Genomic DNA, 288,358 nt, shown 5'->3' with positions numbered 1-288,358 from the left:
CTGCATTCTGGATGAACAGGAACCACTAAGTAAGCGTCCTGTAGATCCAATCTGACCATCCAGTCGTTCTGGAGGAGAATGTCTCTGAGATGGATAATTGTTTCCATTTTGAAATGCCGGTATACTACAAACCGGTTGAAATGTTTTAGGTTGATGACTGGATGCATCTTTTTGTTTTTCTTTTGAACAAGAAAAATTGGGCTGATAAAACCCGAAGAAAGGGGAAGAGTGGGCGCAATCGCTTGTTTCCGTAACAATGTGTCTACCTCTAGAGAAATTAGATGAACCATTTCTGTGGAAAATTGGGGAGGAGGTTGGAAAAAAGTTTGCACCGGAGTAGAATAAAGTTCTATTTTGTAACCTAGAACTGTGTTTAACACCCAAGCATCTGTTGTTATTGCATGCCAATTTGACAGAAAATGGGAAATACGACCCCCTGTCGGGAAAGAATCGACTAGGAGGCTTACCTGTTGGGTTGGCGGCTCTGGAATGTCTGGCGGACCTGGCACGGTATCCTCTGCCACGTTGGGGGTAGAACTGAGGTCTGAAGTCCTGCTGGTAGGAACTGTAATAGCCTCTAGAGCCTTGATTGGTGAATCCGCGGCTGGTAAAGCGACCCCTACCTCTACCGGCCCTGGCAAAAACCCGATGGTGAAACATTTTTCTCATGGACTGTTGGGCTCTGGTTAATGAGGTGAAAGTAGCAACATATTTGCCGAGGTCCTTTATAAAGGAATCTCCAAAAAGCTGTCCATCTGATTGAAGCTGAGGTTGAACGGTTGCCAAATTTACGAGTTTGGGATCAAGTTTGATAAGTAGACCTTTACGCCTCTTGTGAATAAAGGAAGAATTTGCATTTCCCAAAAGGCAGAAACAACGTTGAACCCATAAAGATAACTCTTCTGGGTCCAGGAAGGAACCGTCTAGTCTGGCTGATTCGACAAGATCAAAAATCCTAGTAAGTGGTCCCGTAATGTCTAAGAGTTTGTCCTGACAAGAGGACCAGGCTTTATCCACGCCCTTGCGAGGGTCCTTGCCTTGTTTGGTGAAGAAAGTCAACATTTGTTCATCAATAGTAGGGGTAATAGTGGCTTTGTTAGAAAGCACGGGACGAGGGCATTCAGACTTTAATTTAGATCTAGTTTGTTTGTCTAGGGGTGAAAATAGTTTTTGTGCCACATAACGACCCACATGGTCAGCTGGAAACCACTCAGTAGAATTGGGATGATGAATTTGAGAGGGATCAAACATAGGAAACCCTTCTGAGTCAAAAAGAGAAGGGGTAGCAGAGGCTATTTTTGATTTTTTTGGTGGAGGAATGGAAAAGGAATCATCATCGTCTTTGTCAGATATATATGAATCTGAATCTACATCAGGCATATCTTCGTCTGTATCTTGAATAACTGGAGAAATAACAGGGTGAACATTACGCTCTTTAGATTTTCGTTTTAAAGAAGATTTTGAAGCCATATTGTTATACTCCTTGGCAGGAGCCTTGTGAGGAACCGCGTCCTCTGGCGTACATGAGATGGTCTCACCTTCCATTAGCGTCCCCATACCTGGCTTTGTTGGCGGACGCTTACTGCATTCCCCTGCAGTCTGGGCCGATTTGGAAATTAAATTAGAAAAGTTATTCTCCAGATTTTTTGATAATTTTTGTAATGAGGAAGATACTGCCTGATGAACAGAACTTCTAATAAAATCACAGAGTTCATGTCTCATATCTTCCAGTTCAGTGGAAACACCCTGTTCCAGAGAGGAAGCGCCAGGTTCCATTATGGCTAATGCCAATAAAATATTTATATAATTCAAAAGATTTGTTATATTATTAATTAAAATAGAAATGGACTTGTATATTCAATTTTGAAAATTAACGAGACTGAACCAGGAGAAAAAACAGGGTCTTTTTGTAGAAAACAGGGTATAGAAGGGGTTAATAATATGGTACCAGTCGAATTAGAGCAACTAAAGTTGCTCTGGATAAGAAATTAGAAGTCTCTCGGAAGCGCTCTGCATGCAACGTCTTTGCCTCAGGAGCAAACCGAATGACGGTTGCTGCCTGAGGCAAAGGAATGCCTGGAATTTCGAGTGCGCGCGACGCGCGTTTAAAATAAACAAAGCCGACGTCAGAGCTGAAGCGCTCAGCTCGAAATCACAGGAGCGCTGTGAAAGAGTGACCGGAGCAAAAATAAACACACGGCAGCTTGCCGTTGGCCATAAAAGAATGTCTGGAATTCCAAGCGCACACGACGCGCGATGAAACAAACGAAAACTGATCTCAAAGCTGACGGGCTCAGCTCAAAGAACAGAAACCTTGTGCACGAGTGGCCGGAGTAACAAATTAACATGCGTCAACTTGCCGTCTAACATAATGAAAGCAATAATACAGTATGCTTATAAAACCAACAATATTTAAACATTGAATAATGAAAGTAGCGTGGGTAAAAGAAAATGCGACTTATCTCGACTGCAGCAGCAAGAAAAGAGGGCTGCTTGCAGTCAAGTGACGTCATAATGGCATATCGTGATAACTATTGGTTCTGGTGTGTTTTGAACTATGTTTTTAATCCCATTGGCTACAGATGTTAAGCCTTATGGGATTTGTAGTTTCTTGACTGCTGCTCATTAAATAAAGCAAGAAAAGAAACGCATAATAGGAGCCTCCGGTCTTGTCATAAAATTCTCAGCCTACTCAAGAAGTAATACTAGGACTGGCAATTGATCACCAGGAGAATGGGGGAATGACTGACAAACATTAATTAACTTGTGTCTCAGTATAGCTGTCTTTGATACAATAACACATCTAAATCTTGACTACAATACACATGGGCTTGGGGAGATCTTCCTGATGATTCTCAAGAATCGCCAAGTCTGAAATGTTGTGTTAAACAAACGGATCCAACCAGGTCAGTGTTTTCAAGGGTTACTGTTAGACCTGAAAGCTTTAGGGTGGTCATCCCCCAACTTTTTGCCTACCTCCCTCCAATTTTCTGACCCTGTTTGTGCTGGTTTTAGGACTCCGCACACTTTACCACTGCTGACCAGTGCTAAAGTGCATGTGCTCTCTCCCTTAAACATGGTAACATTGGCTCCTACCCAATTGGCATATTTAATGTACTTGTAAGTCCCTAGTAAAGTGTACTAGGGGTGCCCAGGGTCTGTAAATTAAATGCTACTAATGGGCCTGCAGCACTGATTGTGCCACCCACATAAGTAGCCCCTTAACCATGTCTAAGGCCTACCATTACATAGCCTGTGTGTGCAGTTTCACTACCACTTCGACTTGGCATTTAAAAGTACTCACCAATCCTTAAACATCCCTTTTTCTACATATAAGTCATGTCACGCCTAGTTTAGCCCCAGGATGCTAAGTAAGTAAAAGGCATTACATGTACTTATGTGTTTTAAATGTCCTGTTAATGAAACATGCACACCTTTTCCATTACTGTGAGGCCTGCTGCTCTCATAGACCAGCATTAGAACTGCCCTTATATACTTTTAAGTGGTAGATTCTGATCTGAAAGGAGAAGCCCCGTCATGTTTAGTATGGCCAGAATGGTAATAGAAAGTCCTGCTTAATGGTGAAGTTGGATTTAATATTGCTATTTTAGAAGTGCCACTTTTAGAAAGTGGGCATTTCTCTGCACTTACTGCCATCTGTGCCTTACATCCTGTCTCCAATCCACAACTGGTCTGTGCTGGTTGACAGCTCCCCTTGTGCATTCCACCCAGACAGCCCTAAACACAGGACACTCAGTCACATCTGCATACTGAATAGGTCTTCCTGGGCAGGAAGGGTGGAGAGGCTTTCTCTTACACTTCAAAGGCCAGTGACCTACCTTCACACAATGGACTGATAACCCCCTACAGGGATCCTGGCAGATAGAACTGGGCTGAAAGAGGAACTTGTGCACTTCAAAACCACTCTTTGAAGTCTCTCCCACTTCAAAGGCATTTTTGGGTATTATATACTGAGTCTCTGACCCCACCAAATCAAACACCGCTGGACACACACCTGGACTCTGTCAGAGGGACTGCCTGGCTCCCCAAAGGTCTCATCTGGACTGCTTTTCTGGAAGGACTGCTGCCCTGCTTGTTGCCCTGCTGCCTGTTGGCCCCTGAGTCTGCTAGACAGACTCTGCCTTCCTTCATAAGTGCTCTCCAAGAGCTTGGTTTGAGCTTGCCTCCTGTTCTGAAGTCTCATGGCCAACAAAGACTTCATCTACTAGCTTCTAGCTAGTTCACCCACTTCGGCGACTCCAGCACTGACGCCACTGTCTGATGGAGCACTGCTGCCTGCTCTGGCTCCATGGTCCTTCCTGAGCACAATAACTGCAGACTGCATCGTAAGTCTGACGTCACCGCAACGCCCCGCGGTGTGATTGCGACACTGGGAAGTCGACACGTCACATCTTGACAGACTGGATTTATCGACCGTGCCGGGTCGCAAGGAACCAACACCTTGCCACTGATGCGGCATCAGCTCCTCTGCAACAGGATGGAACTGGCACTTCGCCTCCTCTGCCTTGCAATATGGAACCAACGCCACACCTCCCCATTCGCCACAAGGAACCGACGCTGCACCTGCTCCAACGATGCCTCACCTCACCGACTCTGTACATCTTACTTTTCTTTCTTGTTTTTCAGGTGCACACATGCCATGGACTCTGACTTCAAGGTTTCAGATAAGTTTTCTTTTCCTTCGGTTCTTTCAATGAGTCTTAGGAGGCGAGGGCTTCCAGCAACACAGCTTTGTTGGAAGTAGGCAAAGTCAAGTGCAGCCTCAGGCATGGGACATGAAAGATGGCTGCCCGACCATGTGATAAGCCGAGATCTCACAAGAAGATGCGGAATCTTGTGCACATGCATACTAGGTGTGCAAACAAGATGACGGTTAGGTGGCAACCTGAGGGCACGATGGACAGTGTTGGTAGGGGAACTAAGAACCATGTGGGGGCTGTTGGGACTTCTCTGACTTACTGAGGCCACAAGGAAGTGAGGGGCAGCAGGGATTCTCAGGCCCAGACAACCGGAACAAGGAGTGCACCCCAGGTGGGCACATGCAGAAAGTGCACCATGCTTCGCAGGTTTTTAAACATGTGGAAATTTGTGTCTGAATAGAGTTTTGATTTTGATACAATTGTTAATCAAAGAACTGCATCCTCATGAGTAAGATGTTTCTAATAGGGCCTGGTGGGCTACAATACATATGCTTTTGCTGTTTTTATTGCTGTAGTTTTAATTAAGTGGCAGTAAAAATAATTTCAGTGTAATTGCTGTTAAGTGAATAGAGGAAAAGAATAAGGGGCTGATTTAAAAGCCCCTTGTGCCTCCTTGCACCACATTTGCGTCATTGCACTACATTATGCCTGCACTAGGCATAATGTATGCAAAGTGGGCGTTCTGCCGCTAGGGGGGGGGGGGGGTGAAATAATGGTGCAAAGAAATCTAAAAGATTTATTTGCATCATTTGTTTCAGCACTTTTAACGCCTACTCAGATCAGGCATTAAAAGGAGGCATGCCACTGTTTTCAATGTGCCTCAATGGGCTTTACAGGGTTAGCGTCAAACTTTTTTATACTAAACCTGCAAAGCTCCAAACTAGAGTCAACATTTTTTACACTAGTTCCCCTACCTACTGCCATGGTGCAACATTTCTTAGATACAGTGCACACATGGTGGCGTTAGGGGGCCACTAAGGGGGCGCAACAAAAGTGGCGCTGCACTGGGTGCTGCGCCACTTTTCTTAAATCTGGGCCTAAATGTTTTTGAGTGCCTTGCATTCGCTTTTAAGGGGACAGAAGGTGCTTCACCCAAGTGTCATGCAATTAGGCAACAGTTTATCTTTAGAGAGGCTAATGATTGGAATGTGAACTCCTGCTGGGAAATCACACTAAAACAGCATGAGATCCACCCTTATAACTGTACTATAATGGAAGTTCCGAGTGGTATGGGCAGTCTACCCCTGAAGTGTAATAACAGATGCCTTTGTTTTCACAGGCATCAGTGCACACTTTCAAAGGCTCTGTGCACAAATAAATGACAAGTGCTGGGCAGGCGGCCAATCTTGTAGCTGAGTGGGAACAATGGTCACCACATTATAAAATACGGCAAGCCGATCGGCCTTGTCACGGGGATCATTACATTATAAGATCAATATACTTTAAACAAAGCATTATAAATCAACATAATGTTTCTTTCAATCTTTCTTTGCACTCTTCAGGCTACATAAAACGTAGCCAACCCCTTGCATCCTTCCAATCCACTGCTGTAGAAAAAATGCCTGAGATCTGGGAGTGCTTTACAAGCCATGAAAAACGTTCCTGGGGTCATGAATTCAATGACTCAGGAGAGTTATGGGTAGTTTTTAAAACCACTTTTAAAGGTGGCTGCTGCACTCCTTGCAGCCCCCACAACTGTGGAAAATAATGTGCCCCTCCTTGGGAAAGCATAGGAGAGAAATACAGAAAACAAGGCCTTGCAGGGCATTATTGAGCTCTCCCAACCCCAAAGAATTGAATATTACTGGTTTTCCTGCTTGTCAGCTTTGCAGTCCATGTGTTTTTTTTTCTTTACATTTCCTGGGTCCTATTACCCGGATACTACAGGGATACTACCAGGATACTACCGGGTACAGAGGTGCAGGTAGGCAATGGGGGCAACTGAAAGGGTCAACTCCTTGCTGACCAGCTGGCTCTCTGCTTGTACACCACCTTTGGTGCCACGTGTGGGAGCCAACATTCTACCTGCTGCTCCTGCAGCAGGAGTATTCAGGTGTGTGGTTGGGCCCCCTCTGCTCCTTCTATGCTTTGTCTGGGTCCTGAGCCCCTCCTCAGGTTATGCCGACCAGACAGGGTTTTGCTTTTGCGTTGGGCCCAAGAGATGTGGTCCCCCTAATCAAATGAGGTTCTGTGGAGGAGGCCTCATGCACCCCCTCCCAATTTAGACTATACAAATGGTTTTGTGCCAAAACCCAGACACTTGCCCACCTGCAGGGTAAATCCTGAGAATACAGTGGAGTACCACATGCTCATTTTCTCACAAGGGTCAAACTTCTTTAACGGTGAATATCTTGGCCCCATTGGGATGATTTAGTTGATGTTGGGCTGATTTTATTTCTCCCTCTAGCCACCAGGAGCATTTTCAGCATAGCTCCTGCCTTCGAAAGCAGCACACTTTTTGGTGAGCAGGTTTCACTGGCTCTCTGTGCCATCTTTTTCCTTTGTCTGGCTCCTGGTCCTCCTCTCCTGCTGGTAAAGCACAGAAGCCCAGGTCTTTCCCCATCTTGGCCTCAGAGGATCTAAGGGGGACAGCGTCACTTGCAGTGTAGACCAATCTAGTCCTGGGAGTCAACTGCAGACTGAGTGCTTTGTCCATCAGGGCATTAGGTGGGTTGTCCTCCAAGCTGTCCATGGTGTTGTAGTTGTCACCATCACGGTCCAGGGTCTTGCTGTCTTTCCAGGTTCTGGGGATGCAACGTTTATGCCCAGTACCAACCTATGGGTAGGGAACACCCTTTTATCTAAGCCTAAAACCGGTTCTGGTCAGTTCCTCCCTTCCCCATACGTTTTCCTCCAGCCTTGCTAGTAAAAAAAGAAGGGGTAGACCTGGTGTCAGGTTCCTTTGTGTGTGCTGGAGGCAGGTTTCATTGATCAGTAATCAGGGCCAGGCATGCCTCCTCCCCAACTATCCTGTCCGGAAGACCCACTCTCCTCCACACCAAGACCTTTATCTACCTTCTGGCCCTGTTATTCATTTCCTAGTGAGAGGGCCATCACCAGCCCAGGAGGTAGCAGACCACTTACAGAAAGCCCCCAGAAACTGTAAGCAGGGAAATGCCAATTTTCTAAAAGTGGTGTTTCCAAAATAATATTTTTAAATCTGACCTTACCGTTCAAGAGGATTTTAAATTCAATTAAAATGAGTGTCAGAAGAATTGTTCTGGATGCTACCACTCAGTATTTAGCATTTAAGAAATATAACTATGTAGCCCAAAGATTCCCTATGACAGCAGCCAGCCTTGCTAAACTGAAAATAGTTTTGGGGGATATTTCACTGCAAGAACGTCTCAACATTAATTTCTACTTGTCCTACTATTATATATAATGCATCCTGCCTTTATGGGCAATACCACCTACATGTTCGTGATTTATTAACCCCTTAGCTGCTGGGCCATTTCCCCCTCCCCCCCCAGTGCTGAGCCCTTTTTTGTCTATTTGGGGTAGTTTGCGCTTAGGCCTTCATAACGTTTTGTCCACATAAGCTATCCACGCTAAATTTGCGTCCTTTTTTTCCAACATCCTAGGGATTCTAATGGTACCCAGAGTTTGTGGTTTCCCCTGGAGGAGACCAAGAAATTTGTCAAAATACAGTGAAAATTTCGTTTTTTCCCAACAAATTGGAAAAAGGGCTGCCGAAGAAGGCTTGTGGTTTTTCCCCTGAAAATGGCATCAACAAAGGGTTTCTGGTGCTAAAATCACCATCTTCCCACCTTTCAGGAACAGGCAGACTTGAATCAGAAAACCACATTTTTCAAAACAAATTTGGCATTTTACTGGGACATACCCCATTTTTACTATTTTTGGTGCTTTCAGCCTCCTTCCAGTTAGTGACAGGAATGGGTGTGAAACCAATGCTGGATCCTGGAAAGCTAAACATTTCTGGAAACTAGACACAATTCTGAATTCAGCAAGGGGTCATTTGTGTAGATCCTACAAGGTTTTCCTACAGAAAATAACAGCTGAAATAAAATGATATTGAAATTGAGCTGAAAACAACAGCCATTTTTCTTTATGTTTTACTCTGTAACTTTTTTCTGCGATGTCAGATTTTTGAAAGCAATATACCGTTATGTCTGCTGGACTCTTTTGGTTGCGGGGATATATAGGGCTTGTAGGTTCATCAAGAACCCTAGGTACCCAGAGCCAATAAATGAACTGCACCCTGCAGTTGGTTTTCATTCTATACTGAGTATACAGCAATTCATTTGCTGAAATATGAAGAGTGAAAAATAGGTATCAAGAAAACCTTTGCATTCCCAAAATGGGCTCAAGATAAGGTTTTGAGGAGCAGTGGTTATTTGCACATCTCTGAATTCCGGGGTGCCCATACTAACATGTGAATTGCAGGGCATTTCTCAAATAGACGTCTTTTTTACACACTCTCTTATATTTGGAAGGAAAAAATGCAGAGAAAGATAAGGGGCAATAACACTTGTTTTGCTATTCTTTGTTCCCCCAAGTCTCCCGATAAAAATGATACCTCACTTGTGTAGGTAGGCTTAGCGCCCGCGACAGGATATGCCCCAAAATACAACGTGGACACATCCCATTTTTTGACAGAAAACACAGCTGTTTTTTGCAAAGTGCCTACCTGTAGAATTTGGCCTCTAGCTCAGCCGGCACCTAGGGAAACCTACCAAACCTGTGCATTTTTGAAAACTAGAGACCTAGGGGAATCCAAGATGGGGTGACTTGTGGGGCTCTGACCAGGTTCTGTTACCCAGACTCCTTTGCAAACCTCAAAAAGTGGCTAAAAAAACACGTTTTCCTCACATTTCGGTGACAGAAAGTTCTGGAATCTGAGAGGAGCCACAAATTTCCTTCCACCCAGCGTTCCCCCAAGTCTCCCGATAAAAATGATACCTCACTTGTGTGGGTAGGCCTAGCGCCCGTTACAGGAAATGTCCCAAAACACAACGTGGACACATCACATTTTTTGACAGAAAACACAGCTGTTTTTTGCAAAGTGCCTGCCTGTAGATTTTGGCCTCTAGCTCAGCCGGCACCTAGGGAAACCTACCAAACCTGTGCATTTTTTTAAAACTAGAGACCTAGGGGAATCCAATATGGGGTGACTTGTGGGGCTCTGACCAGGTTCTGTTACCCAGAATCCTTTGCAAACCTCAAAAAGTGGCTAAAAAAACATGTTTTCCTCACATTTCGGTGACAGAAAGTTCTGGAATCTGAGAGGAGCCACAAATTTCCTTCCACCAAGCGTTCCCCCAAGTTTCCCGATAAAAATTATACCTCACTTGTTTGGGTAGGCCTAGCGCCTGCGACAGGAATGGATCACACAAGGGTCAATGGTAGTCCTTGCATGAGGGCTACTGTTAACCCTGGAGTGATTCATTCCTGAAGCAGGCAGTAGGCACAGGCACACAAGCGGGGTTGTATTTTTATCAGGACAAGTGGGGAAACACTGGGTGGTAGGAATTTTGAGGATCCCTGCAGATCCCTGGACTTCTGCTCATTGGAATGCAAGGAAAATGTGTTTTTTAAGCACATTTTGTGATTTCAAGGGGATTCTGGGTGAAGGAAAACTTGTGAGAGCCACGCAAGTCCTGCACCCTTGGACTCCCCTGGTACTAGTTTGTTAAAGTTAACACACCACTCACACTGGTTGGTTTTAGCACCTCCAGAACTTATGGTTTCCAAGCATGATTACTTATCAAAGTATCTGAATATTGAAACCAAGCCTTCTGAAGTTGGGCCATAAAGCCGCGTCCAGGCACCAACCTCTTTATTGTCCATTCACACGCCATTCACGCACAACAAACAACCCTTTCATATCGCCAGCCACGGGCCCAATCCAACCAATCACTGCACTCACATTAACTTACCGCTGCCAGACAAGGGCCCATCACATTCACACGCCACAGAACGGAATAAGTTTGACTACATTTTACCACCTGTCAAGTAACTGCCTCCTTCTTCCTTAACATTACCAAATGCATGCGTAACAAACCTTTACTAATGACTCCTGTGACAGCCACCTGAGGCTCAGGAAGACATGATTTTCATGCGCTTTTAACGCACTCTCTGTGCGAAATCCAACTCCTTCCAATTTGTGGATGCAAGTTGGGGGTGTCCGAGTATGCCGCACAAAGCGATTCCTCGAACTGAGAGAGCATATCTACCTTTGAAACTAAGGGAGACATGCTGGGGATTTCTCATGATGTTCCCTAAAGAGAAGGTCATAGGCTATGAAAAAGGGTAGTGTTTGGTACATAGGGGAGTCCATGAGAACGTAGCATATGTCCCAGCCAACATTATGTGCAGTGATGTGACTATAATGCACTTATACAGCAAACTGAACATCTACTAAGTTCTGATGGAGGATGAACATGAAAAGCAGGTCAAACACTGACCTATACAAGTCATTCTCCTTCAGTGCTGGGACGGCACCAATGGGTTTGAATCCATAGGTGTAGATGATGTACATCTGTACTACCTTTAATATCTGCCTTCTACCTGTGCAATAACCCTGTGAAGGCACTCCTACCATAAGCTTTCCTTACCCATTCATGTCTCTGTTCTCATCAGAGTCCTGGCTAATCCTGTATAATTGCCAAGTGAACCTATACTAGTTTGTGGAAGCAAGTTGGGGGTTTCCAAGTATGCCGTACAAAGTGATTCCTCGAACTGAGAGAGCATATCTACAGTTGAAAGTAAGGTAGACATGCTGGTGAAGAAAGGGTACTCCGTGGCAATGTGGCATATGTTCTGTCCACTAGTATATGCAGTAGGGGGAAGATAATGCATGTTAATTGAACAGAACACCGACCACGCTCTGACTGTGGATTTAGCTGTCAAGCAGTCCAAAAGGAAGTCCATGATGAAGTAAAATTCTGTGGCTCCTTGCCTAACGAAGCAGTGGCCCATGGACGTTCGGTATCCATGCACAGCCACTGAAAGGATTACCCAACGGCAGCTCAACCTCAGTCGATTTCCCAGAACTTTGCTTTAGTATGATACAATGTAAAGCAAGTAGGGATACAGAGGCCTGGTTGTGATGGACACTGGGGACAGTAATACCGACTCTCCTGCCGCTTTCCATGCTTCGAGCACACTTTACAGCAACGACATGGACGATCCTTTTTGGGTGTTTTAGGAATGCGATCAGCAAACTGTCACTCCTGCAGCCTTGCCACATCAATTACAGACAAATGGAAGTCAAGGAAAGTCATGAGTCTTCCTGTGGTTGTCTGACAGTAAACAACATACGCATTATATGTTGCCATCTGAATCCGGTGGGTAAACAGTTTCTTGTACCAAGTGCGTATGGTTGAAGAACCTGGTCGTTCTTGTCCACTCCGCCCATGTACTTATTGTAATCAAGTATACAGATGGGCTTGTGGACTTCGGCCATCTGACCCCAAACCGTGATGGGAGAAGTGCTCTCATCATGAATTGTAGTGAGCACGTATACATCACGCCTATCTAGGAACTGGACTGCGAGTAGTTCGTTAGAACGCAATGCAGTACTCTGGGATTTCTGGAGCATCTTGCAAGCAAGCTCCTGCGGGAATCCTTTGCGGTTACAACGAACTGTACCGCAGGCCACAGTGCCAGCTTTGTAGAGCTCACTGAACAGCTCTACTCCTGTATAGAAATTGTCCACATAAAGGTTATAACCTTTGTGAAGAAGTGGCTGGACAAGTTCCCATACAATCTTACCTGTGACCCATAACGCAGGAGGGCAACCTACAGGGTTTAGGGTAGAATCCTTCCCTGTATACACTCTCAAGCTGTACACATAGCCAGAAGAGCTCTCACATAGCATGTACAGCTTTATGCCATAGCGAGCTCTTTTGCTCGCAATGTACTGTCTGAAAAGCAGCCGTCCTTTGTACAGGATCAAGGACTCATCGACTGCTATATTCTTTCCAGGAGTATACATCTCTGGAAACCTGGCAGACAAATGTTCCACGACAGGCCGAATTTTGAACAACCTGTCATGGTCTGGATGGTCCCGGGACAATGCAGCAGAATTGTCATTGAAATGCAGCATGCGCTGCAGTAGCAAAAAACGATCTCTGCTCATGTATGGTGCGAAGATGGGAGTTACCCAAACTGTGCGAGTCGTCCAGTAGGACTGCAAGGTGGGTTTCTGCACTAACCCCATTTTGAGCGTAAGGCCAAAAAATATCTTCAACTCCACCAGCGAAGTGGGAGTCCACTGGCGTGCCCTAGAACGGGGCCCTAGAATGCCTCTGGGCTCCCTCAGAAATTGGTCTGCACGCAAATTTGTTTGCTGCACAACTTTCTGAAGGAAGTCAACATCCAAAAATAGATAGATGTAGTCGACTGGCAAAAAGTTAGCTGTAGCGATTTTACATCCAGCGTCACCAGTAAAAGGTGGAATTTGGGGCTGAACCAAACAGGGAGGCTGCTAAGAGAGCACTCTCTCTGTGCTTGCGGCAGCAAGCACGTGCTCTCTGGGTTCGGCTAACCCAATATGGTCCTGCTTCCCAGAATGTGCTTGCGAAGGGACAGCACGGATGTCGTCATTGTCTCCTTCAGACTCACTGGAAGAGGTGTCGTCGGAGGGGACTCCGCCGACTGAAAAATCACTCCCAGAATCTGCCCCATTGTCCTCTCCCTCAGATGCTGTCTCAGTGTCTGCTGTCTCAGTCTCTGAGCCTACATCAGAACTGTCCTCCATAACCCGAGTTAGGGCTTGATCAGCAGTCATCCAACAAGACGCCATCTCTGCAACTGGCTAAACTGTCCCTCTAAATTACTAGCCTACGTAGAAGGCAGATAGTCACAAAATTGCGTGTGGGTATGTTTGTTGTGTACAACAGGAAATGTCGTCACCTTACCTTCGCTTCTTCTCCAATTCTGCAGATTCTCTGAAAACACTGAAAAAAACAAAAAAATAATGTATTACTTCACCTTACCACACACCCTGTGCAACAGTCATTTTTGGTGCTCTGCCTCCCATTACCTCCTCTTCTAATTCCCTCAGTACTACCCAGCAAAAGTGCCACTCATATCTCCATAGTCCCCCTGGCATAACATTTGTTTTAAAGCGCAGTTAACGCTTGCCTTTACTAATCCACTCAGCTAAATACATATAAATGTATCGCCTTTGCAGCAGGACAATAAACTATCTGCGCTACTTTATGGCAACTGCCGCTACAGAAAAGACATGCATGCATGCATATATATATATATTTTGTGAACAAGAATCTCACCGCACTCCACGAGGTTCAAATTGGCATCTTTTATTGCAAGCAACAGCCACTTACGCGTTTTGACTCTCAAGGAGTCTTGATCACAGTAAATGAGTCCCTCTTTTCTTTCATTTTTTATACTTGCAATAAAACATGTCAATTTGAACCTCGTGGAGTGCGGTGAGATTCTTGTTCACAAAATATTTTCGAGGTTGCTCTCCTCCATCACTGAGCACCGGCAGTGGAGTGCGCTGCGCAACAATCTTTTAACCAATTTGTGTTGCATGTATATATATAACAATATATATATATATATGTTTAGAAACAAAGTGTTTGAAGGGTTGCTGGGCGGCGCACTCCACTGCCGTTGCCCAGTGACAGAGAAGACCAATCTCAAAATTATGTAATGCCGAAAAATTTCACCACACTCCACGAGGTACAAATAAACGTGTATTTTATTGCAGTCAATAACACCAACGTGTTTCGACTAACCAAGGAGTCTTGATCACGGTCCTCGTGGAGTGCGGTGAAATTGTTCACGATTATAAAACAACACACAAAAGAAAAAAAAGCATTTACAATGCAATGGGTCTTGCATCTGCTCGAGTTACAGCTATTAGCGTTATAAACTCCTAACCCAACTTTTCTTGCCACATAAATTGATAATTGAAAGTTAAACACTTTCACATAAGAGAGCCGATTCACAGCGCCACGGCCACCATGAGCATCAGGTGAAGAGATACACAAAAGGAAAAGAAGTTCGCTCGCAGTTAAACGTAACAGCAAAAGTGCAATTAGCCATGTACCAGGGGCGATGGCCAAGGCGGTAACAAAACCTCCCCAAGGAGGGACAAAGGTAAACCATTTACCAATGTAATCAAAGGATTTTTGAAGGGCAAGCCCACGAACGAGTGGTAGTGATGGGCGTTGTTAGAAGCCCAGATCCACACCAAGTCAGAAAAGCAGCGCATGGGCGCTGCAATACTCGACCTAAAAAAAAAAAAAAATATATATATATATATATATATATATTTATATATATATATATATATGAGAGAGAGAGAGAAAACAAGACACTCATTTCACATAACTTTTTTTTTCATACATGTGTGCTTGCCCTTGGCAAAGCACACATGTATAAAAAAAAAAATGGCCCCCATAGATGGTCACCCTAAGGGCTGACAACCAACAATTTGTTTTTTTTCTGTTTTTTTTACTATTTTTACCCTGGGGGGGCGATCGGCCCCCCCAGGGAAAACTACACGTTTTTTTTAGCTCCAGGGGTCGGCCCGTGTTCTGAGGGCCGACCCTGCCATTTTGTTTTCCCATTTTTTTTTATTTTTTTTTAATTTTTTTTTTAATGTGGGGGGCGCGATCGCCCCCCAAAATAGTTGAAATAATTAAATATTGCCCCTGAGGGGGGGGGGGGCGGCCCTTTTAGAAGGGGGCCGACCCCCCCAAAGAAGATCCCTGGTGCCTAGGAGTGTTTCCTGGCCATGGATCGCAGCCGCGCTGTGATCCATGTCCAGGAAACGGTGCCAGGGAGGCACCAGAGGATTTTTAACCCCCTCCCTGGTGTCGGCCACTGGTCGTGACCCGCACCAGGGAGGGAGTGTGGGCGTCGGCCAGTGGCCGACGCCCGCACCTAAAAGGTTAATATTTGAAAGGAAGGTTTAGGCCTGTCTAAAAGGTTTATTTTGACAGGTTGTATTTGCAGTTTAAAACTGCCACAGACAGGTTACCTGTGTGCAGCTACCAGGCTGGGCACAACTGTAGTCTCACACATGAAGCCAGCACACATGTGCACACATACTCATGTGTAATAAACTCAGTGCCCTTTACTCTAGCTGCATCGCAGAGGTCTAAACTTAAACAGCAGCTTCTGGTGGTAAATATGCGCTGTCCAATTATAATGCAATTATCATGAGACTCAGGTAGTGAGACACTCACAGTAAAGGTCCAAAAAATGGGTGATCAAAAAGCAAAAAGAAATCCTGCAATACTAACCGGGTGGAAGCTATTTGAAACACCCACCATTGGAGTTATGGGCCAGTCCTTCCGTTGGTCCCAATGTACCCCAAGTTTGTTGGGCAATTATCAACCCTGCAGCAGATTCAATGTGCCTCTGGTGTGCCTTTAGGTGCCACAGAAATGCAGGGACCTACAGTCAGATTACAGCCGGCAGGTCCCTTCCTGGCACAGTCTGTACCTTCAAGACCTGTTACTTAGCCTGTAACAATTCTGGGGCAGTGGATGTCAACGTTCATGTTATTTTCCAAACTGACATCAGCTCGAGCTTAACTAATCTCATGCTATGACATTATAAAAACACATCACACTGCAGTGCACGCTGACTATAGCTCTTTACCTCTACAGCATAAAAGCTATTAACAGAGGCTGCATTCTCTTTTTTGCTCTTATTTTGACCTGGTCCAAATCATGGTACACCACAGAATGCAGATGGTGATGATGGGGAGGAGAGTAGCTTGCTGTCCCTTAATTACCCTACTGATGATTCACACCTTGATTTACAGAATGCAAGTGGGCTTGACACCACCCCTGAGGCAGATCTTGATTTGCTATATGGGCCACCAGCAGAAGAAAGGGCCTTGTTTGCATTCGGGCTTTGGTTGTCAGGGGACAGATTTGAATTACAGGCGCCTTCCATTCTGACTAAAACCAATGTTTTTATGGAAATTTCACAGCCTGGGCCAGCAACATCAGAGCCCTTGCTTCCATTCAATAATGCTCTCACAGACACGCTGATGGTTACATGGTCAAAACCATGTACTTGCCTAATTGTGAAGAGACAGGTAACCACATGCTATAGACTGGCACCTGGTTGTTCATTTTTGCTCACCAAGCAATCCAGAGAGACGTATTGTTCAGGCTTCGACCAGTAAGGTGAACCATAAATCATCTCAGACCATTCCTCAGGAAAAAGAATCCAAACTGATTGACACTTTTGGCAAGCGTATTTATTCCTCTGTCAGCTTGGTAATGCAATCTGCAAACTCAGTTTGCTTGTTGGGTCTATACATACATACCCCTTGGGACATGGCCATTAAGACCTTGCTGGATCTCCCGACGGATCTCTGGGTCAGACAATACATGATAGGTAGGAAGTGGCAAAAGCTGTTATCGCCAGACTTGATTCCACAGATTGCATTGGCAGGGTGGTCGGTGCCAGTATTGTCCTTTGAAGACCTGCCTAGATAACGTTCACCTGATTCTCTGTACTCATATAGGATTCAGTACTGGATATTTCCTTGAAGAGTCATGTTTTCAAAGAGAAGTCGGACTCTTGGAATGCTTTATAAATAGCAGATCTATAGTGTGTTCCTTGGGGTTGTTTTTTCATTGTCTATATAGATGACATTATGATTCATTCTGAGGCTATGCAAGATCATGTGAAGATGATTTTAAAGTGACTGAAGAGACACTGCCTCTTTGACAAATTGAAAAAATATCAATTTCACATCACAGAAACAGAATTTCCGGGTTACATTTCAAACACAGAGGAGATCAGACTGGACGAAGGAAAAGTGTCTGCAATAACACACTGGCAATTCCTCAATAATGTCAAAACTCAACAGAGATTCCTGGGATCCGCTAATTTTTATAGGCATTTGATCAAGAATTTTTCAAGATTAGTTCAATCCATTACATGACTTCTGTAAAAGGGAGTTCTATGTCTATGAACAGAAGAGGCTAAAGTAGCCTTCCAGCTGTTGAAGAAAACATTTATTCAAGCTCCTGTCCAAAGACAACCGGGTGTAAACCTACCATTCATAATCAATGCATCCCATTGTGCTATGGGAGGGGTTCGCTCCCAGTGACATCCATAAACTGGTCAACTGCATAGTAGCCTATTATTTTCAGAAATTCGCGCCATGTCAAGTGAACTACTGTATTACCAACATGGAGTTACTGCCTATCAATTGTGTTTTTGAGGAGTGGCGCCATTATTTAATACGGGCCAGAAATATCATCAAGACTTAGTCAGACCATCGAAACTCGTAATTTTTAAAGTTAGCCAGGACTCTCACCCCACTACAACCTCATTGGTCTTTATTTTGCTCAGACTTCGACTTTGTCATAAAATGTCATCCGGGACCTCAGATTCCCTTTCCTGGTCCCACGCCCCGGAAAAAGACAAAACGTAAGCCTCAGTTGGTAAAAATCCATTGATTCTGCCAGAAACTACTATGGAAAGCTGTTGGCTTCTTCTTCCTAACTCTAATGATCTTCTGGCAAACCTGGGAGAGCAGGTGCAAAGCAAAGACAAAGAAGCCTGGGTGAAAACAAATCCAGAAAATAAAGTCCAAAAAGGGGATCAGTTATACCATTGAAAAACATCCGGGCATACTTAAGAGACCCTGGTGCCATTAGAACACCACATTAGCGTATTTTTTTTTTATGCTAATGTGGCGTTAGAAGGCCAAAGTGCCGTCCCATATTTAAAAAGTGATGCAATGCATGCATTGCGCTACTTTGTAACACTTTGAGCTACATTATGCCTGTGCCAGGCATAATGTATGCAAATGGGCCGTTTGTTTGCATCAATTTTTTAAGCACTTTTAATGCCTGCTTAGCCCAGGCCTTAAAAGGAGGCTTCCACTGGTTACAATGGGCCTCTGGGTGCTTTGCAGGATTAGAGTCCCAATTTTTTTCGCTAATCCTGCAAAGCGCAGGACTAGCGTAAAAGATTCTGCCGCCAGTCCGCTAACTACCGCCATGGTGTGCCGTATTTTAAATACGGCGCACACATGGTGGCGTTGGGGGCGCAAGAAAACTGCAGCAACACTTTTCTTAAATATGCCCCTCCGTATGTTCCAAGTAATACTTTAGAACAGCAGCTTTTAGCTTGGGTGCATGACTTAGATTTGGCAGTCATGTTGGAATTCAAAAAACCACAGCAGCTGTTCAGTGACACTTCTGGCGGCCTACCTTACACCAGGATGCCAAACAGTATGAACACAAAAAACCATCTGGACTGTTACGCCCTATCCCAATTCCACAGAGTCCATGGCCTACCATGTTAATGGATTTCATTGTCGAAATGCCACACAGCGAGGAAAATACAGCAATTCTCCTAATGGAGGACCATTTAACCAAGATGGAATATTTTATAGCTTTAACAAAACTACACAAAATTGCTGAACTAGCATACTTTTTTCTCTTTACATTATTAGAACACATGGATTTCTAGCATGCGTGTCACAGATCGAAGGTGTCAGTTTACCTCATGTTTTTGGAAGAAATTGTTTAAATCCATGAAAATAGATGCTAGGATGCCAACAAGCTATCACCCGCAAACAGATGGAAAACAGAACACCTCAATCAAACATTATAGAACAGTGTCTCAGGCGTTTGGCGATTCCACAAGGGGAAGATAGCCGTAAGCATTTGTGGATGGCTGAGTTTGTTTACAACAGTTCACAACACCCTGCGTTGGGATTTTCTCCCATTCTATTGTATAAATGGTTTTCATCCAAACATCCTCAATTTTGAGCGGCCAGTCAGGTCTTCGCACCCCTCAGTCCAAGAACATCAGGAAAATCTAAGGCCCATATTTATACTTTTTTTGTGCCGCATTTGCGTACATTTTTTGATGCAAAAGTGGCGCAAACTTACAAAATACAATTACATTCGGGCCTAAGTGTCATTTTGCATGTTTTGCAAAAGACCAATCCCCAAGATTATACCAAGGCTTAAAGTAGAACGAAGTCTACAGACACTTTTGTGCTGACGTAAGCGTTCCAGGGAAAGCATCCATTTTTCAAAACATTGATTTTCAAGACTATTACAGCTCATCAGATGATTTACGCCGACAAGCCAACCTTCAAGTAGTGTACTTAGAGACTATTAATGATCCAGCCATACGCATTCAAGTCAGTTTAAATCTGATGACTGATATTTGAATGCCACAATAACCAATGACTAGATAAGAAAAGTGCAAAGTACTTTGGTTCATTCTAGTTGTCTTTTGGAGTAATGTACACAGCTTGTAGCCAGCAACATTGGTTCCATTCACAGAAGGCACATTTCTCAGGTGGTTCGCCTTCCTTGGGTATGACCACTATGCTGGTGAGTTGCTGATCCTGAGGTAAAAGGCCCTTGTCCCTACTTTCCCGATACATCGCCAGTAGGTGGGGTGCAATGGTAGATGCAGTAAGCTTATATAATTCCATGGGAATCCCATTAGGCCCTACAGCTTTACCCGAGGCCAGGTCTCTTATCGTTTGCAATATTTCGTCCTGTGTTATGTCATGCTCTAATAGTTCTTTATCTTGGCAGTTGAGAGTCGACAAACTGATATCAGATAGTAATTCCCGGATGTCAACAGCAGAGGCTGATGTGGTTTTGGAGTACAGGGCGGCGTAATATTCAGTGAATGCCTCTGCTATCAGTCTCTCCTCATGCACCTGAACCCCACTTTTAGTATCAACCTCGGGCACCCATCTACTGTTTCTCTCTTTTCTCTCCAGACAAGCGAGCAATTTACCCGCCCTATCCCCCCACTTCATATAGCCTACACTGTATAGCCAAGTGGTGTGTGCGGGCTGCTTCCATCTCAGTGTCTCTATATTCTTTTTGTTTCAGCATCAGCTGGTGTTTTCTATCTACTTGGTCTAGTTCCCCTAGTCCCGCCTCTAGGTGTCCGATTTCTCTCTCTATTACATCTGTATGTACATTTGCTTGTTTATTCATCCTTAGTCCAGCAAGACCTTGCAATGGGAAATGTAAAAAGCTATTTTTGGGCCTTTCCATTTTTGCTGGACCAACCACATTTGTTCAAATCATATGATGAGATTTATTTAAGGTTTGACAAGTTCCCTCCCAAAACATTTGTGATGCCTTAGTGGAACCTTAACTTGGTCTTCTCATCCCTCATGGGTACACATTTTGAGCCTATTCATAGCTACTCCCTACCACTCCTGACCTTGAAGGTTGTTTTCCTGATTGCGATTACGTCCACACGACGCATGAGTGAACTGCAGGCACCATCAGAGCAATCACCATACACCATTTTTTTTCCACACAAATTGTCACGGACTACTCGTGCTGCCTTCTTACAAAAAGTTATATCCCTCCCATGTTGGACAATCCATCACTTATCAACATTCTTTTCTCCCCCCCCCCGACCCCTCAAATGAGAACAGCCTCTATCAGTTGGACCCCAACGTAGCTTTAAGCTGCTATTAAGATTGTAACAAGGGCCTTCAAACAGAGAATTAACTTCTTGTGAGAGATCCTCCAGATTAAAGAAAGAGAAGACTAAACAGAAGAGGGCCTTGTCGATAGTCCTCTGCATTAAGATCTAGTATGTACTGGCCAAGAAGCAGCCAAAGAAAGGTGTGAGGGCTCACTCCACCAGGGCCCATCCTACCACACTGTTGGCATGGGGCGGTGTCTGTCCTTGATGTCTGCCAGGCTGCAATTTAGGCACCTCTGCTTATGCTCCTGACGCACTACTGTGGAGTGGATGCTTTTAAACATCTACAATGGTCCCAAGCAAACTGTTGCAAACACCTTTTCATGCTCCTCATCTGAGGGTGGGTAAAAGGCAAACACAAGAAACTAATGTCACTGTGCAGTGGTGGGCTTATATGTCTCTGCTCTGTCACTTCTGAGGCCGTGGGTATTTTCAGGAAAGACCTTAGGACTCATCTCTTCAATGCAACATGTTGCATTCTAATCATCTGTCTCTCTGAATCGACTGTCCCCTCTGTTCTGTTCTAATCCTAAATTGTCCTCTCCTGGAATATCTTGTTAACCATTATTTTGTTATTTCGATGTTCAACTCGGTCTATGTAAAGAGCTCTGTTACCCTTGCGGCTTGGTTTGTGCTACATAAATACCTTAAATTTATTCTGTCTGTATTTTGCATGGCAAAACAAGGAGGGATGCTTTTATTCCTCCTCGTTTTTTGCTTTTTCTATGTGTGCTGCGAAATAGAAGAAACAAAATACCATGGATGATTGTTTATGCGCAGGAAGGTGCCCTTCCTACACATAACCAATCATTCCAAAATGACGCTTTGGTATTTCTATGTGTGCTGCATTTTGCAGCACTCTTAGAAGTGCCAAATCGCCACTGTAGATTGTTTATGTGCAGGAAGGGAAGCCTTCCTGCAGATAAACAATCTATCCCTTGAATGCAGACACCCTTGCACTATGATGCAAGGATGCCTGCGTTGGCTCAGGCAGCGTAATTCAGCACCGGGGAAACACAGGGGTGCGCTGTATTCCTGTAAATATGGCATATCCCTGCATTGCAGCACTGCTATTTTTGGCGCAGCACCTCGATGCGCCACTTTGGCATAAATCTGGGCATTCCATGGGTGGTACTTGGGTGTTCTAATGCTACCACCAATGGATTTAGCAGCAAAATCTAGGGCCTGATTTAAGGAAGGTGGCACTGCACTCAGTGCAGCACCAGTTTCCTTGCACCCCTTAGTGCTCCCCTAACGCCACCATGTGTGCACTGTATCTGAGATACGGCGCACCATGGTGGTTGTTAGGGAGCTAGTGTCAAAAGTTTTGATGCTAGTTTGGAGCTTTGCAGGATTAGCGTAAAAAATGTTGGAGCTAATCCTGCAAAGCCCATTGTAAACAATGGTGTGCCTCCTTTTAACGGCTGCTCTGCGCAGACGTTAAAAGTGCTGAAAAAATGGCGCAAAGAAATCTAAGAGATTTCCTTGCATCATTTTTTTCAGCACTTTCTTTGTGCCACTTTTTCAGCCACCCTAACGGTGGAATGCCCCCTTTGCATACATTATGCCTGGTGCAGGCATAATGTAGCTCAAGGGTTACAAAGTGGTGCAATGCATGCATTACGCCACTTTGTAAATTTGGTACAGCAATTTTGGTCTCATTGGGCCAAATTAGCGTTAAAACAATTACGCAAATGTGGCACCAAGAGGAGCTTGGGGCTCTTAAATCAGCCCCCTAATCTACAAAGATTTTCAGACCTGGCTTTGCACCAAAAAACGTAATGCCTCCTTCAGAAAAGTGTTTAGTAGGAGAAATGTATTAATTTCTCCTTACATTTCACACATCCCATGTGCACAGCAGTGTACAGCACATATCAAATGTGTGAAACATTTTAAAGTTTGTCTAAGCATCAGTTTTTATACTGGAAAGGGACCATTCAAGTACAAAACTGTGAGGAATTGAAGGTATTAGTTAATGATGTGGGAGCCCATCTCAAATAAAAACCACAAACCTTGTCAGGGTGAACCCTAAAAGTTTCTAAATTAACCTGAGCACACTCTAAAAGAGGCCAGCAGAAGGGTGTAGTTTGGAGTTGTCAGCAGGGAATGCAGGGAAAAAGACCTCTGAAAGCTTGTTGCGTCCTTGTTGCTCGAACAAATCGTAATTTTTCTGACCGTTGGGCTCACTTCTGGGGTTCTGGGTACCAGCAAAGCTGCTCTAGTCTTCTCAGATCTTCAGACTGCCAGGGGAGCCCTCTTCTGAATCTTACTCCAGCAGTGTTCTCTGGAGGGTACCAGGGAAGCCTGTGAGTGGGGAAAACTCCTGGCCACACCCTAGCCAGTGGAGTAAAAGTTCCCAGGGATCCACTTCTGCAGGACTTCATGTATGATTGACTGCAAGCAATCCCACAGTGCCCATCTCTGCCCAAATATCAACATGGGAAAACTTTTCTTCCCCTATGAAGTACTCCTGTGCCCACCCTAGAGGTGTGGCCAGGAAAATTAGCAACCCCTCCTCTATGGTCACTCAAAACCACTTAAGTGGGCAGCTCCTCTGTCACTGGGCCTGGTGCCTGACTGGCAAAGGGGACAAAGGAAGGGACAGGGACAGGTTTTAGCCACATCTGCCTCTGAAAGGGTAGGACGCTCTGGAGTTAAATATGTTTCTGTGCACAGCCAAGATGGTCAGCCTTCCAGAGAAACAGAACACCTCCCAACATCCAAAATCTTCGTCTCAACTTTGGGAGCTAGCTCACACCTCAATAAGGAGGGTATTCATCTCCTGGGCGATAGGTGGAAGCTCATGAAAATGGGCCTATAGAAGCTTTAGGCAGGTAACTTTTTTTTAAAGTCCCTGTTCTAAAATATATATTACAAATGTGACTTTGCCAATTAATAGGGTTTATACTAAATACTTAAAGTTAAAACATGAATTCTGTAGCTCTTTCCTAAGCTGAGATACCAAATTCTAAATGTAATATTGCATCCTAATGCTTCCATATTGAACAGCTAACTGTGCTACAGAGAAAATAGCTTTAATGTTTTTTTACGGTTAGAAAATGTTTAATATTAAACCTTTACATGTCCTACTCATAAATACCATGCACTCTGCCTTAATGGGCTGTAAGGTCTACTTAGGAATGACATTAATTCTTAAAAGGAGGATTTAGGTCGATCAAAAAAGATTATTTTGGCAGGTAGAATTTGTAGTTTAAACCCACACAACCTGGCTTATGGTGGCATGCCTGCAGATATGTTTACATTGTCACTATGGTGGCTGGCACAATGAGTGTTGCAGTCCACTTGTGACCTTTAATTTAAAGGCCAGGGAACACAGGTGTACCATATAGCTAGGGTTGAAGATGCCAGTCGAGGGATGCATATTTAATCATGTTGAAAGAGGGAGCACAAGGACTTTGCTACTGGTTAGCAAGAGTAAAGTCCACAGAGTTCTACAGCTAGCAACAACAGTTGAGGTAAAAATCCCAGGTGGTACTAAACAAAAGATGATAATTTCCAACAAAAGCATATGCTAAACATCATTTATGCATGTTGTCGCAAAGATGTGTGCTTATTTTTTTTTAGCCAAATTTGCAGTACAAAAACATCACAACATTCATACTCCAATAATAATATATAAATACATGAATAAATCATATTTCATCACAAAGTACATCAACAAAGCTGCAATAAAATATCAGACTTCATACTATCGACAAAAAGATCTAAATAGAGCATTTTCCCATCAGCCCTTCCAACTTCTTTAATATCCTAATGTGTCATTCATAAACTTGATAAAATCTCTTAACCCCCACCACATCGCAGTGCGTAAAGCCACTCCTTGTTTCTTACTTGCTTAATTTTTATCACCCATTCCTCTATGGTGGGGATCAACTGAGTTTGCCACCTTTGAAGCAACAAAGATCTAGCCACCGCTAGACATATAATAGTTTTTTTAATCTGGGAGCCAATTTACTGGTGGGGTCATATCCCAATACTATCCAACAGATGGTAGGGGCTACTTTGATCCGCCAGGCTCTCTGTAAATTAAATATTTCTTCCCAAAATTCTTGAATAAGGGTACACAGACCTATAACATGTGTCCAATTTCTAACAACCACTGTATTACATAGAAAACAGTGCCCAGACCAATTAGAATTAATCTGGGCTAAAAATTGTGGAGCTCGATAAAGAAGCCATTTACTGAAATATAGCATTCAGCAACAATTAGCTCCTCTCAGAACATTAAAATTCAACCTATTGATTTCCACCCACATCTTTTTTGTTAATTCTAACCCATCAACCTTTTCCCATTTTTTTATAATTTCAAACAAAGGTCTGGACCCTTCAGAGATGCAAGCAGCCTTTTCCATTCACCTGCTTGCTTATTTACCACTTTTTGTCTGTCCAAAATCTGCTAAAAATCAAAGTTACTATATATGTTAAGCATTGCTCTAAGGGACTCAAGGAGCAGGAAAATCAAGCAGCCTTTTCCATTCACCTGCTTGCTTATTTACCACTTTTTGTCTGTCCAAAATCTGCTAAAAATCAAAGTTACTAAATATGTTAAGCATTGCTCTAAGGGACCCAAGGAGCAGGAAAATCACCTTGCATTACTTCCCCACTTTCTGACCAAATCTTCCACCTATCACCAGACAAAAAGTCTGCAACCTTTCTAAATCCAGCTCTCTCCCCTTTCCTGCATCCTGTAAAAGAACTAAGGCAGGAGGAATACTATTGATGGAGAAATAATCCAGCGCTTTGGCTAGGTAATGTGTATTCGTTCCTAGCTGATGACTGGCAATAAAACCATTCTGGTCATGATGGACCAGAAGCTTCATGATTATTTTATAATCAGAGTTTAGTAAAGTAATTGGTGATACGAGTTTGGGTCTTCCCCATCTTTCCCTTTTTTAAGAAAATAACCACATTCTTTGCACAAAAAGATGTTGGAATAGCTCCACCCTTCAGCATTTTGTTGGCGACCAATAAAAAATAATCCATCAAGGACAGATTTTAAAAAAATCAGCCAAAAAGCCATCAGAGCCACAAACCTTGCCATTTGGAAGGCTTTTAATCACCTCCAGTAGGTCTTCCTTGGTAAAAGGGCGGGTAATACTTTCCATGTCTTCCTTAGCTAAAATAGGAATAGTGAGTCCTGCTAAAAATGGCTCCGGTGCATCTGTATCTACCGCTTGACTCTGACTATAAATCTGTCTATAATGTTCTAACATAATTTCCTCCACTTTCCTTTGTTCCGTACACCTAACCACAGAGACAGGGCATTTCAGAGCATGAATAATATTACTAGCAGCTTGCTCGTGTGCCTGCCATGCTAGGAATCTCCCAGTAAAATTACTTTCCTTGTAAACGTTCTGCATATATGCGCGAATCACTGCATCGCACCTGTTATAATACAGATCACTTAGTGGCTGTTAGCCGGGTCTAGTACATTCTTATTTGCTCCGGAAGGATGCCTTAAAAATGTATTTAGGCTGTCATGAACACTCTTTCAAGGTCTGCTTTTGTTGTTTTATGCTCCTAGTATTAGCACGATCTTTAGCTATCGCGATACCACTTATATATGCTTTCAAAGAATCCCACACCACACTAGGAGGGGCCGACCCATGATTCCTGCTTAGAAACGCCCAAGTTTTTTCTTCACATATTCAAACCCGACCTTCTTCCTTTAGATACTGTTTGCTAAAAATCCACCTCCAATACCTCTAGAGCAAGCATTGCGTGGTCTGAAAAGCCATTAGGGAGCTTCCGCTGGCCCTTAAAAAACAGGGATTTTGAAACTAATAAAAAAATCTATTTGAGATGAGCTATGGAACTGAGTGGAAAAACATGTATATTCGATCTTAGTTGGAAAAACCGCCCTCCAGGGATCAATAAGTGTTAAGGTTCTTTAATAATACTGCAAAACGTTTTCGCAACTCCAGGTTTTAACAGTTTTTTCCTTTTTACTGAGGAGTCTACACATAGGTTCTGGAGAAAGTTGAAGGCCCCTTCCATAATAATTTCCCCTGGAACTTGTAGTAAAGTCTGTAAAAGCTCCTCGTAAGGCCCAACATGATCTTTTACGGGAGGTTACGAATGAAAGTCATTGAGAAGGCACAGAGAAATTCACCCAGCACCAACGGCCATTTTTATCATCAGCAAAGTCAAATACTTTGGTGCCTAACATTTTGGCCAAAAAAATTGCAACATCACAAAACAAAATAAAGTTTGGGCTGGACTGTCCTCATGGGGAACAGGGTCAAGACTGATCTGCATATGGATGGGTCCAAACTGGAATGGCATGGGTAGCACAAAAATGCTGGATTTTGGCCCAGATCCCTGTACTGGGGGGTGAATGTTTGACATTGTTCAGTATTCCATCCATCACTTGTTCTGTTTGCAATTGTTGCCCTAAGTGGGATGGGTATGCCCCGACTTGGGTCCTGTGATGCCCATGCCACTGGAGTCAACTCAAACTACCCTGGCTGAGGAGGGGTGATACCCTGAAACCGGTCCCAAGATGTTGGTTTCCAGTCCAGAGAAGACCTGGCCTGGCAGTTTGGGCTGGACTGTTCCCATAGGGAACTGGGGCAAGATTGATTTGCATATGGCTGGGTCCAAACTGAAATGGCATGGGTAGCAAAAAAATGATGGATTTCGGCCCAGATCTCTGTACTGGGGGGTGAATGTTTGACATTGTTCAGCATTCCGTCTGCCACTTGGGCAGACAAGAACCCTCTGTGATCAGCCCAATTGTTAAACAGCAAAAAATCTAAAAGCTTCTTGGCTGGAATGTGAGTCTCTTGCAATAAAACTACTGAAGGATTCTCAGCTGTAACCCATGCTTCTATTGCACACCTCTTCTTCTTGTTATTTAGACCACTTGCATTCAAAGAGATCACCTTCAGTATACAATTAGACCTTGTGCTTATTTTTGCTTCTCAGAGGAGCAATAAAGAACAACCTAGAAAAAGTGCAAACATGTCTGAAAGTGCCACGTGAGCATTAAAATCACTGCAATACTAAAGTGTAAACCTATGGCCCATACTTGACCAATATTTAAAGTGCAATTGTTAAGTAAAGTGCCACCAAGGCTGTCCATTGCCCTGAACCTCCATTTCCCCATACAAAATAGAGTGCATATGTGCTGAAACTGGCCCATGGCCAACCAGATGCTAAAGTGCATCTAATACCTAAAAAGCACCTCCAACTTATGGCCTGTACCTTTTCTGCCCATGACTCATCTCACGCATCCCGCACAAAGTCAGCCTAACGCACAGCATTGAAGTCCAGTCAACAGAGGTACTCTGTGCTCCACCACCCTCCTTACCCCTCCCGGGCGACCTGTACCCAAGTCCCCCCAGCCTGTGGACTCTAGGACACTGCCCTCCCTCACACCACAGATGACCCCTCCACCACCTGTCCCCCCCACCTACTAACCTTCCCCCTACAACAAATCAAATGGTGCCTTGGCATGGCACCCTTGGTTACCTACAGCATCAGAGGGGATCTTATTATCATGCAAACTAAATGCTGTGTATTAACTAATGTCGACCTACAGATTACTGGTTCAACCCCAATTAACCATTATTTTGACCCTCCCCGCCCCCACTCTGGTGCAGAACTGAGTACAAAAAGGTCTTGGCTGCATCAACCGTATAAAATATATTTGACTGTCCCTTAAAAATAACTTTTCATTTTGATTGCTGCACAAGGTCCACAGGAGCACCAGCCTTTTGAAAATCAGCTATCAGTTCTTTAAATTTGCGCCTCAGCTGAGCTGCAACAGCAGACATATCTGAGAAACTTTATAAAGTGAAGTCACCAGGGACCTGATAGACCCTCGCTTTAATCACCAATGCAAGAATACGTTCCTTAATGCGATAATCCCCAAAATTCACCAGTATCATCCGAAGGTATTTGGCATTGGGAGACTGAACTGCTGGAACTCAATGGGCCCATGTGATGGTGAGGTCCAGATTTTGATTTGCAGCTTCTGGAAAACCACGAAGGGTTATCAGATCTGTAATTAATTTAGGTACGGTCTGCCCATTCTCCTGACCTTCTGGCACCCCTGTAAATCTTAAATTGGAGTGGTATGATTGATTTTCAGCACCTTCAACCCGAATCCGTGAATCAATTAGTTCAGATTGAAGCTTAGCAATTGAGGTTTCTAGCTGGGTTCCTCCATTTTCTAGATCTGACACATGTTGCTCTACCTCCACAATACAGGTGTTCAGCTGTTGGATATTGCTACTCATAAGATTTAACTGTGCTTCAGTCCTCCGATTTGCCTCCTCTTGGGATGTTATCATATTTTTGAGCTATATTTGATAAAGTAAAGTCTCAGTTGGGGAACCACCCCTTTCATCCATTTCATCTCCTTCACTGGTTGCACTACACGGCTGAAGACATCCTAATTCCAGGGATGGAGGTACAGCCACACAAAATCTTCTGCTGCTCTGTCTCACCCCCTGATAGACCAAAGGGAAGTGCAGTCAATACCATGCCAGAAGTGTCAAACAGGTCTGAACAACCCTGAGTGCTGTCCAAAGTTACTCCTGGCCTGCATGCTCCCTGATGTATTTTCTACGCGTTTGCTCATCTTTGCAGGTTCCTTAGGCCCAGCCACAATGAATAGTGGACATGTCTGATGACTCGTAGCCCCTACGGGGTAATTTGCACGTGTTTCCCCTCTGACTTTCTCTCTGTCCTGATGTAGGAAGAATAGGAATACATCACATACAAACAAACATAAGTTCCCAAATCCCAAGACAAACATTTTAGGCTAGAGATAGTTGTAAACCAATGTAAGTAGTGAAAGGCTTAATACATGACATGTTAAAAAAGACAGACTGTGGGTTCAATAGAAAAGGCAGGTCATATTTGGGACAAACAAACACTTATTACTTAGGAAACTTATACACATGCTGCATTGTTAAGTTAGCTGTGCTGAAACACACAAGAGGGCAAAGCCACATTAGAATGAGAGTTTTTCTTTAAAGCTACACCAACTGTTGCTTTCAAAATGTTCACTTAGCACGAACAGGGTGGAACAAAAGGGTGTATCCTGCCTTAGCACAAGGGTCCTAAAAACCACAAGTCATTCATATCGTGGTAAGGGGAACTCTGTAAGGGTCAGATAAGTATTTGCAAGGCAGGGCTACCATGAGAAGCACGCAACATATAATCTCTTGTTGTGCAGAAAGATAGATATGGTGAATGACGTCAGTGTAACCTACCCACCCATGAGGCCAACAAGTGCACGTGCTTCTTTCCAGATGCACCTCATTATCTTATCTGTACTGCTTGTAGTTGCTTACGTCAATGCTGAACGTTTAACCACAGTTTCTTGTGTTTTTTACAGTATAAATGCTACTGGTGTTTGAACCAGAACTTTGAACTTCAGTCATGGTCTCTGTGTTGAGACTGCCTGTTGTTCCCAGCTGAAAATCGATTACACCTATATTATTGTGTCAAATTTATCTGTCTTATTTTATTAACAGATTTCCCTCTAACATATTGGCCAGCTAAGCCAGGAGCTCTACTTTGATCTCACCAACTGCTGGACTGGGGGCCCTGTCTGTCTCCACAAAGTGATTTGCACACTTTTTAAAGAGGTAAGAGAGATGCCAACATTTATGTAAAAATCTCTGATTTTGTGGGGACAGATGGGTCTCAGTGGAAGGTAGTGAAGTGGACAAAGTACAAGGTCTGTTCATTTTATAAAGACATTTACAATTTTGACACTGTAATGTATGTAATTTTTGTGTTTGTATGCAAGATTGTGTATGAATTGAGATAATATTAAGGGATCCCGGTGGTAAGTCCGGAAGATACAGGGAGCTTGACTAAGTAAGTCAAAAGTGGTCAGGAGCAGTGCTGGACTTGATGCTGAGCAATCAGTGTATGTTCTAAAGAACACTCATGTCAACCTAACCCAGACCTTAAGTCTGGAAGTCACAATTTATAGTTGCAAATAGTGAAAAGTTGTCCCCTCTATGAATCCAGAGGGAAGTGACAGTAGTATTTTGTTTGCCCTAGTATGACATTGAGAATTACTGTGTATGTATATGCATGTATAGATAGAAATGTGGCCACATAATAATGTCAATATATAAGTTTATGTTATTTAGTGTATATTTAGAAATAAGTATCAGACCTCCTATTTTTATGAAGGTAAAGTTATAACAGTATACTCTAAAGTGAAGTAATGTCCCAAAAAAGTCAACTAATTAATTCCACATCCCTGAATTAATTATTCATTTTTATAACGGTCAGGCTGTCACCCTCTGCAACAGAACTGACCTTAGTAGATCAGCAAAATCAATACCATAGAATCATTTTTTAAGTCAGAAGTTTATTAATTCCTAGGTATTTATAGTATATCACCCCTAGGCCTAAAAACAACCTACATTGACATAAGAGAAATGCCTGTTAGACAATTATAAAAAAATATTCAAAGAACTAATACAAGGACATTATCCTCCAAGTTAAAAGTAGTGTAGTAGCCTCATGAATCCCATAACAAATAGTGACAATTCTAACTATTATCCCCATTATGAAACTATAGAGCCTCAAGATTGGAGGCTAGATGAATTATCAAATAGTATAGACTGGGACATACACACATATATTGAAGGTATACAAATAGAAGGAGAATTATCAGCTACTATACATACACATTTATTTAACTACCTTTCAGATAGATGTGAACAGGATCTTTGCATAATTAGAATAAAAGAGTTTATTTTGAAATCTACAAAACCTGTTGCAGTTGTCTTTCCAAGAGTAAAGTACCCCTTTGAAGGCCTATAAAAAATAAAAATAAATGTTTGAATTTTTCATGTGTGACACTGGTGCCACCTTGTGGCCGGAAAGTGAATATATTGAAGTTACTGCAATTTTTCAGTGGAACCATGGGCAACAGTCATGTGAATTCCCTGCAATAATAACAGACTCATATTTAGTATTAGACCTCCTACTGTATGCATTTATTAGGGACCTCCCAGTGTGGAATTTAGGATATGAGTAATTTATAAACATATATATATATCACATTAACATTATCGTTTGTTGTGTCAGGCAAACAAACCACTTAGGCCACACATAAATGCATCTACCCAATAGTGTTCACCTTCACAGCCTAATAATAGTTTATGTGAAGTCTGGAAATACCCTAGGAAGTAAATAGAAGTCCATTTAGAGTGTAAAACATATAGTACAAAAGATTAAGTTCATTAAACAGAGATGGGGTCTCCTTTAGAACACATGGTTAAAGTGTTCTCAGGAGACAGGGATAGGATAGGAAAATACTGTAAGGAATGGCACAAAGCAACATTAAAACTTGCACATGCATGGCCCAAAGAGGGCACATTTGATAATACAATAATAGAACACATGGCCACCTTCCTACAGAGTAAATACAAGGGAAATAAACTAAAGAAAAGGAAGATCACACTAAACCAATGGAGGGTCTTTTGTGAAACAAATATGAATGAGTCAAATACAAAGCCTCAAACCCTCCCTTCGGCTCCTCCCCCCCCTATCAAGATGTGCAATTAAGGTTAGGTAGTGCAAAGGTACAGGGCATGTATACATTGCAACCTGGTGCCCCACACTCACTACCCACCTCTTCACATCCCCCTGCTGTGGGATATACAGACCCAGAGTATAGCCCACCATTAGAATCTTTTTCTAAGCATAGAGAATATGTTCACCCATCTCCATGTCCTCAAATGGCGAGTACACCACGGGAAATGTCAGGTGGGGACAGTACTAACTGCATAGGGACAGTAGATGCCACATTTACACTTCATTTAGAGGACGAGATGTCCCCCACTAGGAGGAATGAAGGTATATCTAATGAGGGATCAAGAGGGGTACAGAGAATGGAGGGGGCTAGAAAAAAGGAAGGTGTTTTGAAAAAAACGAGTACCAATATTAAAAATGAGACAAGAAGGTTAGCTTTCACACCAGAAAGTCCTCCCACAGAGTGCTGGAGGTTCATGCACTCAGGAGCAGAAGAGAATAGTGTAGGCAAGTGGGTCACAGAGCAGGAAGATGGACAGGTAGACCAAAGAGCGACTTGGGAAAAGGAGGAAAGGCCCCCGAGGCAGTCAAGGGCCCTCACTAGGCCACAAATAATTGAACAAGAAGGACTAGATGGCACAGTCTCCACACATAGCAGCTTAGGTGAAGAAGATATGGGTTTAGAAAAATCCTACAAAGGATCAAAGGGGCCATTAGATGACATCACTGAACATGTTAAAAGAATGTCCCTTCTTGAGGACCATAACAAGGAACAGTCACAATATGCCTGTGAGGGAGAAGAAAACAGTAAGACAGGACAGACTTTACAAAAGAAGCCAAGAGAATTACAGAGATTAATATTTGATGGGGCACATGCACGCCCATATGAGAGAAAGGGAACATTTGATATGGCAGGAAAAAAGACACTGAGGAAAGACATGGCACATGCATTCCCTGTATGTCCTGGCAATAATTTGACACCCAATGAAATAGTAGCTCAATATGAAAATAGTTGGTATAATGTTGTCCCTTTTACTGACAACCTAGCAGGTTGGACAGAAGGATTGGCATCACAGATGACACCATGGCCGCGAGAGGGTTCCTTTGAACCCCGAGACATGGCTAATGCAGAAATGTGCATTTTTCAGGGTGCAGGGGATCCTTACTGGGATTATCCCTATATGCAGAAAGGTTTAAGGGTGTGGCAGAGATATGCTTGTAAGTATGACTCTCGTCACCCTACTGGCAATAGGACTACAGTCCTGTCACTACTGCCCTTGATATTCAAGGGCCCAGGGGTGCCTCAATATATACCATGGCCCCAGATGGACAAAGAAAATCTTAAAAAACAGTTGCCACAACTTGCTGAGGGTGCTGGGAAATGGATAGCAGCTCTGGAGAAACATACTGCAGGGATTACTCTTGCAATAGGGGACATTAAGAGTTTACTAAGTTCCCTTATAGGAGATGAGACAGACACACTGTTCACAAAGGCAGGAGTAAAGGATGTGACATTGACTAACCCAAAATGTGATGGGGCACCCTTTAATAGAGTAAGGGGAATTGTTTGGAAACAACTGAGGAAAATGTATCCAGACAGGCCAGACATTGGGTCCCTTTTGGCACAAACAATGCAGCCAAATGAGGACCCAGCCCAATTCCTTAGCAGAATGAAGGAAAAATGGACACAGGAAGTGGGGGAGAGTTGGGATGTAATTGAACAGAATGCAATACTATTTTTCACTATAGTGAAAAGGGTCTGCCAGTTGAAGTGCAGGATAAATTAGATAGTATAGTGGCCTTGGAGGCCAAACCATGGACAGAGATACAAGCACACATAATACATTTTTGTAAGAAGAGACAAGAAAAGGAAAAGAGCGAGAAAGATAAAATAGAGCAAGCAGCAGCTAAATTGGTCCAGCAGAAACTAGCCAAGAAAACAGAGGAAGGAATTGCCACTGCCACCACCCAGTTAGCTACAGTGTCCCTGGTAATGCCTCCTTCAGGCACCCCAATGCAACCTTACCAGTATGTCCAGAGAAGCAATAACAGGAATAATGGAAGAGGAGGGTGAGGAAGGTTTGGGGGAAATAGAGTAAACACATTCCAGAGTGGACAGACATGCCACTATTGCAAAATGACAGGACATTTCATTAGAGACTGTAGGTTTAAAAAGGAAGATGAACTTAGCAACCAGACAAGGGAAAATTATGGCCAACAAATGGTACCGCCTGGTGGCATTGTAGCACAACCTGCCACAAGTCCCCAAGTGATATATCTCCCACAGCCCCAAATACAACTGCAGCCTCAACCACAGATACAGCCTCAGCAGTTACAGCAAGCAGTGCCCCAAATACAGTATGGGCCACAGCAGAAAGTGCAGCCCACCTTGCAGCACCAGAACTTACAAGGAGGGGTAACTGTCAGGGGAGGGAACCCATTCCAGCAAAACTCCCTGGGAGGATATGCCCAATGAAGGTGCCCAAAGAGAAGTCTCATGTATCGAGTCTGATCGGTAACCCACAGGCCAGATGAGGAACCCACTGGGATGGTAGCCATAAATGACAAGGAGTACACCTTTCTCATCGACACTGGGGCCACTAGGTCCTGTGTCCGTGAGAAGGGACTGCCATTGTCAAATTTATCAATGGACACACAGGGGTTCTCCGGGGCTGTAATGAGGGTTCCATTCACTAAACCTGTGGAGATGGAAATAGGGGGGAGGTATGTTGATGGATGTTTGTTATTCTCCCCAAATGCACCAGCTAATCTACTAGGACGTGATCTCATGGCAAAATTAAATATGACTATTCACTTTGAAGAGGATGGGACTATGATCTGTTCAACACCTGGAGTATCTAGTACACACATCATGACAATGGTTACACCCCCCCTCCAGATGGTAACCAAGTTAGAGCCAGACCTGTAGACATTTTAGCCTTTACTAGAGCAGTGTACACCATCATAGCATAAACACCGGAACTGACAGGAAAACTAGTTGAATTACCCAAAAACCTTCTCTTTAGACGGCAGGGCCCCTATTTTGAAACATTAGACAAAAACCTCATTCTGGAAATAGAGGCTCTAGAAGTGTCCCCCACCTATGGGACACTGATGGCAAGTGACCACACTGGTGCGATGTGGGCATGTGTCATCTTTTATGATCCCAACATGCAGGTGGGCGACATATCAGATGACCAGTTGTTTGCTGATGACTTTAGAAGGACAGAGATTGTTTTTCAAAACAGTGTACCTTTACACACCACACTGGAGACAAGGCCTGTGATACCAATAAATGTCTCCAGTCCTATCAAAGATAATGACCTTGCGCAGGTACCTGCTAACTTATGGACAAAAGGCCCTTATGATGTAGGCCTCGTCCACACAGCAGTACCATTCAGAATAACTTTGAAGGAACGAGCAATACTGCCAAGAGTGAGACAATATCCTCTATCCAAAGAAGCAGAGGAGGGCATTGCACCTGTTATACAGGCATTGGTGGAGCAGGGAGTCATATACCCAGGTGAATCCCCCTGCAACACCCCAAATTACCCTATAAAGAAGGCCAAGGGAAATTTGTGGTGCATGATTCAAGACCTGCGCCGCCTTAATGGCATAGTGATACCAGAATTCCCTGTAGTAGCTGACCCTTCCATCATCCTAACCAACATACCCCAAGATGCTAGATACTTTACAGTCATAGACTTGAACAATGTATTTTTCAGTATTCCCCTGCACCAAGACAGTTATTATTTGACTGCATTTTCCTATCGTGGTTCACAGTACCTGTATTCCAGATTACCTCAAGGGGACTGTGGAGTCCCCTAGTGTCTTTAACAGGACAGTCAAGAATGACCTCACCAGTTTTCAATGTGACAGCACAGTGTTGCAGTATGTTGATGACCTACTGATCTGTAGTCCAACAGAAGAGCAGTGTAGAAAGGACACTGTGTCCATGTTGTGCATCCTTGCTCAAAGAGGTTACAAGGTAGACAGGGACAAATTACAGTACTGCCAGGAAGAAGTTCAATACTTGGGGCAACTACTGTCAGCATCAGGCCGCTGAGTTATGCCCGGGAGAGTAGAATGCATTCAGCAGATGCCAGAACCTGAGACTGTGAAAGGAATGCAGAAGTTCCTAGGCTTATGTAATTATGTCAAACAATGGGTTTTTGACTACAGTACTTTAATATCCCCACTGCTTGCATCTATCAAACAGGCGAAAACACAGAAAGACAGGATAACATGGACTACGGAAATGAAACAAACCTTCAGTAAGATAAAAACAGAGATAACAAATGCAACAGTGTTAGGAACACCAGACTATAACAAATAGTTTTTTCTCTTTTGCCACTGTAATGGCCAGGTGATGACGGCTGTCTTCACCCAAAAGTATCCTTTAGGCCACAACCCAATTGCATATTTTAGTGACCTACTTGATTCTGTCATGAAAAGTAATTACCCTTGTGAACAAGCACTAGCCACAGCAGCCTTTGCAGTAGAGAAAAGTGCTCCCATTGTTATGGGTGCACCTTTGACACTGTATGCTGAACATGCTGTGTTTGCAATAATTCAGGAAGCTAAAACAACACTAACACAGAGAGTATCAGGCTACGAGATCATATTATCATTACCATCCTTGAAGGTGGTTAAATGCTACACAGTCAATCCTGCTACCTTCTTTGCACACCCCATTTCAGACACGGACGATGATGCCCATGATTGTGCCACATATACTCAAGATGAGTGTAGCCAAGCAACAGAAGACCCCATTCCAGGTAGTGTTGTATATTTTGTGGATGATCTTCCACAATAGATCAGGACACAGGGTTAAGACATACAGGTGCTGCAGTGGTCAGAGCGATGCAGCACAACTCTTCAGACACAGTACAGATAAATGAACAGATAACTTTGCCATCTCAATATTCAGCCCAGGCTGCTGAATTAGTAGCTTTAGTGGCAGCCCTCAAACAAGGGGAAGGAGAAACAATAACAGTATACTCTGATTCAGCCTATGTCACTACAACAGTGCATTCCACCATTATGTGGTGGAATAGACGGGGATTTTTCAAGTCTGATGGAAGCCCAGTCATGCACCGCCCCCTTTTAGAGGACTTGATACAAGCTTTAACAGTGCCACATGCAGTTGCAGTAGTGAAATGCACAGCCCACACTAATGCTCAGGATTGTGTGTCCCGTGGAAATGCCCTGGCTGATTGGGCAGCCAAAGATGCAGCAACACACCCTCTTAGTGATACACATACCACAGTTTTGTTAGCTAGTGAAACATTGTCATCTTCAGACCCTTTGAATGCATCCAGACATTACACAGAGACAGCTCTCCTGCATACAAGAGCATGAGAAACAGTTGTGGGAAGCCAGAGGATGCACACAGACAGGAACAGATTTAATATACAGACACATATCAACAGGGAAGCCTGTCATGCCCCAAGCATTGCTACTGATAGCTCTAAACCAGCTACATCTTCCTTCACATACTGCTAGAGACAATATGTCCCTCCAAATACATCAGGATTGGTTTGTCCCTAACTTACATGAGATGATTACAAAGTACATACACACCTGCACAGTGTGCCAGCAGTATTCACCAAATCCCACCTTTAAGGTAATAGCTTCTACAGTACCTCACCCACAAGGTCCCTTTAAGAAACTGCACATTGACTACATTGATATGATTGACAGATGCAATCATTATCGCTATCTTATAGTTGTAGTCTGCCCATTCTCAAGGTGGATTGAAGCAGGACCTTGTGTTCACTGTGATGCCAAATCTGCTGCTAATTTTTTGATCCGTGAGGTAATACCGCGGTGGGGTGTCCATGAGGGGATCAGATCCGACAATGGCACCTATTTCGTCAATAATATATTTTCTCACCTCACCACCTTGTTAGGAATAACACACAAATTGTCCTCAGCTTATCATCCACAAAGCAATGGAATTGTGGAGCGCCTTAATGGCCTCCTCAAGAACAGAATAAGTAAACTATGTGTGACATTGAAAAAAAGATGGCTCTACTGTCTCCCACTAGCCCTCTTTGCCTTGAGAAATACCCCAGGATCAGATCATCATTTAACTCCCCATCAAATAGTGACAGGTAGAACAATGAGCACATTTGTGCCAGCAACTAGACATAAATTGGAGACTGAGAGTGGACCTGAAGTTGTACAAACTGAAATTAATGAATACTTGTCTGAGCTAACCAAAGTTGCAAAGTTCTTCTCTAAACAGGTTACACGTGCAGCCAAGAAGCGTGCCAACGCATCTCCTGTAAAGGATCAACAAACACCATTACCTTTGGGAACTTTAGTACATATTCGCAATTTTGTAAGAAAGTAGAAGGACTGCAAATTCAATGGACCCTTCCTAGTGACAGACAGCACGACTACAGCAGGGAAAGTCCAAGGCCACAAACCATGGTACCACCTCCAGGATATCCACCTGGCCCCAACCATGCCATCCATCCCTTTGGACACCGAGCAGGAAAAAGAGGGGGGAGAACAGAAAAAGCAACCGGAGTAAAGCCTCCCTCTAAAGCTTCAATCTTAGACAATTCTTCTTTTAAGTTATGTATTTTATGTTTATTTTTCCTCCTCGTTGCACTAATATTGCTGCTTTTAACCCTTGGATATTATTATTTTTTTTGATCCTATATCAATTCTTACACGCATGCGAAGAACTGTTGATAATAATACTGACCATCACCCTCTCCATATTGCTTTGTTTGACAATGGTGGTATCAGCACATGCACAGTATAGGCACATCCACGTCCAACACCAGTTGTTATGTATGCTCTCTCATCCCCCATGCTGCTGGAGTAGATAAATTGCATCTCCCTAAAGAGGTATCCCCAAACATTACACATTGTCTCCTGCACCTATTTTTATGCAGAATGAGAGCACAGCTACAGCCAACTCACATTAGTCCTGCTACTGAACGAGTTAACACAACTAGATTTGACACCACCCCAGAAGTCCTACAAGTCCTGACAGAAAAACAAGAGATAATGGAAGAGATATCAAGAATGAAGGAAGCAGGGCAAACAATGTTTCACCCAGATTGGGAAAAATGGATATTACGTTGAGGTATTTTTGGAAAGTCTTACCCATCATCTGAATGTAGTAACTATTTAGCTAAACCCCTGCCCCCTGATTGCACAGGCAGGCCAGTTCTTAGTATCACAGGATCAGTATTTGCCCATGATAAATGGCATACCGAGGTCAAGTTCTCATGTAGAGCAATATCATTATGGAATGGTACCGAGACACAAGGTCCACTAAGCTTTAATAAGATAATAGGCCAATGTCAGGAAATATGGGATGCGAACATACAGAGATATACATAGACAAGGACTACCATACACCCTAGAATAGCAATGAAATTAACACAGTTTTCTCTTTGTTTTCAGAGGGAAAGGGACAGTGAAGGTGGGGAGGAACCTCAACTGCAACATCACCATCTACAACGCTGATATGCAGGGCGGCACCTCCAGCCCGATGGATCACTACTGGATGTGTGGGGCCCAGCTCCACATGCAACTACCCCCGAACTGGAATGGCCTCTGCTCCCTAGTGACTTTGCACACCCCCTCCCTGGTGATACCAGGTGTGGACATCTCTCAGTTACATGACTATCCCATGAGCCGTCCAACAACCTTGCTTCACCATTACTGGACAAAACGAGCTGCTGAGTTTCTTGGTACTGAAGTGTGGAAAGACGTTCCACAGGAACATAGACTATTTAATGATGCCCAAATCTTTTTTGGTAGCATTCTACCATTCATTCAGGCGAAGGCAACTGCACGCTGGCTGCAGTTCACGCGCTTTGAATTGATGAAGACCATAAATGCAACTGAAGATGGGTTCAATGCTATCAAGGAAGAACTCCGAGGCCTTAGGCTGATGGTAATGCAATTCAGATATGTACTTGATTTAATGACGACCATGGAAGGAGGGGTGTGTAAGAAGATTAGATCGGCCTGTTGTACTTATGTGCCGGCCAATGATGCGGACAATGGGACATTAACTCAGGCCATTCAGACATTGCATGATCTACAAAAGAAAATGATCGATGAGGGGGGTGCCCCTGATGGGTGGTTCGAGGGCTGGTTCGAATGGGTGCCGTCCTGGATGTCGGGGTTGTTCAAGGCCTTGTTGCCTTTGATTGTGTTGTTGCTTTTGCTGTGTCTTATTTTTCAGGTAATAATAGCATGTTGCAAAAGGATGACAGCTAAATTGGGAGGGACAGAGTAGTGGGTATGTGGTGATTCCCCTAGTTTCATTAGTAGATGAGAAGGTAGGAAAAGTAGTTGAATAATCAACTAGAGGGGGGGAGTGATGTAGGAAGAATAGGAATACATCACATACAAATTCCCAAATCCCAACACAAACATTTTAGGCTAGAGATAGTTGTAAACCAATGTAAGTAGTAAAAGGCTTAATACATGACATGTTAAAAAAAGACAGACTGTGGGTTCAATAGAAAAGGCAGGTCATATTTAGGACAAACACTTATTACATAGGAAACTTATACACATGCTGCATTGTTAAGTTAGCTGTGCTGAAACACAGAAGAGGCCCAAGCCACATTAGAATGAGAGTTTTTCTTTAAAGCTGCACCAACTGTTGCTTTCAAAATGTTCACTTAGCACGAACAGGGTGGAACAAATGGGTGTATCCTGCCTTAGCACAAGGGTCCTAAAAACCACAAGTCATTCATATTGTGGTAAGGGGAACTGTGTAAGGGTCAGATAAGTATTTGCAAGGCAGGGCTACCATGAGCAGCACGCAACATATAATCTCTTGTTGTGCAGAAAGATAGATATGGTGAATGACGTCAGTGTAACCTACCCACCCATGAGGCCAACAAGTGCACGTGCTTCTTTGCAGATGCACCTCATTATCTTAGCTGTACTGCTTGTAGTTGCTTACGTCAATGCTGAACTTTTAACCACAGTTTTTTGTGGTTTTTACAGTATAAATTCTACTGGTGTTTGAACCAGAACTTTGAACTTCAGTCATGGCCTCTATGTTGAGACTGCCTGTTGTTCCCAGCTGAAAATCGATTAAACCTATATTATTGTGCCAAGTTGATCTGTCTTATTTTATTAACAGATTTCCCTCTAACAGTCCCATCTGCTGCTTGCTACAGATCAACATTTGACTGGGGGACATTTACCAATGGGAGCAGATTCTGCAAGAAGCCTATAGAATCTTCTAAGCTTCTAGACGCCCCCGGCAACCTGCTAAAGCCTCATTATTTCAATCTTGTGACCAGAGGATCAAGGTGTTGTTTGGGGGGTGGACGCCATAGAGGCAGAGGCCGAAACAGTCTGTGCAGCAGGCCCTATTCATGAGTCCTTGTCTTCCAAGTTCAGACGTTTACATTTCAAATTTCGTGCAGTCTTGGCTGAGGCACGCACTTTAAACTGAATCACGCAAACCCCTCTCCATCGTAGCGGCAGGCACCATACACCATACGCAGCTTCTTCAGGCGTTGCTTCGGATGTCGCAAGCCACACCCGCGCCCATGCGAGCCACTTCCGTGCCAATCCTAAGCATACACCTACCCACCGAGAAGCCTAATGCTCCCCTCGCTGGGGGGGGGGGTGCAGGTACTTAAGGTGGCGAAATAACATTCGTACGGATTGTATACTCCTGCCCCCTGCCTCTGTTGGCTTTCCTACACTTGTTAATGGGCTCAAACAAATTTCAGCATATATATAATTAGGCAAAGCAGCAGATTACATAAATCACCAAATATTAACTGTATTTCTGTGCCTTGAGTGATTGCACGTTAATTCCACGTATTTCCAATCGCCCACAATCCGCCACATGTTTTGTAGTCCCCCTCACAGGCTCAGCAGGCCGAGGCGAATCCAAACCAGGCCTGAAAGCCAAAATCTGTGCATGGGGGAGGAGTGGGATATCACACGTAACAAATCGCCATTTGCGGTTCGTTTGTAAAGAAAAAAAAAAAAAAAAAAACACGAAAAAGATGCAAGCTGACTTTCAGACCACCATCCACTCACAGCCTGCTAGGTAAGTAGAGTGATTACAATGCAGCTTGTGGCGAAGTCGCACAAACTCCAGGGAAGCCGGTGGAGCTGCTTCGTTAGCAGTGCGCCCCCTCACAGTCGCACCCCATTGTTGCACCTCGAGGACGCCGTCGGTAACTAGCCGCGGAACATGATGGGAGCTCCCAACACTGCCACTCCCAAGGTGTGGGCTTATTGTTAGGCAGCCTGTTTGTGCTCCAGCGCAGAGGAGCAGCAGGCTATATTTATGCTGTGCTTCCCTTGTCCCACCCGAACATCTTTGGTTGTTGTAATACACCCCTTCCTGCCTAACAGATTGCAGTGTGTTTTACTCCTGCCCGTTATGTAATTCCATGAAATCCCTTAGGGCTCCTTTTCGCTTCTACTCGTTATCTTCACGATTCCAGTGGCCTACCCCCTCCAATCCTTCAGCTTTGGACTCTTTATGTATGCAGATGACCAGGTGCATAGCTTCACGGAGGTGTATGGGGTGTTACACCCCCCTTTCCCAATAAATGTATTATCTAGTAAGTAGTTGGGTACAGGTGTCTCCAGTCAGGTATGGTGAGTTGTCTGTCGAATTTCACCTGGGATTTTTACATATCCACAAAAGCACAAAGATTTAAAAAAAAAAAAAAAAAACACACACACACTTTTTCTCTTGTCTGTTTCGAATGGCTTAAAAAATACTGGCTATTTGTTTATTGTGTCTTAAGTATGCCTAATGATATGCACTGCCCCTTGAGCTCCCCTCATGCCCTGCTTCCCAATTAATGTATTTTAAGAAACTATGCCAGTGTGATTGTTGGGAAATCTGAAGTTCTCCACCCTTCCCCCAATCTTACAGACAAAGCTACGCCTCTGCAGATGACATACAAATCATACTACAACAGGAGGGAAAGTGTGAGGGAACAAGCAAACATGACCAGGGGGAGAGAAGGTGGTAGAGAGCAGATGGATAGGGTGCCTCTTTAGATGGGCACTTAGTAGCCGAACTGTCCGGGGAAGACAGTAAAAAGGGAGGCCCATGTTCTTGAATATACCAAGGTGAGTGAGGCATGTTGTTTATTTCAGGAAGGATCTCTCCCTTGTTTTTCTTCAAGACATTCTAGTTCCTTGCTATGTCATCCACAGCAGCCTAGGCACACAGATGCTTCTGTGACAGAGATTATCTTTCTTCTCAGCATCCCAGCTTCTTCTCTCTTCATTTCGGAGTCATATGGAGAATATGTATACACATGGAAAACCCTATTGCATGGAGCACCCTTTCTTTGCAGATGTCATTTTTGTCTGATGAGATAACTTGTGTCTGCATGGAGGCACCATTTTGTTTCTTACCTTTATGTTATTTGAGGAGTTTCACTGTTTTTTGTTGTTTTTTTTAGCCGAAAAGGGGTTGCATCTCTTGCATTATAATTCTCACTGACTTTCTACGGGTAAAGTAAGGAAAATAAAATTAACAACCAAATCCTTTTTATCTTCAATTTCAATGATCTGTGAACATTCATTTGTGGGAAATCTAGCGAGCATGCTTTCCACCATTCTTAAAACGGTACCAGAATCTGCATCTTCTTCCAAAGTTTAGTCTGCCACTTCCACTAACAAAAGTCTTAAACAAGACCCTCCGCATCCAAACAAGTCATCGTCCCCCACTGCTTTAGAAATTTTACTTGATGAAATCAGAGTATTTCAGCCTTTTGAAGAAGAAATAAATAAACACATTCAAAGTATGGATAATAAATGGTCTCTAGTTGAAAGGAGATTGTCTGAGGAGGAGCAAAGAGTCAGCGATGTTCTGGATGAAATGAACAAGATTGTATCTTTAGAGAAAGAAATATTGTAGCTTAAAAAAGCAGTTTGAAGATTTAGAAAATAGGAATAGTGTGAATAACTTGAATATTTATAGCCTTCCAGATGATAGGTAAGGCATGGATCCAGTTTCCTTTTTTACTTCCTTTTTACCTGAAATATTCCATATTTAATCACCCACTGTACAAAATGTTCAGAGAGCTCAGACTTGTCCAATGTCATGCTTTAAATGCACCCTCATCTAAACCTAAAGGCATTATCAATTTAGTTTTGGAATTCACAGATTTTATGAAGGTGCCTAATTCAGAAAAAGTTAAAAAGCAAATACGTTGGTCAGACAGGGAGCTGTGCTTCACACAAAATATTGCTAGAGCAACTGCCTGCAGAAGACAGGAATTTCTTGACCTGCATCAATGACTTTGCTCTATAGGTGATCATTTTGGACCATTTCATTAATGTTTGTTTAAAGTTACTTGAAAAGAGAGAACTGTTGCATATGTCAGTCCTGCAGACCTTAAGTGTATAAAAGAAGATACTAATGAAAGTATGGGCACATCTGGGCCTTCTTTCTGATAATTCTTTGTTTGTTGTTATTCTTGCCAGGTTTTATTCTATGTATTTCAGTTACATTATTTGTCTCTTATCATGAATGTGGTTATCTCATTTGTACTCTAGTTCCTCCTTTTTCTTGTTACAGTGTTTATGAACTGTTTGTCATCTTTCATGTCTGTATCATTATATGTCATCGTTTGACACATCTCACTCCCTAGCTGTGACATCTTCATATTAAGCTACCACCATCTCCACTTCCTTTGTTCAATGAAATATGGTATGTTTCTCAGTCATCATTTATTTGACTTACACTGTCAATTTGCCTATTATCTGGTTCCTCTCTTCCTTTTTACCCTGGTTCTCTCTCCTCAATTCCCAGTCTTTTTTTCCTCTTTCATTTTCTACATGTTCTTCCAAATTTTCTTTATCCATTGTGCTGTGTGCTATATTTTTTACTGGAGATTATATAGGTTATATTATTTTTTTAGCTTTAGTGTAATTCAGATTATTGTCACAAAATGTTAAATGTTTCAATAATCTTATCAAAAGGCAGTGTCCTGTCCCATCTAGACAGATATAAACCTGAGCTTATATTGTTATAAGAGACTCATCTCAAAGAGCTTGAGGCACCAAAGCTTAGATCAGGGTAGGTTGGATCATTTTTTGTTTCTCCAGCACTTAATAAGAACAATTGTGTGGTTATTTTATGCAGTTAAAAGCTGGATTTCAATGCTGTATCTCAAGAAATTAATAATTAGAAGATAGATGGATTATTGTTAAATTTATCATTATCAATTTATCAATTTTACTCCACGAGATGACATTATTCTGCAAGACATAATTAAGGTCAATTTGAATAATAATACAGCCTCAATATTGCTCAAAAGCAGTGCTTATTGTGGTGATCATAATAAGATGGAAAAACTATTAATCAACTGTCTCAAAAGTAGAAAGCATGCCCTAATATAGAATGCCTACAGCAACCTCAAGATGTTCACTTATTAATGAATGATGACATTTTAAACAAAAGCGAACCTTTTTACAAAAATGTAAACACTTCAGAAATAACCGTCCAAAAGACATATATTGGCTCTTTTTCACGACTGGTCAAAAAGCCTATTAACAACAAGGATTTCTATCATTTAGAAAGAGATATTTCCCTCCAGGAATTTCCAATGCAATTACTTTGCTTAAGAAGGTAAAATACCTAGCCCTGATGGCTTCTCTGTAAATATCTTCCTTAATTGTTCTGCTCTATTGGTACCACAACTATTGCTGTTACGTAATTTTTTATTTTCTTCCAATTCTGCTGATGGCAATTTCCAGGATATTATGATTTGTTTAATTTATGAAGACGGCTACTATACTACACAATTTAAAATTATATGCCAATATCACTTGTTTCCCTTTGCATCTAAATGAATAGGTCTGGAATAATCATATTTCTTCAAAAGAAGACTTATTTCAGATACTAGCAGATTGTTTTTAATGTCCTAAGCAAAGTCGCTCTCTTTAATTACCCCTTAGTCAGAATAACAATTTGCAGTGAAAACAATTTTGATAGACTTGATTGGAAACATATGCCTAAATCTTTGCATTGGCATGGTGTTAGAAATGGGCTCTTTGGTTGGCAGTCAGGTTACCCCTTGTCCAAGTAAGGACCATCACTCTAGTCAGGGTAAAGGGGAATCACTCTCAGCTAACCCCCGCTCACCCACTTGGTAGCTTGGCACGAGCAGGCAGGCTTAACTGCAGAGTTCTAGGTGTAAAGTATTTGTACCAACCCACACAGTAACTTAATGAAAACACTATGAAATGACAACACAGGTTTAGAAAAATAGAAAATATTAATCTAAACAAAACAAGACCAAAACGACAAAAATCGTTTATCATAAATCACAAAAAATCCAACATACACAAGTCAAGTTATTCATTCTAAAAGCAAAAGAGCCTTAAATCCTTTTGTAAAGAGGTAAAACACTGTTAGCATTGTAAGGTACCTGGGTAGTGTCAAAACAGCATGCACGGATGAGTGTGCGTCGAAAAAGGTAAGCAGTGCATCGATTTTTCACCCGCAAGCGAGACCGTGCGTCATTTCTCCTTCTCCGGTCGGGTCGGCGTGCGCCGGTTTTCCTCTCTGCAGGAGAACGATGCGTCGATCTGGGCAGCACTCGGGTCCAGGCAGACGTTGTGTCATTTTTCAGCACCCAGGAAGGTTTGCATCAAAAATCCAGCTGCACGGTATCCAAAAAACTGCGCAGTGTGGGTTGAGACTTATCAGCCTCCCTCAGCAGTGTTGTGCGACGTTCTTCCAGCCACACTGCAAGCGGAGCGTTGATTTCAGCTGCAAAGCCGGCGGCACGTTGTTTCTCAGCCGCACTCAGGAGGTTGCGTCGGAAATTTCCCCACACAGAGGTCTGTGCTTGGATTTTCAAGCTTGGTCTGCCAGCTTCACCTGTCAAGGCCCCAGGAACTGGATAGGGCACCACTTGGCAGGGCAGGAGTCTCAGCAGAGTCCAGGTGCTGGCAGGGGAAGGCTTTGATGGCCCTGAGACTTCAACAACAGGAGGCAAGGTCAGGAGAGTTCTTCACAAGTAGGAATGCACAACAAAGTCCAGTTTTGTGCCCTTTCACCAGGCAGAAGCAGCATTACACTAGTATAGGTGTCCCTAGAGGCAGGGTCTGAAGCATTCAATATGCAGCAGATACTGGCTTTGGAGATGAGTTTTCACTCAGACATTATGGGGGTCATTACAACATTGGCAGGCGGCAAGCGCCGCCTGCCAAGTTGTAACCGCCAGGCGGCCGCACTCCTGCGGTGCCCATTTTGACATCCCCGCTGGGCCGGCGGGCGGAAACCGAGTTTCCGCCCGCCGCCCCAGCGGGGATGTGGGCCGCAACATGGGTAGTTTCCGCCCGCCGGCCCAGCGGGGATGTGGGCTGCAACATGTGGTGCCGGCTCCAAATGGAGCCGGCGGTGTTTCGGCCATGCGACGGGTGCAGTTGCACCCGTCGCGCTTTTCACTGTCTGCACAGCAGACAGTGAAAAGCCGCATGGGGCCCTGTCAGGGGGCCCCTGCACTGCCCATGCCAGTGGCATGGACAGTGCAGGGGCCCCACGACTCCCCATACCGCCATCCTTTTCCTGGCGGTTCAAACCGCCAGGAAAAGGCTGGCGGTCGGGGACTCGTAATCCCCTGGGCAGTGCTGCAAGCAGCGCTGCCCTGGGGGATTACTACCACCGGGGCCATTGTGGCAGAAAACCGCCAGCCCCAGCGGTGCGACCGCAGCGCTAAATCCACCAGGAAGCACCGCCAGCCTGTTGGCGGTGCTTCTGTCATTTTAGCCCTGGCGGTCTCGTACCACCAGGGCCAAAATGACCCCCTATGTCTCCTCTCCCCCCCCCCACCACCACACCCACTGCTTGCACTGCCCTGGGAAATGCTGAACGAGCTCTTGCACCTTCTCCTCCCACTGTGTCCTGCTATAGTGTGCAGATGTATCACTAAACTGGCTATTTTCCAATAGGGTGCTGCTCTAACTACCACTTGTTTTCCCACTGCATCTATGTCCTTGGTCTCCTGAAAAAGAAACATCACTTCTTGCCTGGGTGCAGGTATGCTTGCAAGTGGTGTGCACCACCAGGGAGTTCGGTGGGATGTGGGCCCTAATACATTTTGGGTCACTGGCAGAGGGTTTACATTTCCTATTGAACTTCAAGGTGAATACCTTAGGCTTGACAGGCTTCTTGAAATTCTGAGACTCAAACTTTAAAATACCCTTCAGCATGGGGGAGGAATCGGATAATGTGCTCAGATTTAGAGAGCACCTCCAAACAACAGTCTTTCTCCATCTGAGTGATATGCATGTCCACCTGGTGGAAGCTCAGGGTCCTCTGAATGTCCTTGTGATCAGCCATGGGGTCATCAGAGCGCGAGGCCCTCAAGAGGAATGTTCTTATTTACCTGGGGGCTTGACTTTTAATCATCCCAGGGATCGTCAGTGGGCACTCTGCCTGTCGGCTGGTCATAGGTGGCAAATGGTCTTTAGGGGCAAACTGGGAATGAATATGAAAGAGGGGACCTGGGCATGAAAGAGGAGGACTGAGTGGTGGTGGACTCTGTGGAAAAAGTAGAACTGCTGGCTCTGTCTTTGCGCTTCTTCAGTGATGTCTCAGGGGAAAGAAACCTAGAAGATTGTTTCGCCCCGAAGGCCAATCTCCTCTTTTGAGGAAGTGGTTCTGGTCGTGCCATGATTTTGTCTGTGACTGGCTGGATGAACTGTTGCTTTTGCCTGCCTTTCACTCCTCATTGAAGTCTCTCAAAGATGTTAGAAGTCATTGCCTCTGAGCGTTAATTGTCGTCTAATTATGCAACCTAGGACAGATTTCACCTTAGTTAGGATTCTCAGCCAGGTATGACTTGGTTCTGGTCCAGGGAGGATCTAGCCTTGCAGTTCGGACTGGAATGTTCTCAGAGCAGAATCAAGACTCATTTACATATGCCTAGGTCCAAACTGAGGTGGTATGGTATGCAAAATAACAATGGACATGGGTGTGGCACCAAGTAATCACCAATGACTGAGGTTAATGCAAGCATTTCATCCATCACTTCTTTGTAGAATTTTACATATCGGCATGAGTGAGACGGGTATGGCCCAGGTGTCAGTCCCATGCACACTGTCACTGGAACCAAGCTATACCTGACTGATGAGACCTACCTAAGACAAGACCAGTTATAGGTTGTTTGTGTTCAGATTCAGGGAGAACCTGGTCTGGCAGTTCAGACTTGACTGTTCCCATTGGAATAGGGTCAAGACTGATTTGCATATGGCTCAGTCCAAACTGAGGTGGATGGTGTGCAAAATAACAATGGACTGGGATGTGGCCTGAGTAAAGTGGCTGAGAATAATTTAAGCTCTCCATCCATCCCTAGTGGGGGGTGGGAGGGATAGGGGAAATCAATAAAATAAAAAATTAAAAACATTTAAAAAAACTTAGTTGCTTTGCTCCTACGCCGCTCATATGTCCCTCGTAGCTCCAGGCTGCAGGCACAGGCTCCCAGCCTGCCCTTCGCCAATTCTGACGCTGCTCAGAACATAGTCAGGATTGGCTAGGAGTGCACAGACAGGGTTCTCCCAGGCAGACTGGGAGCCTGTGCATGCTCTCTCCAGCCCAGAGAGTCCTGTGCGTAAGTCTGTTTGGCCGGCCAAACACACATGCGCTCTGAGAGGGAGTGCACTCCCCTCAGCTCGTCACCCCCAATGTCCTGCCCCTTCTACACTGAAAGGATAATAAACAGGGGGTGGGGGGCGGGGGAGACGCTCCTCTGCCCATACAGAGGAGACGCACCTGTGAGCCCTACATAGGGGAAAACCAGTCCTAGGTTGCTTGTTTCTGGTTCAGGGAAATCCTGACCTGGCAGTTTGAACTTCTCTGTTTCCATTAGTTTAGGGTCAAGACGGACTTGCATATGGTTGGGAACAAAACTGAGGTGGTATGGTGTGGAAAATGATGGTGATGTGGCTCCTAATTATTACCAATGGCTGAGATTAATTGAGGCATTATATCCATCACTTTTTTGTCTACTTTGGCGTGAAAGGAAAGGCTGCAGGGTGTAATTTTTCAATGCACAAACAAATATAAATAGTTGTAAATGAACTGTACAAATATTAAAAAATATATTAGCAGTATTGCAAGCACACAGGAAGTACAAGTTACTTACCTTCGGTAACAAAATATCGGTAGAGACATAGTCTAGTTGCAGATTCCTTACCTTTGAATTTCCTCAGGCGTCAGACTGGATCTGGAGATTTTTCTTCGAGGAGTACCTCTGCGTGCCGTCAGGCGGGGTTGGTTGACTCCACGGGCGTCGCGCTTGCCATGATGATGTCGCGGTCGTATATAGGTGCCACCCTGGAGCGCTGACGTCAGTTTCTTTTCACGACTTTCCACGCCAGTAGTGCAGGATGAAGAACACAGAGTGGTGCGCCAAAACTAGGGCCCTCAAGGGGAAGTTCCTGTCCCAAGAAAACAGTTAGTAGTGCGGGGAGGATGGGCGGGTCAGTAAGGAATCTGCAACTAGAATATGTCTCTACCAGATATTTTGTTACAGAAGGTAAATAACTTGTACATCTGATAGAGACTTCTAGTTGCAAATTCCTTACCTTTGAATAGATACCCGAGCAATACCATCCCCGGTGGTGGGCCTGCGAAGTAAGATCACACCAAAAAGTCCTGCAGGACCGAACGGCCAAAGTAGCCATCCCTTCGGACCTGATTGTCCAGGCAGTAGTGCTTGGTAAAAGTGTGTAGAGATGCCCACGTTGCTGCCTGACAAATATCCAGGACAGGAATGCCCCATGCTAGCACTGTGGTGGAGTAAGCTTGCAAACCTTCAAGGGGTTGACTTTTAGCCAGAGCGTAGCACATTTTGATGCATAAGAGTACCCATCTTGAAATGGTCCTCTTCTGCACCGCCTTCCTCTTCTTTGCACCAACATATCCCCAAAGAGTTGATCGTCCACCCGGAAGTCTTTGGTACGATCAAGATAGAACGCCAACGCTCTTTTTGGGTCCAGACGGTGGAGTCTCTCCTCCTCATGAGAGGAGGTGGGGGGTGCATAAAAGGTAGGCAAGGTGATGGACTGTCCGACATGGAAGTGTGTCACTACCTTAGGTAGAAAAGAAGCCCTTGTGCGAAGTACCACTTTGTCAGGATGTATGGCAAGAGAGGGTGGCTTAGATGACAGAGCCTGGAGTTCACTAACTGCGGGCAGAAGTGATGGCTACTAGAAAGACAGCCTTTATAGTTAAGAGCCTTAGAGGACAGTTGTGAAGCGGTTCAATGGGGTACACATAAGGTAAGTTAAGACCAGGTTGAGATCCCATTGGGGCATGATGAATGGGATAGGAGGAAAGAGATGTGTGAGACCTTTTAGAAACCTCCCAACTATGGGCGATTTAAATAAGGAAGGCTGATAAGGTAACCTTAAGAAAGCAAAGATAGTAGAAAGATATCCCTTAAGAGTGCCCAAGGTGGAACCCTGCCGGGCAAGGGAAAGAATAAAGAGACGAACTTGAGAGAGAGGAGCAGACAGAGGATCGACAGAATTGTCGATGCACCATGCCACAAATTTCTTCCAACGACAGGGGTGTACAGTTTTGGTTGAGGGGCGCCTGGCTGCCAAGATAGCGTCACAGACTTCGGGTGGCAAGTTGAAAGATGTCAACTGTCGCTGCTCAATCTCCACGCAAGAAGTTGCAGAGCTGACAGGTTCGGGTGGAGTACCTTCCCCTGCTGCTGCGACAGAAGATCTTCCCGAAGAGGCAGTCTGATTGGAGGAGCTATGGCCATGTTCAAAAGCTAGGGATACCAGACTCTTCGTGCCCAGTCCCGAGGCACCAGTATTACTTGGGCCCGGTCTTGCCTGATCTTCAGAACTCCAGGCAGAAGTGGTATTGGTGGAAAGGTGTACAGGAGGCCTGAATTCCACTTGTGACAAAAAGTTTTGAACGAGTGCCGCAATGGAAACTCCAACACTCAAAACAGCTGACATTGCGCGTTCTCTACGGAGGCGAACAAGTCTAACCAAGGTTCTCCACCATGCAGGAAGAGACCTTGCGCCACCTCTGGGTGTAGACGCCTTTCGTGATCGACCACGCATCGTTGGCTGAGTTTGTCTGCTCTGGCACTCAAGGATTCTGCAAGGTGTTGAACCACCAGGGAAATACCAAGATGTTCTGTCAAGTCCAGAGACGAAGGGCCTCTTGACAAAGAATCCACAACCCCACTCCACCTTGTTTGTTGCAATACCACATGGTGTGGTGTTGTCTGTGAACACCTGCACTGCTTTCCCCTTGAGGGAGGGAAGAAATGCTTCAATGATAGTCGAATCGCTCGGCGCTCCAGATGATTGATATGAGTCCGGTTTCTGCTGGAGACCAGATGCCTCTGATCTCTGCCTCTCCCATGTGGCCACCCCATCCTAGAAGTAATGCATCTGTCACAACCGTAAGATCTGGTTGGGGAAAGGAGAGGCATCTGCCCTTGACCTAATCCTGAGTCGTTAACCACCACTGCAGGTCTCTCGCAGTCCCCTCCGAGATCTGGACCTTGTCGGAGATATTTTCCTGATGCTGCGCCCACTGGAACTTCAGGTACCACTGCAGGGCCCGCATATGCCATCTGGCATTTTGAACCAGCAGGATCCAGGTGGCCATGAGGCCCAGCAGCCTCAGAGTCAATCTCATCGAAATCCAGGACAGAGGCTGAAACATCTGTTATCATAGCCCGAATTTCCTGGACTTGCTTTTTGGGAGGATATGCCCGAAACTGCACTGTATCCAGAACAGCTGTGATGAAAGGGAGCATCTGAGGAGGAGTCAGGTGTGACTTCGGCACCTTGATAGTGAACCCCAGCGAATGCAAAAGGTTCGCCGTAGTCTGGAGGTGGGAGACGACTGTCTGGGGCGAGTTCGCCTTCAACAGCCAATCGTCAAGGTAGGGGAAAACTGGGACCCCTAACCTGCACAGATGAGCTGCCACCACTACCATCACTATCGTGAGCACCCGATGGGCACTGGTTAGGCCAAAGGGGAGCACGGTAAACTGAAAGTGTTAGTGACCTACCACAAATCGTAGGTAACGCCGGTGGGCCGGCAAGATGGGAATGTGGAAGTATGTGTCTTGAAAGTCCAACACTACCATCCAGTCTCTGGGATCCAGGGCAGATAGGACCTGAGCCAACGTCAACATTTTGAACTTCTCCTTTTTTGGGAAGAGATAAAGGGACCGAAGATCTCTTATAGGTCGAAGACTGTGTCCTTTTTCGGAACTAGAAAGTAGCGGGAATAGCAACCACAACCTACTTCTGGCAATGGAACCCTCTCTATAGCTCCTTTAGCCAAAAGGGCTTGGACTTCCTCGCGTCATATGATCCTCTGATATCTGACTGTATGAAGGTGGCATGGCTAGAGGAGATTTCTCGGAGGGGAGGGAGTAGCCCCTTCAGTCAATTTGGAGTACCCACCAGTCCAAGGTAATGGCTTGCCATTAGGGCAGGTGATGGTGTATCCTGCCACCTACTGGCTGCTGATGTTCCTGCAGACTAGAAAGGCTTGGAGGGTGAGGAGGGGGTGGGGTGGACGGGGTGGACTTGGCGAACTGCTGGCTCCCTGACCCCGGGAACGTGGGATCCTGCGTCCGTGTAGAGGCTGAACAGCTTGCGCGGGTCTGTGGCCGGGTGGAAAAGGACGCAGTTGGGTGCCCCTTCCGTAGCCACGAAAGGTGGACTGTTAGGGTCTAGATGCGGGCGCGAGGCCAAGGGACCGGGCCGTGGGTCAGGAATCCTTAAAGCACTCGAGCGCAGAGTCTGCCTTGTCTTTGTAGAAACATGTGCCATCAAAGGGCATGTCCATCACAGATTGCTGGACATCCCGCGAAAAGCCAGAGATGGCGTCTCAATGCCACTATCGATGCAACCGATCTGCCTAGCGAGTCAGTCGTATCCAGTCCACAACGGATCATGAACTTAGCTGCATCCCTCCCATCTGTTACGGCTTGGGACAGGACAGACTGGGCCTCCTCTGGAACTGCAGGCAGCACTTGCATGACCGTATCCCAGAGAGTATAGGAATAGCGGCCCAAAAGGCAAGCAGTGTTCACGGACTGCAGCGCTAGACTGTTGAAAGAAAGTAACTTCTTCCCCAAATCATCCAATCTTTTTGATTCCCTATCCGGGGGTGCGGCAGGGAATGCGCCAGATGATGAAGAAGAAAAAGCCTGGATGATAAGGCTCTCAGGCGTGGGGTCAGGAATTTCAGGTCTGATGGCACAGGCCGATGGCGGTGGGCAATCGTCCTATTCACAGCAGCCCCTGTGCTGGGTCTGGACCAGGTACCCAAAAGGACGTCTGTTAGTGCTTCATTAAAGGGCAAAAGGGGCTCGGAAGAGGAAGACCCCGGCTGAATCACGTTGGTTAGGATGTTAAGCCTAACCTCCACAGAAGGAAGCTTGAGGTCCAGGAACTCAGCCGCCATTCTCACCACCATAGAGGAAGAAGCACCCTCCTCCGTAACCACGCTAGAAGAAGAGAGCATACCAGTGTCAGGGGAGGTGTTTAGACCACTGGCATCACCCAAATCCTGCACCCAGTCCATTTGGGGGTCAAGCTGGTATTCAAAAGGGTCCAGCAACCCCTCCATACTCTCCCTGTACCCATACCCACAAGAATAAGGGTCTGGATCAACCCTGGGCACAGGAGAGCTCATAGAGAACAGAATCTGCGTCAATAGACATCGTTCCGGGTCGTCGGGTATGAGGATGGGGTCGACGTCGATTGTGGGCCCAACCGACATCAGGAGTGTAGATGTCTGACCCAACGCCGGGGAAGGTCGCCGTGGCACAACCGGAGTTGAGACAGATGCACGATTGGATCCGGAAGGGCCCTCCGGAGCCAAAGCCGACGACTTTGAAACCGAAGGGACCCCAACCGACTCACCTGTGCCCAAAGGTGGGTCGGACCACCTGAAAATGAGGCGCATGGCCTCCTAGAATTCTTTGAGTTGGGCTGGGGTGGCTCTGGCTCCCGGGAAGTCAGGGAAGCCCGGAACCGACCCAGAAGGCGCTCCGTTGACAGAGGCCTAGAGCATCGACGCTCTTCCCGCATCGTATCATCTGTTCAACATGGTGAAGTCAAAGAACGCTTGTCTTTCTTCTACGGCTTTTTTGTGACCCGAATGTCCCGATGACTTAGAGGACAAAGAGTGGTGATTACTCTGCAGCCGGTCTCAAGACCTTCCTCTAGAACGGGACAGTGAGTGCCGTGGAGTCAAGTGTTGGGCTGCCATGAGCTTTACGGACCACACCCTCAAAGCCTTCGGGTTCATGGCCCGACACTCGGAGCACGACTTCGGGTTGTAATCGCGCTCCAGACACCATAAGCACACGAGGTGCGGATCCGTCACCGACATGGTTCGGTGACAGGAGTCGCATGGCTTGAATCCGGTCTTGCGGGACATACCTCAATGCATCCAAGAACTCGTCAAAAATATGACAAAAATGACGATGTAGTCAAAAAATGACTGAGGTTGTTCTTCTCCAGATCGGAGCGTAGGTTGGCGCAGAAAAGAAAAGAAATGACGTCAGTGCGCCGGGGTGGCGCTTATATACACCCGCGATGTCATCACGGCGAGCACAACACCAACCGAGTCGACAGACGCCACCTAACGGCGTGCAGAGGTACTGCTTGAAGAAAAATCTCCAGATCCAGTAGGACGCCTGAGGAAATTCAAAGGTAAGGGATCTGCAAGTAGAAGTCTCTATCAGATACACTTTTTTGTAAGTGTGAGGTGTGATGAAAAAGATTTTAATAGGATAAAAACAAAGACACTTTAGTTTGTGAGGTGACAAATATTCAGTGAAACACAATTTCCACATTTTATCATTTGCGTACTATGCAGCTTTATCAGTAAAACTGTATGCCTGTGCAAAGTTAGAGGCCATTTCAATGGAGTACATGCCGTCTAGAAAGGACCACACAATGCTTCCGTAATGTATTTGTGACACTGCTCCAAAAGCACGACTGGAGCCGAATGGGCATGGCTCATTTACTACACTTGTTCTTTGTGTGACTGTTCGATTTTTCACAATCCCTGAGTTCAGTGATTTAACACTGATACCAGCACCACTGCTCTTTGGAGCCAGTCAGCGAGGTTGGAGGGAGACAGGTGTATGTCCTGTAGGCAGACAGCACCCTCTGAATGAAGGTGCCTCAGGCCGGAGTCTAGCTCACCCATGCCAAAGCCAGGCCCAAAGGGAACTCGCCTCATGAGGACTATCAGCAGGAGCCTCTGAATTCTTAAAAAAGCAACCACATCTCTACTTGATTGCCTGCCAGACTTTTCCGTTGGAGACCTTGCAAAAAACGGTAAAATACCAAGCAAGACAGCAACTCCCAATAAAATAAAATAAAAAAATCAACAACAAAAAAAAAATCAAAGCAGCAGGCAATAACTTCGGTCAGTGCAGGATAAACTAGGCCTCTGCTCTGGGACTTGTTTGGGAGCATGTTTTGGAAATTCAGACAACTTTCATCAAACATCAACTACTGATTTATGAAAATACACACATTTGTGTCTCGCATACAGAATTTTAGCAGACATACATTAGTTCAACTTAGGTTGCAAACAGTTCTAATTTAGTAGGCTGGGCTGCACTCAGGAGAGCTGCTCGTTGGAGAACCCTGCCCTAAAATCAAAAACACAGCTAGCGCCGGTACTTTGGAGCTCTTCTGAGCCCTGACGAAATGACAACCTGTAATGGCTATTAGTGAATGGTTGTAAATCAGTAGATAAGCTTGAGGTAACAAGCTGTTGCAAACAAGACCTATTTCTGTCATCTAATCATCAAGTCACTATCTGGCCATTCCTGTTGACTAGGTTTCCCTGATCTTCAATGGGGTCTTGTTTGGTGAGGGGCTAGGAGAGCATCGATGAGGGGGCGTAAAATCCATGACTGCAATATTTGTTCTTTCTGTTATGGAGAAGCAGGTGATGCACCTCAGATGGATATTCCAGCAGATGTTTGGATCTCAGAGGACACAGAATAATACCCTCTGAGTATTTTAAGGTTTTATCACAATCCTGTCGAACATGTCAGAAATTAGATTTACTTGTGTTAATGCTGTAATACCACTGCATGTATTGTATTGCCCTAATGCACACGTATGCCTTGACATACACAGTTACATTTTATTACTGAATTGCTGTGTTGTTTCTATTCCAGACCACTAAAATCCTTCTATGCCAGCTATGATCCACACATTTCTAATGCACCTTAGCAATTGTATTTTGTGTTGTACAATTGTACATTTTCTGCAGCATAGGAAGTGTAGCCTCATTCTGAGGACTGGCACCATAAAGTGGGAATTGTTGAAGTCAGTGCTGGTCTATGGCTTCTTGCCCGTTAGTTGCATTTTCGATCATGTGTTTTTACTTCCATTCAAGTGTATGGAGACAAAACAAACTTATAAAAATAATCAACCAATGTATAGATTTTAGTAGTGTATGCCAGACCTGGACCTAGTGGTTCTGCCAGACAGCATAAGCACATTGAACCAAATTTAACTACGCTTATCATGCTTTGCTTGCACAGACTGGTCAAGTACTGATCAACATACAGGGTTTAAATTAGTAATCCCCCAAATTATAGGTAATCCCAAAAATAGGCAGATTATAGTCTATCCCTAATGTTGTATTTTCCTTTTACAACCTGGTGCATTGTATGCCAGGAACCATCTACGGTAGGCAAACGGGACTAATGAACCTGACTCCACTTGACAACTCCAGACCCATAGGCAAGAGACATCTCTCCAGGTCGACTGTGGCGGAGCAGAATTGTTATGATGTTTTTACACTAGCCTATAGACCACTAAAATTTCAGCATGCTGGCTAAACTACACACATTCCTAATGCACCACAGCCATTTTGAGTTGTATAAATGTACATTTAGTGCACTGTGTCATGCGTGTAGCATTGTTTTGAGGACTGGCACATTAAGTGAGAATTTTAGAAAATAGCAGAATCGGCATCTGTCTGTGCCCTCAAAATCAGTTCTTCTCACATTCTTTCTTGTGGTAAGGAAGATCCTGGCACCAGCTTATCAATTAGAACCACTTTTTTGCATTCTCAATCATATGTCCAGCTTCCACTCACCAATATGGAGGAAAAGATAAACTGTAATTGCCTTGCATTATTTTCATGCATATTGGCTATTTTCCATTACACTTTATAAGCTATCCAGAGTTCGTTTTTCTTTTTCTTTTACACATTACGAATATAATTAGAAAATGTGCTCCAAGAGTGGATTCTTTGTAAACATCTTTCTAGGGCCATGTGTTTTTCAGGGCCCTAAAAGTCTTTGGAGCCACTGCTAGTGTCAAATATCATGCACTTTACACACAATGTTAGAGCTTTCCCCAGATTCAGCTTCCCAGAACGAGCCCTAAAAAGGGCCAGGGCTTTAACGTATGTTACAAAAAAGCACAAGGAAAAAGAAATGATGACTTGTAGCAATGTGCATGAGAAAGGCTTATAGAATACAGGCTAGTAAAGTTCAGAGGAATTTATTTGCTCGACAAGCAGAACCCACTGTGGTCTCCAGATAGGTAGGAGAGGGGAAGGTTAAAGGCCTCGCCACATTTCCAGTGGCACAGATCAAACTATTAGCAGGATAGTCTATAAATGTCACTATGTGCTAATTCTGATGTATGAATAACATTCTAACATGGATTTTCAACCGTACAGCAGGAAACTTTTAATGCGTCAGTATAAAATTTTGTAGGTGTAGCAAAAACATGATTGATAATGTAACACCAGGAAGACCATGTGTAGGAAGTTGGCTCTGTATATGCTATTTCAAAGTAAGAAATAGTGTGCACAGAGCCCAAGGGATCCCCTTATTGGTAAGATAGTGGCAAAAAGAGAATTCTAATGCTCTATTTTGTAGTAGTGTGGTCAAGCAGTAGGCTTATCAGAGGGTAGTGTTAAGCATTTGTTGTACACACACAGGCAATAAATGAGGAACACACACTCAAAGACTTAACTCCAGGCCAATTGTTTTTATATAGAAACATATATTTTCTTAGTTTATTTTAAGAACCACAAGTTCAAGATTTACAAGTAATACTTCAAATGAAAGGTATTTCACTCAAATATTCTAGGAACTTTGATTATTCACAATAGCATGCACAGTTTAGGCAAAAATTGCAATAAGCTATTTTAAAAGTGGACACAATGCAAAAATCAACAGTTCCTGGGGGAGGTAAGTAATTGTTAAGTTCATAGGTAAGTAAAACACTTACAGGGTTCAACGTTGGCCCCAAGGTAGCCCACCTTTGGGGGTTCAAGGCAACCCCAAAGTTACCACACCAGCAGCTCAGGGCCGGTTAGGGGCAGAGGTCAAAGAGGTGCCCAAAACACATAGGCTTCAATGGAGAACCGGGGTGCCCCGATTCCAGTCTGCCAGGAGGTAAGTACCCGCATCCTCGGAGGGTGACCAGGGGGGTTTTGTAGGGCACCGGGGGGGGGGGGGGGGGGGGGGGAAACGACACAAGGCACAGAAAGTACACCCTCAGCAGCACAGGGGCAGCCGGGTGCAGAGTGCAAACAGGCGTCGGGTTTTGTACTGAAAGCAATGGGGAGACCCGGGGGTCTCCTCAAAGATTCAGGCAGGCACAGGGGGGGCCACAGGGGGGGATCCTCGGGGTAGCCACCACCTGGGCTAGGCAGAGGGTCGCATGGGGGTCACTCCTACACTGGAGTTCGGTTCCTTCCGGTCCTGGGGGCTGCGGGTGCAGTGTTGGTTCCAGGCATCGGGTCCCTTGTTACAGGCAGTCGTGGTCAGGGTGAGCCTCTGGATTTCCTCTGCAGGCGTCGCTGTGGGGGCTCAGGGGGGTCAACTCTGGCTACTCACGGGCTCGCAATCGCCGGGGAGTCCTCCCTGTAGTGTTGGTTTTCCGCAGGTCGAGCCGGGGGCGTCGGGTGCAGAGTAGAAAGTCTCACGCTTCCAGCGGGAAACGTGAAGTCCTTGAAGTTGTTTCTTTGTTGCAAGAAAATTGCAGATGGTTGAACAGAGCCGCTGTTCACTGGAGTTTCTTGGTCCTTGGGTGAAGGGCAGTCCTCTGAGGCTTCAGAGGTCGCTGGTCCCTGTTGGGTGCGTCGCTGTTGCAGTTTTCTTAGAAGCTGGGAGAGAGGCCGGTAGGGCTGGGGCCAAAGCAGTTGTCGTCTCAGTCTTCACTGAAGGGCTTCAGGCCAGCAGTCCTTCTTCTTTAGGTTGCATGATCAGTTTCCTAAGTTCTGGGGAGCCCCTAAATACTGAATTTAGGGGGTGTATTTAGGTCTGGGAGGGCAGTAGCCAATGGCTACTGCCTTTGAGGGTAGCTACACCCTCTTTGTGCCTCCTCCCTGAGGGGAGGGGGGCACATCCCTAATCCTATTGGGGCAATCCTCTATCCACAAGATGGAGGATTTCTAAAAGTAAGAGTCACCTCAGCTCAGGACACCTTAGGGGCTGTCCTGACTGGTGGGTGACTCCTCCTTGTTTTTCTCATTATCTCCTCCAGCCTTGCCGCAAAAAGTGGGGGCAGGGGCCAGAGGGGCGGGCATCTCCACTAGCTGGGATGACCTGGGGCGCTGTAACAAAAGGGGTGAGCCTTTGAGGCTCACCGCCAGGTGTTACAGTTCCTGCAGGGGGAGGTGAGAAGCACCTCCACCCAGTACAGGCTTTGTTCCTGGCCACAGAGTGACAAAGGCACTCTCCCCATGTGGCCATCAACATGTCTGGTGTGTGGCAGGCTGGCAAAAACTAGTCAGCCTACACTGGAAAGTTTTCAGGGGGCATCTCTAAGATGCCCTCTGGGTGTAATTTACAATAAATTGCACACTGGCATCAGTGTGCATTTATTGTGCTGAGAAGTTTGATAACAAACTTCCCAGTTTTCAGTGTAGCCATGATGGTGCTGTGGAGTTCGTGTTTGACAGACTCCCAGACCATATAATCTTATGGCTACCCTGCACTTACAATGTTTAAGGTTTTGCTTAGGCACTGTAGGGGCATAGGGCTCATGCACATATGCCCTCACCTGTGGTATAGTGCACCCTGCCTTAGGACTGTAAGACCTGCCAGAGGGGTGACTTACCTATGCCACAGGCAGGGTGAGGTTGGCATGGCACTCTGAGGGGAGTGCCATGTCGACTCAGTCATTCTCTCCCCACCAGCACACACAAGCTGTGAAGCAGTGTTCATGTGCTGAGTGAGGGGTCCCCAGGGTGGCATAAGACATGCTGCATCCCTTAGAGACCTTCCCTGGCATCAGGGCCCTTGGTACCAGGGGTATCAGTTACAAGGGACTTACCCGAGTGCCAGGGTTGTGCCAATTGTGGAGACAAAGGTACAGTTTAGGGAAAGAACACTGGTATTTTGGGGCCTGGTTAGCAGGGTCCCAGCACTCTTTCAAATCATAACTAAGCATCAGCAAAGGCAGGGGGTAACCATGCCAAGGAGGCATTTCCTTACACCATGCGTGAGAAGGGATACATATACAAGTTCAAGCATTAGGCCTCACATGCATGGACGTAATACACGATTAAGTAGGCAGGGATATATAGGAGCCCTGAAGAAGGCCGTAGGCCCATATGAGCTGTACATCCGGCCAAACCATTTTGGCTAACATTTCTGGGGCAACCAAACCATAATACCCCCTTGTTTTACTTTTTAATTATATCAAAGGTTCCCAAACTAATAAACAAAATGTCCTTTGGACATAACCTTGAGATATTTTTATCTGGAACCCTGCACTATTCCACTTATCTAGGAACTCCTTCTACAGGTCCACCAGAGTGGCATTTACCTACTCTAGTGTGGTTAGGTAGCATATGATGAAGCATGCCACAATAAGCTGTGGGTAAGGAGACCTTTGCAAAATCTACCAGATTGTTTGTCCAGGGGTGGCTCCTCCATTAGGGCGGATGAGCGTCACACCCCCGCTAGCAGCAGCAGCTAAACTGTGTTTATTATTGTTTTTTGGGAGAAGGGGTAGGGCGTCGGGGTGACGAGCTGCAAGGGGGTTGAGTGCCCTCAAAGCACATTTGTGTTTGGCCGGCTGTTCCAAAGACACATGCGTAGTGGGTTCTCTCCAACTCAGCAACAGTTGCCGAGCTGGAGAGAGCCTGCACAGGCTCCCAATCTGCCTGGGCACTCCCAGCCAATCATGATGCTGCTCTAAGGAACGTCACGATTGGCGCAGGGCAGGCTGGGAGCCTGTGCCTGCAGAGGAGCAGATGGAGCGGTGGTGGAGGTAAGTGATTTTGTTTTTTAATTGTATTTAATTTTTTTTTATGTAATTCCCCCCACCCCTTTTTGTATGCCGCGACTGCCTTGGTCACTCCTATATCATCTTAAAGTATCTAATCTACTCCTGTTGGGTGCTAGAGGTGTTTATATGCATTAACCAGGAGGATGTGCCCTGGCAGTTTTCCCTCTTCCTTTCCATTTGTGCACTGATGTATGCAGAGAAGTACTCAGGTAAACAGCTAGTCGATTATAAGTGTTTGTCAATCATCAAGCACCCAGACTGAAACAAAAATGGCAAAGGGCTTATCCTCAATGGCGAAGTAATCTAATCCATTCTTTCAGTACCACCTTTTATTGGTGACACTTACATGAATTAGACAATCACAAATATTAGTGACGGAGTCTTTGTCAGGACTAAACAGAACTCAGGTAACAATTTTGCTCCATGAGGCCAGGAAGAATGAGTATCTCCTGGGCAAGGCAGCCCCCAGAGCTTTAATAGTGATGAACGAACCATGCAGTTTCCTGGAAGAAGCTGAATTTAGAAATAATTGGTCCCCAGTAGCCTGGAAGTGTGCTAGTGACTGGTTGGTATTAATAATCCAAACAGCAACAAAAAACCTGTTGGAAACACTTCTAGTGAAAATCGAAGTGAAGCTGCACTAATGACACAAGTGCCTTCAAAAAGAAAGTGGATGGAAAAAAACATTTCAGAATTTAAAGATTTTATGACTAGTTCAAAAATACAAAATATCCAAAATGAGCTTTAAAGATGGTCTATGGACGGCACTCTTCGCAACTCGCAGGCAGATTATCAACCAGTATGAGCAGGAACAACTGAAAGTTAGGCTGATAATGTACCATCAGATAAAGTGACACTGAAAAAAGTGAAATCCTCCATGGAAAAAAGCAAACAGACAGTACCACCGGTGACAGCATTTCCAACATCAACACGGAACCCCACAATACAAACAGCCTTTCTATGGGTGGACCCCACGCACTAACCAACAACAATCACCGGCACCACCAAATTTTCCGTGGTTCCAGATACCTGCTCCTTTCTTTGTTTTCAGGCAGCAGCAGCAGCAGAAGGGGACGTGGAAAAAAGAGGTCACAAGGTACGACGGGACAACCCTCAGCAACATCACGAAAGGGAACCACCTCCACAACCAGGTACTACCAATCAACAGACAGGGTAATAAACCTGAGTCAACATACTTTCATTGACACACAATTGAGTACTAAAAAAGAGTCAGGTTTTGTACCTACACTTAGCCCGCATATATGTAGTCTAAAAATGGAAATGGCTGACATTTTCTGGCGAACCAGGTTAAAAGTATTTTCGCTAGCAGTACTACCTCAATTGAAAAAGTATTGAATGCAGGATTGAAAAAAAGTCGAGGTTCAGAACCCAGCACTTTGAGGTCCCTGCCTTTGAGCAGGCAGTAGCAAGAGACGGTGACCAGAGAGATCTGCACTTACCATGGGCAGAGATGTAAACAAGGCGCTAACTGAATTATTGTCCATTGAGACCGTTCTAATAAAACCTGCTGATAAAGGAGTAGCAAATGTAGTAATGCCAAAATGAATATATAGAGATAAATTGAATGAGACTTCTAAGTGACACCAGAAATTACATACAACTTCACAAAGACTCAACTAGACGCATTTTGGAGGAAATTAAAACTTTGATAAACAGAGAAGAGAACAGATAGATTACCAAACACCGGTTGAGTTTTTAAATCCCAAGTTCCCTACTTTTACATTCTACTAAAACACAACAACAAGCACTCTGGTCTATGATCGGCCTGAGAACCTCTCTGAAAATTCAGCTATCATTTTATAAAAACATTTGGTTCTTGGAATGCCGTCTTATGTGAAAGATACTAAAGACATTTAAACTAGCCTGGTGGGAATGAATGTAGAGGCTTTATACACCTGCATCTCTCAAGAGGAATCCGAGAGTTTTGGTGACCCTTTTTTGGAGAATCACTCCCACTAAGTTTATATTGGATTGCACCCATAAGGCTCTCACAGGGAAATAATTCAGACTTGAGGATCATTACTACCTGCAAGTACATGGTACATCCATGAACTGCACATTTGCCTTGAGTGTGGCTTGCCTCTGCATCCGTAACTTTGAAACATAGATCTGGACTTTCAAACCCCTTCCTTAGGTACTTTAGGCTGTGGAAACAATATATCAGCAATATATTAATGATTTGCAGGGTGATGCAGAACAATCATATGCATTTATGCAATGGATCAACAACAAGGATGCCTTTTTGATATTCGCAACAAACATGGACAATGGGGAAATCTCCTTTTTGGATCTGAAAATAAAGGTCCGCAACAACAAGTTGAAAAGCAAGGTGTTTTATAAGCCTAGAGACAGGAACAGCCTCCTAATATTTGATAGATTGCATCCCAAGTCATTGTTAGACAACTTTCCAGTAGGACAATTCCTAAGACTTTGAAGAAACTGTCCAGAGAAATAGGATTTCAAGTACCATGCACAATTGCTGACTACCAATCTGAAGAAGGACTATCCTACCAGAATCAATTAAAAAGCTATGAAAGGGGATTCTAATAGCACTCAAGAGCAATTAGTCCAAACCTTCCTAAGGCATATAGGGGCCGATTAGGAGTTTGATGGCTGAGGAAGCTCGTCTGTCAAACTTCCGACAGGGTGGCTGCCCTTTTTGTGGTTACCACCCCGCCGGACCTATTAGGAGTTTCTGGCTAGGTCAGCAGGGACAAATCTCAGTTTCCGGCCGCCAGCCTAGCGAGAAACAGGCCACAGCATTATCTCCGGCTCATAATCGAGCCGGCGGAAATGCTGTCGTCTGCAGGGTACACCAGCAACCTCGTAATGTGAGACCTGTGGCCCCTTGCACCTGTTCTCCACCTGCCTTTTCATGGTAGCGAAACCACCAGAAAAAGGCTGGCTGAGAATGAGGTCATAATCCGCAGGGCAGCACTGCGATCTCTGACACGGTCAGTCCGCCGAGATCGGAGATGGCAGAACCCTGGTGATTGAACCGCCAGAGTCTTTATGTGGCAGTCAGACCGTCACAGCAGTGGTGGACCAGACCACCACTGCTGGACTGGTGATCCAAGACCACCAGCCTCGTAATGAGGTCCATAGTCTTATTTGTGTTACTACTTTCAGACTCCATTCCAACCTTGCAAAGAAAATAATCACAAACCAAGAATTTTAACATCTGAATCACTGAATTTCAATCCATTCATTTAGGCGTGGAAGATCACTGGCAGACTGTCTAGTCCACATAAGACAAAAGCAACCCCTACAGAACACTATAAGCACAGCATAGAACCGTCCACAGTCATGGGACATTACTCTAGTGGACTATGTAATATCTGCCCACAAACAAACAAAAAAAATAATATCTAAGGAACCGGACTTAGTTCTTACCACCAACTGTATTCTGAAGAGTTTCAGGAATTGGAACTCAAGGAACATCATTTACACTATCATATGTCCATGTAATCTTTGTCATGTTGGAATGGCCACAAGAAAATGAATGACCAGGATCAACAAACACAGAACCACCATCATGTGTAAAAAATTTTTTAAAAAAAATACATAAAAAAAAGACAGTCACCAAGTTGATGAGACACTTCCAGGAGAAAAATCATATGGAAGACAATCTACATTGGACCACTCCCTGTGAGGATTCAGCATAATACTGTCTCAGAATTCCTAATTCTACCAAAAACAAGATGGTGGAACCCTTCCTTTGTGAAGCACATCAGGCAGCTCACCTTAGGGGTATGGCTAAACAGGTGGTGAAACATGCCTACTGCCTAGCTAACTTTCCACCTGTCCTGGTGCCAAATGGGCCTCGGGGCAGGGGGTGGCATTCTCCATGTCTTGGGAAAGCCAGGGTCGCGTGTCAAAGGGCAGTAGAGGCTTTGAAGCCTCTAGCCCAGACATGCTGATTTACTAGTCATCCTTCTGGAGGAGAGGATTACACCCTCCGGCGGAACAGGCATGGTTTCTGGCCTCAGACCACGGGCTCTCACCTCCAGGGTGTCAGAAACCTGTCTATAGTGACAGGGACAGTTAGCCAGCATACTAGATGACTAGTGGGTTTTAGGGAGCACCTCAGAGGTGCCCTCTGTGTGCATGCAATAATAAATCCAACATTGGCATCAGGATGGGTTTATTAAGACAAAGTGTTTGATACGAAACCCCAAAGGTTTCAGTGATGCCATTATGTAGCTCGGTAACTCACAATGACCACTGCCCAGTACATACCTTAAGATGGCTTCTCTATTCACTAGTAATATCTAGTAATTGAACTAGACATCACAGGGACATATCTGCTCATGCAGATATGCCCTCACATGAAATATAATGCACCCTGCCTTAGGGCTGTAAGGTCTGCTGAAGGGTTGAGTTACATATATTATATGCAGTACTTTGGTATGCACACAAAGAGTGTACCATGTTGCGTTTTCACACATGGTTGCACCATGTCATGCAGCCTGCAATGCCAGTCTGCCTCCAATTTGTAGAGGGGTCTCTTAGGGTGGCATAATACATGCTGCAGCCCTTAGGAACCCGCTGTGGTACCCATGCTCTAGGTACTAGGGGTACCATTTACTAGGGTCTTACAAGGGTGCTAAAGTGTGTACTGTAACACAATTAGACAATTTTAACTTGTTTTTAGGGAACGAACACTGGCACTGGGGCCTGTTTAGCAGGAACTCAGTTCACATCAGTACTAGTAGTAAAAAAAAAAAAAAAGAAAAAGTGGGGGTGACCATGACAAACAGGCACTTTCAGACACAACATGGAATCTAAACTCCTATATTATGTACACAGATGGATTTATCGTTTAAATACCAGTCATTCGCCTGACTGAGGATATACAATGAGATCAAATATCAGGAAATTGATTAGTCCACAAGATGTGGATAATCATGAATTGACTGCTAGAAAAACATGCAGTTCATATTGTCTTTCATATATGGTATGGACCGTTCTCTGGTAGGTCTGGCTATGATTTAACTTTAAATGTGTAAAGCGCTCTACAGCCCAGAGGCGTCTAGGTGCTGCCACTGTTAGAGGGCGAGGCTGGACAGCTTATTTTGAAAAAAGCCAGGTTTTGAGATATTTCCAAAAAGAAAGGAGATTGAGGCTTTCACTCTGTTCTCGAGGAAGGGGGTGCCACAGTTTAGCGATGCCCACTATGAAACTTCTACCTCCCAAGGAGACTCGTTTAAACCTAGGAATAGCAAATAAGGGAGGAGCATACCAGACAATCTTGTGCCTCATATACTCTGGGCCAATATTAGGCAGCACTTTGAACGTCATACAGAGTGCCTTAAATTCTATCCGCTTCTTCCTAGGCAGCCAGTGAAGCGGTTGTGAACTTAAGAATTAACAATAACAGCCAAGCTGAAGCATTTTGTAATATTTGTAATTTGTGAATGACTGTTGTGCATTCAAGAAAAGAGCATTGCAGTAATCCAGTTTAGATAAGGACAGGGCAATCACCACACCTTTTTGAAGATCCCTCAGGATAAGAGGACAGCTTTTTCTGGTAATCTTCAAGATGAAGAATACAGCAAAAGTAAGGCCATTAACCTGGCATCCAAATGTCAGCTTTCAGTCAAAAATTATTCCTTCTGACTTTGGTAATGGGCTTAAGTCTTGCGGGCACCAATTAGGGGTCCAGAAGAAGGTATCGCCTCCCAGTATAAAGACCTTAGTTTTCTTGGAATTTAATTTTTAAAGCTTAAGACAGATTGTCCATATCCATTTATCTACGCGTTTCATTCAATTGTTAAATTGAATCGCAGTGTTGCCAGGATTAGTCGATAGTGGCCCCCCAATTTGTGGTATTGTCAGCATAAGAGACAATTGTGAAACCATAGGATTTGATGAGCTTAGCCAGTGGGGTAAAAAGGAAAAATAACCCACCTCCTATTAAAGGTTCCAACAGGAATCCTAGAAAAATATAATCAACGTTGAGCACAAAAAGTAACAAAATATACACACATAAAAATTGAAATTATATACAAAGAAAGTTAAATACTTTATTTTTTCTCAAAGTGCCTACTGATTAGATATATCAACAAACACTCTAAAGTCAAAAAAATGGAAACAATCTCTCCAGCATCATTCATACACAATTACCCCTCAATCATCCATCAATAAAAAGTATATGAAAAGGAAGAAGACAGATGCTTAAATAATACACCTATCAACATATATTGTTTGGGAGGAAACACTGGAATCCATTAAATCATACATATATATGAAATATTCAATGTGTCTGAAACCACAAATGTTCCTCCAATTCAAATATTCTTTCTTTGATTTATGATAGCATGGTAAGTACTATAACTCGGAGGAGGCTCTTTTAGTTGGGATAGAATGTGGATCCTACGGCCAACATCTAGAGGATAGCGTCTCAGACAATTACCCTTTATGAGACGTAACTACCTTTTATTAGCATTTTATCTATGATAGGGTTGGACTCTATGAGCATTCTAGGATAGTTCATAATAACAGTTACAGTATTGTGAAGTGATTTAATCACTTTTCATCAATACTATGCGCTACTGATATTTACAATATCAATACATAACAGTTTAAAGTTTTCTATGGTGTGTTTGGTTTCTTTTTTTTAGAGCTGGATGTTCCATATATACATAGCATAATGAACAAAGGTAATATGCTGTGCGCCTTTACAAGTAACAGTTAGTAGATGGATGGACGTGAATAGGTGAGTGGCCATAGTCTTCGGCTTTGGGCTTTCCCTGCCATCTTTTTTTGGATTTTAGCAATATATATTACATCAGTTCCTTTGGGTTTATTCTTATTTGTTTATTATATAGTATTTCACTTTGGTGTTTGTATTGTACACTTTATTGCTGGTTTCTTTTCTTCTTTTTATTATTTAATGGGTATATAAGGTGGGGTATTCTTTGTACTTTTTTTTTATCACTTGTGTGATGTATTGGTATATATTGGACTTTGAATTGAGCAGTTATTTTATGGTCTTCCTATTAATTTATTCAGAAACTACTTCTATGGATGGAAATTCTCTCTTTATAAATGGTTTACTCTATGGATAATCAGTTTGCGCTCTGAGGAAGGTGTGTGACCTGTGGGCCACTTGACACCGAAATGTACGCCGGCGTGTCTGTTCACAAAGAGGAACTTGGAATTTCCTGGTCTGAGAATTCAAATTATTGGATATTTGCAACTTAGAAAATAAAGGAATACATATGGATTGCAAAAATAACTTTTGCAAGAATATTTGAATTGGAGAAACATTTGTGGTTTCAGACAGACATTGAATATTTCAGATATATCTATGATTGCATGGATTCCAGCGTTTCCTCCCAAACAATATATGTTGATAGGTGTATTATTTAAGCATCAGTCTTCTTCCTTTTTATGTAATTTTTATTGATGGATAAGTGAGGTGTAATTGTGTATGAATGATGGTAGAGAGAGATATATAATCGAACTTTGAATTTTCATGTCTATATTTTGGTAATTTTTGTGCTCAACGTTGATTATATTTTTCTAGGATTCCTGTTGGAACCTTTACTAGGAGGTGGGTTATTTTTCCTTTTTGCTAGTTTGTCCCTGTTCCGATCCTAGTTAATTATTTGGGGTACCCTTCATATCTTTTGGCCTTAGCCAGTGGGGTGACATATACATTAAAAAGGGTGGGGTTCAAAGAAGAGCCCTGTGGCACCCCACATGGCAACTGGAAAACATCCAAGACCAACTCACCCATGGCTAAAAATGTTTCCTTCTAAGAAAGAAGGAATTTTAATAGGACAGAAGTGGTACCTTTCATACCCAAATTAAAAAGACAGTCAATCAGAAGGTCATGATTGACCTATCAAGGCTACGGAAAGATCCAACAGGATCAAGGCAGCTTTTGCTCCCTTATTCCCTAAAAGCACTGTGAATATAGACAATAGGTAGAACAATTTTGGAATTTAGACTGGGAATGTAGACAATAAGTACAACACTTTTGAAGATTGGTTGCTTGAGTCTGTTAACATTATACTCCTTAATCCAGCAGAAAAGCAATTGTTCAGGAGGGAAGGCTTCATGTTTCATGCAGGAGCTTATAGAGCTGAAGAAAGAAGCAAAAAACGGGAAAGGTTGTAATGCTACAGAAAAGGAAAGGTAAAAGCTTTAAAAAGTTATCACTATGCCTTTAGGAAGGCTAGAGTTAATTTTTGCAACTAATATTAATAATGCGATGAACTCCTCTAAAGAACTATTTAATGTTGTTTTTAGTCTTATAAAACCAAGAAATAACCAAAAAAGACCTCCACCAAGTGAACTGTGTTGCAGTATGCGCACCAAATTTTTCATAGAAAATGTAAACATATTCCTTATGCTACGTAACATGAAAGAAGAGGTAAATTATCCCCAATTTAGTGAAGGGAAAGTAATATCCTTCCCAGAAGTACCTGAAGAAGATACTAAGGGGGATCTTAAAAACTCTGAATGCTGGCTCCCCGCAAGATCCTGCTCCCTCCCCGATATATTGTGAACAGGTGGGAAAGCTGTCTGTAATCAGCATGTTGACAGTCATGTTCAGCTATTCCCCGAACACAGGGACAGTATCAGAAAAGTGGAAACACACCATTGTTAGACCACTGCTGAATAAAACGTCAGGAGCCCCCTACAAATGTGAAAGTTATCTGTTTGCATAGATTACTTTCTGGGCACATACTGGTTCCCCCCGAGTTTTACATAACCACATTAGATAGTACTACGATAACAAGGATATTGAAAACCAGTCCCACTTCCTACAATATGAATTGTGAATAATTGTAGAATCCAATTGGCCTCCACAGTATCGACCAGTAGGAGAATACAAAAAAATGTTTCTACTAAATTGGGATTTCTTTTAACACCCAATACCAAACTGAAAACAGAGAGGTAGTATGGTAGTAATGAGCTAATAAGTAAAATAAGCAACTGACATCCCTGATTCCAGTAGTGGGGCTTCACATCTTTATTTCAATAGTGATCATGCCAGGAGTAGTAAGCACAAAAATCCAGGTAGTAGCTGCACCTAAGACAAAAACAATTCACATAAAGATTTTCCAACATTAAGACGCAGGAATATACTTCATGCTTCTTACTGATATAGTGTGTGACTGCACAGGAACTGTCCCTGCACTGCTGAGAGAACCCTAAGTGAGGATAAGTGTAACAAAAACATGACTGATAAAGCAACACCGGTATGACCATATTTGAGAAGTGATACATCCACAAGCTCAGGGTGTTTCAGTTTGCAGTGTTCATCAGGGATGAAAGTCAACACACAAAAGCCTCAGTGACTGGAGTGTAAGTCAATGCAACTAACAGAGTCCATTTTCTCTTGTGTTTATCTAATTCTTCCGGCAGGTGTTCATGAAGGGGAAATTATTTCAGATATGAGAGCATTAGGCCTTGTATGCATGCACTAAATACACAACTGAGTAGGTAGGGATACATTGGAGCCCCTAAGAAGGCTGTCTATAGGTATGGGCTGTATTTCCCGCTGAAAGATGTTGGCTAACCTTTTAGGGTTAACAGATCTATATTAGTTCTAGATTCAGACTCCCACAACACCCCCCCCCCCCACACCAAGTTTTGTTTTTAATGATATCTAAGGTCCCCAAACTATTAAAGGAAACATAATTTGGGCAATACCTTGAGATATTTGCATCTGGAACCCTGAACTTTTTTTTTTATTAAAACACTTATTTAGGAACTACCTCCACAGACTGAGCCCACCAGCCAGTGTTATATTTGAAGTGTGGATAGGTCACCTACGATAAAGCATGCCACAATACATTGTGGGTAAGGTCCTGCTGCATAGTCTCTTTCCTTTGTCAGCTTAACCAAGGTAAGGTACTCATGCCAGGGTACTAGAAGTGTACACATGAATATGAAAAAATCAGCGCTGTAGAGACACTAGAAGAGACTATCTCCCTTTGGTGCAAATCACCCACTTTTTATATTCAAACAGATGTTGTAGCGCAACTACAAATAAACAAACTCCACCCAGGCTCATTGGCAAGAGAGTAATGACGTCTTTAGCATTTATTAATACAGAAAAGGTATTTACAGGATTGATTTAAAAATCCCACATTAAAACACAGCATTCATTTACTCTTTCAATTAAAAACAAAAATTGGACATGAAAATCTGTACACTATGTAAGAAATGGATAAAGATCCATATACTGGAGTATTCCCTGGATTACATATTTTACAGACTGAAAACACTGCCTTCATTACAAAGTGAAAAGGACACATACTGGACGTGCAATTAAAATCGAACCAATAATTTTAGGGTACCAGTAACTTCCAAAAGCGATTAAGGAAAGTTAAAGTGTAACTAAATTTGTGGCTTGAAAACGGCAAACGTTCTATAACACAAACTAGTTAAAGCTTTTTTTTTTTAACTCAACTTAGTTCCACAAATGATAGTGGCAATTTTCCATTCACAGCTAGGAAGGTTAAATTATTTGTTAACAAGTAACATAAAGCTGTTTGGCAAGAAACGCTACATGCTTCCAAATGAACATGTTTTTGAACATGACTAAGCACAACCCTCATTGTAGTGGAACTTTTAAAGACTAGCATCTTTTCCCTCAAACTTTCAAAAGTTTTCCCTTCATTAGACAAGTGAATGTAAATTGGTAATCACCCCTAATGGTGCAAATACAAAAAAAAAAAAAACACCAACAAATATTTCAGATGTTTAAAAACTAAACCACAATGCATAGCCAAACTCCAAATGTACTCCCTTGAAAAATAAGATCTCTGGATTATCTACAAATGTTAAACAACTACCACTGGAGAGCACAGCAGAAGTTACAAGAACCAGCATTTCCTCTGACAGGGTACACAATTTCTTGCAAGGTCAAAGCTTGGTGTGAAGTTAAAGAGAATTAAGCAAATGGCACCTTAGTTTTATAATTGGTGAAACCCATACATCATCCGTCCTTTCATTTTAAAAAAAAATAAACAGGTGTTTCCTCAATTAGCAAATAAGTCTTCCGAAAACAAAAAAATACTTCTGTTGTTGTGCAATAAGACCACAATTACACTTATCGCAGCTTTGCCAAAAATATTCAAAGGCCAAATACGTTTCTTAGAATTCTAGTAATTTCCTTACAAAAGAGAAATGTAAATTTTTCAGATGAAGAAATCGAATGTAAAAAAACAAGAAAAAAAAACAAACAAAAAAACAATACGCATAAGACGTGTTTATGAGCTTGCACCCGAGGTAGGTTTATGCAATCTTGTACTTCAGGAATAACCTTGTAGCCCGTGGCACTGCAGTCCCCTTTCCGAAGGCCAGAAGGCTGAGCTCACGCTGGCAGTACCTGGAGCCATGCCCTAGCCGGATTAAGATTACGATGAATGAAATGGGTTCCATCACAGATGTGTTAGTCTCATGTGGGAGGGCTAAACTTTCAGTACAGCTTCAGAGTGTCAATCCTTCAGTAAGGTCTGATGAAGATGTAGGTAAAGTGGTTTCTTGGTTAGTAGTTGCAGCTTCTTCCTTTTGAAGTCGGTTGGTTTTTTGTATCTGTAATACAAAAATGCAAAAATTGAAGTGGCATCGCAAGGAGTGTGAAAAGGCCTTCCATATCAAGCCTAACTTGGCCCAATCCTAGAACCTCAGGAGGTTGCGCTGCACACCAGTGTCTTCTGCCAGAGGATCATTGGTCTTTTTCAGTGTGCCTTATCATTTACTCATTTAAATGTACTGTAACACTCAATTCTGTAATACTTTAGTTGGAATGTTAAACGCTTATGTTTTGTATGGTGTGGGTGGTGTCACTAATCACTGTGTGAAGACATTTATGAAACACAAAGAATTGAGTGCTCACCTTTATCTTGGACTAGGGCGTCCTAATGCATCCAGCTGATAAGTAAGCTTCCTTCTCCCACACCCACTAAAACATGGGAAACAGCCTTTAACACGACGGCCAAACCACGCTCATGTTAGAACGCGCCTGTTACAAGGAGTAATGCATTGCATTGTTCCGACATACAAATATGCAGTGCTACCTTTTGTCACACAGTATCTGCTCCCAACACACGGTCATCCAGTGAGGGGCAGATATCACACAGTGGAACAGAAGGTGAGCTTGAAGACTCTGCTTAGAGTGGGTCTCAGCTTATGTATGGGGGATCTGTACTGCTAATTTCCATTTTGGACATTTAAGTCTCCCCAAGACACCAATGGCAGACTCAGAACCTTTTGCTTTTTTCCTTTTTGGGGAGGAGTATTGGACGGAAGGTAGAAGTGCCTCCCAGGAGGTTGTCGGCACAAAGACCAGCCTCTTCAAGGGTATGCCCCCCATCTCACACAGGGCAAAATATAGAAGCTGGCAGGTCTGCTATGCAAATCCACTTCAAAATGCGGATTCCCTGCTTCTATTGGATTTACACAGACCGAGTGAAGCAGGTCATCTCTGCATGTGCTGCAATGTAATTTGACTGGGCTGCAGACATACATGGTGGCTATTACAAGCCCAAAACTTTGGAATTCATTCGTATTGGGAAGTTTAAATACTGCAATGCTTACAAGTATGGGAAAGAAAGAAGTACATGGCAAAACATGAAAGTCATTACTTGATCCAATTCAGAGTGCAAAATAAGCACACAACTAATCTGGTAGTAATCCTAACCCGGGCACATGGAGTTGGGAGTGAGGCTAAAAGACAGTGAAGAAACTGATACAAAACAATCACAATGGATGTCGCTGTACTTTGTCGTCACAGCCGCAATGTACCACATATGGTATGCTCAAACACTGGGGGGAGGTGGGGGTAGTGGATGGTCAAATGTAGACCCATCAGAGGTTTAGCCTTTAGTAAATTTAGCCACACATATGAGTTGAGGTGGTATGGCCATACAAAAGGAGAAGTTGGAGGCTACACAACGTACATTGCTGCACATAGAAGCTTGTGAAAGTGTTGTAGGCCAGATGTGGGAGACTCTAGTGCTGGGAAGATATGGGTGTTTGCGTGTGTTCATCGTACACTGCTATTCAGTAAAATATGTTCTCTCTTGGATGCCTCATTCTCCCCAACCAACTTCTGTCTGCTAAGCAACACTATAAATGATGCATTTTTTGGTATGAAGTGAGTTACAGTAAAATCCATGTCTGTTAAGCCTATACCCATTCTGTACGTCTTTCATCCATCTCCAGCTTCCATTCATGTTTCTTATCTGCAAACCATCCAACATGATGCACAACATCACCTCGCTGTACTTCCTTCTTCCATCTGAACACCTGGTCCATACTTGACAGATTTATTTACGCAAGACTACTAGTAGTCTCTACCCAAGTCCTGAAAATGCACAGTGGCTACAACTGTTGCACAACATGGGCGCTTGAGGTAGGTAGAGACGATATGTACAGGTCTATGGCCAGTTTACTTATCAAAAGGTGAAGGGTTAACAGTAGAAATGCCACATTTGTGACACAATGTTAAGGTAACAAAGATCAAGGATGTTTGAAAACCAAGCTTTTTTGCTCTACTTACAGTTCTATAACTATTGAACCCGGTTTGATTTCATCCAACTCCATGAAAGCGAAACATTTTGTGCTGGTAAATCGTTTTTTAGGCTTGTAGTGTTTGAATTCAAAAAATATTGCAGCCCCTGCAAAAACAAAAAGAGATTTAAGTTTACATTCCAAATCAATGTTTCATAACCAAATCTTAAATAAGTATTTTTCAGTACTGCAAGTAATTTATCAAGTGCTTCAGGAGAAATAGGCACTTCCCAAATACAGTATAAGGTTTACAAGTCTGCAAGCTCTTCTAGTCTGCAACCCATAGTGACTTCAGAGTACTCAGTAGACTATGTCTCAATTATGCTACAAAGCTCAGGTGACTCCATTACATGAAATCAAGGTACACTACATCTGCCAAACAAACACATGATCCCATCTAAAGCACAATCTCTTTGCAACTTGCTATTCAAACGCAAGAGGCCATAGTGCAAGGACATAACTCTTAGGCACCCATCATAACTTTGCACATAATCAGTTCTATTGGTTCTGTTCTTGAATGTGTAAATAAAAGAAAACCTAACCGTATCAGTCTGCTGCAAGACGATGAACAATCTACAGTAACAAAATTATCAAACACGTCCTCATTTCTGGATTAATTTTTTTGTGATATTTTTTTTTTATAAATGTCCCATCTCTACCGCCTCCTCTCTGTCAGTTACTACTCTTCTTGAAGAGTAGTGACATTAAGGTGTTAACTTGTTCACACTGGAGTTAATAACAGTACAAAGGGTGAGCAACATGTTTTGGGGGGCTTGCTTTAAATGTACAAGTAAATAAGTTTTTTTGTTGAAGGGAGACTAATTGATACCTGTCGAGAAACAGTGTGAATGTTTTTTGACAAGAGGGACAGAAGAGAATCTGTAGAATGAAGCTGTAAGGGCGAGACAATGTTTGGTGTCCAGGTGGACATATTCAGGTTTACGTGAAGGTAACACGCTCTACACTATTAAAAGGCATAATGCAAAACGGTTGCTCATATAGTGTTCTGGCGCTATAGCGTAGGATTATAACACACCAGTCCCTCATTGTCTTGAAAACAAGGTCTACGGCGAACGAGTACTCCGATGTTGGCCACTAAATGGCTAAGCACGTGACTTCCTGATCTTGAGAAGCATCAGATTATCGTCTCAGGCCAACAACATGTCTCCCACCCCTAGTCTAGGGCCACTGTACTGCTCAAATCTACCTTTCACAAAGACAGTCACGCGGAATATAGGGACAGTGAACCTCGCACGGTGGTACTTTCTTTCAATGGCTATGCAACTAAGTTGGAAGCTCTGCACTTATTGGGGTCGATTTGTTGCCCGAGGTATTCCACAGATAAATTGTTATATAAGTGTTGTATGCAATAATGGGGCTCCATTTTCTACAGAGTTAAGAGTTTATTGACTGGACTAAGCACAAAGCAAAAGCTCACCTCTGTATGGCATCCTACCGGCAATGGACTGTCTGAGAAACTCAGCTGGGCAATACCAGGAACAAGAGAGCAGGGGTGAGCATAATAAACATTCACAAAGGCAACAGAGAACCTGGAGGTAGTTAGGGTTGCACTTCATAGGGTAGAGGTGCAGAAGTAGATGTTGGACAATGGGTGGGAATTAAAGGTGTGATTATAGTGACATAGAAGTATGTGGACTCACAGATCCTAAATGACGCTGAGCATTTAAATTTGACATTCAAAAAAGGGATACTGGGATAGCTAAGTCACGTTGACTGTACGGTCCAAGTAGTGCAGTGAACGGCAAAAGAAAGCAGACTGGTAGGAGAAGGGTGCCAGGGAGTTTAAGTGGAGGGTAAAGGGGGGGGGGAATAATCTCTGGTGGACTCTCTGCCCCAACATATTGTGGGCACCAGGGTGGCATAGGAATGGTTCAGACAAACAACTGTTCTACTTCCGACCCTACAAGAAATGGCAGGAGGATTCGAGATCATGTTGGATGACCTGGGAAGGGACAGTGCTGTATATCCTATTACTAAGTGTGTCGATAGGACAAAGGTCATGGCAACTGCCATCAGCATTTAGAGAAACCCAAACCAAATGAAGAGGAGAGAGGACTGCTTCGTACAAGCGGACGGTCAGGAGACCCCTGGTCTTTTGTTTGGGACTAAGCCTGCTTGCATGCACATCAGACTCTCTCCTCCTTGCCAAGATATTTACATATTAGCAGAGGTAATATAGAGTGGTTGAAAAGGTCCTGCTAAGTGTCCAGTACAAGACTGCCCTGCTCTCCAGATGGTCTTCCATGTTTCAGGCACACTAGTCCAACAGTCATTTCAACCTACATAAGTGGATCATATGCTCAAGATTCTGCAAAGTGGCCTGCACAATGCAATTCCAATCACGTAAAAATCTTTGACACAAAAAAATAAAAAGAAAAGGTGTTGGTAGAGCCCATTCAGTAGGAGGTAAACAAGTCAGGAGTGAGTTACAAAGGGATGACTAAGGAAGGGGACTGCAGAAAGCTCTGCAGTCATGAGTAATGGAAGTCGAGGCACAAAGAACAACTACAAAGCCACATACGTGGGCATCCCTCTTCATTTGTTTACTCTACCCTATTTACTATATAATTGTGTAAATATAGTCTGCAAGTACAACGAATGAAGAAAAAAAAAAAAAAATAGTGCATTTTATTCCTCAATTTGTTTTTGAAGTAAACTTTTTCATAATTCATGTCTTTGTAAAAATAAATGTTTAACATGCAAAGTGTATAAAAAAGGCAAAACTACTCCAACATTTTACTGGTCATGATTTCACTTCAGTTATAGTGTAGGATTAACAACAAACCTTTGGTTAGCTTCTCGACATGTTTCTGGATCTCAATATCTACATTGAAATGAACATATGTATCTTCTTTTCTTGATGCTACAGGAGTATCTTGCACAGGAGTTAAATCTATACCATTTAAATCTGTAAAAATACAAACGTGATTACTACATGAACATGAAAGCAGAAGACAAGATTACTAAATGTGCAGATACTCAGTAAAGTACCAAGACTTGTCAGGAACATCCAATGTTATAAATTAGGATCATTGTTCTTTACAAAGATTCAAAATGAGTTATCTTACCATTTAACATTCTGCCTGCTACAGATGGTGATATTTACCCCCACCACAGTGAAGGAATTAAAAGAACTGGCTCATTTAGTCAAATCTGGATCGCCTTAGTACATCCGTCCTGTGACCGTGCTTAAGCTGCCAACCAAAGCACTTTACTTTATCAAGTTGCCGAACCTATCCGTTGCATACAGGCACAGTATGTGCAGCTTGGAAACAGCAGAGGTACTATCTCTAGTGAAGGAGACTCTAGATATCCCCTTGAAGAATTATCGTCCTCCCATTTCTAGCAAAAAATATAAGAAAGCATAATGGCTTAACAGCTATCCACCCACCCAGAGTCACAAACTGCTGGACTCAGACCAAATGGGCTTTGTAAATAATTAATGGAATAGACTTCCATATTATAAGTAGTTGAGTATATAAGACATTTTCCATGGGGCTGGCTCAGTTGGACATGTCTGCTGCTTTAGATATAGTGGTCCATCAGATCATGATGATTTATCTGAACATGCTTATGACTGAAGGTGATGTAAAGAAATCGTTCTGTTATTAAATTGTTCTCAGTCTAAGCCTTCTGTCCATTAAATAAGCAAAAACCTCTGTAGAATGCAGTGCCCATCAGTTCTCTTCTCTGTAACAGATTTTGTTTCTCACTGCATATGCTTAGGTCCTACATGAAATGATTTAGTTATTCAGGTTTTTGGCTCTCTCTTATACCAATGCTATTCAGCTGCTGATCTGCTAGAGAACCCTTCTCTTCCTCTGACCAACTTCAACAAATGCCTAAGGTCTGTACAATCATGGATGAGTTAAAACTTCATCAAACTGCCAGAGAAAAGAAACAGTTACAGCTGATGATAAATATTTATAGATGGAAAGACACCCTCTGCCTTCCTCCTTGGCCCAACTCCCCCAACTGGTCTGCACATGACAGGAAAATCTAAGAATCTGACAACCTCTTCTTTGCCTCCACAAATTACATGAAATAAGTAAAGTACTCCCTTCCCTCCAAAGATCATATTGACAAGACCAACTCGGTCTATTTGATCTTTAAAATAGACTTCTACAACAGGCTACACATTGGTTATTATACTCCCTACTAAAAGTACGCCACCTATTCAAAACTTTGCTGTAAAGAATTCTGTTGGCTCAAAAACAAATCTAATTATAATCGCTGAAGCGACAAGAAGCTTTACTTACACAAACAAATCTCACTTCACTGAACAATTTATCATCAGGCACCCAACGTTTAAAGAGTCTGCCATTCTGCTGAAGAATCAAGCAAACGTAAGTATGTGCTTGCATCATGAGGCACCTTAGACTCAAACTTAGTAACAACTCTCTACCTGCACAGCATCCAGGGACACCAAACCATTAGTACAGCTTTGAAACCTTTTGTCAATAATTAGGTTGAGGGTGGTGTGAGCCTTTCTCAAGCAACATCCAGAATCCTTGTTAGGGTGAACCAGAAAAAGTCCCTAAATCAACCTATGCTTAAACCTCCAAGTAGCTTGACACAAAAACAGTCAGGATTACCTTATAGGCAGAGTGTACAGTATTTATATAGCACTCAAACTACAATAAAGTAAAATCACAACACAAGAGAAATCCTACACTACCTTAGAAAAACAGAGTACACTGTAATAAATTATTGGCCATTCAAAACGAGAAAAACCCATTCAGTAGAACTGGAATTATGAATTGTTAAAATTGAGATTTAAATTGTTTTTATCATACTAAGATCAATGAAAACGAAACAACAATTAACTCGCCTACATCCACTGGTCGGCGAGGAACCATGAGTAAGACAATGAAGAAATGAAAAGGAATAACCAAGGGGAGAAAAGGGACGAAATTAGGGCAACGAGAGAGGGAAACTACCCATCATATATAAGTGGAAGCTTCCCGGGTAAGTGGGAGATGTGCCAGCCAGAGTTGAGGAAAGAGTGAGCATGCTAGCAGCGCCTGGGAGGAGTTAATTGATGGGGGTGATGGTAAGGCAGAGAACATGCAACTAGATCGGGCAGGATAGCTCTAGAAATTCTAGTACTTCAAGCAGGATCCCAGAGTTTTAGCAAATAGGGGCATTGTCTGCTCCATCGAGGCCGTTAGCTTCTCCATGCTAAGGAGGTCCATTATTTTGTGTAGCTAATCTAAGTGAGTAGGTATGTTCGGTGTGCCCCTGCAGGACAGTAGGATGTGCATGGCAGTACATAGTTTCAGCGTGATGGCTCATCCTTGTGCAGATTTTAGCGGATAAGTAAGGACATTCGGGAGACCCAAGAGGATGTAGCTCAGAAACCAGGGGAGTGTGGTGTTGTACATTTGATCTATGAAATCAAGGACTTAAGTCCAAAAACAATACAGTTTCAGGCACCGCCACAGGTCCCCACTGCACCGCAGCCTCTCCAGCATTGCGCATTCCCTCCACTCATCCACTTGGCTGCAGTCTCAGGGGTATAGTACCAGTAGTGGGTTATTTTAAGGAGCGTTTCTTTACCCAATGTGCGGCATGCACAGGAATTTGCCCATCTGTCGATATCGAGCCATTCTTTGGATGCAAATGTGTGCTTGCACTCCCTTCTCCCAGTGCAACTGCACTGATGATTTGGTTTGTGTCTGTGCTGTGGTGTGGTGATGAAGGCATATATGTCTGAGAAAAGGTGCTTATCAGAATTTCTACTAAGGAGACATTTTTCAAAAGCTAAGAGAGCCTGGTTAGCGTAGGGACGAACGGAGGGTTAAGTAACCCAATGACATAGCTAGGTACTGCCAGTATGCAGAGGAGGGGATATTAAAATAGCACTGAATTTGAAAAAAGTCCATTAGCGCCATCTTGGCAAATAAGTCACCTATCCGTTTACAACTTGTCTGCTGCTAGCGTATATAGTTGGAACCTTGGTGTGCTGGGGGAAAATCTGGATTACCAATGATTGGCGTCTGCGGGGATATGCGTGTAGAAAGTCTTCAAGATCTGAACCTTATCCCAGGCCCCCCCCATTGTAGCTTTGAGAATTAAGACATATACCGCGAGCGGTGTCGTTTGGGGAGCAAAGGCACCTTCCAAATGTAAATCCCCGCAACAGCCTCATCAATGGAGCACTAATGTTTCTCGGAGAGGAGCCGGTTCCATTCTGCACGGTATCCCAATTGGGTGGTTGATAATAGCCTGTAAAGGTAGGAGACACCATGGGCTCCTTTTGGATTTTTTCTTTTTTTTAAATAAATCTACGCATGTTTTTTTTCCTCAGCCCAAATGTAGTCTTCTAAAAACTGCTGTAATGTGTTTAGAGCATGTGGGTGTGTGAGGAGGGGGTTGGAGAAGTAATGTTTGCATAAAATTTAAGGGAGAAGTCTCATTTTATTGGCTGCTAGCCGCCCCAGAGAGTGTAGGATTTCCAGGCCTGTAGGTCGGACCTCACTTTAGATGTAAAGGTGCCATAGTTCCTCTCTGCAGTTTGCATTGGTGTGGCGTGAATTTGTAGTCCCAGGTATACCACCCCTTGTCCGGCCCAAGAGAAGGGAAAGAGCCTTTTTTAATGGTGAGCTAGTCCACTGAATTTGTGATTTTCGAAGATTTACTTTAAAGCCAGATGTTTTCCCAAACGCCTTCAGTTCCATCAAAGGGGATGTGTCAAAGCAATCATAACATCTGTGTAGAGGGCCAGTTTATTGTCTCTCCCTCCCATTGAGATGCCCGTTATCTTGGGGCTCCTACAAATGCGCTCCACCAGCAGCTATATATACAGGGGAAAAGTAATGGGGAGAGAGGTCAGCCCCGTCACGTTCCGTGGGCAACAGCAAAGGAAGGGAATGTTAAGTTATTGACTCGTACGGCTACCCAAGGGCGCTGATAACTCCATCCAATGCAGCATCTAAACCTCTCACCGAGGCCCACTTTCCAGAGGATTCTGAAAAGGTAGGGCCAATGCACACAGTCGAATGTTTCTCAGCATCTACTGATAGTAAGAGTGCCAGGATCCAGGACAACTGAGTTTTATATAGCTGGTGACATACTTTTTGTGTTATTACTGCAATTTCTCTCATGTATAAACCCGGCTTGATCTGGATCTATGAGGCCTTGCATATATGGAGCCAGTCAATTTGCTAAGATGGTGGTAAAAATCTTGGTCTATATTGAATAAGGAAATACGCCGTATGAGGTGCAGAGTAGTGGGCTCTTGCCAGGTTTGGGTAGCACGGTCATGGAAGCTTGTTTCATAGTGTCTATTAAGGAGCCCGTAGAGTTAAATGAGTTGTATAATCGGACAAGTATGGGGGTCAGGGGCACAGCAAACAACTTATAAAAGTCAGAGGTGAATCTGTCTTGTCCCAGAACTTTGCCAGAGGGTGAATGAGAAGTTGCTGCCTGCACCTCCTCTAGTTGAATGTCTCTGTCTAAGTAGGAGGCGTCCTGTGATGTGTGCTGTTCTAGAGGGTCTTGTTCCAGATAGGAAGCGTCATCCTCTAAATCGTCAGCAGTTTAAAGGCCAGTTTTAAAAGTGTGCAAAGGACTGGACGATATGGTCGTCTTGGAGGAGCTGTTCACCCCCTGGGCCCTCTATTGCAGTCACTTGTCGTTGAACCTCTTGTGCCCGTAGGCAGTTTGCCAAGAGGCGACCTGCTTTGTTGCCCCCAGCAAAGTCTTTTTGTTTGGTGCATAGTGTGGCATATTCTGCCCTACTCATATCTAGAGTTCTAAGTTGTTTGCATGCAGCTGTTGTGTGCTGACCGGCCTCCCAGAGCTCTGCTGAAGGACCATTCGCCTGCGTCCACTGCCACTTCTCCTGCCTCACAGGACCACCTACTCACACAGGACCCAACACCACTACCTCCCAGAAGACCACCACCATCCGGAGCAGTTACAGTGCATCCTGCTCAATGCCTACTCCTTCAGCAAACATGCCACGGAAATCTGGGACACCATCACCACCCTCACCCCAGATGTCGCCTTCACAAAAGCATGGCTCAACCCCACCTCCAACCTAGACAACGCCACCGCGGATACAAGACGATACACGGGGACCGCCCCAATAAGCACAGTGGAGGAATAGCCATAATCTTCAAGAAAATCATCTAATGCTCTGTCATGGAGCACCTTAACCTCCTACTACACGTCGACCCCAAGACAACCATAAGGGGCATCCTCACATACAGACCACCAGGAACCCGACCAGCTTTCTGCGACGCCATCAGCAACATAATCGCCCCCATCGACTCCCTCCACTGCATGCTGCTCAACGACCTCAACTTCCACATAGGACCCCAACTCCACATCCCTACAGGAGAACCTCAACATCGGACTCACCCAACTAGTCTCCAAACCCACCCACCCACAAAGCCGGACACATCCTCAACACCATCTTTTCCTCCAGCAACAGAATCAAATTCATCCACACCACAGAACTCTTCTAGACCAACCACACAATAGTCCTTGTCACCATCTCCAAGACCCAGCACACCATAACCAAGCACTGAAGCGCCACCCACCGCAGCTGAGGGAAAGTAACTGAGAGCCAATGAACAAAGGCTGTCAGCACCACACCACCTGACACATCAACCAACCTCGACCAGGCCGTCCAAAACTTTTCCAGCAGGATCAGCAAATGCACCGACAAAGTTGCCCCTCTGAAACCGGCAAAAACCATTAGAATATCAAGACAAGCTAGTTGGCACACCCGGGAGCTTAGAACCACCGAAATGTAACTGTTTTCCACTCAAGAAGTGATGTCACTCTACTAGGACCCCTCCGACAAAGTCTCACACAGAACAGCACTCAACGACTACCACTGGTGCATCAAGGAGGCCAAAAGAACAGCCATCAATGACTGCATCGCCCACACCAAGGAACTCTTCAAGATAATCAAGGAATTCTCCAACCTGACTGCCACAGAAAACACACTATACCCCTCCCAACAACTCTGCGACTCACTATCCCACTACTTTCACAGCAATATTTCCAACAACTACAACAACTTCAACCCCCAACCCACTTTGTTCAGACCAGACAACCTCATCAAACCAGCGAACCTCAGCCCAGCCATAACCACCTGGTCCTTACTCGACGTCCAGACCACTGTTACCATCATGTCCTCCATCCATTGACCCCTGCTCCTACCATCTCTTCAACTTTGGATCCAACTTAATCAGCACTGAAATAATCAACCTCCTCAGCATTTCCATCTCCACAGCATCCTTCCCAGATGGATGGAAGCACACAGAGATCAGGCCCTCAGCTGACCCCAGCAACCTCAAGAACAACCGGTCAAACTCCCTGCTCACATACCCAGCTAAAGTTCTCGAGAAGGCCATCAACAAACAGTTCACCGACTACCAAGAATGGAACCACCTACTTGACGCATTACAATCAGGTTTTCAGGCCAACCATAGCACCAAGACCATGCTCATCGCCGCAACAGACATCAGAACCCTCCTCGATCAAGGTGAAACAGTGGCTCCGATTCTCCTCGACCTGTCTGCAGCATTTAACACAGTTGCACACCACATCCTCATCGACAGACTCCACAACATCAGAATTCAACACCAAGTCCTCAAGTGGATCACCTCATTCCTCTAAGGATGCACTCAGTGCATCCACCTACCTCCGTTCTCATCCGCTCCCAAGAACATCATATGCGGCGTGCCCCAAGGATCATCCCTCAGCCCCACGATGTTCAACTTCTACATGATCCCCCACAGACATTGTCAGAGCCAACTGACTCAACATCTCCTACGAAGACGACACCCAGCTCATCTTCTTGCTCACCAGAGACCCCTTAAACACCAAAGCCAACTTCCGCAATGTCATGACCGACCTAGCCAACTGGATAAGAGGCAGTTGCCTCAAACTAAACTCTGACATAACCAAGGTACCGATATTTGGAAAGAACAACTCTGCTTGAGACCACAGCTGGTGGCTGGAAGAACCACTTCCACACCGACTAACCACGGTCGCAACCCTGGCATAATAATGGACAGCCAACTGACCATGAAACAACAAGTCAATGCAGTCGCACCCGGCTGTTTCCACACCCTTCGCATGATCTTCGATGAATCTCAGTAAACACCAGAAAGACCGAAGGAGCCCGTGTCACCATCTGCTTTGACTACAGCAAAGCGCTCTTAACCGCCATCCCCTCTCTCCCAGCTCCTCAGAAGACTTTAGATAATACAGAATGCAGCAGCCAGACTCATCTCAAGCATACCCACATCACCCCTCACCTCATGAAACTCGAATGGCTCCCTGTCCAGAAAAGATGCCAATTTAAGACATTCACACACGCCTACAAAGCCTGCCACAAACTGGGACCGTCCTACATCAGCCACCAGCTAAACTTCCATATTCCTGTGAGACACATGCGTTCCTATTCACTCGCCTTCGCACAAGTCCCCCTCATACTTTGCACCCGCAATAGGTCCACGCAGTCTCCTACGTCACTGCCAAAGGCCAGAATGACCTCCTTCCCACCACCGAACTGTAACATCCCCGGCAGTCTTCTCAAAAAGAAACTCAAGACCTGGCCTTTCGATGCAGACACAGCAATCTCAGCACCCAGATACCCCTAGGGGTTATAGTGTTGCACTTTACAAATTATGAGTGATTGATTGATTGTTAGTTCGCTGCACACCTTTTGAGACCCTGTTTGTGGCCATGCAAGTTCTTTCACCCTCCCCTCAAGTGCGGTCCTCTTCTGTCCTTATTTAAGCATGCAGCCACTGCGATCAACTGGCCACGGAGTATGGCCTTTAGGGTGTTCCACAGCAGCGCTGTGGGAGTATCTGGGTTATCATTGGTGGCTAAGACATTGCTAATATCTTCCCTTATCTCTGCAATATGTGCTTCATATGTGAAGAGTCTGTGGTTAAGAAGCCAGGTGTGGTGTTGAGGTGTCAGCCCTGAGAAGATTATAGTAATGTTAAGCAGGGCATGGTCAGAGTGCGGATGCACCAATATCAAACGATGTGGTCGATGTGAGGCGTTGCTGGGTTTCGAGAAAGAGGTCCAGTCTAGCGTAGGTCTAATGCGTAGCAGAAAAGAAGGTGCAAGTCTTTTCTGAGGGGGTGCCGCTTGCACACTCTGTCATAAGTGTCCAAATGTTCCAGGCAGTGTTAAGTGAGTGTACCTGTGTGTTCCGCTCGTTGGGTGGACCTATCCAGCTTGGCGGCTGGGACTAGGTTAAAATCCCCTCTAATAAGAACATCGGAGTCCGTTGTGGTCATTACTTGTCCCAGGTCATTGAGAATAAATGCTTCCTGGTGGTCATTCAGGCGTATAGGTTAGCTAGTGTGAATGTACACATCTGAAGAGCAATGAGCAGGGATAAGAGTCTGCCAGGTATTTCGGCCTGCATCTGAACCACCTTACTCAGGAAATGGGAGGCTAGTAGTATTACTATGCATGCTTTTTCCCCGGGTGGTGGATGAAAAATACTGGTGATCGAACCATTTGGATTCCATGCGCCTCCAATCTGCCTTAAGAAGGTGCATTTCCTGTACGAAGCAAATGTCACACTTGGATTCCCGTAGTATGGACAGGACAGCCAGGTGCGTTTAGGACTCCGACATCGTAGCTAATTCTGTGGACCATGTTCTATACCCTGCAGAAATGCCAAAACGTGTGTTTCTTTAATAACCTGTATAGCGGTGATGTGAGGGGGCAAATCTTAGTATTATTACTGGATGTGTGGTATGGGACAGGGGTAGGAAAGAAGTCATTAAATACAACCTTAAACAACAAAACTGTGTCAGTTTCTTCCTTATGCCACCATGGCCAACTCATGTGGGGTCCATGACACAGCCCCTAGGGTCAGTCAAGCATCAGGCCACAGGCTAAGGGAGCTCTGCTGCGTGTGTGAATCTATCTAAAGTGGCAGAGTCACGTTGCAAGTAGGGCACGTACCATTCCCGGTAGGTGGTCAGCTGTGCAGGTGCCCAGATGAGGGCCTGAATAGTTCTTACACTGAATCTGCACCAGCCAGTCATTTTCAGGCTAGTAGGCTGTGTCTCTGTTTTGAAGCTGGCAGATGAGTGCTGCCCGCTCTTTGCGGCTATCCACCGCGGTAGGCTTGGTTGCTTTCACCTTCTTTCGCATGGAGCATCTGAAATTCAAGGAGGAGTGTGGGGGATGCTGTGGGGGAGAGCCCAAGGGTTCCGTCAGCTGTCAACCTTCTGAGTTCAACAGTGTTTGTGCTTCCTCCAGGGTGCGCACACTTCGGGTTTCGCTGTTCCACACAAATGTGAGGTAGAATGGATGGACTCACCAGTAGTGTATTCCTTTCTCCTTCAGAAGTTTGCAGTGGGGTGAAGTAACAGTCTACGCTGCAGGCTGGTAGTGGGAAAGGTCCTGGTACAACCAAATGTTAATACCTTCGAAGACTATGGCATTGCGGTCTTGTGCAGCTGCCATGATAGCCTCCTTCTGCTGGTAGTAGTACAAGCATGTTAAAAGGTTTTGAGGTTGACCTGGAGATTTAGCTGGACGCCCAGTTCTATGCGTGCGGTCCAACAAAATGTTCTGTGTGGCAAGACCTGGAGCCACATGGTGGAAGTCTACAGATCTACTCATCCAGCCTTCTAGTAGCAGCTTGCAGCAGTACACCTCTTATCCTTATGTTGGCCCTGTGGGACCTGTTGTCAAGGTCTTCGATTTGATAGCGCAGCTACTCATTCTTGTTGCGAAGTTTCAGGATTTCAAGCAGGTCTACGTCAAGTTCCTCGCTGTGTGTGTCGGTTCGTTCAATGCCAGCAACTCTTTCCCCCAATTCATTCAGATCCGTTGTGAGACCTTTAAGATCTGCTGTCATTTCTTGCTTAAGAGTTGCTACGTCTGCTCGCAGTACACCAAAGAGGCTCTCTAGGAACGTGCAGGTGACCGGACCTTCCTTGGGACACTGCTCAAGGCCAGAGTCTCTCACAACAGGTGGCGGTACGGGGGATGAATCCCCATGATGGCCAGGCTTCTTGCTGGCCGGATTGGTGAGCAGGTCTCTTATAGAGGCCTCTTTCTTGTGCTGGTCCACCATGGTTGCTCTGGGGTTAATCAGGGGTTCAGTACCCACCAGGACCGCTGTAGAGACCGGCCCTCCAAGTTCTAGTCCTCAGTGGGGCGTCCTGGACAACAGCAGCCCCCTGGGCTCAATTGGCCGCATGTGCCAACCTCCCGCTGCATCCTGGGGGCGCTCACCCTGCAGTTAATGTACTGTGCTCTAGTCTCCTGCCAATCTGCCACTGGCTCTCCCAGGCTTGGTGCTGCGCTTGGCAAGCTCGGGGCCACTGCGCTGACACCAATGTTCCAGTGATTGCACTGTGCGGCCCCATAACCTAATCTCCAGCAGGGCCGTGGCAGGTATGTGCAGCCTTTCTGCACTGTTGATCTATATGGGGCAGCCCTCCACGACCCTCTCAGGTCTTACTGCCATTCATCTCCCAGCAGCCACCATCTTGTGTGAGACCAGGCCGTGGCAGGCTGCAAGTTGTATTGCTCTAGAGTCTACAGTCACGGGGCCGTGCTACCAACACCGAAGCAGCCCCTCTCAGTCCAGCTGCTTCTGTGCTCCCCTGTGAGCAGGCGCTGCCTGCTGGGACAGCCCGGTTCCGATTCTCACAACATGCAGACAGCAGAGCTCCGCAGGGTCATTACTGCTCTGGCGCCATCTTGGACACACCCCACTTGTTAAAGTTTAAAGTGAAAACCAGCACCTAAAAGATCTAAGCCCTAACTGCGGACATCTAGTGGTGCAAGACCTGGGCAAAGTTGAAAGTTATGGCCGACTGCATCAGAATGTGAATCGGATGAATGAAGTGGATTGGGCCAGGTCTCCGCTTAACTACAAACAGCAGAAATTGAGGAAAAAATATTTGAGAAGGGAAAGTTCAGTGGGTCAAGGTAGCCGGTCTGAGGAGGAGGAGGCGTTGTCGTCAAGGAGTTGCTGGACGAAGCTGCGGTGAAGATTTCTATTTTCAGACTTAGTCCCCTTTTTTGGAAGTTGAAAAAATCTCCAGTTGGATGAAGCTGCAGACAGTAGCTGACAAGGGCTCCACGAGGCTGGATACACCTTCTGGGAGAAGCCACTGAACAAGATTTGCTGCTTTGGTGAAGAAAGCAGCAGGAGTTAGTGCAAAAGTCCGGCCAACCGGTAATGCACCCTGGGCGGATCAGCAAGCAGATAGCTTCTGGTCTCCTGTTGTTTCTTAGAGCACTTTGTGGCTGAAATAAAAGTCCCATGTTTTGTTTTTGGGCTATCTAGGCATCTTTGTCATCACACTGAAGGGTCCAGGAATAGAGGGGCACCACTTGGAGGATCAAGACTCACTCATGTTGGGTCCAGGTGCAGTTGAAGCCTTTTCTGTCCTTGAGGCTCTGATCAGGAGGCAATCTGACTAACCCTTAGAGTTACTCTTTAAGTCCTGGTTTCAAGGAGAAAAACAGGTCTCAAGCAGCAGGGCAGTCCTCTGAGGGCACAAGACAGGTTTTAAGGAGCAGACCACTCCTCTTGGTGCATCAGGGCAGTCCTCTGAAGTACACAGTAGGCCACAGGCAACAGAGGAGTCCTCTGCAGGTCCAGAAAGGAACTGAAGAGTAGAGTGGGAGTGGTGCCAACTTTGAAGTGGAAGAAGCTTCAGGAGTCCTCCACTCCACCCCTTCAGAAGTGTCTGGAATTTTTTGCTTCCATACCCTGGCCCCAGGATGTCTGGGGCAGAAAAGACTAATGTGAAGTTCTTTGTGTGTGGGCTGAGACAGCTGCTTTGAAGTGTAAGAAGGGAGGTGCACAGCTCCACACTTGCCAACATTTGAGAAGAGGAAAATGGGAAATTTAAATGAAGCAGAGGCAATCCCAGATTGAAGCCAGCCAAAATAAAGGCATTTTTCACTTAATTTGGGAACCTTCCATCTGATTAATGTTCTAAGGAAATGCCTCATTGGCATGGTTACCCCCAGACTTTTTGCCTTTGCTGATGCTAACTTTTGACTGAAAGTGCGCTGGGACCCTGCTAACCAGGCCACATCACCAGTGTTCTTTCCCTAAACTGTACCTTTGCTTCCATAACTGGCACAGCCTGGGCACTCAGATAAGTCCCTTATAACTGGTACCCCTGATACCAAAGGCCCTGATGTCAGGGAAGGTCTCTAAAGGCTACAGCATGTCTTATGCCACCCTGGGGACCCCTCACACAGCACATGCACACTGCTTCACAGCTTGTGTGTGCTGGTGGGGGGAAAATGACTAAGTCGACATGGCACTCCACTCAGAGTGCCATGCCAACCTCACACTGCCTGTGGCATAGGTAAGTCACCCCTCTAGCAGGCCTTACAGCCCTAAGGCAGGGTGCACTATACCACAGGTGAGGGCATATGTGCATGAGCACTATGCCCCTACAGTGTCTAAGCAAAACCTTTTGACATTGTAAGAGCAGGGTAGCCATAAGAGTATATGGTCTGGGAGTTTGTCAAACATGAACACCACAGTTCCATAATGGATACACTGAAATCTGGGAAGTTTGGTATCAAACGTCTCAGCACAATAAATGCACACTGATGCCAGTGTGGAATTTATTGTAACATACACCCAGAGAGCATCTTAGAGATGCCCCCGGAATACCAACCAGACTTATAGTGTGGGGCTGACCAGTTTCTGCCAGCCTGCCACAACCAGACGGGTTTCTGGCCACATGGGGAGAGTGCCTCTGTCACTCTGTGGCCAGGAACAAAGCCTGTAGAGAGTGGAGGTGCTTCTCACCTCCCCCTGCAGGAACTGTAACACCTGGCGGTGAGCCTCAAAGGCTCACCCCTTTTGTTACAGTGCCACAGGGCATCCCAGCTAGTGGAGATGCCCGCCCCTCCGGCCACTGCCCCACTTTTGGCGGCAAGGCTGGAGGAGAGAATTAGGAAAACAAGAAGGCGTCACCCACTAGTCAGGACAGGCCCTAAGGTGCCCTGAGCTGAAGTGACCCCTTGCCTTTAGAAATCCTCCATCTTAGTTTTGGAGGATTCCACCAATAGGATTAGGGATGCGCCCCCCTCCCCTCAGGGACCTAAACACACCCCTAAATTTAGTATTTAGGGGCACCCCAGAACCCAGGAAATCAGATTCCTGCAACCTTAACAAAGAATAAGGACTGCTGACCTACTGCCCCTGCAGAGAAGACAGAAGACAACAACTGCTTTGGCCCCAGCCCTACCGGCCTGTCTCCTGACTCGAAAGCCTGCAAAAAGCGACGCATCCGACAGGGACTAGCGACCTCTGAAGCCTCAGAGGACTGCCCTGGACCAAAAGACCAAGAAACTCCCGTGAGCAGCGGCTCTGCTCAATTTCAATAACAACTTTGCAACTTTAAAGAACTTCACTCTTCCCGCCTGCAGCGTGAGACTTCACACTCTGCACCCAACGCCCCTGGCTCGAGATCCAGAGAACTAACACCACAGGGAGGACCCCCCAACCCTTCTGGAGGTTACTGACTATGGCTATACCCTTACCTATTCAAATCCAAATACTATTCAACAATCTCCGTCAGAAAGTATGTTTTAGTACTCCACAATGAAGAAGCTACAATTAATTCAAAGGGGTGTTTTTATAGGATATTTCTTACATTTTCAGACTCAAAAGGAGAAACAGAAGACCTTTTTTCTAGTTTTAGTTGACTGCTTCCCTGATCCTCAGGACAAGCATTTTCCAGTTCAGTATCTGATCCCTCAAACTCAAGATGGCAAGCTTGCTCACCACAACTTAATGTGCCATTTGACCATGGAAGCTTCACAGGTGATCTCTGTGGTATGGAAGTGCGTCCAATCACCGAATATCCAAAAGAGGTTTCTAAATGACTACTTATTCCTTGGCTGCCATTCATACATTATTCTCCTTGTCTAAACAGATCTTAGGCTTTAAGGCAGAGGGATCTATCCCAGAGTGCTTTAAATTTGTATATTTTACTCTTCGTAACACTATTAAATTTGGCAGAGAGGTTCTCATACAGGGAGACAATCATATACTATCTTGTGGGTTTAAAGAGAAGGGTCATGAATAATATGACTGAGGCAAAAAGGAACAGTTTACTGGGAACAGGGATAACATTTAAGGGGTGCTGGGACCGCTGTGTTGCAATATGGCACATATTTCACAACAGAAACGTTTAGAATGCACATAAAGTACAAGTTACTTACCTTCAGTAACAAAATATCTGGTAGAGACATTCTAGTTGCAGATTCCTTACCTTAGAATTTCCCCCAGGCGTCAGACTGGATACAGAGATTTTTCTTCAAGCAATCCCCTTGTGCGTCGGTAGGTGGCATTGGTCGACTCCGCGGGCGTTGTTGGCGCCGTGATGATGTTGGGTGTAGTACATAGACACCGCCTCAGCACAGTGACATCAGTTTCTTTTAACGACTTTCCACGCCAAAGCACAGAGCCACTAAGAACACTGAGATTGGTGTGCCAGAGATAAGGACCTGAAGGGGGAATCCCTGTCCCTAGAAATCAGTTCGCAAGTGGGGAGGATGGGTGGGTTGGTAAAAAAAAATCGGCAATTATAATACGTCTCAACAAGATATTTTGTTACCGAAGGTAAGTAACTTGTACATCCGATAGAGACTTCTAGTTGCAGATTCCTTACCTTAGAATAGATACCCAAGCAATGCCATCCTCGGAGGCGGGCTGCGAACAAAGATCGTACTAGAAAGTCCTGCAGGACCGAACGACCAAAGTAGCCGTCCCGACGTACCTGACTGTCCAGGCAGTAGTGTTTAGCGAACGTGTGCAGGGATGCCCACGTAGCTGCCTGGCAGATATCCAGGACAGAAACTCCACGTGCTAACGCAGTAGTAGCAGCAGTCGTTCTGGTGGAATGTGCGCACAAGCTATCATGGGGTTGCTTCTTGGCCAAAGCGTAGTACATCTTGATGCAAAGAAGTACCCATTGAGAGATCATATGTTTTTGCACCGCCTTCCTTTTCTTCGCACCCACATACCCCACAAAGAGTTGATCGTCCACCCGGAAATCTTTAGTACGATTAAGATAGAACGCCAACACTCTTTTTAGGTCCAGACGGTTGAGTCTCTCGTCCTCATGGGAAGGACGTGGGGGTGCGTAAAAAGTAGGCAGGGTGATGGACTGGCCTACATGAAAAGGCGTAACAACCTTAGGAAGGCAGGAAGCCTTAGTGCGCAACACGACTTTGTCAGGGTACACAGACAAGAATGGAGGTTTGGACGAAAGGGCCCAAAGCTCACTCACCCTGTGCGCAGAAGTGGTGGCAACAAGAAAGACAGTCTTGAAAGTGAGGAGCCGTAAAAGGCAATTGTGCATCGGCTCGAAGGAAGTACACATTAAGTATGTAAGGACAAGATTGAGGTCCCACTGAGGCATGATAAATGGAGTGGGAGGAAATAAATGGGTGAGACCTTTCAGGAATCTATTCACAATAGGAGATTTAAAGAGTGATGGCTGATCATGTAACGTAAGAAAGGCCGAAATGGCAGATAAATACCCTTTAAGGGTGCCCAAAGCAGAGCCCTGCTGGGCCAAAGAAAGAATGAACAAAAGAACCTCAAATAGAGGGGCAGAGAAGGGATCAACAGATTTGTTGGTGCACCGTGCCACAAGTTTATGCCAATGACAGGCGTATACCATTTTGGTGGAGGGACGCCTGGCTGCCAAGATAACATCACAGACTTCAGGTGGAAGATCAAAAGTCGCCCACTGTCGCTGCTCAATCTCCACGCATGAAGGCGGAGATTGGACAGGTTCGGGTGGAGAACCGTCCCCTGCTGCTGCGGCAGAAGATCCGCCCGAAGAGGCAGTCTGAGTGGAGGATCGATGGCCATACTCAATAGCTCTGGATACAATACTCTCAGAGCCCAGTCCGGAGCCACCAATATCACTTGGGCCCGGTCGTTCCTGATCTTATTGAGAACTCTGGGCAGAAGTGGTATAAGTGTAAAGGAGGCTGGAGTTCCACTTGAGACAAAAAGCATCTCAGAGTGAGTGCCGCCTTGGAAACTCCAACACGCAAAACAGCTGACATTGCGCGTTCTCTGCGGAGGTGAACAGATCTAACCAAGGCTCTCTCCACTGCTGAAAGAGACCTTGCGCCACCTCCGGATGGAGATGCCATTCGTGATCGGCTGTGCATTGACGGCTGAGTTTGTCCGCTCTGGCGTTGAGCGAACCCGCCAGATGTTGAACCACCAGGGTAATGTCCTGATGTACCAGCCATGTCCAGAGGTGTAGTGCCTCCTGACACAGGGTCCAGGACCCTACGCCGCCCTGTTTTTTGCAGTACCATATGGCGGTAATATTGTCCGTGAACACCTGACTACTCCCCCTTTGAGGGAGGGAAGAAATGCTTTCAACGCAAGCCTGATCGCCCGATGCTCCAGAGGATTGATATGGAGCCCAGAGGCCTCTGATCTCTGCCTCTCCCATGTGGCCGCCCCAACCTAGAAGCAGCTCATCTGTCACTATAGATCGATCTGGCTGGGGAAGGGAGCGGGACCTGCTATGGATTCGAAAGCCACCACTGCAGGTCTTTCGCAGTCCCCTTCGAGATCTGGACCATGTCGGAGAGATTCCCCTGGTGCCACGCCCACTGGAACTTCAAGTCCCACTGCAGAGCCCGCATATGCCATTTGGCATGTGCCACTAGCAGGATGCAGGAGGCCATGAGGCACCAGCAGCCTCAGAGTCAGTCTCACCGAACCCCAAGACAGAGGCTGAAAGATCAGAATCATCGCCTGAATATCTTGGACTCGCTTTTCGGTAGGATAAGCCAGAAACTGCACTGTGTCCAGAACAGCTCTAATGAAAGATCGTCTGAGAGGGAGTCAGGTGTGACTTTGGCACGTTGATAGTGAACCCCCGTGTGTGCAGGAGGCTCGCCATAGTCTGAAGATGGGAGGCGACTTTCTCGGGCGAGTCAGCCTTCAACAGCCAGTCGTCGAGGTAGGGAAAGACTAAGACCCCTAACCTGCGCAGATGAGCTGAAACACCCACCATCATTTTTGTGAACACCCGAGAGGCGCTGGTATGGCCGAAGGAGAGCACGGTAAACTGGTAGTGCTTGTGACCTACCACGAATCGTAGGTAACGTCTGTGGGCAGGCAGGATGGGAATGTGGAAATACGCGTTCTGCAAGTCCAATGCTACCATCCAGTATCCTGGGTCTAAGGCAGACAGAACCTGAGCCAGGTTGAGCATTTTGAATTTCTCCTTCTTGCGGAAGTAGTTAAGATCCCGAAGGTCTAGGATAGAACGCAAGCCATTGTCTTTTTTTGGCACCAGAAAGTAGGGGGACTAACAACCATGACTTACTTCTGGCACAGGGACCTTCTCTATAGCTCCCTTGGCCAAGAGAGCTGCGACTTCCTAACGGAGAAGTGCCAAATGACCCTCCGGAAGTTGGCTGAGTGATGGAGGTACGGCAGATTCGAATGGGATGGAATAGCCCTGTCGGACTATCTGCAAAACCCACCTGTCCGTAGTGATGGATTCCCAGTGGGGCAGGCAATAGCGAATCCTGCCCCCAACTGAATCGGAGTGAGGGGACGGACTAGGAGGGTTTGGAGGATGCACCGGGGGCAAGGGTGGACTGGGCAGACCTCTGGTTCCCTGTCCCACGTGGGATTCCGTATCCCTGGCCACGCAGCGGCTGAACAGCATGGGTGGCACAGTGGCTGGGTGGGGGAATGAGACAGGGAGCCCCTTCCGTGGCCACGAAAGGGGTGAAAGGCAGACTGCTGGGGGTGAGGGATAGCATAGAGACCAAGGGACCGAGCCATAGCCCGGGAATCCTTGACTCTCTCCAAGGCCGAGTCCACTTTGTCTCCAAGGAAGGGAGACATCAAAGGGCATGTCCCTGAGAGACTGGAAAAACAGAAGTACGCAACCAGGCGCGGCGTCTCAAGGCCACCTTCGTAGCAACCGATCTGCCCAAAAAGTGGGTCGTGTCCAGCCCACACTGCATCGTGAACTTAGCCGCATCTCTACCATCGTTGACAGCTTGGGAAACGATAGCATGGGCCTCCTCCGGTATCTGGGGCACAACGTACGCAACCGTATCCCACAGAGAGTGGGTATAGTGGCCCAAAAGGCATGCAGTGTTCACGGACTGCAGCACGAGGCTGGAGGAAGAAGACATCTTCTTCCCAAATTGTTCCAGCATTTTTGATTCGCTATCCAGGGGTGAGGAAGGGAATGTGCCAGAGGAAGAGGAAGCCTGGATGACAAGACTCCCAGGCATGGGGTGTTAGGACAGGAATTTAGGGTCGTTTGAGGCAGGCCGATGGCGGCATGCAATAGTCCTGTTCACAGGAGGCCCTGTGTTGGGTTTGGACCAAGTACCCAAAAGGACATCGGTGAGGGCTTCATTGAATGGCAAAAGGGGCTCAGATGTGGAAGCCCCCGGTTGAAACACCTCAGTCAGGAGATTGGACCTGACCGCTACAGGAGGTAGCTCAAGGCCAAGGACCTCAGCCGCCCTACTGACCACCATAGCATAAGTCGCTCCCTCCGCCGTAGCCACGGTAGGAAGAGATAGCATGCCAGCATCTGGAGAACTGTCCAGTCCACTTGCCTCACCCAATTCCTGTGCCAAGTCCAAAGATGGGTCATCCTGGTATTCATAAGGGTCCAGGGACCCCTCCAATCCTTCCCCGAATTCGTACCCATAGGTACAAGGGTCCAAATCTGACCTGGGGTGAGTAGGCCCCATCGAGGACAGAGGTGGCGTCGGCCGATGCTGCTATGACGCCAAGTCGTTGGGGATAAGGATCAGGTCGAAGTCGACTGTGGGCACTACTGACGTCGGGAGTGTCGACAATCGAACCAGCGCCAGGGAAGGTCTCAGTGGTACGACTGGCGGTGCGGATCTGCGAGTGGATCCAGAGGGACCTCAGAGGTGGGAGCCGAAGCAGTGGAACCCGGAGGCCTCTCGACCTCTTCTTCTTACCTGTGCCTGAATATTGGGAGAAAGACGAATGGTGGTAACTCCGCGAACAGTCTCAAGACCTTCCTCTCAAGCAAGACCGGGACCTACGCTGAGTCGAGTGCTGGGCCGCCATGAGATTAAGAGAACGCTCCCTGAAGGCCTTCGGGTGGCCCGGCACTTGGAGCATGACTTCGGGTCGTGGTCGTGCTCCAGGCACCACAAACAAACCCGATGCGGATCCGCCACTGACACCATGCGATGACAGTCCTTGCACGGCTTGAAACCAGACTCCGGGGACAATCCTCGATGCACCAAACAATTCATGAAAAAAACGACAAATGGGTCAAAGTCGGTCAAAGAGAGACCCAGGTAGCGCTCTACGGATCAGCGCACGGCGCGGAAAGATAAGAACTGACGTCACTGCGCTGAGGCGGCATCTATGTACTACTCCCAACGTCATCACAGCGACTAAGACGCCCACGGAGTCGTCCGGCACCACCTACCGTCGCGCAAGGATATTGCTCGAAGAAAAATCTCCGGATCCAGTCTGACGCCTGGGGGGAATTCTAAGGTAAAGAATCTGCAACTATAAGTCTCTATCAGATAAACAATACAAAGAATGTGCCATTTCCATACATACCGACTATCATTGTTTTCAGGCAGACCTACATGTAGCAGGATTAATGTCTCATAAAACAATAGGATGCATGAAGCTGACCTCACACTTGACCTAAAAGTAGGGGACAGATGATTCAGTAATGGATGCTTTAATAAATTATGCCCTGCTTTAGTCCAAGAGGTTTCTCCTGGAAAACATGACCTCTACTCTCTTTTTAACAAATAGATGAGTTCATCCAGGTGCGAAATGGTGTCCAGAGTTCCAACATGGTGTGTATGGGTGTGGCTGACGTGCACATAGCGATGCGAAGGCCATCCTGCAGCGTTCCTCTCTGTCTGCATGTATATCTGAAATTTGTTCTAACAACGGTTTTCCCCATGACTGAGCAACTGTGTCCTCAAACAGATACGCCTAGATGTTGAACTGTCACCTCACAGAGCTACACCATATAGATAAATATGGCAAATGCCAGACTTGGGTACTTTATGCAGAAGGCATATTGGCCATGTAAGATAGTTCTTGGCTGAACAAGCATAAATCGTAACTGTACAGTCAAAAAAGTAATAAAGGCAAACTTGTGGGGTGTAACACTTTTGATTTAGGATAGGTGGTTGTCAAACAAATCTAGATAACCTTGGCCTTTAATCCGCGGTTGACATGCATGGGTCAACATGGTACTGTATATCAGCGCTGCAGACACTATCTCTGCCGTCTAGACTCCAGAATACCATCGCAGAGCAACAGAGACTGGGCTGAACTTTGAAGAACCAGTCTGGTAAATGGAGATTACGAGGGAAGGTGATTCAGAACCACGAACACACACTGCAGGCCCAATTAGCGCTGCGAGCCTATCAGTGTGGCCTCAATACTAGTATAAATGTAGCAGAGAAGCCCACCTTTGCACCAAAATGTATCAGGAAATAAACTAGATTAGCAGTTGTCAAGGAATATTATAAGAGTATTGATGTGATTTGCAAAAGACATTTTAAAAGAGCTGACAAGTGTTTTGTTTGGCAAAGGTGCAATGCATATAGTGCGTTATTATTTATTTATTAAGTGCACGTTCACCACTGTGTCTGGGAACAAAAATATTCCGACAAATACCTAAAATATAAGGGATAAATCAAACGCATTAAGATAAATAAAACTTGACCTTATCAGGGGTTGTTTTGAAAAAAAATTGAAGTCTTTATTCTAGATTTTCCACATTTTAGCTCAAAATAACGTTTTTGCGGTCTTTCCTAGTTAGTCGAACCACAATAGTTGCTGAGTAAGAGGACATAGTGAAAAAGTAGCAGTTGCGCTATAACTATATTCTATAACTATACTGAATACAATTCGTGCTGGCTGTACCAGAGCTTAAATATTTATACCCAAGACATTGTATGAACTTTTCTCATTTTAAGCAATAACCTACTTTATGGAGTTAAAATGATTGTAAATAAGTACGAAATACATTTAACAGTGCATACATTGTATAAATGTATAATTAATTCAAAATGACCTGGAAGCCCTCAGATGCCAGAGACGCCCCTCCAAACAGGTCGGGGTTCATGCAGCATGTGTCTCTGCTCAATAATCCATCACTTTGCTCCACCCATAGCTCGCTATGTTTAGGGTGGACCAGCCAAATCTCTTAAAAGGTGATTTAATTTCAGCGGTCTAACACAACGTGTTTGGACCACTACTGGGTCTTTGGGTCTTTGATCACATGACTTGTAGTTTTTTTTTTTTTTTTTTTTTTTTTTTTAAAGAGTTATAACGTTAACAAAAAGTGAAAAAAGACTGCATCAGGCTGTTCACAAAAAAGAAGAAATACGGAGGTTTTCCGTACATCGTTTAAACAAAACACTTACAAATGCATCATGTGTTTCACAAAATCACTCCCACTGCCCAAATTTATATTAATGCACTGTAGCTGATAATTCCATGGGCTGCAGGTTGCTATAAATCCTTCATAATATAAACAGCAATCATTTCATCACCTTTTAGTTAATTGCTCATTTGTAGTTTGCGGATTCTAATGTTGTAATATCAATTACAAACGGTAAGAAGTGACAGCACAATCGTTACACTTGATACTGCCTCGTAAATTATGCTAATAAGGGCTTACAGTTTGTTGTTGTGCTGGAGGAACAATACCCCTCAGAAAAAGACATCTCCTCGTTCGAGTCAACATCCGAACTCATGTTGGTCCTCAAATCTCCTTTCCTTCTATCATGCTTAGACTTCAAGTTAGTTTTGACTGCCACCAAGGGCAGCATAAGGTCTAGGATATCATCCGTCCTCCTCAGAACCCTGGCAAATGATGCCCCTTCCTAGGAGGAGGAAACCACTGGCATCCACCAGTTCATCATGCCAGTTATACTCTGGCTGTTCCATGGTGTTGGGTTTACCATAAGGATCCTCAGATCCTATCCAATTGTACTTCCCACATGGCCTATTGAAAAATGTAGGCCCAGGCTCTGCGTTGGAAAGTCATGTTTTGGCGTGTGTCAGAGTCCACGTCAGGTGATGTCGATCCAGCTCCGTATCGGAGTTGGTTATGACAATGAAGTAGGCACTGGTCGGAACAGTGCAACTGGAATGGGCTCCGGGTTAGGTTGCAACCTTGTGACTGGAGTGGATCTGGATCCAGGCACGGTTCCAAAAGGCCCAACTGGTGCAGAGGGCAAACTCACCAGTGGGAATCGAGTGGGGGCACCAGCTGAATCCACTGGGCCTGAAGACACTCTAGAGGAGTCAGCCTGCCCAAAAATTAGGTGCATGGCCTAATAGAACTCCTTTACCTGGGCGGGGTTGATCTGGCTCAGGGAAACTCAGGGAGGTGCAGAGCTGACCCAGACTCAGGCTCCAAAGCTGCAGGATGGGAGTGGGGACAAGACCTAGGGTGTTGGTCCCATGCCTTGTCCAAACACTTAGATAGGCGTGGCGAAGTCGAAGAGCACTTCAACTTCTTATATTTCTTATGGGACTTACCTAAGAACTTCAAGCATGATGAGTGCCAGAACGGCTCTGCAAATGAACTGGGACCTTCTACGTGACCAGGACCTGGAGCTTGAGAGTTGAATGCTTCGGGCAACCAAGAGCTTTTGGGAATGCTTCCGACCCACCTTCAGATTCATGGTGCAACAGTCAGCAAAGGCCTTGGAGAAGAGGCCCGGCTCATGGCACCAGAGGCAAGCCAGGTGAGGGCCGGTCACAAATATATGTCTGTGGCAGAAACCACAGAGTTTAAACCCCACAGATTTTTATGGGGAATTCCCTAGTTTCACACTGAGAGGAAAAGCTCAAAAATGTCAACAATACATTAATAAAAAAATAGTCCTAAAACTAGACTGAGTTAGTTCTCTCCAAAGCTGCGCTGATCGCGTGGAAAGAAAAAGACTGATATCAGCTTGCAGGGGAAGCACCTATATAGGGACCGCACGCCACATCCGGTGCAGACAATGGTGATGCGGCACCGATTGGTGTCACCCACCAGCGTGCAGAGTGCAGAGGTACTGCTTGAAAAATTCCAGATCCTGGCGCTTGGGAAATATTGTTAGGTAAGGAATCTGTAGCTAGAAGTCTCCATTAGATATGAGGTTCAATGTGCAGTCCTCCCCTTAATGGGAAAGAACTTTGACCAGTTGGTCACATCCTGTTCCTGCTAAATCTTTCAAAAGGGGAGGTACGCAAAATTGTTACCATGATGTTTAAAATCCCCCAAGACTATGAAATAGCAGTGTCAGATAGCCCAGCTCGTTACTAAAGACGACTGCCACATCTGACCCATGTTATCTGTTCTCGGAGATCGCAACCTTTTAAAGTCATTGGGGATGGCAATGTTGAATCGCAGCTGGATGCATTAAATAAACATGTTCAGAAAAAAACATAACATTCAGATGAGCATATTGAGAAATTTCCAACTCGTGCCTTAGAAGCGATATGGTGTTGACGGGGGCACCTCCAAGAGCAGGTAAAGAGTCACAGAGGGAGTTGCCACAATAAAAGTCAGTTCTGTGGTAATCACTGAAGAAACAATGTGCAAGCAGACTAGAAAGCATACCATATTTAGAAGGGAAATTTGTCAAAAGATATTGGTCGAGAGTAGCATGTGTGCTGCATTTCATGATAGTGTCAAGGCTATAGTTAATGCTATAGTTACAGAAGACAGTGAGAGGGAAAACACATCTTTGATATCAATGTTTGCTAATAGGAGGAATTAAGTGGGCTCGATTTCCAAGATGAGAAATTGATTTTATCGGAGATTAGAACATTGGACTGTTTAGAGCTCTACTGAAGACAATTGAGTAGCTCCAAGCTTATAATAGCTGGTATAGGTCCAGAGCTCCACCATTCCAATGTTTGTATTGATTCTCCCATTTTAAATTAGAGCAGTCTAACCTTAGTGGGTGGAATGTTCTAATATGCCTCTGGCTATACCAGTTGTTAAATGCCCTCTCTCGTTATAGGGATTCGCCTGCAGCTCGGGCCTATAACTCTGGTTCAGGGCCTTTAACAACCGGTATAGCTCTCAGCCATGTTTGCAGGGATTCAATATTAATATAGCTTTATAGCACACTGCTGAGGGCTACACCGGTTGTTAAAGGCACTGAACCAAAGTTATATGCTTGAGTCACAAGCGAGGGCCTACAATGAGGGAGAGGGCATTTAACAACCGGTGTAGCCCGAGGCATAAGGGCTATTAGAACATTCCACCCACTAAGGGTAGAATGTTCTAAATTAAAAAGGGAGAAGCAAGACAAACATTGGAATATTGGTGCTCCAGGCTTGTACCAGCCATTATAAGCCTGGAGCTACTCCATTACCTTCAATGGAGCTCTCAACATTCCAGTGTTCTAATATGATCTCATTAACCTCTGGCATGCTTCTAATTAACAGAGGTACCAAAAAAATAAGTTGAGCCATTAGAATGCATAGGTATGTGGCTGTGAAGAATGTTTAGAGCCGTCAGAGAGAGGAATTTGCCCCTGAAAGTGATATGATGGGAAACATTTTAGACTGAAAAAGCCAGAGCATGCTGTATTGTGACTTAGTGAAATTGCATTCTGGTTAGTCCTGCAAGCAGGGAACTATGAGCAAGTTCATGCAAGATCCACAGGACAGAGCAAGGGGTCTAATTCTCCAAGTCAATCAGTAGACAGTCGTCGGTTTGCAATGCGGATACTTTTGCCTTACTAGTGGGTAACAGGTACTACTGCACTCTAGATGGATGGCCAAGATGCTCCTTTTGTACATCGGATCCCTGAGACAGGCAAGTGGTGCAATGTATACTTCAGCAGGAGGTTTGGAGTTTAGATCAATCGCACAAAAACTCAGAGTCCAGTCAATCATATATTTTAAAAGAATAATTACTGTGGGACTAAGCAATTTCTATTCAGTTCTGATAAGGGGGGGGCGGGTCGATCTATTCTATACTGGTCTTTTTGTTCAGCTAAACCTTAGGTGAGTATATACAGTCAATCGAGAGAGATGAAGCTGCTACTGGGCAAAACTGTCTTCCCGGAGGACAAGCAAGCTAGAATGTCTTAAACTGTACAAGGCACAACTACCTTGTGATGCATACAATGTGCTAGTACACCGTGCATCATCCACACTGCCCACAAGCACCATAAATGCAACTTTAGGATCTAACATAACTCCAAACACCAGTCTCCCCGTAACTTAGTGACAGTGGGCCAGATTGCTTGCAGCACCGCACTGCTCCATTTCCTAATAAATGAGGCCCTAAGTGTTCGAGAAAGAGTGCTGGAAACAGACTTTTTTGGTCCTTTTCCCTTGTTAAAGTTTGTTTCTATGTCTACACATTTTCTGAAACTTCACAAACTAAGGAATTGAGGGTTTGAACACCATAATCCCTACACAATCTGTCGGCCAGACATGAATTTGCAGTGAAAGTGCAGCACTTAACTTTAGGAAGTACAAACGTCAACATCTGCGTTCTTGTGTCACACAGAAGTAGTTAATGTCAGGTAGAAACAAAATGTATTGGTTTCCTGAGTGCTGGATTAACAATCAAACTTCGCTTTGTTTCAGTTTCATACCTTAGACTGCATATAACTGAGTTCATGGTTTTCTCTCAAAAAGGTACGTGTGCCCCATGCCTCATTCTTGTGACGAGAGCCCGAAAACTAGTCTAATAAAAGCAAACTGTTTATGTAGTGATTATACACAACTTAAGAAATACATAAGTAATAGCTCTGAGTGCTCTGAAGGTGTGGCCATTGGTTACAGGACTGAGTCTTTGCATGAACGTCTGTGAGCACGTGGCAGTGCAGGTGTGTGGGTGTCTGTATATCATCAAAAGGAATATTGGTTGTATATTATCTCAATGATATACTGTAAAACTATACGAATTCAATCACTGCTAAAATACATGTTCCTAGCCGTTGTTTATTTTTTTTATATAAAATAAAGATAAAATGACGGCAAGTGAGAGAAAAAAAAGATGTTAACATTTTCATTTTATTTGATCATAATCGTTCATATTAAGTCAAGTCAAAGCCACATATAACGATGGCCACTGCTGGGTACGACATGGTTGCAAACTTGAAAATCTACTATTGGCAGGGAGGGGAAGGACAAGGAGAGAAATTAAACTTTCAAGCCGTTCCTAGAAAGATCTACTCGGGTTGATGATGCGTACTTGAATATGCCTCCTTGGTGCCACTAATTCTCCATATTAGCAAGTTTGGGACCAAAAGGCGGGTTCAGGCCATTTCCGTGTGACAGCTACAGGTTGAGGCTCTCTGTGCAATAGTCTGGGCCCATATCAGACAGACTATTTCATACTCAGTCAATCTTGGAGCCCCTTCTATAAAAAAGACTGCAACAAACGGATGCAGTGCGAGCACTTGTGGTTTTCTCCTCAGTTTACAAGTGTGCTCACTGGGGATTTCCTGTTCACTGTACCCTGCCTTGCTGTACATAAGAATTAAAGAATAAAACTTCAAATCAATCCACAACTCAGATTGTTTGTGCTTTTCCAGGGTGGCTTCAATGTCAATCGTTGCTCCCCCGAAGACCACAACAAGCCACAGGAAACAAATGGAGAAAGAATCGCCTCGCATTTTGCTGATCCGCGTGGACGCCCACAGCTTCCTCCTCAGGGAAATATCCACGAACACTCATCTCAGGTTAATTTAGACTGAAGTTGGACAAACTTTATCAAAACTCAGAAACCCACGTTTTATTAGTTTTCAAGTAACAAGAAAAATAACTGGAAAGTGCTTCCCTGAGGCACCCGAAGAGCCACTTAGTACGACCCTGACGTGCATCATAAACCACTAACGGCACAAAAGAGAGGAGTCCCATCGCTGTGTCTGAGCATCAATAGAACATTTACCAGGGTCACAATTCTGCTGGAAAATCGCAAATTAGACAAGAGCATTACCCCAGCGAGGGCCACAAAGAAGCAACTGTCATGTAAAATGTTTAGTGCTTCTTGAAAATTGTTGGACTTTGCTTTTTTATGATTTTTAGAAAAAAAAGAAAAAAAAACATTGTCAAAGTATTCTATACCTCTCAAGAGTTTATTTAATATTAAGCTCTTAAAACTTCCAAAACACAGTATGATCTCTATATCTAACAGACATGATACTCTTGTAAAAGTATCGACTGCCACCAATACTTGCCTTTAACACTAACTGTAATATAGGGGTCAATGCACTGCCCGGCATCTTTTAGGCCAATCTTTTCGATCCGGATAGTAAGTAGCGTCATCCCTGGTTCAGATGGCAATCTTGGTAACAAGGTGCCTGCAAAAAAATAAAAAAATAAAAATAAAATAATATACAATTCATAAGGGTACACTAGTGCTTGTACGTGTATCTAAAACCTTTTCATTTAATCGTAGAAAGAAAGATATGTGATATTAGGGGTTGAGACCCCAAAACTAAAATCTTTTAGAAATCTGCCAGTCAAGGTAGTTTATTCTGCTAAGCATCTCTCGTGAACTAAGATAAGGCTTAATAAATGACGTTAACACTATTGATGACATCATACCGATTGTAAACTACATTCAAATAAAAAAATGTACATTACGGTCACACGCTATAGTCCCATTTTCTTCATAAAAACCGCAGTACACAGTGCTCAGATGTTTACATAAATCTCGGCTATTGTATCTATATTCTACTGGCAGCTTTGTTTTCTGCACACTGTTGGTACAGGCGTCCTCTCCTCAAACATTTTACTTCCAATTATTTACATGTCCCACTTTATTGGGTATTGAAAAGCTGTCCTAACACATACTTTTCTGACATCTTCTAGACACTGTGATACCGTGCTCAAACACGCTTGCTACTCAAGTGTCCAGAATGCACATCACCTCTGCTCAAGCATCTCCCTGCATTGCTTTCACTGAAAAGGACTCTACAGGGAACCACAGCATTCGTGGCTTCAATATGCATCCTCTTCTAACAGGCCTGCTCTGTGTGGTTTCAATGTGAAGTCATTATACGCATGCCTTGTTAATGTTTAATTTTAACATTTTCCTTCTCCGAGAGGTAAAAGAGCTTCGGGATGATGTTTGGTGAGAAGAACACAATGCATGTATGTCTATGCCTTTGTTCCCATTATGAAATATAGACCATTTTCATACTGCATTCAGTGTCAGTTGTGAAAAGATCAGTTGTGATGTCATCTGTGACACTACCTGCATTCTGCTTGGGGAGGGAGAAGCCTCATACATGGAGGAGGGGGGTCATTTACCTGTGGTGTCTTGAGGTCCGTCCTACTATGGCTAAGCAAAACTGGGCCGAATAGAACAACTTCAGCCTTTGACTCTCAGTGGCAAGTAGCAATGGTGAGCAGTCACAGGCTTCCCAGGGAGGTAGTGCGAGGGATCTCAAGCTCAGAACTCAGCAAGAACCCAGCAGAGCAATAGCAGAATGTCCAATCCAGGAATTGACTTTGAGGAAAAGTACCTAAACACACAACAACTAGATACTACATAAGTACTAGTGAAAAGTCACAACTTAGCAGACTGGACACTGGGGTTACTGCACCTCAATCTGTATCCACTCCTTTCCCCCAGATGTCCCTCCTTCCTCCTCTAACTCAGGTATTCTCCCCTCTGCGGTAAGAATCCCAGGTACAGACTGCCCCTCTAGTAATTTCAATGTGCTCATTTTATCACAGTTCTCATTAGCTCTGGTATCTCATCACAATGTAGGTTTATGAAGTGCAGGGCCAAGGTCTGCAGAAAACTGGTGACAGCTGCTTCCCAGTTAGGCATGCCTCCTTCAGCTGCAGTCGGCAGAGTGGCAGCAGTGGCCAGAGTTGGAGGTCGTCCGACCAGGAATTTCAGGCAAACCGGAAGGGTCAGTTTATGGTCATGGTCGCCTGCCTTCCTGGTTCTGAGTGGTGGTTGTGGTAGGAGGTCAGAAATGGGCAGCGTCAGTCTGGCTTTTGGAAGAGACTCAACAGAAATGGTCCTGACCAATGCCATTGATTAATCCGATACATCAAGGATGGGAACTTAGTGGCTGCCATGACATTACTAGCTTTATCAGCAATCTTTAATATCCTCTGCGACTCCATTCTACTTCATAGGTTCAAGGCTGCCCTGATCTCTAGGACAGTCCTGGCCTGGTTTATCTCTTTCTTACAAGACCAGATACAGTCACTCTTGGCAAGTTTAGAGCTTCTCACCAAGCTCATTCTGTTAGTAGTCTCACAGGGCGTGTTCAGTCCTACACTTTTCTTTTTTTTTGTTTGATATATTTCTATACTGCAGATAATATAACAAACACAATACAGTGTAGCATCAAGATGCAACAAAGTACACACAATCCCCCTACTTTGCCCAGTAATCCCCCTCCCATAACCTTCCCCACACAGACAATTTATTGGGCTGTATCAATGTCCAGATGTTTGTGGCCCCAAGCATTAGGTCTCAAAACTCTGGGAGGGGCGCACAGTCCACCCAGACCTACACTTTTCAATCTGTACATGGCTCCCTTGGCTACCCTTAAGTAGTTATTAGGAATTTCATTAGATAGTAATGCAGATGATGCTCAGCTGACTTTAGACAGGAAGATAATCTTGCAGAAACTGAGTACAAGATCAGCCGTTGTAAAATTGCAGCATGGACGAACTCCTTGTTCTTAAATGGCAATAAGACAAAACTGAGATCTTTAGCACTACAAATAGCTGCCCAGCAGATCTTGACAACACCTTTTCCTGTACAGCAAGGACAGAACCTAGGGGTGATTATAGACTCAAAAGTAGCTTTCACTGAACAAATTAAAAAGCATATTTGACAGTTTTTGAACTTTTAAGAATTATTATGAAAATTCTTCCTTTTACCCCAACTGTGGCAAGAACTGACCTGCTCTATGCTTTAAACCCATCAGGAATGGATTACTGCAATTCCCTTTTTGTGGGACTACCTAAACACCTGCAAAAGAAGGTACAAATCCTACAAAATATGGGTGAGAAACTGATCCTAGGATTAGGGCAACACATCTCAATAATTAATGAGCTATCTGTGCCACTCTGGTTCCCTGTTGAAAAAAGATGTCTGTTCGGGTCTCCGCCTGTGTCACAAAACCATTTATAATAGGAAATAAGGCTCATACGTGCATTCCCTTTTTTGTGGTACCGACCCTCACAACTTTTGAGATTCCAGTTTGTCTGTTGGGTTGAGGTTCCCACTTTTAGGAAATTCAGAATTGAGGGGATTGTTGTTTGGCAACAGTTGTGTCTGAAGCTTGGAATGGACTACCACAGGAATTATACACATAGATTGCCCTAAGCCTCTTTAGATGCCAACTGAGTTTTTTTTTGCCTAACAACATAGAGCCTGGCCTTAGTTTTGTGTGTTAACATGTCCTTTTCTCTCTCACACTCAACTCGTATAACTCTTTAATTTTTAGCATCAGGACACTTCCTTCTGGAAGTAGTTGATAGCACTGTACAAATTTAGAAATCAATCAATTAAGCAATAAATCAGAATCTGGGTCACAGAGTTACAACTGCACTTTTCTGGTCACTGTGCCATGAACAGACATGATTACACAGTTCCCAAAAGGAACCATCAATCGGAGAGACTGATATCCGCCAACATCTAGGCCACGCAAATCGCTGTTCTCCATCCTCTCATTTGCCAGACCGTACCAGCACCAGGAGTCACACCTCCTACAGGGTTGCCAGGCTCCTTCCCCCTCTCAGTAGGCAAGCTGACTACTAGGCACCGCAGGGTACGATAAACAGCTTCTTTCAGCTAGGCATGACTTTTGGTGATGTCCCCTCAACCCTAGGAAGGTGGCTGGCAGGTAGACACTGTTTAGAGTGGTTCTTCTTTGAAGTGTCCTTTCCAGCTTGTATTCAGACACAGTCTTTGCACTGAACGATGCTCCTCATAGCAGGGTAGTCTACAGTCTGGGCCACCCACAAACAGTGGCGTCCGGCAGCTTTAGGAGGGAGGGGGCGGGCGGGCGGGAAGCACACACACACACACACACACACACACACACACACACACACATCCATTAACAACACTCATAACATTCAAACATGCACCACACATTCATTTTAAAGGATTACATACACTCATTCTTTCTCACACACACATGCACATCTATTAATACTCATAACATTCAAACATGCACCTCAATCATCTGGGCCCACGCCAGTACGGACAGGACCCACGTTGAGGCCACGGGGGAGGGGGAGGGAGGGGTGGTTGGGTTTGACACCTTCCACTTGCGGGTTATCAGCCACGCTGGGGCTCTGTATTTCTTGGTCCGGCAATAGGATGAACACCTCTCAAGTATATGTCATAACAATCCCCGTGCAGTGCGTGAAGTGTGTAATTACATCTCTCCAGTAGGTAGTCAGTGAGGAGCAGGTACATAACGTGTGATAGTTCCATGTCATGTGCTAGGCAATGGGGACAAACTGAGTCGGTGTGCTGTAAGTAACAATTAATTTTAATGTAAGTTAAATAGACCCGGTGCAGTATATAGCGTTGCACTAATTTAAAATGGGAGTTCCTGTATACTAAGGAAGGGTAGGACATAATTAGGGCTCCCGGTTTTACACTATTTGACATTTCCGTCTGCATTTATTCCATATTTATTTTTTGCTATTTTCTTCTCTATTTATTTTTATTTTGTGTTTACTGTATAAATAAAGCTGCAATAGGTATTCTTACACATTTAACTCATAAATCAATACTCCCATCTGAATGTCCAAAAGGTTTCAAAAGTATATAGTGCAATAGTATTATTTGAAAACACTTTCATTGTAGATTAGCATAAATAACTGTAAATATGCACTTGATTAGGAAATGTATTGTCTTCTTTAATCTCTCCTACTCTCAATCTGTACACCTGCAGATTTGTCACTCAAAATTGGCAGTAGAAAAAAAAAAAAACATCAGAAGAAAGCCCATTTTCAGTATTTTTCTGTATTTAAAAATAAAAACAGACAGGAAAATAAATAGTTCTCTGTATTATCTGTAAAAATTGAAAACTGGGAGCCCAAGTTATAATAACGTGTCACTTGCTGTCAGGACAAGCTTCGCTTAAGTCCATGTTCCACTGCCTCGCAACACGGTGAGGGGTACTGTTGTGTGTAGGATTAATGCGCCAACCAACCAGAGTCTGGTGGCCTCCTGTGCCCAGGCCATTCAGGTATTGGATGACAAGATGCTGTGTGGGTTTCTGTTGCATCTCTCCTCAAGAGTATCTCAGTGCACCAATAAAGGAAGCGTGTATTAAAAACTGGCCAGGTAGGAAGTCTGACCAAGCCAGTAAGTCTTCTATGGGGAGGAGAGTTCCATCACAATATAGATCGCTTACACTGTGTAAACCCACCACATGCCATAGTGTCAGTTCTCTACTCTAGTCACGCGTCTGTATGGCATACCAAGTAATGGCAATGCTGGACTGTATGGCCTGGTCAACCGGGTAAGAAACAGGCCCTTGTGGTAGAAACAATAAGTGACCTGGAGGAGGAGCACACTGGATATGGGAGTCCGAGCAAAAGGATGAAAGGTGGTAAGCAACCACTCCAAGTCCCAGGGAGGAAGTAGTGCCATGGTATCCGCTAGTTTGTGACAGAGAAACCAGCGCAATGCCATTGAAGTTGGGGTGCCAGAAAGTAATGTTTGAGGTTGGGAACACTGAGTCCGCCACATTCTGTGGGGAGTCAAAGCTTGAGCAATGCTACTCTGCAATGCGTATTATTCTAAATAAGATCACCTATCCTACGTTCTAAAGAACCAAAGAAGGGTCGGTGTATAAAGAGAGGAAGATTGGCAAAGTAATACAAAAGTCTTGCCAGGACCACCATCTTTGTCAAGAGTCACTCTTCCTGTCGCTGACAGCGGCAGAGTCTGCCAAAACAACATCTGTGCATGTAGTGCAGTGACAGCACAAACCAGCTTACCCACTAAAGGGTACTCAGGTGTGTGGTAAATATGTATCCCGAACTGCAAAATATAGAGGGCTGCCACGCGAGTCGGATGCCATTCACTCTGTACATTGGGTCTGACGTATGAGTGCTAAAAGGGAAGAAATACGATTTGTTCCAGTTAACTCTGAAGCCAGAAATGTGGCAGTCAGTCAGCAGACCTGAAATAGTAGGAGGTACAGATCGAACGTCATTAAGATACAGCAATAGTCATCAAGATACAGCAATATATCGTCTGCACAAAAGGATACACAGGGCGTACTATAAATCCCCACCCCCCCACCCCCAAGAGGATCCCCCAATGCTGGCTATGTCAGAATTGAGAGTCATTGTTGTCTGAAGATTTGGAGCGGTCTTCATTGGCACTATAATGTGGTACAGGATCATGAAAGTCTCCTGCCATCTACAGTGTCTTGCAACGTTCCTGCATAACTTCCTCCAGGTTCGGGGAACTGTGTGAACAAAAGGTCATCGAGCTTGGGCGCCATGCACATTTCCTGAGCTTCCTTCCCGCTGGCAGTGGTTGATCACGTGGGGCAGAGGAAGAACCAGAGTCGGCTTTCCCCCTACGCTACATCCAAAACCAGGCATCTACAGGGTCAGTAAAGAATGTTTTGCCATCCATCTGGCCATTGAGAAGGTGAGCCAGAGAGAAAAGGGCATATTTGATGTGGTGTTCCCTCAGTTTTTGTTTGACCGCAAGGAAGGTGTGACGTTTCCACTGAACTGTTGATGTGTAGACCGGGAACAGCATTACCCATACACTGTCAACCACCAGGTTGTACTGTTTACGTGCATCATTCAAGACAACATCACTGTCACAATAGTGCATGAGATGTGCCACTAATGAGCGGGGCGGGGTACTAGGTAGGAGTCGTTGCGTTTGCACCCTGTGGGTATGTTCCAATGAGGAGAATGGCGACAACAGTTCTGTAGGAAGTAAACTGTGAAGCCAGGTGCCTAAGTATGTTTTTTATCACTGCGTTCAGGAAGGCCCACAACTCCGATGTTATTATGCCTGGATCTCCCCTCAGCATTCTCTGTGTGCTATTCCAGGATGCAGACTATCTCCTGTAGAATGTTAAGATGGGAATGCAAGTCTGAAATTTGTGGCTTGAGAGTTGTTACTACTTGCTACTGAGACTGCAGCCTATTGAATAGTTTCCGATCATCATGCAGCAGGGTGAAGTCTTCAAGAGATGTGCACGATCTTTCTGTAATAGTGAAAAATGCATCCAATTTGCCAAGTCTGACTGGGTCTGATGAGCAATGTGTGGGTTTAGCGGTCCGCTGAGAGCTCTGTGGTGGAGTTGATGGGCGTGAGAGTGTAGCTGCGGCACCAGTCCCGGGGCGCACCATCGTAATGGGTCTCTGTAGGGGTGCGAAATAAAGATATAGATGTGCGGCAGGTAAGGACCCACTTTTGAGTGTTAGATAAGATCACAACACTTCGCAGCACAAGCTGCCAAGTATGGGAGACTAGCAGCAAGCAAGAAGGGAGGGCTTGTGGATAATTAACTGCAGCGTAAGTGGTGCCACAGAGGAATGTAACCGGCAGATCCAAGCTATGAGACCACCAGGTGCATCAAGCCCTATTATGAGAAAGAGCAGTGAAGGCGAGCACAGGAGAGTCGAGGAGGGGCATGGGGCACTGCTCTACAACACAGGGCAGCAGTCAATGTTCACTGGGCACTTGGAAAGTCCAGACACTCGAAGGTAGTAGTACTGTGCATGGTATAGGAGGGCCTGTGACAATGTTGTGTCTCCCGGAGAAATCTCAGAGGCATGGGTGATGGTATGGGAGCACAGAGGAAATAAGCACCAGCAGCTTATGGCTCGATCACCTGACTCACTGCCCCGCTCAGACAGTGTGTTCGGTCTACAGCACAAGGTCACTCGGGCAGAGGCCACATTGGGGTTCCCAGAACTGGCTATAAACAAGAGTTGATGGTGGGGGGTGTGAGGTGGTGGAAGCTGGGAAGATCGGTTCAAAAAGGAGTGAACGGCCTGGCTCCAAGTTGCGCAAGTATGCCCCATTTAATGCAGAGTCAACATGATGGATTGCCTCCCGGGGCCCAACTGTATGTTAACTCGTTGTGGGAGACTCCAACAGTCCATTGCGGACTACATGTGAGCAAGTCCTCAGGGGCATGCCCGTGGCGCCCAGCAGCAGTGCCAGATTCAGCTAAAATGTCCCTCATGCCAAAGGCCCACAACAGTGCAGCTAAAGTAGGCCGACGACAGCACGTTATAGAGCCCAGCAAGTTATAAAGTCTGCAGGTTCACAGCCGCTCACCAAAGAGGCCCACTAGGTCTCAGCGACAATGGTAAGCATGATGTGCGTGCAGTGCGGCCTAATTTCCAGAGTGGCGTGCTCAGGCAGGTGAGGATTCCCAGTGCCATTTTCCTCCCTAGGTAGGCCACAGAACCCTTCTGAGGCACCCCTGTGATGGTGGGAAAGCAGGGTTCCTGGCAGCTGCCCGCCAGGTTGTATCAAGTGGGGCTTCACTGTCCAGCATCACAGGGTGTAGCGGGCGAAGTGAGGTGCCAGTTTTAGACACCCCCAAGGGACCCTAGACTGTAGAGGCCAATCGGGTAGTGCAGCAGGTGCACCGCCTCAGGTCGGGTACAGGGTCGGTGGAGTCCACGGGTGCTGTGTAGAGACAGTGGTAGGCCCAGCAAGGGCACCGTGCGGCCCGCATCCAATGTTGGTGCCGATGAGTGTGTTCTCAGAGGTCAGGTGGCCTTCAATTTCAGCTGAGGCAGACCCCCTGTGATGTCCCCAACACAGGTGGAGTGCTAGGGCTCTGAACGACCACCCCTTGATGTGCAGGAATCAGGATAAGGGGGAAAGTAGTACGGAGTTCACTTAGCTTGTGTCCGCCATCTTGGCCACTGCCCCCCCATGATGGATCCTATATCAATATTTTTCATTGACCCAAGAGTTATCCATCCATAACTACCTCCGATTACCACTACTTATTCCCTGAACAGAGGATTACAGAGATCAGAATAGGAACGGCAATGTAAGCAAGATTTATTCAGGGATAAAAGCCTGGATTGAAGAGCAAGCTTGCCTGATAAAAAGCAAGATCTTAAACCTCTCAGTTACAAGCCTGTGATAGAGCCAACCAATATACTAGAGAATGTTTTTAAAATCAGAACCAAGTCGTCTACTGATTTTAGCAATGGTTTTTACAATATGGTAACATTTTCATGGGCAACTTTTTTTGTTAGATTTGTTTTATTTTTATGGAAAGCTATAAGCAGGAGAAGAATTCAAACACTCAGTGGCAGGAAGAGTTGATAATGCTCAATAGTATTCTTATGGCACCTCAAACATTTCTGTATTAGAGTTTCATATAATTTTAATAATGTAATAGCCTTCTTTTCTACTTAGTTGCCTTTGCGAACGTCTTCCATCCTGATACACGTACATGATTTACTTTTTCACTTGATTTGAAGAAACTTAAATATTTTGGTTTTGAAAGATTACTTTAAAAAAACATTTAAAATGTGAATGCAAAAAAAACTCACCATCAGGCTTTGAATGACTTTGTATATGAATATTTAATGTGTTTTACTTTGATACTGTATCATGCATATATAGACACATCCTAATTATGGTGCTTCAGATAACAGTGCAGGTATTTTCTACTCCACATGCACAAACTGCTTAAGCATAAAAACTAAATTATACGCAAGTCACTATATACTCAGAATACAACTTATTACTTTGGCCTTGAATACTTGTATAATTAAATCTAAATAACAATACAGCTACAATTCATGATATGAATGACCAGATTCTGGCATGAAAAATATACTTCCTAATTCTATGTGTATGCTACCCATTTCAATCCGATTATTTGGTACTACTCTAAATTAGTTGCCTTTCATTTATGCATGTTAGTTTGAAACCTTTAATGAATTACCTTTATTTTGCTATGCTACTTTTTCAGTAATTGTTTGCTACTGCATATAAAAAGAGATCCCAGATAGGTGCACTCTCTCAAATATTATATATTACATAGTGGGGGGTTGCCACACGGTAGTAATAGTTAGGACCATGTTTCCATAGAAAAGCGTTTGACTTGCCTATATCTTTGGCACTGTTTGACAAATCGTCACAAAATTATCTTTAAAAAAGTGTGGCAGTGATTCTTTTTGCGCATGGGAAGTTTCAGGGTGATCCGTCAAGCAGAGGCAGAGAAAAGGGGGGTGGGGGAGGTTTAAAAAAAAAAACATGCGTTTCCCATGTTAATTCCCAAAGGAGTTTTGAACAACACTACAACCTAACTGCTAGACAGAATTAAAACAAATTTGGCAGAAGGTTAGATTTTGTTCCACAGATTGTACTTTTGGTTATCTGGGGTACATCTGTTCAGTAGTTTGAGATATTAAAGGGAAATTACATTTTTATATCTAGGGCCACAGATACTCCCGACGACTTCATGAATAATACGAGCTGGTGCACAGAGCTGCAGAGCTCCGATTGGCTGCCAACACTTCAAACCAGGAAGTGTTGGCAGCCATTTTGGGACTTGGCTCCAGCAGAGTCCCAGAAAAAAAAAAAAGAGGACAGAGTAGGTACACCGTGACCCCCTTAGCTCTGGTGCTGCGGTCCCAGAGTAAGCCGCCAGGAGGGGGAAAAAAAACAAAAAACCACAACACTTAAAAAAAAAAATGTTGCCACAACTTTTCGTCAATGTTGGAAATTTACTGCACAAATAAAAAATAAAAAAAATCCCCAACCATGGGTTAACATGCTTATTTTCATGAAGCCCCCTGTGGTCCAGCCCCAGGGATCACCACCTCCCCAGGGTTATTTTACGCAGGAGAGGGCCTGCAGCCCCTCTCATGGAGCCAATGATGTCCCTGGGGACCCACCCCGCCCTCAGGGAAGGGTCCTGCTATGTCCCAGGGTGCCCATCCCCAGGACATAGCCGTTTGCTCTGACTTGGCAGAAGGTTTGACAGCTCCCCACAAGTCAAAGCAAACACTTCACTTTTGAGTGAGTGCTGTCAAACAGCTACCAATTTCAGAAAGTGAAGTTTTTGTCCATTTCTCTGCAGGGAAACGGATGAAAATATTGCCCCCCCAAGAAGGTAGCCGCTATTTAAAGCATCTCCCTGCTTGTGGAAGCAATGAAGACTCATCCAGGATGTGAGAAGCCGGCCAGGACCACGGGGGCCTTCAGGATCCCCCAGCTGTCCTGTCACTCTTTCTCTTGCATCCCATGAAAGGATAGAAGAGAAAGAGAGAATGTTATTGCAATGGTCTCTCCATACAATGACTTCAAGGAGTCAGACTAGCAAGATGTTCGGTAAATAAGTTAGTTACGTTTGAATGCAGAGCAGAACAGAATCACTTCCGCCCTAATGCTCAAGGTCTTGTGCAGCCAATTAGTAGGCTGAAGTTTCCAATCTTAGTATTGCTTGGCAGTGTGTCTGCTTATTTTCTATTGTATTCACTGTTAACATTCCTAGTGAGGGTACATTGAAGTCTTTCCCCCCTCAAAATGGTGGGTTGAATGTCATAGCCAAGTCTTGACACTGCACAGTAAGAAGTCCTCTGGCCTACTGGTTAAGGTCTCAAACATGCACACTAAAGGTTAAGGGTTCTAGTCTAGTTAAGTCTGTGGTCGACTTCTGCTTTAGTTTATTTTCAGCTATAAAAGTTATACACTGAAAGGTGATCACACTCTTTAATTGACAATTTCTTTTTTTATTCTTAATCTGTCCACACACACAATATATAATCGCTCTCTCCCTCCTTCTCCCCTCTTCCCCCCTTCCCCTCTCCCTGGCCTGTGCAGCCAAAGGCCATGTGCAGCAGTGGTTGGATTAATGTACAGTGATGAAAATTACTGTGCGTTAAAAAACACCATAGAAATTCACTGAAAAAGCCAAAGGTTACCGGGACTTTATAGTTAGGCTCACATTTTAAACATTCAAAACCACAGAAATTGACCTGTTAGAGTTATTTGAAGTCACTATAGCTCACACCCTCACCATGCACTAATTACCTCACAAATTACGGCACTAATGATATCTTTGATAACATCATTGGTAATATACATGTAATATTAGCAGTAAACGTTTTTATGCAAAAAAACTGTGCATGGAAGGGGTGCAAGCTATAGTTACCTTAGGGCATGAGTTAAAGTTATTGGAGATCACTCTCACTATAACAGGTACGTTTCCATGGTTTCGCATATTTAAAACAGGGGTCCTAACTATAACGTCCCTGCAACCTTTGGTTTAAGTGTCGCAGTTATCGACATGGAGGATCTGACTTGCTTTATTTTTAAACTTTCAAAGTTGAAACTTACTCAGATGTCATCAGGTTGGTAATGCTTTGACTTAATGACACCAAAGTTGAATTTAATATTTCAAATAACATGGGAGAAGAACTACATAATTTCATTAATTATAAAGGCAAGCATTTTATGAGGCTCACAACCTTCTCAGACTACAGGGATCAAATGGCATTAATGCAGAGATTTTCAGAGGATGAAAAACTTTTGAGAAACGCGAGTGCAGTAAGGACTTGAATCGAGTCCCCATCAAGCGGCTGGAAAGGAAACAATGTGATGAAAGAGGAGCCGAGCCAGGGATAAAACACATACATGTACAGTCCACCTCCAGGTTCATTCTCTCTACAACATCTTGGACACGAGGTTCCCACAAACCAATAAAAGGGCATAAGAGTACTTAAACACATCGAGATCTCAAAAACACCCACATGAAAGCATCAGACTGCTAACCAGTGCTAAAGTGCGTATGTTTGTATAAATTGTATTGGTGTTTGGTTTATCAATGATTGGCATATTTGATTTACTTGTAAGTCCCTAGTGAAGTGCACCGAGCCTGTAAACTTGTTGTGCGAGGAGGGGGAGGAAGAAGAAAAAGTGGAAGAAAAAGAAGAAGAGGAGGGGGCGGAAGAAGAAAAAGTGGAAGAAAAAGAGGAGGAGGAAGAAAAAGTGGAAGAAAAAGAAGAAGAGGAGGGGGAGGAAGAAGAAAAAGTGGAAGAAAAAGAGGAGGAGGAGGAAGAAAAAAAAAAGAAAAAGAGGTAGAGGAGGAGGAGGAAGGAGGAGGAGGAGGAGGAGGAAGAGGAAGAATAAAAAAATAAAAAAAGAGGAAGAGGAGGAGGAGGAAGAGGAAGAGGAAGAGAACTGCCAATCTGACCTGTCAAGTGTACCCACTTGCCAGGCCCAAACCTTCCCTTTTTAGGTCGGGCAAAGCAGCGCGCAAGCACTGCTTTTCCAACATCTTTTGTCCCACCTTGGAGAACTTTTGTTACCACCTTGGGGATCAACCCTGTTGCATGGATAATTGCACATTTGACGATACGTATGACTGCAAGTGCACTTTTTTCCTTTTGTGTCTGTCCTTTGCGCTCATGCTCATGTCGGCCATGGCGCTTTGAATCCGCTCTCTTATATCAACTGTCCAGTTAGGAATTTACAACACTTATACCTCTAACTTGACCAAACGCGAGACTCATTGAATTGCATGTTATACATGTAAGGTAGGCTCTAGGTAGCCCCATGGGAAGGGTGCAGTGTATGGTAAAGATGGGACATGTACTGAGGTGTTTTACATATCATAACATTGAAATACTGCCAAATTTGTTTTTCACTGTTGCAAGGCCTCTCTCTCTCTCATACGCTAACATGGGGACTGCCTTTAATGATCTTTTAAGAGCAGTTTACCTTTGGGAGCAGACAGAGATCTGGAGTTTGGGGTCATTGAATTCACAATTTAAAAACACATTTTTTGGTAAAGTTGTTTTTTAAATTGTCAGTTACAAAATGCCACTTTTAGAAAGTGGGCATTTTCTTGCTTAAACCATTCTGTGACTCCTTCTGCTTGTGTATTCCCTGTCTGGGTCAGACTGTGTCAACACCAGAGCAGTACGCGCTCTATTGGCGACAAAAATGCAAAAACACAACACTCTCAAAACAAAGTAATTTATGCATTGTGCTGATATGTTGTGGTTTAACCTTTTGCATTGCAGAGTTCAATCCTGAAAACTTATTTTTAATATGCTTACAAATACTGTTCCTTTGCAATGTATTGCTGCAGGTTTTCAGAGTGTTAGGGTGTGGCCCCTTTCCAGGGCCTTCCAGAGACTTTCCCTGCAACATGCCTGGGGGTGGTTCTGGGCTGGGCCAAGACTCTATAAAAGAGAGCCAGCCCAACTCCCAGTGCTCACTATTCAGAGGTCCCGGTGCAGAGCAGCAGCTTCTCCCTGAGCTCCTGTCCCGGCGGCCTATTTGGATCTTCCAGTCTTCTGCCCTAATCCTTCATTGGTGATCATTGTTCCAGGCGGTAAGACGGTGGTTGGATTGTCCCGACACAGTTATTTAGAATTTTCATATTCTTGGTTTAAATTCTTAAATGAGTAACAGATTACTTGCGCGCTACCATTTCTTGACATTTATATGGTAGTTTACAAATAGGCAAGACGCGCGATTTATTTCATAAAGGTTTGACTTTGTTATTCATTGCGCGCTACCATTTCTTGACATTTACATGGTGGCTTAAGAATCGGCAAGACGCGTGATTCGTTTTATGGTGTTTAAACATTGTTGTCCATTGCTCGCTACTATTTCTTGACATTTACATGATGTTTTACGAATTGGCAAGACGCACAACTCGTTTCATGAGCATCTAACTTTGTTGTTCATTGTGCGCTACCATTTCTTGACATTTTACATGGTGGCTTAAGAATCGGCAAAAGAAGCGCGATTCGTTTCATTGTACTTTGATCTTGTTATTTATTGTGAGCTGTTATTCCTTGACATTTACATTGTGTTTTACGAATCGGCAAGATGCTCGATTTGATTAATGATGATTTGACTTTGATATTCATTGCGTGCTACCATTTCTTGGTATTTTACATGGTAACACTCAAATTGGCAAGACGCACGATTCTCTCCTCGAGTTTAATTCATGTTGTTTATTGTATGCTACTATTCTAAGATATTTATTATGTAATATTCGAGTTGACAAGTTATGTGATTTGTTTCCTGAATCCATATTGTGTTATGCATGGTGCACAATCCTTTTATGGTGTTTAATATATATATATATATATATATATATATATATGCAATATGCGCAATTTGTGTTGAAACATTTTAAGAGTACACAGAAGGCCAGAGTTTCTAGATGCAATATTGTATGGTCCTAGTATACATTCTCAAAACAGGATTCATATGACTGGTTTAAAATTTAGTCAGAATGTTTTTTCTGATTCTCATGTAAAGGAAAGTACTTGAATAAGAAAGTTTTCATTTAATTCATCTTGATACTTAGTCATTTTAATCTGAACTCTTAAATTGTTCATGTTTTCAGAGTGACTAGGCTTAGAGTCATAATCTAGTATTGATTTCAGGAGATATCATTTTCATATTGTGTGTTCTAGCCTTTTTCTTACTACAGGTCTCCTTCCCAGCTGTTCCCTTCCTAATCCCCTCTTGAACTCTCTCAGTCTCTGTGATTTATCTATCAGAGTCTTGGAGCTGTTCAGTGGTGGACGTGTTGGGAACGTGCACAGACCCCAAGGATCTGGTGACTCTGACAGAGAGCTGTTTTTTTTTATTTTTTTATAATCACCACTAGACAGTGAGCTGGGGTGTAGCCTGCATATCCTGATGGGCCATCTGGGCTATAGTGGAGGGTGGGGTGGTCACTTACACCTGAATTGGCTGTGTCTGTCCTCACACAGTGCCGTCTCCAACCCCCTGGTGTGAGTCTGTGCCAAGCCTCGGTAAGGCAGAATCTTGTGAACAACAGAGACTTTCCCTTGGAAGTTTGCCTACTTCAAAAGGCAGAAAGGGGTATGAGAAGTGGACCCAAACCCCCAGATTTTCAGATTACTTCTGGAACCAAGAGGAACCTCTGCCAAGGAAGACGAGCTGAAGACACGGAGGAGGAGTACTCCCTCTTTTCTGTGACTGTGCTCTGCTGGGTTGTCCTGCAGTTGCTGCTTCTGCCTAAAAGAGGACAAAAACTGGACTTTGTGGTATATTCCTGCTTGCGAAGAATTTCCAACGGCTTAGATTGAGCTTGCCTCCTGTTTTGAAGTCTCAGGGGCATCAAAGACTTCCTCTGCCAGGACCTGGACTCTGCTGAAACTTTTGCCCTGTCAATTGGTGCCCTATCCAGTCCCTGAGCCCTTGAAAGGTGAAGCTAGTAGAACAAGGACTGAAATCCATGCATAGGAAGCTGTGCGGGGAAAATTTCAACGCACCATCTGCAACGTGGCTGTAAAAACGATGAGCCACTCACCTCACAGCTGAAAACAACACCACCTGCATCGTGGCTGGGATTTTGACGCATCACCTGCATCGCGGCTGGAGAAACAATGCAAAACTGAATTGCGGCTGCTAAAATTGATGCAAACCCCATGCAGTGCTGTTTTCCAACACTGTGCGGCCGGATTTCGCCCGCATCATCGCTGGGTGTCAAAATCACCGTGAACCTGCGCAATCCGAGTTGCCCTGTCAGGAAATAAACACATTGCTCTCTAGCGGGAGAGAAAAATGATGCATCGCCTAACCAAACGGAGAAGAAACACCACAAGGCCTCACTTGCGAGTAGGGAATCGACACATCTCTGACTTTTCCGACGCCTGTGTGGCTTTATTTTTTACGTAAACCAAGTACTTTGTGCAACAACCTTTCTATTGTTTTGTATGGAGTAAGATTCTATTATTTTTAAAAAATCATATCTTGACTTGGGTATGTTGGACTTAATTGTTTTGTTTGATTTAGATAAATATTGCCTAATTTTTCCACTGTATTATGGTGTGTGTTGGTACAAATAATTCACACATTGCCTTTGAGATAAGCCTAACCCTTGTGCCAAGCTACCAAGGGGGTGAGCAGGGGTTGTCTTAGGAGTTTAACTCCCTCACCCTGACTAGAGTGAGGGTCCCTGCTTGGACAGGGTGCAAACTGACTGCCAACTAGAGACCCCATTTCTAACAAGGACCATACAATGATACCTGGTCAAGGATGAATTCCTTTACCTTCCATTCAAACATCTGGTGTACCTGCTGTATGCTCCTGACGCGACCGATTAAATTACATGCTGAATAAGTAACATGTTCTATCAGCATCCCTAGATGCTAGGGAAGACTTGCACCCTACATCAGTGTAGGAAAGTATTGTAAACCACTAGTCCAAAGAGGTCCACTGGGGAGAAAAGACACACATTTATGCCATCTCAAGTAAAGGAGAAGAAACAATACCTGATGCACACGGTAGACAGAAAAACAGTAAATGAGCACCACGAGCTAGTCTGCATCAAATGTCATATACCACTTGGCGATATGTGTGTGTGTGAATTGCACAATATTTAAACAATTGCTTACGAAAAGAAAACAACAATAAATACTGCGTGACAATTCATCATATCATTGTCCATAGAAGATTTACAAAATCATAAAACAAATTATCTATGGCAACAACCTCAGTAAGATACACAGTTTTTTGTGGTGACATTTGTAAACAATTTAAAACTTCATTTAAAAACCGTTCTAATTTCTTGGCATATTCGGTCCTGCAGCACTAGGTGTATTAGGAACTTATCAACTCTTGTCTGCCGATAAGGACAGTGCTTAAGCTCAATGGTACTCCTGTTAACTGGAAAGCTCAGAAGAACTGTGCACTCTGACACTAATGAGGAAGTGGAGAAAACTGTACCTTAGTTAGAACCTTGGAATGTTTACATTAAAACACCTGCTGTAAAAGTGAAGAAGCAATGCTGATTGCTTAAAGCAGGAAGTTTTTTGTTTTTTTTTTTCAAACAGATACACATGTACACAAACACACATAAAAGGCAAAAAGAACTAACAATTGAAATTGCTTGGTAAGAAAACAATCATACCTTCAATGGCTCCTGAGTTAGGAAAGTGATGGAGAATGAGATGAGTGAGATGGTGAAAATATGCATGAGAAAAACAAGACAAGGCCGTTAGAGAAGATGTGATGTTATGAGCAATGAGCAACACACAACACAGTGCATCAGCTGAGCACATACAATGAAGCAAGAAGACGCATTAAACATCCAACATTTGTAGTTTAGGGCGGATTTAAATTTCGGCGGTCGGGTTACTCCTTCACAACGGTGATGGATATTGTGTCCGCCAACATATAAATTTCATAGGAAATAATGGGATTTATATTTCGACAGACAGGATACCCGTCACAGTTGTGACAGAGTAACCCATCTGCTGAAAACTAAATCAGGCCCTTAGTTTTCTAAGAACTAATTACAACCCTAGAGTAACCGATATACTCGCTCTTTTTAATGGCCCTCAGCTTTCCTTAAACCAGTAGTCTTCCTTTAGAGTCAACAGAAATGTCAAAATAAACCCAAGTCTTGCACCCATGAACTCGATATATAAACAAGCATTTGCAAAGCCAAAGGTCTAACCTATGCAAGAGGTATTGGCTTTGCCAATGTGTTTTAGCCACGTTGTGCACCATGTGTTTTAGCCATGTTGTACACCTGCATGGCTGTTGTTCAGTAAGTGTAAACGTAAATGGCATAGAGAAGGGTGGAGTGTCATAGCATGGAATGGCGAAGAGTGAAGTACACTGCTGTAGAGCGGAGTGGCAGAGAATGTTGTGTAATGGAGTGGCACAGTGTGGAATTGCGCAGAGGGGCATACATTGAAGTGGCACAGAGTACAGTCGACTGCTGTAGAGGGCACTGATGTTGAGTGCTACAGGGTATACTGACGTAGAATGCAGTGGCACTGTGCACTGGCATTGAATTCAATGACGTACAATCCAGCGTCAGAATGCAGTGGCGTAAAGTGGTGCAGAGTAGAGTGGAACAGAGTAGAGTGGCATAAAGTTGAGTGATGCAGAGGACAGTGGTGGAGAGAAGAGTCGAGTAGCAGAGTGCAGTGGCATAGAGAGCAGAGCAGAGTTGAGAGGCAGTGTAGAGTGGTGTAGAGCAGTGGTTCCCAATCTGTGGTCTGGGGACCCCGGGGGTCCATGACTGCTGAGAAAATTAAATAATATTAATAGATTAGGTCCCAGCTTTCAGTAAGGACTCAGTGAGGGCCCCCCTGGGGTTCCAGTATTGATAAAGTGCCAATTATGATTCAGTGGGGGGACCCCCTGGGGTTCCAGTATTGATAAAGTGGGGGTCCACAGAATTCAAAAGAATGGGAACCACTAGTGTATAGTATCAGAGTGGTGTAGAGTTTAGTGCTCTAGAGTGCAGTGGCATAGAGTGGTGTAGCATAGAGTACAGTGGTGCAGAGTGGCATGGAGAGCAGTGGCGTAGAGTACAGTGATGCAGAGTAGAGTGCAGTGGTATGCAGTGCAGTGACAGACTGCAACTGTGTAGAGTGCATTGGCAAAGAGTGAAGTGGTGAGGAGTAGAGTGGCGTAGAGTGCACTGGTATAGAGTGGAGCAACACAGAGTGGAGTAGAGTGCAGTGGCATTGAGTAGATTGTTTCAGAACAGAATGAAGTGAGAATGGTGTAGTAAAGGGTAGTGTGCAGTTGCATAGCGTATAACGGTGTAAAGCGGTGTAGAGTGCAGTGGTACAGAGTAGATTAGAGTGGCATAGAGTGAAAGGCCATACAGGTGAGTGTTACAGAGTAAAATGCACTGGCATAGACTGTATTGGCATAGAGTGCAGTGGTGTAGAGTGCAGTGTTGCAGAGTGACGTAGAGTGGAGTTGTGCAGAGTAGACTGGTGTGGCCTAGACTGGAGTGGTGAAGAGTGCATTGGCACATGGGAGAGTAGAGAGGTGTAGCGTGAAGTGGCGGAAAGTGCAGTGGCGTAGAGGGGGTGGTGCAGAGCGCAGTGAAGGGGTGTAAAATGAAGTGGTGCAGAGAAGAGTGTAGTGATGTGGAATGGTGCAGAGTAGAGTGGAGAGGTGTAGAGTGGAGTATTAATGGTGTGGTAGCACATTGCCATTACTGACAACACATCCTCAACTAAAATGACCATTACATTTGCACAGACATACAGGTTTACTAATAAAATTATACAATGCACAGACAAAAATGTGTGGCAATTGCATCCCCCAGTGTAATGATGAGTCTTGATCATATTAAAGTATTTGTCTCCAGCACACTTCAGAAATAACAAAGACTGTGCTTCATTTGTGTTCCTAATTCTGATATGTTCTGAATTACTTACAAAGTTCATTTAAATCAGGCTGCTAAGAGTAGCTCTCCAGCTACTAGAGCTCAGAACTGGTAGCTCTCCAGTACCTGTGATTAGCTCTCCTATATGCAGTCCACTGAACTAAATTAGAAGCTATAGCTTGGCTCGCTTGATATATTTTTATCAAAGCGAAAAGCATGCATCAAGTCACAAATGTGTGTATTTTCAGGATTCATAAGCTGATGTTTGGAGAAAAATGGTTGAATTTTTAAGCTGATATTTAAGGTCTAAAAATCAAACAGACTTGGGCAGGCTATTACTAATATTATTAACTAGGGCCTAAGGTCATTTCAGCTACAGCTGTTGTGCATTACCCATGTATAGCCATTCCACATTGACAAAGTAGTTCTTACATTACTGCTGACCACCATGCCTTATGCGTTGAGGTGACTGCTGCTCATCTTGCATATGGTGGCCACTAATGTAATCTTGTACCATGCTTACTGTTACACCTCTAATGGTACTGGTAGCTCTGGAGAATTTTTATTTTACGTAAGTAGTTCTTATAACAGAAAAGGCTGGACAACCCTGATTTTAATGTTGTGTGCTAGAAAGAAAAAAAAAAAACTCTTTCCTAATCCAAGTATCCAGCAAGATTGTCACATAAATCCTCTCACTTTGAAGTCAGAGAAAGAAAAGTACAGTAAACAAGTGCCCCCTGAAGACAGCCCCAGATTTTTGACCTCGTTCTTTCAAGGCACAGCAAATGTGACTAGATAAGAACAAGATTTACAGGCCTGTTTATAGAAAGCGGGCACCTGGAAGGCTACTGAATATAAAGTTTGGGCAAGGCAAGCTACAAACTCAAGCTAGACAGCCTAAAACAAATACAGCCAGCCAATGGGAAGCAAGAAAATGTGAGATACAAACCACAAAGAGGCAAAGGACAGAATGCATTCCTAGGTCAACTTTCTAAATGTCCCCACAACTTCAGCAAACCAGACAGCTGTGCTGTCTGGTAGGCTGCGACCTAAACAGAATGCAAGATCTTCCCTCTTTAAGAGCAAGTTTTCCTGGGAAATTGATCATTACTTAATGACAGTGTGCACCATGGAATCTTACAAATAAATGCTCAAGATTATACAATGGCATCATTGCTTTGTAATAAAGTTATCCAGCCTACAAACACAATTAGGCTGCTTAATGACTAACCCCTGGAGGCCTCACATAATTTCCAAAAGGCAGAGGTGTGTGTGCATGCTTTCACCATGGCTGCCCATATTTCATTTTTATAAACGAAACCCAAAATATGGACAAACTAGTTTGTTTGCTGGGTCGATGTGAAAAAGCAATTTTGTAATGAGCATGCTTGACTCAGAGCATCAAAAATACCTCTGACCTAAAGATCTCAGTACAACAGCCGAGTAAGCCAGGCTTTAGAAGTCTTTCTAGAAGACACGGTTACCAATGCTGTGCCTTAGAGGTATATCTAATCCAGCTCTACTCCTCAGTAACATAAGTGACAGCAGTTCTTTAAATGTATTGCTAAATGTATTATTATATAGCTGTTTACAGGATGAATAAATGAAAAATACATGTAGAAAAGAACTAATTGTTTGGGGAAAATAAAACCATAAGGCCAAATGCTCATAACCAACACAACAAACATGAAAAACATTCAGAAACATAAGAATAAATAAATAAAAATGGAACTCTGACTACAGGATGTGCTATTTTTCGCTCTCTCAATGAGATCACTAAGAAACTCAGTTTCAGGAGACTAAAGGTGGAGAGTGCAATTCCCTGACCTGATGTATAGCGATTTTGAAAAGTAAATTCTATATGAACTCCAAACTCTGTGTTTCCTGCCCCCTCCTGCCCCGCTTCAGTTTTGTTGTGCACCCATACCTCCCCCAAGTCACCCCCCCAGGTTTCCTTCTTGGAAACAACCAGATACTCATGTGCATAAATGTAAATGTACTGGTTGACTTCTGGCACACCTTTAACCCAAAACTTTCCTTCTCTAGGGTCTTCGTCTTAAATCAAGCTGCTAAACCCGAGCATCACCTTTAATGCTGTGGAAGATACTGCATTATTTTCGTTGTAAACTAAAATCATTATTTTTCCAGAGCCAATTCAGTTGTGGTCTATGTATTCATAGGTGTTGAGAAACTGTAAATAAACTGCTTGCATGAATTTGAGAACGGTTCTCACATTATGCTGAGTTAATACAATGTACTAACTCTAAACATATACAAATACCCTGGCCCTCACGCTCTGCAACCACCTGCCATTCACTGAGCAGTTCAAGCAAACCCCAACATGAAGGGGTATTGTGAAGGGGCATCATTTAAAGCAGTTCTCTGGAAAGGTCTTATGTGGTATGTGACTGAGGTTACGCAGGACAACTGCTCCTCTCAAAGCCAACGTCCACTTTATGTATATTTCTAAGAACTGGTAAAAGAGGTCTTTCAGACAACTGTACTGTCAAACCAGACATAACATCCACCCTCTCTGCTGGACGAACTTAGCTTGTTTAAAGATTTTAAATTACAATAAGAAAAAAGAGATATCAAAAGGTGCCTGTAAATACTGTTGAAGTTTAATTGTATCTCAGTCACTGGTTCCTGAGGATAATCACATGCCTGGCTTCAAAGGCCAAAGGGTTCACAGAGGACCTCATCCAAAGCGGCTCATAGAGCTGATGGAATGACTTAAGCTGTTTGAATTCATGCAGGAAATGATTTTCAAACTTTGACTATAAACATACTTGAAAGAAAGCGAATTGACATAGGTCACAATGTTCCAAAACCTTTCACTGACCTCTATTCTGTACTGGCCAAGATCAGTACAGAATAAAGAAAATCCTCAATTCAGACCAGATAACAATATGCGAAAGAGGTTCAAACATGTATGGACAAACATGCATTTCAAGTTTACTTTCATTAATTAAACAAGAGTTAATCTTCATAACAGTGCATGAACACAATCTAATCTAGGTGTCCCCATTGGACAATCATGGTTTTAGGATCATTTTAAACTCTGTTCTGAAGGTTTTAGAAAAGGTGTCCATTATGTATAACAAATCAGGTGGTAGATATTCAAGCCCCCCTCTATTTTATGATTAGTCTATGTTTGTCAGTTAAATACTTGTTTGTTTTTACTTAATGGTAGGTTATCCTGGGCTAAAGGCTTAAGGGCGTAGGCAAAACGAACAGGGAAAACTCCAGAGAGAGGCAGGCCCACAATGTAGTAGCCTGGTAATGAAACTTCTCACTACCTTCTGTGAGGTCTAAAGGTGAATGTAATGACCTGTTGACATGTGCATCCCAAACACTGAGATGGAGGGTAAGACAACATTTGGCAATTAACATTCCTGCTGTTGTTTTGGCTATAATGTAAAAGCCAGTCACGCAACTTTGAAGAAAATACAATAAAAACAACACTTTTCCATGGACTCAACCATAACCAAAGAGAAGCCACTGCTCATCTGTAATGCACATATGTATCCATACTCATATGAACATTGCATGCATTATAAAGAGTTATCACCTGGCACCCGTGCTGGGAAAGAGTCTGGAGATCCTGCTCCAGCTGCCCCATCTTCTTCTTCCTCTTCAAACTCTAAATTCTCTTCCTCTCCTGGTGCTAAAATTTTCCTAGATTAAGACAAAAAGTCACTTTTAAAGTACCCAAACAGTATCTGTAACTATCGGGCAAACAACTATTCTACATTGTTTTATTTACCTGAGAGGAACAGGCTGAACGTCAAAAGGGAATTCTTTGTTATAGGTAAGGATATTCTTTATTACTGGAAAAAGAGCAAGGCAAAACAATATCAAACCACGTTTCACGCAAGAACACCAGTTATTCAAACTTTCTGTTTTGTCTGTTGTCAGAGATGCAAATATTCCACAAGTAAAAAAAAAAAAAAAAAAAAAAAAAAATACACAACAATTCAGAGTCCTAAATTATAATCTAGATTCCTGATGTTGCTTTTTAATGTGATGCAACATTTTACATAATGGCATGAAATAATCAGATGTCACAAATTTGCAGGTTTAGTGTACAACATTGTGTGGTTAAAATGCCTACAGTAGCTAGTCATATATATTTATCTTGTGGTCATTATGAAATGGTCCTTACCTGTGACTTGAGCGAAGGCCTCCTTTCCAGATTTTAATTTTAAGACTCTCAAGCTTTAAGAGGAAAAAATATTTTCTCGTCTATTTTGTGTAAGATCTCAAATTAGGTCAATAGGCCTTCCATGACGAACACACCAAACCCTTCATTTGGAACATGATCCGCCATCACTTTAATCTAGGAAAAACATCCAAACAATCCAAACTGGAGAAGTAATGCCCTAGGTAAGCAAGACTTCATGTTTCCATTGTGCGGAGTGGCCAGATTTATATATTTGGTAGGAGGTTGAGGAAGTCCCGAAGAAGTAAGGAAGTCTGCACAGATGAAAGGCCTTAGCAAAAGGGGTATCTCAAGGACATGAAAACACTGGTCACCAAAGTTATGATGTCACACAGTGCTGTAAATGAAAAGTGTTATTTCTTCCTAAAAAGGCATCCACTCTATTAACTTTAAAAAGTATCAAAGAGTGAAACCCTAAATACCGACATGCAGATCATACACAGACAAAGGTCAGTCGTACATGTTTACCTCAGTGAGTTATCTTAGAGGTTAACAAGTACTATAACTGATCTACTAATCCTTTAAGTTTACCCATTTATAGCAAGCATATCTGAAATGGAAGCCAAAGTGCAGCAACATTAATCGCCAAAATACTAAATGGGTTCAGGTCACCAAACTATGGAAATGTGAAAGTAGGACTTGCAAGTGTGAATTCATAAATTGTGCATATGATTTAGAACCAATTCACCAAGGCAAATATATATATATATATATATATATATATATATATATATATATATATATATATATATAGTTTTTATTTTATTCAAACAGTACCAAAATATAGCGCCAGAGATAAATATGCATAAACATAGATCTCATAATTCATACAAGAAAAAAAACCCAGCCACAGAAATGCATCACAAATAACAGAAGTCAAGATATTCTCCCCAAAGAAAAAGAAAGAATAAATATTCCAAGTCGATCCATGATTAACAGTACACAACGCTCTATCAGCATAGAAATTACCTCAGTGAGCCCTTACATTCAAATAATGAGGTCTCCATATGATAAATTGCTAGCAGCCTAGTTCTCCACGCTATAAAGGTGGAATTGGTGGGAGGGAGGCAGACTAAGCGATTGAGAAGTAATACACTGCCAAGCAACTGAAATAGCCACAAATAAGAGCCCTGCCTCACGTTTCAGCCCCTCATTGCCCTCCGAGCAATCAATCAACCCCCAGAATCATCAGAGCAGTTGTAAAATGAAAAGAGAGCCCCATTAATACTCCCCAAAAAGCTCTCAATCTCATGAAGAAATCCCTGCAGTTTAAGACAAGAAAAGAACATATGTAGAGTCCGCCTCCTGGGCCCCGCATCTATTGCAACCCCATTTTACCACCTTTGCCGGGATGTGATAAAGATTGATGACTGTCATGAAATGTTGGCTTTTTAAATTTGCATTTAAGAGAAACCTATTCCCCCAGCTCTAAAAACTCCTGCAGATAGAGACTTTCTATCCCTAGCTGAGTCTCCTATTTTGTATTTTGTACCTCAAGATCATCAGGAAACCCCTGCAATAATACCTCATAGACCCTGCCAATTCTAACTTTCTGTCTATTGGCTTCGACTGAGGGATCTTGGTAACAGATTTTGAATCCCTCAAATGTCTGCGTAAGACGTCCCATAGCTGCAAGAATTTGAAAAATTCTCCTCTGGAGAGGTCAAACCTCTCCTGTAATTCTGTGAAAGCAGCGATTTGTCCATTGGTATAGAAATCCTCCAGAGATGTCACCCCCCCCTTCTGAATCCAATTAGTAGCTACGTAGTCTTGAAATACAGGTGAGAGTATGGCGTCGGCCGTCATGGGTGTATACAGATTTAGCTTTAGTATGTCCAACAGCCAGCGGACCTGCCACCACACCCCAAATGTGGCCTGGACAGTCTTGAACCTAGTTTTTTGTAGTAACTGAGTTCAAACTACAAGCAAAAGTAACTTTTGGCTTGATTGCCCAAACATATCTCATAAACGGTTGGAGATTCGGCATAGCTGAACTCACTCAATGTATCAGAGAGCAAAATACCCATATGCTGGAACATGCAAGCCCAATAATACAGTTTTAACTACTAGGAACCAACTCTCTTCCCCCCCCCCCCCACCCAAGAGAGACACGAGAGAATCATCCATTTGGTAGCTCTTCCAAGTCTGCGATACCCCCAGAGAAACGTACTAAAGATGCTTTCCAGGCTTGACAACCAGCTCTTATTAATTTCTAACAGGATTGTTCTAAAAAGGTATAGCACCTTCAGCAAAATGCTCATTTTTAAAACATTGCCCTTCCAAATACTGTCAAATGTAAACGATACACCCTCTCCAAATCCCTCTTGATGTTGCATAACACTGGTGCTATATTTAACTCTACAATCTAATCCACATCTTTAAGTTTCACCCCGAGATATACAGCCTCTGTTACCACTTGAGGATCCTTAAAAGTAACAACCTTGGTGCACAATTCTTGTGTCTTGAGTTCATTGAGCTTATGGCCGGAATGCAAACCAAGCAGACGAGCCTGAGTCTAGATTTCGGGAAACACCGTACATGGGTCCACTGTGAGGATCGCAATACATCTGCATATGCCAGGGTTTGTACTTAATCTATGACTGGATTGATATTAATGTTCTCCTCTAGTTTATGTAAAAAAAAAAAAAATTAAAAAAAGGTTCATTATATAAAGCAAACAAAAGCGGGGAGCATGGAGATCCTGGTCTGGTGCCCCTTGAAATAATAAAGCTATCCGACTCTTGCCCCATAATCCTAAATCTAGTGCTGGGAGACTTATAGAGGGCTCTGATGGACTGAATAAAAATTTTACCAAAACCTTTCTATCGTAACACTGCTCATAAAAACTGTCATGATATGCGATCAAACGCTTTCTCTGCATTGTGTAAAGCAAGACCCACGGTCAATCCTGAGGTTAATACAGTATCAAAAATGGTAATAACTCTGCAGACATGGTCTGTTGTGCTTCTGTCCAGAATAAAACCATGTTGACTTGGAGATACTAAAGGAGAAATCACTTTCCCTAGTCCGGTAGCCAATACCTTTGCATACATTTTGCCATCACAGTTAATAAGAGAAATTGGCCTATATGATCCTGGCAATTCCGCAGGCTTCCCCTTTTTTCTGAACACCAGAATATTATTTGCTTCCCATGATCCTGCAGTCAGCTCTTTTGGAGTCTGTAAAAAGGTCAGCAGCATATCCTGTTGAATCTCCCGGAAGGAAAATCTATAAAACTCAACTGGTATGTTAACTGGGCCTGGAACCTTCTCAGGCGCTACCTGGCAAATTGCTTGATAAATTTCCTCTGCGGTTATATGAGCCTCTGGTCTCTGAATGAGGTGGATGTCCTGTAAAGAGCCAAGTAAAACTCCCTAAAAACCCTAAGGATGTCCTTGGAGGACTCATACCAATGGCCGCATGATCCTATACAGCCAGGATCTGGCTGGCAGCCTTCTTCTGTCTAACTTGTTTTGCCAGAAGTTGCCCCGTAGCCTCCCCTAGCTAATAACATTGCCTCCTATATAGATAATATTTAGCTGCAGCCCCAGACCAAGATCATCTAGAAAAAGACTTGGGCATTGCCATTTCCTGCTGCAGTCAAAGTGGGTCCTGCAAGCTCTAGATCTAGCTAGCGAGTTTACTTTCTGCCAATCTGATCCTAACGAACATGCTGTGAATCTCATCTTGCCTTGCTATTTGCTGATTCAGGAAAAAGCGAATGGTTTCCTCCCCTCACCCCAGCTTTGCAAGAATCCCAAACTGAGCCTACCGAGGCAGATCCTCTATTATTAGCTAAAAATTCAGTTATCCATTTAGACATATGATCCCCGTCTGTTTGGTCTAATACTTTTCTATAAAAAAAAAAATATATATATATATATATGATTTCTTACAGCTCCTCCACCCCCCCCCCTTCCCCCCCACCCTCCTCCTCCAGGACAGGTATTTCCAATATCAAAGGATTGTGATTTGACATGACCCTAGGTAGCTTCTCAAACAATGTCTGCCCTGCAAGGGCCATGGAGGTAAAGAAATAATCCAATCGGGCTAATTTATTGTGGGCATTTAAAATAAAAAGTGCAGCAGGGTCAATGGTAAGAAGGCTTATGTAGTGCAGAAAGTGATGGAAATTTCACCCCACTTCCATGAGGGAGGGGTAGAGTAGGGCTAGGGAGGGAAGACTATTCCGAATGATGTTTTAAAACTATAAAAAAGGAAAATCTAGTCGGCTGTCATACCATACAAAAGACGATGCAAAACATGAGTTCCCCTCTCCTATAATTACAAGTTTTGGGTACTGGATGAACAAGCACACTCTGTAGCAGGTAGGCACAGAGTATGCATTCCACAGGAGAAGCAGGCTCAGTACATCATGTGACCCACGTGTATCACATGTCATCTTTACACAGGGTTGTCACAACTTACTATTCCCCTGTATGAAAAATAACAGCATCAGAATGAAGTGGTCAGACTACCATCTCACCCCACTTCCTTCCAGGAGACAGACCAATCACTTGTCCTAATATATATATATATATATATATATATATATATATATATATATATATATATATATATATATATATATATATATACACACACACACACACACACACACACACACACACACACACACACACACACACAGAAATATCAACTCAATTTTACAATATGTTTCTCAATCTTATGGAAGACTCATTAGCAGAACACTACAATTTAAAAGATGGCTGAATGATAAGAAAACTATTTACACCATCACTACACACTCCTCCCGTCAACAGTGATGTGTCTTGCCTACTTGAGGGTACATTACCTTTATTTAACTTTCCCATTGTACTCAGAAGACCCTAGAGTGTTCCTGTTCCCATGTACTGATTGTTTTTTTTTAGCATTAATTGTTGTCGAAATTCTGCAGAGTGCCCATCCTTAAGGGCCTTATAATCTGCACTGTGAAGGTTGTATGCACTGTGGTTGTTGTATATGCAAGATTTCCTTATACTAGGGTTTCTTTACATCTGCAGGTATGCACACTTCTAGGTCAATAGGTTTCCCCTTTGCCAGGCAACTCTAGCCCCCACCCTCTTCCTCCTCATTTCTCCTGCTATGAACACAATTAACCCTCCCTCAGAGGGCACCCAGCCCTAGCATCAAGGTGAAGGGGGGAGCGGTTAAGGAGGATTTTTTTGTTTGGTCCAACTGGGGTTTAGGACTAGCACTGAATCTCTGACTAGTTTCACTCCCTTATCTTACTGATCCCACGCACCCTCTTCTTGGTTAACCTAAATGTATTCCTTCCACAAAATATAATTACACCCTCTCGCTTTGGCTACCCTAATACAGAGCGACTAGCCTTCCTCTGGTGCAGATTTAAACAACTGAATATATAATGATCAGTCCTAAGATTTGCCTTGTGCAGCTCTGGAATAGGCCCCCATACCATTATAGCTTGGACTGGCCTCATATCACTGTACAGATATAGTAATATGGGGTCTGTCCAAGCACGGCTCCTCTCTCCTTGTTGACTTGATATAGACTCTTACCAGCGGCCTAACCGTGCTGTCTAGAGGTTTGGGCCTCCACAGCTCCTGGGAAATTCACCCATGATCCATTTAACCCAATCTTAAATAGCCCGTTCCTACAAAGAAATACTGTAAAAGCAGTTTTCTCCTATATCATCAACTTTGTTGGAGAGCAGAATCAGAACTCTAAACTGGATCACTTCGGAATTCCCAACTGGGAGTGGCGGGGTTAAGGAATGGACTGCTGTAGCCTTTACCATAAGAATAATCTAAGGACCTGGCTGCCCATGGAAATGAGAATAGATATTGACAGCCTAGAGGGAGGCCCGAGAAAAGTGATGGGTCAACTGCTTGAATAAATCGCACAACTTCCAGCTGGTTATCTATCCCATTGTTTATTTTTTTCTTTTTTGGCCCCCAAGAAACAAGAAATCATTTAGACGGCACACTTCATGACAGATTTAGCTCTTCAAACACTGAATACAGGCATTGACTTATCTTACTTGGTTCAAGTTTCTTCAGATCCTCCAGCTTAAAATCATCCTGGGACTGTGAAGACTACAGCGTAAAAACAAAATATACTTGGTTAGATGCCAGTATAACTGTATTCAAATAAATACACCTTCGCTCAGTGGACCTTTGATCAGAAGTGTTCCACGTTGATTAACAATTTTTTTTTGGGGGGGGGGGGGGGGGGGGGAAGCGGGGCAAAATCTAACAATCATGCTGCTTCTCAGTGTCAATGCACAGTCAGTGACCCAACTTCTTATTGAAAAGAAATTATTATACATCAACCGTTGCTAAAACAATTTAGCTCCAGTGTCTCACATGTACATCAAAGCTTAAAAGCAAAGGAGGTTTGACAAAGTCAATTGTTGGCGTCGGTAAAGAGATAATGTCCTCACAGGCGTCACTAACCACACAGAAGAGTTCCAATAAAGGCAGCACCAGCACAAGCGTCGCAGAGAGGCCAGATAGAATATCTCAAGCAGTGCTACCTTCCATTTCTTACAGAAGAGGTACCGTAGGGGCAGCAGCACTTCAAGCTTCCCTTGTACACAGTAGGAAAAGAATAGGCCGCAGAGAAACAGAATAGGTACAATGGAGAAACCCAAGAACGCCGGCTACCCCGAGCACAGAGAACAGGGCAGCAGAAGTGCAAGCTGCCACTACAAACACACCAGTTACATGACGGCAGCATGCAGGCTCCCCCAGGTAAAACACACACACACAAAACAACCACCATACAAGTTCCCTTTGTTGTGGAACATCTTGCATGCCCAACTATGAGGTTCAAAACTAAAGGAATAATCATAAAAGGCATTTTCACCACTTAGCACACCGCACTCTCACCCTCAACCAAAAGCAACATGGATACAAGGATGATCTACCGAATTAAAGAGACCACAACACCTCGCGCCCAGGTTTGTCACTGTGGTGTTTATTCCCTGGGGAAAGGGAGACATTCGCTTCTGCCAGAATGTAGTTAAACATATTCATCTGCATGGGGAAAAACAACAGCAACTCTTCGCACTCGTGTGCTACTGCATAGAGGTGAATAGGTAGTAAACAAACATGAATGACGTGTTTGACGACTCAGAGTGGCAAGCAGAAGCAAGTAACTTTATGTACACGACAACTCATCTTCTGGCAGAAGGCAGTAATTATTTAACCCATAGGTTAACTGGTTTTAGTCGCTGACAAGCCTTTCACGGACTCCTGTCTCTCCAACGGCACTGATGGAACACACCCTTTGGAGCACTGTGACCTCTCCCACACACTTCATGGAGGGCCGTAGATATCTTACATACAAGTAAACAGACACAGATTAAGATACCGCACATTTCCCTTTCCGCAATTATGAAAACTCATGGCAACAAAATATCAAGCCAAGCGCATGAGCTCATTCCCCACCCCATCTGCACACACGCTATTCCTTCCACCACATCCAGGCAGGCAAACTTCCCCACGAAATCCACACAGACACATTCCCACCGACCAGTGTGCCTGTGTGTCTGGAATAATTCCCTACCATATCCACACACACAGGCACGGTCCCCTGACGACATCTGAACACACAAAGGGGCACACCACAGCCAAACACAGGTACGTACACCACCACAACAGCACTCAGGCCGTTCCCCTCACCACGCAGGTGCACAATCAACAACAGGCATCCTCCTCTTAGCACATAGGCACACTCCATTACATCTGCACACAGGAACACTCTTCACCACATCAGCACGCAGGTACAGTCCTCCGCACAGGCACACCTCCCCGTACTGTCTCCACACAGGCACACTCACTCTCCAGCCCTCACAGCTCTTTCCCACACCACATAAATCAACACACAATGTAAATAAAGCTGGTGCTACTTCTGTTCTGTATGAGCCAGGGAAACGGTTACTGCACAGGCAGTACATATTGATGGTTTGAGGTATTTCTATAGCATGAAATTACGATACGTAGCAGAGATCTGCACATGGTCAAAGACAAGCATCAAGTTAACAAGCGATAGAAGAGATGGCCGATTTGTGGACCGTCAATGCACTATGATGTAGTCTTCCTTAAATAAGTGAGACTAACTCTTTCCTGAATTGAAGCATCATTGAGGCAGTACTGGTGAATGTGGGTATGCTGTTCCAGATCCTGGGTGCATTAGATCCAAAAGGCCTGCTGCCTTGTTTTTCTGGGGAAAGAAAGACGCTTGTGCAGTTACTGTTTTGTGTACAGTAAAGAACATGCACTGCAGCTGCTGACATTTTGATGTGCAAGCTTTCCACTTCCTAGTGCACAAAAGAACGTCTTGCGAGGTTATGGTTGTATGCTTGAGAAAAGCCTACAGGGCTACTGCCTATGATGTACCTGTATTGTGGGTTAGTGCATCTTGCTAAAAGCCTTTTCACCATACAATAGCAAACTCTATGGGCTTGTGTATGCAGGTTTGATCATTCCTACAAGATATGTAAAGCGTATTGTAATGTCCAGTAAACTGTACAGTGGAAGACCTTCACCTAGAACAGCTTGAGAAATCGTTTCTACATGATTTAAACTATTATACAAATACTCGAAATACTAAAAAACTTTGCTTCACAAATATTCAAACAATATTCTTGAAAAATAGTAAACAATGATTCTAATATTAAGGAGAGTGCGCAAATAGGTACCTGTAAGGCAGCACTTCGCAATTCCAAACATGTTGCAATTTTCCCAATAGTTTTCTGCAGGAACAACAAAATAAAAATTGCAAAACAAAAGATTAGATATACAAAAAATATAAGTGCTCAGTTACGGAATAGTAGCCATGCTTAAATATTAATATTTTATGTTCAGTCTGCTCTCGCCTTTTTAACTTGTTTGCATGACTCCTTGAGGATTGCAACAAAGAAGTGAGGATGAAATTCCATTTTAGTAGCAGTAGGCTGACCAGCGCAAAACAAAATATACACTGGTAAATTCTATAGGTCTGGGATTGTCATGGTGTATGTATAATGTTATAATTGGAAAAGGTTTTACACCCTCATCAAACTTAAAACGGTGACTACTTTTTTTTTTTTTAGTAGCATGTGGCACTGAAGAGTATTACTTTGTATGTGGAAGTGCTTCTTGTGAAAGAGCAGATTGACATCACTTGCAGGAAAGTCAGCCAATGGCTGAAGTGGGCAGACCCACATTAGTGGGCAGAAGAATATGTGAATTACAATAATAGACCTGTGGATAAAGAGGGCTGGCTGAAAGCCCCAATAAGTATATTGTACACATGAATTTAGTAAATAACTTGTCTAACACCAGACCTACAAACCAAATAAGTAAGCTACTTCACGAAAATTAGCTGTGTTTAAACGGTCATTTGAAATTCACGGTTTCATGTGATAAATCTCAGAAGAAAAAAAAAACACCAATTTCTTTACTTAAATACCTTTTAATCATTCTTTGGCATGGGCTTAAGGGGTTCATTTTCTCTTACTCATGTTGGAGCTGAGTAGCATATGTGTCCAAGCCAAATTCTTAGTTCATCACTTACCAATATGGTTTGCCATGTTTCATTTGTCATACATTTTTTCCATAATTGCTCTTCTATGCCAATTCATACCCATTACCACATCTTTTGCATTAGAGAAATCAGTTAGAGATAGAAGTGCCAACAAGTTTGTTTTTGAGGGGAAAATATCGACAAGTTTGTATTTTGTTCAATTCTGAAATTTGTTTTATAACATTCTTTTTCAGTTGAGTTTGACCATCTACCAACATTTCCAATAGAAGTCAGTCAACACCAGATGGAGCAAAGCAGGAGCTGTTGCCCGAGTTGAGGCTGCAGGCAGACAGGCACCGATTTTACTTTTTGAAAATCTTTTTATTGAACAACAGCTCAGCATGCATCTCCGACAAATCATGAATCAATTGTTGAAGTGGCATCACAGGGTAGAAATGTCAACACAATCATGGAAATTATCAATGATAACAGGAAAACCATCAACAAGTACTCCAGAGGTCCATAACGCCCAGGACACGAGTCAACTCTCCCATTAGAAACGGGCAGGCACAGATAAGCCTGCATGCCAAGTTTCAGCCAAGTTGCTTCTATCTGGGGAGTCTAGGCACACCCAACACTCACATGACATTTCAAACGTTCAAAGTAAAACAACTGTTTTCTTCGAACAGTCTTAAGTAAAATCTTTTTTGATGTTCCGTCTTCCTTAATACTATCAATTATACAACTTTGATTGGATCAAGTTGTGTATTAACCATTACAGCATTGATTTTAAAATCCATGTGAAAATGTTGAGACCTATGATAAAAAAAAAAACATTTGCAATGCAATCAGTCTTACATTTGCTCCAGTTAGAGCTATTGGCGTTGTAAATTCCTAACTTGACTTTTCTTGCCAAATAAATTGAAAATTAAAAGTAAAACATTAGTTGACAAAAAACGAACCGATTCAAAGCGCCATGGCTGCCATGAGCGTGAAGGAGAGACACAAAAGGGAAAATAACTTGACTCGCAGTCAAACATATCGGCAATTGTGCATTATCCATGTAACAGGGTCAGTTGCAAGGCGGTGACAAACCCCCCTCCCCCCCAAGGTGGGACAACGTAAAGCATTTACCAATTGCAACAAAGGAATGTTGAAAGGAAAGCCCACAAACAAATGGAAGTGATAGGCATGAGGTGTGCGTGGTTCAAAGCCCACAATACTTACAACAGGTCAAAGTGCTTGAGCGCTCGACCTAGAAATGGAAACAAGACTTCAGCAACAAGGGTGTAGAGGACAGATGGAGAAAGGAGCAGAGAGAAGTGGACAGAGACACCGAAAGAGAAGGCCAATTATAGGGAGAGAGGAAAAGAGCAACACAAGATACACACTGGGATAACTGAGCAGCGAAAGGGGTGGAGAAAGGCTGGAGGGGCGATCCAGAAGGGAAAGGCATGGGAGAAAAAGATGGAGAACTATTAGTAGAGGAAATTCAGTATGAGAGAGAAGAATGATCGAGACGAGGGAGGGGAGTTAGAATGGTGGGGAGGCTAAGAGAACAGAGTTGGTTCAGTCTAGGGTCTCTAAAGCAGGTACTCCAGCTACCCAGGATCTAAGAGCATGTTGCAAGTCTTTGCTTGAAACACAACATTCTGCACTTCTCCAAAATGTAAGTACAGTGAGAGATGCCTGTCACATGTAGTGCATAAGTGTCTGCCCACATCTTACAAAGAGTGCAGTCTCTCTTGTCTGCCTACACTGTACACAAGGGAAAAGCTTCAGTCTCTTATGGATGCCAATCAAAAGCACTCAGTTAGCACAGTGCACTATCTTATCCTAGTGTGCCTATCTGACAAAGACCTAAAGCCTGTGGTGTAACCTGTGCACTGCCTCCTTCGGTCCATTATATCTGTAGATAACAGCTCTGTGCACACAGTGCAGTGTCTCCTTATTGCATGCTTATCTGACTAAGCCCATGGTGTAACCTGTGCACTGCCTCCTTCAGTACATTTTACCTGCCAATAATAACATAGTGCGCACCGGTTAGGGTTTCCTCCCTCTGTGCCTGTCCACACTAAGCAATACGGTGCAAGCTGTGCAGCCTATGCTGCATTTCATTGCGCCTGTCCACGTTAAGGACATGGTGCAAACAGTGCAGTGCCTCCTCTGTTTCTGCCTGTACTAAGCACACGATCCAAGCAGTGAAGAGCTTGTGGTCAGTGCTTTTCCCCGTCCGTGTCTTCCCAGTGTTTACAGTTTCTGTCTGCCTACACTAAGCACCATACAATAGTCCAGTGTCTCTGCCTGTGATGTGGCATCTCACACTAAACACACTGTACAAACAGGCAGCGTTTCCCCTCGTGCAGTCTTGCATCACTAACCATGAGACAGAGCACTGGTTACCAACTGCTTGACTACACTAAGCATATGAAACATATGCAGTGTTTACCGTTTTAGTTGGCTATTCAAATGTGAATAACTTAATGAAACATACAAAAAGCACATTGTCTACAGTCTGGCAAATCTAAAAGGTACACAAAAGGAGAAATGAAAAGCAAAACAGTTGACATAAGCGAGCCGATTCAAAGCGCCACTGCCGCCATAAGCATGTTTGCAAAGGAGACACAAGGAAACAAAGTTTGCTCGCGCTCGCAGTCAAACATATCGGCAAATGAGAAATTACTCATGTAACAGGGTCGGTCCCCAAGGCGGTATCAAAACCGCCGTAAGGAGGGACAAACGTAAAGCATCTACCAACGATAACAAAGGATTTTTGAAAGGCAAGTCCAAGTACGAGCGATAGTGATGGGTGCGAGGTGCACGTGGTTAAAAGCTTACATAGATACAAAGACGTTGGAAAAGCAGCGCTTGCACGTTGCTATGCTCGATCTAAAAATGGGGCTAAAATGTCCATACTTCAGCATCTTGCTAGCTTCACAACTACCAGAAATTGGAGACAAACAAGTTTTACAACTTGCCATGACCCACCATTATGTCTTTGTACACTTAGAGTTCATCATCTGTAGATTTAGTTAAAAATGTAGTGGCAACCCAGCAGAGCCGAATCCCTTGCTATGAAATAGAACATTGATAGTTCTACTAAGTTCCTCACTAGCCACCATCGTAGGGCAACACCTGTAGCCTGCGCTGCACTTGTTTGAAGCAGAGTGCATCACAGAGGTATTGAGCGGTCCACCTAAATCACACAGACCGCTGAGGATGGGCTGGAGAGGAGGGGCTGAAAGGTCATTGTTTTTTTCGCTGCTTCTCCTGCTGATGCTAGCATTTTCCTAGTAAACAGCTACATTTACCAAATTGGTATTCCAAGGAGTGTTAATGTTACTCCGTTAACAGGCATTTGCATCACAAAGGCTATTTCTGCACGGTCACCCATTGGGCTGCTTAATCTAGATCGTTTACAAAAAAAAGGGCACAAAGCCAAGAACTATATTTTATTTTGTATCTCACAATTCTTCCCTTTAGCACTAGGAGACAGGATACCATCTATTTTTTCCAGCCAACAGCATGTTGCATTGAAGGGCTTGTAGTTTTGCTTTTAACAGTTTCATTATGGTATTAAAATCCCAGCACGCAAAGTGCTGTTGTCTAAAATGCCAAAACTGGCAGGAGGTGTTATAAAATACATGGAGCCACTAGTCATCTAGCTTTTAAAATTTTACGTTGTCGCCTGCTCCTCTGCAAAAAAAAAAAAAAAAAAAAAGCTTGTTTTGCACTTGGAACCAATAGTTCACTCTTTCGATTACATCAGACAATAAAACAAGCACTGACAATGTGGATCATTTTTATCTTTGTGGAGTGAAAAGTTTTATGCCGGGATTCACAACACTATAAATGTAAAACACATAGAGCAGCAGTGCCACCTTCCCTAACACAAACAATAAGTTAAGGACAGGTGGAAGCAGGAGAAAGAACACCGCAAGATTCTCCCACACATATAGGGCAGCTAATGCACTAAAGAGCGAATGAAAGGTGTTCTATAATTTTCGTAAACAGGCAAACATACAAAAAGTACAAAACTCCTGCAACAATCAGCAAAATCCCTTATGAATTTACCATAAATTTACAAATGCATACAGGATGCCCTCACCTACCTTATGTAGTATGCTTAATCAGTGGGTTCCATGTGCTGCACTGCGATCTATTTGAGAATACTATTGTTCGCTGGTTGTACAGTCTCCTATTTATTGGATTCCCCAGTTTGGGTGAGGTTATGTCACTTTTGTAGACATTTATTTTCTCCCTATTGTAGGAAGTTGGCTCTGTATGTGCTATTTCAAAGTAAGGAATAGCATGCACAGAGTCCAAGGGTTCCCCTTAGAGGTAAAATAGTGGTAAAAAGAGATAATACTAATGCTCTATTTTGTGGTAGTGTGGTCGAGCAGTAGGCTTATCCAAGGAGTAGTGTTAAGCATTTGTTGTACATACACATAGACAATAAATGAGGTACACACACTCAGAGACAAATCCAGCCAATAGGTTTTGTTATAGAAAAATATATTTTCTTAGTTTATTTTAAGAACCACAGGTTCAAATTTAACATGTAATATCTTGTTTGAAAGGTATTGCAGGTAAGTACATTAGGAACTTTGAATCATTTCAATTGCATGTATACTTTTCAAGTTATTCACAAATAGCTATTTTAAAAGTGGACACTTAGTGCAATTTTCACAGTTCCTGGGGGAGGTAAGTTTTTGTTAGTTTTACCAGGTAAGTACGACACTTACAGGGTTCAGTTCTTGGTCCAAGGTAGCCCACCGTTGGGGGTTCAGAGCAACCCCAAAGTTACCACACCAGCAGCTCAGGGCCGGTCAGGTGCAGAGTTCAAAGTGGTGCCCAAAACGCATAGGCTTCAATGGAGAGAAGGGGGTGCCCCGGTTCCAGTCTGCCAGCAGGTAAGTACCCGCGTCTTCGGAGGGCAGACCAGGGGGGTTTTGTAGGGCACCGGGGGGGGACACAAGCCCACACAGAAATTTCACCCTCAGCGGCGCGGGGGCGGCCGGGTGCAGTGTTAGAACAAGCGTCGGGTTCGCAATGGAAGTCAATGAGAGATCAAGGGATCTCTTCAGCGCTGCAGGCAGGCAAGGGGGGGCTTCCTAGGGGAAACCTCCACTTGGGCAAGGGAGAGGGACTCCTGGGGGTCACTTCTGCAGTGAAAGTCCGGTCCTTCAGGTCCTGGGGGCTGCGGGTGCAGGGTCTTTTCCAGGCTGCGGGACTTAGGTTTCAGAGAGTCGCGGTCAGGGGAAGCCTCGGGATTCCCTCTGCAGGCGGCGCTGTGGGGGCTCAGGGGGGACAGGTTTTGGTACTCACAGTCGTAGAGTAGTCCGGGGGTCCTCCCTGAGGTGTGGGTTCTCCACCAGCCGAGTCGGGGTCGCCGGGTGCAGTGTTGCAAGTCTCACGCTTCTTGCGGGGAGATTGCAGGGGTCTTTAAAGCTGCTCCTTTGGATAAAGTTGCAGTCTTTTTGGAGCAGGTCCGCTGTCCTCGGGAGTTTCTTGTCGTCGTCGAAGCAGGGCAGTCCTCAGAGGATTCAGAGGTCGCTGGTCCCTTTGGAAGGCGTCGCTGGAGCAGAGTTCTTTGGAAGGCAGGAGACAGGCCGGTGAGTTTCTGGAGCCAAGGCAGTAGTTGTCTTCTGGTCTTCCTCTGCAGGGGTTTTCAGCTAGGCAGTCCTTCTTGTTGTTGCAGGAATCTAATTTTCTAGGGTTCAGGGTAGCCCTTAAATACTAAATTTAAGGGCGTGTTTAGGTCTGGGGGGTTAGTAGCCAATGGCTACTAGCCCGGAGGGTGGGTACACCCTCTTTGTGCCTCCTCCCAAGGGGAGGGGGTCACAATCCTAACCCTATTGGGGGAATCCTCCATCTGCAAGATGGAGGATTTCTAAAAGTTAGAGTCACCTCAGCTCAGGACACCTTAGGGGCTGTCCTGACTGGCCAGTGACTCCTCCTTGTTGTTTTCTTTGTTTCCTCCAGCCTTGCCGCCAAAAGTGGGGGCCGTGGCCGGAGGGGGCGGGCAACTCCACTAAGCTGGAGTGCCCTGCTGGGCTGTGTGACAAAGGGGTGAGCCTTTGAGGCTCACCGCCAGGTGTTACAGCTCCTGCCTGGGAGAGGTGTTAGCATCTCCACCCAGTGCAGGCTTTGTTACTGGCCTCAGAGTGACAAAGGCACTCTCCCCATGGGGCCAGCAACATGTCTCTAGTGTGGCAGGCTGCTGGAACCAGTCAGCCTACACAGATAGTTGGTTAAGTTTCAGGGGGCACCTCTAAGGTGCCCTCTGTGGTGTATTTTACAATAAAATGTACACTGGCATCAGTGTGCATTTATTGTGCTGAGAAGTTTGATACCAAACTTCCCAGTTTTCAGTGTAGCCATTATGGTGCTGTGGAGTTCGTGTAAAACAGACTCCCAGACCATATACTCTTATGGCTACCCTGCACTTACAATGTCTAAGGTTTTGCTTAGACACTGTAGGGGTACAGTGCTCATGCACTGGTACCCTCACCTATGGTATAGTGCACCCTGCCTTAGGGCTGTAAGGCCTGCTAGAGGGGTGACTGACCTATACTTGCATAGGCAGTGAGAGGCTGGCATGGCACCCTGAGGGGAGTGCCATGTCGACTTACTCGTTTTGTTCTCACTAGCACACACAAGCTGGCAAGCAGTGTGTCTGTGCTGAGTGAGAGGTCTCCAGGGTGGCATAAGACATGCTGCAGCCCTTAGAGACCTTCCTTGGCATCAGGGCCCTTGGTACTAGAAGTACCAGTTACAAGGGACTTATCTGGATGCCAGGGTCTGCCAATTGTGGATACAAAAGTACATTTTAGGTGAAAGAACACTGGTGCTGGGGCCTGGTTAGCAGGGTCCCAGCACACTTCTCAGTCAAGTCAGCATCAGTATCAGGCAAAAAGTGGGGGGTAACTGCAACAGGGAGCCATTTCTTTACACCTATGTTAAACTGTTGACCTATATTAAAATTCTTGGTGGGTTGAGTGCAAAATGTTTTATACTGATGTCTCCCTACCATAAAATTAAAAACAAGAGAGCCAAGAAATAAACACTTTTCTCTTCCATTAATTTGTTTTGGTGCTTGAATATTGCATCTGTGGGGTCATGGGTCTTCCCCTATGAACATAGGTATCACAAACATTGTGAAACAATCAGTGGTTCAATAGCACATGTTCACCAGCCTCAGAAGGGAGAGGGGCAATTGGGCCGGACTCACTATATGGTGTAAAACTACAACCTTGTCAATAGCCCGTTTTCTAGACTAAGTCATTGTTATTGCAGCCTGCACTATCAGACCAAGTCGGTGCTGCCAAGCCACACTCGCAACTGACTGGATGGAGGTGGGTAGCGGGAGTGTCTAGGCCTTGAGACTGCAAACTATACTCCCAGCACCAAAGCATCTCCTGCCTCGCTGCCAGCACCAATAGGGCAGTGACCCCGGGTCTCAATTCTCCACAGCCCCATCTGTGTTGTACCCTGTCTGGAAAAGCAGTATTGTGGCAGCTGAAGGGAACAGTTCTTAGATCAGCCTGGACATCCTGCTCTTCTACAAAAGTCAGTGACTGCCACTTTATTTATAGCTGAAATATTAACTTTTACATACATTTTTTTATTTTAGATTGTTTCACTTTGGCACCTTATCAGTGCTCTGAGCGGTCTTCTTTTTTTTTTTAAACTAGTGAACCGCACCCTTTCAGTTGTGACAATGTTATTGACAACTCAAAACTCACATTAGTTGTCTTGTTTCCCCCAATATAAGCTTTTTATAGGTAAAGCAACAGTATGGTCCATTTAAGCATACACATGAAAGGTTGTTGTACAGTGTGCACCCTGAACTATTTCAAGTTGTTCTCAAATGCGGTGGTCATAGAAAAGGAGTTGCAGTGGAGAAAAGTAATTACCAGTGCCACACTAATTGGTCAACCTTGGAAGCTGGGTTTGAAACAATGATTTCTGATAAGACATTGTGCAATTAACATCCTGGGTGGATATCACATTCTTTCCCCCTTCTTCCCAGATTACAATTGTATTAATGTCCCAAGAGGCAAGATGGTATTCTTGTGCCTCCTATACAAGGCCTTTACAGTGGTCATAGATGGAGCACAATTATGGTCTATCAATCCATATACAAGAGGTTTTGTACAGTGCAGATCATGAACTAAATTATTTCATCTTACTCTCAAAAGTGACAATCTCTGAAAAGGATGCAGAGGAAAGAAGCAAAGTAATTGTCCTGAGTCACACAGTTTGGTCAAGCTGGGAAGTTGTAACTGAGCCAGGGTTTGATACTCAGGCCCCAGGAACAGTTTTGCCCTGTGTCCAATAAAGGTTTTTGACCGGCCTAGGCATGTTATGCAAGGGCATTCAAATTATCCTTTTTATAAGATGTTGAAACACTCCTCTTTATGCAACAATTATCCTATGGACAGAAACAGTGCTAGCATTTCTCCTTCAGAGGACAGGTACAGCTAGGTTAGCATCGGCACAAGCAGGTATATATCGTGCAACAGCAATGCAAGCTTTTATTCTTCACATAATAGTGGCAGCATGGCAAATGCAAAGTGTAGTCTTCCATTTACACAGAACAGATCCAGCATAGCAGAGTTGGACAAGTCACAGAACATGAATGGTTAAGAGCTATGTGACATGCAGGTTACAGACAGACGTCTGGAACATGTTCTTAACTCTAAGTTATTTGAAACAGCCTGACCACAACCTAGGCAACTATGCTCTAGACAGGCACACCAGTGTCAACCTTTGAATGTGCATGCATCAGGCTGTGTACACTGTAGATTTTTCACAGCCCGGTGGGCAAAAAAAATAATCTGGATTTTATTAATGACACAGAGGCTAAGATTATGCAAAACTTGTTTATCACCCGCTCACAGCTGCAACAATCGCAAGTATGCAGTACTTTAAGAACATTCTAGTAAGGTATAAGATCCAGCAAAGCACAGCCATATTCCTTCTTCCAGCGCTGCGAGCAAGATAATTCCAGCACAGAACTAAACTTCAATAATGAAGGCTTCACTAATGTAACCTCAAATCACAGATATGTCCTCAATCTGAAGAAAAAAAAAAAAAAAAGTTTTGAGACAATATTCCATTACCCTATTCCATTAGGGACGATATTAAATTGGTGGGATAATTTTAGCCTCTGTGCCATTAATAAAATCCATACTTTCTGTCCACCAGGATGTGAAAAATCTACATTTTATGTCAGGACACGGAGGCTAACATTATGCAAGTTGAAAAGGCTGTTAACACATTATCAATTGCATCTGCAACAGGTCTAAAATAGCAACTTTTGAACATACTTTGGTTACACCAATCCGCAGCTCTAAGGATACCCTACAAACCACCTCCCAAGACAAAAGCTTTTGAGGCAGGCGCACACCTAGGGGACTGAGCCTCAAATTTAGAGCTATCCACACCAGCCTCACTCATAACCTCTTTCACACATCTCACTTAAGTGACGGAAGAAATAGCTTTATGAAGCCAGCTGTGTGAAATCAACAACTGTGCCACATTCTGTCTCAAACTTGCAGTTCTCCTGTCCTACTCTTTCAAGCATTTAATCATGCAAACCCTTTCATTCAGCTCAAAGTAAGGGTAGAATAACCAAGGTTGACAGTGTTTGTTCTTCTTTTATCACAAAAACAGACTCCCTCCAGCTGGTAAGCAACCAAGCAATGACCGGACACTATAGCGGATAAGTAAACATTGATTGTCCTGTAAGTCAAATGTGAGGCGAACAAGTCTGACAGATTGTAAATCACATGCAATAGATCAGTTGAAATAGGATTGTAATTCTGTTGAACACACCAACAAATCCATTTCTTCCAAGCCAGTGGATATGCTTTCCTTTTCCCAGGTGTCCACATCGGAAAGCATCTGCCGGAAGCCCGGGGATTTCCCATTGTTTCCTGAAATCCACCAGGCCATCAGACCAGCAGACCCTGCTCCACAAGAGGATGAAGTTCGCCTCCTGGTCCTAAGATTACTTGCCGGAGTGTCGGTATTAGGATAGGGAAGTCCACAGTCATTTCCAACATGACTGAAAACCATGCTTGTGACCTCCAGATTGGTGTTATTACACAATGGTTTCCCTGCATCTGCGTACATGCAAGAGGGCTCTTGACAGCATCACAAACGGAGGGAAAGCACTGGGTGCCAAGCCCCTCCAATACTGGAGGAAGGCGTCTACACACGATGTCTGAGTGTCTAGCCTCCAACTGAAGAACTCGTCAGCTGTGTGTTCAGTTTGTCCGCAAAGAGGTCCACCCTGAAGGGACCCCATCTATTGAATACTATTTCCTCCCCGAAAATGGGCCTGCCATTCAATGCTTCTGCATTCTTGAGCCACCACACAGCTCCTCCCTCGATTCCTGATCTAAGGACAACATTTGGGAGTACGACCGATTGGTCCATAAACATTTCGTTTTAAATCTTTGGAGGGCCCGATAGTTCAAGGAGCTCAGAAATATTGCCTGAATTGTGGAGGATAACAGGCCCAGAATCCTTGCTAAAAACCTTTGTAGAACTTCCTTTATCGCGAACAACTCTAACTCCCTGTGTAGTTTCCTTAGCTTCTCACTGGGAAGATTGAGTTTTGCCTGAACTATGTCTACCACAAAGCCTAGAAACTGTGCCTCCGGAGATGGGATCATGCAAGATTTCTTTGGGTTTATTATGAAGCCCAGATGCTCTAGTGGTTTTATGGTCATTACTGTATGACTGGAAACCACCTCCCTGACCTGACCCATTATTACAATATCATTCTTATTAGCCTTAACCCTCTTGCCCGGAGCCAGGCTCCTACATGCAAAGAACTTTGGTAATGCACCAAGGTGCTGAGGAAAGGCCGAACGTCAGACTGCAAAATTTCCAAAGTTAGCCCTTCCAGGTGATATGAAGGAATTCCGATGAGGCCACGTTGGAATCATTAAATATGTGTTTTTGAGATCTAATCTTGTTAACCTGCCACTTTTCTCAGGACATTTCTCAACAGGTAAATCCTCTCCATTTTGAAGTGGTGATAGACCACTCACTCTTTTAGCTCTCATGTTTATTACTGATCTCATAAGTGACATCACACACCATTTGCCCTCCACCTTACTCACACACACACACACTTCCACATACACACAAATTCACACTTACAAATGCTCTCTCACATAAACACACACAACATATTTAAAAGCATTTTGTTTTTTACTTAACTCAGCTGCCATGGAAGGGCATATACCAGCTAAGTGTCCTTCACTGCTATTAAACTACTAGTAAATAATATATTAGTAACCACTATTAGTGTGATAGAAAAATTGACAGAAAATAAAGAGTGGATCCCCAGCTGGCGGCCATAAGGACGTGCGGTCACTGTATTCCTGGCACTGAATTTGCCACCTCTGAGGCCAGGGGTCGCAAAGGCAGGGGTAGCAAAGGAAAATTATGTCCATGGTTGAGACCTCCCAAATAGTCCCTTTTGCCAGTAAATCCTTTAACTCCTCCGTCACCAACCTTGAGTCTTCCTCTGAAATGCTTCTCTCGATGTGTCTTCACCTGGACTGGGAGATCTATAAACTCCAGTTTGTATCCCCTGACAATATCCAAGACCCAGGGATCCTGTGTCACTAATTTCCAAATCCCATAAAATTGGGCCAGCCTGCCTCCCTCCTCTGTAAGGGTACGTAAAGGGTCTGTCGAAACACTTACTAGCAGAAAATCCTCTTTGCCTCTGATCTCCTCTGGAGAACCTGCTACAGGTCCTTTGTGTTTGGGGGTAGAAGCCCCAGAGGGATCCAAAGCTCATTTGGGCAAACCTGCTTCCACGCCCCAGGAAGGCTTTGGATGAAGCTTGACCTCGGCCAAGGAACCGACCCCTCATTCTCCCGGCCCTACCAAAAACCCCGTCCTGGAAAACCCTTTTAATGTCCTTCTGCAACTTTTGAATGGAGCTTAAAACTCCTATGTACTTGGCCATGTCTTTAATGAAGTAATCTTCAAAGAGATGTCCCTGCATGGGAGGGCCCCCTTCCTTGCTCACCAGTTCGATCAGCTTGGGAATGGTCTGGAGGAGGATGCTCTTCTTCTCTTTTTGGAGAGAGTAGTGTTCACATTTCCGAAGAGAAAGATGGCCTTTGGGCACACTGGCACAATTCCTTGGGATCAACTAAAGTCTTGTTGAGATAGGCTGCTTTGGCCATCTCAAACATTTTAGTCAGAGGGCCAGTTAGATTCAGCAGCTGATCCTGGTAAGAATTCAAGCATCTGTCAAGTCCTTTCCGAGGATCCTTGCTGTTTTTGCTAATTAATGCCACCACCTAGGCATCCAATTCTGAGGTCGTTGCAACCTTGTCAGGGAAGGGAGGGCGGGGACATTCAGATCTCAAACAAGATCTTACCCCCTTGAAGATCTCTTCTGAGACAGAAGGCAATACAATCATTGACGTGCTGGGATGTAGCCCATTCAGGAGATAAAGGCTGCTTAATGAAGAGGGGATCAAACATATCGCCTCGCGGTGAGGGGAGGCCCGAGGTTGACAATGGCCATCTTGTAAACCAGAGGCCTTTGATGACTCTTCTGATGTTCCCTTCCTGTTGACTTCGATATCCCGGTGATCTGAGTCAAAATCAGAGGAATAAGAGATCAATCTTGGGCTCGAAAGTTTCATCACTATCAATGCAAATGGGAACATCCAGGCCTATTTGATGCCCATCTGTAGGGCCCGAGGCACTGGTCCGGTCATTGCCAGTTCCGCATGTCAGATCCTGCCCTGATGTCTTCTGCTTTTTTGCTTTCTTAGCCAGGGTGTCAACAGAAGCCCTTTTCCTTTGGGTCTTGGTTACCCATCCTGGGCCCTCAGGCTGATAAATGCTTCTGAGAATATTACCTTTACTATTAAAGGCCTCCAGTTTCTTATTGATGGTCTCATCAAGCGATCCCATCATCAACTTTTCAAGTACCCTATTCATCATACCCTCTAATCTTTCTGCCATTATGTCTTCTAACTGTCCCTCAGACATGTTGTCAGTTCAATATAACCAGTAAAGCAGAGATTAGCAAGGGCTTAGCAAAGATGGGACAAGGGTCAAGGAGCTATACAGTGGGGAGTCTTCATGTGGAAAAACAGTTGGACTTAGTAAACGAACTACAACTGCCAGAATGCTGCTATAGTGTTACTACGATATTGGCAACTTAATAAAATGGCTGCGCAATTGCTTAAATAGGAACCCAATTTTCCAAATTGGCGGCCAACGCATACGTCTTGCGTGCCAAGGTATTTTCCTCTCTTTTTTTGTACGCACCCTTAAGCAGAGTAAATGCGTTCATGCTGCACGGGAGGGGACAGCGGAAAGGCAGAGATTGCAGTGGCTACAACTGTGATGGTCCCAAAAGTACAGGGCCCCCCAGAACAAGCGCCCGCAGTGGGGTGCGTCACCTGCAGCCCTCAGCAAAAAGGGATTGTCACGGCTGAAGTCAGTGGGGCTCACGGTGGCCACCAAGGAGTCAGTGCGACCCAGTCAGAGTGCTTCGCTCAGGCCGCAACTTTGAACAAGGTGGTGAATATCAACCACCAGACAACCAAGGGCAGAAGGTCCCCGAGATCAAGGCGGCAAAATGTATGAGACAAAATCACTCATAGGCATACATGAAGTAATTCAAATAATTGAAAAATACAGTAAAACCAATTATATCTCTATATAAGCAGAACAGGGGAGAAATACTAATTCACAGGCAATCGCTCAGGATGGTGGAAAAGGCAGATATATGTGTCCCTCATAGGAAGGAGGGGGCGGGGGGAAGAAAAGAAGGGGGAAATCAAGTACCACGTGGCTTACACAAGAGAGTAAAATGGAGAGTACTTATCTAGTGAGCAGCAGCAACTAAGAAGGAAGATGGCTGAGCATTGCTGAGCCTTACATCTTACTAGAATGTTCTAAATTCTTCAATTGTTGCTGCTGTGAACTGGCAATAAAGGAGTTTCGCATAATGTTAGGCTTGGTGTCCTGACATAAAATCCCAGCCTTGGTGCTGCACCTGTTAAAAATGTTGAGGTCGGCCAGTGAACCTACTAATGAAATAGTTCACTGTTTAAATGTAGACATCTATCCTGTGTAAGCTGGAGTAATACGACCGCCCCTTAAAAATGATCAATATCCTCATGGTCTGTCAGAGCATTTTAGAGTACAAGCTGTGGTGGAATTCTACAAAACAAATTTTTTCCTGTTTTAGTGAGTCAACATTTCTTTACATATATGTAATAACCTCTGATTTTCCATGTTTCCTCAATCTAAATAACAATTCTGGTCTGTTGTTCACCATCTTTCCAGCATTTCAGGTTAGTAGAAAATGCAATTCCAAACTATATTTATTTAGTGCCGGCAAATCTTTGAAACCCTGGGCCAAAGCCAATGATCAGTATGGCATGTATATTGAATGCATCATTTATAAATTATTGCTTTCGATTACGCACAGCTGGTCAAGGCTCTTTGAAGTGCATGCTGTGACTAAAACAAACTGCAATTTCTTCTGGGAACCTCCAGCCACGAAGTTAATTGTTTAAAGCGAATTGTGAAGAAATTAGAGATTGACTTAGCCTCAGAGGATTGGATTTCATATGCCCATTCTAAAACTTTTATCAGGGGAAAAAATTTGAGAGAGCTTGCTTGTCAGGCAAAAATGCGTAGATCTTCCACCCTTTAACTTCATACTGGAAACATACCAATTCTTCCCGACCATTTTATTTGAATGAATCAGCCAAATCCACTTTGCAGCAAAAACATTATGAAATTTTGATTACTTGTAATAGCTGACATAACATTTATTTGGCTGAAAGATCCAAACCATTACTGCCACTGATGCGGTCTTTAAGGCAGACGTATTTCTCATTTGACTTGCATCTGGCCTGAACTAAAATCTAATGGATTAGATTTTAGAAACACATTTTCTGTAAACTAGATCTCTACTATTAAAGAAGCAATTCAACATTATTTAGGAGGGATGAACTGGAATTACATTAATGAAGTTTGGGGATTAAATGCTAATTGAAGCTAAAATATAGCATAGCAGAAATACAATGATCGCCTTTGCAAGTTGTGGAGGTGGACTTTTATGGGTGATACATTCTGAGGTACAGGTTGAAGTCATTAATTTTTTTGGGGGGCTTTCCCCGTTTACCATTCCTTAGCACACTGATTAATCTGACTGACCAGAAGTTTTTACTATTTTTCAAAGATTATAATTGTTGATGAAACTTTGTATTTTACTGTAAGCATAATGACTGATTTCAGTGCGTCTGATGAACACCATTATAGGTTCTGTATCACAGGGCAGCAGCTGGTTACTGACTACCCAAATTAGTGATATCTGGTATGTTAAATATGGGGAGCTCTAAGCAAAATCTTTAATTTCTTTGTTGGTAATAGAGGTTATTTTTGAGCTTCAAAGCTGTTAATGATTTTTGGCAAAGGAGAAGCTATGGCCATTCCAACTGAACTCTTGTCCAATATTAGGCAAGCTGCCAGGGACCAACAAATGTTGTTTAAAGTCCTCTATGTCTTACCATGATATAAACAGACAGCTAGTAGTAACATCCGTAATTGTATCACTTACAATTTATGATAATCTCCTATAGAAGAAACTAATTTTTATCACTAACTCACCTTTTGATCTTCTGTGAATTCATTAGAGTTAGTCTGAGACTGGGCTTCTTTCTGCAAATGCCTTGCCAATCTAGGAGAAAAAATATATACAATAATCTGTACACTGGCTTGCATAAACCGAGCACTGCAGAAACCAAGTGTTAATTCAAGATGTATTACACATTACCCCCGTGTATTAACTGTATTTGTTAAACTATTTACATAGTTGGTGCATCATACTCAAATCAAAGTGAACAATAAGATCACAGGAAGAGTATTATAAGAAAACATTATATAAATATTGCTGCAAATATGGATAGACCATGTTATGATAATGAAAACGCTAAGTAATGAAAATTTGTGGCTATTTTAGCCTCCGATACCTCTCCATAGTGCACATCTGCCTTCGGCATTTTGAGGTTTGTTCTCTGTAGGGGTAGTACTCTATAACAATTTGGCCACTACAAAGTGTGACCTTACCACTTTTCCTCCTAAGCCCAATGTACCAGGGCAGCATTATAGGTGAACTATAATAGTCCAGGCTGAGATACAGGCAGTAGAGTACTGCTGATAAGTACTGATGGCTGTCTCACATTAAATTAGTGTGAGACTATAGAGGACATCGTCCCACCCCAGAATGGTTTGGGGGGGGGGGGGGGGGTCGAGGCGGGGGTGGTGGGTTAAGGTGAGTGTAAGAATTGGGACCAGTGAAACCGATATACATGTCTGTTAGTCACTTTTATTTGTGTACTTTTCCAGTGTCTTTTCACGTGTGCGCCACAAATGCGGTCCTTGACCTCTGCATGTAAAATGCACCTTTACTTGACGATACCTGGCTGATAAAAATCCTGACTTTTGTTTGTATATTTTTCTAGGTTTACTAGCCCTAAGACCAGGTAGGATTCACTCTGGTCCTGCCAGTGCATGATTTGATTTTTTTTTTTATATTAACTAGTTGGTAGTCAAGGTTTCTAGGGATTGACAGCTCTGGTGAATGCACTCGACCAGTAAAGATGACATGTTATTGATAAAATGATGGTCCAAGCCATTGTGCTCTCATTCCATCGCGAGGTTGGTTCAAGATGCACCAGAGGTTACCACTAATAAAGGTGAAAATCTAGTTACCTCTACGTACTTTTAACTTTATCTGATCTCTCCGTTTTGTCCAGGAAATTATCTTATCTAAGAAGTCCTTCCATTGGGTCCACCTTGGTGGTATTGTGGTATTAGCAGCACAAACGATTCTTTGGTATTGTCCTACCAGGGTGGGGAGAGGTTGCCTATTCTGAAGCATGTCACATTATGTAAGTGAGGCTTACGCTTCCAAAAAGAGTGGTCTCTCTTCTCCTGCCTTTACCCCTATCCATGCCAGAATCTTTTTAACTTGGGTATCAGTGACTTGTACCTACAAAACAGACGTGAAAAGCACTGCAAAATCACCATACCTTTTTGTGTTTTGGGTCTTCACGTTGAGCAGACGTGTGGTGGCATATACTCCCTGTCGCCTTCCTTTTGTTTTGAGTCATAAGCAGAAAATGGCAGATAAGAAAATGTGGCTACAGTGCAAACCTGCAGAAAGTCAAGTGGATTACCAAATTAGGGAGAACTAGTGAAGCGAGAGCTGTTCGACTGTCAGGTGACGCAAAGCAGTACAACTGAATACATTAGCAAGAGACCTAAACAAATAAGCTTGAGAGGGAATCATACGCTGCCTCCTTATGATGATCCATAGGCCAACTCTACAGGACAATATTTCAAACTGGCCGTCAGCTGAACCAGACATGAACTCTGAGCCATGAGTCCTTGGAGACCCATTCTTAATCATGGCCTTTCAACAACCCCTGAAAACAAAAAATCTTCAAAAGTGGATAAAGAGTCCATTTCTACTGCCGGACAATTATTGTCAAAATAATCATATTTAATTGAAAATAAGTACTACTATTTCCAAGAGCATGATATTCCTCTGCTCTTCAACAATTGCAGAAACATACTACAATAACCCTATCGCCTACTTGACTTGTGTTGCAAGATATTTTAGGCTCTGGAGCAGCCTGCAGTTATTGGGCAATACTCTTTGGTGAACAAGGATGTTCGCCACTGGTGTCTCCGGGCCATGCCTTTTCAAAAGGTAGCAAGGTCTAAGGCTAGAAATGCATGCACGGCAAGACAAGTAATGCCACAACAAACAGATTAGTATTTAGGGCCCTTTACACAGAACTTTAAGCAGATTCTGTGAGCCGGACACTAGCTCTGTAGCAGGCTATGGCACCAGGTATTAAAATGTCCCGCACTGGTTACAGGGATAATGAATTTAAGAGGAACAGTAGAGATAAAATAGAGTTGCGTTAATTGGGTTCCTTAATCGCATGATCACTTGAAAATGGGAAGATTGAAGATTCTACCTCCATGGAAAAGCACTACAAAAATACAGAAAAATATGACCAAGCATCTCATCAAATGTCACCTACATTACAAGACAAGAAGTCCAAAATATAAGGAGGAATGGTTGAATATATTCTGGAAAAATGAATTGGAATATGGGACGTTCAAGAATTTTTGGAGTACTATATAGTGTCTAATAAGGTTTGTCAGAGTAAAATGGAGGAGGATATTACTTTTAATAATCTAAATGTGCACTTTATTAACTGCTCATTGCATCTGATGTTTGCCATTAACGAGGTTTGCACTAGTCTCTATGTACACACACTACAGCTCTTCTGCATTAGTGATTTCATAGTAATGCTTATTAACTTCATATTTTTGTAGAATTCTTCTATATTTCTATTATTTGGTAGCTCTGTAATTATCTAGCATTTAAGTTCAGTTAAAAAGAGTGTCCATACGAGTAGTTATAATTATTCCACTGACTGGATTGGTTACTCTTTAAAAACATATTCAAACACGTGAAGTTTTTCTTCACAATATCAATTAGTTGCCGGCCTAGGAAAAACTTCATACCCCAGTTTTAAACACTTGTTCCTTATCTGAAACAGATATCAGTAGCAAACCTCTTTAGGTTTAGAATAAGGGGACTGGAATGGGGAAGGCTTATCACTTTCCATCATCATGTGCAATTCAACTCACTCCTCGGGTCTCTCCACATCCTTGTTCTGGCATTAAAAGTCTCTAACTATGGTCCCTCAAATCCAAACACAAGCACATCCACACATAGTCCCCCCACTCCATGCGCATTGTTGCGAGGGAGGCACACTCATAGGAAGAGTAACTGCAGAGCTAAGCGCGCTCTGCAGTCACTGGAGGAAAAAGCCTCATAGTCCTGTCTAGTTTGAACATTCTAACACATTTTCTGTGTCTACTTGTACCTCACAAATGTAGCAACAGAGCAAATAAGTGGTATGTATGTTGATAAGGCCAAGGACAAAATCAGAGACGTGTAGTTCTAAAGATGGAGAATATAATGCCAACTAAACTGTTTTCACCTCCTTTCTGTAGTAGAGAAATGATAGAGTAATGTTGTACCAACCACACCCCTTTCTCCGTAGCTCTGTCCAACCTCCCAACAACCACTATTGCCTGAATGCATCTAATTCAAACATAGGATCATCCTGTGAAGTAGTAATGCCAGCTGCCACGAGACTGTATAGTAGAGGAAATCTCTGAAGTAGGAAGTAAGGGAAATGCAGTGAAGGGTCTATCCTACGCACTGTAAATAGACGTTCTATTACCAAAATGTAATGATAGGTAATTTAATGGACTTGCAGGGAGGGAAAGCTGAGCTGTCTTTGCTAGGACTCAAACATGTAAACAACTACTAGATTTGAGGGGCAAGTTCTCATTTCCCCAACATACAACCCATCCAAGATCAGTAGAATAAGTCAACGTGTGTGATATTATTATTGATCACTGAAAAGTCTTCAAAGTCAACACAAACTAAGGGTTGAAACAGGACTGCAACTCTTGCAGTCAATGACTGACTAATGATGTAGTGCTTCTGGAGTGATTCCTGTGCCAGAAACATGCCTGCCAAAAGATTGTACTTAATAGCGTGGGAACTTGCCAGGCTTTGTCAGAAACAGGTGTCAGGTTCTTAACGGACGATCTTTGTAAGTGAATCGTAAGTATGAAGGACTGCGAGAGAGATTCTGGTCCAGTATACACTCTGCCAAATTTATACAAATAGAATTGACCCGTATGGGATCATAGATAGGGTACTCAATATCCAGAAAGTCACAGGAAGTTCCTGCTTAGTGGAGCACAAGCCCTCAACCACCCAAGGGTGGCATGCTTCATCAGGTCATGCTACTTGTCAGGGCTGGTGCTGCAATAACCAATGGGCCCAGAGAAGGAGCCCTTTGCTGGAGCTCTTTTTATCACCAATCGGCTTGTGAAAATGCAACTCAAATACCACCAATGTTGGCGAACATCAACAGGACTGTCTAGGATTGGTGAAGGGTGATTAAAATTAACTATAGAACCTTACTGGTTGCTTCTATTCCTTAGTGGGATCTATGTTAAGTTTAAAAACAGATCAGAGCATAAATGGGAAAATGACGTTCCTATATTCTCACTAAGTTATGATTACATGGTCGTTTGTCTGTGGATTCTTTTGTCAATTAATAGGTCTACGTGTTTCAGCTCGAGTGGTTTATTTTAGACTAGCAAACATTTTTGAATTGTAACAACATAACATCTGGGTGCCTGGAGTAGGGTTTTCATCAACGTATGCCTCCACTTAAGTGTCTAGTTTGTGGCTTTGTCTAAACGTACAACACCTTGTTTGTGGTATAAATATTCACTACTTACTGTTTCCAAATTTCATGTAGTGCCAGGTTGCAACATAAGTGTGGAATGGATTTGACATGGTGAGCTTGGGGTAGGTTTGTCTGCAAATCCTATCCTATTTGCTAAAATCAATGGCACTACTTAATAACTTACATTTTTTGTTTGCAAATGTTTTTCCATTGTTCATGAACATTCAGGATACATACCACATCTGATTTTTGCTAAGCAACCCAAAAACAGCTTAATGAAGATCCACCAAAAAAAGAAAAAGGCACCGACTGGAGCCACAACCTCTGGGTTGCAAAATATGGGTGCTTTCATTCACTGTTTTTTAGGTCTAGCCAAGATGGCACTTGAAGAGTCTGTATGAAGGGCTTAGGGAGATCATAGTGGTTAAATGGGGTTTGGGATGAGTCAAAGGAGATATAAAAGAGGGAGAATTTGGTAGGGTTGTTTGGGAGATCATAGTTGTTAACTGAGGTTTGGGGTGAGCCAGGAGGGGATAAGGAGGGAAGAGTCTGGGAAGGGTTATTTTGGAGATCATAGTAGTAGAACGGGTTTGGGATGAGTCGGAGAGTGGAGATAGAGGATAGATTGATAAAGGTATAGGGTGATGGTCAGACAGAGTAAAGTTTGAGATAGTAATTTTTTTTCCCCTCTTGAACAGCAGGATTAGAGTAGCAAATATTTGGATTCATGATTACATAATTAAGGGAATCAATGTGTAAGGAATATAATATATTGAGATTTAAAGTTGTATCGGATAAAAACAGGCTTTCAAGAGTTACAGTATTTGAAGTTAATTTGTGTACTTTTATAACATTTTATCTTTCCTCAATATTTCAATAGTGAAATGCTTGTAGATAGTTAAGATAATATTTACCTATTGTGATAGATAAAATAAAAACAGATTCATAAGCATCTAATCACGCAACTTCTATATAAACTATGACCTAAGAACATGTCAAGTGTAGAATAATATACATATATGTTTACATAGAAACATACACATTATATATACACACACACCTACAAATACATACATGTTAAACATGCCTAAAGAGTATGTATATATTTTAAGATAAAATATTTATTATACGTATTTTTCCAAAGAAATACACATATCTATATATCTATATATATATACACACATACATACATACATATATACACACACACACACACACACACACACCGTTTACATACACAGGGATATGCAGTCCACTGCTGTTTGAGTATGGTGGATGGGTAGGAAAAAGCCAACTCTTAAGTGGTCTTCTGAAGATAAGACCGTTATCTGTGGATGGATCTTATATTTGGGGGTAATGAATTCCATAGTTTGGCCGCTTAAACAGAGAAATATGTCAGTGTCCTTTAAAAATACTTGCTTGCTAATGGGCAAATATTCCTCTTTGTACCTCCATTTTGACTTTAGTTTCGTCCCACGGAGCAGGAACCTCTCCTCACATTCCGCTCTGGTGCTTGTTTTTTTTATTGTTTACTGCTCATGTCATGTTCAGCGTTTCTATTTTCCATGCTAAATGCCCGCCGTTGGAACTTTCATGATGACGTGACGAGGAAGTTGGAAACTTTTAATTTACAACTCCATTCCTGTTGTACGCTGCAGAGCCACGCAACATGATGGCAACCACAATACATACTCAGACAGAAAGATCTCACACTAAGTTTAGCATAAAAGCAGTAGCCTTTGGAAAGCTGGCTGTCGGATTCACAACAACGTCTCTTCCCTTGTTTCTTACGGCAGTGATCCCGACCAAGCATATCTGTCTTCTTTAGAGCTCATACTTTTATAAAATGTTGGCATGTATGTTATGGCTGCAACACAGACAAAGTTTAAGACTAACTGACAATGCCACGTAACCAGTTTGTTCCAAACCGAGCACAATGTGAACGACCATCCGCAGATATCACATTTGGGACAAGGTTGAGCAACCCAATTTGAATACATATTTTATTTGCCTGAGTGTATTTAACAAGATGTTTGCCTGATCCTAACATGGCCTCCAGTGTGACATATTGTGTCCCGCATAAGTACTTACACACAGACAGCTTGGTTTCCGTATCAAAGGCTACAAAAGACCATGTGAAAGACATAGGAACGCAACACCAGTATGTACCTTTCAAAAATAAATGTGTCTACACGAGTCATTTTTTTTTTTTTTTTTTTAATGAGGTGATATTGTTGCACTAACGTAGGTAACTAGACAACTGTCATTATCTACTTTCTTTATAGTAAATCGAAACACAAATAAAAATAGAGCTTGCATTCTGGTTATGTGCATCATATAAAACTGCTTAACTATATATATATTCGTTTCCAAAAAGGTGTTTTCTTTTTTGATTTGGAAAGCTTACATCTGCAAACTAAGCTGCATGAGTTTTAATTGGTAACTTGTGTGAAATAATTCACTTATTTTACTCGAACACGTATCTTTACATGATGGTTGCAAGGTTATAGCTGGGGTTGGCAGGGGCCAGGCATGCACTTGTCTGCTTTCTAGATCTATGATTTCCATGCCGGTGAATTGAATCCTGAATCTGCTATGTTGTCTTTTGCGGACTGTTTTCTTTGGGCTTAGCGTTTCTACACACCTTACGCCAAACAGCCTGTGACCGTGAAGATGCAAGTGACAGTTGCCATCTGTGTATTTATGCAACTCTTTTGGTATGAATAAACTGTCTACACCCCAGTCTACACCCCAGCAGCAAATTGGAGGGGGGGGGGGGGGTGGAGTTTAGTGTAAATCAGTCTAACGATAACGGACACATTTCTGTGGTGTTTCACTTATCTTCATGCCTGTGCTTCTTCGAGCAATATGTTTCACCAACTTTCAATTTTCTGGATTTCCTGACCCATATTGTGTTAATGTGCATGACATTCAGTAAGCCCCTCGCATCATCAGTGGGTCCTATCACAGCTTGTTTTGAAGTCCCGGCTATCTGGACTCAGTGCTGGAATTGGACAAACCATACTATGCAAACCCATAAATTGGGGATCATGGTGGACAACAAAAAAGGTGCGGAGTATTGAAAAGCAGTCACTGCCAACCAACTGCCAAAGCAAATGGCTCGTCCACAGATGAGACCTATTGGCTTGGCCAATGCTTGTTACTATTTTTCGAGGAGGAAGTTAGCCATGACGATTCAAATGGTATTCAAAGTCATCACTGGTTTTGGAACCACTTATAATTTTTTTAACTGTTTGTACAATCTGCACCATATTCTGGCACAATCAAAGGTTGATTCTCGAGGGCCATTTCCCCCAAGAATGGTGCAAAACTGACAATGTGGATGGTGTATTAAAGATTTCAAAAAGTAGAGGAGCTACAAAGAAGGACTAAGCAGACTGACTGATATAATAAGATGTCCAACAGTATGTGAAATGTCCTCTACATCTGCAAGCATGTGTTAGTAATATCTGAAATAATAGTCTTGCTAAATATCGATTCAGAAGAAATATTAAAAAGTGTGTATGTTTGATGCCTTTCAAAATCCTACCCAATCAGCAACCACAATTCTTATCAGGGTGAAACACAAGCAACCCGAGATTAACCTGTGCTCAACCATTTGGTAGCTTGGCACAAAAGCTGTCAGGGTTAATGTAGAGCAGTGTTTAAAGTATTTATGCATCAATGCAAACTGTGATAAAGGGAAAACACAAACACATGAAAAGTCCCACACCAATTTAGAAACCGAGTGAAATTTAATAAATTATTTGACAACAAAATGACAAAAATCTAATCAGTAGAAGCAGAGATATGCAGTTCTAAAGATTTTCATACAAATAGTGCTTAAAAGCACAATTCTACAGCACAGATACTAAGAAATACACATTTAAAACAAGAGAAATGGGGATGAAGATGGGTTTCAGTGGGATTTTCGGTTTGCAAGCAGGAAACACACAAGCATTATGCAGCAATAGGACTGTGCCCGTGATGAATAAAATCAAATTAGAATCGATATCTATCTCTTTTCCCATCTCAAATTCTTCCAATCCTTTCCCCTCCCAAATTCTAACTCTCTCTCTGTCACAGGTGCCCCAGTGCCTGGAAAGCTATATTGTATCAACACCACTTTCAATTGATCAGGCTCTTCTGACCCCGTCTGATCTTTAAATTTGCTTCAACAGCAGCTCCCCTGATCCTCTAAACCTTCTATGCAAGTGCTATGGTTATCCTGCCATGTTAAACGCAGTGCTCATCCCGTTACTCACAAACCCCGCCTAGATAAGACCAATCTACTTAGTTACAGACCTAATTACTCATGCCCCGCATTTGCCAGGCTAGCGGTGGCATCTACCTCTCAACGGCTTTGTAACCACCTTGGAAAATACCAACTTTCTGTGGTCAGCCTGTGAGGTTCATACACTCTGGGGCAAGAGAGCCAGTCCTTGGGCAACCAGAGGCTCAGTTGTGACCCCAAGAACGCTGCAGCACATATTTTTTTTTTTAGCAGTCTGCAGCATTCAACATGCATAGCCTGGTCTGCACTGGTATCAACGGGCACAGCTCTCGAGCACTTCCGCTCTTTTCAATCCAGGTATCCCGTTTCCTCTCTTCAACCCTTTCCATCAAAACCTACCCGCAATGGTTCAGTTATTTCCTCCTCCATTTAAATAGTTTGTTCAGACCTTAACATGCTTCATCCATTCCTTTCATTTTTTTTTTTTTTTTTTTTTAAATCAGATTACTCTAAAAGTATTCGCGTGCATAAACGTCTGACCTTCGCATCTATGGCCCAGATCGGCTCTTGGATGAATGACTTTTCCGAAAAAAAGAAAAAAAACTGCAGACAAGACCGATGACCTGTTGATAGAGGAGAGGGGTTCTCAGGTGACCCTTTAGTCTCACCAGTGGAATTTGCTAAGGCTATTAATCTTTTCAAAGCACGGAATCAACTCTTCTTTTATCTCCCAAATCACGTCTGTAGTCTCATCAGGTATTCAAACCTGCTCTCCACCACATTCTGGCCCGTGCATGTATTTCTTGTAGGCTGGCTCTGCCAGTGTTCACTCCCTTGGCCTCACTACCACCCAAACAGATCAGGCTGGTCTAAGGACTAAAGAAGTCCAATTTGATTGGTCATGTTTACACCACCTCACAGCTATCTTCACTGGATTCCGTTCGCTAAACACAGAATTCAAAACCCTTCCTACCCATAAATGTTCATCTGGTCAGTCACTCCTTTGTCAGTTAAGGTGACAAAATTGCCTTCCTCGCCTTCGGTCTCAGTTTATACTTCTAACAGCAGGCCTTAGAATTCAACAGTACAACATAAACAGTTAACCCTTCTCTGCGCTGGCTCCAAATTCGTAGAGCCCTTTGCCAGTATGTTTATTAAAAGCCACCACCAGGGCAGTCAAAAACCCTAGGTCTTCATGTAGTTTGGGTTCATTCTTTCCACTTCCAAGGGTATCACGATACCTATGGAAGAATGAGCACTCTACGGGTTATTTTTCATTCTTTCACATTGTCAAGCTTTGCAAAAGACAAATTCACCTACTTCAAACACTTCATTCATTGTGTAATGCGTAAAACCTTTTAATGGAACAAAGCAACATCCATCATCTCATGCTCAGATATGATGTGTGGAAAACATCTTGACTGATATAGGCAACCTCAAGAGACCAACTGGGCAGATAGGAACTTAAAAAGGGAGACACCCGATAACCACTGAAAGGTACATGCTGTAGCTCAAACACCTTCCTCGAATACGGTCCCTGTACTCTAGCAGTGAGAAAAATATTCCAGTACTTCCACTGAAAGGGTGATAGATATTCATAATGGCAAGACTGACATGTTTATGTGCCCATTATCTTTTGTGTACTGCTTCTTACCACACTTCAGTTTCTAAGCACTGAAAGTGGCATGGCATTACTGCACCGCAATTTCACAATACTCAACCCATCCACCAGAGTAAGAGGGAAGACTGAATTGTCATTTCTATGACTTAACCATATGAATTTAGGATCACTGCAAAAACTAGAGGCGACCAGTTAACTGTGCCACCCTATCAGCTTTGCCTGGCTGTGAAGCTCTCTAAAAGGCCTACTGGTGTTAAATCCAGGCTTCCAATGTTGGAGCAGTGGAAGAACCCAATACAATCTATCTCCCACCGTTCTTGTCTGAACCCAAGAAGATCATCTACATTGTCCCCCAAGGATCATCCCCCAGTCCCACCGTCTTCAGCACATACATGACCCTCCCCGGCCAACACTGTCAGATCACACAGACTGAACATCTCCTACACAGACTACACCAAGCTCATTCTGTGTCAGAAGACCCCTCTGACCCCAGAGCCAACTTCCAGGATTTATTATGAGCTTTGCCGACTGGATGAAGGACAACTGCCTTAAGCTCAACACAGGCAAAATGGAAGTCCTTATCTCCGAGGACAAAACCTAGCAGTGGAACGAAGCATGGTGGCCTGCTGAACTCGGCCCTTCTCATCATGGACATCATCATGGCATCATCATGGACAACAAGTTATTCATGAAGAAAACAGGTAAATGCAGTATTATCCGCCTGCTTTCACACCATTTGCATGCTCCACAAGATCTTCAGGTGGCTCTCAATTAACACCAGAAAGACCGCTATGCAGGCCTTTGCCATCAGCATGCTGGCTGACAGGAACATACTCTACGATGGAATCCCTGCACACCTCCTGAAGAGATTACAGACAATACAAAACTCAGCAGCAAGACTTGTCCTTGACCTTCCCAGATAAACCCACGTCACACCCTTCCTCAATAAGCTACACTGGCTCTCGATCCAGAAGAGATGCCAGTTCAAGATGTTGACCCACACATACAAAGCCCTGCACAATGAAGGACCAGTGTACACCAACAAATGCATGACCCAGGGGTGTGGAATTTATTCAAATATCTACTTGGCCATGGGACACTTTGCTTCTTAAATCTACTTATCCTGTAAAAAAAAAATCTGCTTGTCCCTTTGATGCCTTGTAGTGTCGCGTCACATTATGGCAGCAATCTTATTATATAAGAGCTCTGATTATGCCAGGACTACTATTGTAGGGCTTGAATACTTGCAATTTCAATCCCTACTATAGCAATTTCCTTCTTTTGCCACTTTTCTACATATCTATGTATTGGGGCTGGAGGAGGCTGTAAGCAATAGTTCTAGGGTTGGAATGCCTTTGAGTCTGCAAACCTATTAACTTGCATGTTTTAAGGTTTTTCACCTGGTCTTCTCTAATCTTTTCCCATAATGAGAAAGGTTGGAAATTTACTCCTGACAATGACAGAAGTAGAAGTTCTTCCAGGGTTGGGAAAAAAAGTGGTTGAAAGGAAAGTTAACTTGTAAACGCTAAACAGATTTTCACATGAGCACAGCTACACAAGCATAATTGCTTGTGCTAAAATACAGTTCAGAAATATCTTCTAGGAGTACGATTTCCTGGTCTACTTCCGTGAGTTCTTGTGAATTCATGAACGCCACTAATTTAAAGACATATACCTTAGGTGCACTTTTATGGCTTTCTTTAAGAGTTGGGGCCCTAATTAGGTCTGGCTTTAACAAAGACATTTTGTTTTTATAAAAATTATATTTTTCTCTCTGTCGGCTGGCCTTACTGTATTGTGATCCCATTGTGCTCTTCCACAAGGAGCATATTGGCACACAAAGTAGTTTTGTTCAGTGCCAGGAACTACTTTGGCAATCAGTGGCGTAACAAAGCTGGAGGGGGGTCCCTGCAAATAACATGGAACTCCCCTCCCCAAGACTCACTCAGGGCAGGTGCTGTGCTGAGAGGGCCCCTCTGAGGGGGGCTGTGGGGCATTTGTTACTCCACTGGTGTCAGTGTGTGCCTTGAGACCAAAAACTTTTTTTCTTCATTTTGCCAGTGTTTCCTACAATGGTGAGGGGCTGGCAGCTCCCACATCTAAGTGTTACAAAAGCCATGTCAAAACAAGACACGCACTGACCAAAAGACTCAAAAAAAAAAAAAATATATATATATTATTATTATTGGTTGGCTTCGCCAGTGCTTGTTTATTTTCATGCTTCCCATAATCTTGTTGAAGAGGGGTACAGTGATTTTCCATTAGGAATATTTTTTGGAAATGCTAGTATGCATCAACACATTTTACTAAATGACGCTTCAAAGAAATAGCAGCAAAAATTTCGTAGTAGCGACATTTCTTTTTTTTTTTTTCCTACTTGCATTTTTTCTTGAACATTTTTAAAGCAAAAAATCATCACTCTTGCTTACAAGCTTCTGTAAACATTTGCATGTAATCAGAGAGCATTCTGGGAGCATTATACTTAGCCTCATATTGTTAAACTTTTCAAACTTGTATACCCTTTTTTTTTTTTTTACTGGAACCACTGTCAGTAGTGCAGTGTGACCTTAAAACTTTGTTTACAGCCCTCACCCTAATAAAGAAGGCTTTTCATTAATGAACCATAAATACAAGTTCAAACAGCATTAGCATATGGACACATATTTCCTCAAATGCAGACGGTTCCCTTGTCTGTAAACTGGCAAAAGGTTTGTGCTGCAGAGGGTAGGACCTAAATGTCCCAAGAACAAAATAAACATGAAAAAGTGTTGCCCTTGACCTCAAACAACATGTCCCGGGTGTCGGCCAATAGGAATTCCACATCCCTGATGACCTTACAGCAACCAACCAGACTTTGATCAGCCTGTTTCTTTCTTGCAAAAACTCCAGAGGAAGATGCTTCTTCTCACACCTGGCATCCAAAGCTTGGAACGACCTTCCCCTGCACCTCAGGACAGCATCACCGCTCCAGCAATTCGGGAAGAACTCAAGACCTGGATGTTCGAATGAATTGCCCACCATGAAGAAGCTAGCAATACCAGCGGCCTGAGACCCTCACAGGTGATATGTCATGCTCTACAAATTCTTAATTGATTAAGTGGTTTTATTGTATTGCGAGGATTACACACCCTTATGTTTATTAGAACGGGCTCATGAATAGATCACTGGATTAAGATTAAAGGGGGGGGGGGGGCAGAGAGCAAGGTCACATTCACACAAGAGTCCCCTGTCCCCACTGAACAATGTTTAGGTACTTGTGTGTTCAATCTGGCATTTGCAGACATTTGTGTCAAAAAAATGGTTTGGAGTTGATCCATACAATGCTCATTTGATCCACAGTCTGATGGAACACTACACTGATGAAAGATGAATTAGGCAAGGGAGAGTGTCAGTACATAGGCAGCAAAGGGCTTTGGATTGTTTTTCTAATGGTCCCTACCAAAACAAGGGTAGAGAGGATTTCCTTCTATTGAGAAGTTTCAACCTGGTCTGCATCACAGGTTGTCCCTTAGGCAGTCAGCATGCCTCTAAAGGATGTCCAAACTCTGATATTTTCTGTATTTGTCTAGTATTTATTTGTCAGTCACTTAGGTGGCGTTGCTTGCTTGCAGTGCGTTCTGGACTGGCATGCGGTCCTACTTCTAGATCAGCAAATGTCTGTCAAAAGAGAGTCAACAAACAAACCAGGATGAACTATGTGCATTTTCCAGAGTAATCTCCCTACAGATTTGCTATCCTGGACAGTCTGTCTCAGTCTCTTGCTAAAGAGCTTGACCCAGGACAGCAGGCACAGCTGGATTACCTTTGCATGGTCAAATTACAGCTGGAGTGTAATCTAATGCTACCCTTCACCCTGGAGGGCCGGACTCAAACAGCTGGCCCTTGAGGGCCTCAATGACATGGGGACCTCTAGCCAGGTGGTAACTTCATCGCTGGGCGGGAGGTGCGGACCTGACCTGGGAGAGCACCGCTCAATACTCTATTGTATTACTGCATGTGGGCCACCTGCAAAAACCTACAAAGCATGTACCCACAAGAGCCAGAAGGCCTAACTAGCTTGGAGAACGTGCTTGCTGCTCCCTCTCCCCTAAAAAACAAGTAACCAGACTCCACAGAACAATGAAAGACGAAGCATCTGTGACAGTGCCTGGAGTTGTTGAATACTGGAGACACAATCTGGGACTCCACACTGACTTGCAAATGCCGGAAGTATTGCTGCACCCATACAGGAGCACTCTCTTCCGTTTTCAGAATTTACCACACCCCGATAGAGCTCTGCAAAATTAGATTGTGGGATAATTCATGCTGTGCCAGTTGGGGGCATGAGAGCGCCAACATTCTGCATCTGGCCTGGGGATGCCATTGAGTGGTTCAGTTCTGGACCGTCGTTTTTGACTGTGTTGAGGATGTAACTGGCTGGGCAATTTGGAGGGAACCAATAGTCACTCTGATGGGCTATTTAAGTGATGCCCCAACTGCCTACCATAAACTCGTTGCCATGACTCATGGCTAAGAGAAGGATGGCTATGCACTTGGGAAAGGAGCATTCAGCCCCACAGAAGTGTGATTGGCTATAGAACTTGACTATGTGAGTTCTGGGCTCTAATGCCCCTGCTGCATATGGTCCCCCTCCCCCCCACTAACACATGCCTGACGATGCGCGGTCAAGAGGAAACGGAGCCACCTTGTCATGAGGAAGTGGGGAGAGCCATCACTGATTTAGTGCTTATATGGACACTGTGGCTATTTCCACCATTACAGAAACTTAGCTTGACCTTGTGTGGGCTGCTGAGACCCTGCAAGTGCTATGATTACATCGTACATATGTCATGGAATCAATATTTTGTCCTGCTATGCTGAGCCCTGCTGCAGCTTTCGTTTTTTCTTTTTCATTTTGTTGGCTGTAGTGATGTTAAAACTAATAAAAACATAATTAATAAAGAAGAGCTTGTCCCAGCATGTATAGGTGAAGGGACATTCAGGTTCTCAATTTAAATCAAATTTAACTCCCAAAACAAACTATTATCACCTGACCCCTTCATGGGTAAAGTGCTGCTGTTAGGTGAAACCATGGACCTTGCACCGATGTCCTGTGTGCATGTTGAGTGTGTTTAAAGTATGCATTCGGTACAAGTGTGTTAATAGAATATGAATATAATAGTTAGAACCCAGTGAAATCCTTTTTGGATGCCCCTGGCTTGGCATGGCACCAAATGGAAGACAAGGACAGCTCTGCCAAGGAATGGAAGTGTATTGTCTGCATTCCTGTAGTTGGACGGTGGAGTTCCAGGCAGTGAAGTGACAAGGATGGAAACGAGGGTACCTTTAGAATTTCCACGAAGACTTTGTTAACAAATGGCTTCTGATTAGTTCTTACGTAGCATTACAATTTGGTTGAGGATAGGGGTGAGGTGACTGCGGTTTCTGCTCCTTAAAAGTGAGGATGTTTCTAGGTCAGAACTGCCCTTTTGTTTATATAAGAATACTCCTTCAGGAATGCGGATTCCTACCAGTGCATTAACCTCACGCTTCATTGTTACCTCGCTGTGAGTGTGCTGCATGGAAATAGCCCCTAGTTCTAACTGCTGTAAGAAGCTTCACTTTAAATAAAGACTGTGTCTGGAAAGCAACCTGAGAAAGATATTGGAAAGGAGATCCCAAACCACTACATAAGGTTGGGACAATGGATCTACACTGGCTGTATGGATAAACTATATAAAAGCCGGATTCAAACCATCCCACTTTGTTCTAGTTTCAAGTTCTTCATCAAAAAGGAAGGGAATACTCTTTAAAGTCCTCAAAGGACTGCTGCGTGTCAAAGACTAGGGTCTGCCTGACAGACAGTCTCCCAGAGGTGAGGAGACATGACCTGAAGTCTGCATTTTCAGCTTGGGGAGCTAAGTCTGCCTAGTGCTTAGAAGTCTACATGTTGAGAGAAGAAAGGAGTCGGCCTGACCCTGCACGAGGAGGCACTGTCCAGGAGGAGATGTGCAGAATGTTCCAAACTTGAAGAACAAGCAGAGAAAGTCAGCTGCCTGAGAGCGGGAAGCCAAGATAGACCTGTGCTGTAAGTGGGTCTACCTCCATGGATGAGAACTGCTCAAATTCTGCATTCAGTGTCACTGCTGGGATTCTCTACAGGCTGAGATAAGGTGCTGCCACCACCAGCGTGAGAAGCTATGACGCTGCTACGGGAGAGCTGATCAGCCTAGGAATATCGCAACTACCAGGAACAGACACCTATTAACCAACCAGCCCAGAGTAGGCCCCAACCGCCTTGCCAAAGGACTCGTCTACGATCAGCCAGTGAAGGGCAATGACAATTAGACACTGTGATTGCTACAACACCTGCTGCGCTACATTTGCCTGGTGACCCTGTCCAAAAAAAAAAGGCTGCACATGCCTAAGACATGGGCTGCGTCTGAGCTCTGCCTCCACCACTATGAAACAAACATGCAAGCACAGCGGGGACTCCAGCTGCAGTTGGAGCAGAGAAACTGCAAAGTGCTGACAGGAACACAAGCACTTCAGACGGTTTCTGCCCACATCAACAACAGGTTAAGAACACGTAAACTGACTGAGCATCTGAAACTGTGAGGAAGGAAACTGGTGCCTAATCAGAGGTCTGACCTCACGGTCCACCTTCCCGAGCCTCTTTAGGCCTTGGGGGCCCCAGGACCTATGTTAAAAGGGGAAGCAACTTGTGCCGCTCACACCAATGGCACAAGAAGCTGACACTGCTGAGGAAGAACTGAGGAACTAAGAAAGCTGCAATTATCAGAAACATGCACCTCCTGAAACATCAGCCGAGTGGAGGCCTGCAACGGCCAAAGGCACAGCGATCACTATGAGACCCATCAAGATACACGTGCTGGTAACCCTGTTCTGAAGGAAGGATGTGCAAGCCTAAGACACGGCTGCATCAGACCTTCTCACACGCTACAGAAGCGAAACCAGAGAGCTCAGGTTGGAACTTATAACTGCAATATGCAGACTCAAGCATCATTTCAGGCTGTTTCTATCCAGATCAACAACTGGCGTAATAATGAGTGAGCCGACTGTGCACCTGAACCTGTGGGGAACACAATATGCACCAGTGTCTAGTTCGTGTGTCTACCAAAGACTACTGGAAACTATAACAAATAGGGTTATCCAGGCAAGATAAAGCATTGGATGGGTGTGTACTACCTATAAGGAGATCATATTATTCATACACTTGACTATGTACTATTTAGTTCTGCTGAGCTGTTGGTCGTTTAATGATTTCTTAACTCTTGCCTCCACACTACCTCATCGAGAAGCTTTTGACTGCTTGCCCATGCTACCCAGAAAGTCAAATATGGAAATGGTTGTGGTACAACAGAATCCCAGGAATAAGTAGCTAGCTATCTAAACCGCCACAACTGGGACCCAAAAGTCCCTGTCCGCCTTGTGGTTACTGCAAATGGGGTGGACAAGGGTTGTTGACACCTACTGAAGGTAATTGCTGGAATGTAGATATCCAGGTACAGTAAGAGCAGGAGGAGAGAACCAAACAATATCAGTTTCAGAGGATTTCATTAGTTACTGAGATGAACAACTTTTCTGAAAATCATTTATGACATTTCTAATAAAACCTAAGTGTATTAATGGTGTTTAATGCTGCTCAAAATGCTGAACCAATTATTTTATAGCTTTTAAATAAGCCAAGATTCACATTTTGGGTTTTTTATACTTAATGTAGACCCTTAATCTATGCAATAACAGTTTTGAATTCCATTACTGTACGTTGAAATTTACATTCTTGGCATGTCTCACTTCTATACACTGTGCACCCTCAGGCCTCAGGAATCTGAAAGACACCTTTTACATGTTACTTATTTAAAGGTAGAAACATATTCTTTTTATTTTAGAAAATCATTTAAAGATGGGACTGCTGCAGCTTTGGCCTGCTGCAATTAGTGACTGTAGAGACAGACCTCATGTCACATTTTCAAGGCGCCCAAGTGAGTGGCTCAAGTTCACCTTACAGCTCACATATGACATCTAACCTTTAAACCTTCTGTGCAGTTTCTGCACAACTTTAGTTTGACTTTACTTATAGGCCACATGTGTCAGATGAGATTAGCCAATTACTTGCTTTGTTGCGGAGGTCAGAACCAGTGCTTAAATTAAGCCGGTGGTTTTGGGTGCTAGACACCAGCACATATTTGTGAACACCGGCAATTATAACAGCCTGCCACATGGTTACGCTGTCGATCTAATTTTGAGATGAGGAAAACAACAGTCTATTTATTCAATATACATTAACAATGACTAATATCTGATGCCCAAACCATTGCTATAGCTTTGGAGGCCTGAAATAGTCTGACTTGTCACATTTGTAGGCGTGTGATAGCTAGTAATTATGTTGCTACAGTCACTGGCCGTAGCAATGGGTGGCACAAGCTGTAGTGGCCTCCTGACAAGAACCCTGGCTTTTTCTTTTTAATAAATTAAGCACTGGTCAGAACACATGCACTGGATTGTGTTCATCAGCATCCAGTGTCAAAATATGCCAGCAAATTCAGTTTAAAGAAAATACAGGAGAACCAGGCCTAAAAAAAAAAAAAGAGCCTTTTTTCTTCAGACTGGAAAAAAACCGAGTAAAAATGCCAGACAAATCAACCTAGAAGTTAACAAAGGTAACTAGTCACAAGTGCTTCTCTTATTAAAACGCAAAGTATGTCTTAGTCCAGACACAAGTAAAACAACCAGTAGAAGGGAACCCGAACCGCTCAGAGAGACAGTTATACATATGGTCTGCAAAACAGACAAAAATTATTCTCCATTGAAAATCAAAATCTCGCATATTTCAAGTGAAACAACACTCCACAGAGGCACTATCCTTATCCACTTAAACATGAGTATCCTGGGTTGTTTTGGAAGCATTGGGTTAGCTACACCATCCACGTAGAGCAACAAAATTAATTTTTTTTTTTTAACAATGTCCAGCAACAGTTTTCCTTTACACAGGAATTTTAAAAAATGCAAACAATTATGTAAATATATAAAGGTGGTCAGAAAAGAATATGGAGGTTATAACGCAACAGTCATACTTAGTCTAGTTCCCAGACAATTTTAGCGAAGATATTACCCACCAATCACTTTTGCACCACTATTATTTTATCATAAATTGGTAGTACATAGTTTATCAATATGCTTGAAGAGCTATGCCTACAGAATGGCCTCATGGGACCCAGGAGGATCAGGGTGTGCTTTCGGTGAATCAGGAGAGCACAAGAACATGAGCACCCACACACCTTCTCACGCTTCCTAACTCAGTGGCAAGAAGAGGATAGGGTGCCTGTGAGGACAGAGCACTCAAAAAGGTAAACTGGAAGGAATCACTCCAGTGCTTTACTCAAAGCTGCTTTTAGAGTCACTGAAATGTTCCTATTCACTTTCTTACTGGCACAAAACAGTTCTCTTGGTGCCCGACATCTTCAAAGCCTGGCTCTTCATTTTTAAAACATTCAATCAGACCAATTTCAAATTCTAGAAGAGAGAAGGACCGCTGATAAATTACAAAACGTATGTGAACTGTCTGGACCAGAGCCTATGTTAATGTCTCTAATAGGTGGTGGAGAGAGAAAGGGGAGGGCAGGATACCTCAAATGTGTGTTGTAAAGAAATGGCTCCCTGTTGCAGTTACCCCCCACTTTTTGCCTGATACTGATGCTAACTTGACTGAGAAGTGTGCTGGGACCCTGCTAACCAGGCCCCAGCACCAGTGTTCTTTCACCTAAAATGTACCATTGTTTCCACAATTGACACAACCCTGGCACCTAGGTAAGTCCCTTGTAACTGGTACCCCTGGTACCAAGGGCCCTGATGCCAGGGAAGGTCTCTAAGGGCTGCAGCATGTCTTATGCCACCCTGGGGACCCCTCACTCAGCACAGACACACTGCTTGCCAGCTTGTGTGTGCTGGTGGGGAGAAAATGACTAAGTCGACATGGCACTCCCCTCAGGGTGCCATGCCAACCTCACACTGCCTGTGGCATAGGTAAGTCACCCCTCTAGCAGGCCTTACAGCCCTAAGGCAGGGTGACTATACCACAGGTGAGAGCATAGGTGCATGAGCACTATGCCCCTACAGTGTCTAAGCAAAACCTTAGACATTGTAAGTGCAGGGTAGCCATAAGAGTATATGGGCTGGGAGTCTGTCAAAAACGAACTCCACAGCTCCATAATGGCTACACTGAAAACTGGGAAGTTTGGTATCAAACTTCTCAGAATAATAAACCCACACTGATGCCAGTGTTCGATTTATTAAAAAAATGCACACAGAGGGCATCTTAGAGATGCCCCCTGTATTTTACCCAATTGTTCAGTGCAGGACTGACTGGTCTGTGCCAGCCTGCTGCTGAGAGACGAGTTTCTGACCCCATGCGGTGAGAGCCTTTGTGCTCTCTGAGGACAGAAACAAAGCCTGCTCTGGGTGGAGGTGCTTCACACCTCCCCCCTGCAGGAACTGTAACACCTAGCAGTGAGCTTCAAAGGCTCAAGCTTCGTGTTACAATGCCCCAGGGCACTCCAGCTAGTGGAGATGCCCGCCCCCTGGACCCAGCCCCCACTTTTGGCGGCAAGTCCAGGGGAGATAATGAGAAAAACAAGGAGGAGTCACTGGCCAGTCAGGACAGCCCCTAAGGTGTCCTGAGCTGAGGTGACTGACTTTTAGAAAGCCTCCATCTTGTAGAAGGAGGATTCCCCCAATAGGGATAGGAATGTGCCCCCCTCCCCTTGGGAGGAGGCACAAAGAGGGTGTACCCACCCTCAGGGCTAGTAGCCATTGGCTACTAACCCCCCAGACCTAAACACGCCCTTAAATTTAGTATTTAAGGGCTCCCCAGAACCTAAGAATTTAGATTTCTGAAACTACAAGAAGAAGAGGACTGCTGAGCTGAAAAACCCCTGCAGAGGAAGAACAGAAGACACCAACTGCTTTGGCCCCAGACTTACCGGCCTGTCTTCTGCCTTCCAAAGAAACCTGCTCCAGCGACGCCTTCCAAGGGACCAGCGACCTCTGAATCCTCTGAGGACTGCCCTGCTTCAAGAAAGACAAGAAACTCCCGAGGACAGCGGCACTGCTCCAAAAGAACTGCAACTTTGTTACAGAGGAGCAGATTTAAAGACCCCTCAAATCCCCGCAAGAAGCGTGAGACTTGCAACACTGCACCCGGCGACCCCGACTCGACTGGTGGAGAACCAACACCTCAGGGAGGACCCTCCGGCGACTCCAAGACCGTGAGTAACCAAAGTTGTCCCCCCTGAGCCCCCACAGTGACGCCTGCAGAGGGAATCCCGAGGCTCCCCCTGACCGCGACTGCCTGAACTCTCCTTTCCCGACGGCTGGAAAAGACCCTGCACCCGCAGCCCCCAGCACCTGAAAGAGCGGAACTTCTGTGCAGGAGTGACCCCCAGGAGGCCCTCTCCCTTGCCCAGGTGGTGGCTACCCCTAGGAGCACCCCCCTTGCCTGCCTGCATCGCTAAAGAGACCCCTTGGTCTCCCATAGGAAACTATTGGAAACCCGACGCGTGTTTACACACTGCACCCGGCCGCCCCCACGCTGCTGAGGGTGTACTTTTTTGTGCTGACTCGTGTCCCCCCCGGTGCCCTACAAAACCCCCCTGGTCTGCCCTCCGAAGACGCGGGTACTTACCTGCTGGCAGACTGGAACCGGGGCACCCCCTTCTCTCCATTGAAGCCTATGTGTTTTGGGCACCTCTTTGACCTTTGCACCTGACCGGCCCTGAGCTGCTGGTGTGATAACTTTGGGGTTGCTCTGAACCCCCAACGGTGGGCTACCTTGGACCCAAAACTGAGACCTGTAAGTGACTTACTTACCTGTTAAAAATAACAATATTTTACCTCCCCCAGGAACTGTGAAAATTGCACTGTGTCCACTTTTAAAACAGCTATTTGTGTTTTATGTGAAAAGTATATATGCTACTGTAATTATTCAAGGTTCCTAAAGTACTTACCTGCAATACCTTTCAAATGAGATATTACATGTAGAATTTGAACCTGTGGTTCTTAAAATAAACTAAGAAAATATATTTTTCTATACCAAACCTATTGGCCGGATTTGTCTCCGAGTGTGTGTTCCTCATTTATTGCCTGTGTGTATGTACAACAAATGCTTAACACTACTCCTTTGATAAGCCTACTGCTCGACCACACTACCACAAAATAGAGCATTAGTATTATCTCTTTTTGCCACTATCTTACCTCTAAGGGGAACCCTTGGACTCTGTGCATGCTATTCCTTACTTTGAAATAGCACATACAGAGCCAACTTCCTACATGTGTCTGCTGTTAAATGTGCAATTTCCATAACTCCCAATTGCAACTAACCTATCTCTTTAGGCTTCAAAGAGGCTCACTCAGCATAGCAAAAGTGTCAACATCTTTGGCGAGTTGAGGAACAGTGCAAGGCTGGTAGATTTTCCTTTCAAAGGCACTTCGTCCCATAGGCCCTCATTGCTAATATTCATCTCAAGGCTATATCCCCCCCCAAATGCAATACACTAATCAATTCAGTCAGTCACACACATCCACGATTTCAAATGATTCTGTGCTCCCTCTTTTACGTGGTCTTATTGCTGCAACGAACCAACATAACTCCACACCACAGCAGTTAAAGATCTTGACATCCTAAAGAAATAAAAGGCAGGCAGGTGCCTGCACCCTGAATTTTTGAACATATATCAAATGCAAGGCAGTTACTTGCTGTGTCCCAACCGTCGTCGGGCCACGACAGTGTAGTTCAATTAGCGATTACTCGCACTCCAGTACCATGAACCAGTGGCGTAGTGTGGGGGGGTGCAGGGGGGGCCGGCCGCACTGGACGCAACATCTTGGGGGGGGGGCGCTCGCACTCGCAGCTCTTAGGGGGCGCAAATTACTTGCCTTGCCTTGCCCCGGGTGCTGACAACCCACACTATGCCACTGCCATGAACTAAGCCAACTTAAGTTAAGGGAAGGCCAAAAGAATGGCCTTCAGCATCCTGAGGTGCAGTCCTCCTTGAACCACACCACACCTCTGTCTTCCCAGAAATCAAAGCACCTAGAAAAATAAAGGAGAGTGTGCCTATCTGTCCCAGCTCTAGCTTCACCTTTTCAGCTTGTGGGCCCCGCAGGCAAACAGAGTGCTTAGGAAGAGGCAACTGTGTGTTAATAACTCTTGCTTACAAAACAATTTCTAGCTCAGTGGTTCCCATTTTTTTTAAGAACCACAACCTACTTTTCAGAATGAAAAACTTTTGCAACCCACGTAGCTTTAATGGGCATAAAACAGGCATTTTTTTAAATGTAACTAAAACATTGCACGGTGGCGCACTCTCACTTGTTCACAGTACCTTTTCCATTGAAATGATCACTAAAGTTGCGACGTATGGTTTTCCTGATAAAACTGAATTGCATACAAATGAGAATGTGAGAAAAATGGGGTTCATATTTAATCCTTATAATCTGTGCACCACTTAGTACAGTGTCTGGATTTCTTTTAATTCTACTAAAATATTTTTTTCTATCACACTTCAGAATTATAACAAATGTGCTTTGTTTTTGCTTTTCTAACAGCTGAATGTGTTCAGTTCATTTACATTTTGATGCACGTTACAAAAAATGACATTGTACTGCCTCTTCTTTCACACACCTGTACCCCATAAAGACTGTCACACAATTCACTATACTTTTCTTTCTCTGACTCCAAAGTGAGAGGGGTATCTAAACACCAATCCCCATGTTAAAAAGCAGCAATTTGTCAGAAGACAGCCTGACATTTGACCTCTAACTTGAAGCTCCAGCAAGTGTGACACAATAAATACAGAATTTAATGGCATGTTTACTTATTGTGGGGACTTCGCAATCCACCAAATAATCAGCTGGCAACCCACCAATGGGTCATAACCCAGTTTGGGAGACTGCGTCCTAACTGTGTTTGTAGATGATCCCCTGTGGACCATACCAAAATTCATAAAATGGGTTTACAGTACACCCATTGCTTACCCTTGGTTGGTTTTATTGTCAGTATTATTTGTTTGCTTCTTATTCGATGGCTTGCCTTCCTCTTCTTGTCTTATTGCCTCCTGTGGAGCATAGCCTCTTTGCTGTCTTTTTGATTGGATGACATTCTTCCACTGCTCGCATTCAGGGACCTACTTTTTTTCCTCGAAGGACTCCATAACTGTGCCGGAGTTTTCTAGCTCTCTCCTTCATGTGTATCTCCCCCCTTAAACACATGCCATGCCTTTTAGCTTTTTCAATGCTTATTTGAGTACAAACACTGCTTTGGGGAAGGAGACCTCACCCACTAACTCCCCTGGGATTATCCATGGCCTAATAACTCTTTAACCAACTACTTCCTATGTTTACTCTCCTCAAAAGCTCTGTTTCTGTCACCAGAAATTCACAAACCTACTCCTGCATGCAGATTCCACTCTGCTTTTTCAAGCTTCTAGCCTCTTTTGCGCCTACCTTTTTGTCCACCAACCAGACATGTAAGATGTACATTTTAATCTACTATCACCACGCAACAAACATTATCCAAATCTAAGAAACACCATACAGTCCTTATGCACACAGACCATTATCAAATGCACAAAACATAATTCAGATACACTACAACCTGCTGCCATCGAACATGAGAGCCTTTCCACTAAACACAATAACTTTACCTATGAACTTTCAATTGAATGATGTCATTTGAAAAATTAGCTTGTGAGTGTATTACAAAGACTTTTATTTCACTATGCTTTCATAAGACTGCGGAAAATGCAATCACTTAGAGTAAGATGAAGGATTCATTTCTTTATTAAAACTAAATGGCTTTGCCACTGTGCAGGTGTTATACTGGCTGTTGACCTCACAAAGGTCCCGCTACAAGACCTCATGTCTCAAAACATTCCTCAGTAGAAATTAGCCTCCTGGTTATAACTTGCCCTACATTACATATACAGTTCAATGCACAAGGGTTGTATTCTGTATGATATGAAAACTTGAACAAAGGTGGGAGAACGTTTACAGGTGGCATAAATTGCTTAAATGGAAATGCACTGCAAGCACTCACTGTCTAGCTGTCCGATTCTGAGAAGTGCCAGTACTTTCCTACTAAAAGCACTACACCAGTGCTAGTTCTCTTCTTTTTGACTTAAAGAAGTGCAAGTACTCGGCAGCCGACAGTAACTGGTAATTTTTAAGCATGGATATTAAACATTTAAACGCCATGTTCTTTCTGACTTTAAAACACCAGCTTGACTGCTGGTGACTTAACACAACGAATAGTGTGGTTATAAGTGAAATATTCTCTGTTCAACACCAAAAACGCAGACATGGGACACCACACAGGCAACTTATTTACGTTTCCTAACCCAGTGGATAGTCTTAAAATCATGGCCGTGTTTGTTTCACTGTTCAACCGGTAAGAGAAGCACAACAATATCTTATTTAAAAAAAAAAAAAAATGTAACGCGCTCTCTACTGCATCCCTAGAGAAAAATACTACACCCGTGTGCACCGCAGGCCCAAGGGCTGGCAGCAGCCGATGCTTGAATGCTCGAGGTCTGACTCTTCGACCTGCTCACATCCTGCATTGAGACTCCACCCAAAGACAGCAGGGGGTGTGGGCAGCACACGAGCAGCGAACACCAGCCCTGAAACTGAAAGCAGATTCAAAAACAACTTACTCAAGAAGCCATTCCCAAAGAGATGAGGAAAGTCCCAAAAACAAAATGCTACTCTGAAAAGCCAGCAATGATCCCAGAGTGCGGAGCAGGAGGACTCATGGCTTCCCCAACAGACACTGAAACTGCAGAGCAGACAGAACAGACGCGATGCTATTTGTAATAACAAAATACTGTCTCTGTCACTTCCGTTCTACCTCAATTTCTCATTTGGTAAATAAGTAAATATAAACATACGACCCAACAACACGAGTTTGCTTTATTTCTTTGATGTCCTTGCATTGTGTACCTGTAAGAATTATATTTATAGCGTCTAGAAACGACAATGTGAGATACAAGGCGCTAAGTGCTCACATTAGTTTAATAACATCATTAAAAAAGCATAACTATGCAAACAGTATCATACATTGAGTGGTGTACATCTACGCGCCATACTATTTAAAAGGCCGCGTCATCCATGTAAAGAGTTCACCTTACTTCACAACAAGTTTTGGAACGAGGGCGTCTAAGTTACAAAAACAGTGGGAGAGGGACACATTGAGTTAATGTGCAACAAGAAAATGTAAAGGGAAAAACGCTACAACGTAAAAGAAAACATAGCTGACAAGGAGCAACTAACACGAAAGGCGCTAGACAGGTAATTTAAGATATGACTGACAGATGCACCCTCCCATGTTTGAAGTGCCGGTGTGACAGATGCGTAAATGGGGGAGGTCAGGGGTGTGTTGAATCAGAATGGACACTCACATGTGGTACTCATCCACTGCCTCCACCAGTTGCCCCCAGGAGTCAAAGTCGGTGGCTTTACTGAAGCTTGCCTGCCACCTCTGTAACATCTTCTGCACCTCTGCCATGGCTGGGAAGGGGGGACAGGTAGCATGGGATACCCTCCTCAACTCGGCATGCCTCTAGCAGGACAGCCCGCAGCTCTTCCTGCCGCCCGGGCTCATAGGAGACAGAGGGAGCGCCGCGACGCCGCCGGTCCCCCCAACAACAAGCGATGCTGCTGCCGCCGCCCAGCCCAGCAGCCGACCCAGCCCATCCTTAGCACCGCCAGCCAAACATGCTCCATGGGGCCAACCGGAAATCCCGCCCACCGGTCTGCACAGCTTATGCCTTATGCGTGCCGAGGTTTGCATTGCGTCATGCGTGTCAAGCCTCCTTCTGGGGCGCAGTGTCATTCTAAACTGTAACACACCTCGGCGCGAGCGTTCAGCTGTGAAATATGCTGAGGGCGTTTCCCCAACAATTTTCCCTCAGGCTGAACGGACGCTGATGCAGGCTCGCCAAGAAGTGCCGGTCTGCAGGCCGTCTTCTGAGCTTGTTGATCTTGCTTAGCGTACTGTTTTCCGTGACAATCCCTTGAAAATAGTATTGTCTACAATATTTGCTCATGTTTGTTCTAACCCCCGTTATATCCACGCACTTTAAGTTAAATATTTTATTACAATAGTCCCTAGTCGTCAAGCACAGACGGAATCTAAGGATTAACTGAACATTACTGCTAAAGCATCCTATATAAAAAGTGTGTGTGATTGACAGAGCAGGGATTTCTATATCCCAATCTCCTGGTGTCATCAAGGGCGTAGACAGAAAATTAAAATACCCCCAACTTTGAACCAAAACTCTGATGGCACAAAGCAAGTCATCACGACCCTCCCAAAAACAGCTTGCTTATCTCCTCCTTCCAAATATCTATCTAATATAGCCTTAGAACCCGCCGTAGCGGGCTCTACCGGCTATTAAAGGCCCGCTCCCCGTGTTAAATGCCTGAGCCATTTTGTCATCCATTAAATCTTTCATCTAATCTTTCACCATTCAGTCCGTCCATCCACCCCTATCCATATCCAAACATATCCACCTGTCTTGAAACCCCATCCATCCTTTCAATCAGTTATCTATCCATACTTTCGTTCATCCATCCACCCTTTCACGCATCCATCCACCCATTCAGCCAACCATTGTTTCACTCATCCATCCACCCTTTGACTCATCCATCAAAAACTTTTCACTCACTCATCCATCCACCTTTTCACTTATCTGTTCATGCATTTTCCCTTTCACTCATCCACCCCTCTACACTTTCATTCAGTCATCCATCTACCCTCCCTTGAACTCATCTATTCATTCTGTCATTCATTCATCCTTACACCCATCCATACTTTCTCTTATCCATCCATTCACCCTTTCCATCCATCATGCACACTTTCATTCATCCACCCATTCATCCATCCTCCCTCCCTTTCACTTATCCATCCTCACATCCATCCTTTCACTCATTAATCCATGCATCTATCCATCCATCCTTTCACTCACCCATCCATCCACCATTCACTCATCTACCCATCCATCCACTCACCCTCCCACATTTTCACGTTAATTATGAGCCATTGCCTGCTGATTTGCAAACTGAAGAGGCTCATCAAGAACTCCACCTCACTCTAACTGCTAAAGCAGGGTGTTAAAAACACTTGTTGATGCAATCATTAACTAACCCCTTCCCACTGGTCGTATGGATCTTTTTTCATCGACAAGAAGTATAAAGAAGCAATCATCTAGCTTAAGCACATACCAATAAAACCACAAAAGATCTTTAGCATTATCAATAAAGAAAACTTGTGTAAGTTAAAGGATTTTATTTTCAATTCTTTAGTTTTCCATTATTTATTCAATAAGTATTAAAGTTTTAAGTATCAGCATTACAAGTTAATATGATTCAATAATATTTCAATATAAGGAAGCATACAATTACTGTTAATATTGCAATAGTACAGCAACCCTGTCCCATAAAGGAAGTTCCCTAATCCAAATTAAATTGGAATAAAACAGGATAAAATCTCAGTTCAGATGCCCAATAAGGAGTTCTAATGAGACAATCAATGCATAAGCATAAAGCCTTTGCATGTTAATCTGAAAAAGTATTTTCACCTATGAATCAGCAGACAACGAGGACTAGGCTAAGCAGCTTCCCATGTAGAGGGGTGTAAAGAAACTCAGAGATGAGTCTCCAGCAAGTGCAAGTGAGAGAAGCCCTCCCCACCCCCATCGAAAATTCAAAGGAAAAAAACATTTCCTACTCTAGGAACACACACTAATATAAACACACAATATTCTAAGTTTCTTTTCATCTTCTGCAACATCCAGTAGGAGTTTTGTAAACTCATGGGCATAGGTTTACTCCTCATCTTCTCAAGTCTGTATAAGGGTCTACAGACATTAGTCCTTGAGAAGGTACATCGTCCACATTTTGCTGTTCTGACAAGGTTTCCCATGAATCATTCTTCCTGTTTTCTCCTCTCCTCCTGCTGAAAACCTATCAGCCAAACAAATGCCTATTAATTAACTCTCTAAATGCTTCTGGAAAGTTACAACATCTGCAAAAAGGAGAGAAAAACATTTTGTGCACAGCAACAGTTCAATGTTATAACAGGCCTTTCAATATTAATGTGAAGTATCAATTAATATGGGGTCAAAAGTTAGGCTAATCTACATCAGCTCTGGCTTACTTGTAGACTTACAACATCGAAGTATGGATACCTACTAAAAATGTGTGTTTAATATATTCATACTATTTAAACTTAAAAGTTTACATATTTCAATTTAGAATTCATTTTTGTTTGAAAATGAAGAATTTGCTGTTGCATCTTCCACATCTGATGGTTGAATAACCATCACAATTTCTTCTTCACAAATGAATCTCTAGGGTGCATCATCTTTTTTGATGAGTGATCATTTCTTTCAGGGCTTCAACTTCCTTCAACTTTTTATATTCTCTATTCTTCCTCTCTTCTATTTCTAGTTCTTCCCTCATTTGCCTTTGACTTTCTTTATTTTTCTTCCGTGTTAGATAGCATCTAAATCCTTCATAGAAAGCATATAAGCATATTAAACGAATGCCAAAAACTAATACAGGTTTTAATATTCCCTTAAAAAGTCCTCCTCCTGAAGTTGCAAACCAATTGCCAATGACAGACACTCCATTGCCTAAAGTTCCTGATACGGTTTCTAAAGATTCTAGTTCAGGTTTAAGATCTGAAATATTCTTTTCAAATTCTTCTATCTTTCTATTCTTGTCAGGTATGTATGAGCAACAATATTGGGCCTTCAACATTTTGCAGACTCCATCTTTCTTTGCTAATAATATATCTATAGCCAATTTAGCCTACAAAAGCATTGCCTTTATAGCCACTAATTCTGTGTTAACTGCTAGCAAATCAACAGATGTAATAGTAGCCAATTTATCTACTACAGTTGATAAAGTTCTAATTTTCTCATCGATTAAAACTACTCCTACTGGTGATATGATTGCCCCAAAAGTATCTCCCACTAATTTTGTCCCATCAATGGTACTACATGTGTGTCTGTGAGATGGAATCATTGTCAAAGCCTCCATGCAATTGTATGCTACAGTACATCTTGGGTAAACAGTAAAGCTAAATTACAAACACCCTCCCAATCAGCAGGTATCTGGAAATAGGCAACTTGTCCACAAACAAAATACACTCTGGGAATAACTACCTCTTCTCCTGGTAAAATTTGAACAGGTCCTCCCAGGACTTAAATGTGTGTTTATAGCTACTTATCCAAGTGTGGCTCTTTGTAAACTGATTTCTACTTTTGTAAACAGCTAATTTCCTTTCTGTTGCCTATCAAATTTTAATTTTGAATATATCATTTTCTTCTTGTATTTATCATCCTCCTTCTTCCAAACATTCATTAAAACAACTTCCTTGTTGTTTGGCTTGTGAAATATATGAGATCTTCTTTTTTCTAATGTTAAAATACATTTCTTTTCTAAGGGTCTCATTAAACAGGTTATGTTCTTTTCACATGCCTTGACAGTGTTTATGACTGTGTGAGATCTAAAGAAATACCATTCGATTTCCATGTCTTTTGCTTGTGGGTGAGGATTAATTCTTTTCTGAAGGGGAACTCTAGGAAGAACCATGTCACAGTTGGAAAAATAATAGTCAAAGCGTTCCTGTATATAAAATAAACTAAGTAAAATACCACATGTAATTGCATATAAACCTGGGATGTGATGATATGTCACATCTTTAGCATCTGAAGAAGGTAAGTGTGCAGAGACATAGCAATCCTTGGTTTGTAAAGCTTGAGTGTATTCCTGAACTAATCTAGAATAAGTATTAGTTGAAAAATCCAAAATCTTCTTTTTTGACATCTATAAATTAAGCTTCTAGTTTCTTCTCCTCTACCGTGCATGCAGGTGATGTAGGCGCAGGAGAAGTTATAAGGGTTTCTGTCCCTGAGGTAAAATTCATTGCAATTACAAAAAAACATAAATGCTAGCAATACCTAATAATGTGACAATAATTACTATTCTACACTTATCCTTGGTAAGGATACACATGTTTGTCTACAGTCAGACTTTGAGTAGAATATAGCAGCAAGCAGACTCAATATTCTGCGTTAATAAAAATTAGTCTTTGTGAGGCATCCCTAGCTCTACTTCATCTTCTTCTAGAAATGTTATCCCTACTCTTCTACTGCAGCCTCGGCTTCAAGGAATTTTTCGCAATTATTTTTGTTTTGTCCTTGTTAGAGAATAGTTACGAAGATTATTCATCACAGTTTTATAATTTTACTTTAAACACGGTTCATCATTTGTTGCATCAGTTCTTTCAGTTTTGAATTCACTAAATAGTGCTTGCCAAGTTCTTTCTTGTAATATTGCTTCAGAAATCATAGTTAAATCAATGCTGTTGTAGTGTGGTATATCATTGAGGTTCAAGTGAGTCATATCTTAGTTCATTAGGATTTCAGTCTGATGCATTCTCAAAGTAATAAGTCCCTTCAGGTGCTGAATACCTGCAACAAGGTACCCTGGCTCCCTTGGATCTCCTAGGTGTCTGTTGATCTTCTTCTGTTATGCTTATACCACTAGATTCTGTTTCCTCAATGATGGTTTGTGGTATACATTCAACGGACACACTAGGGGCCAGATGTAGCAAGCAGTTTTGCCCATTCTGTGTCTATGGGAAAATGTGTTCATGCACATGGCCCTAGATCTCAGTTGCCTAACACCACTTGGCCATTCAGATCTCTGTAGGGATCTTTCTTTCCTCATCCTTGTCCTTTCATCTGGATCATTTGATTGTTCTTGTGATGTTTTAACAGGCAGTCCTTCATTTTCAGCAGGTATTTCTACACCACTTTGTGAGATTTCAGGAATTTGCATAGGTGAGAGATTTTGCTGTACTTCATCCCTCTCTGGTCCTTCAGGACATATGGACATAGGTGATCTTGGCTGAAAGAACACTACTTCTTCATTTAGACACTGCACTCTCTGGGGGTGCGGAGCATGCACTCAATAAGGTATCCTGGCACACTTCACATGAGTGTTTGGGTGATCAAGATAACCTGGTAGGGGCCTTTCCATCTTGACTCCAGGCAGGATTTTTGCACATGCTTTTTAATCAAAACCTAGTCACCCAGGTTAAGATCATGGCACTGCTTCTGGTGTGGACTGGCAGTAGCAGCTCCAACCTGATGAGAAACTGAATGCACCACATTGGGTAATCCTTTGCGGTAATCTAGTTCTGTGTAATTTGTGATGTTTACAAGTGCATTCACAGGCACAGCAGGCAGTTGTATAGCACGTCCCATGAGAATCTTGTATGGAGATAATCCAGTCCTCCTGTCAGGAGTGCTTCGAAGACTCAGCAATATTAATGGTAAAGCATCTGGCCATTTCAGTGAGGTGGATGCACAGACTTTAGAGAAACAAGATTTCAGCATCCCGTTTAACAGTTCAATGATTCCTGAACCCTCAGGTTGATAACTAAAATGCAGTCTCTGCTCCACTTGAAGGGTCACACACAGCATTCTATAGACATCAATATTAAAATGTGTCCCTCGGTCTGACTCCTGAGAACCTGGGAGCCTGAACTGTATAATGAGTTTGCATAACAACAGTTTGGCCACAGTGAGACTGTCATTTCTCCGTGTTCTACCCATCAGGAGAAAATGCACACTATAACCAGGACGTAGCTCAGCCTGTTATAAATTGGCCTTTTGATAAAGTCCTACTGCATCCTATTAAAGGGCACTTTTGCTCTCCCTGTATAGCTTAATGTTACAGCGGTTCTCTTCTATATTCATCTGCTGGCAAGTCATGCACCTATGGCATAGCTCTGCAGCTAGAACTCTGAATTGAGGATTACACCAGTTCTCTCTAAATAATCTAACCATAACATCCCTCCCAATGTATGCAGGGCTATGGAAATGTTTTGTCATGGGAAACAACAGACTATCTGGCAACACTGGTATTCCATCTGCTGAAACCCAAATGTAATTTATATTTTTAACACATACTGCTCTGATCCATGCTCTGAAGCTTCTTCCAGTGGTCTTAGCTACTGACAAGAGCATGGAAAAGGTAGTGTCCTCATCAGATTCATTTGCATATTCTCTATTAAATGTGCATGCAACAACAGCACACTATTATGAAAAGTCATCATTGCCACTTCTGTGGGCTGCACTTTTAACTACAGCAATGTCTTGTGTCAACTGTAAAGCTTCCAATAGTTTGATCACATATTAACCAAAAATACCTTTTCGTAGTTTATTTTAAGAACCACAGGTTCAAGATTTACAAACAATACTTTAAATGAAGGGTATTTCACTCAGGTATCTTAGGAACTTTGAATCATCACAATAGCATGAACAGTTTTGGCAAAAATGGCAATAAGCTATTTTGAAAATGGACACAGTGCAAAAATCAACAGTTCCTGGGGGAGGTAAGTAAATATTAGTTTCACAGCTAAGTACAACACCTACAGGGTTCAAAGTTGGGTCCAAGGCAGCCGACCGTTGGGGGTTCAAGGCAACCCCAAAGTTACCACACCAGCAGCCCAGGGCCAGTCAGGTGCAGAGGTCAAAGTGGTGCCCAAAACACATAGGCTTCAATGGAAATAGGGGTTCCCCGGTTCCAGTCTGCCAGCAGGTAAGTACCCGCGACTTCGGAGGGCAGACCAGGGGGAGTTTTGTAGGGCACCGGGGGGGACACAAGCAGGCACAGAAAGTACACCCTCAGCGGCACAGGGGCGGCCGGGTGCAGAGTGCAAACAGGCGTCGGGTTTTCAGTAGGAATCAATGGGGAGACCTGGTGGCCTCTTCAACGATGCAGGCAGGCACAGGGGGGCTCCTGGGGTAGCCACCACCTGGGATAGGCATAGGGTCGCCTGGGGGTTGCTCCTGCACTGGAGTTCGGTTCCTTCAGGTCCCGGGGGCTGCGGGTGCAGTGTGTTTTCCAGGCATCGGGTTCCTTGAAGCAGGCAGTCGCGGTCATGGGGAGCTTCTGGATTCCTTCTGCAGACATCGCTGTAGGGTCTCAGGGGGGTCAACTCTGGCTACTCACGGGCTCGCAGTTGCCGGGGAGTCCTCCCTGTAGTGTTGGTTTTCCGCAGGTCGAGCTGGGGGCGTCGGGTGCAGAGTGGAAAGTCTCACGCTTCCAGCAGGAAACGTGTGGTCTTTAAAAGTTGCTTCTTTGTTGCAAAGTTGCAAGTTGGTTGAACAGGTCCGGTGTCCTTGGGAGTTTCTAGGTCCTTTTATATGTAGGGTCGTCCTCTGAGGCTTCAGAGGTCGCTGGTCCCTGGGGGACGCGTCGCTGTTGCAGTTTTTTTTTAAGTGGGGAGACAGGCCGGTAGGGCTGGGGCCAAAGCAGTTGGTGTCTCCGTCTTCTTTGCAGGGCTTCAGGTCAGCAGTCCTTCTTCGTCTTCAGGTTGCAGGAATCCATCTTCCTCGGTTCTGGGAGCCCCTGAATACTCAATTTAGGGGTGTGTTTAGGTCTGGGAGGATAGTAGCCAATGGCTACTAGCCCTGAGGGTGGCTACACCCTCTTTGTGCCTCCTTTCGATGGGGAGGGGGTCACATCCATAATCCTATTGGGGGAATCAGATGGAGGTTTTCTAAAAGTCAGAGTCACATCAGCTCAGGACACCTTAGGGGTTGTCCTGTCTGGCCAGTGACTCCTCCTTGTTTTTCTCATTATCTCCTCCAGCCTTGCTGCCAAAAGTGGGGGCTGTGGCCGGAGGGGCGGGCATCTCCACTAGCTGGGATGCCCTGTGGCGCTGTAACAAAGGGGGTGAGCCTTTAAGGCTCACCGCCAGGTGTTACAGTTCCTGCAGGGGGAGGTGAGAAGCACCTCCACCCAGTACAGGCTTTGTTCCTGGCCACAGAGTGACAAAGGCACTCTCCCCATCTGGCCAGCAACATGTCTGGTGTGTGGCAGGCTGGTAAAACTTGTCAGCCCACACTGGAAGTCGGGTATGTTTTCAGGGGGCATCTCTAAGATGCCCTCTGGGTGTATTTCACAATAAAATGTACACTGGCACCAGTGTGCATTTACTGTGCTGAGAAGTTTGATACCAAACTTCACAGTTTTCAGTGTAGCCATTATGGTGCTGTGGAGTTCGTGTTTGACAGACTCCAGACCATATATTCTTATGGCTACCCTGCACTTACAATGTCTAAGGTTTTGCTTAGACACTGTAGGGGCACAGTGCTCATGCACCTATGCCCTCATCTGTGGTATAGTGCACCCTTCCTTAGGGCTGTAAGGCCTGCTAGAGGGGTGACTTATCTATGCCATAGGCAGTGAGAGGTTGGCATGGCACCCTGAGGGGAGTGCCATGTCGACTTAGTCATTCTCTCCCCACCAGCACACACCAGCTGGCAAGCAGTGTGTCTGTGCTGAGTGAGGGGTCCCCAGGGTGCTGCAGGCCTTAGAGACCTTCCCTGGCATCAGGGCCCTTGGTACCAGGGGTACCAGTTACAAGGGACTTACCTGGGTGCCAGGGTTGTGGCAATTGTGGAGACAAAGGTACAGTTTAGGGAAAGAACACTGGTGCTGGGGCCTGGTTAGCAGGCCTCAGCACACTTTCAAGTCATAACTTGGCATCAGCAAAGGCAAAATGTCGGGGGGTAACCATGCCAAGGAGGCATTTCCTTACACATACATGTCAATGTTTTCCTCCAATCCTGATACAATCCTCTTTTCTTAAGCCTATTGCTGTTTAACATCTGATGACTCATCACCCAATCCCAGCGTGGCACTTCATACCAACTGACCTATCCAAGCTTGGCACACTCTGACATAGTTGTTCATTCCTTGCAGTGGTTCACCCTCCTTTTCAATTTTCTCGTAAGCAAATTCTACAACTTTAAGCAAGCACAGTAAATAAATAATTCTTGTCTGCTGTACTAAGGAATTCAAATTAATTCATTCATACAAGAAACAAATTGGAAATAAGAATTTAACACCTTCCAACTTCCTGACACACACATACAGATGAAATCTCGACCAAGAGGAAATCACCCTGACTGATATAGTTTCCCCTTTGCCCACTAGGTCCACTAACACCAATCAATATTGGTACAATCGCAACAAATAGTTACAGTCCCTAGCTTAAATGTGCAGTCAATGGTACCTCACAAATCTGCACCAGAAAACCTTAGCAGACAAATAACACCACAGCTTTTTATTTCTGAACTATCCTGCGATCTTGGACTACTCCGAGTCTGATAACAACTTCAACTTCTCAACATCAAGTGTTAGACATGATTAATCTATCAGCCTCTACCAAAATACAAGACACATAGCTTCAAAACAATGAGAAACTTTCAATTAAAAAAATGGTGACACTTAACCCTATTGATACTCACAAGTCTACCACTGCAACCACTTTCTGAACTGCAAATTCCTTCAGTCTTCAAGTTCGGGCTTCGGACTTAAGGGACATGGGCGATCTATTTTAGCTCCATTCTATCCTGTGACATAAACCGTCTTCTTGTTACCACTTGACAGAGGGGGTTTCCTATATCCCAGTCTTCGAGTGTAATAATTAATTAACCGCTGTCACAGGTTGTATGGATCTTTGGTCATCAACAAGGAGAAGTATAAAGGAACACTCATCTAAAATTAAGCAAATAACAATAAAATAATTAAAGACTTTTAGTATAACCAATAAAGATAACTTATGTAAGTTAAAAAAAAAATTCTATTCTTTCGTTTTTCAAGTTTTAAGTATCAGCAGTAAAAGTTAATATAATCCAATAATCGCTATTTCAATATAAGGAAGAATATAACATTGGTTAAAATTATATTTATTATTGTAATAGTACAGCAAGGGTGTCTGTGAAGGAAGTTCCCAAATCCAAATTGAATTGAAATACAATAAGATAAGGTGTCAGTTCAGATACCCAATAAAGACCTCTAATGAGAGAATTCATGCAGAAGCATAAAGCCTCTGCATGTTAAGCTGGAAGGTATTCCTAGCTATAAATCAGCAGACAACAAAGAATAGGCTAAGCAGCCTCCCATGTAGAGCGGTGAAAAGAAACTCAGAGATGAGTCTCCAGCGAATGCAAGTGAGAGAAGCCCCCCTCTAAGAGAAATTTAATATAATATAAACACACACTATTCTACGTGGTAACTTGTTTCTTTTAGTCTTCCACAACATCCAATAGAATTTTAGTATGCTCCTGGGAATAGGTAAACTCCTCATTGTCTCACATCTGCACAATTATTTACAGACGTTAATATTTGAAAAGATACATCGCCCACATTTTGCGGTTCATACAGTTTTTCTCATGAATCATTCTTTATGTTTTCTCCTCTCCTCCTGGTGAAAACCTCACTATCAGTTGTCTAATGCAAAACAAATGCTTATTCACTAATTAACAGAAGACTTGGGAAAAGGTACAACATCTGCAACAGGAAAGGAAATCATTTCATGCAAAACAACAGCTCAATGTTAGAACACAGGCCATCCAATGTTAATGTGCAGTCTCCGTTAATATGGCATCAAAAGTTAGGCTATGTTAAATCAGCACTGGTTTACCTCATTTATAGACTTATGACATTGAAGTATGTTTACCAACCACAAACTTACATGTACTATATATATACTATTTAAAAATAAACATTTGCATATTTCAATTTAAAATGTGCTTTTGTTTGCAAATGAAGAATTCACAATTGCACAATCTTCAGCCAGTATAGGCACTTGAGGCAGCAATAACCTGCATTCCGAAATTTGTAGATTCACTTTGTCTCATTATAAAATGTTTGTTGCAGCATTTCATTGCAGTTTAAGCATTTAATGACAACGGGAGAGTTCAACAGCCGTGTGGTATTTAATGCAGCCGCGTGCCAATGAGCTATTAAAAAGTTGTTTAATTTGTAAAAGTAACATGAGCTACACATAAACGACGTATGCTGCTCTGGTTTCCGAGTCTTCTCATAACAGTCCAACTCTAACTCAGAGACCGATGGTTTTATTCACATTCTTCCTCCACAACAATGGAATAAAACATTGCAAACAAACAACTATTACAAAATATGCCACTGAACAACAAGCAGGTGCTTTTAGCATTCTGGTGCTCCTTCTTATTTCATAGCTGTCATTGTTGCATGTGTTAGTACCTTGTATTTAGTTCATGTTGGAATCTGCCTCCTCATACATTTGGTCACACATCTGAGCAACGTTCATTTCCTGAGCTACATAACAAATTACTCCCATTTTGTGTTCCTGACCTAAGGTTCTGCATGTACCAACTACTGAACTAATTTTGAGGATTAGCACTCAATTCTTTAGGTTTTGCAAATTTGCTTTTACCACCTACAATCCTCCATCCTGCGATAACCCTTGGAACTTGTGTTATGTATGTCAGAAGGACTTATATTGACCCTTGAAAACATGGTTAGGTCTTCATACACAACCAACTCACCTACCACAAAACTCTTGTCTGTAGTATGATGTGTTGAGTTATATCTGCTTCTACTTTCCTTTTGTGACTAAATCACTCTCTCCTTCTCTTTGGTCAAATCAACATGTGCAGACCAGAATGGTGAACAGCCAATGTAAACAGGCACATGTTTTGCCACAGGTTCCTTTAATCTCCATAACTGTAAAGGACCTCTACTAATTGCAAAATGTGGCGTAGTGTGATCAAGGGAGGAGACAGAAATTGAACCAAAGCTCTTACTGCACAAAGCAAGCAAAGCATGTCATCACGAAACTCCCCAAAAGAGCTCTTGTCTCTCCCAGTTCCATCCATGCATTTATCATTCATCCTCTCATCCACCCGCTGATATCCATTTACCTCTTGCATTGTGTCATCCATGCATTCTTTCATCCATATTTCAGTCTTTCACTATTCTGTCCTGTCATCCATCTGTCCACTCATCCATACCCATACCTATCCATCTCGAAACCTATCTAGCAAACCCATCTATTCATCCATCCATCCTTTCACCATTCATCACCCCACCCCTTTCACCCATCGATCCATCCATCCTTTTACTCATTCATCAACCCTTTCACCCATCCATTCATCCTTTCACTCATCCATCCACCCACCCATCCTGTCACTCATCCATCCACACTTTCACTCATCTATCCCTCCACCCCTCACTCAGCCATCCACCCCTTCAGTGATCCATCCATCCAGCCACCCCTTTCACTCATTCATTCATTCTTTCACTCACCCATTCTTACATGCATCCTTTTACTCATCCATCCTTTCACTCATCCATCCATCATCCACCCTTTCCCTCATTTATCCACCCTTTTACTCAGCAATCGATCCTTTCACTAATCCATCCATCCATTCACTCACCCAGCCATCTTTTCACTCACTCATCCATCTATCCATTCATCCTTCACTAATCCATCTGTCCATCCATTCAACTTCCATCTGTCCACCCACACTTCCACTTATTCATCCACCCTTACATTGATAATTCATCCATACATATATCCTTTCACTCACACATTCACTCAACTATTCATGTTAATTATGAGCCTCTATTTGCCAGGCTACATACAAAGGAGACCCATCAAGAGCCCAATGTAGAGGGGTCTGAGGCCGGCACCTTGTTAGGTAGGGGCTGTGTATGTAGGTATTCACACCGAACTAATGTAAGTAGTGTCAGTGTTTCTTTATTATAAACTCTTCTTTTGCTCTGTCTGCATGCTTGAGTTGTCTAATCAAGGGTGTTGCTTTACACCCAAGTTTCCCAGTATTATTATGTTTGTATTCTTTGCCTTTTAGGGTCTCCAACTCTTGATGTCTCGAGCTGCTCTTCAGGTGACATGGGCCTCAGGGAACAAAGAAGATGAACAAGGTTTCAGAGGAGTGTTTTCTAACCCTGGGGTTAAAAGGGAGTGGAAGTGCTATTGAGGGGACTCGGGGATCATCAAGTGGTGCCCCTGTTCACCCTTCTGGCTGCTACCATCTCTGTGCAGCAGACTGCTTTAATCGTCACTGTCCTGGGCAGTCTCTTGCCTTAAGGAGTGCTCACCAAGTGCTCACTCTCGGATGCTGTGTGCTCAAACAAATGCCCGCCCGCATGCACTGACAGTGTTTTGGCTTATCTGTGCTGTTCATCTCTCCACCCCTCAACCTCCCACAGAGGTATGCGGTCCTGTACCTGTGACAGCCACGTTCTTCCAGGAATGTTGTGGGAAGACTTGTCCTGTGCCTGACTCTTCTCCGGGATGGGCCCGGTAGCCTCTCTTCTCCACTCAATGTCCTCTCCCGCTACGGCGTCTTGCATTGCTCAAGCTGCCTTCGTCCGCCCCGCGTCTGGGTCGCTCCCTCTCTGATCTCGACTCGTCCACTGTTCATAGATGTCCAGCCTCCTTTTCAGTATTTTGTGCTTCGTAAAGGCGCGTGTCCGACAAAACAACTGGTCCTACCTGCTATCTCGCAGCTGTCCCATTGGGGTAGGTGATACTATATCCTCTTATCTCATGAACTCCGTGGGCTCGTTCCCTGTCATACTAAGATGTTTTTACCTTTGAGGTAAATGCGAGCATGAATTTAAGTCTTTCTGATGAATTTCACGTTGCTCTCATACCATTGGACACCATGCATGACCTTTTGGGTGTTTACTATTTTTCTGCATGCTTCACCAGATAGTCATATCGAGACCTTGTTTGGTGTGCTCTACTTTCGGCTTAACTCTTAGGACCACAATATGCCTTGCACGTTTTTTATTTGCTTTAGAACTTGGTCTCCTGTACCAGGGGTCTTATGTATTCAATTTGATTCGTTTTGCAATGTACTTTTGGTACTCTCGGTCCTTCATTTTGGGGATGTTCGGGTGTTTTTGTTGCTTTCAGATATTTTTCTTCTTGAGATTTTCCTCCTTCTGTCTGTTTCTATGCTACAATGGGTGTTTTCACCCTTTGCAAAAACTTGAAATTTTTGTTCTCTTTTCAAATGTTGTGTTCATGCTATTTTCAGCCCTGAAGAAGTCGTTTGGGATTATGGTCCCGTGACGAAACACGTGTTGGCTTGATTGCATTTCAAGACCTATTTTGCGTCTCAAATTATTTATGTGAAGCTTCAGTGATTGGATACTGTGGTGATTTCATCTTCAGGAGGACTTTTCTCTTTAATAAACTTCGAGTAACTCGATCTGATACACATGGACTGTCTGTACGACCCAATTGTATTTGTGAAATTATTCCATTATATTGTTTGTTTGTATATGTACATGCTTTTGCTGTAACTGTTGTTGAGTGCCTCACGCAGGTATTTTCACAAGAAGAACTAGACCTGCCCATCAATTGGCTCAGGCTTCTATTGAGATTTTTTTTCAATCTGTTCCTTCTCCCTCCATCAGGCTCCCTGTTGCATCCCCCTCAAAATGGACATTTCAACTGTACAATATATCAACTGATTTAAGGGGATGGGATTTCGGATGTTGGCAGAGATTGCCAAAGGCTTTTGGCATTAATCCCTCACCCATAACATATCTGTCCTGGTGCTTCACTTTCCGGGCAAGGAGAACGAGGTGGCAGATTGGAATTTGTGCAACTTCAGGGACTCCAGAAAGTGCAAGCTTCACTCATCATTACTCACCAGGATCCTGGAGATGTTGGGTCCCTGCTAAGTGGATCTCTTTGCATCGTGCTTGACTTTTCAACCACCATTGTTTTTAGTGTTGGAGGCCAGACCTGTTAGCCTAGGCAACCAAATATATTTTTCAGGTTTGGACAGGTTTGAATTATACTTCCTCGCCTTTGCTACAATACCGAGGGTGACCCTTCATATCAGAAAACAGAGTGTGGATCTTGTGCTGATCACCCCTCTGTGGAAAGCACAGAGATGGCTTCCAGTGCTCTTAAAATTGTCCTTTCAGTCAAAGATAATTTTATAGTCTCATTTCTAGCTATTCTCCTGGACCTAATGGGCCATCCCATGTTTCTTCATCACAACTTGCATTTAGTAGGATGGAAGCTTTCAGGAGATGCTTTAGGAACAAGCTGTTGACTTCATCGGCAAACCATTGCTGGACTCAACTCATCAGAGATCTGTTTCCCATGGAGCAGATGGCCTTGATGGTGCAGCAATGAATTCTCCGGCTTCCATAGCAGCAGATGTTCTTTCATACAGAACTGCGAAGTGTAAGTTCAGTGACAAGAGTTTACAGAGGACCGTGTAGATCAGTACACGCTAAAGAAAAAGATAGGACCTAAGCACAAATTCTCTGCCTAAACTGCCAACTTTCCAAATTAAGACAATTTCACACAAATGTGTCCAGCAAGGGGCAAAGTATAATAGCATATATGTATCATATACAATAAAGTGCAATTTGAAATGTTCAAACCATTAGAGGCACTTCTAACATAACTTCAGGATGTTTTGACTGACGCACCCACTTATGGCAGAATGCCATCACAGGTAAGGTGCAAATTCGAAATTGGCAATACAATATCCTGGTTGCTGGTGCAGATATATAGTCCAGGAAGAGTTCAAACCTGCTGTTGTGCTTGAGGTCCATGAAATCGACAGTGAGTGAGTCTAGTCTCTTATCACGTACATGTTTACCCCATACATGTTCCCAGTAAAACTCTTGAAGATGAGCCTTTGACAGTTTATTTGTTAAAAGATCCTTATCCCAAGTGTCCTCTAGACCCATTTAATTTAAGATTGATCTAGGGGGAGGCCAGCCATTTAATCTTTTTTCCCTTAACCATGGCCACTATCTCTTTGAAGGCACGGTAATAGCTATTGAGAGCTGGAATGGTTCTCAGTCTGTGCCAGTATTCAAACGGCCTAAGTTTGGCCTTGCTTGCAATTGCTTTTACACCAGTATCCCAATGCAGGGAGAGAGTGGGAGTGCTCTTTGGTAGATTTAAGATGAATTGGGAGAAATTATTTTCCACAGTGGATAAAGATGCAAGTCGCGTGTGGCCCAATAATTTGGCCCATTACAGGGCGCTCCCCACTGCCTTAGAATGATAAATACTTATAGCTGGAGAGAGCTGCTTAGTTTTAGAATAATGGTAAAGCCTTAGGATGCCCAAGGCATAATGAGCCAGGCTCAGGGCATTCGTCTTAATTTGAGGGAGCCAGTTCATTTTGGAGGACAATCTAATGCCCAGATAATCGAATTTAATCACCCTCTCCAGGTTAATACCTTTCACAGTCATGGATCCTCTAAAGGTCCTGTGGGGAATAATGGTCATGAATCTTGTTTTGCCCAAGTTGATTAGCAGGGCCCTTTCCATACAGAACTCAGAGAACCGATCCATCACGGTCTGTAAACCCATTGGGGACCTGGAGAACAACAGGGGGTCAGACGTAAAAAGGAAAATCAGTGTTCTCCGGCCAGCTATCCTCTGTGTATACCCTCCGCATTGCTCCATGGTGGCCACTACATCATTCTGATACAGTGAAAAAAGGTAGGGCTAACACGCAGTCATGGCTTACCCACTGTTTGACCTTGACCCGATCCATAGGCTCCCCTTGCTGGCCCCACCTGACTTGTGAAAATGTATCCGTATGGAAATAAATTAGAATATCAAGTAGGGACGAAGGGATGCCCATATATTTGAACTTCTCCCACAGTTTGGCTTATGGGAGCAGGTCAAGTGCCGTCTTTAGATCCATGAAGATGACATAGAGATGTTGGTTCTGGATAACCACCATCTTCCAGTAAATAGTCATGAATCTAAAGACTTGGGGTCTGATTTAGATCTTGGTGGTAACGGTCCTGCTGTCGGTTTCCCAAGTGAAAACCTACCCGCTGCCTTTGTGGTTCACCCGCCCGATTTAGATGGTGGTCCCAAAGGTGAAAGACCGAATGTGTCCCACCATCTCTGCTAAGAAACACCACCCACGTCAACGGCACCATATGAAATAGTGGCTGCCGGTGGGACTCCAGCCACCTTTACCGCCTAGCAGATTTGGATGTGTCTTACTGCCAAGCCAACTGTGGCGGTCTGATCTCTACTTCTGACTTGGCAGATTGTGGAGCATATGAGGTAAAAACATACCTTTTTCCCCAAATCCACTTCTGTTTTTGACTGGACAAGACCTTGTGTCGCTGCAGCCTGTGGACCACAGAGAAAACACAACCCCCCTGTCTCCGGACGCGGATGTAGGGAACCCGTATTGCCTGTATGGGTGGACACTGCACCTGAGCTCGGGTCCAAGGCGGTCTTATATGTGTCACAGTAATTTTTTTAAATAACTGTGACATGCTTATGTCGGGAACACAACTGTGGCACACATCAATAGGGACACACTGGTACAAGCCACATATCGCACACATAAACAAATGTCACTCTGGTGTCAGTATTCACTGCCAAATGAATGCTGGCACCACAATGACGTTGCAATCCCACTTGTCAACTATGTCTATGTGTGCACATCACAAGGGGACCTGTACCTGTGAAGTTGTGCTTCCTGTTGTGTATGTGAGACAGTACGTATAAATGTGTGTGCGTGTGTGAGTGGACTGAGTGCTTGAGGTTGCAGGAGCTGGAGTGGATGATGTGGTTGTGTCAATATGTCTGACTGTCACTTGCATATGGGTCTGATGTTGTGTATGTTTGGTTATGTCTTGTGTTGATGTGTGTAACATTCAGGTGATTGTAGTTGTGTGCCGTACATTGTTGTGATGTGTGTAGTTATGCCTCCTGTGAGTGTGTTTATGTAAATCAGTGCGTAGCTGTGTTGGTTGTTGTGATTGTGTTGTGTGTGAGTGCAGTGTCAATGGTGTGTGTTTTGTCATGGATGTATGGCAATGTGTGTTTTTGGCATGTACAGGTTGTGTGGTGTTGGCAGGGCAAAGGATAAAGGTGTGCATATGGTGTGTTGAGTTGTGTGTCATGCAGGTGGACACATATGGCTAAGATACAGTGTGTGTATGTGCCTTACCTCTATTCCATAGTCACTGTCATTGTATAATGCCCATTGGGTCCAGCGACGGCCTAATTCCTTCAGCGTCTGCCGGCAGCACACCGCCTGTACAACTATAACATCTAAATATGGTCGGTGGGTTCCTGCCTGCCTGACGACTAGGAAGAGCGCTTCGTTGTGGTGGTCTTCGGCTCAGCTGTAATACATCTAAATACGGCGGGCGGAACAACGTCTACGAGTACTCGGGTCCACTGCGGCTTGGCGGTAATACCATTATCCTTTAGGCCTTTCTTGTGGATTGGAACTATTTCGACCACCAGATGGAAGGCCACTACCAATGCGTTGTGCTGGAATATAAAAGTTTGAATAGCCCTCCCAAACAACTGGCTCCACACACCGTCTCCTGCTGTAAACATATATCAAAGTGGTCAATAAACTTCCCACAATCAGGATCCCCTAGTTGATTTTTTAGGTCTGTGACGTTCCAAGACAAGATGTTACAATATTTAGGAACGTCACAGCTTTCAAGGGTTGGTGTGGTGAGGGTCCCTACTGGGTAATTCCTAAAAGGCGAACACCTCGTCTGGTTGTACCCACCATAGGAGCTTCTGCAGGGCTCACACTAAGTCAATCAACTGCAGATGCACTCAATTCATCCCTCTCAGTTGGAGCTGCTAGAGGAGTGTGAATTGCTTGTAGTTGTAAATGAAGGGGACTAATTTTGTACTAAACTGCAGAACCTTGGGAGAGGTATTTGCATAGGCCCAAACCCACAAGACCTTCCACCAAAAACCTGCGCCTTACTTTGAGCTCGATGAAAGCTTAATTTTTTTCAGATTGATTATGGAATCTCTTAGCATGAACTATATCAGTGTGGATTAATGAAAGTAATTTGTGGACATATCTTATCAGCTGGGTGCACTTAGTTATAAGGAATTCCTCATCTTCTTTTACCCCAGCTCTCAGCCTTGGGACATTGGTCAGGAAAACACTAAGAAATCTGCCATTCAGTTCTATAGGATCCCCATTACAAACAGACACTGCCCTTAGCAGTTTTGAAAGGGGCCTCCCATGAGTGTTAGTACAGTGGCCTGTGACTGTAGGCCTGAGTGATATCGCCAGAGCCCTAGATGCAAAGGGGTCTGCCTCCTGCGATATACTAATTGCAGCTAAATGAGCATGGGCATTAGCATCAAATTCGGGTTGATTATGGTTCTTACCTACTCAACCCTGTGTCTTATTTACTTTTGCGCTTTTCTGCCTATGTTGTTACTCAGTGAGAGAGGTATAAGTAAAATTGGGGAGAGAATTGGGGACTTATCCCCTTAGGATACTTTCTGAGGTTTCAGGTGCCTTAAAATCCCAATTTCGTCAGCTAGGGCCACCACTTGGGCCCTCAATTCGTTGACCTCTGATTGTAGATTCTTAACCAGGGTAAGTACTTCCTCCAACCCCAAGCCTCCCTTACACAGACCCTTACAAGGTACATAGACCCCATTTGCCTCCACTAGTGATCAGTCCACTGGGAACTTCGGAGCACTGTCAATAGGGAGATCCAAAAGAAACTCATTTCTATTTTTGCAGACAATATTGGGCTCCAATAGAGAGTTCAGCAAGGGATTTCCCAGAACACTAGAAGTAGTGGCATCCTCCGGGGGATTACAAGTAGTGTTAAGCGCAAAAGAGTCAATGGTAGTAGATGGATCAACGGGTCTCTGAGATGCTTGTTTAGATTTACTTGTAAAAATAGGGGCAATTTTTCCATGTCCTTTTGCTTGGGATTTGGACGTGCCTTTGCAAGCAAGCACCCCCCTCCGCCCCCAATATTTGACTTCCTCTTTCAGGTTATCAATATCCCCAATTGTTAAGCCCCTCTGTATTGTGCCATATGGAGCCCAAATAGTGGTCTTAGAACTTTTGGACCTTTTCCCAGCTAGGGTCTTAACAGCTTTTCTCTTACCCATGGAGTAGGAGCAGAAATATTGCAGCAGGCAAGAAATCCCCATTTTCTGCTACTTGGCAATGAGGTGCCCCCTGCACAGGTGTTAGAGGGGTGGCCCAGTCCAGCCTCGGTCAGCCACTGATAGGTTCAGACAGGCCTCCCCTTGGGTGTGTCCAGCACAGCGGGTTAAGGGAATTGAATGTATGCACCAGGAAGGGTTTTGCAGGTGTGGGCGGCGGCTCCTGCCCCTGAGAATGTTGGTGCCCAAAGCTTCCTCCCCTCAGTAGAGTCTCCCACACAGTGGGTGAATAGAATTCAATTTATGCGCCAGGAAGCGCGTTGCAGGTGCTAGTGGCGGCCCCTGCCCCTGGGAATGCTGGTGCCTGTAGTTTCCTCTCATCAGCAGAGTCTACCGCCCAGCTGGTGAAGGGAATTTAATTTATGCGCCAGGAAGCACACTGCAGGTGCAGGCGGTGGCTCCTGCCGCTGGGAATGCTGGTGCCCGCAGTTTCCTCAGCAGAGTCTAATAAGGAAATGGGGACAAGGATTTTCACATTCGTTTAGTTTATTTGATGGTTGTCTGCAGAAAATGTGATTATATATCACAAAATGTAGGTGTAGTGGCCTACTCAATAGAAGTTATCAGGGATTTTATTTTAGTATGAATAGTGACTTAGGTTTTGTTTACTTAGTTTCAGGTCAAAAACAAGAATACACATTCTTTATGGTCCTCGCAGCAAGAACAGGCAGCCCTTGAATGTCTGCAATGTTCCCTGTGGGAATTGTGGGGTTTGCAGTTCATTTTTGTTTAATACTGGCCTATTTTCTGCATAGTATAAAAAGGTGCTGGTTTGTTTACAAGGCTGCTGTAACTAAAATGTTAAGAAAGATAATGCACAATGCTCACTTTAATGCCCTTAATACAGTTCCAAATGCTTGTTCACGAAAGGTGGAAAATGTTTGATTATGTTTATGAGTTAGAGTGATTCAGCAAAGCATCTATTTGTTCTGTGTGTAAGGAGGTGGCTGATGTAGTGTCTAAGTACTTATGGATTGTGCTGAGAGGCTGTAGATGGTGAGAGCGGCTGAGATAATGTGAAGATGAATGAGCCTCTTTTGAGAAGTCACCCACATGTTGTGCTGACTGGTGTTGCTGTTTTTTTATCTGTACACACTGGTGCACTGCTGTCCAGGGCCCATTGTATGTGCTCTGGCCCATAAACCATGGTAAATTTCGTTAATTTCTAATTGGCATATTTAGGTCAAGTACGTTTTTATTGGCATTTATGTCTGTGCAAAACAAGAAAGAACACTTCAGCAAAACAACAAACCCACCACCCAAAATAAGTTGTCCCTCCCCATGGCCCATCCGCCCTCCAAAACTCTGTAGAAGGAATAAGCAAAGGGGATATTGAAGTCGCTATCAGGACAAAAGCCCTGGAAGATGCATAGAGATGGGCAGCAGCTATCCGGCGTCATCAGTAGAGGGTCGAATTTAGCACAAATAAGCATGTAGCTTGGAGTCCTCTAGAATTTTCAGGAACCTGAGCCACTTAGGACTTAGGGTCAATTCCTTGTATTCCGAGGCAAAGAAGTTCAACAGAGGCTGCCATTGTTCCGTAAACTCCTTGACGTTGCCCTTAGTGCCACTTGACAGGCCTTCAATGCCCAGGAGACAACATAGGCCCTCATTCTGACCTTGGCGGTCGGCGGAGAGGCGGCGGTCGGACCGCGAACAGACCGGCGGTCAAAAAAATGGCATTCTGACCGCGGCGGTCACCGCCGCAATCGACCGCCACTTCCCCACTCCGACAGCCACGGCGGTCATGACCGACGGGCTGGAGTCTGCGCACTCCGGTCCGGCGGTCGACCCAAGACCGCCAACGGTATCATGACCCTGCTTACCGCCGCGGTTTCTGGCGGTCGGGAACCGCCATGCGAACCATGGCGGTAGGCACTATCGGGGCCAGGGAATTCTTTCCCTGGCACTGATAGGGGTCTCCCCCACCCCCCACTGCCCCCCGAGTCCTCCCCCCACACCCTCCACCCCCCTGCCACCCCCCAGAGGTGGTACGAACCCCCTCCCCACCCCCACCCCGACATGCACATACACGCACCCCGACATGCACACACCCCCAACATGCACATATACACACCCCCTACACATACACAACGGGGACACATACCCGCACACATACATGCCGACATGCGCACCCGCCGAACTACACACATTGCCCATAGGCACAGCAGCACTCCCCGCCCGCATGCACGCACTCACACACCCCCTCTACACACTCACACGCACACCCCCATGCACGCACACATCACACAACACCCCCCCACCCTCTCCCCTCACGGACGATCAACTTACCTTGTGCGTTGGTCCTCCGGGAGGCGACAGGAGCCATGGGGAGGTGACCGCCAACAGAAGACCGCCAACAGAAGACCGCCACACAGAAATGTGGGTCGTAATTCTGTGGGCGGTGTTCTGCTGGCGTGGCGGTGGAGGTTGACCAGTCTCCACTTTCCCGCCGACCGCCAGGGTGGCTGCTGGCGGTTTTCCGGCGGAACGCTCCCAGCGGTCGGAATGCGCACAGCGGCATACCGCCGCGATCGGCGGTCTTCACCGCGGCGGTAACTCGGCGGTCTTGCGAAAAGACCGCCAAGGTCAGAATGACCCCCATAGTCTTTCGACCCAGCAAAGTTCTGTCGGTGGGTTGGCTGACCTCAGAGCGATAGTATGGATTGCTTGGCAGCAAGAAGTCAGAGATCAAACGCCCCTTCCTCCTCAATAAGGGACATATCTCATCAGCAGGCTGTCCCAAAATTGTAACCTCTGGACATCTATCCAGGTCTGCGCCTGTGACGTGCGTGATAGTGGTGAGGACTGAATCCCAAAATGGGCCTATGATTGGGCAGGAGCTTAACAAGTGTAGCAATGTACCCTCCTCATGGCAACCTTGCCAACAGCAGGACCCCCTATTGCTTTCATTTTAGCTAAGCGAGTATGTGTGTAGTGCCACCCGTATAGAATCTTGGCTAGCGTTTCCTTCCCCCCGTGTGGTGGGTGACGCTATGTGGGCGGATGAGTATTTTGCTCCATTGGGCTTCGTCTAGGGTTATACCTATGTCTCTTTGCCAGGGGCGTTGGAAGAGACATTTGTTATTATGCCCTTGGGTGTTTAGCACAGCATTGATCTTAGACGTAGCATGTCACCAGTGCAGTGGAGTCCATATTTCTTGAATGGTTTGAGAGCTCGGGTAGGACCCTGCCGAATCCCTGGAGAAAGGAGCCAATGTCTTAAATGGAGGTAGCGAAAACGCCCCGCCCCCGAAAGACCACAGTGTAGCTTAAGCTGTTCAAAATGACGGAGTCTTCCTCAAACACATCCCGTAATATCTTCCAGCCTCCCTGGAGCCAGGAATTAAAATGCCCCCTTTCAAGGCCTACAGAAAAGCCAGTTTTTCCCCAGAGGTGGGTAAAGAGTGATGGAAAGGATGTGAGCACTTTTTTAAATCGCCACTGTGTCCCAGATTTCCTGAGTAGCCACGGTGATGGGCGATCTATAAAGAGTGCCCGATCTCTGAGGTCTGCATTTCCATGGGATTCCCGACATGGACCCCACCGCCGTAGTATGATCTACCATGCACCACTCGTTTTCCGTTTCACACCTAGTACAGTAGATGAGAAAGCGAAGGTGTGCCGCAGTGGAGTAAAATGAGACGATGGGGACCCCTAACCCCCTCATCCGCGGTTTGAAAGTGCATTGGTGTCGAGATACGCTCGGTTCTCCCTTCCAAAAGGAACGAGTAACATAATGAGCGAAGCTCCATGATATAATGTTTAGGGATCAAAAGAGACAAGGTTTAAAAGATGTAGAGGATCTTGGGGAGAATAGCCATCTTGTTGGCTGCCACCCGACCCCAAAGGGACAGATCTTGTGTTTCCAGCTGCCTCCCTTGCCTTTCACCACCCTCTGCAGGCACTGAAGGTTCATGGCTCACATTTGGGACAGGTTGAAGGCCAGCACCAGTCCCAAGGATTCCGTGTGGGACTCAGAGAAGAGGGCAGTGCCGGCTGGTGAACTTTAAAAGAGGTGGGGCGTAGATATATACCTAGAATCAGAGCAAGGCTGACACTTTAAAGGAGGGTTCAGGGGAGGGCGGGGGTTCTATACTGCAAGACCAATTTGAAAATATCAGGCCAATTGGTGTATTTTACTGTACAATTCTTACATATATTGGCTAAAATTCCAAAGGTGCTTAATTAATTATCTCAGTGGCTTTTGTTTTGGGCCAGGCAAGTGCTACTTCCTGCCAGGATGTTAGAGCTCAACTTCCCCAAGACAGCTGTGAAACAAATGGCAAGATACTAGTTTTTTTCAAGACAATTTCCCCTAAAACTAGATAGAGAGCTGTATGTAATACAAGGAGTAAAAAATGGCAAAGCCGTATCACAAGAACCATCATTTATTAAAAAACACGTTTTTCCATCTTGCTTCTTCAAAATGTGAATCTGAGTCAAAAGTATGAATGAATTTCTGCTGGGAAGGGCTTAGCCAGAACACCTGGAGCTAGCACACCTAGAGGCACACCTTGAAGTCAACAGCAACACAAATTCATGTAAAAATCGACTGCAGGCAATTTGACCGGGTCCCAGTACAGCAATAAAACAAAATATAATAATATTAAACAACACTTAGCAGTGGAATGCATTTTCACCAACTGTTGCAAGACACCCAAGGTTCACAAACATGCTCAAAATAATTATCGATGCTCAAGAGGCTGTGTGTGGTGACACAAATAGTGGCCATCCAGCTGCAAACAAACTCAGACCTATGCCCTGTTTCTTCCAGGCTTTCTTGCTATTCAACCATGCCAACAATAAAGGATGAAGCACAGGCTTATTTATTGCATTCATATGGTTATCAAAGCACCATGCAGGATTAGAAAGTGGGAAGACTGGGTAACTCCTCTCCTGGTTAAAACCAATAGGTTTGTGTAGGGTTTGGATTGCGAGAAGAAGTGAATAGTCATGACAGATAGAATATATATCTCCACTGAAAGCCAGAGGTCCTGTTGAAACCTCGAGCCCATGAGAAGCCAAGCTTTCAAGTGCATTCTCTCTGCCACTCTCCCTCTTCCCAGGATGTGGCGTTAGGACCAGAGCTGCCAAGTTTGGAACCAGAGAACCAGGTTTGAGTCTCTGTGTTGGCTCAACCTCCTATGATTCTGGGCAAATCACTTAGACCCAAATTTACTGAGGGCTTGCGTTGTTGCCCTTGTGTCACGCAAGTAGATGGAAGGGCAACGCACGCCCTTAACTGAGATTTACTATGCCACGCAGAGCCACCTTGAGTAGCTCTGGATGGCATAGTAAGTCAGTGTAAGTTGCTGCCTTAGATTACTCTGCCCTGGGAAGGTGATCCATAGGTAGAATGTGGGTGTTACCACGCACCCACCCATTGTTTTGGAACATTTCAGGATTTACTAACAATAGCAAACCTGTGAATGCATCAAAATGCTACGCATTGCCAGGGGAGGTGTAACGTAAATAAATATGTTTACTTCTCATTTTTTCCTCTATGTGCTCTACATTCTGCGGAACACATAAAAATTGGAAACAGCTTCAGAGGATTGCTTTTGTGCAGGAAGGTGTCCACCAAACCAATCCTACCTGCAATGCAGGCACTCTTGCACCACTGAGCCAGTAGGGTGTCAGTGCTGAGAGAAACCAGTAATATGCCGTATCTTGCTAGATATAGTGCATTCCTGTCCTCTACATTTGATACAGTGCAGCAAGTTATCTTGCTCCGTTGTGCTACCTCACGTTAGTAAATCTGCCCATGAGTCTCCCTGTATTTAAAAAAAATTAATGTGACCATGTGTGATATAAGTGATCACTAAAGTGTTCCAACACCTTTGGGTCGAGTTTGTGCTCTATGAAAACTAAAGAAAATGGCCCAAAGAGGTGAAAATAAAGTTCTAACAAACAAAAGAAAGACTAATAGATACCCATTTAGTGGCTGATTTTTAGTCAGTGAAACCAGAAAAACTGGTTCAATTACAGCTTCTTTACTTAAATTGTGTGATCATAGGCACATATTTTAGTTCACCAAAATTCCTTTTTGTTCATTATCACATATTAAAACACTTTCAAGTATGTGATATCAGAATACCAGTTACACAAAAACATAAGGCGCTTGATTTAATAGACTCTAATGTTTCTCTATAATAATTTAGGCCATGTACATGATAACTGTCTTGCCTCATATTTCACTATTGGTCCATGTTAAAAAATTGTTGATAAATATTTCTCAGTGCAGTGCTATCATGTGACGTATTAATAATGACAAATTTCCATATGTTAAGGAACTACACTTTTTTTAATTTTGAGGACACTTTGCCACATTAATGTAATGTTTTCTTGTATGACTTACATAACAAAGATTTTCAGAACTCGTTTAAAAAACATGTATGAATAAAAACACACTCATGTTTGTTTTTCTTTTCTTAAAGGGACACTACAGATAATACAGACTTGTATGTCAACTTCCAGGCATGTTCTCAGAAATGCACCACGCCTGCAAGTAAACATACACACATACATACATACATACATACATACTGTTAGACCTGTCAGCTCTTTGCGTGGCTTCCTCTTTTTTTTGCTTCTGACCTCTGTTTTTTGATCATGTGCTGAATTTCGTTTTTACTGGCTTTAGGAGTCTGGACACTTTACCACTGCTGACCAGTGCTAAAGTGCAAGTGCTCTCTGTCTAACTTGTATTGGTGATTGGTTTATCCATGACTGGCATATCTGATTTACTAGTAAGTCCATGGTAAAGTGCACTATGTTTGCCCACAGCCTGTAAATCAAATGCTACAAGTGTGCCTGCAGCACGGGTTGTGCCACCCACATGGGTAGCACTGTAAACATGTCTCAGACCGGCCACTGCAGTGTCTGTGTGTGCAGTTTTAAACTACCATTTCGACCTGGCAAGTGCACCCACTTGCCAGGCCCAAACCTTCCCTCTTACTACATGTAAGTAACCCCTAAAGCTGGCCCAAGGAAGCCCCATGGGTAGAGTGCAGTGTATTTAAAAGGTAGGACATGTACGTGTGTGCTTTACATGTCCTGATAGTGAAATACTGCTGAACTCGGTTTTCACTATTGCAAGGCCTATCTCTCCCATAGGATAACATGGGAAGTGTAAATTCTCATTGGGAGCAGATAGCGATTGGAATTTGGGGTCTCCGAATTCACAATTTATAAATACATATTTTGATGAAGTTGTTTTTTGAACTGTGAGTTTGAAATTGCCATGTCGGAGGGATGGGACGAAATATGGCTTCGGAGGCTTGGCTCAATTTTGAATCTTGACCTTTTATTTGGCTACAGGACAACAAAACAGGGCAATGCTGCGTATGCAAGTCTGATTCACACTGGGAAGAATCTAAGTTCTTTGTTATGTTCCCTTTTATGTCTTGACAGCCGTAGTGATATTTTCTCCTTTCACTTTAGTGCAGGATCACCAGTTGGATGTTGACTCCAGAACCCACGCAATCCACAACTCTTTAGAGTTGTGGACTGCTGTGGAACTTCAACTGGCGGCATCCACCAGTCCTCACACAAGATTTCCATCACCTCATCGAACTCTGCTTCGATCCTGGCTTTCTCGTCCGGGCAGTGGCCCGTAATGTTCTCCCTCTTTCCCTTGAAGTCCTTGTCAGCTCTGGGTCCTGCTTCCTATTGTTGGTCCTGGATGGGCTCCTCCTCGGTCCCGTGGGGCTCCCGCTTGGCATCCCTCGCCAACGTGTTTTTTCCCATTGTTGTCCCAAGGGTAGGGATTCCCCCTTAGGCTGATTCGATCCTCCTTTCATGCACGTGGCCCTGCCCTGCTCCTCCTGAAAGGGCAAGTCCATTGTTTCTGTTAGTGGCATGGCACTCACCCGCTTCCTGATTTTCACTGTGTTGCCCTTCTTTTCTTTTAGGTATTCCTGACCACAGGATGTGTTGGAAGGAAGAGTGACTATCCCAGCTGGACTATCAGGTAAGGAGGGGTACAGGAGGGGGTTCCTTCACATGTCACTTTTAGAAAATGGGCATTGTCTTGCTTAACCATCCTGTGCTTCTGCCTGACACCTGAACACATATCTGGGACAGGATGAAATTTGGGCTGTTTGTGCATTCACTCTAGACAGTCACATGAGGGGAGCTGAGGTGTGCTCTGCATTTCCTGATGGTCCATCACCAGGCTGATGGGCCTTCCTGAACTAGAGTGGTGGGAGTAGCTGACGCTTGCACCTGAATAGGGCTGTGCCTGTCCTCAAACAAAGCAGTCTTCAACTCCCTGGAGTGTGTCTGGGGCCAGGACAGGGAAAGGCAGGGTCTTGTGCACTACAAAGACGTCTCTTTGAAGTTTGCCTACTTCAAAGCGAGAAATGGGTATAAGTACTGGACCTCTGACACCACATAGTTAGAATCCTTCTGGACTTAGAAAGGTCTGACAGGAAGAAGAGCTGGATCATGCAGGGGGGACTAACACTCTGCCTGTTGCTTTGTTGTGCTGGCCTGCTGATTGCTGCTTCTGTCCTGGGAGTAAAAGGACTGGACTTGGGTTTCTACATCCTGTTTCCAAAGGTTCTCCATGGGCTTTGACTGAGCTTGCCTCCCGTTAAGAAGTCTCAGGGACATCAAAGAATTAATCTGTCAATGCCTGGGCTCTTCTCTGAGGGCCCTAGCTTGCCAAGTGGTGCCAACTTCAGTCTCCGGGCCCTTGGAAGTGCAAGCTGGTGATCTGAAGGAGAAAATTCATGCATCAACACACCACGATGAAAGAATCAACACAGCCCCTGTTTCTCCGCAGTCCCATCAACACAGTGCATCTGGACTTTACATGCATCGTCCCTAGGTGCCAATTTTTTATCAACCCTGCACTACAGTAAGGAACTGAGGCTGCATGTCTGGAAATCAACACATAGCCTTTCCTGTGAGGAAAGAATCTATGCATCACTTCCCCTATCAGCAAGAACCCGACACATCGTCTCAACTGCGGTGAAAGAATCGATACATCACCTCCCGTGAGGCTTGGCTGTAAGAGCCAAATCCCTCACATATGCTCAACACCAATGGGCACGATGGAGCACTCTCTGGTGGTTACATGCTGCTGTAGTTTTTTTACATGAAAACAAACAATTGTAAGATGTTTTGTTTTCCTGCAAAAGCTGCAAGATATTGTGTAAGGATTTCGAGTAGGTGGGTGATCTATGAGAGGTGCACCACCCTGACACCCACATTGGCGAGTCACTGCTGGAAAGGGGAATGTCTGCTGAAGGCAAGCATGGATGGGTACCAGAGTAGAGAGTTAAAGGACCTCCGATTTTGCCATGTTAATCTTAAATCCCAAGACTTTCTGATAGGCCTCCAGATCGGCCATCAAGTGGGGTAGTGACGAGCTCAGGTCAGTTAGCGAGACTAGTATATTGTTTGCAAACAAAGTGAGTTTTGTGTCTTGCGTGCCAAACCTAATTCCCTTGATGAGGGGGTTTGTTCAGATGCATTGGGATAAAGGCTCCAATGTGAGGGTAAATCAAAAGGGGAATTGGTATGTTTAACGTCCCAGTAATGCTATAGCCTATGGTGCAGGAAATACACATATGGTATGGAAATGTTAAATGTCACCTTTGGTCTGCAGCAAAGTTTGTGCATGCACTAGCCTGACAAAGCAAAACAAACATGGCTTCAGAACTTCTTGTGTAGCCTGACTCCTGCAGCGTTTATGCCTGCAGGTGAACCTATTAGAATAACCCCTTTTACAGGAAAGAATCCCACTTTTAAATATAAATTATATCACCCAAGGGAGGCCTTGTAGCAGATCATGAAAGCATTTTTGTTGGCTTGTACCTACAGTCACTAGCTCTCAAAATATATTTTCACTTTAAAGGGTAAGAACTGTCCTATGAGGAAAACTTAAGTTCATAATAAAATCATAACTTTGCTAACTTTGGTTCGGGACAAGCTATGGGAATAATCCAAACACTATTTATTTTCTTTATCAAAAATCCAATTCAGTGGTAAAATCAGATTTTGAAAGAAATATTTAGGAAAAGTGACTTTTAAAAAGCTATCCTTTATCTCACTAAACCTCAAGTGGGCTAATTAGCACTTGCCTGTCAGGTATTGCCTTTTAATAAGGTAAGAAAACTAGGCTCAGATCCGAAACAATGGCTTAAGCCTTTTGGCAGGAAGCCATGGGTATGAGATATGTGACACACATCAGCCTAGGATGGTGAAGGTTTATGAACTTCATGAACTTGAAAGTGACCAAAATGTGAGATCTGTCCATTCAAAGTGAAGTATTAAGGGAGACCTGGGGAACTGACACCTTTGTCCCCTAAGCTCTCTGTAACCAGTTTGGCATCATGTGCAGTGGGAGGGGGAGCTGGTCTCAGAACCAGTTTGTTGTAACTGAAAATGAAGGCACTGCTTATTTCCCTTAACATACCCCTGACTGGCACACAAAGTACCTCTGAGGACAGGGATGCTGTGCCATCTTGAATTTTACTTACAATCGTTTACTGGGGGATAGTTTACAGTAAGGGTAACAGGATGTGCTGCAAAAGTTATAATACATTGGAAACTCATCCTAATTGGTTAGAAAGTGTCTAGGAGTCAGTCAACCCACTACATAATGAATCCTGCAAAAGTAGCGCCTCACCCACAGCTCATAAGAACACATCTAGACCTGCAGAAGGACAGAAGAGAACTGGACCTGCTCTGTGTGTGTGTAGACCTTGAGTGCTGGACGTGTTCCCACTTGAAACCAGAACTGAGAAGTGGACGCCTGGGTGGCAACAGGGACGCAAGCTACAAGAAGCCTTCTTCCTGAACTGACCAACTGACCATAACAACTGGATCTCCTGGTGGCCTCCTCTGGAGTGTGCCCTGGTCCCTAAGTGCTGTTCCTGTGGCCCTAGGAGGCTTAGAAGAGACCAAGAGGAGTTACTCCAGGAACTTTGAAAAGGTGCGCCTTACAAACATTTTTGAACTTCCAAGACATCCAGAGCTGTAGTGGAAAGTTGCTGATTTTGAGAGGACCTGGTCAGACATAGGTCCAGGCTTGGCCCATTGGATGGCTGCTCCCATGGCAAGGAAAGCATTGAAATGTTTTTACTGCTCCAAATTGGGTGGGAGGACATGTAGTCATTTCTCCCACTGCAATTTCTCCTCAGGGCCGTTGGAGGGAGTTAATTACAAGAGTGACAGAGTAGTCTCTGCCATGATTAACCCAAAAGTCAGTCTGCCTCTAAATGCGGCGGGCAGACTGCATTCTTGATGGTGAGGGTATTCCATTGCCGTTGTGATTGTGTATCCTTACTGCCAAGAATTAAAGCGTGCTCTAAATCTGAAGGTAGAAATTAAGGATTTCGGCATCTATTTCAGTGACTAAGTCAGAAAGTAAAATTAAGAAGTTAACTTCTACCTAAGTGGCTCTAGTCTCATCATTTAGTACTCCACCCCACACAGCTTTGAGTCCTCATTGTTTCGCTAATCCATCAAATTGTGTTCATGTTGTAACCATGCATAGATCAAATAAATATTCTTAAATTGAATTCAATACTCATTCTTGTTTTTTCTTTTATTTTCATATTTCTCTTAAGTACATTAACCATGCAAATTATGCAATACAATTACCTTAACACTCCTATCCCCAAAGTTTTACATCACTTCTGAGTCTTCCTCCCAGCCAGGAGCTACATCTCCCTGACTCTTTAAGTGCCTGCCAACCTTGCTGATTTAGACATTAGGCTACTGCAATTTTTCGACAACACTACAGCTTACAGGTGCATTTGAGAAATCCTTCCACTTTGGGGTAAGTTGTGGACTGGACCTGAATGCCATCTCCCAGGGCATGTAAAAAGTGATCAACAACCATATGAGTCATACCTTATTTTGAAATGCATGTCTGGCAGCTGCGGCTGGCTCACTTATATCATTTGTCTCTTCGATGGCTTATGCAGCAAAAGATACATATAACTTGCCTTTGATCGGGGGCAAGTGGTGTGATTTCTTTAGATTTTATCATCATCGCTAAGCTAAAGATCATTTAGTGATGTCATTGTCGCGCTAAACCATGTGGCCACAGAGCGTTAACAAATTAGCCTCCCAAACAACATACCTCTGCACCGCAACGTTCACATCCTTCACCTACCTCCACTTTCCATTCAAAGATTGTTTGAACTCAGTCTTCATCTAACCACAGACTTATACCTTCAGGAACTGTCATGCTGTGGGCGACTGCGCTGCCATACTCTGGCCTGGTGCACCTGCGCTGGAGCATGCTTACCTCTATGCAGTTGAGACATCTGGCGTAGGGTCTAGTTTACAAGCCCTTAGCGCCACCGGACCTTCACTTTATGTAACGCTGCGGTGGTGCTGTGCACTGCACCGTATTTACAAGGTGGCATTAAGCCACTTTTTGTGGCTTAACGCCACTTTGTAAATACGGCCTCTTAACACACCGCACTTTGCATGTAAAGGGCGTGCAATGGGTGTTTCTGTGGACATTTAACAGCAACACCAATTGCATTTTGACGCTTCCCCAGATTTACGAGATTTCGTAAATCTGAGGCTGTGCCAAAAACGAACCCCGCCCTAGGGGTGGCGTTAAAGTGGCTCAAAAAGGAGAAATACTTTTATTTCTCCTCGTTTTTTGCTCTGGAAGGAGCAAATCGCATTAAAGATTGTTTTGTGCAGGAAGGTGTTCCTTCCTGCACAAAAACAATAGCCTCCCCCACCCCCTCCCTGCAACAAAGCCATCCCTGCACCATGGTGCAAAGGTGGCTGCGTTGGCACTGGGCAGCTAACTGAGCAGCCTCGCAGGGAGAAACACAGGGATGTGCCATATTCTTTTAAATATGCTTCTAGTTAATATGCCCCCTTAGTGTCCCAGAGGTAATAAAATTATTTCCACAGGCGCAGGCAAGAATCATGCTCTCACCCAGTCTTTTGAGTATGTATCATCTATTAATGAAGACATTTGTGTATGGATAGCCACGGTGCAATTAGAGCACTAGGGCACAGTATCGAGTGCAGGGCACATGGTCCACGAGGATACACACAGCAGGGGGGTCTCTGAAAATGATCCACGGCTCCACCCATCTGACTGGAAATCTGGCAATCTCTGGTGCTCTGCGCACAATCCCTTCCTCTGTAGCCTCACACAATAAAACAAAAACATTGCATGAATCAACAATGGTGGTGCTTTATCTGAAAGTACAGCAGAGCTTTGGAACTCCTTTCTCCAGTCCTTCTCGAGACCCTCAGCCACTCTGCCTTTCAAAAGAAACACAGAAAACTTCTTTTTGAAAGACACTTTGGCTTGGACTACGATTGTGATTACACTTACAGCGTCCTGGGCTAGTTCTTGTTGGCTTGACAACTTCTCACTGTTTAGTTTGAATGTCTCTCCTCGTCGATGGTTCAAACCGTGCTAGCACTATATAAAACCACACATACATAAGTAAGTAAATAAATGCACCTGCCAGGGTAGTGACCCTTAGTCATGCGCATTTTACCCCGTTGAAACAGGGCTATTTAAAATCAGTAGGTAAGAAGGCTGGTGGTAATATCTGAGGCCATGAAGGAGACACATCATGCAGTCAAGAGATCCCTTCTTTTCTATAATGCAGGTGAAGACATTCTCAAAATATTTGTAATACTCCCTTACACAGGTGCAAATGACAATGAAGAAGCAGTGGTAGATACACTTCAGTCCATAGATGAATCTTGTTTAGGCACCCCTCTCCCTTCCCGCAGAATCCTTGGACGCATTCCACACCTGCTTCATAAAACTAGTGGTGGTTATATGCAACAGGGGCCGCCCACACTACCTGAAACCAGGGGCATATAGATACAATCAATACAGAGGTTCAAGATGGAACATCAAACTGGAAATACAGTGACCTATAAACAATTAAAGATCACTGATAATCCTGGTAGACCAGTATCATGCTTTGAGCTCAAGTGAGCGCATGGTGGGTGGCAATAAACGAGTGCAGTAATGTGTGTAATACAAAACAGCAAAGGAACAGTCGTCAAAACAGCAAAGGAACAGTCGTAGAGATGCAGAAGTGTGTTCAGTTTGCAGGTCTCCAACAATCAGACTCCAATACAACTAGTAGATGTAATTGTTCACAATAGGCCCTATTCACAAAAGTAAACTTAGACCAAAACTCTAAGTTTAGACCAAAAGTGTAAACTTAGACCAAAAGTCTAACTTTACTTGTAGTAAACTTAGACCAAAGGTGTAAAGTTAGACCAAAAGCCTAACTTTCCTACGAGTAGTTAGACTTTTCGTTTAAGTTTACACTTTTGGTCTAAACTTAGACCAAAAGAATAAACTTAGACCAAAAGTATAACTTTACTCATAACAAAGTTAGACTTTAGGTCTTAGTGTATGCTTTTGGTCTAAACTTAGACTTTTGGTCTGAGTGTACCTTTGTGAATCGGGCCCAATGTCATCAGTGTCTACAGCATTTCAGCCCATGGTAAATGAAGGGCCATCATCAGGACTAAGGCAATGATATGAAGCTGGAACAAGTTGTTGATCATGATCCATGGAGTAATATAATATAGTCAAACAAGAAATGCCCTGTACGACAATGAGGAATAAATCTAATCCATACAGGGAGGTCCTGGGAGACAATCAGGATCACTGGGATTCAACAAATCAGCTGAGAATCAGTGGAGCCACAAGAGTAGTTATTCAGGCATTGATCTAAGCAGATTATTTATACATCACTGTATTTCTAATTTGATGTTCCAGCTGGAACCTCTCTATTGATTGTTGTCATAAAACTAGTGAACGTGTACCCAGTAGCTGATACAGGAGAAGAGGTTTAAGGGCTAATCATTGCAGCAACAATACCTGAACAAGCCACGTAACAAAGTCTCAGTAGACCTGCTATTGGTATGTGCAGATGACGGCAGTCTTCAGAAAAGTGGTGATTGAGGAGAATCCTCTAGAAAGGGCACGCAACTTCACAGACAGAGAAGGGCCATCCAAATAGGAGGTAGGGTGCTCCTGTGGCGCTCCTGCGGCTTGTGTGATGGACCATGGCACCAACATGAAAGCAAGCCCCACCAAAGTTAAACAGTGTTCTATGTGGCAACTGCAGTATGCTGCTCAGACAAAAACCAGGAACAACACAATATCCAACCTGTGAAGGGCAGCAAATTTACCTCGTTTGACCTGAAAAAAGTTACATCCGGTTGAAGATAGATCTTTCTGCAGAGGAAGGGATTGAATAGAAGTACATGTTATATCTGCAATGTAGAGGGGAGAAAGAGGCATCAGGCTCATCCAGATGCAATATAATAGCCATTTCTATCATATGATGGCCCTTCTCTGGCATATAGATGGGCATTCCTGGCATCTGGTGGTTATCCCTGCATGAGGGGGCCATTCTAGGATCTTGTACCAACCATGGCATTTGATGGCCACTGTTGAAATATGCCGAACACCTCTGAAAAACCGTAGTTCACTGCGATCCAATTGGTATGTTTTGTTTCTGATGGCATTCCAGGCACATTGTGGATACTCCTGACAGCTGATAAATGTCCCTTGCATACAGTAAGCATTCAGCTTCTACTGGCCATCCATGCTAACTGAGGAATGCCCATGGTGTGCATCCCTTGTATTGGATAGCTACTTCTGGCTATGTCATGTTAGATGTCTTTGTATGAAGCTACCTATCATGTGTGTGGTCCTGTAGTATAATCGCAATCTGGGTCCCCTTTAGGGTTGTGAGGTACTCATGGAACAGAGTCACAGTAGACTGTTGAATTTGTGCTTGTGGGTATGTCTGGGCATCTGATAGGAGTTCCTAGTATCTGCCACATGGCTATGGAGGAGATCATGACTGTGGAGTGCTCACCTAAGTACTCTTCAGACCCCTCGCAAACAACCAACACAATAAGCTTGTCCTTATAGTCCCTGAAATACACGAGTCACAGACCACCCTGAAACTTAAAATTGACACGATGGCTCTAGATCTGAGTGTGCTTAGAGAACACTCAGAGACATGGTACACCAACACACATCCACACTGCAGGATATTGTCACCAAGACAGACGACTATGCGACCTGACACATGCAACTCACAGACTGTGTACAGCTACTAGAACATCAAGCTGAGGATGCAGAAGGAAGGGCCCATCGCAACAACATTCGAGTGGTGGGCCTCTCTGAAGGCATGGAGGAAGTGTATTCTACTACCTACTTGGAATCTTGGCTACGAGACTGGTGGATCCTACCCTCAACAGATCACACCCCCATCACTGGTACTGCAGTGCCTCGAAATGGCACAGCTCTAGCTAACTAGTTACACCACAGGTCTCTGACTGATATATCGCAAACTCACCATCCTCATTACAGAGAGAACCTCTTCTACTCTCAGCCCCAAGGGATGCACAGATTGGATGGTGCAGACCAAGTGCATGTCATGCCTAGATAAAACCTTTCTGATCCCAGCTCACTTTATGCAGACACACAGCAGAGAAGAGTGCCAACGTGGAGACTGCAGCCTCTGTTGTTTATAGACATGGCTTCAAAGTCCACTATCCACAACATAATCACCTCCCACAAGCACTCTGCCTCCTCCCCACGGGTGGAATGAGAGGCTTTGAAGGTTGTATTGTGCAGGGCGTGAATCAGGACCATTGTGGGATCCCGACAAGCAGTAGAAACTCAACTTTGCGAGATTGAAGGTTCTCTAAGACCTCAAGAGATGGAGGCTATGACAGACCCAGTGCAGAGGGACGACTTGGAAAGGGCTAGAGAAACTCATGCTACCCTGATTGACCGCCTCCTCTGCTTTGACTGGCCCGCACATTTAGCCCCCACCGACGAGAGTCCGACAGACCTGGTAGACTTCTGGACCAACTGGTAACACCCCACACCCAAGGAACTCCTATACACAAGATTCAGGATCACACTGGCGCAATATACAACACACAAAGAGGCATAAATGCTTCCTTCTGCTCCTCCCACTCCACACTATACCAAGCAGAGGTCACCGCAACATCTGGGACATAGTACAGTCCCTGATAAATATCCCCCTACCTCAGGCGCCTTGCGACCGTCAGCCCACCCTGCAAGACCCCATTATGGATCAGGACCTTTGTGACAGACTAAGCAATAATGACGGCTTGTGAGCGTAGTGATGCGTTTATAAATGTCTTTATTTCTTTCTTCTTCCTATTACAGTTATTTCTTTAGTTTATTATTGTCGTGAGTTCTTCATAGCTTTGTAGTTCTCCAGTGGTTTCTTCTTCTTTCTTCTCTTGTGTAGGTGGTCATCTCATTACAGTGGAGGAGTTTATGTGGAAGAGGAAGAAGAGAAAAGACCGTTTAGATGGTACGTTTATTTTATTTTCCTTATTATCTTTAATCTTTCCCTGTGCCTTTCTCTTTCTGTTTTCTGTGTCCTGTGTCTCCTGTCTCACTGCTTTGTCTTGATATTTTTTACCCTTCTGTTTTCCTTGTTCTCCTTTTCTGCATTTTACTCTTTATGTTTCACCCTTTTCCTCTCTCTGTCAGCTGCTTGTCCTGTTGCTGTCTTGCTTTCCTATCTATCGAGCGTGTTTCTCTTTCCTTTTTTCACCTTCTTCTGTTCTCAGCTGTTTCTTGTATTTTTGTCTTTTTAGGGTCGAGCCTGCATTGCATGCGCTCACGCATGCGTATCGCAGCGAGACGCTTTAGTGTTTAGAAAAGGGCTCGGAGCCCTGCCGACGTCACGTCAGTGTTTTTCATTGGTTCGTGGGCTTGCCTAATAAATTCTGCTTGCTTTCATTAGTCGAAGGCATGCATACGTCATGCCTTTTCCGGTGGCTAGCGCTCCTCGAGCGTATTGACCAAGTACAGAAAACATGCGAGTCTCACTGTTTTCTGTCCGCCTCGTGGACTACTTTTTCTCTAATTTACTTGCGCGAATTCGCTTGGCAGAAGTCGATCGCTTTACATAGTTAATTGCACTTTTTCGGGTTACGTACATAAATGCAATTTTGCCGATAGGTGAAAAGTCGGGTTAGGAGTTTACAACGCTATCAGCTCTAACATGAGCAAATGCGAGATCCGTTGCATTGCAAATGCTTGTTTGTTATATGGTGCCCCGTACCCGTGCGTACTTTTCTCTCCTTTCCGCTTCCTTGTCAGTTTTTTTCCCTGTCGGTGCCTATTGGTGTACTGTGCCAATTATTATACTGTGACCATTGTTATTGTGCCCCATGCGTACTTCTCCAGTGATTCTCCTCCTCCTCTCTCTTCTGCACTACCGCCCATCCCCTCCCCGTTTTTCCCATTTACGGAGCATTTCGTACCTGAGCTGGCCATGTTCTCCCCTGAACGTGGGCGGTCTATGCGCGTCCTCCTTCTCTACACAAATACGCCGTACCGCCGTCCTGCTCCTCCTCCGTCCTCTCTACTCCGTGACCTTCTATGACTCCGTCCTAGCCTTGCTCTCCTTCTGCCGTCGCCTTGTGCATGGCCCACGAATGGCTGCACAGGGGATTCCGAGAGCCAAAACCTTGAGATCCTACACTCTGTTGCTGCCGTTGTGGAACCTTCTCTTGCAGGACTACAGTTGAGTAGCCAACGGATGGAGCTGTGGGAGGACTCTGGTATCAGCAATCTATTTTCAGAGTGCACTCTATCTTTCTTAGATCTCCTGGACCTCCACGGTGCCTTCCTGACCTACCAGGCCCTTCAGGTGATGCTGCAACAGTACTGGGGCGTCCAGGGCCCAGAATCAGGTCAACACCTATTACTCCACACACTACATTCAAGAGGGCACAGTAGAAGCTTAGTATATTGAGCCTTTGCACATGGCGCGTTAGAGGTGTGGGTGCATCTGAAGTCTGCGTTGGAAGAATCCTTGGGACAACCATTCCACAACACAGACTGGCTAAAGACTTTAGAAAACCCCAGAAAGATTACCCGCAACTCCTGTACAACCCAAGTACATACAATCATGTATTCTACATGGGACCTATTTGACAACACCCCTCCCCCCACCCCATTTGCCTACACCGTATCTACCCCTTGGTCGTGTAAGAATGTCCCAGATCGATGTAGGACAGACTCTGCAGCTATGGTCCATAAGTTCTGGACCTGCAGACTCCTAAGACCCTGTTGGGACACAATTCTGCTTAATTGTCCTGGGCCCTGGATAGGGAGAGGCTTGACTCAGCCCCTCAATGCCTACTGGGCCTGTTCCCCCACCCTAAACTGGTAAAGCTCTGAAGCGCTTCATCAAGCTTGTGCTTCTTCTGGGCAAGCAGGCAGTGCGAAAGTAATGGAAGTCTGCCGGCCCCCACACCCCACTTTCACACTGGTGCTCAGAGGTTATTAAATGGGTACATATAAACACACACACATATATATACGTACATGTAATTTAAATGTAGAACTAATTTAAATAATTTAACGTTAACAACTATTGTGGGAAGGGGGTGTTACTTTTATTCCTTGCCTCAAATGTTTTCTATGGCACTGTTTAGAGGCCCAAGTGGTTGGCCAAGTGTGGCGCTTGACTTCGAGGTTGGGCTGGAATGCAGTTAAGCCGAATTTGACACCACTGGGTCTTACGCATTTGTGGGTGTGTGTTCCATATTAGCATGTCCCTCCAAATCCCGCCTTGGTTTTCCATCAGCCCTCCCCATTTTTGAGTGATTATTCCCCATGTTCCCACCAATCTCCCAGTCCCTTCCAGATTTACTTCAAAATGATATACTTACAAATGCGGACAGCTCCACCGACGATGTGTATATCTCCACATAGCAATGACAAGCGAGGCAGAGAAGGAAATCTCTACCTATAAATTTGTGAATTGCATTTGTAGTAATTAGTACTGTTATAACACTATTTCCTTACTAAAAAGCAGTTTCTTATTGGTTTCTATGTCTGGAATGTGGTGGTTTAGCATATGGTGGGCATTAGGGACATCTGGTGTATATTGCTGATATCTCTAAACATGTCTAGAATATAATATGATAGTTATCTTTGGGCATTTGGTTAATATCTCTGGCATCTGCTGGTTATCTATGGAACATTGCTGACATTCTGGCATATAATGGCCATTTCTGACATCTTATGACCCTCTGGAGGTCTGATAAATATCTATGGCAAATGAAGGTCACCCCAGGCACATTGGACATAGGGTGAGCACCCATGTCATCTGCTAGTGTTCTCTATTGTCTGTTCCTCACACTTGGTCTCTGAGGGCAATCTTTGGAATATGGTTGGTATCATGGTTATCTGTTGTCCAGTACTATCATCTGTTGACCGTTACTGCCATTTGTTGGTTATCCCTATGCAACTGCCGCCATTTTGGTACATGGTCACAATTACTTGGATATAATGACCTTCTGTGATTTCTGAAAGACATTCTTAGGGATCTGATAATCCCTGGCATGTGAAAGGCACCCTTAGCAATTTATCGGAATCTCTGTCCTATTACAGAAATCCGTGTGAGATATGACATCCATTGAATTTGGTTGCAATATACAGCATTTGATGGACACCCCTGCCATTTGATGGCAATTCCTGGCTTGCATATATTGAATCTGATAGACACCGTGGGTACAGGGTGAATATTCCTGGTATATGACAGACATGCCTATCATATGGGGGGCATCCCTGTCACATAGTCATTGTAACTGTGGGAATCCATGGTGTAAAGTTGGCTTCACTGAGTGTCAAGCTGCAGCACACCTCTGGAGCTGTTGCAGCGTCATTCCCTAGAGTTTAAAACACTGAACCACATAGTTTTTGTCAAAGAACCTGAAGCACACAGCTTTACTTGTGGGCACCACTGGGGGCTATGCTTGGTCCAGCGGTGGTGGCATTGCTGTAGGTGTTGGGGTAAAACCCATCAAACCCATAGGATTGGATGCCTTCATGTCCCTTGGTTCCTAGTGTATAAGGCATCTCATTGTTCTTCACACGTTATCCATCTTGGATAGGCTCTGCTAAAAAAGCAGCTGTTCCCAAGCCAGGTGCACCTTATTCTGGAGAGACAGTGAAAGGTGGAGGTGTCTGTTATAATCCCTGCTTCCACAAAGTGGAGAAGAAAGACTGAAAGATAACAAGAGACAAGACCAGTCTCTCAGTAAGAGTACATATCACATAGATTTTTAGAACTGAATTGTGGAGTTCTATAGCATCCAGAGTGTTATTTGCATGTTCTAGATGAACCGCTTAGGTGTTATGTCTAGCAATTGTTGGCAGAAATTAAAAATTTACAAAGGGAGGTGTATTCACCTGTATGTTCAAGTTTGAAGCATCCACCAAAAAGCAAAAAGAAAAGAAAAGCACAGATTCCACCCAAAAAATTCCCTGCACTGGTTCGATTGAACCGAGACCTCTTAGAGAAATAAACGATGGCTGCCACAGACAACGCAGTGCCTCAGGTTTTAGAAAGGCTACTGTGGGAGCCTACACTGGAGAGATGGCTGAGGAACTCTGTTGAACCGGTGGAAACCTACGCAGAGATATGTTGTTGCTGGCCAACCCAGCCGTGCAGAACGAGGAAAAGGAAAACCTTTACACTCTGCCTCCTCTTTGATGCTCCTAGCTTATGAGGAAAGTTCATACAGAATGTTTTAACCATAACTGGGGCATCATCCTATTCAACTGGCTTCCATGAATAATCACAAGGATTATACCTTTTCCAGTCTATAAGATACTCTAGTTTCTCTTTAAAAAACTTGAGTCACAAATCTCCTGAACCTCTTATTAGGGCTGACCATCAATTAGTGTAGAACAGTTCTCTTTTTAATGCTGAGGTCCTTTACAAGGATATGGTTAAAAATGAGAAACATAAAGGAAGGATGACTCCTATAGGAAAGGGAAAACTGAGTCACAGAGTGACAGGATTAATGATTTTGGAACGCTAAAAAGGACCATAAAATCTAGGCAAACAGATAGAGTGGGATACAATAATAGAGGACAGAAAAGAATCCGTTGCCAGTCTTGTGAACAGGAGCTAGTTGTATATAAGTCATTGAATTAGCGGTCTGCGAATTTTGAAATAATTTCTTTTTGACCTTTTTAACCTTTCCAATTAATTTTGAATTGCAGGTACAGGATCATCAGCTTACAATGGGTCTGAAAAGGTTTGGGATGGAATCCAGATAAGGTAAAAACTAAGCAAAACCAGTAGAGGTGTGAATTGAGTTGTTGTATGTAAACTCTGGAGCAGGCAATCAGTTGTCTTTTGGCAGCAGAAATATAACAATTTAGTAATTCCTCAGAAGTATAATTTAATCTTTCAGGTTGCCCATTAGCTTGAAGGCGAAAGCATGTTTTTGATGCTCTTTGAATAACTAGTATGGGGGGTTTGGGGGCACCAGGTGTAGTGGATCCTATTAGTTTTATTGGGACCTAGGGGGTTAGCTTAGCCTTTTGGCTTGCAGGCCTGTGCTCCTGTCACCTAGTGACATTTAGCCTACTTAGCTTGCTCTGTTTTAACCCATTTATTTATGATTTATTTTAAGATGGCTGCTATTGTTTATAGTTAGAGAAATGTTTTGTTTTGCATTATCAGTGCCACTCTGTAAAGGCATCACTGTCAGCATCATAATCAAGTGATGTACACAGGTATTCACATCATGTCCCTTTCTCACTTATGTGTGACAGGAACATAATGTAAATTTGTTGTGAATTGTTTACATAATTGCCACCACAAGTATGCCTCCTTATCTGTTGTTTGAGAACATACCTGCATCAGGGGTCCTACATGATCTGTATAAATACATCTCACACAGACCAGGTTATCAGAGGGATTCCTAACAGATGCCATCTATGCTGCACATCACCTTGCTGCAGGACTCACCCTTCGTGTCACCACGAAGTCTGACCTAGAGAACTCATTCCATGATAACAAGGGCGCTTCTCATGGACATGGTAGTGGCAGATTAAGTTTATCACACCTAACTCTCATTTAAGTTAGAGATTAGGTTCTCCATGCTAGGATTTTTAAATCACATGTTTATTGCAAGATGGTGGATGTCTTTGTATTCACGACTATCATCTTCACAATTATCCTTCTTTTATTATTCATTATCCTAGTCACTGCAGCTCATGCATTTTACAGTAGAATGCAGTAATTTCAATAAATATATTGAAACCTTTCCTGCATCTCCTTCATTGTCTGTGTGTGACTGAAACTTATTACTAACATGAGAAAGAGGTAATCTCTGTTCCACCACAACTCCCCTGAGATGTCGCTTTCTAGCATCCATGTGTAAGACTGCCAGAAATCACCTTTAACTGTTTGGGTTTTTGGTGAGGTACTGCTAGTGAGTGGGGAGGGTTGGGCCGACAGTTGCGACCTGTTGTAGGAGTGACTTAGGGCCAGATGTATCAAAGGATTTTGCATTCGCAAACGGTGCGAATCGCAAAATTCGGCCGTTTGCGAATGCAAAACCGCCTTTCGCGATGTATGCAAGGCATTCGCAGTGCAAAAATAATGAATCGCTAAAATATCGATTTTTGGTGAATGAGACATGATTTTGCGTGTCGCAAACAGCGTATCGCAAATAGTGATATGAATTACCAAATCGCTAATTGTGAAACGCAAATTGTGACATCAATTTGTGAATCGCAGATAGCAATCCGCAAAATCAGGATGCAATTTGCGATACGCTGATTGCGACACGCAAAAAGCGATTCGCAATGCGATGCATCAAAAAAATCGCAAATTGCGAATATTCGCAGAATGTCCTTTTGCACATGCAATTTACCACGAATTGAAATCAGGTGGTAACCAAGGAGGCCCAGAATGACTCAGCCTCTTTTCCACCATGGCTGCACTCTACGTGATGGCGAGGAGAATGAGGATCTTGGCAGGTTTGAGGAGAGGGAGGAGGAGACAGGAGCGCATTTTTAAAGTGCGCATAACCCTTTTTGATCAGACAGAGGAGGAAATTCATGAGAAGAACAGGTTAAGCTCAGCCATGATACTTGACCTGATAGCTGAGCTACAACCCATGCTGCAGCGCACAACACACATGACCAATAGCATACCCACCCATGTGCAGGTATTATGCTCCCTACACCTACTAGCCTCAGGGAGCTATCAAGGGGTCATAGCAGCAGCTGGAGGGGTATCACAGAGTGCCCTCTCCAGATTTTTCAACACATTTCTCAATGCCATGCTGAGCAGAATACAACTGTACATAAGATTCCCCAACACCCCACAGGCATTACAACAAACTAAAATAGACTTCTACCAGATAGCACAGTTCCCACATGTCCTAGGTGCCATCGATGGGACACATGCAGCAATCTGTCCACCATCGGCCAGCGAGTATGAGTATCGCAATTGTAAAAACCATCATTCAATGAACATACAGGTGATATGCAATGCCTCCCACATCATTACCGATCTCGTGGCCAGATACCCAGGGAGCACACATGACTCGTACATCTTTCGCCACAGCGGGATTCACACAAGACTGCTAGCTGGGGAGTTTAGTGAAGGATATCTACTAGGTAATTTGTTAGTGTACAATGTTGCATTGATGTAAGTGTGACGTCAGATATCACAAGTACTCATTTTACTCTCTGTGCATTCAGGAGATAGTGCCTACGCTGTGCGCACCTATATGCTGACGCCATACCTGAGCCCTGCAACTCAAGCAGAGAGGAGGTACAATGCTGCACACAGGGCAACCTGCAATGTGGTAGAGCTCAATTTCAGGCTGCTGAAGAGCCGCTTCAGGTGCATCCATAAGAGTGGGGGTGCACTACAGTACAGCCCAGAGACGACATGCAAAATTGTGGCCACTTGTGCTATCTTGCACAACATAGGAACCACCAGGGGCATACCAGTGGAAATCACGGAGCCGGACTCAGATGAGGATGATGATCCCTTACCACCCCTTCAACCAGCAGACAGGAGCAGTGCAGCAGAGGGCAGGCAAAGACGTGCTGCCATCACGCGCAACCATTTCTGATGTAAGTAATGACAACTCCACTTCAATAATATGTATTTCTGTAGTTAGCATCTTTATTACCCTGACTTCAGGTAACATATGTGTCAATAGGACATAGCTATGCACTATAGGCATACATGAATGATTAACAGTGTCACACTATTAGCATCATAGTATAACAGTATTGCTACATGGTAAGGTGACACACTCATACCTGTAGTACTCAACATCACTTCTTATGTCCACGCACTCCACTTGAGTGCTCAGTGCCCTCGCTGACACCTCTTGTAGCAGGTTCACATGCAGTACTGTGTCTAGCACTGCGACACCTCGGATCAATCACAGGGACTGTCAGACTGCTGAGGCTAGAGAACTCCTCACTATCCCCAACACCCAGTTTGCTGGTTGTGGCACTGCGTGCTGTTTGCATTGCATCCAGTACGTTGGCTATTTGCACCAATCCCTGTGCAACGTCCCGACTGCAATGTGCCATCTCCACCTGTGTGGCCACGGCACGTCGTGATATCAAGGCTGTTGAACTTGCGAGCCGATTGACGGATCTACAGAAGCTATCAAACCTTCCCAAGAATTGGTGATGGCGCCTGCGCTGGCTGACGCGCTCCTGCCATATCTCAGTGCAGAGTTCCCCAATGGCATGTGTCAACTCCTTGGTGTTTTCAGCTGCTGTTGGCTGTTCCTCAATCAGAGTCTCCAACTGCATGTGTAGTAATCCCATATTGTAATTGTGCGACACAAACTGTCTGTGCATTGACCTCATGTGTTTGCATTGCAGGTGCTGCACCTTCAGCATGGATGCTTCAAGGCTGCCAAAGATTGATGGGCCCTTTCCTTCATCTGTGCACTGTCTGCCTGTATTGTGGCGCCTCCTGAGGGGAGTTGACTGTGGCTGTCGCAGGCGCAGGGACTTCTGTCTACCTGTGGGACTAGCCTCTGGTGGTGGTGTGGATTTGTCTTCTGGCATCTCATCTGAGTCCAGGTTATACTCTGGGAGTGGTAACACCCTTGCCCTGCTTCTAGTAGGTGCAATACTGTAGGACTCACTGGTATTTGAGTCGGACTGTGGCTGTGTTTCTGGTTCCCCCACTTTTTCAGATTCTGCTGCAGCAGGGCCTGGGGCATCTGCAAGGACAATGTGCAGCATGTCAGTTTTTGCATTGTTCACAGAATGTTGCATTGTTGCTTTAAATGTACAAATAAATCTTGTCACTATACGTCGTTTGTGGTGTTTCTCTATGCGGCTGACCACTATCTTGCTATTTATGTGTTGTATTCACCTTAGGGTTGTGTAGTACCACTCCCATAAGGCATAGTTGTGTTATATGTAAGATGTGACATGGACTACTTTTCACTGTGCATCAAGCTAATATCTAATTCCTAAGGGGCATTTGCACATGCACATATGGGGATAGACATAATTACTGGCCTTACCTTTGCTGATGCTGGGTGTCCCTGAGGTGTCAATGTCAGTAACGCCACTGACAGCTTCTGGAAGCAGTGTGGACTCCACCAGGTCTTCCATGGGGGTGGACGGTGTCTGGGTGGATGGTCCTTCTCCGGTGCTCCTTGCCTCCTTTAGCCTGCTGGCCACCCTCTCTTTGCCACGGCATCGCTTGCGTATCTCCTCCACAGAGCGCTGCGCAACACCCACTGCGCATATTTTTGTCTGGATGTCAGACCACAGTTTCCGCTTCTCACTCTCAGGTACTTGGAGTGAGTTCTTGCCAAATAGTCTGTCATGGTTCCTAACAACCTCCTCAGTGAGCACCTCCAATTCTTGCTCACTGAATTTGAGCTTCCTCTTCATGTCTCCCTTCTCCTTCCCATTCCCAGCATTGGCCATGTTGCTGTTTGGTCCTGGCTTGCTCAAAATGCTCCCTCCCTGGTGCTGGGCTGTGTCTCTCTCCCTGCTCCTGTGGGTATGGCTCCTGGAAACAGCATGGGCTGACTCACTTCCTGGTTGTGATGTCATCAGGCTGTTCCGGTTTGCCGTTTTCGCTATTTGCGATTTACAATTACCGAATCACAATTTATTTAGCGATTTGGTATTTGCATCTCGCAAATTGCGTTTGCGAATTTTAAGAAATCGCTATTAGCAACTTTCAATTTTGATGCATCGCTTTTTGCATTTCATAAATAGCGATTTCTTAAAAATCACTATTTGCGATTCGCAAACTGGAATCTTGATACATCTGGCCCCTAGTCACCTACAAGCAAAAGTACTGTCATCCTTAAACCAGCAGTCTCACTTAGGAGCGCGAGTCCAACTACGACACATGTTGTAGCAAGAATCTTTAAATCTTTATTAAATTCTTCAAAGACAAAAGTGGCATTGTGATTCTTTTGAGTGATCAGAGAGACTAGCTTGGAAAAATAGTTTCCAGCAATAGCTTGCCACGCCTAGTAAGCTTTGTGTTTCCTTTACTGAAGAAGGAGTGGGTCAATTTAGGATGGCTTGCATCTTCTGAGTGTCCATGGCTATTCTTTCAGAAGAAAACATAACCCAAATAATCTAAAGAATTGTTCACAAAGAGAAACTTTTCTTGCTTTGCTAATAATTTACTCTCTTTCAGATGCCGTAGAACTTGTTTGTCATGAGATGGATAGTCTGCTGGATCTATACAAAAGGCACAAATATTATCTGGATAGACAACCATTATCTGGAGGACTATGTCAGCAAAAATTACATTCATAAATTGCTGGAAGACAGAAGGGGCATTACAGAGGCCAAAGGGCATCAAATGATATTCATAATGCCAAAGTGGTGTTTTGAATGCTGTCTTCCACTCATCGCCTAATCTGATCTGGATCATGTCATAGTCTCCTCACAGATCCAATTTAGTAAATACTTTAGCTCCTTGATCAACCTCCAGAATATTGGAAATGAGGGGCAAAGAATAACAGTCATTGATAGATTTAAGCCCCTGTAATTGATACAAGATCGAAGCTCTGATGTCCTCTTTTTGGGTACAAAACTTGCTGTTCCTAGAGAAATAATGAAAAGGTGTGCCCAAAAATAACTATAGTCCCAGGAATGATTTCAATGCTGCAGTCAAAGGGTTGACGAGGCACTAACTGCTTGATAGTTGACTTTTGGAACATATTCCTGATAAGTGTCAGGGAATTCAGATTATAGTGCAGGTGGAACTATATTGAAGTACTTCAGAACTTTCAGTAGAAGAATGATCAGCTGTACCATGAGAGACACAAACTCTGAAACCCAGAACATGGTTTTGCTGACCAATTAATATAAGGATTGTGCTGAGCTAACCAGATGATCTCCAAAACAACAGGATCACAAGGAGAGGATATTAAATCAAAGTTGAGCATTGGCAGCAATCCAGAGAGGTGAGGCTTGACTTTCCTGAGTGACTAGGCCAGAAGCCATTAAACTCCCATCAACAGCTACTACTGTAACTGGTAGTTCTTTTTGTTGGACTGGGTTCCGACTGTTTAAAGCCCATTGTAGATACATACAGACATTGGAGGCTCCACAGTCCAAGAGAACAGACACCAAATGATGCTGAGACTGAATTATTAGTTACCCTTGCAGTAGGGCAAAACTAAAGGATTTAAGGGGAGAAGGATGGGGTGACTGATTAACATTCACCTCTATTCCCTGTACTTGAGACAAACCTTCTAGTTTCCCAACTCCTTAGGATGAAGAACAGGGTATTCAGGGCGAGACCTCAAAAGATGGTCTTTCTCACCACAGTATAAACATAATCCTCACTCATGTTGCCTTGTTCTTTCTCGGTCAAAGGACCCTTTGTAAAACCCACTTGCATGGGCTTGTCTTCTGGATCAGCCTTAGATGGTACCTTGAATTCAGGTCTGGAACAGGGTTTTGATTGAGATTGTTTATGATTTTCCAGTCGTCTTTCTTGCAGGTGACTGTCAACCTGGATGGTCAGATGAATAAGATCTTGTAGAGAGGCTGGTCTAGCAATTATAGCAAGTTTGTCTTTCAACTAATTTTTCAGTCCCTTTCAAAGTGAAGTGAACAGTGCTGAGTGAAGTCAGTCAATCTCTTTAGCTAAGCTTTTTAACTTGAAGCTAAAGGTATGCAAGTCCTTGGAACATTGGTTGAGTTCTAAAATCTCCTTTTGGACGAAGTACTTTAGAACCCGACAGTCAACCATTTTTTTGAGCACCATAATGAAGGCTGGAAAAATGTCCAGAAGTGGACTAGTATCAGCAACCAAAGGCATGGCCAACGCCAAGGCATTTCCAGTTGTGTTACTCACAACACAAACCACCTTGGATCTATCGCTGACATAAATATAGGGTTCAACAATGCCGTCCATCAAATTTTAATTATGCCAAGCCAACCAGAGGAGGATCTACATAATCTTGCTTCAAAATGGTTTAAGAGTGAAGCAAGGAGGTATTTTCTGTGGTCAGTTTTTTTTGGACTTTGAGAGTCAAGTTATTTATTGCTGTTAATAATTTCTGGACCTAATCCATATTCAGACTTTGTAGGTGTCACAACCTAACAAGTGCAGGTCTTCTTGGGGCCAGGTGTAGGTTCTTCTTTGTATGAAGGAATGGCCGAATATCTCTAGAAACAAAGAAGCCAGACTGAAAGCAGAGGCCTAGAATGGCTCCAGAAAATAATATAAAGCACAAAAGAAAAAATCAAAGACCAGAGGAACCTTTCTACTGTCCGGGCCTAACAACAAGGTGAAGAGCAAAGAGTGACCAAGCAGTACTGGAGAACAGCGGAACATCCACAAATCCAGTGAGGAAATAATTAAGCAAGCAGAATTGCAACACAACTGGACACAAAATAGACGCCTCTTTTATAGTGCCAAACAGGATGTGAGGTCTTCCTGGAATAAGTTTGGCCATATTGAATTGGGAATATACATGCGTAAATAACATGAGTAACCTTCACAATATCAGGAGTTAGTAGAAGGTGCATTTTTGAATTAATACTATAAGTATGTGTATGATTTTTGTGGCAAATAGAATACTGTAAATAATAATATTCTTCTCCTTGCAGCATTAGGGAATAGCCAGCATGCAGGAGGAAATTGCGCCATGATTTCCTCCTTTGGCTCTATGGCTCTATTGAGCTGAGAAACATCAGGGAAAGACAAGATGGCAGCTGCAGACAACACAGGTGCCTCAGGTTCCAGGAAGATGGATGCGGGATCCCACAGTGGAGAGATGGCTGACTAAGGCTGTTGCCTGGATGGGAGCTGGCACGGAGAAATGCCATTGTACCCGCCTTGGGAAAAATCTTTGCACTTCGCTTTACCTTAAAATGTTTCAGAAGCCCTAAATTCTAGATGACTGTATCCTTTTTCCCTCGAAACAAGCTCCAGACAGGTTCTTAGTCACTCCGCTATTTAGATGAAGTCACCTCCCCTCTGTCACAGTCCAAACTGGATCTCCCGCCAGATGCTGTTGGAACCAAAGTGTCCAGGAGTGCTCTGGCAATGAATGGGAGCAGATCCTGTCAGCCCAATTTTTGAATCATTAAGTAAAAAGAAGAAACATTATGTGTGTTTTTTGTTCTGCCACCTGCCCTGTACTTCTCTCACATGGCGAGATGGCCAGTTGTGGACAAAACCCCTGGGTCCAAAGGCCAGACTATTGTCCTCTTTGAGACTGAGTTGTTAACTCTATTCAGCAATGTTTATTGGCCTCCTGAGGAGTGATGAGTGGCAGAACCAACATTTAGACAGTTCCAGCTCTGGCAAACCAAAATACATTTTACAGTTACTTTTCCTCTAAAGTTAACACAAATCAGATGTACCATTAAATCAGATTTTGAAACCTAAGTGGAAACTAACTTTGAATATTTGTTTTTAGCATTTTCCCAAGCAAAGATGTGAAAAAGATATTTGAATCTCACTGAGGCTGGTCTATGAAGAATCTAGATTAAACCACCAGAATAAAAATAGCTTTTAGGCTTTCACTTACTGTGAGGAAACCTATTTCAAAGATATGTTACTTTATATTTTTCTTTAAATTAGGCAACGTGCCTTGTGGGCACACAAAGCACCCTTTATCAGTGCCTTGTTAGTATACAAAATAGGTTTTCTTTATGGCGCAGGCACTTTTCCATGCCATGTGTTACTGCAGCGCTTTCAATTTGCTTCCTGGCCAAAGAACAGTGATTCTATATTTTTTTCATGTAAGTGGATGGTGCAAGCAACATATAACATTTAACTTCTAACTACTGGTGGCCTTATAAGATGGTTAAAGAGACAAACAGGCTGAACCCAATTTGACCAACACCATTTAGGGCCAGCGCACGCATTTACATGGCCCTAATGGCACACTGCTCCAGTGTGCTGGCCCATATTTTCAAGCTCACGCAAAGCCCCCTCGTGTGGCTTTTCCTGACCTTGTAAATATGGCCCCCTTTCACACATAACTCTGCATGAAAGAGGCGTTCCATGGGTGTTGCTGTTGGTGTTTCCACACAGAGCCCATGGAACCCAACAGAATCTGATACATTCCCAGATTTACAAGGCTGGGAATGCATCTGATTTCTACGCCACCTCAGTGGCATTAAAGTGGCACAACAGGGAGAAATAACATTATTTCTTTTCCTCTTTCTATGTGTGCTTTGTTCTGCAGCACACATAGAAAGAGGAAATAACATTAATGATTGTTTATGTGCAGAAAAGAGTGCCTTCCTGCACATAAACAATTATCCCTGCAACGCAACACCTGCATTGGTGCTAGGTAGCAGTTTGTGCTCCAGTGCTGAGGAAAGTACAGGGAAGCGTTGTATTTCTATAAATACGACGCATCCCTGCACTTTCAAAATGACGCAGTGCAGCACAGCAAGATGGCTTTCAGCGCCACGCTGTGTCACTTCTTTGTAAATTAAGCCCATAGGGAGCAAAAAAGGCAAAAAAATGGGGGACCATGCAGAAAGGGTGAATTTCCTCCATTTTACAACAGCCAATTTATTTGTTTACATTTTGAAGTTGACAAGAAGAACCTCAATGATCTCCCTGTACCCCCACAGCGACGCCTGCAGAGAGGATCCAGAGGCTCCCCCTGACCGCGACTGTCCAGTAACAAAGAACCCAACACATGGAAGAAGCACTGCACCTGCAGCCCCCAGGCCAGAGAGAAGCCAACTACCGGTGCAGGAGTGACCAGCAGGTGGGGCCCCTCCTTGCCCAGTCGATGGCTGGCCCGAGAAACCCCCCTGTGCCCCCGGGTCTCTCCATTGATTCCTACCTGAATCCCGACACCTACTTCACACACTGCATCCGGCCGCCCCTGTGCTGCTGAGGGTGTATTTTGTGTGCCTGTTTGTGACCCCCCCAGTGCTCTACAAAACCCCCCTGGTCTGCTCCCCGAGGACACAGGTTCTTACCTGCTAGCAGACTGGAAACTGGAGCATCCCTATTCTCCATATTCCCCGATGCTATTTGGGCCCTACTTTGACCTCTGCACCTGATCGGCCCTGTGTTGCTGGTGCTGGGTGTTTGGGGTTGATTTTAACCCCCAACGGTGGGCTGCCTATTCCCCGGAGACTGAACTTGTAAGTGCTTTACTTACCTGAAAAACTAACCAATACTTACCTCCCCCAGGAATTGTTGATTTTTGCAGTGCCCACTTTTAAAATAGTTTATTGCCATTTTTGCCAAAACTGTGTACATTACTGTTTTAATTCTAAGTTCCATATTTACCTATGCTAAGTACCCTACAATTTATGTACTTACTTGAATTCTGAATCTTGTGGTTCTAAAATAAATTAAGAAAAAAATATTTTTCTATATAAAAACCTATTGGCCTGGAGTTAAGCCTTTGAGTGTGTGTTCTCTTTTATTGCCTGTGTGTGTACAACAAATGCTTAACACTACCCTCTGATAAGCCCACTGCTCGACCACACTACCACAAAATAGAGCATTAGTATTATCTAATTTTGCCACTATCAACCTCTAAGGGGGAACCCTTGGACTCTGTGCACACTATCTCTCACTTTGAGATAGTATATACAGAGCCAACTTCCTACATAATGACACAGTTGCAGCTCGTCCTTATTCACTAATAGTGAATGATGTTTCATGATTCGCTATTAGTGTAAAAACAAATTAGTACACTTCCCGGGATAATGACCTTCCATGGCAGCTGAGGTAAGTAAGAAGAAAATGCTTTTAACTGTATGTTGTGTGTGTGCTTGTGGGTGAGTGGGTTTTTACATGAGAGAGAGTGTGTGAATAATTGTGAATGTAGGTATATGTGCAAGCGTGTGTGTGATTCTATGTCAGGACCAGAGGCTTCGGATTATACTTCTCCTTCTTTGCTGTTTATTATTGAAAACACACAGCAGCCAATGGAATTAAACTTTGCAATCAACTACATTTTCCACTTAACCAAGTTGACATCATGTCCTCTGTGCTATGACGGACCTCCGTCACCTATATATATGTCTCTTGGCGCCATCTTCATCCTCTTTCTTTGCCGCTCATCACCAGAGATAAGTATTTTGCTTCTTAATTGATTTACAGTGTACCCTTTTTATTCCACAGCGTTGCACAAGTGTGATGCTCTTCCCGCCGCAATACCAGCACCCAACGGGGGTGCTAGGAGGCAGGTAGGTGTCGTGCTTTGGTGGAAGGGACGTATATTCCTACTTTTAGCTCGCCACCTGCAAGCGCAACGTACGTGCAGCGGGCACCTACCCGCAGTGTATCGGGACGGGAGCTTCAACATGCTGAGGCTCAGCAAGACAGAGCCAGCTACAGCACATATCTAAACAAACTGCTTGCAGATTTAACATGGGTAGCATCCAAATCGTCTCTCCTATGCCCGTGGCCTGGGCAAGTGTGTGGCTATACAGGCTTCAATCCTGAGGGGCCTAATATAAAAAAATCTAGAGGGTCTCCCTGTAGTTATTAGTACATTTGCCTCCTCCAAGTGACTTTATACCTGGATGCCTTCCCCTCCCCCTCCAGCAACAGACAGTTCTGTCTGAGTCTGTTCTTAGCCTCCTTTTGAATTATTCCCCATTGCAAGAAATGGCAGAACATGACATGCCTAACAATTTGCCTCTTGACCAAGAAGATGAAGTCCTCATCTTTGCAGGCAACATTGTTCATGTACTAGATGCGTCTGTCACCCAGTTAGTAAATAGAATGCTGGCAATCGCTCAACAGCCCATCGCCTGCCAATTAAAAAGATATGCCCTATCTCTTCCCCCTTGTGACCCAGAGCCTTCCAAAATGACACTATCTCCCCGACACAACAATGGTAATCCACAGTCGTCCGACTGGCCTCACGCGCAACCATGACCTGCATGTCACACTCCTTGCCATCAGACCATGCCTATTCAGCCCCACAAACGCCCACCAGTGGCCCCTCCACCTCCTGTCCTCCCACTGACGACAACACAAACGAGTCGCAATCCCCAATTCTGACTCAGACGATGACTCATACCAACCTCCAAAACTTAATTGCGATGACCAACATGATCTGACTTTCCCTTCACCTTCAGTCACCTTGTCAGACTCCAATGCGACCCTAAATTTTGACCCAGACCACATTGCCTACCCACGTCCTCGGACTGGTCTCCCCTCCTGGAATTCTCAGACTATGCACACGACAGGCTATGCAAACGTTTTGACAGGGATGTCCAGAACAGACTGCGCTCTGAATCCTCACGTCCTGACATCACACACAAAGTCTCAGAGACCCCTGAACTTGACCCCAACCTCACCACTTTTCTTAAACGGTCCTCTAAGGACCCAAAAAACGGGCCAGGCAGGTCCTGGAAGGCCTGTCAGGACAAACTCCTTGACGTTACCAGACTTTTCCTTGTGCAAGATACTCGACATGGCTGTCGCAGGAAAACAAACTGACACTCCTATTGATCCTGAAACTCTGGCGAGCTGGGCTCAAGGCGCATTATGCGTCCTAGGCAATGCTAATTGTGCACTATCAGTTGAGTGCAGATGGTTAGTGCTCATGTGCATACATCCAAAGCTTACTGAGCTTGCAAACACCAAACCAGGCCCCTGGGCCATATGATGCTTTTTGGTGACAAGTTCGTCAAGGACCTGGGTAAATTTGGGCACACGTTCAAGCCCTTTGGCAAGGCCCAAACATCCATCCAAATAGTCTTTCAGCAGTGCCTTTTAACAGGGCTGGCCATTAAAGAGGGCAACCATCCGACAGTGTTCCCTCTTGCAGCTCTCCCCAACCTTCCACCACCAAGGGAGGCCCTGGTTACTCCACCCAAGCTCGTGAAATTTTCTCCTGCTCCAGAGTTTGCGGTGGCCGACCTCGCTTCAGCAGAGGTTCATTCTGCTTGCAATACAACTACAACTCCAGAACAAACACCCAAGGTAAGACTGATTCAGCCCACTTCTGCAGTGTTGCGGGGCAGGACACATTTTTTCCTGATCAACTGGTCTTCTCTGACATCCAATCCATGGTTACTAGAGACAATAATGGGTTTCAAGATTGAGTTCTTTGGGGAACCCCACCGGTTGCTTCTTCCACCACCCCTCTGTTTTTGCCTAACTAGATTGGTGTTTTATTCAACAATAACTAGACCAACTTCTAATGAAAGGGGCAATCTGCCATTGCCAACAAGACCCCTCAGGTTTTTGCAGCAATATCTTTGTAGTAACCAAGAAAGGAGGCAGATCTCGCCTGGTCATAAATCTGAAGGATTTCAAAAGTTGGATCCTCTATTGCCACTTCAAAATGGAGGGAATTAATATCCTCAGAGATATCCTTTGGGAAGGCGACTGGATGGTTCACCTCGACTTGAAGGATGCATTCCTCTCAATTCCAGTTTGGCAACCGCATCACAAATTTCTCCAATTCAGGTGGAACGCCAACGGTTCCAGTTCAAAGTCCTCCCCTTCGGACTGTCCTCTGCCCCTTGGTGTTTTACCAAGGTCATGCGCCCGGTAGTGGAGAGTCTACAATCTAAATGTGTTTGTCTGATCATTTATCTAGATGACATTCTGATCATGGCCTAAGATTTGCAGACCCTTCTACATAGACTGAACTATCCAGCTCTTGCAGGACCTAGGTGTCCTCATCAACACGAAGAAGACAGTTCTGTACCCCATCCATTGTCTGGAGTTTCTCAGATTCCAGATCAACTTCTCTACCTCCCTCCTATCCCTTCCCTCACTGAAACTGAGAACGGCCCAGAAGGAGATCCGACCCTCTCTTCACAAAGACAGAATATCTCTGAGAACCCTCGCCAGGATAGTGGGGCTCTTGGCTTCCTCTATCCAAGCAATGTTTCTGCCCTCCCACACTACCATGCTCTACAGTGCCTGAAGATACAACATCTCTAAAGAGGCATCAAATATTCAGAGCTAATCATGCTAAATCCCGAGACTAGATTGGAACTCCAGTGGTGGTTGGACCACATGTCAGCATGGAACGGCAGAGCCATTTTCGGCACTCCGCCAGCCATCTGGGTTTGGGTGCCAGGCGCGGTGGCGTCTCCATCAGTGGGCAATGGTCCAGAGAAGAGTCTTGTTTACACATAAACTGCTTAGAACTCTTAGCCGGGTCATTTGCAATAAAGACACTAGCCCCTAGTTGTGGCTGGTGACTGGGCAAAGTGGCGGGGGGAGGAGAACAAAACATAAATAAATGAAAATATATGAAAAAAAACGTACCTTATACGCACTGTCGCTCTCCGCCACACTGCAGGCACAGGCTCTCAGCCTGCCCTGAGGCCGATCATGACGTGCTCAGAGCAGCGTTATGATTAGCTGGAGAGCCCTGGCTGAGCGCTCCAAGGCAGAGTGGGAGCCTGGGCCTGCTCTCTCCAACCCGGGAACACAGGGCCCGGTTCGAGAGAGCCCAGTGCACCTGTGTGTTTGGTTGGTCCAAGGAGCTGGCCAAACATACATGCGCACTGTGGGGAGTGCTCAGTTCACTCCCCTTCATGGCTGTCATCCCCCCATGGCCGGCCCCTTTAAAAATAAAATGATAATAAACATAGTTTTTTTATCGTTTTATTTTTAAAGATTTGCAGCTGCTGCTGGCTAGGGGGTGACGCTCCTCCGCCATAACGGAGGAGTCTCCCCTCCTAGCCCCTCACTCCAAGTGCTGCGTCCTGCTGAGAATGGACAACATCTCAGCAGTCCGCTACATAAACAAACTAGGAGGGACAAGGTCTCAGTTCCTAGCGGAAATAGCAAAGACCTTCGGCAATATTGTCTTCACCACCAGATATCAGTAACAGTAGAATATCTTCCAGGTCAATGCAACGTAGTGGCAGATTGGAACTCAAGATATCTCAGGGATTCCAACGAGTGGAAGCTCCACCATACAGCCTTCCAGGCCCTTCAGGCTTGATTAGGTCAATGTCACATGGATCTCTTTGCATCCCGTCGGTCTCCTGGAGACTGGATCCGATGGCCATAGCCACGGATGCCTTCTTCCAACAATGGTAGGGCCCTCTTCATTATGCCTTCCTGCCATTTCTAATGATTCCAAGGGTCTCAGCCCAGACCCTCCACCAGTGGGCAGAACTGATCCTGATCACCCCCCTTTGGAGAACTCAGCCTTACTTCCCTGTTCTGCTGGAAACGTCTCGGGATTTTCCAGTTCAGATTCCCTCTATTCCAGAGCTTCTGACAAATCCAGCGGGCCTTTCCATTCCTCTTTGTCTTCAGGGCAGCATTCAATTCCTAGCTTGGCGCATTTCAGGACATGCTTGTTTGTGCCAAACCTTCAGGAACAGGCTATTAACGTCATCTCAGCATCTTGCTCCAAGTCTACCGATAAACGGTATGTATCAGCTTAGCGGAAATGTTGGGTTTGTGCAACACACAGAGTGTGGATCCCCTGGGAGCCCCCATTACGTCTGTCATTAATTTCCTTATGGAAATGGCCTCCAATGGTCTAGGCTATTGTTCAGTAAATAATTATCGCTCCCCAATTTCTGCGGGTTACTCTCTTGTCAAGGGTAAACTGAATATCCCCTAGTAAGTAGAGTCATGAGAGGGATCCACCTCTCTAAACATCCTCTTCCAAAATATTCTAACCTGTGGGTTGTTAATATCATCCTCAAATTCCTACAAAGGTGGCCAGCCAATTCCAATCTATCTCGAAAACAACTGTCAGCTAAACTGACCATTTTACTATGCCTGGTGTCTTGCAGGAGGGTGTCAGATGTCAAAGCCCCAGACATTCCAGGCAGAGTTTTTTCTCTGGTGTAAGTCACTTTTTCCATAATTGACAGACCAAAACCTTTTCTAAACAAATTACTCATCCTAGCTTTTCAGACGACCCAAAACTGTGTATTGTTCAGTGTCTGAAGGAAAATTAAGATCGCACTAGAGAATTCCGTGAGTCCAACGGGGTTCAGCTCTTAATAGCTCTCCAGAATTCATTCCACCCGGTGTCATCTGCCATTTTGGCTCACTGGGTGAAATGGATCCTGTCTGAGGCAGGCATAGATACTTTCATGCTTGGCACTCATTTGGTAAGAGGTGCCATGGCATCTAAATCTTTTAGCTTAGGTTCTCATCTTCAGGATATTATGAGATCAGCGGATTGGTCTGCCTATTCTACTTTTAAAACTTTTTATTACAAACCTATTTTAGAAGTGACTTCTATAGTCCTACAAAAGCTTTGAACAAGCATAGTCCGAAGCCTCTGGTCCTGAAATAGAATAAACATTCTTCTAGCTAACGCATCAAGAATTTTCAGTTCTATTAAGGACACTGAGGCGAGGATTATTCTACCCTATCATTCCTCACCAAAACAAATATTATTATGCAATGTTAATAAATGCAATTGTATTGCTGAAGTTTTTCCCCCGTCTGTATTACTTATGGTTTGTAGAATGGGTAGCTGGCGTTCACCTTTCATCTCTGTTTCTGGTTCCGAACCCGGTTGTTCCCTCAATGCCCTTGGTGTCAGTCATCTCGCTTGAGTTAGCGATGGCTGCCCTACAGTTGGAACGATATCTGGTTGTTTGAAAATATGATGAAAATTGTCAAGCCCTCAGGCAAAGAAAGAGGATGAAAATGGTGCCAAGAAACATATATATTGGTGACGGAGGTCCGTCCTGGCACAGAGGACATGATGTCAACATTGGTTATGAGGGAAATGTAGTTTATCACAAAGTTTAATTCCATTGGCTGCTGTGTGTTTTCAATAATAAACAGCAATGAAGAAGAAGCATAATCCTCGTCTCCGTGTTCTTAATAGAACTGAAAATTCTTGGCGCATTAGCTAGAAAAGGTGTGTGTGATGTCACTTCCGCTACCCCTGGCATTTTGATGAATGATGTTCATGGCGGTCACGTCAGCCTCGCTTTGAAATAGTCTTCAAGAAAGGAATGCTAGAGCACTAACTCGAAGATGGCTGACCCATCTAAAAGACGTGGATGCACAAAATACAGTGCACACACAATACAAAATACACGCCCTCACGTATGACTCCCTCACAATGAAAGGGAGTCACTCTCTCCCATTTAGGCACAATCTTGTTGATGCGTCCTGAGTGGTGGATACCTTAAGAAGCATCATCGCCAGCCCCACTCTAGTTGGCGCGCCACAACAGTGAGTCCAAAGTGACTCAGCATCTTCCAAAATCATTGCTCGAGTGTAAGTGTCAAACCTATTGGCTTTGCCAATGTCTATTTAATCTGGATTGAGGACATTACATTTGGAAATCACTGTGTGCAGTACACATATCTTATTTACATATCTAACAGTATCTAATATATTGTTTCTCTGTAAATTATTACTTTTATGCTGCAGGACATAACATACGGGCTGTGTGGGATAAAATGCATGCAATATTCTTTTTTTAAAGTACGTTTCTACAAGTTAACTCTCAAATATAATTCTGGCACTTAGGCTCTGATCTAGCGCTTGTCGGAACAGCAAACAATTGTGTTAACTTTTTATATTTAGATAAAAGTGTTACAAGTTCAAGAATTATGACATTACTGCTTCTCTGCATCATAAAATATTCAAAACCATCCAAAAAAAACATTGCCCCGTTTTATTCACATAATCACCAAAAGTCTTTACACATAATTAGTGACATTGTACAGTATTAAAAAGATGAAAAAGATTGAAGAAGGGGAAACAGAAAAAGACAATATATTCAGACTAAAACAAAGCAAGGCAAAAAGGCAGAAAGAACAAATAATTTTCACATATTTAAACAACAGTAGTACCTTATAAGCCTAATAGTAACGGTCCACCGTGCCTTTAAATCCAATTTACATAGTTTCTCTCAAAATTAGAGGGGGAAACTGATGGTTGAGTACATTACATGGAATCCAGTACTCCAAGCAGAAGGAATCAGGCGTCCAAGAAGATGAAACCAACAGTTCATCACAAAGGATACAACCACCCACAGATGGAGCCACCATCCAAGAGCCAGAAAGCAGCAAATCACACCACAGCCCGCAGAAAATGCCAGCAGACCAAATATGGCAAAGTCCAAGAGTCCCTTAGCTGATCCATTATCCCAGCGCACAAGCAGCAGTAAAATAATTCTTACACCCATACCTATGGTTCCACAAGTTCTGTATGAAGAAAGCAAAATATTGAGGGGGAAATAGTTACAACGAACGGAGAGAGCAGCTTCCTGTACCAGTTATCACTTTCTTTTTTTACCAAACAACTGTATGGTACAAGGCTACAACCAGGTCATGGCCTCATCATCCATATGGCTACATGCCGCTATTGTCACATGTTGCTTAGGGCACACATTGTACCAGCATTTTTCCACCTTACCACCTTCTGCCAATCCCGTCCCCTTGGCGGGAGCTGTCAATGAATTCAGATAGCAGTGGGCTGCTTTTTGACGATTTTCAAAACCATATATTCGACTGCTAAACTACTGACTACTGATCCCATCTCCTTGGCGGGAGCTGTCAAAGGTAACAGCATTTGATACCCGTATACCAATTGGCAGGAGTTGTCATATTTAGGGTGCACTTGCAAGACATACTACTTGGCAGGAGCTGCCATATTTAGGGTGCAATTGCAAGATTTACACCTTGGCAGGAGTTGTCATATTTAGGGTGCACTTGCAAGATATACCACTTGACTGGAGCTGCCATATTTAGGGTGCACTTGCTAGATACAGCACTCGCTTTTTTACACAATTCATCTAGAATTGAGTGTATGATTTCTATTTTCCAGCTTTGGGAATATCTGGTGTTTACTTGTTTTCTATAATGTTTTGTAGGAGCCTAACACAACTTTTGTGCATAGTAACAATGTTTCTGTTCTCTCCTTTAACCTCATATGCAGATTAATATATTTATTGAACCACGTAAGCCAGTTGCTATGCCCATTTGGCCCATCCTTCTAATTCGAGGAGGGTAAGAGTTGACTGTGCTACAATATGAGTTCATGGAGTGACTTGTGGTCACCAGCACATCTCACGTCTCTTTGAGCTGTGTAGTGATTTGAGATGGTTCCACTATATTGCCTAATTTCCACTAGCACTTAACGAATTGCACTACTCAATGTTATTCACTGTGTGATTAACAAGTCCCTCTGTTTTTACTTCTAGGTTCCTGCTCTAATCTACATATCCTCAACATATCAGATGGTATGTATCCAACATGACAGTAAGGATGATTAGGTTGCTCTTTTTTTAGGTCCTGACGAATCGCACCTAGATTCTTTTGACTAGCACAGCGAGAAACATGTTGACCAGTTCATTATAGGCAGTGTAAGGACTACCAACACTGTTCTGTGTGAGTCAATCCCCACAAGTAAGGACACACAACACACAACTTGATACACCAGAAGAGGAATCTAGTCATTATACTCATTTCCCCCACCTTGGTTGTTTTTAACCTTGACAGGGGTCCACATTTATAATAAAGGTCTGTCTTTTGGATCCCCCTATTCAGTTTTAACAGCTTTGTTCACTAATCCCACATCCTTGCACTCACCTCCGGCAAAGATTTCTAAAAGATCTCCGGCAAAGAGCCCCCTTGAGGGACCCGTCAGGCATTGCAGTGCCGGCCTGACGAGGAGCAAAGCCCGATGACGAAGCATGTCACCAAAAGGTGAGTGAGGGCTCTTTTTCCTAGTTTTGAACACTTGTGGGGACCAGTTGACTCCTCCCTGAGTTGGGTTTGCGGAGTCACAACTCCCCATGGAACTGTGTATCTGTCTTTTTCACAAGGCTACAACCCCCAGCATTCTAGGAGCCACTGGCTGAAAGCTATTGTATTCTTTAAGTGACTCCTAGGCATGCGTTCCAGGGTGTTTTAGGGGACAGAATCAGGGGCGCCTTTAGCACTGATGGCGCCCGATGCACCAATCTTTTTTGGCACCTCCACCCCATGAACTCCTCCTCAGATTCCCTCACTATCACAGCATAAGTGCTCCAAATCTACCCAGAGCCTCTCTCTCACGTACATGTCGTTTGTTTTTTATGAATCCACTCAGCAATCAACATAAAATACAGATCGGTTCTTTGCTGCAGACATGTTAACCTTCTGCGAGTCAAAACTGACACAAAACAAAACTCCGATCTTTCTTTCTCTAGCAGGAACATTAATCACAAGAGTTATCTTGACATTTTTATTACTGCCTGAAAGCTGGATACACAAGGAACTCTGCAGCAGAAACGTATAAATCATAGTTTGTTACTAAAAACAGCGCCCCCACCCTGATGTCAGTGTCCCCCTCCAGGTCAGCGCTCAGTGCGGCCGCACCTGCCCTAAAGCAGGCCCTGGACGGAATAATGCCACAGCAGAGACACACTGGGTCTCGGTGTGAACTGCCCGCCCAACGGTGTGATGTTAGGTCTTTAGGTTCATGTCTGGCACCGTATGTGCATGTATACAAAGAGCCTGGGGACATGAGACACATCTTAAGAGAGTCAAACGGTTTCGCTTGGTACACATTTTATATCTAAATTCTTAGGCAAAATGATATCTGACTAATCACATTAAAAACAGAAATGGTAGATTTCTCAATTCATTCCATGGTATTTGACTGAGATCCTTTGACATCAAAGACGTCATTTCCTTGGCCAAATCCGACGACAGCCACATTAGGCAGGAAAATGTTGAATAATTCTGCAACACAAATCAAAAATAAGATGCGTGATTCATAATGCACGACTAGTCCGCCATTTTAACGCTCATCAGCACACATCAGATGACATACATTGGATAATACTTGGAAACTTATTCTGAATGCTTATGGATTTGACATCGATGATGCTGCACTACTGAAAAGACACCATGAAATTATACTGTTTTTCAACAATGTATGCCAAAGACTTAATTAGGTGTCTGAGGCACAACATATTCGTTTATAATTCACAAAACTTGCCCTCTACCTCAGGCAATGCCTGAGTAACTTCATTTACTCAGCTTTCTACAAAATGCACTCCAGCCCAGGAATGAACATCATTTCAGTAATTGACCTTTGCTGCCTGGCAGCAATGCAGCAACGCCGGGGCAATACTTGCCCATAGGAAGATCTCTACAAAAGACCAGAAAGGATTATTGTACACAGGGCCGGCTTTAGGACTGGTGGCGCCCTGTGCAACAGTTTATTTTGGCGCCCCCAACCCCATGACCTCCTCCTCGGTTTCACTCACTACCACCGCAATTGTGCCCCTCATCTCTCCATCGCCCCCCTTTCACATACATTCATGTGTTTTAAAGCACTTGTAAAGGCTGGCTTTACTAATCCACTCAGGTATCCACATAAAATATAGGGGCATTTTTAAGAGCCCTTAGCGTCATTCTAACGCCACATTAGCGTTATTTTTTTCCGCTAATGTGGCGTTAGAAGGCTAATAACACCGTGCCATATTTACAATGTGGCGCAATGCATGCATTGCGCCACTTTGTATCCCTTTGGGTTACATTATGCCTGCGCCAGGCATAATGTATGCAAAGGTGGCATTCTCCCATTAAGGGGGCCAAAATAATGGCGCAAAGAAATCTGACAGATTTCTTTGCGTCATTTTTTTCTGGCACTTTTAACGCCTCCTCAGAGCAGGCGTTAAAAGGAGGCTTCCGTTGGTTACAATGGGCCTCCGGGTGCTTCGCAGGAGTAGCATACATTTTTTTTACGCTAATCCTGCAAAGCGCTGGACTATAGCGTCAAACATTCTGATGCTAGTCGCCTAATTACGGCCATGGTGTGCAGTATTTTAAATACAGCGCACACATGGTGGCGTTAGGGGGACGCTAAGGAGCGCAAGAAAAGTGGCGCATCACTGTGTGCAGCGCCACTTTTTTCAAATATGCCCCATAGGGGCACATTTAAGAGCCCCTAGTGCCATTCTAACGCCACATTAGTGTCATTTTTTTTTTTAGCTAGTGTGGCATTAGGAGGCCAAAAACGCTGCGCCATATTTACAAAGTGATGCAATGCATGCATTGCACCACTTTGTAACCCTTTGAGCTACACTATGCTTGCGCGAGGCATAATGTATACAAAGGGGGCATTCCCCTGTTAGGGGGGCCAAAAAAATGGCGCAATGAAATCTGACAGATTTCTTTGCGTCATTTTTTTCTGGCACTTTTAACGCCTGCATAGAGCAGGCGTTAAAAGGAGGCTTCCATTGGATACAATGGGCCTCAGGGTGCTTTGCAGGATTAGCATCAACATTTTTTATGCTAATCCTGCAAAGTGCCGGACTAGCGTCAAACATTGTGACGCTAGTCCCATAACTACCGCCATAGTGCGCCGTATTTTAAATATAGCGCACACATGGTGGCGTTAGGGGGGTGCTAAGGAGCGCAAAAAAAGTGGTGCACTACTGTGTGCAGCACCACTTTTTTCAAATATGCCCCATAGGGGCACATTTAAGAGCCCCTAGTGCCATTCTAACGCCATATTAGTGTCATTTTTTTTTTTAGCTAATGTGGCATTAGAAGGCCAAAAACGCTGCGCCATATTTACAAATTCATGCAATGCATGCATTGCACCACTTTGTAACCCTTTGCGCTACATTATGCCTGCACGAGGCATAATGTATGCAAAGGGGGCATTCCCCGTTAGGGGGGCAAAAACATGTTGCAAAGAAATCCGAGAGATTTCTTTGCAGCATTTTTTTCCGGCACTTTTAACGCCCGCTCAGAGCAGGCATTAAAAGGAGGCTTCCGTTGGTTACAATGGGCCTCTGGGTGCTTTGCAGGATTAGCATCAACATTTTTTACGCTAATCATGCAAAGCGCAGGACTAGCGTAAAAAATTCAGACACTAGTCCCCTAACTAACGCCATGGTGCGCCGTATTTTAAATACAGTGCACACATGGTGGCGTTAGGGGGCCTAAGGGGGGCAAGAAAAGTGGCGCATCACTGTTTGCAGCGCCACTTTTTTCAAATATGCCCCATAGGGGTATATTTAAGAGCCCCTAGTGCCATTCTAACTTCCACATTAGTGTCATTTTTTTAAGCTAAGGTGGTGTTAGAAGGCAAAAAACGCAGTGCCATATTTACAAAGTGGTGCAATGCATCCATTGGGCCACTTTGTAACACTTTGCGCTACATTATGCCTGCGCCAGGCATTATGTATGCAAAGGGGGCATCTTCCCATTAGGGGGGCAAAAAAATGGTGCAAAGAAATCTGACAGATTTCTTTGCATCATTTTTTTCTGCCACTTTTAACGCCTGCTCAGAGCAGGCATTAAAAGGAGGCTTCCATTGGTTACAATGGGCCTCTGGGTGCTTTGCAGGATTAGGGATAGCGCGTCCAGTCCTTATAAATTACTTATACTTGGACACGCCGGAGGTCGGTGAACCTTTTGACCGGGTTGGGTTCTCCTCATCCAAAGAATTGTCGGATCCCTCAAATCAATAATCAATAACCATTTATAATCAATAACCAATACTCGATTAGTAATCAATCAACAACTTAATTAAACAGAAAATCAGTAATTAGACACACCATGACCTTTCAGTCATGAGTAACCACACCTGTTTATTAAAAGGTAATGAGTTTATTTCCCTATATTACCAAAGCTAATACAATATAAGTAAGTCTCAAAATCAAATGATATATGTATACGAACATTACTAGCTGTCCATAACGACGGAAGAAACTCAATCTACGCAAAATTTGGATTATAATACACTCGTTATGGCAATGCAAATCACTAATAAAAGTAACTGAATTTGACTAATTGCATACATTGGTCAGCATAGCAAGATTTCAATTCAGCATGGTGCATCAAATGAATACCTCAACTAACCTCTGATTAGCATTGGCATGTGGGGCTTCATGCAAATTAATTTAATCAACATAAATTTAGAAAACTTCTAGGTTAGGCTCTGTCAAAATAAGCAGTTGGTACCTAAGAAGGAAAATACAATGAATAATACATTTATCCTTTCATAATTACCAAATACAATCAGCATTCAAGGTAAGTCTTCGTTCTTCAGGTACCGGTTTGATCAGCATGGGGCAGATTTCAAAGGGGCAAAGTTTAAGTCAAGTTTTCCTTGCGGCAGCAAGGAAAATGGGGCAAAAGTTATCGTATGGGCAAGACTGGGTAAAGTAAAAGTTAAAGTCTCTAGGGTGAGAATTCTTTAAAGTCTCTCTCTCTGGGATAGAGAAAAAGCATCAAAGTGTCATTTAAAATGGCGTCTTGAATCTGGCTTCAAAATGGCATTAAAGAAAATGTCTGGCTTCTCTTTGTCCGGTGGGTTTAAGTAAGAAAACGTTCCAAATTCTTCAGGGTCTTCCATTGGATGTTCCATGGAGTGGTTTCTCTTTGACCAATGAATAGTGTCTTTCTCTTAGTACTCATTTATGCATAAGGTGTCCTTGGAGTTTTGGAACACAAGTAGCAACAAAGTTTGCCAATTATTTCTGTATCAGTGTCTTTATTGTCTGCACCTGCAGAAACTGACTTTGCTTCAAAAGGGATGAAACTTGCCTAGCACGAAACCTTGAGATAAGTGTATTAGTCATTCTACTGGAAAAATACAGCTTTAAAATATAAGATATGTCTTTGTTAATACAAGTGAAAACTACGCAGTTAAAATTGAGACCGGGCAGCTAGGCCAAAGCCTCGGCTAAATTTAAGCTAAGCATATAACAGTTTTAAAGAGAAAATCATAAAATACATCTGCAATTATGACGTATTACTACATTGTCGATTCTTCATGATTAATCAAGCCCGTTTATACTAATTGGCGAACTACTTTGTGGGCACCTTTTCTACACACATTATTTTTCTTTGCTAAAATCACATTGTCTTATACGATTTTGTTACATGATATATGAATGTTTGTTAGTCTTTCTTTTTCTGCTTCATCAATCCCTCCTCTGATGACTAATTATGTCATCACATTAAATCTTCTACCACAAATTTTATTTCATTAAAATTCTGTTTCAGTAATTTGACATTTCGGTCAATTCCCTTTTTCTCTTCACTCCCTTTGATTTTTCCCTGTATATTTCTACCATTCTCTTTTGTTCTTTCTTTTCTATTCTTCTCTTGTTTATTGATTTCAATATTTTAATAGCTTTCCATATTCCCCAAATACCTATTAAGCAAATTAATATTATTAATATTCCTTTTACTATTTTCAGTAATAATCCGTTCCAAATGTTGCTGAGCCAATTTCCCACGGAAGCAAATCCTTTTCCAACCTTTTCCCATACTCCTGGTTCTTTAAATTCTTTCAAATCTATACTTTCGTTAGTTAAATTTGTAAGCATATTTCTAATTTGCCCACTGGTTGTCTGGTATATATGAACAACAGTTACGTGCACTTTGCTAAAAGAATGTCTAAAGCAAGCCGATTTTGAAGAGTCATAACTCTTTCTGCAGCGAGTTCAGTATCCATCAGGATCATTGCTCCTGAGAATTTTGTCAGCATGTTATCCACAATAGTAGACAACTTTCGTATTTTAATGGAATTCAATATAACTCCTATTGAAGGAATCATTGCTCCAAATATATCTCCTACCACACCAGAAGCTGTCTCTCTTTTCTGAATACGATGTAATTCAGACAGCTTTGGAAATGTCTTTTAGTCGTCTAGTTGATAAATCTTTGGAAATACTATTCCCAAATAACATCTCCCATACCATCCCTTTGGAAGACGATAATAGGCATTGAGTCCACAAATATAGTATACTCCTGGAGTAGCTGGATCTAGGCCATTTAACATGAACGTCCATTTACTCTGGAATAAAAACACTTGTTTACATTCACTCATTCCTACAAAGATTGTGTCATAGTATGATTTAGGTCTATATATACAAAGTTTCCCTATGTGTATTGCGTCTAAAGCTAGTTTCCCTTGTGTCTTTATTGTGGCAAAAGCATAGTTGTCTACAGATGTAACCTTTTGTGTAATTCTTTTTCTAATTTTTCCTATACCATTTTTCTTCTATCTTCAGTGTGATCTAAAAAGCTTTTCTCTACTGGTGAAAGCAAGCATGTAAGGTTTTCTTTATGAGCGTGAAACGTGGAAAAAGGTGATAATGGTTCAAAGAAACCCCTAACTATTTTTATATAATAATCTCTTGCTACTTTTCTCAAGTACTCTATTATGGGGACATATGAAAATATGACATCATGATTGGAATAGAAGTAATGAATATACTCCTGGCCATAAAATCTGGTTAGTAACAGACTACATGTTATTCCATACGTAAGAGGCATGCTATGATATGTCACCCCTTCTATTACTGAGTTAGGTATTTGTGTACATACATAACAATCTTTCGCGTCCATTGTCTCAATATACTCATTCAGCAAACGATAGAAGACATTAGAAGAAAGTTCTTTCTTGTCGTATAAATATTTTTCATCTTGTTTGAGTTTCTTCAAAGGAGTTAATTCAGTAGTAGTTTTAAATATAGAAGCATCATTCGCGTCTCTTTCATTCCCTCCATGCATTCCAAGAATTATTGTCATAATTATTAGTACACATGCAATTATTAGACCTATACACATGTATTTACAATATTTCATTTTATGTCCTCGTGTAGTATTGTCTGCCATGATCTATATAGAATCAGAAAGCCGAAGACACGTTATCAAACCAAATTCGCAGATATATATATATATAAGATGAACAAGGTCAAAGTTCACACGGTTTTCTTTAACAGCTTAGGGCCAGATGTAGTAAGCCTTTTGCGACTCGCAAATGGTGAAAAACGCCATTTGCGAGGCGCAAAACGCCTTCCGGGAGTCAGAATCACATTTTGCGAGTCGGTACTGACTCGCAAAATGTGATTCCGACTCGCAAATAGGAAGGGGTGTTCCCTTCCTATTTGCGACCGCATCACGATGTAGAGTTGCTTTGTGACCGCGAAAGCGGTCGCAAACCAACTCGCAGTTACCATCCACTTGAAGTGGATGGTAACTCATTCGCAAAAGGGAAAGGGTCCCCATGGGACCCCTTCTCCTTTGTGAATGCTCACAAAAAAAAATTTCTGAAACAAACCGAAACAAAAAGGTTTCAGTATTTTTTCTATTTGCAGCTCGTTTTCCTTTAAGAGAAAAACAAAAACTGCTTTATTTAAAAGCAGTCACGGACATGGTGGTCTGCTGACTACAGCAGGCCACCATCCCCGTGAGTGACTAGACTCGCTATGGGGTCGCAAATTGCGACCCACCTCATAAATATTCATGAGGTGGGTCTTTGCGACCCCATAGCGAGTCGCAGAAGGTGTCTGGGACACCTTTCTGCATTTCCTTTTGCGAGTTGCAAATTGCGAGTCGCTGGGACTCGCAATTTGCAACTCGCAAAAGGAAACCTACCTACATCTGGCCCTTAGTCTCTTATCGGTTTAGCAGCTTGTCTCAAAATCGTTTTCAAAGTCAATCAGGTTATCAATGTCTTATTCGGTAATGTTCATGATTAATTTCACTTTTCAAGTACCAAAGTGTCATTCTGCTTCTTCATTTTCAAGACTAAGAGATAGAAATTTGTCTGACCAATCATTAGTGGCTGTGTATGCCCATTCTGGACCAGAATATCTTCTGCTCGGTATTCTTTTCCTTTTCAATTTTGCATCTCCTTTCGATTCCCTTTCACTTATGTCTTGTTCTTTGGCTGTGTCTTTTTCTTCATTCGATGTGGTTACGATAGACACTTCCTTTCTTTTCTCCTTCAATTTTGGCCATTTGTTTTCGTTCAATGTTTCATCAGTCTTTGATATGCTTTGTCTCCGTTTCGCGTTATTTTCAACTGATGGACCTGCAACCGGTTCTGGAAGAATTGGAGCAATTTCACTTTGCTCTGCCTTGTCTCTTTCACCTGGGAGATCAGTCAGGTCTTCTCCTTCTTTTCCTGTATCGTCTGCTTCTGGGAAAGCCCTCCTCTTATTAGGCTCTCCTGCTTCTTCACCTGAGACAAGATCTTTGTCACCTTCTGAGGCTTCTTCTCTGTTGTCCTCAAAAGGATCGACTTTGTCTTCCTCTGAGAATATCTCTTCTGTCTCAATTTCTTCTTGTTCGCTTTCAGGCTCTCTTCGTTCTGTCTCAGTGCCTGGTACTTTTCTGTCAGCTGTTGATGATTTCAGTGCTTCAACTTCCTCTTCTGTGGGACACGTCACCCTTTTCGTGTGACAGGCGTGAATCCAGTTGGGAACTCCTGCACACTTCACAGCGGTGGTAGTTGTCAGAATCACTTGGAAAGGTCCTTTCCAATGGGGTTCCAAGCACGACTTCCTCACGTGCTTCTTTATCACCACCCAGTCACCTGCTTTCAGGGCGTGTCCTTGACCTTGGATCGGTGGCAAGGTGGTTGCCTCCACCTGGTGAGAAAAAGAGCAGACCACATCAGCCAGACCTTTGCAGTAGTCCAATACCATATCATCTGTAATATTTACAAGAGCATTTGCAGGAACTGCAGAAGTCTCATGGCTCTGCCCATGAGAATTTTGTGTGGTGATAGTTCAGTCTTTCTATCAGGTGTGTTTCTCATTGACATTAACACCAAAGGCAACGCGTCAGGCCATTTCAAGTTTGTGGATGCACATATTTTCGCCATTCTTGATTTCAGCGTGCCATTCATTTGTTCCACTAGTCCTGATGTCTCAGGGCAATAGCTACAATGCAATTTTTGCTCAATGTTCAGTGCTGCACATAGTAATTTGATTACTTCGTTATTGAAGTGACTTCCCCTATCTGATTCTAAAGAGATTGGGAATCCGAAACGTGGTATTAGTTCTCTCAAGAGTAGTTTTGTAACTGTGAGACTGTCATTTCTGTGTGTAGGGTATGCTTCAATCCAATGACTAAAAATACACACAATCACCAACACATATTTCAAGCCTGCATGCATAGGCATCTCAATGAAATCCATTTGCATCCTGCTGAATGGCCCACCTGCTCTTCCAATGTAGCTCAAATTTACTACGGTTCACTTTCCTGCGTTCATTTGTTGGCAAATGACGCAACAATGGCAAACTGCTTCAGCAACTTGGCGAAATTTGGGATTAAACCAATCAATTTTGAATAATCTAATCATGGCATCCCTTCCAAGGTGGGCTTGTCCATGATATAACCTGGCTAATTGCGTCAAAAGACTGTCTGGCAAAACCAATCTCCCTCCACTTGAAACCCACAAATCGTCTGGTTTCTTTACGCATTGTAAGTTACTCCATGAGAGCTTTTCATCCTTACTAACATTATTTTGTAGGAATTTTAATTCTTCTATTGTGTCTACAACTTTTAGAGCAAAGGCTTCACTTGGTTCAAGTTCTGATTCATTTATCAAATTCCATTCGTCTCTGAGCAATATACAGTTCAGTGCACAAAACCTTGCGACTTGATCTGCATATCCATTTCCCAAAGAAACTAAGTCTTGTGATTTCGAGTGTGCTCTGCATTTTACCACTTCGACTTCTCCTGGTAACTGGATAGCATGTAACAATTCTCTTATTCTTTCACCATTTTTCACTGGTGATCCTGAAGAGGTCATGAAGCCCCTTTGTGACCACAATTGTCCAAAATCATGCACTATTCCAAATCCGTACTGACTGTCAGTGTAAATGGTGACTTTCATTAATGCAGAAAGTTGGCAAGCTCTAGTAAGGGCTACTAGTTCCGCTACTTGTGCAGAGTAAACTCCCTGAAGCCAAGATGCTTCTAGAACACCAGTTATTGTGCATACAGCATATCCTGCTTTCATTATTCCTAGTGCATCTCTTAAACATGAACCATCAACAAAAATAATCTGATCATTTTCTTCCAATCGAGTATCTTTGACATCAGGTCTTGGTTTAGTACAAAATTCAGTCACCTGAAGACAGTTTTGCTCAATGTCTTCGGCGTTTTCAATTTCAACATTTTCACTGGGAAACAAAGTTGCTGGATTCAACGTACTGCACCTTTTCAGCTGCACATTAGGTGATCTCAAAACTATTGTCTCGTACCTTGTAAGCCTAGCACCAGTCATGTGCTGTGTCCGGGAACATGTCAAAAGTATTTAGACTGAGTGAGGGACCATAACTGTTAAGGGATGTCCCATTACTATTCCCTCACTCTGATTTAAGCTTATACCAACTGCTGCTACAGCACGCAAGCATCCTGGTAAGGCTGCTGCGACTGGATCCAAAGTAGCTGAAAAATATGCTACTGGTCTGTTTACGCCACCATGGGCTTGAGTCAAGACAGACAAGGAACATGCATCACATTCATGACAAAACAGTGTGAACGGCTTTGTGTAATCAGGCATACCTAAAGCTGGAGCTCTGCACATGCATTCCTTAAATTCAACAAAGGCATCCATTTCATCTCTCTTCAACACTATTTCATCCTGCGCATCCTTCTGGGTCCGTTTCAGTAAAGGTTTGGCTAGAGTAGAGAAATTGGGAATCCATTGGCGACAGTAACTCACCATTCCCAAAAACTTTCTCACCTCTTTTCTCGTTTTGGGTGGACTCATTTGAAGTACACTCTTTACTCTTTCTTTCATGATTCTTCTCGACCCTTTTTCTTTTTGGTGACCCAAATATTTCACTTTCCTTTGGCAGTATTGCAATTTCGAAGGAGACACTTTGTGTCCATTCCTTCCCAAATGGTTCAGTAGGGCAATAGTGTCAACTGCACAGTCATTTTCTGTTTTGGATGCAATCAATAAATTGTCAATATACTGTACTAAGGTTGATTCAAAAGGTAATTCCAATGATTCCAAATCTTTCTTTAGAATCTGATTGAAAATTGATGGTGACTCTGAAAACCCTTGAGGAATTCGACAACAACTGTAGATTCTGTCCAGGAATTTGAAGCAAAAGAGAAATTGGCTGTCCTAATGAAGAGGCACAGAAAAGAATGCTTGTGACAAATCAATGACTGAGAACCATTCTGCATCACAGGGAATTTGAAACATTATTACAGCTGGATTTGGTACTACGGGACAACATTTGACTATTATGTCATTTATTTTTCTCAAATCCTGAACAATTCAGACCTTTCCACTTGGTTTTATTAGTCCCATGATTGGGAAATTACATGGACTACTTAGTACTTCTTTCAGTACTCCCTGTTTCACAAACTCGTCAATGAGTTGGGCGACTTTCATGAGAGTGTCCTGTGACATATGGTATTGCGGAGTCTGAGGAAAATTTACATTAGGTTTTACAGTCACTTTCACTGGTTCTGCTCCTTTGACCAATCCTACTTCTTTCCCTGTCATATCCCACACTTCCTTTCCAACTGTTTCTTGTAAATCAGCTGGAATATCTGCTTCAGTGAGCATAGGATAAAGAGTAATCAGGGGATACTCTTCATCAACAGTTTCCATTTCGTCTTCTTCTAAAGTGTCTTCTTCTTCTTCATCACTGTTTGTCTGAATTTTAATTCCACTATGTGAGCACATAATCGAGCATCCTAATTTGCATAATAAATCTCTCCCTAACAGTGATATCGGACATGAGTCACATACCACAAATTTATGCAACCCTTGAAAGTTACCAATTCTGACTTGCACTGGATCTGTAATTGGGTTTGTCAGATACCTATTTGCTACTTCTACTACTTGAACTGTTCTCCCTGAAAGTGGCAAATTTGGTACTTCGATGCTTCTAACTGTAGAGCGTGTAGCTCCTGTGTCAACCAAAAATGAAACACTGTGACCCATAACTCTTCCTCCCACATATGGTCCCTTTTGATCAACTTCCAAAGATGCTGCAAGCATACAATTTCCCTCCTAATCTGAACTTTCATTCACCCATTCATTGTTTATTCCATTCTCACTGTGTAACGGGAATTGGTGTACTGTGTTACTTTGATTCATTCCTTGACCTGTTACCTGTTGAGGAAGCATTACTTGTTGCTGATTCATTGGTGCTAAGGGTACTTGCATTTGCTGATTAGGTACCAAAGGAAACTGCTGTTGCATCGGCTGCAACTGTGCCATTTGTACATGGGGCATTTGCACCTGCTGTTGTTGTATAGGTTGTAGACCCTGCATCTGATTTACATTATTTTGGAAATTTGGGTTTGGACCTCTCAGTTTTGGTCCTCTCACATTCTGAAATGTATTGACATCATTGTTTTGCTGATCTACACCATCCTGCACCAACATTGGGCACTCCCGTTTCCAATGTCCGACGATTCCGCACGTGTCACATGGCATCACCTTCTTCATTGCCTGTATACCATTAGGAATCACAACAGTATTTAAATCAGGACCATTATTCACAAAACCTCCTCGGCCTCTGCCTCTCATTTGTGGCTGAAACATAGCATTTCCCTGCTGCTGCGGCAATTGTTGTTGGAAACCTTGCAAACCTGACTGAGCTGCTCTAATCTGCATCACCATCACTTTCTCTTTCAACCTTTTCTGCTTTGTCTCAATCTCATCACTGCAGTATTTTGCACAGTTCAACACCTCATCAATCGATTTTGACTGCCAACAAATCAAATGCATTTTAATCATTTGGCAAATTTCTGGTCTCAATCCTTCCACAAATCTGAATACATAATGGAGCATGTCCTTTGCCTCAATCGTTTCCATGCCACTGTAATTTTTAAATGCTTTCAACAATCTCTCATAGTATGCATGTATCGACTCCTTGACCTCCTGTGCTGTTCTGTCAATCTTCTGCCAATCTACATTTTTCGACGCAATTTTTGTTTTCAGGTACTCAATCACTTTATGGTATATGCTCATTACCCTAGGCGATGGTGCACCTGTGTCCCTATCTCTTTCTGGTTCACTTGTTGGCCAATCTACAGCCCTCTTACAATCTTCCCACAAATCTGCCGGAACTACGATTTCGAATAAAGTATTCAGGTCTTCCCAAAGACATTTTGCGAGTTTCACAAATCTATCTGTTGATACCACTCGATCGGTTTCTCTCTTAACTTAGGGTAATCATCCGTAAAGGATTGAATATCACACCTGTGCCATGGTACATGGACAAGTTTTCCCCCTGCTGTTTCTCTCATTGGTAACATCGTTATAAGATCATCATTCTGTTGTACTTTCTCATTCCGATCTGGGGTACTTTCTTTTCAGTATTTCTTTAAGGTGTTTTCATTCCTGCAGACCACATGTGTTCAAAATCTTTTGTCTCAAAGTCTAACCTGTAACTTCTGCTCAAATGCTTTGTTTTATTTATGTCTATTTTGTGTCTGTCTGCAATTTCTTGTAACCTCCTCTGTATGCTGCTTACTTCTCTTGTAACTCTAGGGCAAATGTATCTCAACTCTTCTTCTGTGTATGATTCTAACCTGTTCAAACCCATTGTTCCATCTACGAGTTCACCTGCTTCCATGGCCAATCTTATTTGATTCAAATATTCTTCTCCTTTCCCCTTGGATGTACTCTGTGGGGAACTTAGACTGTTCAACCATTGTGTTAACTGTTGTGCGTTTAGTCCCATAATGTGGCATCTACGTCTACTGCTACTGATGGTTTCTGTAATATTTCTGTTTTTGAAGTTAGCGGTACTATTAGTGGTGGACTTGACCTTACCACAGTTGACGGAACACAAATTGGACTCAGACTAAATTCCAACAAAGACCCAGGTATGTTTGACAGTGTTCCTACGGGAGTCGTTTCTTGGGTATTTTCTTTGTATCTTCTTCCTGTCTCATTCTGCGTCATTACACCTTGATCGCATACACTTGGCTTTGCCTGTGTATATAATGGTACTGGTGGACCTACAGTGATAAGCAAAGATATTGCGTCCGGATTCTGTCTGTTACCTAAATTCTGTGACATATTAATTCCCACATTATGGTGCATCATTTGCTGGCATGCCTAACTGTGTTTCCGTTGTTTGAATGTACTTCGGCACTTCTTGCGTCTGGTTTTGAGGCATCAAAATTTGTGTTGATTCGGTTTGGATCAATGTCGGTCTTTGGTAATTCTGTCCTCCCTACACCATTAAATTAGAAGTCATTTCCAAATTATGCTCATCATAATAGCATCTTTGAACCTGTGGCTGATAATCATTAACAGGTTTCAGTTTAGTCAGGTCAGGATATATTCTCTGAACTTGTGGTATTTCTGGTGTAAAGGGCATATCGGGACTACTTTGCCTCTGCAATGTTCTCAAATTCAGGGTTACAGTACCCTGTATTGGTTCTGGAGGGGCAGTACTAGTGCTTGGGCCATTTTCGTTCTCCACATATAGTGGTGGACGGTCATTTAGCAATTGCAGAATGAACTCCTCATCGTCTGATTCGTCTGACCTTTTCGAGTTTCTCTTGTTTTCTCTATCTCCGGACTGACTCCTGTTTGATTTATGGGTAGCTTTCCTTCCTTCCATCTCTGCTTCGTCAGTAATTGCTGGAAACAATTTAATTCCCTGCAATATGTCTGATCTCCAAACCTTTTGAGTACTATCCCATCTAGCGTCCGCTAGTGTCTTTTCTACTTTTCTCACTCTTGTCTCAAATTTCTTTTGTAATTGCCTTCTAACCATTTGTTCCCAAATTGCTAATGCTTCAAACTGTGCTGGTCTTGGAGGTATTTTCATGTCATATAGCGCAAATCTTTAATTCTCCAAAACTCTTAGATTAAACGACCCATGGATAGGGAACGCTACACTTCCATGCTTTTCTGTTAATTTACACCATTGCTTTAAACAAAGACATGGTGCGACACCCTTTTCTTCAATTACGATGTAAGCTGGCGTACCCTCCGGCGGTGTTTCTTCTCCTACATTTGCTTTAATATATACATCTCCCCTCAAGGCACTCTTAAGTGCTTTGAAAAATGTCATCTTTCCGTCCTTTAATTTTCTCAAAATGTAATCAATAAGTGACTTTAATTCCCAGAATAACCTTCGCTTGCCTTTCCCCACCAATTGCGCTTCACGGACTGCGTCCAATCCGTGCGCGACCCTTCTCACCAACCAACCTATCCCAACGCGGCTCCAGTGATGTCACACTCACACACTGTGGCTGACAAAGTCTTGCGGCTTGTCCTCCTTCATTCAGCTTCACTCAAAACTAATTTCTGCAATATATCGCGAGCACTAACCAAAAAGAAGAAAACAAATCTGTTGGTTTACTACAGGAAGGTAATACAATCGCTTCAGAAACCTTAGGGATTTTTCACTAGCCTCGGCAGTTATTCCATCTTTCTCGGTTTCCCACTTTCGCAAGCAAAATTTGACCTGCAAACTTTACTCTCAACTGATCAATGAACTATTCTAGTGCACCTTAGAATTCGTCAAATCTCAAAGTCAAATGTATTTTTTCTTTTATTCCTCAACATTCATACTGACTTGTTGACGATGCCTGATCAACCTATTAAACCGAACAAATTACAACATCAATCAAGTGTCTCATACACTTTTCAACATACTCCGGAGTCTCTTGACCTCTCAGGGCCCGTCTCAACATCAACAACCACGTGGACAATTTTTCCTGCACAAAGCGCTACACACATATGAAGTTCGACGACTTCCCTACTCTCACACTTTGGAGTATCACTCCTCTAAAATTTTTGATTGGGGTTCGTAACCCCCTAAAAATCCTCACAAACTTCACAATTCATGTGCGGCATAAGCTGTGCAAGCGCAAAACCCTAACTTCACTCATACCGTCACTAGAAACGCTGAAAACATTCTCACACCTCCATTTCCTCCATTCGCAAGCTCTGAGATTTAGGGAAAGTCATTGGGGATTTAGGGCATCATCATCTCTCCAACTTATTTTATACAAGAAAATTCTAACTTGAATCCGTCTATCGTTCGGATGGGGTCCCAAAGGGCCAAACCATCCTCTGCTACCATCTACTGATAGCGCGTCCAGTCCTTATAAATTACTTATACTTGGACACGCCGGAGGTCGGTGAACCTTTTGACCGGGTTGGTTCTCCTCATCCAAAGAATTGTCGGATCCCTCAAATCAATAATCAATAGCCATTTATAATCAACAACTTAATTAAACAGAAAATCAGTAATTAGACACACCATGACCTTTCAGTCATGAATAACCACACCTGTTTATTAAAAGTTAATGAGTTTATTTCCCTATATTAACAAAGCTAATACAATATAAGTAAGTCTCAAAATCAAATGATATACGTATACGAACATTACTAGCTGTCCATAACGACGGAAGAAACGCAATCTACGCAACATTTGGGTTATGATACACTCGATTATGGCAATGCAAATCACTAATAAAAGTAGCTGAATTTGACTAATTGCATACATTGGTCAGCATAACAAGATTTCAATTCAGCATGGTGCATCAAATGAAGACCTCAACTAACCTCTGATTAGCATTGGCATGTGGGGCTTCATGCAAATGAATTTAATCAACATAAATTTAGAAAACTTCTAGCTTAGGCTCTGTCAAAATAAGCAGTTGGTACCTAAGAAGGAAAATACAATGAATAATACATTTATCCTTTCATAATTACCAAATACAATCAGCATTCAAGGTAAGTCTTCGTCCTTCAGGTACCGGTTTGATCAGCATGGGGCAGATTTCAAAGGGGCAAAGTTTAAGTCAAGTTTTCCTTGCGGCAGCAAGGAAAATGGAGCAAAAGTTATCGTAGGGGCAAGACGGGGTAAAGTTAAAGTTAAAGTCTCTAGGGTGAGAATTCTTTAAAGTCTCTCTCTCTGGGATAGAGAAAAAGCATCAAAGTGTCATTTAAAATGGCGTCTTGAATCTGGCTTCAAAATGGCATCAAAGAAAATGGCTGGCTTCTCTTTGTCCGGTGGATTTAAGTAAGAAAACGTTCCAAATTCTTCAGGGTCTTCCATTGGAAGGTCCATGGGGTGGTTTCTTTTTGACCAATGAATAGTGTCTTTCTCTTAGTACTCATTTATGCATAATGTGTCCTTGGAGTTTTGGAACACAAGTAGCAACAAAGTTTGCCAATTATTTCTGTATCAGTGTCTTTATTGTCTGCACCTGCAGAAACTGACCTTGCTTCAAAAGGGATGACACTTGCCTAGCACGAAACCTTGAGATAAGTGTATTAGTCATTCTACTGGAAAAATACAGCTTTAAAATATAAGACATGTCTTTGTTAATACAAGTGAAAACTACGCAGTTAAAATTGAGACCGGGCGACTAGGCCAAAGCCTCTGCAAAATGTAAGCTAAGCATATAACAGTTTTAAAGAGAAAATCATAAAATACATCTGCAATTATGACAGATTACTACATTGTCGATTCTTCATGATTAATCAAGCCCGTTTATACTAATTGGTGAACTACTTTGTGGGCACATTTTCTACACACATTATATTTCTTTTTCGATTTTGTTACATGATATATGAATGTTTGTTAGTCTTTCTTTTTCTGCTTCATCATTAGCATCAACATTTTTTATGCTAATCCTGCCAACCGCTGAACTAGCATTAAAAATTCTGATGCTAGTCCCCTAACTACCGCCAGGGTGCACCGTATTTTAAATACAGTGCACACATGATGGCATTAGGGGGGCGCTAAGGGGAGCAAGAACAGTGGTGCATCACTGTGTGCAGCGCCACTTTCTTCAAATATGCCCCACAGGGGCATATTTAAGAGCCCCTAGTGCCATTCTAACACCACATTAGTGTAATTTTTTTAAAGCTAATGTGGCGTTATAAGGCCAAAAAAGCTGTGCCATATTTTAAATATGGCGCGCACATGGTGGCGTTAGCAGTGTGCTAAGGGGTGAAAGAAAAGTGGTGCTGCACTGTGTGCAGCACCAATTTTCTTAACTATGGCCCATAGTTCTGTTTTTTGCAGCAGGCATATTAACCCTCTGGGCTTCTTTATGTTGAGTCAAAGCTGCCAATAGGCAAAACTCCCATCTCTCTCCCTAGCAGGAACATTAATCACAAGAGGTATCTTGACATTTTAATTGTTTCCTGAAGTCTGGAGGCACAAGAAACTTTTCAGCAGGTGCTTTTAAATCGCAAGTTTCTGAAGTTATTGCTAAACACAGCGCCCCCCTGAGGTCAGCGCCCGGTGCAGCCGCACTGCTCGAACGGCCCAAAAGCCGGCCCTGATTGTACACATGCACACAAAAGTACTTATCCTTTTAAATTTGCAAATTTTTCACAAGCCTTTAAACAAGAACCTGGGTTAAGGCGTACAAAAAACACTGATTCATTATCCAGTTGCAGACTGGTTTGCTAATGTTATTTTAGGGTGAGCGATGTACTACAGTAAATAATATAAGGATTTGGTAAAAACAAGGAGCGAGCTAAAAATTTTAGGTAATAGTGTTTTTTTGTGATTTACTAAAAGCAAATCATTATTCGTGATTTGGTATTCCAATGTACTAAAGATTCACAAATTGTGAATAGTCAATAAACCGCCAAATTGAATTCGCACCTTACCATCAAGGGGAAACAGGTGGTAACCAAGGAAAAGGTATAAAAAGGCAACTAAAAAGCAGTACAAACCTTTACTAAGGCTGCTCTGTACAATGGTGGTGAGAAGGTGTGTACTCAGAGCTCTGCTGTGCAGAAGGCCAAGGCAGGAGCGGGTTTTTAGGCATGAGTGCCCCTACTTGATCAGAAAGACAAGGCGGTTTATGGGGAGACAGTCTGAGTAAGGCTGTTATTCTCAATGTAATAGATGCACTGAACCTTCTACTACAGAGACACACTGAACACAGCCAAAGCCCTTCCTGCGCATGTGCAGGTGTTATGTTCCATACATCTCCATGCATCAGGGAGTTACCAAAGCACTATTGCAGTAGTAGGGTGCAATGTGCAGAATGATCTTTCCAAGGCTTTTAGATATTTTCTTGTTGTGATGCTAACTAGTATAAATGAAAATATTACATTACCAAATACTTGTGCAGAAAACCAAAATACAAAAATGAACTTTCACCAAATTTGAGCTTTTCTTAATGACAGGTTAAGTAGCTGGGATACAAATACTGATATGTTCTTCCTCAGCTTCACAGATTATTTGCAAAAATAGGAAAAGTCAACATTCCCTTAAACTCCAGTTGGTCTGTAGTACTGAATGTTTTATTACAGACATTGTTGCCAGATGCCAAGGCAGTAGGCGTGACTCTTATTTTTAGCCTTTGTGGACTTATTGCTCATCTAACAAGGGGAGACATGGGGAATGGTTGGCCATGGGGACGGCTGCGTTGCCTTGTACCATGTTATACACCAGAAATATTCATACCTTACAGTTATACAAGTGTTTGTATTTTACTCATGATTTTGCTTATGCCATTTGCCCTTCGATTCTGGCTCAATACCCTAGTTCTCGAACTCCAAGTGAGCATCATTGCAATGTAGCACGCGGGCAAATTATTGGAGGTATGGAAAGTACTTTTTGAATTTTAAAGGGACAATTTAGATGCATGAACAAATCTGGTGGATCATTAGAATACCCTCTTGGGACTGCCTGTAAAACTATACCTGAATGTTCCTTACTGCACAACATTGCAATGAGAAGGGGAATACCAGAGGGAGGAACTGAAACTGATTTAGATGATGGTGACAAACCAGAAGGAAGCCAACAAGGATGTGGACTAGACACTCAGCGTTCTGTTCAGGGAAGAGCAGACTAAACACAAATATCAAACACTTATTTTTTATGTATTATATTTAGTTGAATGGTTAGCAATAACAAATAAAAGGCAATGCTACTTTCGAATAAGTTCACCTGTTATTTCACATGAACTTTGCAACATAAGTACGTGTAAATGAATACTATTAGTTTTTTTTTGCCAAAATTGTCACATCACTTTATTTATTTAAATATTTTATAGCATTTTAATTAATTTAATTTTTACTTCTGTCCCGCAAACCTTGATCTGATCATATGCACCGGCTTTCCTCACTTCTGCTCCTACTATGAAAAGCACTAATACTCTCTAGGGCGGAAGCATTACTCATATTTGAGTCTTCCTTTGTCTTTAGGTGCTGATTAGTTACGCCTATGTGCAGCTGTGATTGTTTAAGTTCTTCCAAGTCACTAGCAACATTAACTAGACTCCTCGTAATATCCCCATTTTCCTTTGCCAATTCAGCCTGCAAATTTCACAACCATCTACACATAGTTGCTGTGCTTGAAGTTAAACACTCTATAGAGCACCCAAAAGCCTGAAGGCGAGTGTCCGTGTGACGCTGTTGTCTCCTCTGTTCCCTTCCATCCTCCACTATTCCACTACATAGGGAATGAACAGAGATGCAGATATCGATTATACTGCGTAAAATACTAGATCATTCATTTGTTCAGTCTTCTGCAAATCACCCAGCCAACAGGTTAATTCACATATTGCTATGTGTTGTTTTCCTATACACCAAGCATTACAAGCATTAGACTCTCCAACTTTCTGAAAGGCTGTTCCTGTATCTGTTGGTTCTGGGGTGCGAGCCCTAGCAGTGGGCATTATAGGATGATACAATGATCTGTGTCTACTCATTCTCACAGCAGCAGGAGGAGTTGTGTTAGAATCAGTACAGGTGTTGTTTGAGCTACATCACCTTCAACCTCAATATGCATAGGAATGCTCTTCTGACTTTCAGAATCCAAGTTCTTCTGTGCACTTGTGTGTGGTAGTGGACTGTTACATGGCTCTTCCATATTCTTATGAGTATCTACTGTGACATTTTATGCAAATGGCACTTTGTGGACTAAAAAACATCATAAGAGTTTACTATAATGTTTAATATACAACATTAAAGCAATGATTCATTAATATTTAACGAACGCTCCCCTAATGCACCTTTCCTGCATATAGTATATTAAGAAATGTAATTTGCATATTATAATGCAGTCACATATAATATTATGAAAATGTTATTTCAATATGACATTTTAAAGTCTACTATTAGGGTTAATAAATTATAAAACTGCATTTTTATACAAGAATGAAGCATTTACCAGAAGGTATGGCCTCATGGGCTAATGTGTTAATTGAACTGACACCACCTGAATCTGGCTGAAAAGTTGCAGCAATCTTCTCCTTCATTGTAGTAGGTGGCGATTCTGTGCTCCTTCCTCATCTGTGCGATTAGCTTTTGATTTTCTGGTGGTGAAAATGGTATTTTCTGGGGTCCAACCTGTCACCCAACAGCATTATTGTCATAATAGATCCTGGACCATATTAACTTTTTGTGTCCTCCGGTACAATAAATGAAGGCTTGCCAAATAGTTTCACGTTTTTAGCCACACATTCCGCTTCTAGGATCTCAGAGTTTCACATCACCAAATTTACTTTTTCTTTTTTGTAACCCATTGTCTTGGTAGCAGTTGCTTGCCATATTGTAGGAAAAAGTATAATACAGGAAGAATGTAAAACAATGGTTGCTCTCCCAACTTCAGAACAAAAGCATCTGGCTCACCTACTGGTTTACTTACTGCCAGTGCGACATTTGCAATTTGCAATTTGCGATTTTAACCAAATCTGCATTAACAATTCAGTAAACTGCAAATCATGATTGGTTGTTGCAATCCAAGTCTTCTTTGTACATTTACAGTAAAAAATCGTATTTTGCAAGTTGTTATTTTTCACAAATTACAATTCATAATTTGACTTTATCATACATCTGGACCCTGGTGCTAACAAAGGTAAATTGAGATGTGCCTAACTGGCCTTTTTATTGTATTTCTGATAATAACAAATGAAAACAGTGTAGTCCATCATATCTTTCAAAACTATATCGTAACTGAGCTGCCATCTCTAAAGCTCTTCACACCCCAGAAATCAACAAAAGACACCTGTTCTCTAATGAGGATTTTCCTATTAATTTATGAAGGAAAGTGTTAATTTTATAAAAGACACGGAGGCAATTATTTTGCTTTCAATTCTTGGCTAATATTCAATGGCAGCAGTGAAGATAACAAGATACTACAAATCCCATGAGGCATTGGAACATGGCTAATGGGATAAACAACATAGTACATATAAAAAGCCAATGGTAACCAAGGAACCCCTATAATACTTATCTTGACTGCGAACATCCCTCTTTTCTTGTGTGAGAAGTTAGTAAATATCAAATAATGTAAAAAGGGAAAAGACAATAGCCAATGCCATAATAAAAGAAAAGAGTTCTTGGCAAAAGTTCAACAATCCAGGAGTCATGAAGATAGCTGGTGATGGAGGAAGCATTGTATCTTTACAGGAAACCTAAGATGAAGAAATAGCCAGTGAAGGTGAACCAATTGGCGATCTTTTGACTTCCTAAGGAAGATGCAGGGGGCAACGCCGGAGCAGCTGTCAGGGAGAGAAAGAAACGCTGATTATTATGCGTTGAGGTGGAATAATAATCACCTCTGTGTCTTTAATAAAATTAAAACTTTCCTTCATAAATTGTTAGGAAAATCTACATTTTATGTCAAGACCAGAGGCTCTTATAATGCTTGTTTAAAGCAGGTCAACTACTACAGAAGCTACAGTGTGAACAGGTTTCCAATAAAACATTCTAAACCTTTTATCGTTAGACCAATCAGCTGATCTCAGAATGTACTGTAGTCTGGAACCTGCCCAGATGGCTTTAGAGGCCATGGCACCCCTGGCGAAATGAGCCCCAACAGCAGAAGTATCAATGCCTGCTAAGGACATAACCCATCTGACCCAACAAGCCAGAGTGGTCGAGGATACAGGAAGGTGGGGCTTATGAAAGGAAATAAGTAGTTGGGAGTGAGATGATGTTCTGAGATTAAAAAGTCTCCTCTTCATACACATTAAGGCATTGTCCAACACATAGGCCCTCATTATGAAGACGGCGCTAAACACCGTCGACCGCTGTGGTGACGGCGAACAGAAGACTGCCACTGGCGGTGAACAGAACCCCGCCATATAATAATGCAAAAATCAGAAACCGACAAAAATCTCCCTGCCACCAATCACTGCCAGGACCTTGTCGGCGGAAATGCTGGACCTCCCACCCCACCACCGCGGAGCACACAAACACCCCAACCTCCAAGTAATGAAGCACTAATCACCGCAGCGGTCAGTGGAAGCCAAAGGACCATTGGCGGTACAGACCACCACGGGCGGCAAGGTGACCCAATAGTAAGAAATGCACACATTGGCAAGTTTGAAACTCACACCTGACACACATCCACAACACTTTAAAACACTCACAGACACATCCCACAATCCTTTGCAATGACATTAGGACAACTGATACAGAGAACCCCGGATGCAGACACCGAACGCCACAATAGACGATGCATACACCCAAACACACAACAGCACCCTCACCTAGATCCACACAAGACACCATTCACAACACACACCATGGCATACCCCCAAACACCCACGCTTCACAGAAAGGGAGTCAAGGACCATGGTGGATACTGAAGGTCGAGACACAATTATTCGGAGCACAGGTCCAGCACACACCCTTCGCCAGAAAGATGGAACTATGGCAGACACTAGTGAACAAGGTCAATGCAGTGGGAAACCATCCCCGCACCAGGGACAACATCCGCAAGAGATGGAACGACCTGCGTGGGAAGGTCAGGTCCATGGCATTCCGGCACAACATTGCAGTCCAGAAGACTGGGTGTGGACCTCCACCAACACCACCCGACTACACTGACTGGGAGGAAAAGGTACTGGCCATCCTGCACCCTGAGTGACTCACTGGAGGAATGGACTCGGGTAAGTCGTCTACAATTACCCCATATCCATCACACCTGTAATGCATGCACCACCCCACCCCTCCAACATCCACCAGGATCACTACCCCACCCAAGCCAGGTTCACAACATCCAGTCACCCTGCATGCCCACAAACCCACTAACAGGCCCACATCCCTACCCCTGTGCACAGCCACCTACCCCTGCAAGGAATCACAAAGGGACTACACCACCCACAATGCACTTCCACATCCAAAGCAAAATGCAATGCAAACCTCACAAAGGCACCCTGCATAGTCCCAAAGTGTGAAAACCTGCAAAAAACTGCCCAGTCCTGTGCACCCCATCCGATCCTGCAATAGTAACAGATATGTCCATTCCCCCCAACAGGCACCACCACCCATGCCACCCTGACGGACAGGACAAGGAGTGGCAGTGCTCCACAGGGAGACAGAGGCACCTCCCAGGACACTGGAGATGGAACCCTGGACATTGACGAACACCCTGGGCCCTCACAGTCCTGGAGTGTCATCATCCAGCAGCCCCGCCCAGGACACCACTGACACCCCTACCACCCAGCCAACAACATCAGCCCAAGGCAACCGTCCCCACACCTGTGTATCCAGGCCACAGACTGGTGGTACACATGGAGAGAGGCCACAGTCACCCCTACCAACAGGCAGGAAGACGATGGCCCTAGTACAAGTGGTACCTGTCCAGGGGACATATGCACAGGGGGCTAGGCCCAGTGGGAGGGCATCACTGGCCCAGGGGGGAGGCCACAGGATTGATGCTGCAGCCCAGGACGTGATCTCTGAAGTCCTGGGAGCACATCACCATGCCCAGGACAGATTGGCCCAGATAGTGTCCACCCTGGAGCAGAGTCAAAGGATGCAGGTAGCACACCACCAAGAGGCTATGGAGCAGTGGAAACTGCACAATGCCACAATGACCACCATAGCAGGTGCGCTGCTGCACCTTGTCCTAACACAGCCTGAGGCCCACACAGACCAGGAAGTCCCTACTACAGGCCAAGATACAAACCGGACAACAACATCAGCAGCAGCAACTGGACATGTTCCACCATCCCAGGACACACAGGAGACATGCATCTCAACCTGTACAGGCCAACACCAGGCACCCAAATGGTCCCTTAGGCCCAGATATGGCACAGGAACAGCTGCCAAGACCAAGGCCCCCTCAAAGAAGTGACTCTGGCAAGAACTGTCCTCCAAGTGTCCCACTGAACCAATGACCAAACCGTGTAAAAATAACACCAAACACTGGAAAACATAGATGGACATACCACTACTGCCAACAAATGCTGCAACCATGTTGCCATATTGTACAACTCCCAGTAGCCCACTCCCATCACTGTAAACTGCACGATGTAATCCTTGCACCAAATAAAACACCAATTCACCAATTTCAATGTCCCCTGTCATTACGTCGATACAAATTGAAGTATGGATGCAACTGTATTATAAATCATTTATTCTTATCTGAGTAGCAGGAATTGCACCCCACGCAGAACATGTTGTTGTGCCTACAGAATTGTCTAACTATTATACTATAATGTTACATGTCCTATGCAGACCTGATCACAGTGGCAATGTCTATTGACCCAACACCCCCCAGATGAAAAGGCACACTGACAGTATGCTGCACAGACAGCAATCTCATTGATTAGTCCCACATAGTTACTGAAAGTAGAGTTGAATCAGTTGGGTCCCGGAATGTACATCTCCCCCCTCCACATCATCACCATCACTTACATTCCTCTCTCTGAGGAAGTAGGTCTGGATATACAGCACCCTCCTCCTCCAAGAGGGGGATAGAATTCCTCACAGCCACGTTGAGCAGCATGCAGCAGGCCACCACTATTCTACACAACTTTTCAGGCCCATAGGCCAGGGAACCGCCAGAGATATGTAGGCAACTAAATCAAGCCTTCAGGAGACCTATTGTGCACTCTACCACCCTCCTAGTCCATCCATGGGCCTCATTGTAATTGGTCTCTGCATCTGTCCCAGGATTCCTCACTGGTGTCAGGAGCCAACACATGTTGGGGTAGCCAGAATCACCTAAAAAGGGGGCAAACAGGATTGTAAATGACAACCCTCAGTGGCACACAGCCTGGCTGTCTGCTATGTGGCAATAAGTGTCAGGCACACCTACCTATGATCCATCCTCTGTCCCCATGTAGTTGTTCCATCTTGTGTGGCACACTACTGGTCCTTAGCACAAAGGAATCATGGACTGATCCAGGGAACATGGCATTCACATGTGAGATGTACTGGTCTGCAGTACACAGCAATTGAATGTTCATGGAATGAAAGTTCTTCCTGTTTCTGTACACCTGTTCACTGACTCTTGGGGGGGGTGAGAGCTATGTGGGTGCCATCGATGGCACCTATCACATGGGGTATGTTGGCAAAGGCATAGAAGTCCGACTTGATGGCAGGGAGGCCATCACTTTGGGGACACCTCACATAGGACTGCAGGTGTCGTACAAATGCATTCAGGAATCTTGACAGCATAATGCTAAACATTGGCTGTGAAACACCTGCACACATGCCCACTGTCACTTGAAATGAGCCGTTGGCCAGGAAATGGAGTGCAGAGAGCATGCTGATTACGATTAGCCGGTCTCAGTGCTGGATCCAGTAATGCACAAAGTTCATGAATAGTAGCACGAGTGAGTCTGTAATTGATAATGATGTGACGCTCCACCATGGTCCGCAAATCAACAAGTGGTCTGTACACCGATGGGGCCCTCCCTCGCCACAAGGGTCTGTACCTAGGAGGAGTATAGAACACATGTGAGGAACACATACATCTGCACACAATGTTTCCTATTCAGCACTGCTGGCATGATTGTCGACAAAACAAATGCATAGTATGTGTGACATTATAGCAACATGACCACAATGATATATCAGGACTGTTCAGGTGAGCTAATGTATATTGTTTCATGCTTACGGGTGTTTGGGTGCAATAGGGCCTGCATGGTGCAGAAGAGAATTTTACAACTGTGTAGTTAAGGCCAAAATGTCTGCCCCCTGTAATCCAGAAGTGTCATGGTTGAAGTGACATCATACTGCTAGCCGTTGACTTAATTGCGCAAGGCGGTGTTTACCGCCATGCGCAAATTCATTGGTTAACATGGTTGTCAATGGGCATTCTTAGCGTATCATGATCAACTCCGTCGGTGAAGGTGCACAGTGCCGCGGTGCGTACGCGAACTCGTCACTCAAACTTCACTTGACTCCCGGATCTTGTAAATGCAGGTACTCCACTGAGTGTACTGCTGTGTCGGGCCTCTGGTCATGAAAATGGCACGTGTGCAAGGGGAAAGGGCCCCAGCCTTCACAAGCGAGTTATTGGAGAAGCTCGTGGACGGGGTCTTGCCCCTGTACGGCAAGCTCTGCGGTCGGCCAGAGGTACAGGTGAGTAGGAGGATTGGGGTGCATGGATGGGTGTAATGGTGGTAGATGGCTGTATACATGTGTGCACATGTGACACTGTATAGTCCTGGGTTCCTGACATGCTGCATGTGTGTGTGCTGTTAGGCTGTTTAAAATGTCCGTCCCATAGTGGACGTATAGACAGCTGTATATAATGGCCATTGTCTGACCTCAGTGTTACTTTTTTTGTGTGTTCTTCATAGGTAAGCGCCCATCAGAAGAGGGGACTTTGGCAGGCCATCGCCAGGGAGGTGCGGACCCTGGGGGTCTACAACTGGCAGAGCACCCATTGCAGGAAGCGGTGGGAGGACCTGCGGAGCTGGGCGAGGAAGATCTGTGAGGCCCAGCTGGGGAAGACCTCCCAACGAGGAAGGGGTGCCCGTCGGGCACTGACCCCCCTTATGCGACGCATTCTGGCGGTGGCGCACCCAGACCTGGATGGGTGCTTGAAGGCTGCACAGCAGTCACAAGGGGGTGAGTACAAATCCCATACTTTGGCTCCTTGATGGATGTGTGTGTGTGCGGTCGTATGTATGCTGTCTAGTGGCAGGGACTCTGACTGATGACCATCTACATAATGCCCCCGTGGGGAGTAGGGTTGTAAGGGTCAAGTTTGCAGTACGTCAGGTCCTTCAGGGCTGTGGGGAATGGCTTTAGAGCAGGGTTGTGGCCAATAGTCAGGGGCATAGCCACGTGTATAGCGCTAGGTGCTGCCTGGTGGAATATTTTCAGGGTGGGTGTATGTGTGAACCAGTTATGTACCTCCATTCAGCTATTTACAAGTGTCTTTCCTGTTTTGTCTCCCCATCCCTTTTCTCTTGTGTTGTCTGTGTACATCCGCATCATCTGGCGAGGCAGCTGAGGCACCGACGATTGGGGATGCAGTGGCCCACGGTTCCACGGAGGCAGAGTCGTCTGACGCCAAGGGGACCAGTGGGTTGGAGGGTGAGGGGAGTACCACGGGGGAGGCAACTACAACTGGAGGTAGTGACTCTGATACCTCCTGCAATGGGAACTCGCTGGCAGTGGCAGACCCTAGTGGGACCACCCATTCTGTATCATCATCTGCCACCCCCCATACCATCACCGCCCTCCCATTTGCTCCCCATCGAGTTGCCCGCTCACCAAGAAGGGTGGGCGTCTCCTTCACTCCAGGCACCTCCTCCCCTGCCCCAGATAGCCCTGCTGCACTCATGGAGGAGGCTATTGACCTCCTGAGAACCATCTCTGTAGGGCAGACAACCATTGTCAATGCCATCCAGGGGCTAGCATCAGAGGTGCAGCAGACCAATGCCTATCTGGATGGCATTCACAATGCCGTGTCTGGCCTACAAAGATCTTTTCAGGCTCTGGCCTCCTCTTTGACGGCAGTCAGTGTCCCTGGTCATTCCATCTCCCCTCCAACCACCTCTACCCCTTCCAGCACCCCACTCCCTTCACGCGTCAAAGCACACAATCTAACACGCTGGCACACACCTCAACACACAAGAAGCACCCACCATAGGCATACACACAGCCAACATACACATGCACACACACCAACATCCACTTCCCCCAGTGTGTCCACCTCTTCCGCCTCCCTGTCTGTCCCCTCTACATGCACACCCACAGGCACTGCACCCTCATTCAATGTTGCAGACCCTATTCTTGCAGTCACCACAATATCACTCATTGATTCATACACCCCAGACACCACACCTGCATTCACCACAATGACTTTAGTTGACACATGCAGGACACTCACCAGACTTGCAGACACCCAGGCAACATACATTTACACTGGCAGCCTTTCTTGTCCCACTGTGTCCACCCCCCCTCCTCCCAAGACACTCAAATGCACCAAAACACCCACCCATCATACATCCACCACACCTCAGCATACTGTCCAGTCATCTGCACCCACGTCACGCACCTACACCTGTCACATCTACTTCCTCTACCTCCACTCCCATGCCTTCCTCCAGGTCCACCCCAATTGCCCCTAAGAAACTTTTCCTATCCAGTGTAGACCTATTTGAACCCACTGGCCCACCCCGTTTCATCCCTAAACGTGCACACCTCCTTGCCCTGTCCACTCCTCCCACATCACAGCCCGCCCCTGTCCGCCCTTCCCATTCCCGTGCTACCTCCCCTGTGAGAAAGAGACCTCTTGCTGGCCCAGGAACATCTGCCACACCCCAGGCCAAGTCTGCTCCACCAGCTGCAAGCAAAAAACCCAAGCCCCCTCCACCTTCCCAACGTAAATCAAACCCACCCCTCCCAGTCGTAAGTCCTCACCCCCACCACCCCATGCCCCTGTTCCCTGAGGTGCCTGGATGTCCCATTGTTGCCCCTATGAGGTGGAGTACCTTCGGACTTGTGGGAGTCAAGTTGGGGCCAATGTGGCCCATTGGACTACGTACACTGGACTGGTCATTGGCCTTATGTTATACTTATATTGCTCATTGAGCTGAATAAAAATTCATGTGTGGCCAGTGTTGTTTATGGCACACTCAGGATCCGTGGTTCATCGTTTCATTGGTTGGGGGTGTTAGGCACATGTGTGTACTTTGGGCAGGTTGGATTTGCCTTGTGTCAGGTAAGTACCTCTTGCTGTGGGGTGTATGGCTTGTGCTGCTGTGAAAGGTTGTGGGAGCGTTGCGGGGTGGGTGGAGTGGGTAGGTATATAACCGTGCCCTTCCTTCCCTTTTTTAGTAGGTTGCGGTACTTACCGTCGTCTTCTTTGTGGGTATTCTCAGTCGTGGAGGTATATGGCAAGGAGCAGGGCTGGCATGGTCTGCAACTCTCTATCCATATCTGCTTCGGCGTGTTGTGTGTGCCTCCGGTGAGTGTTTCCTTTTATTTGGTTTGTTTCCGCCTGGCTTTGCGTGGCAGTGAATCCCGCCCCGGAAATGATGGCGGTCTAGTGCTTCATTATTTGATGGGCGGGTAGGGCCTTTCCGTCGGCCTGTGGGCGGGCTCTGCTGTCATTGTCAGCACTCCTCTGCTGGCGGTGAGTGGTTTTCAGGCTGCCTGTGTTTAAGGTGGTTCATTATTTGGCGGTTCAGACTGCACGTATATTGGCGGTTGTTACCGCCGCTGGTGCGGTGTTTGCCGCCGTGTTCATAATGAGGGCCATAGTTTGGGATGATCTGGAAAATAAGGATAATATACTGAGTTTAAATTAGTTTTTGTGTGTAAACATTACTCCAGTGGAAGTGTATTGTCAGGAAGATACATCTAGCGCTCTAACATCTGATAAAAGTTTAATGGAAATTAAACATAATAACATGGTACGTTTTGCAGAAAGCATTTTCAAAGATAGAGTTGTATTGTCAGGCCAGGAAACAAACAACTTCAAAACCACACTTACATCCCACAGTTTGTTATATTTTGGAACAGGAGGTTTAGAAAATGTTACTCCCTTCAAAAGGCGACAGATGAGTAGGTGTTTTTCCAAATGGTTTACCATTGATGTGGGGATGATTCACGGAGATTGATGATCTATATAGGTTTATAGTTCTGTAAGACTTTCCTCCACTTCCTTCCACTGCCAAGGGGTTGAGATGTTTTCCCAAACATTAGCTAGACCATAAAGCCCACGCTGACCTGTAAGTTTTAGTGGTTCCTGGGGCCCAGGCTTTGCTAATGAATTATGAAGCCTCTGTCGAAAGGAAATAGGAATACTGGGGTGACCCACTATTTTCCAAGCAGATAGAGTGAGAGTTGTTGAGAATCAAGCTATGAGGATGGCCCAGGGGATCCAGAAGAAGATTGGGAAAGGATAGAAGAAGAACTGTGAAATCGATAGTTAATTCTAGAAGATGAGGAAATCACACCTATGATTGCTTGCTGGCATCTGACCTGAGCAAGTACTCTGTTGATCATAAAAAAAGAAGAAAGGCATAGCTGATTGATTGAGACCAGTCCTGCAAGAATGCATATGTAGCTAGGGCTGAGGATCTGGACACCAGCTGAAGAGCAGAGGAAGGTGGGAGTTTAGACGAGAGGCGAAAAGATCAATGTGAAATGGACCCCACTTCTGAGAGAGAGACTGGAAGACAGAGGGAAGTAGTTTCCAATTGCTGAAGTCCTTCAGATGTTGAGAGTGCCAATTCGCAATTGATTTGAGGTTGCCTAGAAAATATTTTGCTCAGATTGAAATTCTGTTGAGAAGACAGAATTCCCAAAAACATTTTGAAAGCTCTGTCAGAGGTTTGGATTTGGTACCGCCCAAATGGTTTATATAACAGACTGCTGTGCTGCTGTCCATGCCAAGTAGGATAGAACATTGTATTCTGTCTTTTGCAAGGCTTTTGATTGCAAAGGAGCCTGCAAGCATCTCTAAACAGTTGATGTGCAATTTGGACTGCTCGAGAGACCATGTGCCTCCAGTCGAGATTGTACCACAGTGAGCGCCCCAACCTGTCCGGCTTGACTCTGATTCTAATACAAGATCGGGGGCTGACACAAAGATAGTCCTGCCACCGCAAATGTCTAAATGGTCTGTCCACCATTGGAGTTCTAAATGAGACTCTGGGTCGATGCTGATAGAATCGGCTTACGTCAGACCTCTGCACGGATGACGTATTTGTAGCCTTTGAAGAGCTTGGTAAAATTTCCTGGCCTACTATCTTTGCTAGGAATCTGAGAGAAATCTGTGAACTGTGAGAAGTGTAAAGTATCTAGTTTTTAATTGCTTTGATTTTTTGGGGGGGTTTAAGAGAAAACCCAGATTTGAAAGAAGAGAGCAAGAGAGGTGAAGATTATTGCGTAAAGCCTAAATGTCTTGACTCATGAGTAACACGTTGTCCAAGTAGATTATAAGTTTGATGCCGACAGACCTGAGATAAGCCACTAGGGGTTTCATTACTTTTGAAAAGCACAAAGGTGCTGAAGAGAGACCAAAGGGGAGGGAAGAAAATTGGTAAGTTTGACCTTGCCACTGGAAATGAAGACATTTCCTGTGAGAATGATAAATGGGAATTATAAGGTAGGCATCCTGTAAATCTAACCCTCCCGTCCGATCGTGTCAGGGTAAGAATCTCTGAGATCAATTATTGTCTCCATTTTGAAGTGACAGTACACCACAAACTGGTTGATAATCTTAGATAGATGACTTGGTTCATCTTTTTGTTTTTCTTTTGTACCAAAAACAGGGAACTGAAAACCTCTGACTGATCTGGAAGGTAGACCTGAATAGCCTGTTTTTGTACAAGAGTTTTAATTTCTGAGGAAATTAGATTGGTCATGTCTGAAGAAAACCTTGGGGGAGGAGGAAATACATTGTGAAAAGGTGGAGCGTAAAGTTCTATAAGATAGCCCTGAATGGTGTCTAGAACCCAAGGATCTGCAGTTATGATTTGCTATTTTGAGAGAAAATACTGAAGATGCCCCTCCCCCCAGGAGAATGAGCAGTAGCAAGACTCACCTTGTTGATTATGATTTCTGAAGTTCTTTTGTCCGCTGCCTTTGTAACCTCTACCGCTTAGTGGGTAGAACTGTGGCTTGTAGTCTTGGTAATTGTAGTTAGCACTGAAGGGGCCTCAGGATCCTTGATTATGGAAGAAACAGATGGTAAAGTGGCTCCTGCCTCTACCGGCCTGTACAAAAACAAGTTAGAAAAACATTTTTCTTAAAGATTGTTGAGCTTTGTTAATTGAGGAAAAGGTTGTGACATACCTACTAAGGTCTTTTATAAATGAATCCTCAAACAGAAGGCCTTCTGCCTTACTGCCTGGATCAATAGTAGACAGGTTAGCTAATTTAGGATCCAGCTTTAAGAGGAGTCCTTTTCTCCGTTCAAGTGTGATAGCAGAATTTGCGTTGCTAAATAGACAAAAAGCTCCCTGAATCCACACAGAGAGGTCTTGGGGATCAGTATCAGTATTGTCCAATCTTGCAGCCTCTGCTATGTCGAATATGCGAGCCAAAGGAATCACTACATCAAGTAGTTTTGTCCTGGCAAGTCGACCAAGCCTTGTCGACCTCTTTGCGTGGGTCTTTGCCAAATTTAGAAAAAAAAGTAAGCAAAGATTGATGAATAATTGGAGTGACAGTAATGTTGGAGGGAAGGGAAGGTCCTGGGAATTCAGATTTCAACTTACTCCTAGATTGTTTATCTAGAAGAAACTGAAGCCTAGAAGATATATACTCTCCTATGTGCACAGCAGGAAACCACTCCGTTGAATTTGGATGGTGAATAAGGGAGGGATCGAACATAGGAGTCCCCTCTGAGTCCAGTATTGTTTTAGATAAAAAGGAAAATTGGATTTCTATTTTTTCAGAGGCAGAGGAGAGGAGTCATTGTTTCCAAAAATATTGGTATTGGAGTCTGTGTCTCCCATATCATCATCACTGTCTAATATAGTAGAAATTACTATTTGTTGGGGAACATTTTGAATGTGTTTAGATTTGGCTGTAAATTTAACATGAGTTTTGGGATTCCACGCCTTAATAGGAGGCCCGGGAGGAGCTAGGTTGTCGGTCTGGTGTGAAGAAACCTAAACTTCACTGTTAAACGTTGCCAAATCAGGAGTAGGAATTGTGATTGGTTTCTTGATAGGTAAAGATAGAGAGTTACGCTTTCTGCTTCCCCCATAGAATGGGTTAAAAAAGATTTTGACATCATGCTCGCCATGGAATTTTCAATGGTTTTCAAAAAAAAATTCCTGAGAGGCCACAATGGCCTGTTCCACTGAGGAATGAATAAAATTATTCCAATCACTTTTAAAAGCTTCCCCCGTCATCATAATCCTCATTAGGCAGAGAGGAGCTGTCTATTTCCATTGTTAAACCAAGTTGTGCAGACAAAGGGTTACATTTTATGGAGCACCAGTGAGGGAGGAGACCAGGGCCTAAAACACTCCTCGTGGGTGTTAACTTGCAAAGCAGGATGCAGAAGATGTTGAAGGAAGGCATGGTAATTGGCCACACCTACCCGGAGACGTTTCTGTGGAGAAATGAAGCGAAGGGAAGAGCTGTGGGTGACGAGATGCAGTGAGAAGGCAAAACCGCTTAAAAGCTGAAAGAGAGGAGCGCACACCGGCAATTCGAAACAAGTATCCTAAACTGGCAGGCGTTGTGTGAAGAGGAAGAAAGCACTGCGTGCACGGTGAGGGCTAGCGGAAACAGATTGCCAGGCGCTCAGCGTTATGAAAGACGTCTAAATGATTAATTCAACCATAAAAAGTAGCAAATATGGCAAATATATCAACATTCATCAAATAATGAGCAAAAAAGTATAGAAGGTACTTATCTTGACTGCGAGCAGCAACAAAAGACGGCTGATCGCTGTCAAGCTAGATATTATAGGGGTTCCTTGGTTACCATTGGCTGTTTATACGTACTATATTATTTATCCTATTGGCCATGTTCCTGTGCCTCACGGGAGTTGTCGTTTCTTGTTATCTTGACTGCTGCTATTGAATATAAAGCAAGAATTGAAAGCATAATAAGACCCTCCGGTGTTGACATAAAATGACAATTTATATTTGAAAAGCTACCAGGAAGAGCACACTAATCCTTGTTCCGACCAGCATGACCTAAAGCTGCTTCACTAAGCAAGCCAGTTTTCTACAGAAATATTTCCACTGGTTTGTGAAGAGCTAGTGCACATGACACCATTTCACTTCCTCATTCTCACTTCTTTTCAATTTCATAACAATACAAGAGATTAAATATCTCTTTGTTACATGCACAACATCCTGGCCAAGGTGCCTCATGTTTTTTAGGTCAGGTATTAGCCAAGACTGTTTGTTTTTACTAAAAATATATATACCACACATACATATCGGGGATTTCCTTAAGCCCTCTTCATCCATTGGTCTGCTGTATGGTCATTCAAATTGTGCTTCCACCCACCACAGCATACAGCATGGGGACAGGGTCGGCCCATGTATGCCATTTGCTTACTTGACTATGAGTTATAGAACTTTGCTCTGGAACAACATACACATTCACAAATCTACAAAACCCCTTTCAGTGCCATTAATTACTGGTGAAATATGTGTTTTTATATAAAAACATACAAGTATTTTGGCTTTTAGACATTGCTTGTTTTCGTACAACGCATAACTGTGAGGGGGGATTAGATGAGGGAGACCCTCCATGGCCACAGTGCTTCCTGGGTTTAGACTCCAGAAACCTAAGGGAAAAGAGAGAGAGAGATGTCCATAGACAGGAAGGGGGGAAAGAGAAAAAAAAGACTAGCAACAGTCATAGAGAAGCAACAAACACGCCGATACGCACCAGAAGCAGGGAGAGCTTTCTTGATACACGTTTTTTTTTAAAAGGACACTAAGCGTGGAGCATAGCAGTGTTCAAGTAGGGAGCAGGTGTTGTATTGTGGGCCTTAGGCCCTCATGCTGAGTAAAGGACCACACGGACAGTTATGTATGCTGTGCAGAACTGGCCACGGGCATGTGCACTTGGGCTCCTTTATTAGCCAGGTCACTTGACCAGTGATGCCTGTGTTGAATGGGTGTGGGGTGGGTGTTAAGGCCAGCCCTCAGGGAGTGGTTGGCAAACTACTACATGCTGAAGGGCAAGTGCATGTCCAGCAGGACACTACAGCAGGCACAGTGGGAGCAGACAAGTTTGTGTACAGCCAGCAGGATTGGAACAACCCACAAGAGGCAACAGAGGCCATAATTCTTACCTGAGGTGAGGAAGCAGGTTGGGTGGACCAACGTCCCCAAGCAGTGGACCAGCCAAGACCCATGGGAGGGTCTTGACTTACCCTGTGGGTGTCTCCTTGGTGCCACAACACGCAATTCCCAGGAGGATGGAACTCCCCTGAAAGGGGCCCCTCATAAAGACCCAAGGAGGTGTAATTCACATGAAAGGTAAGCCTGGGAGTAGATGGCAATGCAGTGCTGCGACAATGAGTATGACGACACAGTACTTGTGAAGTGGTTAGGAGTGCCTCAACCGGTCACTCCGAGACCAGCCCTCAGGGTTGTGTGCAGACAACAGTGTACTGTAGAGGCCAGATGGCACTCTTTATCCCATCCAACCTTTAACTTCTTCATTGGAACACAAACAGAGGATATAGTTATATTTAGCATACAAAAGGGGTCATTATGACCCCGGCGGGAGGCAATAATGTGGCGGTAGTACCGCCAACAGGCTGGCAGTACTTACCGCCACATTATGTCTGTGCAGCCCATCTCTCAATGCAGGGGGATGTGTGGAGAGGTACCCACAAAAAAGGGGAACCAGTGGCTTATGATTAGTGATGACCTGGACCCGCTGGCCACAAGGGTACAGGTGAAAGTAGATCGCTAAAGCCTCACGCCCAATTTGGACGTATTGAGTTTCATCAGGGCTCTTAAGGACTCAGAAAAAGTGGCTAGTTTTGGGATGAAATGGCACAGTAGGTCACCATTCCCAGGAAACTCTTCACTTATGTGGTGTTTCACTTTTTTTAATCGCTTACACCTTATGGGGACCTCTCTCAGCTGATTTCTTGCAAAGACATACCTGAAGAAGTCTACTGAGTTCTTGTAAAAGGAACATTTCTTCTGGTGGAACCTGAGACTGCACTTGGCTAGCCTTTCCAAAGTCGCTCTGAGCCACACAGGGTGTTCTTCCAGGGTCTCAGAGAAGATCAGAATGTCACAGCTAATGTTAATGGCACCAATCAGGTCAAAGAGGGTCTTGTGGAAGGTGTTCTGAAACATCACCATGCTGATGTTATGCCATAGTTCAGTCTGCTGTATCTTCTAAGGCTCCGTTGAGATCTGCCACAATGTCATCCATGGCTGGAATTATATGCTGCTCCCTCTTGATGGCCGTGTTAGGAAGTTGCATCTCAACAGAGAGCCTGATAGCCCCTGACTGCTTTGGTTTGGGTGCCTTGACAAGTGACGAGACTCATGGCGTGGGCCCAGATACCTTTTCAATCACCCCTGCCATTCCTGAATCCATAGTTCTTCCAACACTTGTGGCCTTAGGTGGAAGGGTACCCTTCAGTGTCAGAGCGCAGTGGGCCTCACTGTTTCATCAATGTGTAACCACACCTTGGTGTTGTTGAGGCACCCAAGTACCTCAAATAACTGGGAGAATTCCGGCATGATGGCTGTAGCAAGCATGTGATACGTGGGCTTGTCTCGTGAAGAACACCAGCCCCAGACCTTCCGTGGTGTGATAGTCTAGAGAGTGCTGGTGCTGCCTTTGGTGAAGTGGAAACAAGCCTTTGTCGATCGGTCTTCACTCACTACTTTGACTTCGGTCACCCCTTGTAGGGGCAGCGGCTCAGTAGCACCATACGTGTATATTCTTGCTCTTGTAGGAGATAACTCTGGCCGCGGCTATTTTCCCAAACTGGCTGGAGTTCATAACATTTACCGATTGCTCCTGTGTCAATCAGGACTTTTACAAAGGCGTTTCCGATCTCCACTGTGCACATGGTTGGTGGACGCTTACGGTTTCCTTCATTCTGTGCAAAGGAGACAGTGATAACTTTGTTGTTATCATCATCATCCACCACGGGGCGGGCTCTCAGGCCATTGCGTGCGGGTATATCCACATGCTCTCCATCATCACAAGACAGTTGTTGAGGTGCTCCTCTCAGCTTGCCGGTGTTGGCAGCCTGTGTGCCTCACACCGCACTCCGGCACACTTTTGCAAAATGATTCATTCACCCTCAGTGGGAGTGCACATGCCCCTCGGCTGGGCAGACATCAGGCATCTGGTGATCAAGGCTGCAGTTCCCACACCTGCTTTACACTCTACATGGGGTGTCTGTTGGAGGGGGTCGTTTTTGGATAACGTCCACCTGTTCCCCCTTCACTTTCATAGAGCGAGCTGCATTGGGGGCTCACTCCCCCTTCATCCAGGCCACCTCCATGTCATCCCCTTTGCTGTTCACCACTTATGAGAGCCAGCCTGCCAAGTGCTGTCCTCAATGGTCTTCTGCAGCACCTCTTCAGTAGCGTTGATATTCTCCCAGGTAGGGCTGCTTCCTTAGAGCCTTCTTGATGTGGGCCATCTGAATGATACTGCTGATGCTGCCATCGGCAAAATACCAGGCTGCCGGGCCTGGGCATGTGCTGGCTTGTGCTGAGCAGCGTCTCGTGAGCAGGCCGCTGGTCACCATGCACCCCAGAAGGTGGTGCACTATGTGCCGTCTCAAATGGGACTCGCCTCTGTGGTCCGCTTGCTGCTGCCGACACCCGCAGACGTACGTGATGCTTCGGGCAACGAGAGATGCTCGTAAACCACACTATCTCTGGCCCGTATTCCTGGGCTCCCTCCTGGGTGCACGTGGAAGTCGGCGCAGCACCGCCGAGGCGCAGGATCACACTAGTGGGAATCTTCACTGACGCAGGCGTGGAGGGGACAGGTCCTCATCGCCAGTGTAGTGCCTTTGCAGCATGCAGATGAAAGGTAGGACTCGCAGTACACAGCCGCACAGCACTGAGGCAATGAGTCATCATACGACACAGTAATTATGATGTCACACGGAGTACCTCGAGTGGTCACCCCAGCATTTATTTATACTTTAGGGTTGAGCCCGACCCTCAGGGTATGTGCAGGCAACAATGTATCGTAGAGGCCGGGTGGCACTCTACAGGAGGGAAGGGGGCACAAGTTTAAAGCATGATTGTTAGGAAGTCTTCCTTTGAATCCCTGACATCAACTGGTCCAAGGGCCATGGACAGGACTAAGACACTTTATCACAGAGGGGGAAAAGGAGAACACACAACCTAAAGCAAACATAATGAGCTATCCTAAAAATGACCGTAAGGGTTGTTGCTCCCTTAAATTGAGGGGAATCTAGAAATCATCCCCAACCCCCCGCCACCTTCTTTGTCCGGTCCTGAACACACAAGAAAGGGTGATCATTGTGGAAAGGGGAATTTTGTAGTTACTGAGTGCCTGATATGTTATAAACGGGAGGAAGAACCTACAAAAGATTGAGGCAGCACTGACAGAGAGAAAGGAGACTGAAGACAAAAGTGTCGGAGGGGAAGACTCTCTGGATTCATGTTTTTCTTTCCTTTTCTTCCTTTATTTTTTTTACAGTTCCAGTTATAAATACTTACCACTTCCAAAGACCACTAAGAAGAGAGGGTCCTCTGCTTGCCATCCTGGTCTCGATACCTAGAAGGATGAGAAAAGCAAAGATTCAGATTCCTCGAAGATAGAGGAAAAAAACTCTTCACATCTGAAGGCCATACTAAGTCCTGTACCGGAACGCATCCCTAGTGACAAGAGACTGCTTTTGACTCCTTAACTCCAATAAAGTATGCTTCACATCTCATTTATCTAGTGTGGGAGCCCTATTTTGACTCACCTCTCACACTGCCAGGGAAATAATAGCACCTGGTATTTACATTGCATAGTAATGAAAGATGTGCAGTATGAAGGCCTGTGTAAAAACAAGGTAATGTTATTAGTTTAAATATCTCACAGATTGGGACAGGAACAATTCAGCCATTGAAGAGACCCCAGTGCTTATCATTTGTACCTGTGGAGTGAAACATGATTATAGATGATGGTTGTTGTATCAGGAGTTCTTGTGGAGCTGTAGTTGATTAAAGCAGTCGTTCACATCAATCTTCGAGAATCAGATATTCCAATTGAATTTGGCAATTATGTCATCAATGGTAGGCTTCAGGTGTCTTTGCTGCTTGATGGTTGAACTTAGGCTTTGAACCAACGGGATGCCACAACATTAACTGTGACCCTGGTATGGATGCAGAACACTACCGTGACACCTTGAAGCTTCACCTGGTGCATGGGATGTGTTTGCTTCTTTGGAATAACTCTACACATCAGTACTATAACATTGTCTTCCACACCTTTTTATTCTTCAGTAAGAAATTACTAGAATTCTTCTTCAAGGCTATGGAGCACTGGTTGGACCCTCGCTGCTTGGCTGGACCTTTTTGCTTGTGGTGAAATGGCGTAACTTTGCAAAGTGAAACAATTTACAGTAGGCACAGCATTTATGTCCCTGTGCCAGGCATTCTTCCTCATGCAATACTTTACCACCACATAGCAGTTTGGTATTTTTCATCATCCTCTGGTCCTGGGTTGCATAGATTTTCCTTTAATTTCACCATTGTGAAGACCTCGTCCACATGTTTGTTGGGCGCTGAAAACTTCTCAAGATCTGTCAAAGATCTAGAATGTTCTTGAGTGGAATGCTTGCCCTCGCCTTCATGATGAGGTGTCAAGTCTGTATGATTTAGACTCTAATCTCTGCATTAAGATCCACGACTTTGCACATTTTCTGCACTTTGCAACAGTACAAGGAACACATTCAGGTTGTTGCTTGGTTTGTGGCAGGACTGCCTCAATAACAACCATTTAAATTCCGTATTTATTTGAGTGTGGAAGTGAGCAATGAGTACGTCAACCGACCCCGTGAAATTGTCCTCAGACCTTGTGTTCTGTAGCTTCAGGAATATCTGGCACATCTCTTCCCCAACAAAACAAAGCAGCATCAACCTCATCACAACACCACCAGTGACCTTCAACATATTCAGGAAGTTGCAAAACTGTGACAGCCACACCTTCCAATGTGAAGGCAGAATATCAACAGTCATTCACCAAGAGGCAGCATCCACATCACCATGTTCGTCCAACAAGCCTGGCCAGTGAGCTGTGTAGCCCCACAGCATCAAACCGTGTCTGCAGTGTAAGGGGCAGACAGCTATACACTTGCACACACCATTGCCCCTGATCAACCAGTCACCCATTTATATGAGCTTGGTGAGACCATTATTTCTAGGGTACCAGCAACATATACTGCAGATCCCATTGTCTAGAGACTGTCTAACTGCATGAATGCACTCCAGAAACTATTTTAACTCTGTTTAGAGTACCAGTGGCTAAATAGACAATTAGAGAGATCATGTCAAATATATATATATATGTATATATATATATATATATATATACAACAGTTCTGTTTAAGGGAGAGAGGCAAATCTTTTCTAGCATTGGGTGAACAAGAATTTTCCATTCTATTAAAGATATGAAAGGATGGATAGCACATTTTCCTTCTTGCTTTATTTAAATAGCAGCCATATTGGAACAGTAACAGCCATACTTGATACAGGAAGGTAAAAACAACTATAACACCAATATCTCTTAGAGGGAAAAACTACTACTCCCAGAATGGGGTTCATCCGCCAATTATGGCTCAGCATAATATAAATACTCTTGACAACTGTGGCACTACCTCTTTGTTGCTGCAAGGACATCCTAAAATGTCCTGTAAGATCTACATTTTTGTTTCTGATCTGAGGCTAAAGAAAAAAGAATAATCATAGAAGACGTCCTGTTCTCGCTTTCAGACTATGGCTGGATAGTAATAGTAATCAAAACATACAATGCAACATATTAATCATTTCAATATTTACAATAGACAACTGGGTAGCATAATCCTTGCTTCTTTGTCCTTAATAAAATTGAAAATTCTTGTTTACGAATGCTAGAAAATCTTCAATTCTATGGAAGGACCGGGGGTTTCATATTGGGTAAATTTATAGTTGATCAATAATGGGGGTCATTCTGACCCCGGCTGGCGGCGGTTGCCGCCTGCCTGGCGGGAACCGCCATTTGGCCGCACCACAGTCAAAAGACCGCTGGTGCCATTCCGATCTTCCCGCTGGGCCGGCGGGCGCTAACAATGTTAGCGCCCACCGGCCCAGCGGGAAGGGGGCCTGCAACACTGAAGCCGGCTCTGAATGGAGCCGGCGGTGTTGCAGGTGTGCGACGGGTGCAGTTGCACCCGTCGCGCTTTTCACTGTCTGCTAGGCAGACAGTGAAAAGCAGGCTGGGGCCCTGCCCAGGACACCGGTTCCCGCCAGCCTCTTCCTGGCGGTGTAAACCGCCAGAAACAGGCTGGCGGGAAGGGGGTCAGAATCCCCTGGGCAGCGCTGCTTGCAGCGCTGCCCTGGCGGATTTGCCCAGCCGGGGGAAATCCGGCGGGAAACCGCCGGACCCGGTTATCTGACCGCGGCTGCACCGCCGCGGTCAGAATGGGCAGGGAAGCACCGCCTGCCTGTTGGCGGTGCTTCCTCCATTCGCGGCCCTGGCGGTCTTTGACCGCCAGGGTCGGAATGACCCCCAATGTCCTAAAGTAGAGATTGGATTGCCTGATCGATAAAGTTCTGTTTCTCCAAAGTAAAGCATAGTGAATTTGGGAAGGAAATTTGACATGGTTTGTCATAAAATTCTAGGTGGAGCTCATGTACAGTCTGTAACACCCATGTGTTCTGTGTGCAGAGCAGAGAGCAACAACATGGGTGGATTCTTAGACAAATGGTTAAGGGCGAGACTCCCAGAAGACAAGTTCTCCTCTGCTTTGTGAGAAAATGCACGCATAGAGCGCTTAGTGGGAAATCCCCCACCTGGAGCACCTCCAAGACCAATTTTTGCTAGATTCCTAATTCAGGATAGAGACACAGTTCTGATGGAGGCCAGACTGAAGTGAGA

The 288,358-nt window shown here is 44.0% G+C and overlaps 1 protein-coding gene across 1 annotated transcript; it reads right to left on the bottom strand.

Annotated features, from left to right (window-relative positions):
- Window positions 1-73,063: 73,063 nt before the first annotated feature.
- On the bottom strand, window positions 73,064-183,500 carry AIDA (axin interactor, dorsalization associated). The gene is made up of 10 exons (XM_069233850.1): window positions 183,145-183,500; window positions 156,145-156,214; window positions 139,655-139,708; window positions 136,991-137,045; window positions 130,510-130,573; window positions 130,315-130,421; window positions 106,824-106,946; window positions 79,372-79,494; window positions 76,555-76,672; window positions 73,064-74,585 (listed from the first exon to the last, which is right to left on the bottom strand). The coding sequence occupies exons 1-10, from the start codon at window positions 183,249-183,251 to the stop codon at window positions 74,489-74,491; spliced, it is 918 nt and encodes a 305-aa protein (XP_069089951.1). The 5' UTR covers window positions 183,252-183,500; the 3' UTR covers window positions 73,064-74,488.
- Between the last annotated feature and the right edge of the window lie 104,858 nt (window positions 183,501-288,358).

The sequence above is a fragment of the Pleurodeles waltl genome, chromosome 5, assembly GCF_031143425.1.
Source record: "Pleurodeles waltl isolate 20211129_DDA chromosome 5, aPleWal1.hap1.20221129, whole genome shotgun sequence".
NCBI lineage: Eukaryota > Metazoa > Chordata > Amphibia > Caudata > Salamandridae > Pleurodeles > Pleurodeles waltl.
Note: the sequence above shows the minus strand (reverse complement) of the source record. Positions and strands in the feature narration are given on the sequence as shown.

Bases quoted from the DNA above. Each gene is read 5' to 3' on its own strand.
- AIDA (XM_069233850.1), bottom strand. From the start codon at position 183,251: ATGGCAGAGGTGCAGAAGATGTTACAGAGGTGGCAGGCAAGCTTCAGT. The intron at 137,046-139,654 runs GTACCTATTTGC...TTTACGCTGTAG, and splicing joins TGCGAAGTGCTGCCTTACAG to TCTTCACAGTCCCAGGATGA. The intron at 76,673-79,371 runs GTTTGTTGTTAA...TTGTTTTTGCAG, and splicing joins TGTCGAGAAGCTAACCAAAG to GGGCTGCAATATTTTTTGAA.